The sequence below is a fragment of the Neovison vison genome, chromosome 1 (assembly GCF_020171115.1).
Source record: "Neovison vison isolate M4711 chromosome 1, ASM_NN_V1, whole genome shotgun sequence".
NCBI lineage: Eukaryota > Metazoa > Chordata > Mammalia > Carnivora > Mustelidae > Neogale > Neogale vison.
Genome location: NC_058091.1, coordinates 254,717,644 through 254,992,676, shown reverse-complemented (window position 1 = coordinate 254,992,676; position 275,033 = coordinate 254,717,644). Strand labels below are relative to the sequence as shown.

Genomic DNA, 275,033 nt, shown 5'->3' with positions numbered 1-275,033 from the left:
AAGTGCCTGGGGCAGCCAGTCAGCTTTCTTCAGAGGCCCCCCTCCTGGCTTGGCCTGCTCAGGTGTAACCCTTCTCCCTGAGTGGAGTGCCTCAGCCTGCCCTCTCCTGCCTCTCCCCAGCTGCCCGGGAAAGGCTTGAGCCATCGTCCTAGGAGCCCAAAGGGTCTGCTTAGGAGACCGCAGAACTGACCTGAGTTCACATCCACACCCTGCCGCCAACAATCAGGAGCCCCAGGAGTGCTGTTCATCCTGAAGCTTGCATGGATATGGCCTCTGGAGTTGTACAGGGGGAAGCCCCCTTCTCTATGCCTCACTTCCCTGCCTCTAGGTGGGGCCTCTAAGACCATCCCCTCAAGCCCATAGCAGGGAGGAAGGGAGCCAGATTGTGGCAGAAAGAAAGTCTCCTGGGGACCTTTGCCCAAGGGAGGCTGCCTCCTGGCTTCGCAGCTTGGAGCAGCTGTTTGCAGCCTGTTGGTGCCTAGTAGGGTGTGGGGCGGTAGAGGGGAGGGGGTGATGAGAGCACAGCAGAGAAGACAGATGGGCCTGGGGGCCAGGTCTGCCCCTGCTGTGGGATCTTGGACAAGTTACTGACTCTCTTTAAGCCTCAGTGTCTGGATCTTTAAGGTCTCAGCCCCTTGTGGATTGTGTGAAGATGAACCAACTGCGTCAGGAAGTGGTTGGCATTTGGGAGGTACTCGGCAATGGTGGTTCTTCTTTTTACCGGCGTTGTAAGCTTTGCTATCTCCCTTCCCTCCCTTGTCCCACCCCCCACCCCCCACATCCCAGCTGGGCCTCAGTCTTGCACAGTCCCCTGTGCCTTCCCCTCAGGTCCATACTGCCTCGGGGGTTGGCCCCCATGACACTATTAGCACATCTACAGGTGATCAAGCAGGGTCTCCCAAAGAGTAGAACCTCAGTATTTAATCCCCCTCCCCCCGGGGTGGAATTTCTGGCATTAACACACCTCCTTCCCACAAGGAATGAGAGGAAGGGGCAATCAGATGGCGGGGGCTTGCCAGGCCGCTGAGTTTGCCCTGGCCCCTCGTCCCTTGCTTGTTTTGGCTCCCCATCAAGAATGCTGGACCAGGCCTGGGAGGCTGACTGACCTCAGACTCCACAGGGAAAGTCACACTTTCGCTCAACTCCCAGGAGCAGCCCTACATTCCAGGAGGGGCGTGGGAAGGGCCAGGCCTTCCCCCAGCTCCATGGACCAGACTAGGGAGCTGCCTGCAGCCTGGCCTTGCTCACAACCTCAGCACCGGCCATGCCCACCTTCACATCCCCCAGGGAGATCTGCATTCCCCTCACCCCCGGTGGGTAGAAGATAGAAGATACCCATTGCCAGCACAGGACAGAAGTGAAAGAAATTTCCCAGTGAGATGTCTCTAGCCTTCCCCATCTAGTCTCCCTTGCTAGCTAGTGTTCTTCTCCCTTTCTGGTACCCACCCTCCCCCACCTCCAGCTTCAAAAAAATCCCAGAACCCTCTCCATTATTCTGAACACTTCTAGTCTCCCTTCAGCTTCTGTCCCCTCTGAGAGGTAGCTACAGGCAGTCCTAGGGCTGTCTAGATTTGACCGGGGCCATCCCTCCCGGTCCAGTCTTCCTGTCTATCCACCCTGGTTTGGGGATGGAGGGTGGTGTTGGGACAGGGAGGGGGGTTTCAGCTGGCCTTATTCTAAACAGAGGCCTGAGCGAGGCTTCCCTGAGCAAGTCACACAATAGGTGGGCCTTGGAGGGTGGACAGCAGACAGCCAGCAGACTAGCCGGTACAGAAGGGAGATGCCCCAGCGCAGAGGACGCGGGGCTGCTTGCTGAGAGAGCAGACCAGGGGCCAGACAGAGGACCCCAGGAGACATTTTCCTTCTGCTACAGCCAGGCTGTCTTTCTCCAAGAGGATCTCAGGACTCTGCTGCCTAGTTGGCTTCTAGATGGGCTTCCTCCCTCAGGCCAGGCTTCCCAAGCTCCAGATGGGAAACAGGGCCCTGGAATAGCCCGGGCAGAGGTCAGGAAGCAAGGTGGCCTCGGGTGGGCCCCACCCCTTGGAACAAGGAGCTCTTCCCTAGTCTCACCTTCTGGGCGTTGAACCTGAAGTCCTGAGGTCCTGAGAAGAGGCTTTTCCAGGCTCCTCCTTGGGAGGGGCCGGCCGTTTCTTTGCCAAAGATGGAGCATGGTCGCCCTCTCCTGGTCGTGGGAGAGTGAGCCAACACAAGCAGAAAGAAGCTGCTGGATGAGCAGTCAAGGTCCAGGCACTGGATGAAGTTACGGCTCCCACTCCATCCCTGGCACATCCTCAAGATGTCACCAGATGGCCTGGGAATGCCGGCTCCTGTGGATGGCCTTGTGGGTCCAGGGAAGCTTGAGGAGGACACGTTAGGGTGACATGGGGTCTGGGCTGAGATAGGTCCAGGCTGAGGTTACATCAGAGCCTGGGACTCGGCTGAAGCTTTGTTGGGGAAGGACTGGGGTTGGGACCAGGACAGGTTCCTACCCCAGACCCTGCAAAACTAGGAGGATACTACCTGGCCCCTAACTTTGGTCCTCACCTCAGGCCACTGATCTGACTGGCTCAGTCTAACCTAACATACAGTCCTGTGTCAGGGCTGTTAATTAAAATTAAACAAGTAGGAGGAAATGCAAGAAAAAGAAAACTTCAAGATATGATGCTGAGTGAGATAAGCCAATCACAAAGAGACAAATACTGGGCAATTCCACTTCCATGCAGTCTCTAGAGTAGCCAAATTCATAGAGACAGAAGGCAGAAGAGAGGCTACCGGGGACTGGGGGAGGGGCGTGTGGCGTTACTGTTGAATGGACACAGTTTCTGTCTGGGAAGATGAAAAATATTCTGGAGATGATGATAACGATGGCTGCACAAGGAAGATGTACTTAGTGCCACTGAACTATATGTTTACAAACGGTTAAGGTGGGGGAGCTTGGGGAGAGCACTCAGTTAAGCGGCTGACTCCTGATTTCAGCTCAGGTCACGGTCTCAGGGTCGTGGGATCGAGCCCTTCATCCAGCTCTGTGCTTAGCGTGAAGTCTGCTTGAGATTCTCTCTCTCCCTCTGTCTCTGCCCATCCCCCTGTTCACTCTTGCTCTCTCTCTCTCAAATATTTTTTTCAATGGTTAAGATGGCAAATTTTATGTTATGTGTTATTTTACCACAATTGGTTTTTTAAAGGTTTTATTTATTTATTTGACAGAGAGAGAGAGCACAAACAGGAGGAGCAGCAGAGGGAGAAGCAGACTCCCCGCTGAGCAGGGGGCCCGATGCAGGGTTCGATTCCAGGACCCAGAGATCATGACCTGAGCTGAAGGCAGATGCTTAGCCAACTGAGCCACCCAGGCACACCTACCACAATTTTTTTTTAATCGGGAAGAAAAGCAAAATTCTCAAATATAGATGAGGAATGGCAGTGCTCTAAAACTGTTGCTCTGGCCGTTGAGGCTAAGGGGAAGCTTCCCTACACCCCTGTCCCAGTTTGCTAGGGCCACCATGACAGAATATCATAGGCTGGGTGGTTTAAGCCACAGAAACATATCGTCTCACAGTTCTGGAGGCTGGAAGTCCAAGGATAGGTGCTGTCAGGGTGGTGTGTTGGTGACTCTCTTCCCGTCATCACATCCTGGCATGGCCTTTCCTCTGCGTGCATGTAGAGCAAGAGATCCCTGGTGTCTCTTCCTCTCTTCATGAGGACATCAGTCCTCCTGGATGAGCCCACCCTTTTAACCTCATTTAACCCCCCTTACCTCCCCAAAGACCCCATCTCCAAAGGCAGTGGCTCTGAAGGATCAGGCTTTCAGCATATGACTCCTGGAAGGGTCTTTATCCTTGTTTGGTGCAAGAAGGGTCTGGACAGTGGGAAGAGATCTGATGTGACGAGGCCGCCTCCATCTGGAGAGAGTTGGCCAAGGGGCGCCCAGCCCAGGGAGCAGGTTAATGGAACAGCACATCCTCAGCTTTACCCAACGTGCCACTGGTGGGGGGGGCGGTGGCAGACACTACAGCAGAGTGGCCTGGCTAAACCCAGGAGGACATGAAAGTCCTGGTCTACCCTACGAGGGTCAAGGGAGACTTCTGGGAGGAGCAGATGGTCTCCAGGTGGAGAAAAAGAGGAAGGATTTTCTATGTAGGTGGAAGAATGGGTTCCTGGGTGATTTATCAGGCGAACAACAAGAACAAAAGTATAAGAAGGAGCTGGTTTGGAGAGGATGGATACTGCACCTTGCCAATAGCTTTTGAATATTTCTTTGTAAATAGTCCTTGTTATTTTCCCTCCCTCCTTCACATAAAACAGAAAACACTTAAGCCCTGATTCACCTTTTAAGCCTCTCCCCAGAGCAGTGGTTTTCCTGATAAATTGCAAAATTGCCTCGCTAATGCTAAGCGGTTAAATCAGATTAAATCAGGACAGTGAGTGTCCCAGGGCTGTTTATCATTCCCCACTTGTTTGCAAGGAAAACAGGCGATGTGCCCTGGGTAGGGGCTGAGAAGTGAGCTCTGTCAGCAGCATGACCCCAGCAAAGTGATTGGCACTTGCTTGCTCCCCTAGGTTTCTGTAGTAACACAAGAGGTATGTGATAGCCCCAGTTTACCTAGAAGACCTCTCACTACAGGATCTGGGAAGAGTGAAATTGTGAGACCCCCAGATGGCCTTCAAGAGCCCACCTATCACTGATGGAGAGAACCATGATGATGGAGAGACTCGGGCCACATTCTCCTTCATGGATAAAAGAAAGAGGATATGTGGGGCCCACCCCAACTCTTCCCTCTTGCTCCCTTACAATTCCCCACCCCCCATCACCCTGACCCTGCACTTTGCCAACTTTATGAAAGTGGAAAGCTCTTAGTTTTTAAATATTAACTGAGTCTCCTTGACCCCTGACACTTCCCTCCCTTATCTGGTATCTCTCTTCTGCTCCCCTCTTCCCTCCCTTATCTGGGACCTCTCTTCCCCACAGGGCAGAAAGCACAAAGGGTGCAAGGGTTCAGCACCTAATCTGATGCTCTAGGACCAGTTGGGGTCACTGTGTGATGGAATTGAGGATCAGCTCCTGAGTTCTATGTCCATACCCCATCAACATCTTGGCATGATACCAGCCCCTGCAACTTGGCCATGACTTTGGGGGAAAGGGAGGGAACCCCAGTGGAGTGGGGTCTCCAAGGAGAAATGAAGTTGTGAGGAAAATAAACTCACTTCAGGCAAGCCTGGTTTTATGGATTGAGATTCAGACCCGTGGTACACATGCTTCCCTCTATGCCCCCTCTCCAAGTGCATACACACACATTTTGTTTGGGTCACGCCTACTCACCTGTCCTCCATTCAAACCTCACAGCTTCCGCATGACCTCCTCCAGAAAGCCTTCCCTGGCAGATGCCACCCTTCACCCCTGCACCACCAGGCTGGGTTAATCTGTACTAACTTGCTTATTTCTCTGTCTCCTTCGGTAAACCATTAGCTCCTCAAGGGGAGGGATAAGATCTAGTTCACTCTTGGATCTCTGGTGCCCACCTCTTAGAAGGCACCCCCAGATGGCTCTCCACTTGAACAAATGACCACCGGTAAGTGAGGAAGACAGAGTGGGCTAAAGTATCCAAGAAGGCGTTATTTCTGAGAGCTGCCGAAATTGGCTTCTGTCAGACTGGACCATGTGGACCACAGCTTTTTAACCTTGAACACCCTTGAGAAACCACCATAGAATGCTGCTAACTCTCCTCCTGAATCAGCAGAAGGGAAGAGCGGTCTCCCCTTCCGGAGTGCAGAGCCCTCCATATTTGCTACCTATGTGAGCTCTTCATTCCACACACTTTCTTTGAGCCTCCGCATGTCCCAGTTGCAGATGGCCCTTTCCATCCTTAGGCACTTCTTCTCCATGATAATCCCTTTAATACCTTCCCCTCTGGTCCCAGACGTGGACAGCTTTTTTTTTTTTTTTTTTTTTTTAACTTGTCCCGCCCAGCCTTTATTCCCCTCCTTTTGGAACCACCATCTCAATTTCCCTCAGGGGACAAATCCCACCCCACTCTCATCCGTGTGAATCCTGCCAGCGGGTATCATTCCCCTGGCTGTGAGCTGCGCACATGGCCGGGCCTGGCCACACTTCCCACCTCCTCCTGACCTCGCCTTGCCTCACCCCTTGGCCACACCACAGCTGCAGGGAATTTCTTTTATTTATTTATTTATTTGACAGAGAGAAATCACAAGTAGGCAGAGAGAGAGAGAGAGAGAGAGAGGAGGAAGCAGGCTCCCTGCTAAGCAGAGAGCCCGATGCGGGACTTGATCCCAGGACCCTGAGATCATGACCTGAGCTGAAAGCAGAGGCTTAACCACTGAGCCACCCAGGCGCTCCGGGAATTTCTCAAAACATAAAGCAAATGACATAATTCCTTTGCTATGCTAAAAATCCTTCAAAGATTCTGCCATCTGGCCCAAAACTCTTCACCAGGGCCTGCAAGGCCTTGCAGCATCAAAGTCTCAACTTAAAGGTCGCATACTCAGAAACACCCATCCTGACCACACTCCGCAGGTGTGGATTCCTTGCATCCCATTTTCTTCACAGCATTTTTTAAAAGACTGTATTTATCCACGTGTTGGAGAGAGAGGGAGCACAAGTAGGGAGAGCAGCCAGCAGAGGGAGAGGGAGGAGCAGACTCCCCGCTGAGCAAGGCCCGCCCCCTCCCCATGTAGGACTCGATCCCAGGACCTCAGGATCATAACCTGAACGGAAGTCAGCTGCTTAATGGACTGAGCCAGCCAGGCGCCCCTTCTTTATAGCATTTCTCACATTCTGTCAGTTTACTTTCTCTCTCACCCTATCAGAAGCTGGACGGAAGCAGAGACAAGTCTATCTTACTAACTTTTGAATCCCCAGAACCTGACACAAGGTAGGGAGAAGCTGTGGACAATGACCCGGGGCTGGGAGCGGCCAAGCAGACAGACAGGCTGCTGCTGTGGCAAAGATGGAGGTGGTCTGCCCTCAGGGGATTAGCTGGCCGGATTTGGCCCACATAGAGCTCCCAAGAGCTGTAGGGAGATCAGCTAAAAAAGAAGACATCAGTGATGTTGAAGGGAGGGAAAATCAAAGAAGCAAGGCTTCTGAGAAAGCCAGAGGGGATCCAGAGCCCGGAAGGCCAGGTGGCTATGGTGGGGAGAAGGACATCCGCTGTGCTGTGCAGCAGACAGAGGAGGTGTCCACTGTGTGGGAAGGTGGTAGGTTTGGGGTGCGGATGTGAGCTTTGCCCCTGGAGTCCTCTATTATTCCTCCACGAAGAATGAGCTGAGATCATCAGCTTCGAGTCCGGGAGAAGTAAAGGGCTTAAGAAAAGAGAGCGGGGGCTCGGGGTGGAGGCGGGAGCTGTGTTCTCAGAATGGGAAAGGAAACCTAGAGAGTCACAGTAGGATTGCAGGGCGGTGGTTTCTGAGGGTGGGAGGTCCCTGGCATGCAGTGGGGTCAGGGGGCTGAGGGGCCGGGGAGCAGGAGTTCACCGGAGGTGGGAGGGAATGCGGCTCAGGAGATGGATGGGTCACTCCCGTGAGCCTCCAAGTCCCCCCACGCGAGCTCCAGTCTTCTGTGACTTGGAGGGGTTGTCCGGTGGGGTGGCAGATGGCAGCCACGAGGCCGAAAGGAGGGCGGTATGGCCAGACGATAGAATTTCAAGGAGAGGGAGCTGGGAATCTGCAGAGCCATCCTCGGCCCCCAGGCACCCCATGTGGATGTGGGCACGTCTTCCCCCTCATACACCTAGAGGGAGCCTGTCCTCCGGGGCAGCCCAACTCCAGTCCAGGGAGGAGAGGAGAGGACAGCTCAGAGCCTCCGCCGCTGATCTCAGAGAGGAGGGCGGGGCAGGGGGAGGTGACTGAGCGTGCCTGTGCGTGCCCGTGTCAAGTGTGAGTGCAGGAGCATACGTGAAAATGTGTTAGTGCAGGTGCAAATATGTGGATGAGTGTGCAAATATGTGTGGGAGTAGCGGTTGTGTATGTGTGTACAGGTGGTGCGAGGATGTGTTGAGTGTGAGTGTGGGTGTGAACGTGTGTGTGCATGTTAGAATATACGGTGGCTGAGGGTTCCTGGGGGGGGGGTGAGTTTCTGGGACTGCTGTGTGTGTGAATGTGGGCAGGTACATGGGAGTGCCGGTGTGTGTGAGAGAGGGTGTGAGTGTGTGGATGCAGGAGTGTGTGTTGTGGAAGAGAGAGAGAGGGCAGGGAGGGAAGGAGAGAGAAGAGGGGGACGGGCAGGTTCGGGCCAGCTGAGGGGGTGTACAGGGACTACTGGCCCCAGGAAAAGTCTGGAAGAAGACAGAAGGCCCAGAGGGCTGGGAGGCAGGGCGGGGTCACCTTGAGGGTCTCCCAGGGACATGGGCTCTCACCCTGCTCTACTCCTGTGGCCTGGAGGCTTCTTCAGCTGAGTGGTGGCTTCTGGGACAGGGTTCACACCATATATGGGCAGTTTCCAAATTGCTACATGTATTTTTATTATTAATTCTAAGAAATGCATAGTATTCCATTCATTAAATGATCCAAAATGTATTCATTGTTCCCCTAGTAATAAACATTTAAATTGTATGTGACATTTTCCAATGGTTAACAACCCTGTCTTGCAGGTCCTTGAAGCTCTTTTTGCTCATCTTACAATTTCTGTAGGAAATTCCTATAGGAGGAATTCCTTGCAGAGGAAGTGTTAAGTCCAAAAATATGCAAAGATCTAAGACAGTAGACCTCCACTGCCAAACAGCTCTTCCAAAACCGCCGAAACAATTCACAACTTCCCCAGCAACGTGGGACTATCTACTTCCCTATAACCCCACTAACTCTGGGTAGGATTTATTTTTCATCTTCGATCGTTAGATACTTTAAATATATGGCCTCTCCTTGATGTTGCAATACCTGTTTTTTATTATTGGCAATCACTGCATTTTATTGTTTGAGTACTACCTATCTTATTGTGAATTCCTTTTCCTTGTCCTTTGTGGATTTTTTGGCAAAGTGTTATTGCCAAAGAGTTAAGAATGCTAGTAAAAACAAATAATCCTTTGTTGGCCAGATAAGTCGAAAGTATTTCTCCTAGTTTCTTATTTGACTTTCAATTTTGCTTAGATGTTTTATATGTAAAGAGAAAAAATGATAATTCTGGTAGCCAAGGCTATCAGTCTTTTCCTTTGTCTTCTGCCTTTGGGGTGAATCTTTAAAACAATGTTTCAACCCAAAGATGATATATTCACCCATATTATCTTATAGGACATTTATATGGTTTTAGCAAACATTTAGGTAATGGAGTCATCTAGAATTTATTTTGCTTTAACTCGTGAGATAAAGATCTAACACGTTTCAAGGTGCTTGTTGATACTCCCCCCTCATGTTCTCTCTGCGGCCTCCCACCTCTTGCCCAGTAACCATTTACTGAGCACCTACTGTGTGCCGTCATCATTCTTGCCTGGGCACACGAGTCACCTGGGAACCTGTCTGGGGGCTCCAGGAGGACAGAATCTCCATTCACAGACCTCATTCTACCTTAGTTTCTTCTCTAAAGGCTCTTTCTCCAAATACAGTCCCATTCTGAGGTCCTTGGGGTTGGGACTTCAACATATGAGTTTGTGAGGCAGGGACACAATTCAGCCCACGGCACACCCATGAAATCTGTTCTCAAAGGAGAGAATAATGAGAAAAGTGGAAGGAATATTCAAAGAGATAGTGGCTAAAATTTTACAAAGGTTATGAAAGACCTCAAGCCACAATTATAAGAAATGCTAGGCTCCTCCAGGCGAAGCAAATTCAAATCAAAATTCACCCGGGCACATTATAGAAAAATGACTGAAAACCAAAGACAAAGAGGAAATCTTATAAGCAGAGAATGGGAAGAATAGAGAGGAGCTGAAGGTATGGGACATTTGGTGGAATCTTTACTCTGTGGACTGACTGGGCTGCACAGAGGAGGGGTATGGAAAGAGTGGGAGGCAAAGGAATAGAAAGTATTATTGGAATGACCTAGCGGTAGAGGCTAGGCAGCAGGAGAAGGGCATTTGAAAGAAACAGGGAGGGGGGACCTGAGTGGCACAGTCAGATCAACATCCAACTCTTGATTTCAGCTCAGGTCATAATCTCAGGGTCCTAGGATCCAGCCCCACCGTGCACTTCCCACTCAGTGAGGAATCTACTTCTCCCTCTCCCTTTGCTGGTCCCCCTGCTTGTGCTCTCTCTCTCTCTAATAAATAAAAAAAATCTTAAAACAAAACAAAACAAACAAACAAAAAAGAAACAAGAAGAAGGCACTTGGTGAATTGAGCTGAACAGTCCCTTTGAGGAAGAGCGCTCAGGCCCAGCAGATAGAAATGCACCTTCACAGCCAGATGCTGTGAGGTCCAGAAACCATAGCCCCAGGGGTCTTTTACAGCTCACCCTTCCCTAACCAGCCGTTGCTGGTGGGTTCTCCTAGGTGCTCAGAACAGGCCTTCCCTCCTTCACATCTGCATCCTCTCCGTCTTGGAGGTATCCTCAACCCTGGCTTTAATAATGGCCTCGACGCAGGTGACCCATAATGCCCCTCTCACCTGGAGCACTGTGCCTCACAGCCACCCTCTGCCAGACACCTCCTTCAGGCTGCCTCCCCGCAGTTGTGCACTAGCCCCGGGCCTCCGGCATATGTCATCACTCCTGCATCAGTTATGTAAAACCAATCAGTGCAATAACAATCCTCTGGTCCTCATCTCGTATTCTATCCTGCCTTGCAGTCCTGGGTCTTGGGAGTCATGTTGGACTGCCTCTCTCCCTCGTGCCCCTGACCCCACCATACCTAACCCATCAACCAAGCCCCATCGATCTTCCCTCCTCAATACATGTGGAATGTGTCTCCTCCCCACCAGTACCCTTGTCCCCGCGACCATGACCATCTTCTCCCCTCCAGTGGGCTGCAGCAGTCCCTCCCTGCTCTCTCTGCTTCCAGGCCTCTTCAAGCCACCCTCCTCAGAGGCCAGGGTCCTCCTGCCCCTGGGATTCACGTCCTCTCAAATAACTAGAACAATAGCAGTGATATCGGCCCACACTCATGGGGAGGGAGGGGGGCTTAAAGGGGCCCCCACTGTTCCAGGAGTGTCACTTGTGCAGACTCATTCCTCACAGGAGCCCTAAGAGGGGAGCTCTGTTAACATCCCTGTTGCCCAAGGGAAGAAAAGACACAAAGAACTTCAGCAACTTGCCAGAGGTCACCCAGCTGGCAGAAGACAGAGACAGGATTCAACCCACATGGCCTAGGGCCAGAGCCCACCCCTTAGGCCCGACACCAAGCTGGTACACCACAGAGACAAGCAAACTTCCCACTGAGGCTCAGAAGACCTTGTGAGGTTGGGTCTGACTCCCTCCAGAGCCTTTCTCCCATCATTGTCCTCCTCCCATCCACCCCACTCAGCCCAGATCCTACCAGCTCACTCACCAGGCTTCCTCCCCACTCAAGGCCTTTGCGGAGCCTGCTGCCTAAAACTCCAAGAGATCCCCACGACTGGGATATCTCCACTCTCTGCTCTTAGTTAACTCCTCTTCAAGCCTCTCGTCTCTAGGCCTTCCTCGCCTTTGCACGAGGACCACTAGAGGGCGCCATAACCCGAAAAATCGCCCCGCAGACAGGGTCTACCCTAAGCCCCAGGCAGGGGATGGAGCCCGGCACCCGGGGTCTCCTCCCTTGGCGTGAGCGCAGTGTTCTCCCTGAGAAGCACTGCGGGCAACTAGACACTGAGACCCCGTTTTATTCTCTCCCCTGCCATTTCCTAGCTGGGTGCAAAGAGGACCCTCAGCCACCGCTAATATCCCCATCTGTCAAATGGGATTGTTGAACCACCAGCACCTGCCCCACAGAGCTAGTGCTTTAAGTCCCATGGAAATCAGAGTGATGGCAAAAATCCTCCCTGCCCTTGTGGGAACCCGAGCCCAAGAGCCTCAGGGGAGAAACAGGCATTTGTTCGGAAACATCTGTGGAAGGAACCAGCCTAGAAAGGGACTTCTGAGTGGGAAAGAAAAGCAAATACTAGTCCCTTACTCTCAGGTACCCTTCAAACCTCAGCACATCTCTAAGAAGTAGGTATTCTTGTTCCTCATGTGGGTCAATGAGGAAACTGAGGCACAGCCATACATGGTAGAAAATGGTGACGCCCTCCCCTGCCACACACACCCTGCCTGCTGGCTGGCCTCCCATGCATCTCTCGTCTAATACACCTGTGGTTCTTTCTCACGGTGGAGCTCTGAATCAGCGGGAGCATGCCCTGAGACCTCCAAATCAGGCATTCAGGCTAGGGCTGGCCTTCTGAGTCTAGAACCCTCCAGGGCATCCTCGGGTCCATCAAGTCCTTCCTCAGGACTGTACAATGTACCTGCCCCTAGGGGAGGTGAGACAAAGGGGAGGAGAGCGTGGAGTAGTCCCTGCAGGACCCTGAGGGAGAAGGGGAGTGAGAAGACAGGCTGCCTCTCCTGAGGGGGCTCCCGCCAATAAGACCCTTGGGTGGGTAGGGCCCATTGGCTGGGAAAGTCCCACAAGATGACTAGATGGCGATCGCTGAGAATGCAGATTCCCAGGCCCCTCCCAGCATCTCCCAGGTTGGGCCCAGGAAGCTGCCTTCTGAACAGGCCTCCTAACATTTGAGCACCTTGCACGTGGAAGGCATAGGGCCAGCCACAGCTGTCTCCCAGCGTTTCTAGGGATCTGATACAAATTCCATCCCCGCTGACCATCAGATTCCTCCTCTATAAAAGAGGCCATTATGGAAAAAAAAATGTTGGTTCCAGAATCAGCAGGGGCTCGATACACTAATGCAGGAAAGGTGAGGGCAACAGGAGATAAAGGGCATAGAATGCCATCCTCAGAGCACAGGGTTTTTTTGTCCCTGGGGCAAAGGGGAGCCATGGAAGAGGGGTTAGCCCAGGAGAGACACGATCTGATCTGCATTTTCCCATACTGCAGTGGCAGGGGCTGAGCAGGGAAGGAGGCTGTGTGTAGACACTCCGCTCAGAGTCCCTGCCATGCCCACCCCCAACTGCTGCCGGACTTTGCGTGACTGATTTAGCTTGCCAGTAACTCAGTCCCCTTATCTGGCAAAGGAAGATAAGAAGATTGTGTACGAGAATTAAATGAGGACTCTCGTGAGGCACTCAACCCAGTGGTAGTGGAAGATGTGAGTGCAGTAGCTAAAGGAGACCGGCAGGGACCAAGTCCCTGAGGACCCTTTGTGGGTGCCCTGGGGGCACATTATAATGCCAGCCTCTGGCCCTCCTCAGGGGCCCTGGCCAGGTAGGCACTGGCTGGGAGCTGCTGCCTGGATTGGACACCCTCCCCCATTCCTGCTGCCCCGCCCCAACCTACCCACACGACCCAGCTTCCTGTTTGTGATGCCCAGGCTGGAGGGAGGAAATCAGTGCCCCCGCCCTGGGACTGGAGGGCAGGAATGTGAATGTGTTGACGTCAAAGCCTGTCCTAGTTCTGGGGAAGTCGGGATGGGATGGGCTTCCTGCGGTGCTGCCTTTGATCCCAAGCCTGAGCTGGGGGCTTCAGCTAGCCCTGAGGAAGTCCAGCCACCCTGAGCTCTCTTCATGGGATGTGATTCAGGGTGCTTTTGTCTGGGTCCTACCCAACAGAGCTATGTGGCCCTGGGCAAATCACCTTCCCCCTTCCAAGCCTCAGTTTCCACATCTGCAAGGTGGGGATAAAAATGTGCATTTCAGAGCTTCATTCATTGATCAGATACATATTTTGAGATAAGACTGCCTCAGGTCTTTTGGCTACCATTCCCTGGCAGATGGGGCGTGGATGGAGGGTAGGACCTGAGGCAGACAGAGGGGGCTGCAAGAAGGCTTCCCAGCATTAGCACTCAGGGTGGCTGGGAGGATGTCCTGAGGGGGTGCTCAGAACAAGGTGCTGGGACAGCATCAGTGCCCTGAGAGTGACTTTGAGAAAACCTTCCTGGGAAGGCCACCAGGAATAGTTTCTAGAGCCTTCTATGGTCCTCCACCCCACTCTCCTCTCCCATCTTTCCTGCCTGCTCCCTCATTCTCCCTCTGTCCTTCTCCAGGACACTGCTCAGCTTCCCCTTTGGGGCCAGATAGACCTGGGTTAAAACCCAGGCTTGGCTATTTATTAGCTGTGTGACCTTGACCATTCTTTCTCTTTGAGTCTGTTTCCTCATCTCTCTGTGTAACAGGAGGGTAACCCCAGCCACACTACAAGGCTGTTGGAGATTAAGACATCATGTCTTTAAAGCACCTGGTACAGTATCTGACAAAGAGTAATCATGACTGTGCTCTCGCTGTTGTTCTTGACATTTATTTGTTAAGGGCCCAGATGTCAGGAGGGGCTCTTTGGGGGACTGTAGGAGCCCTTTCCCCCAGATGCCCAGTAGGTGGCGACAGAGGCCCCTTGTTCAACAAAATCTTCATTCACCCGTGAGAAACCAGATTTCAAATTCAGGTTTTGTTTTGTTTTGTTTGTTTTGTTTTAATTCAATTAACTAACATATAGTGTATTATTAGTGTCAGGGTAGAGTTCAGTGATTCATTAGTTGCATGTAACACCTAGAGCTCATTCCATCGCATCAAGAGATGCTTCCTGAACCAAATGCCCAGTACCCAGGCCCAGGGGCAGTGAGAATGGGGTGGTGGAGGGCAGTGACCTCTGCCCAATAGAAGCCTGGGGAAGGAGAGTACTGGCCACTTCAAAAGCAAGTTTGGTTTCAATTCATTTGGTTATATATACCCAGAAGTGGGATTGCAGGATTATGTGACAGTTTGCTTTTTTTTTTTAAGATTTTATTTATTTATTTGACAAACAGAGATCACTAGTAGGCAGAGACGCAGGCAGAGAGAGAGAGTGGGAAGCAGACTCCCTGCTGAGCAGAGAGCCGGATGCGGGGCTCCATCCCAGGACCCCGCGATCATGACCTGAGCTGAAGGCAGAGACTCAACCCACTGAGCCACCCAGGCGCCCTGACAACTTGCTTTGAGGAACCCACACACTGTTTTCCATAGGGGCTGCACCAGTGTGCATTCCCACCAACAGTGTGTGAGGGTTCCAGTGTCTTGATATCTTCACCAACACTTGCTGCCTTTTTAAAAAACAATAGCCATCCTAACAGGTGTGAGGTTTTGATTTGCATTTTCCCTACAATTAATTAGTGACAGCGAGCATCTTCTCATATATCTGTTGGCCGTTGTGGTATCTTTTTCAGAGAGATGTCTATTCAAGTCCTTGGTCCATTTTTTAAGCCTTATTCACTTTTGGGCTATTGAGTTGTAAAAGTTCCTTATATATTTTGGATCTATATCCCCTAGCTGACATATGGTTTGTAAGTATTTTCTCCCGTTTTGTGGGGTGACTTTTCACCCTTTCCTGTCTCCTTCGCTGTGCAGAAGATCTGCTTTGATGCTCGGGGCAGCATCAGTTATGACAGCCAAGATGTGGAGACAAACTGAATGTTCATGGACAGATAAATGGGTGAGGAAAATGTGGTATAGACATACAACAGAATATTATTCAGCCTTTCAAAAAGGAAATCCAGCCACATGCGACAACACAGAGGAACCTCGCGGACTCCGTGCCGAGGAAAATCAGTCAGTCACAGGAGGACAGATCGTGCGTGATTCTGGTTATATGAGGTATGGAACTTATAGAAACAGAGGAGAATTGTGGGTGCCAGGGGCAGGGGGGAGGGGGAAGGGGAGTTACTTTTCGACAGGTATAAAGTTTCAGTCACACAAGAGGAGTAAGTTCTAGAGGTCTGCAGTACAACACTGCCCGTGGTTAACACTGTATCATGCACCTAAAAATCTATTAAGAGGATGGAACTCATCTCAGTGTTCTTACTGTCAAAAAATAAAAAAGGAAGCAAGCTCAGGTGAAAGTCACCACAGAAATGTGAAAAAGGAGTGTGTGGAGAAGCCGGGGAGGGAGTGTGGGGCTCCCCCACCCCTGGCCACTCCTCCTTCCCTCCTTCCACAGGCACCGCTGCCCTCCTCCTCTCCTTCATCTCTTCTACTTCCTTCCTCCTCCCCTTCCTGTCCTCCTTCCTTCTCTCAGCAAATATGCACTGTGTGCCTGGCCTTGTGCCATGAGCTGGGATCAGAGCAGGGAACAAGTTGTAGGCTCTGCCTTCTAGAACTTCCAAACTAAGGGGGACAGATAATAAACAGATAAATAGAAGACGTAAGAAAGATTCTTTCCGATCCCAGCAAAAATAAGACCCTGGAGAAAATAAAAGAGTGATGTGTTCCAGTGCCCAAGGACTGGGAGTAAGGAGAGCAGCAGGGAGCTGGCTAGAGTGAAGCCTCTTGAACAAAGGGCCTGAGGCATGAAAGTCCATGAGACCGGTGGGGAGGAGGCAAGAGGTGGCAGCGGGGTCAGGGGCAGATGCAGTGTCGAGACTCTCAGAAAGGGGTCTGCAAGGTGCAGGCTAATAGCTCCTCTGGCTGCTGAGGCAATCACGGCAGCCACTGACATTGACTGAGCACTCACTGTATACCAGGCACTGTTACTACCCCATTTTACAGATGGTGAAGCTGTAGCAGAGCCACACCAAGCAGGGTCTTCAGGGTTTCTGGAACTCCTGAGGCCCCTGGTGAGAAGAAAGGAGTAGAGACTGCGAAAATTTAGCATCTATTACCACCTCCTGGGTGCGGGCACCCTGCTGAGTTATCTGATGTTATTTGATGTGTATTTATCATTATCACTCACGAGGACAGTGCTATCATGATTCCCATTCTAGAGATAATGAAATGAGAGTCCAAGAGGGAAGGTGATTGGTCCAAGATCGTGCAACCAGGGAGCAGAGGACACCAGACTGGAACCCAGGTCTCCACGCTCGGGCAGATGGTTGCCTGCATCCAGAAGGCTCAGAGCCACCTGGAGGGCAAGCCAAGTTCTCTGGCGGCAGCTCCTCACCATCCCTGGGGACCACCCATCAGCAAGTCCAGCCCACAAGCCCCCAGGGTCTCACCCTCCTCCACTGCCAGCCCTCCAGCAAACCCAACCATCCTTCCCTGGAGGGCTCTGTTCCCTGCCTTCCTGATACTACGCCAGCCTAACGCAGTCTCATTTACCTGTGTGCAGTCATCTCCCCACCAGCCTCTACTCTGACCCATTTGGACCTGTCCAGCTTCGTGCTTCCACCCCCAAGTTCTGAGCCCCGCATTCCCCACCCGGACATGCTCCTGTTCTCCTGAACAAACCCACTGCGCATGAGGGCAGGTACGCACCCATCTCCTCCATCCCTCCTTCATCTCCTCAGCTTGGCTCTGTGCCTGGCACTGAGAAAGGGGCTCAGGGAAGATGAATGAAGGCTTGGAGTTCGAATGGAAGTGGATGAATGGATGGTTGGATGGATAGATGGATGGTTGGATGGATGGACACAAGACCATTTGACCTAAGCTTCTGTTGTCCTCCTGACTCACAGGAAGTAGATCGGCAGACATGGCAGCAGTGACTCGGGTAAGAGGGTCCCCTAGTGTGGGGACATGCAGTGTGGGGCAGCTGTCAGAGCTGGGAATAGGCATCATTAGGGGCTGGCAACCTCTTATGTGCACAGAGCACCAATGAGGGAACCCTGAGACCTGACCTAGAACATCTGCTAGAAAGGACAGGAGTGGGTGGGTGGCCTGGAGCTAGGAACAGGGCAGCAAAGCACGTTGAAGCCCTGACTCAGCCAGGCGCTATGGGAGTTTGAGAAACTGGGTGCCAACACCCACCCCATGCCCTGTACAAGGCATTAGGGACTCTCCCTTATGCTTTTATGACTGATCTTCACTGTGATCCTTGAAGCAGGTGGGATTCTGTCCATGGTGCCAATGAAGAAACTGACTTCTGAACGGGAGGTGACTTGTTCAAGACCTCCCAGCCAGAGAATGACAGAGCTGGGTTAGGATACTGGATCACGGTGACTCAGTCTTCGCTTTACCATACCTTTAGATGGGGCTTCTGTCTTAGGACCGGAGCTCGAAAATGGCTCAGGAGGGAGTGGGTCCAAATGCCTCTGGAGCAGGGAGAGGCATGGGGTCTGGGGATGGTGGGGTCAAGCTTGAGAGACTCCCCAAATGTCGACTCCAGGCTGGCCCCTCCAGGCACGCTGCCCGGCATCCGAATGACCTTCCCCAAATGCAATGTGGCCAAGGTAAGCTATACTTCGCTCTTCCCGTGGCTTCAAGGTAGTCCAGGATCAAGCCCAGGATGTTGACTTGACCTTCTGGTTCCTTCATCACTGACACCTGTGGACCTCTCCCAGCCTTGTGCCTCAACCCCCAAGCCCTGCGCCCTGCACCCCACCACCCCGACATGCTCACGTTCTCCTGAGCAAACACGCCCTCTCTAAGGCCACACAATTTCACATGGGTGGAGTTCCCCGTGGGAAACACCTTCCGGATCTTCACCCCAATAGTTCCTATGCAGTCAGTCTTCAAGATGGAGTTCTGACGTCAGCAACCGTCTGTGATCCACCCTCACCCCTGCCGTGTGAGGCAATCCCACCCCCCTTCTGCTCCAATTACATGCTCTACTGAGATCTGCCATCGCTGCAATTACTACAGGCTCATAATTATCTGGTTACTAGTCTGCCTTCACAACCAGACTGTGAATTCCCGGAGGACGCTTCATGACTTACTCACCTCTGGAGCCCAGCACCTAGGGGTAGTCTTTATTATTACTTGTGGAAGGAGGGTGAGGGAAGGGGGGAGGGGGCAGGGAGGGAAGAGGGCTGGAGGAGGAGTTGGGTGGTGAAAGGAGAATGGGGAAGAGGAGGAAGAAAGGAGGGCTGGAGGGAGGAGGGGAAGAAGGAAGATAGAAGGGAGGAAAGAGTGAGGGAAGGAGGGGAGAGGCGGGGAGAGCACTCTACAGTTTCCAGTGCTCTTTCTTATTGATAAGTAGGGGCAGCAGGAAACCCGAAGATCTGCCTCGTCACAGTCACACTGTAGTGTTTTGTGCTTTGTGCTAAATCTGCAGACTACCTGATTCTAAATTCAATCTTTATTTTTTATTGGCTCGCTGAGCTAAATGTATCTTAAAAGGAAATGTTGCATCATTATCCTGAATGGAAAGCTAGAATCACTTCCCATCAACAGAAGTTCGTCATACAAATGAATATAGCTGATGCGTACCATGTTGCCAGGCTCTCTGCTAGACACCTTACAAACATGACCCCATGCACCGTTGTAACAGTCCTATACTGGGGAGCCACAATGTCTCAAGCATGGAGTTGGGCAAACTGAGGCACGGTGACCTTAAGTAACTTGCCCAGGGTCACAGATGGAAAGCATCAAGGTTACCACTGAAATCAGGCAGTCAGGCTCTAAAAAACACAGAGATGAATAAGCCAATGTTGTCTTCTACGTAAATAACACTGCCTTCTACAGGCTCTGTGTTGGGGCGAGTGGGGGGGCGCTCCGACTTCGTTACAAAGAGAGATGAGCAACTGCTAGGGAGCCATTAAAGCCATAGTAGCTGCAACCTGAGACTTGCCTCCAGAAGTCATCAGACAATTAAGGGGAATCAGAAAAACAATCCACTTCTCACCAGGTGATTTACTGCTAAGTAGTGCCAAGTCAGTATAAAAATCTTCTTTGTCAGGGGCACCTGCGTGGCTCAGGTGGTTGAGTGTCTGCCTTTGGCTCAGGCCATGATCCCAGGGTCCTGGGATGGAGCCCCATATGAGGAATCCCTGCTCAGCTTGGAGCCTTCTTCTCCTTCTCCCTCTGCCCCTCCTCCTGCTCATGCCTGTGTGTGTGTGTGTGTGTGTGTGTGTGTGTACAAGTGCTCTCTCTCTCAAATTAATGAAATCTTTTTAAAAATAAATAAAAACAAAAATAATCTCTGCCAGAGATGCAGCAGGGGAAAGCCTGAAGCACAAGGAGCTCCCAGCAACACCTGCGGCACCCCGGCATTTTTAGCCCAGGACTTAGCCCAGGACGTTGTCCAACATAGCAGGAAGTAGAGGCAGAGGGGAATGAAGCAAGATGTTAAATCAAATCAGTAAGACTCAGCAAAACCTAAAATTAAATCCAAACCAAAACAAATTCATCTAACTCTAACAAACTGATATCCTACCCCCATGATAGCAGGATATGACAGAGAGGGGGACAAAGAACAAATCCAAGCTGGAAAGACAGCCTGAACTTTACGTAATCGGGTTTCCTGTTGCTTACCAGGTCCGAAACTGTTTTGCGGTTATGGTAGCACCAAGCAAATGAGCAAATACATTAATTAATGTCGGAGTGTTAGGGTTTTCAGGAGGGAAGGTCCAAATATGGGAGGGAGATGATGACAAAGAAGCCTGTGGCGTTGGACTGGAATTTGAGGTGAAAGTATGAGCTCACAATATAAATATATTAAAACACAAATGAATGTTGATTTCTGGTTCTTTCTGCTGGAAAGGTACAGGATCAATGACACCCCCGTAACAATGAGTGCACAGATCTCAGCTCATAAATGTCTTTCCCCAGTAAAAGGAACTGGGGCAATTTAGGGAAATGGATGGTTCCAAGGCCAAAACAGGAAAAACACAAGATGAGCCCGGAACATCAAGTTTTGGCAGAAAGTATGGAAATGACCAAAGAATGATAGAGATACACCAAAAAGGTGTAGGAGCCAGCCTGAAGAGGCCACTGCTGCCAACTATGGAACAATTTGAATATTGACTTATCGGAGACAATTGAGCATTGAATAATGATGACAATGGATTATAACATATTGAATGGAAGAGTCCATGAATTCACCCTGATAAATATAAAATAAAGAAAAAAGGAAGGAAGGAGAGGAGGAGGAGGAGGGAAAGCTCTTCCTTACAGAAGAATGCCAACTAATAAGTGAAGAAGGAATGATGGATTCATAAAAGCATTAAGGGACAACCACTGTAGTAAAAATGAATTCATTTATCAGCAGTAGATGCTGGCAAGTCATCGGGTCAGAATCATCAAGGGACAATGGAGTGAGAAAACCATTTGGCTCCATAAGAGTGAACATGGATTTAGGTAAAAATCATCACAGGGAATAGTTTGCTGGGGATGGGAAGGGCATAGACACAGTCTCCAAACATCAGCCTGCATATTACTTACGAATTCCAAAAGGTGAAAGCAAGCCTTTGCAGGAGAGAAATCTGGCAGACATGTGCTTAGCCGAGAGATCAGTTGGGACCATCAGACATCACATGCCTCCTGATGTGATTCACTGAGGACTCAGCTACGCTGTCGGGGAGTCCTTGCCAAAAATGCAGGACCTGGATCTGATTATGGGGAAACAACCCTACAGACCCATGCTGAAGGACAAGGCCATGCTACAAAACAATGGGCGTATATTCTGCTGAAATGTCAAGGTCATGAAAGATACAGAGGGCCAAGGAACTAACTGTTCCAGATGGAAGGAGGGAAAAGGGCCAGGGCAGCTGCATATAGACCCTACCCGGGGTTGGATTCCAGGTGACAAAAAGAAATGCAAAAAAGGATATTACTGGGACAGTTGGTAGCATCTGAGTATAAACTGTATACAAGATCATCGTTTTGCATCAAATGTGTATTGTGGTAATGCAGGGAGGCACAGAAGTATTTGGGAGCAAAGAGTAATGATGTCTACAATTTACTCTGAAAGAACTCATCAAAAGAAGGAGAAGGAGGAGGGCAAAAGGAAGAAAAAGAACAAGAAGAAAAAAAAATAGAAAGAGAGAGATTTAAGTATATGAGTCAAGCATTTATCACTGGTTAATTTAGAGCAGGATTTCTCAATCTTGTCGTTATTGACATTTTGGGCCATAAAATGCTTTTTTCTTTTTTTCTTTAGCATTCACATGGCAATTCCAAATTCGTCATTTTATTGTAAGAGTTGAGCTGGCATTAATATGTCATCTCCAGGGCTGTTAGGGGACAACTGCCCAAATACCATGAGATTTAGTACCTCGCTGTGTAAGAAGAAGTCCTCCAGCCTTGGCTGGGGTTCATCTATCTATCTGTCTATCTCTAACAAAGATCATGTATTTCGTTGCTGAGAAAGTCTATATCCTCTCCATTAGTCTGCTTGACAGATGTAGTAAAAATATCCCAAATTAATTATGGGTTTGTATATTTCTCCACTTACATATTTAGAGGCTATGCTTTGAGACACAGACACATTTATGATTGTTGTGCCTTCTTTTTTTTTTTTAAGATTTTTATTTATTTATTTGATAGAGAGAGATCACAAGTAGATGGAGAGGCAGGCAGAGAGAGAAAGAGGGAAGCAGGCTCCCTGCTGAGCAGAGAGCCCGATGCGGGACTCGATCCCAGGACCCTGAGATCATGACCTGAGCCGAAGGCAGTGGCTTAACCCACTGAGCCACCCAGGCACCCGATTGTTGTGCCTTCTTAAAGAATTTTCTTTTTAACTCTATGTATTTTCCCTTGTAATCCTATTAATACAGCTGCTTAAAATCTATTTGTCTGATATGAATATGGCTACACCAGTTTTCTTTGGTTAGTATTTGCACATTATACATTTTCCCTCAGCTTTCATTCATAACTCGCAGTGTGGTTTTATTTCAATGTATCTCTTTATCTTTGTTGAAATGTTATTGACATACCACGTTGTATGAGTTTTAGGGGTACAGCAGATTGATTGGATATAGGTGTATATTGAGAAATGATCACAATAAGTCTAGTTAGCATCCATCACTATACTCTTTTTTTTTCTTGCTTGTGATGAGAACTAGAAAATTCTCTGCTGTGAGGGACCATCACCACATGGCACATATTATAGCTCGTTTAACAGCATCCCTGGCCTCTATAGCACTAGAAGGCAGGGGCACCTCTTGGTTGTTAATCACCAAAATATCTCTAGATTTTGCCTCCAGACCTGTCCTCCTGTGGGAGGCAAAACATTCCTTAGCTCAGAACCACTGCTCCAGGTGAAACAAAAGAGGTGTTTCTTGAACCATTCTTAAAACTTTTCTGTAAATTTCAAATTTTTCCAGATACAATCTGAAAAATTATAGACCACAGGTCAACAGAAGATAGCTGTTGAGGGTAGGGGGTTGTAGGGGTGGTGTAGCCGGAGGGACACTTACTCCTCCATCCAAGTCTTTACAGCTGTCACTCCTGCCACCAGCAAGCTCCCTGAGGGCAGATCTTTTCATCCCCATTGCCCCACAGAGGGTGTGTGTCAACACTGGGCAAATTCTCAACACTGACATCTATAACAGGGGATCAACTAGTTGGCCATCAGGTGGCCATGTCACCAGTGGATGGGGCCAGAGCTAAGAGCCAGTTGAGCTGAGAGGAGGTACATAATGGAATCCCAGACTTGAAGGCAAAGGATAAGGAGCAGGGTTGGGTGTTCTCAGAGGTGTAAGAAGATGGCTTAGAACAAGCATGGCCAGAGAGAGGTAGAAGCCTGGATCTCCCAGTGGGCCCAGTGTGGGGTATGGGCACTTTTGATCAGACCAGGCAGAGAGAGGTATCCTGAGGGAGGACCTTGGGCCTCCAGCTGTAGCCCTTTCTCCAAAGTCAGAAAGATCCCTGGCTACAGTCTTCCACCTCTGCCGCCATCATAGTCACCCAAACTGGACTTATAGAATGTTCCAGGAGAGACTTTGACAAGAGGAGGAGGAGCGGTGATGGGGTGTGGGACTACAGATTGCAGAAAGCAGGTATCTTACCGGTCTGTGCCCAAGGGCAGACACTTGGCTTGAATCCTAGGACAGCTATGCCAGTCCTAGGGCCCCTGAGGAGCCTGAAAGCCCCATATGAGCTGTTCTCAGTCCTTGTCTGACCTCTTCTCCTACCACTCTGCCTCCTCATATTACTGCTACCATGCTAGCTTCCTTGCTTCTCCCTGAGCCAATTAAACTGGTGCCTAGCCCCAAGGCTTTTCCACTTGTCGTTCCCTCTGTATGGAATTTTTTACCTCACATCCTCTCAGCCTTCCTCCCTTACTTTTCCTTTTTAAGATTTTATTTATTTGAGAGAATGAGAGAGAGCATGAGAGGGGAGAAGTCAGAGGGAGAAGCAGACTCCCCGCTGAACAAGGAGCCTGATGCGGGACTTGACTCCAAGATCATGACCTGAGCCATAGGCAGTTGCTTAACCAACTGAGCCACCCAGGCGCCCAATTCCCCCCTCACTTTATTGAGCTCAAATATCACTCGCTCAAAGAGACCCTACCTGACCACCAAACACACTCTAGACCGTTCTCTCCTGGCCTTATTTCCTTCATAGCAATTATCAGCTCACTCCTGAAATGATACTTTTATTCACGTGCTTGGTAATTGTCAGGCTCTTGCTAGACCATAAACTTCAGAAGGTACAGATTTCGTCCTACTCACAGCTCCATGCCATGCACTAGAATAATGTCTGGCACATAGTAGGTGCTCAGCAAGTACTTGAATGAATAAAATACTTTAATGAATTTTCCTTCTGTTCTTTGGTAAAATTATTCCCACCTCCGAAGGAGAAAGTGCTGATTTTGCCTCTTTGCCTCTTGAATCCTTGCTTGGCCAGACTCTTTTCCCCTATGTCAGGGTGGAAAAGGTGTGAACACTGTTTTTTTGAAGGGCAGAGGAGACCACAGTGAGCATGACACTGGGCCTCACTTCAAACAATTTTGCTGCTAAAAGTGGACTCCCCCAATGTAGATTCGGACTGGTTCTGGAAAATCCAAGATCACCTTGAAAATCATTAGACTGGAAGTGGCCAGTCGTTCCCTCTGCCTGGAATGTTCTTCCTCTCACTCTTGACTTGACGACTACTGCTAACCCTGCAGAGACTGACTCGGGTGTCATCTTTGCCTTCCCCTGAGCCTCCAGGCCACATTTGCAATTCAGTGTCATGTGTCTGCTGCTTGTGGATTTGCTGCCTCTGGTGCTAGACTGTTGACCTCACAGCAGCAAGGGCCTTGCTTACACTGTGTCCCCAACACACCCAGTCCCTGGCCCGGTCCTGGCCCATAGTAGGTGCTCACTGAGCTCACAGTGGAGGAACTGGTGAAGAAGCTTTCCCCAGAGGCCTCTAGCCTGCAGAGACCACCTCACAGCCCCTCATGGAGAACCTGTCTGTGCCCCTCCCGCCGCTCAGGGAGCCACACAGTCCAGCCGCTCTCCCTTCCTCCCTAGCATCCAGGAAATTCTGCTGGAAAACTGCCAGAGATGGGCTACCTGCTTCCTCACCAATGCTGGGCTAGCATAGAGCGGGGTCCCTAGAGAAATTCTCTTGATCACCAGAGAGATTCCCCCTCACAACAGGGGCCAGAATGGAGACTGTCCTTTTATTTTTTAAGTTTTTTAATGTTTTATTTTTTTTTAAGATTTCATTTTTATTTGACAGAGAGAGAGAGAGATCACAACTAGGCAGAGGCAGGCAGAAAGAGAGAGGGGGGAGCAGGCTCCCCACTGAGCAGAGAGCTGAAGGCAGGGCTCAATCCCAGGACCCTGAGATCATGACCTGAGCTGAAGGCAGAGGCTTAACCCACTGGGCCACCCAGGCGCCCAGAGACTGTCCTTTTAGGGAGAGCTCAGGTCTTTGCACCCTCCCCAACCCTTCACTGCTGCAACAAAGCTTCTAATTCAAGATCATGACCTTCCCTTCTGAGACCTTGAAGGGCACAGGTCTTGGGGTCTTGGTTTTCAGCCTTCATACTCTTTCCCCTCCCAGCCCCACCCCAGGACTTCCTGAGGCTTCCCATTGCCTCCAAAGGTGGCTCCAACTCCTTGGCCTGGCATTCCAGGCCTTTCATGACATGCAGCTTCAGACAGCCGGGCCTGATGTGGGGCCGCTCTGTCACCCCACGCCTGCTCAGCCTGCTGCTCACCCCGGGCCCTTCCGCAGCCCCAGGGGCAGCAGTGTTGTTGAGCCTTCTTCCAGAACATCCTCCTGGCAGGGGCATGACCTCTCCCACCACTGCCCTCCGAGCTCTCTGGAGCAGAGACCTGCACCCCGAAAGCAGCAGACCATACTGAGCCCTTCCTGCGAAGCTTGTGTGTTCCAAATACTTCGCATTAGACACATTTAAGCCTCACAACAAACCCATGGCTCGTACTACTCACTCATATGGTCATTCATTTGACAATATCAGTTACATATTTACTATGGGACACACGCTGGTCTAGGTTCAGGGCATAGAGCTGAGACAAAAGAAGCAAAATTCCCTGCCCTCTGCAGTTATGTTCTAGTAGGAGTTAACTACAAGTAAAGTAAAATAGAGGATTATTAAATAGTGATTAGGGCCATGAGGAAAAACAGAGGAGGGGGTAATCAGAGCATCCAGGGAAGGGGTGAGCTGCCGTTTAAATATTGGAGTCAGATAAGATGATGTTTAGGCAAAGACCCAAAGAAGGTAAGAAAGCAAGCCAGGCCTGTATCTGGAGAAGAGCATTCCGAACAGAGAGAATGGCCAGGGCAACTCCTCAGGGCAGGAGTGTACCCAGACTGACTGTTCCAGGGAACCCAGGATGACTGGCAGAGAGAGGGAGGGGAGAGGCAGGAGGCGAAGCAGGCAGGGGAGGCTAAGGCCATGTGGTGTGGACCTGCGGGCCACTGGAAGGACTTCAGTTTTCCCTTTGTTTGCAGGGCACTGAGAATGAGCTATTGGTGAGCCAGCATGGAAGCAGAAAGAACAGGGGTTTGAGAGACGTCATGGCTCTGAGCAGTGGGGTCAATCTGGAGAGGGACAGAGGTCACTGGATTCTGGATATCTGGATATACCTGAAGGTAGAGTCGACGGGACTTCCCGACAGTCAGATCAGATGTGGGCATGAGAGACAGAACAGTGTCCAAAATGTCTCTGAGGTATTGATCTGAGCCCCTAGAAGGACGGGCTTCTAGAAGGTCAGCAGCTCCTTTACAGGGCACGAAGACACCAAGTCAAGTAAATGGCTGAGATCACACCACTGGTCACTGGTCCAGTTGGGATTTTAACCCAGGACCCTGGCTTTGGAACTTTGAGCTCCCCAACCCACTGTGGTGCTCGGCAAATGCCAAATCTTGAGTTTTCTAGAGGAAGAGAGACAGTCAGCACCTGGACTGGAAATGCGACCACTTCTGAGGTAGGCTGGCTGGAAAGCAAAGCTTTGGTGCATCCAGACTTGGGCTTAACAAGCACCCATTTGCTGGATTCTGGGAAGATGCGAGTTCTTCCTGTAGTGTCACTCAGAAGGCACTGGCCACGCCAGTTTCTTGCAGTGTCGCAGGGACGGAACAGCACCTGTGGGTGCCTGAGCACATCCAACTCGGGGTGCTATCACCATGGAGAGGCACCAACAGGCCTCCACAATATTTGGGCAACACAGGCTGGAAGGGCTCTTCTTTGTTCCAGGGCCCAAGCCCAGGCACGTTGGGGTGTGGGCTGGGGGTGGGGCCTGCGGAATTCTGGGGCTCAGCCTGACACCCCAGAGGAGAGCAGAACCAGCCCCAATGCTCCCCCTCCTGAGTGCCTACAGTGCCAGCCCACTTCATCCCAGGGCCTCCTCCCTCGACCCTGCCAAAGAACAACTGCTAGCCTCGATTTGCCGATGGGGAAACTGAGGCTCAGCGAGGCTAGGCCACTCAGCTGAGATGAAACCAACTAGGAAACAGTGCAACGGGTCTGAATCCTGAAGCCCACATTCTTCCTCTCTGTCCTGGGTTTCTCCCTGAAGCCAGCCTGAGGGCAGTTCTTCCCTGAAAACAAAGATTTTTGTAAATTTGGCCCCAAAACTCATTTGGCAAGTCCCAATCCCCTTCCCCCTCCCCCACTTAGCTGTGGGACCCCAGGCGAGGAGGAGGGGGGGGGGAGGCTCATCTCCCTGAGCCTCGGTGTTGTGTATGAGGTTTTGTAAAGCGTGAGAGGGACCACGCCTTCCTCACTGGCTTCCAGAAGACCCAATGGACTGCGGATGCCTGTGCGGCTCAAAAGGCCAGGTTTCCCAGGCCCTGAGGGAGATTCTGATGAACACCCATGCTTGAGCACTGCTGTTTTAGGGCACCAAGCGCGTGGCTCCTGTGCTCTAAACCTTTTGATGGCTCCCTTCTGGAGAAGTCCAAGAGCCTCAGCATGACCTAAACTAATGAGAAGCTATTTACCAAAAGTCTTTATTATCTAGTTACTTTGCATATCTGTACGTTGTGGTATAATCAGTGTTGTTGTTTTAATAGAAATCCACACCCCTCCCCCCACACACACACTTGGCTGTGTTGTGTTGTGTATGGCATATTTCTAAAATCTGAAAATCTCAGAATTCTAAAACCTCTGGCCCCAAGTTTGGGATAAAGGGCATCGTGGAGCCTTGCTTCTCTAAGGCCCCTGCCAGGCACCAGGCTGAGCACTTTGCACAGGTGAGTGTACTTAAACCTCACAGTAACCTAAGCAGACACCATTATTGTGCCCATTTGGTGGATGAGGACACTGAGGCTCCACACAACAACCGGGTAAAGGCCAGATCTGAACCTTAGAGTGCCACAAGGAGCCCGCCGCTCAACCCCTGGGCACGACCATCATTTTCTGCCTTCTGTGAAGTCTGCCAGCCCAGCTGGGGGCCAGCCACGCAGGACCGAGAGATGAGTCACTGTCACTGCCCTCCAGCAGTCTGCCATCGGATTGGGACAAATGGGCCACGTCATGTCAGTCAGGGCCATCAGGGGAGGGCTTCTAACCACTGGTTAGATCCTTGGACTTTATCCAGAAGGCCAAGGAGAGCCATGGAAGGGTCTAGAGCAAGGACATGATATAGTCAGGTCGATGCCCTAAAAAAGTGGTTCCCAGACACAGGCAGGTGTCAGAATCTCCCAGAGGCCTTGTTAAACAGACGCTGGGCCCCACCTCAAAGTTCCTGATTCAATAGGCCTGGGGAGGGACTGGGAAATTTTCATTTCTAACAGGTTCCCAGGTGACACTGCTGCTGGCCGTGTGGGGAACCCCACTTTGGAAAAAATGCTTTAGAACAACACATGGTATGGAGGGGGCAGGAGCACCTGAGAATTTACTGGAACAAAGACTGTCATGTATGTGGTACTGGGAATACGCCATATTGATCACTTAATCCTCACAGCCCACAGATGATGAAGCACCGTGAAGCACCCCCATGTGAGGGGTGTGGGATCTACCCTCGTGGGGGCACACGGCTAGTCACTGCTGGGGCAGGGAATCCACCCTGGTGTCTGGACGCTTCTGAGGTTCCCTACCACCACCACCATGGCCCCACCTCTGAGATGGGAGCCTAAGGCAGGGCCCATGGAGGACGGGACTGGGTCCTAATGCTCAGTAAGTTGCAAGCCACTAAGGTCAGAGCCTGTGAGTCAGGCCAGTAAGTGTGGGGGTTGCTTCATTCCCACGTTCGGGATCCTTTCACTCACATCACCTGGGGATCCCCAGTTGCAACGAGTCTGCTCTAACACCCTCCACACCACCCCCCACCCCCCCATTGCAACAAGGCCACGAGCGGATTCAACCAGGACAGGCTGCAACAGCTGCAGGAGAGAAAGGGGTCACCAGCGTAAGCCGGGAGACCCCCGTCCCTGGAGGAGCCCCTGCCCCTGCCTCGAATTCCCCAAACAGATGCATCAGGGAAATCAAAGCAACTTTCTTTCAGTCACTGTTCTCCTGTAGGTTCTCACCTTCAGCACCCCTTTGGGGGACCCAAGCCTGGACATGGTCCTCTTCCCTGCACCTCCAGGAAGGGAGGGCACTGTGGGGGAGGGTGGACCAGTGGCTGTCCCAGCAAGGCTTCTAGTCCGGGTCCCCTTCCTCTGGTCCCTTGCCAAGTGACCCTGAGCCCTGCTCTTGGAATCTCTTTCCCCATTGGCATACTGCCTGCCTTCCAGGCTGTGGGTGCACAGGGTGCCACAGTATTGGGAAAACCACTACTTTCTGAGCACATACTATGTGCCAGATCCTCCATCCGCTATCTGCCAGGCACCCTCTTATTAGCATGACAGAGGCAATGGGCTTTGACATGACAATGGTCCCCCTTTCTGAGCCCCCTCTCCAGCTCTGTGGGTCTGCTGTCTCCCCAGCCAGGCCGGGGGATATCCCACCACCACTACTGACCATGGCTGTGTTCACACAGGTTTTGTACACTTGATACCTTCTCTTTTTAGAGAGAAGGAGAAAGATGGAAGCAAAGAAGGCAAGTCATTGAGTTAAATAGGAGGGATACTTGTTTGCAATATGATTTTATGAGATTTTCCATATGCTTGAGATATTTTATGATACAATCATGCTGGCCCAGTGAGTGTGCTGCTGGCCTGGTGGAGGGAGGAGGGCCTGAGGAACTGTGTTAGGAACCAGCCAAGTTACTCGCTGTCCAGATGTGATGGTGAAGATGGGAGGCTGTGACTCACCGAGAAACACTGGAATGATCTGGATGTTTCTGAAACTCTGAAGTCCCCCATGCTCTTGTCAGCTCCTGGCAAAGGCATGGACTTGCTGAGCCCATCAGCCAGCAGGGTGAACCAGATTGCCCAAGGTGACTAAGTCTGTGGATAACCACCAGCATTCCCTCATTCCCTTCTCAGGATCCCTATAGAAACTGTAGGCCATTTCCAGGAGCCCTTGTGGGTCCAGTACAAGGCCCCGCTCCACCACCCTGATGACCAGTGGAATGGGCCTTGGGACCCTGCAAGCCAGCCAGAGATAGCAGAGCTGCCTTGGAGTTCCCAACCACTGGGCCTGGTGGAAAGCCCCTTGCTGCAGAAGTGGGCTGGCTACAGCTTGTTGTGCTGTTGCTAAGTTCTGTGCTGATCAATCTGGGCCTCATGGGTTTTTTCCTCTGGTTTCATGTTCTGACGGGAACTGTGCAAATCTGGAGCAAGTTAATCGCAGCCACAACATTCCAGAGGGTGTGACGCTGCAAGTTCCTCCTTGGCCCCAGATCCTGAGTCCACACCCTCCCCGCTCAGAGGATGGTCCGAAGAGCAGTTCAGGCCAAGGCTAGAATATGATCTGTAGGATTTGACCCTCACTGTCTTTTCCAGAAGCTATAGCTTGTCTTCCAGAGAGAAGAAGCCTTAGGGCCAATACTGAATTCTGCTTCTAGGTTCCACAGCTCCCCTTTCTGATATTTAAAGCTCCATATATTTTGTTCCAATAGTCAACCCAGCCTCACTCCACATGGCCTGGTGCCAGCTCCCTGAGCTGGAATGAACTTTACCCATGGATCCTAATGCCTGGGGTTCACTTCTCTCTCCTTCCTGTCTCCACCCAGCCAGATCTGGGCCCTGATTCCTTTCTCTTTTCCCTCCTTCCTTCAGGCAATGTTCATGCCCACACATTATGCTTTAGAGAGACAATATTGTAAATTTTAAAAATTATTGATACATTTCATAAATAAAATAATTTCAGGTGGAAATAAGCACTTTGAAGAAAAACTAAGTCAGGAGAGGGGTGAAGAGGGAGTTAGGGTGTCCATATGAGACTTGAGGGAAACTGCACATGGGGGTCCTGGGAAGCTCTAAGGAGGTGATATTTGGGCAGAGACCTGGAAAGGACAGCACCCATCATGGGAGCCTCTGGAGGGAGACATTTCTGGGGAGGAAATGGCAGGTGCACAGGCTCTGAGGAGGACAGCAAGGAGGCCTTTTTGGTTAAAGCAGGTGAGTGACCAGGCAGGAATAGAGGAGACTGGGGGTCACTGGACCCTAAGGTCAGGGGCTTGGTGAGCTATAAGGATTTGGGGTTTTCCTGCAAGTACGATGGGAAGCTACTGGGTTGTTGAGTGCAGAGAGGTGGTACTATCAGAGATGTGTTTTGAAAGGATCTTTCTGGCTTCCTGTGGGCCAAGGGTGTGAGCAGAAGGGAGGAGGCTCCCACCGCAGAGACCCTAGTTGCAGGGACGAGTGGCGGTAGCTCCCGTGAAAGGTGGTTGGTGTAAGGACACATCTTAGAGGGACAGCCTTGTGGGACAGGCTGTAGGGTAGGAGAGAGAGAAGAGTCACAAACTGCTCTGGGGTTTGGGGCTGAGCCACTGTTGGGAGGTGGGAGGGGTAGTGAGACCAGGGTGGGGAAGATGGGAACAGAGCAAGTCCGTGGGGGTGAAGCTGAGAGGCTAGTTTGGGTCCCAGACTGCCTGGAGCCTTGTGAGCCACGGAAACAACAAACAAACCTGCCCTGGGGTGGTTCTGAGGACAGCAGAAAAGTCATTGGTGGGTTTGAGGAAGGAGAATTCCAGAAGCATTCAGAGGTTTCCCTCTCTGAGGATCGTCCTGGTACAGGCGGCCCCTTCCTTGTCACAAAGTGACTTCGTCTTGGAAACTTGACTCAGTTTCCCTAATACTTTGTATCACTCTGAAAGCTTTTGCTACATGGGCACTGTGCAAGCATGTTGCATGAATCAGGAGGTAGGGACTACATACCACACTCCCATTTTACAGAGGAGGAGATGGGCCCAGAGAGGGGCAGTAACTTGCTTGAGGTCACACAGCTGAGAAGTGGGGATTCAGACGCAGGCAGCCTGGCTCCAGAGTCTGTGTGTCAAGCCACCACACTCCACCAGCTCTTCTACCAGCCCTGTCACTAACTGCCCCACGCCCTGCCACCCACCCCCCGGCATGCACTCACACACACGTGCGGGCACACGCACAACAGAGATACCTGTGGTAGAGGACTCGGCTCCAGCCCGGTTTTATCTGCAGGCCTCCTCCTCTCTGTGTTTATTAATTTGTTAGACAAATATTTATATGTGAAGGCCAGGGCTAGGGGCCCGTGTTTCCTGCCCGCACAGGGATGGAGGAAGGCGGTGCAGGGGAGGTGGAGGGCAGAGGAGGAATTTAATCAGAATTAAATACTCTGCCTGGAGAGAAGGAAGCCATACACAGGACCTGGATGGCCCCGGGATTGGGGCAGGAGAGCACAGGGGTAAAAAGTGCCCATCTTAGAGGCACCTCAACCTGTGTCCATGGAGAAGGCACCCCACCTCCCCAGACTCAGTTTCCGCCTGACTGTAAGGAGGCGGCAGGGGCAGGCTCGTCCTAGGGCTCTTGTGAAGGCTCTCTGAGACCACACACAGCACCAAAGCTCTCGTGATTGTTCTTTATTTCCAGCTTAGTAAAAAACTGGCCACTGCCACACAATACGGAGAAGCTGGACTTCCATTTCCCAGGCTGGGTTTCCCCTTTTGTGTATTTCACACGCCGTTCTGTCACAGAGAGGATAGAGGGTGGCAAAATGCCACGTGACGGGTCTTGGCTTTCCAGCACCTCCACCCCTCACAAATCAAGTCTGGGGCCAGGTGCAGAGGACACTGGGCCACAGGGATTCTCAGCTGTCTCTTGACACAGCAGATTCTAGGGCCTTATTTAGAACCTCTGCTAGGGGAGGGGAGGTATGACCCACCCTACCTCCTACCTCCCCAGTAATTCACCTGCTCTCCCCTAACCCCCACCTGGGGGTGAGCAAGGGCTCTGGTTCTGGAGCCCGGCCGATTCCCTGACCTTGGACAGAGCCTCAGAGCCCTAGCCCTGGGCCTGCCTAGAAACCCTCACTGCCATGGGTTTGGCTGGTTATGCCTGGAGCTCTCAAGTGTAGTAGCCAGGATGGGGTGAGCAGGGGACCCAGAGAGGAAATAAAAACTGAGACCCTCATCTGGGAAGGGAGGTACAAGTGCTTCATCCTCTGAGACACCTGTGCCCCTACCAGCTTCACTAGAATTAAGCACCACGTGAAATTATCTGTGTATTAATGAGAAGATTAATGTAACAGTACATACGGCCTAGAAGGAGACTAGGAGAAAAGACTACAATAGATAGACAAGTCCTGTCTCTGAGTGGTGTGAAAGTATGTGCAATTTTTATGAATTTCTTTTTTCTATATTTTCTAATTTTTTCCCATTGAAAATGCACTATCATAAAAATCATGAGAAAAAATCCTTTTTTTAAAGATTTAAAAAAATCTTATTTATTCATTTAACACACAGAGAGAGATCACAAGTAGGCAGAGAAGCAGGCAGAGAGATGGGGGGAAGCAGGCTCCCCACCGAGCAGAGAACCCAATGTGGAACTTAATCCCCGGACCCCGAGATCACATCCTGAGCCGAAGACAGAGGCTTAACCCACTGAACCACCCAGGCACCCCAAAAATCCGTTTTTTAAAAGGTAAAATATATTGCTAAAAACTCAAAGATACAGTAGAAAGATATAAAATATTTTTTGACCAGAGAAGTAAAAATAAACTTTAAAAACGAAAACAATATCCAAAATTATATATAACTCAGTGAGAACAGAAGATATGTAAGCTACGTGACTAACATACAAGATAAATATGCATGTGTTTATATATTCTAAATGAGAAAATTATATGTGAGGTAAATAACAACAATATATCTTCTGGGAGGTTCCCCCCCAGCACATACTCAGGGTTCTCTGGATTTTACTTGTCTTTCTCTCTTGCTAGACCAAGAGATACTCCGAGGCTAAGGGAAAGCCCTATTTGTATCTGTGTCCCTCTGAAGACCTAGCACATAGTAGGTACTCAATAAATGTTTATGAATGAACAAGTGAATATCTTCTCTAAAAAGGAAATATATATGAAAACTCTTAAGGACAGGAAGCATACCAAAAACTGATAGAAGAATGTGTCTGGTAAGTTAATGAAACACAGAGGGCGTGTATTTTCTGAGAGGAACCCCAAGGGCACTTCCATACCGGTACCCCCCTCTGAGTCCTCTTATGGCCCCAGTTGCTTATGGACTCTGGGCTTACTAGGCTGGAGGTCCCGGTAGACAGAAACCGTCTTTGTTCATTCCTGAACCCAGGCTCCCAGGCACAGCTTACTGTTCTCGGGAGTCCAGCAGAAACAGGTCAACAATAAGAGCAAGGCAATAGGCAAGATGTTCTTTATTCCATAAAAGAGTAAGAAAGGTCCTTGATATCACACAAAAAGACAGGACCAGGAGCACCCCAAGGATGAGTCCTTCAAGGTAAACGTAGGTCCTCCTGAAGACAGAGCCTTCTCATCCCACTGTTGCTTCTGTCCTGGGGACAAGGAGCACCTCACACAAGGAACTGGGGGACAGGGGAGAAGTATCTTTGACAGGACAGGCAGGGGCCCTGTTTCCCTTCCTATGCCATGTGGCGCTGGGATTCCTTGTCTGTTTTCCCTTCTAGACGGGGTGCCTCCACACAGAGACTGGGCTTCTCCATCTTTGTCCACGAAACTACACAGCTGATGAAATTCAAGTGGCATTGAGCTCCTCTGTGCTTAGTTCCTGAATAAATGAATGGATAAAGACCCATTTTTGTCCCATTTCCACACCCAGCCCTTTTCACTGGGAACATCAGAATGAGTAATATTTTGGGCATTCTTTCAAAAAAAATTCATTGATCTTCTAGCATGTGCAAGGCACAGCTGTGGCCCCCACGCTCATGAGGTTCCTTTGTTCTATCCTAACTGCAAATGGCATTTTAAATCTACTCCACGCTATACCTATTTTGACTCGAGGGTGTTTTTTTTTTTTTTTTTCATTTTAGAAGAGAGTAGATTCCACTCCTGCATATATGCCAAAGGAAATGAAAACATATGTCCACGTGAAATTTGTTGAATATTCATCACAGCGTTATTTGTAACACTCCCAAATGGAAACAACCCACACGTCCATAAGCCATGAATGAACACATGTAAGGCATATAACATGGCGTATCTGTACAACGGACTATTACTTGGCCATGAAAAGGAACGGAGGACTGATACATCCCACAGCATGGATGAATGTGGAAACTACGCGACTCGAAAGAAGACAGTGGATTCCATTAATATTACGTCTAGAAGAGAGAATCCTACAGAAACAGAAAGGAAACTCGTGGTTGCCTAGTGTTGGTGGGGGGGGGGGATGAGGCGTGACTGCTCATGGGGAGGAGGGTTATTTTTGAGACAATTGAAATGTTCTCAAGCTGATTGTGGGGGTACCTTTTAAGTGGGTGAAGTAAATGGTATGTGAGTTATATTTCAATAGCACTGTTATAAAACAAAAAAGAAAGGGGAAAATTTCCCCCTTTCAAGCATGCGAAGTGTTATGGAAATAGATTGCATAACCAAGTGGTCTGTTTCAGTTTATGAGCAGAATTTTTCTTTTTCAGTGGCCTTGAGCTTGTTCTTCAAGGCCACTTTTCTCAAGGTTTGTGCTCAGAAGCCCTCCCTGGCCGCTGCCTGTCCCCAGGCCAGGCGACCCTCTGTGTGGCCCTCAGCTTGCCTCGTTCGACACACCCAGCACCCGCCCTCCTGCCCACACTGCGTGGCTGCCGTCAGCTCCTAAATGCCAGAGCTGCCACCTGGGGCCCTGGCGACGCAAGGGCCTACAGTGTTGTGATGTGTTTGGGTAGGAAGTTCATTTGATGCCAACGTTACCAGGCTCCAGGGTGACTAATTCCATCTGCATTTTCGGTTTCAGCTGCCTGGACTGTTCAGCTGGAGAACCTCAGACCTCTCAGCTGTTTTTGGAGAAGTTCGCCTCCCAGTTGTGGATGCATGAGCTTAATTAAACCCATTCTCCTGCCCTTTCAGCTGCCACTCCCCCTGTGTGTACCCAACAAATACTTATTGGGCACCTACTATGTGCCAGACACTATTCTGAGGACACAGTAGCAGCAAGACAGAGTTCTTGCTCTAATGGAACAAAAACTACACAGGTTTTTTGTTTGTTTGTTTGTTTTAAGGAAAGTAAATAAAGGCGCTGTTGAGATCAACGAGCCAGTGTGAAGTGATTGTGAGTACCGCTTTTAGTTGTAGAGGGTAGGGGGAGTGGTTTCTCTGGGGAGGTAGCTGAGAAAGAGCCATCTGTGTGAAGATCTAGAAAGAGAACAATCTAGGCAGAGGAAATAGCATTGGCAAAGGCCCTGAGGCAGGACTAGCAATGAGAGCAACGTGATCTCCACCGCAGCCAGTGAGTGAAGAGAGAAAATGGGTTGGAGCAGGCTGGGTTACGGAGGGCCTTCTCAGGCTTGGAGAAGCGTTTTCTTTCTCTTAAATGCAACTGGAAGCCATTGGAGGCATTCACAAGACAGGTAGAAGATGTGGCCTACATTTTTCAGAGGTCACTCTGGCTGTTGGAGATGATGAAGGTAATGGACAGGTGGTAGGTGTGGAGAAAGCTGGGACCAGGACAGGCTTCAGCATCCTTTGTCGGACTGCCTTTGTCCTCCACCCCTTCCATTGTCTCCAGGAGCCACAAGGTCATGGTCAAGAGATCCCCTCCCATTCTAAATCACTGGAGTAAACTTTTCGATACCTTTACTTTTTTTTCAGTACCTTTACTTTACTATTTTTACTTGAAATTTTCATTTAAATCAATCACAGCCAAAGGTCATAAGTTTGATATATGACTTACTTTTCCCCCTAATACACACAAACATAGACACACAACTATGAAAGGTTTTTAAATGAACAAGTGAATATAGTCTTAAGAATAAAGGTGAGTAGTGAAATTATTAAAAAAAAGGGGGGGGGTGAATTACCAGGAACACATGAGTCTGATAAACTGATTATATTTTTTAATACACACTCAGATACTCAGTCGTATTTTTTAAAAAAACTAATCTAAGTACCATTTCAAACCATCTCATGCTGGTTTGAGAAACAACAATATGTGAGTTAGGACAAGGTGCTTTGGCTTTAACTAGAACCTGGCTATCTACTTACTGTCTGTGTGGCCTTCAGCTGGTACTTAACCTCAGTTTCCTCTTCATCGAAGTGGGGGTAAAACCCATCATCATGAAGCTGTGGTGTGAAGTATTTAGAACACTTCCACACAGTAGAGGCTCAACAAACATTACCTAGTTTAACAAATCAAATAGTCTTCAATTAAATTCAGGCTTTCCTGAGCACTTGCTGTGTGCTGGGGCCTGGAGTAAGGGCTGAGAGTCCCGAGATAAAGAACAGTCTCTGCCCTTAGCTGATGAATCACTTAGCTGAGGGGGACACAAGCCCTCACGAAAGCACAACCGTCTGTCACGGGGGCACATGAGAAGGACGTTATAAGGGGCCTAGGTGGTCCAGAAGGAGGAGGGATTGGTTCTGTCTAGGGCAGTCACAGACAGCTTCCGGGAGAAGGTGTTGGCTAATGTGGGTTGTGTTGGATAAAAAGGAGTTTGCCAGGTAGGTAAAGAGAAATCACAACATTCCAAGCAGTGGGAATAGCACATGCCAAGGTATGAAGGCCTCAAGTAGGCAACTGCTAGAGCATCAAGTACAAGAGGCAACCCTTTACCCAAGCTTAGAGGTCACCTTAACCAACGGAGGGCCTCTCCTTTGTCACGAGCCTCAAGTAGAGCTAAAGTAACCAGTGGAACAGATGAAGAACAGAAAGAGCCCAGTCTCTGGCTGCGGATCTGAAGCTTTTCATCTGTGCAAACTGGAGCCACGGTTTCCCTCATCTGTGAAATGGGAAAAGAGGTCCCATTTCACAAGGGACTTCATTTTCACAAGGGATCTTGGTGAGAGTTAAATGAGACCATGGGAACATGGTTGCACAGGCCCGACTCACAGTAGGTACTGGATACCTGGCTTCCTTATTCTGGCTCACTGCCCCCTGCCCCACCCCCACAGCAACGTGTGGTGGGCTGAGCCACCCCACGGCTGATGGGAAAGAGTCTCCCAGCTAACTGCGTGCCCGGCCCATCTAGTTCCCAGACTAGCTGAACCAGCCCGTCCTTCCCCTGCCCCACCAAACTCCTATCCACACCCTGCGAGTTCCCAGCTTGACAGGCTGGGCGTGACCCCAGGAGGGAGGGCATGGCGAATGAAGTGTGTACACATTGCCAAAGGACCTGTGTGCTCAGAGCTCAGCACACACAATCCCAACCAAGAACCCCCGCGGTGACTATGACCACAACACTTTCCCTTCCCCAACATGCAGACAAGAGTCCCAGAGCGGGGGAGGGCTTGCCCCAGGTCATCCACTGAAAATCAGGATTTAATACAAGTCAGGGACTCCAGGGTCCCTTCTTTCCCCGCTGTAACACATGTGTGTGCATTAATCCCCTCTAAGGTCCCCGCACTTTCTCCCACATGTACCCAAGTCATAGGGATCCCTTACAGTTCCAGATGGGCCCACTTATTTCACACCTGGTGCCTTCTGCTGGCTATTCCCTCTGCGTGAAATGCCCTTCCTCCACACTCACTTCCCCTTTATCCCTCTCACCTGGAGAACTCCTACTTATCCTTCAGAACCCAGACAACTGCCTCCTCCTCTAAGAAGCCTTCCCTGATCCTCAGCCCAGCAGTCTCAGTCCAGTCTTCCTCCTCAATCACAAAGTACCTCTAAATCCCAGTGACTGAAAGCCCCTGGAAGGTGGAAAGCAACCTCTTTCTCAACTTTGATCTTACCAGTCTCTACTAATGATTTCTTCATGAACACATGAGAAAAAAATATTCATGAATTAACTGATTCACTGTCACATGCTCTTAAAGGAAGCGATTGTGTTTAGTGATTTTGCTGTTGTTGAGAGCAGAACGCGGACATCTCAGCATGTTGCCATGGGCACACACTGCGCAATGCTGGGGGTACCAAGCACACAGACTACAACGTGAACGGTTTCCTCTGGAGGTGGGCAACAGGCCAGCCTGACCAGTGGCCATTCTAAAACCATCTGCAGCCCCTGAGATGATAGAGCAGAAAGGGCACAGGCTCTGGATTCAGAATCACTGGAGTTCAAATCCCAGGTGTGCCACTTATCCACTATGTGCTCCTGGGCATTTAAGTGATGTAACCTCTTTAAGTTTCTGCAGTAAGGTGGGAACCCCCTTCACAGGGCTGCCGTGAGAATTAAAAAGGTCAACATAGAAATGCCTAGCGTGTCGTAGGTCCAGAATAACTGCTAATTTTCTTCCTTGAGTATCTGGAATTCTTGTTCCCCTCCTTAAACTTACAGACTGCATAACCAGGCCAGGTTCCCAGACTGGGCGGCAAAACCTTTTTATCCTTGTCCCGGAAGCCTGGGCACTAGGACCAGGTCTGACATACATCAGCAAGGTCCTGTTCATCCAGGAATATATCTCCCAGAAGCCCTCGCCTGTGTGCATGGGAGTATACGCAAAGCATCTTGGATAGAAGCCAAAGGCTGGCAATGAGTTACATGCCAACTGAAGGAGGCAGATGAACAAATTGCCTACATCTCCATGGTTGACCACTGCACAGCCATAACAAAGACACAGCTCTCCACACGGGAACAGTATGCCATCCCCAAGATAAAGTCAGGGCAAAAGGAAAGTATGCGACAGATTGTTCAACTGACCAGCAGGGGGTCAAGATCTGACCCAGAACATGGAAAATGACAGGAGACAAGTTCTCAGTTCACTCAAGGGTGGTTCATGACTGGTACCACACAGGATGCAGAGGAGAAAGCTAATTCCTTACACACAATGATCCTGTGGGGCGGTAAGACCTAGTTCTCTCATGGAACCCCACTGGGAGAGGCTGGCCAGACCATCTCTAGGAAGACACATGAGAAATGGATATCAGTTCCTCAAATGGAGAATCAGGAGACTAAGGGACTAAAATAAGTCCTTCATCACAGATCAGATTCTTGGGTACTTCTGAATCTTTTGCCATGGTCATGGCCTAACCTGCTAAAAGGAAAGCAAGCCATTTTAAATAAGAATTTTTTAAAGCCGACATGTATGAATTAGTAATAATTAAAAACCTTCTTTTTGACCTTGGGCAAGGCTCCTGAAGACTCCATTTCCCCATCTCTAAAATGGAAAGACCATCCAGAGAAGACAACATAGAGCTCACATCCCAGCGCCCACCACCAAGATCCTGGCCTGAGGGCCCCTGCTGGTTTTCAGCTGGGCTGTCCTCAGAGGGGTGGGACATCAGAAACCACCCAGGGCCGCCCCAGATTTGGACACAGGTTCAATGTCGCAGCAGCTGGAGCTTGTTGTTTACACTGTTTCCCAGGGAGCAAGATAGCAGTAGCCCCTGGCTCAAGGGGTCTAATTTTAAACACTGAATTCTGGGCAGACAAAAAGGGCAGATCCTGGCTACCTACAAGATGCGTGCACTAAAAAAAGATTACCCTGAGTGCAGAGGACAGAATAGAGGAATCCATCTCTCCCTCCTTCCACAAGCTGCAGTGAGTGCCTGTCCACTGGATTACCCAGGGGGAGGAGGTAGGCAGGTGTCAGTGCCCTGGGGCAGTTCCCATTTTACCAAAAGAAGCAGGGCGTCTTAAAGTTGAATCCTATCTAGAGTTAAGTTGAATCTAGAGTTAAAGTTAAAGTTAAAGTTGAAGAATCCTATCTAGAAGCATTGTTCAAAGTAGATCACTAGCCCCCCAGCCATGTAATTTGTAGGGATCTATTCAAATGCCTTATTTCATAAATGGTTTTTATTTATTAGGGGTTTTTGAGTTGTTTTACAATTCGTTTAGGTCAGAATCCTAAATAAGGTCTAGACCTGGTGATTGTTTGATGTGTCTCCAAATCTCCCTTATTCCTTTGATACCCCCTCCATTTGTTTACTTACTTATTTACTGTTTCTCTTTCTTTTTGTACTTTATTTGTAGAAGAAACCAGCTATCTATATTTTCCAGCACCTGAAGTTGGCTGACTGCATCCTCCAGGTACCATTTAACATGTTCCTCTGTCCACTGTAGTCCCCATAATTTGTTTAGATCTAGGGGCTTGATCAGATTTAGGTTTGAGTTTGGGGCAAGACATGGTTGGTGCATGTTCTTCCTTCAGGAGGCTCATCCTGTCTTTTTGTGTTGCCCAAATCTTCCATTAAGGGTTCACGATGTTGTGTGTCTAATTCTATCATTCCTTCTACACTTTTAAGCAGGTATAAATCTATAAATAGGAACTTCCTGTATCGGCCATTTGATTACCCTGAGATACCATTTATACAGGAAAGGTAAGATTCATTATAATTTTTCCTTTTCTTAAATCCTTTTTGGTACAATAAATATGTACTTGCAGTTTGAATTATTCAGAGCCTCTGTTGATTACCCATAAAACGGGGGTGCTAGTGAACTCACAGCCTTATTCTGGTATGTGTGGAGAGCTCAGTTCTCTTATCAAAGGCTGTGTCCACACATGCTTTCTATGAATTGTAGAACCAGGGCATGTAGCAAACGTCTTCAGGCTCTCTCCTGCCCTAGCCTCAGCCCAAAAGCACTGTTAGAAGATGGCAGAAGCCAGGAGGGCCAAGTGGTGTACACATCTGCTTTGCCTCTGGCCCCAACCTCCCTGCCCCTGTCTGCACCAGTTTCCTATGCAGTGAGGATGCTAGTGCCTCCTTCCCAGGGAGGGTCTGGGTCCTAAGTAAGAAAATGTGGTCATAGGCCTGACACCTTAGTAAACCCAGTAAGGGGGCCTCTCCCAGTTTTCCCTGAATCATACACACAAACCACACATTTCCCTACTACACACACCACACCTCCCCTACACCAGACTTAGCCCTTATGCACCCCCCACACCCCCACACATACCACACCCACCCAGACATACCTCCTACCACATATACCACACATACTGCAAATCCCCACCATACCCCCCACCACACACACCCTACACTTACCCCTTACTCCCCAGTGTAACTCCCCACCCCACACAACACCCCTCACATCCCCACATAGCACACACACACACAACACACACACGCACATACCCCACAACATACACACACCCACATACACACCACACACACAAACATCTCATCAGATATACATGTACCACACACACATGCACTCACATACACACCACACACATCACACCACATATACACCCATCCCACCACATACACAACACACACACACCATACCCCATGCACACATATTCTGCCACACACACACCCCACATACCACCCCCACACACACCACACACACCTCTCTCCACACAGACCCCACCCTCCCACACACACAGCCACAACACCCACCCACCTACCCACCCACCCACACACACAAACGCATCCTACACACACATCCCACCACATATGGCAACCACCCTCCCACACCCTCCTCCACACCTCACACACACTACACACACATCCCAACATACACACACACACCACGTACCCACACCTCCACACACACACACCCTCTCCCCACGTACATCCCACCACATACGCACACCACACACACACCCCCACACATCCCACCACACACACATACACACACACACACACACACACACACAGGCAAGGTCCCTCGGGTGGCCCTATTGTTCAGCCACTTCCCCAGCCAGGAGGGCGGCTGGGAACGCAAGGCCGCCTGGCCCTTCCTGCCAGGCGCTGACGTGCAGCCTGCGGAAGGAACAGCCAGTCTCGGCGGGGCCAGCGCATTCCTTTCGTGCCAGGCTGTGCACGCACGTCCGCACCTCCCGCCCCCTCCCACAGCCCCAGCCCTGGCAGCCCTTACGGCCGCCTCACGCTCGGGACCTGTCAGGAGAGGGATGATGGAGCGGGCAGGATGGGGGATCCCACGCCATCTCCCTGAACCTGGCTGCCCCAGCACCCCCTCCCCCTGCGAGGGTGGGCTCACTAGTCCATTCTACAACTGAGGAAAGCCGAGGCCAGAGGAGAGAAGGGAGGCCAAGGCAAATACGGTAGAAGCGGGGCTGGGGGCTCGCATGTCCTGGTTCTCTTTAGCGACACTGTGTGATGCTTTCCTTCCTCACTGCCAGGCCCGGGAGCCTGAGAGGGCAGCAGTTAGGGGGCCCCCGGTGACAAGATTCTGCAGACTGCAAGGGGCTCGCCTCAGGACAACTTAGACCAGCAGATTTACACAGCCGGGACTTGCCATGCCAAAAGGGACAGCATTAGAGAATGAAGCCAGTACTTCCTGAGCACCTGGTAATGCTAGGCCTCGTGTAATGACACTTTCTCATGTAACCCTCACAATAACCTGGCCAAATAGGTACTACTGATCCCAAGTTAAGTGTCTGGCTAGAAAGTGAATGAACCCAGATTTTCCTGGGTGCCAAACCATCCAATTTCTGAGTAGCATAATGAGGAACTCTGGCCCCAGAACAGCAGAATTAAATCCTGGCTCCGCCACTCAGCCAGCTGTTCTGCAATAGGCAGGTTGCTTTCCCTCTCTGTGCCTCAGTTTCCCAGTATGTAAAATGGAGATGATAGCACTAATGGCATAGGATGCTTATAAACAGTCTGGAAGAGGGTGCGTGTAGTTCAATTCATATTTTTATTAATTTCACTTCTGGAACTAAAAGAGGTTGAAATGGAGCTTGGTTGACCAACTGTCCCCATTTACCTGGGTCTGAATGATGTCCTGAATGCCCTTTTGGTGCTGAAACTGGCAAACCAGGCAGTCCTGGCAAACCAGGACGGATGGTTACCCATGACGACTCTGGCATTTTTTAATGTCCAAAGGGCGGGAAAAAAGCCATTTCATGCTCTCAGTGCTGGTGAATTTTCCCAGAAGCCCTTGGGACTCAAGCCCTTTGTCCTGGTCTCCCCACTCTGCCCTTGCATAGCCAAAGGGAAACCAGACATTATTAACATGAAAATTTTCCACATCCTTCAGGGCAATCTTCTGCTGCCAGAAATAGTCAGGAGGATTTGGGAGTTAGCCCAGGCCACTAAAAATAGCTCCCAGCCACACACCCCCCCAAGGCCTGCACCATCTTGGCCCTGGGGTGGCCTGCCACCCAATAAGCTGCCTGCACCAGCCAGCACCTTAAATGACCATGAACCCCGCTGGCCTGGATGACCAAGTTCAGCAGACACAGACGCAGAAAAGGCCAACTGTTGGGCAGGACCACCCTGGCTTCCCGCTCAGAGATGTCCCCTCCTTCATCCCCTGGCATGTCCTTCCTCTGCATCCAGAAAAGACAGCACATCACATCTGTCCTACCTGAACAATCACACAAGGACCTCGGCAGTCCTCAAGCCAACAGGGACACACAGCTGCTCCCTCTGCACTGCCCTGCCCCTGTGCACACACTAAACCACCACACACACTCACACCAAGCATCCCATTTTCACTATACAAATGTCTCTACATTCTTTTTTTTTTTTTTAAGATTTTATTGATTTATTTGTTTGACACAGAGAGAGAGATCACAAGTAGGCAGAGAGGCAGGCGGGGGGGGTGGGGGGGTGGGAAGCAGGCTTCCTGCGGAGCAGAGAGCCCGATGTGGGGCTCGATCCCAAGACCCTGGGATCATGACCTGAGCCAAAGGCAGAGGCTTTAACCCACTGAGCCACCCAGGTGCCAGTGTTTCTACATTCTTAAGGCAGTGTCTCCAAATCTTGAAGACCTTTGCTTCGATTTCTCCACAACCCCTACCCTACCCCCGACAAGATTTTTGTCAAACTTGATTTTTGCTGGTGATACACAAGGTTAAGAAAAAAAAAAAGAAAGAAAGAAAAAGTCCAAATATGCATTTTCAAACTGTCTTTCAACTACCTTCTATTCCCAAGATTTGATATCTGTCCCCTACCTGCTTCCTGTTGAGTAGGTGAGCCAACAGAGGAGGAGGCTGCCTGGGGAGCATGGGCCAGGGTGGGGAGTGGTTTCCAGATTCCTGCCCAGCCTCCCAGCCTGAGCCTCACAGCTCTGATGTAAGGTGGGAGCAAGGCAGAAGTGGGCTGAGCCCAGGGAGAGGGGCCAGGGCTGAGAGGTCAGTATGCCGGGGGTCACCGCCACATTCTAGAGCTGAAACATCATCTGTGCTCCTTGTGCTGCTGCCTGAATCCCACCCTAGCCTGCCCACCTGCTTTCTGCAAGGGAAGCGGAAGCAGAAGAAGGAGTGTGTTCCACAACCAGTCCCCCAAGGAACAGAGGCTACAACCCCATCCCTGTGGGAAAGCAGAGAGAGGAAACTGCCCACCAGGGTCTGACACAACCTGAACACCCCAGAAAGGCATCAAATCACAGCCAGGCACCCTCGTTCATTCATTCCCCCAAATATTTCTTGAGCACCTACTATGTTCTGGGCCTGTGCTAGGACTGGGGCTGCGCTATGGACAAGATCAGTAAGGGCCCCTGCCAAAATAGGTGCTTACAGTGCAGACAGGAAGCAACAGTAAACCGCTGTTTCCCTAGAACGGAAACTAGGACTGTATCTGATGCCTCTTGTTGCTTAATGAATGTTGGCCCCATGGGAGCAGCCATGGTGGAGAACAGCAACAAAGACAAGGAGCAAGGTGCAAAAGTGGAGAAATAGAGGGAGAAGCTTCCTTAGAAAAGGTGCTCATGCAGGACCTCTGGAGGAGGGGAAGAAACCAGGCTCACAAAGGAGTGCATGCAGGGAAGCCACTGGAAGGATCTAAGTAGAAGTATGACTTCATGTGTTAGTTGGAATTCATTTCGGGTACAAGAAATGCCCAGCATAACAGTGATTGAAACAACATGGGAATGTAGAAATATACTTTTCTCACATGTAAAAACTCACCAGATCCAAGAGAAAGAGGAGACAAACCACAGTGTGGGAGCAAATATTTGCAAAAGACACATCTCATAAAGGACTGTTACCCAAAACTTACAAAAAACTTGATATTCAACAATAAGAAAGCAAACGACTTGATTTTTTTTTAAATTGCCAAAGATGTGAACAGACACTTTACCAAGGAAGATATAAGGCCAACAAATAGTCATTAGAGAACCACAAGTTAAAACCGGATACCACTGCATGCCTATTAGAATGGCCAAAATCTGGGGCTCCTGGGTGGCTCAGTCAGTTAAGCACCCGCCTTCAACTCAGGTCATGATCCCAGAAGCCTGAAACTGAGTCCTGCATTGGGCTCCCTGCTGGGTGGGAAGCCTGTTTCTCTCTCTCCCTCTGCCTGCAGCTCCCCCTGCTTGTGCTCTCTCTTTCTGCCAAATAAATAAATAAAATCTTAAAAAAAAAAATGGCCAAATCCAAAATATAACACCAAATGCTGGTGAGGATGAAAGTGACAGGAACTCTCACTCATTACTGGGGGAATGCAGGATGGTACAACCACTTTGGGGAATAGTTCATCATTTCTCACAAAAATAAATATGCTCTTAAAATACAATCCAGTGTTCGGGCTTGTCGTTGTTTACCCAACAAAGCTGAAAACATATGCCCACAAAAACCTCCACATGGATGTTTATAGCAGCTTTATTCATAATTTTTAACATTTATGAATTATATATATAATTATGTATTCATAATTGCCAAAATCTGGAAGCGACCAAGATGTTCTTGTGAGATGAATGGATGATCAACTATGGTACATCCAGACAAGGGAATGTATTATTCAGCACTAAAAAAGATGGGCTGTTGAGCCACCAAAAGTCATAGAGGAAACTGAGATGCATATTACTAAGTGAAAGAAACCAGTGTGAAAAGGCTACATACTGTGTAATCATAAGTGACATTCTGGAAAAGGTGAAACTATGGATCCAGTAAAAAGATCAGTGGTTTCCAAGGGTTGGGGGGAGGGAAGGGCGAATAGGCAGAGCACAGAGGACTTTCATGGCAGTGAAATAACTCTGTACAGCACTATGATGATGGACATATGTCATCATACATTTGTTCAATCCCATAGAATGTATCACAGCAAGAGCAATCCCTAAGGTAAACCATGGGTTTAGGCTGATAATGACATTCCAGTGTAGGTTCATCGATGGTAACAAATGTCCCATTTTGGTGTGGTATGTTGTTAGCAGGAGAGGTTGTGTCTGTGTGGGTACAGGGAGTGTATGGGAACTCACTGTGCTTTCTGCTCAATTTTTCTGTTAACTTAAAACTTCTCTAATAAAATCTATTTAGAATTTTTCTAAAACCATTGATACACGGTGCAGGAGCGGATGGTTGAAACAGATAAAGGGGATAGAGAGTAACTTATCATGATAAGCACTGAGTACCGTATGGAACTACTGGTTCGTTATATTGTACACCTGAAACGAACATAGCACTGAGTATTCCTTCAAAAAAAAACCCCACAATAATAAATGCAGGCATCTTTGGGTAGGGAAAAGATATAGGTATCAAGGAAAAGGTGGGGGGGACTACTGATGTATACAAGATAGATTAATCTTTTAAAATTATGCTTGGGGCACCTAGGTGGCTCAGTCAGTTAAGCATCTGCCTTCAGCTCAGATCCCAATCCCACTGGGATTGAGTCCCGCATTGGACTCCCTTCTCAGTCAGGAGTCTGCTTCTCCTTTTGCCTCTCCCCTGACTTGTGCTCTCTCTCTCAAATAAATAAATTTTTAAAAATTCTTTAAAATTATGCTAATTAAAAGAAGCAGACACAAGAGAAAGAATATTATATGATTCCATTTAGAAACCACAAATTTAATTGATGCTGACGAGAAAACATATCTCTAGCTGACTGAGGTAGGGAGTAGGGATTGATTGGGAAGAGGCATTAGGGAATTTTTTGATGGGCATACTCTGTATCTTGGATGTGTTGGCAGATCTTAATACTTTCTACATACACTGTCAAAATTCAAAAATACATAAAATTGTATAAATTTGTCAAAGTTCATTAAACTTTAAACTTGATGTATTTATTCAGGAATATGGGGGGGGGAAATATTAGGAAAAGGGGGAGAAGCCACCTAGAGCCAATGATAGTGCCCTGATCCCTGGAGTTGTTGTTAAAAACACGAAGCATCTGAGATGTCTTTCCTACTTGCTAACTAACACGTAAGCCTACCATAGTTTCACAGATGCTTGCAGAAGACGCAGGTCAGAGACAAAGGATTTTATAACAGCACAGTAGGTGGCGTGAAGTTCATGTGGAGACTACTTAAAAAATATATATATATATAGATACACACACACACATACACACACACACGTGTGTGTGTGTATCTCCCAACATGCCCACCATAGGAGGAAGGAGACACTTTGGTCTATTTTGTATAAGAGGGGGACAAGTGCAGAGACTCTCATGAGGGCTCTTGGGAATTTACTTCTAGAACAAGTAGGTCAGGCTTGGAACAAGTCTGGGGCCTTTCTTCCTTCCATACTGAATATTAAATTAGCTTCAGATCACTCCTCATCACCCTGAGGACATGCATCCTTTCTTGTGCCATGTCGTCTGGCTTCTAGGGCTCAAGGATCACCCCCTGCAGAAAGCCTTTCCTCCTTGTTCTGCCCTCTACTTGCTCCCCCTGTCCCCGTATCTCCCTGTCACCTGTCCTGTCCCCACCTTACCACCTCTCTGCCAGACCACTGTACTAAAATCCTTGTTCAATTCATCAATCTCTTCTACCTGCCAGGAGAGCCCAAGTTCAGGGACCATGGCTTCTCCATCCTTGGACATCCAGGGTCAGGAACAGGACTGGACTATGGGCTGGAGCATCCCTATGCAACAGGACCATCTACCTTAGCCTCTCTGGTGATCAACAGTAGACATCAAAGCCCAACCTGGCTGCCACTGACAACCCCCTTTCCTGCCACGGTCTTCAGACTCTATCGGGCTAGAAATATCCTAGAATGAAGTCCCTCAAGAATGCTCCCTCCATGATATTTCTTCATTTATACAACCATTCACTGCCCCAACTATACGCCAAGCCTCCCATGGGAAGCTGGGGACATAGAAATGAAGAGGGCATGATCAGTGGCTCAGGCAGATGCCCTTCCCCCTGCCTCCCTCTCTCTCCTCCTTCCCCCTCTCTTTGCCTCCTTCCTTTTTTCCTTCCATCTGTACTTACAGAGCAACAGACATCCATCTACACAGTGTGGTAAGTGCCAGGAAGGTGTTATTGAGAGCTCTGTGGGGAGAATCCCCAGTGGTCACTAGAGACCTTGCCAAAGGACATTTCCAGGAGATTCGGTATGGATATCTAATTCTTCTATTAGATGAGAAGCTGTGAGTCATAAGCCCCAAGCAGCCCTACAGACTTCCCCATGAATCACCCACTGCCCCATTCTCCTCATTAGAGGCACACGCCATGGGGAATTCTCCTTCAGACAGGAGGGAGGAAATGTGCAGGGAAGTGGTGGGAGGATGGAGCTCAGAGTAGAGTCCCTGAACAGGTTTTCCCTCCAACATCCCTTCTAGAATCACAGCCCTGATCCCAAGAATGGAGCCCCAGGATGGCCGGTCTTAGAGAGCCAGACCCCTCATGTCGCTTCCTGCTTTCACAGTGCTGTATACCCTTTATTTCATTTACACACCACTGTGTGTTACTGGAAAGTCTCCAAGGGAAATTGCTTCATGTGGAAGGGAAAGAGGTTGGTTGAACAGAAAAGAATCACTTCCCTCTAGTGTGGGCCCAGGACCCACCCACAGAAGAGAGGAATTGTCCAGAGCCTTCAGAGGTCTTTGATGTATTCAACAAATTTATTGCACACACACCACATGCCAGGAACTGTCCTAAGGGCAGGAGATCCCACAGTGAACAAGACAGAAAAAAGTCCCTATTACACTCTAATGAGGAGCTAGGCTATACCCAAATAAATATTAAAGGGTGATTAAGTCTATGTTGAAAAATAAAGCAAAGAAAGGGATATGGAAGGCCAGGGCTGGGGCAGGATGGTTAGGGAATGGCCCACTGAGGAGACGACCTTTGAACAGAGAGCAGAAGGAAGAAAGGGAGCCGACCGTGCTGAGATCTAAAGAAAGAGAGGGCAGAGGCAGGAGCATGGGTCTCTGAAGCCAGGGTGAGTTTTGCCCACACCAGAAAGAGCAATGAGGCTGGCTTGGCTGGAGGAGATGAGTGGAGGGAAGACAGATGTGGTCAGAGATCTAACAGCAAGTCACATCAGCTCTTTTAGCCTTTGTAAGAATGTGGCCTTTGAGCAGGAGTGAGATGGAGAACCATGAGAGAGCTCAGAGTAGAGGAGGAAAATGACCTGATGTGTTACAAGTTTCACCCTGGGTTATTTAAAAGTCTACCTATCTCCCTTCCGGTCATGGCCGATTGCATCATTCAGAGCTGCCCTACTGCTGAGGACTAGGAAAGCGGGACAAAATATCTCTGAATACTGAAGTTTGAAGATATTCAAGCACAAAAGGGCAAAGAGGAATTGTGGGATCAAGATCTGGAAAAGGAGGGGCGCCTGGGTGTCTCAGTGGGTTAAAGCCTCTGCCTTCCTCTCAGGTCATGATCCCAGGGTCCTGGGATCGAGCCCCGCATGGAAGCAGGGAGCCTGCTTCCCCTCTCTCTCTACCTGCCTCTCTGCCTACTTGTGCTCTCTCTGTGTCAAATAAATAAATAAAATCTTAAAAAAAATTTTTTTTTAAATAAAAAAAAAATAAAAAATTTAAAAAGGATCTGGAAAAGGAAAACCCAGAGGCATGAGTGCAGCATTTGGGGCCTCTTCTCCCCAAAGGGTATCTGCTGATTCAGACAGAAGAGGCTGAAAGGCAAAAAACTTGAGCAGAGCTTCTAAAAGACTCATGAGTCTAATGGGATGGATAACGGAGCTCAGGGCACACCTAGGGGGAATCCAGCACCACCCCAGGTTTGAGTGTGCATTATCCAGAAAAAGTAATGAAGGCTGGTTGGGGGGTGTCAGGGAACTCCCCCAGGGTTTTAGTTGTAACCCCCTAAAGGACACACTTTTGGAATAAGAACAGAGCCATCATCACTGGGTCTAAAACCCAGCTGTGGGTCCTCTCAAAACATCTCAGTCTCTGGTTGCTCCAGCGACAGCTGGAATTCCTCAGATGTCCTAGCTACCTGCAAAGGAAACCCTTCTGGCACCTGGCTGGCTCACTGGGTAGAAGATGCAACTCTCCACTCTTGACTCTTGGGGTTGTAAATTCGAGCCCCGTGAAGGGTGTAGAGATTACTTAAAATCTCAAAAAAAAAAAAAAAAAGGTAAACCCTCTTGAGAAGAGGATCACACCACCCAAGCCTCAAACCTCCTAAATTTTTCATACATGGTGCCCAAAGTTTCCTTTGGTTCTGTCAGGCATCTGAGGGAAATAAAACATGATGATCACGGTAATGACCGTTAAAATGGCTACCAGTCATTGTTTGCTGTGTGTCAGGTACTACGTAAAACACTTTCTGTACATTATGTCATTTAATCTTGACAACCCGTGTGCAGCAATACTTCTGTTGCTCCCTTTTAGAGATGGCCAAACTAAGGCTTTGAGAGAAGTGATCCCCTCAGACCATACAGATAGTTGTCTATCAGTTCGGCCCCAGACATTTGGAACAAAATACCAGAATTTATATGATTTTTAGCATAGACTGAGCACTTTCTAGGGCATAAAGAACTGTCACTCACCTTTGTATTCTGAAGACATATACAGTAAGAACTGTAGTTCACAAGCCCTGGGCTAAGACTCAGGAGCCCATAGTCACGTGACAAGGCTAGCAGCACCTATACACCCACAGCCAGTGGGCTGGAGCCAGGCTCCTGATGTTTTGTTTGGTCCATACAAAGTTTCTGAAAAAAAGATTTTACATAAAATGTAAACTCCTGTCTTCTTTTAAAAAAATAATAAGATCTATAGGCACCTGGGTGGCTGAGTCAAGTTAAGCATCTGCCTGGGCTCTGGTCATGATCTGGGGGTCCTGGGATTGAGCCCCATGTCAAGCTTCCTGTTTATCACGGAGTCTGCTTCTCCCTCTTCCCCTTCCCCAAGTTGGGTACACATTCTCTCTCTCTCTCTCTCTCTGTGTCTCTCTCTTTCTTAAATAAATAAATAGGGGCGCCTGGGTTAAGCCTCTGCCTTCGGCTCAGGTCATGATCTCAGGGTCCTGGGATCGAGCCCCACATGGGGCTCTTTGCTCAGTAGGGAGCCCGCTCCCCCACTCCACCCTCTGCCTGTTTCTTTGCCTACTTGTGATCTCTCTCTCTGTCCAATAAATAAATAAAATATTTAAAAAAAGAAAGAAAGAAAGGAAGGAAAAAAGAAAGAAAATAAATAAATAATCTTTAAAAAAAAATTGTAAGGGCTAGCGACTCCAGGCCTATATTCCTGCATTGATTGGCAGCTTCCGTGTAGGACAGAGCATATGAACTTCCTAGGTCACCTCAGTTCCCAGTAGCCCAGTTCTCAATTATGTGACTTGCCTGGCCTGGGGAACAGGGAATTCGATGATGACCCTTAGTGACAGCAGTAGGATAAAGCCGTATGTTCTCAGGACACTGTTTGATGACAGATGAGGAAATCTTAAAGGTCAAAGAAGGCTTCAGGGGTTTGGTGTTATTTTGAGCAAGGGCACATCATTCAAGCAAAAGAATAGCTCGGGCAGAGGTGAGAGTAACAAGAAGGAGCATACTGTGTTATGAGAACTACACGTCTCAACATGCATGGCATACAGGAGCAGCGATAGGAAAATGATCTGGAAGGCAGGCAGTGGCCACATCTTGGAGGATCTTGAATTATGTGCCCAAGTGAGTCTGGTCAAGAGAGTGCAGACAAGTTTACAAATCCCAGAGAGTGAATAGGGCTGTGGAGAGGTGAATACTGAGTGTTTTTGCAAACCAAAGGTAATACATGTCTGTTGAATGGATGAATATATGAATGTATACACAGAGAATGAAGGAGGCGGCAGCCAACCTCCAAGGTCCACTGGTGTCAACCTTGATGAAGGTCTTAACCTGAATTTTGCAGTGTGGTTCATGGCCTAGGAGTATCCAGAGCTGGAGAAAAGGGGGCTGGGAGTATGTGATACCTTGCAGGAGACTGTATGAGGACCCATTCCCACAGGGAAGAGTCACATCTCCATCACACCGCTGTCTTCTAGAGGTCCAGGACCCCTTGCTGCCCCTTCACAGAAAGTATGTTTCCTCTTCCCTGAGCCAGCCCAAACAAGCCCAGTGGTTCTAGAGCATTCCCAGGCTTGGATGAGGATGGGGCCAAGAGCTAGCAGTTGGATGGGAAAGGAGAATATGTGAAAGTCACTTCATGAGCTTCTTACAGATGAGGAAACTTAGGCACAGGACGCTTCTCCCTTGCCAGTCAGCGGGTTAGGGTAGGTGATCTCCAAGTAAAGGCTGTCCCCAAACGAAGTTCTGATGATCCAGGCGGCAGTATGATAAGGGCATAGGGCATAGACTCAGCATGGGGTCTATGGGGCAGGACAGCCCACTGCTTCCTGTCTCCCTTCACCAGGATGCTCTGGGGAGTGACAGAATGGGGACCAGCTGAGTCACAAGAGGAGAATGAGCCTTTCTCAAGCCTCTCTGATGTGCCCAGAGGTGACTGCCTCTCATTTAATCCACCTTTTATTTTAATCCTTAAAGAGCCTTTGAAGGCTGGTGGTTAGTGGCCCATATTACAGATGCAAAAACTCAGGTTTAAAGAGTTTAGTAACTTAACCCACAGTAAGTCACACAGCTAGTAAGTGGCAGAATCAGTACTTGAACTCAGGTCTAGCAGACTCCGAGGCTTGAGTTCTATACAGTGGCCCACGAAGGTTCCCCCCACAAACCTCAAGTCTTTGCTACCCTCTTGGCAGGGAACTCTCTTCCCAGCTCACCTATCAAATGCACAAGCCGGAAGTAGCTCTCAGGTCTTAGCCACCCTTCCCTGATCACCAAAATCCCATTATTCCACCTTCCTAGTCTTCATCTTCATCTTATTTCTTAATTATTTTCTTTATATATTGCCCTCTCCCGTCCCCCATTATTAGCTACTGGAGAGTAGGAACCTTGTCTTGCACCAAAGTGTCCGTGCACCTAGGGTGTCAATAAATACCCGTTGAATGAATGAACGAATGAACGAATGAATGAGTGGCCCTGCTGCTCAGCCTGAAAAACCACAACCAAGATAAAGGTGCGTTTAAGGTATTTCCCTTAGCCCAGCAGCTTTTCCTGCTCCGTGCTATCACCTTGCACACCCCTTTGTTTTCCAGAGAAGGAAGCTACCTTCTGAGCTAATTAAGGGGAGGAGACGGTCCTCCGGACCCAGAGGCTGTTCTCCAGCAGGCTGGCCCCACAGAGCCGCAGAAAGTCCCCAGAGGTGGGCAGCCCTCCCACCCGCTCCCCAGTTGGCAACCTACGGAGGGAAACATCCCGGGGTGACCTGACTGCACCCTGGCCCGGCCAGGCCAGCAAGGTGTGGGAAACCCGAGTCCGGGCCTGGCGTTGGGCGGGGCTACCCCCGCGTGGCCTCGGCTTTGTTTGCCTCTGTGTATGGTAACCAGAAACCACCATAGCCAGCAGTTCTCGGAGCCCCGCTCCCGCACCCCTCCCCCCTTTTATTTTAATCTCCTAAACTGATTTGTCAGCAGCAGGAAGTGACAAGACAGCTTTCCTCACAAAAGGGAAACTCCTCCGCGTTACCATGGCGACGGAGGCCACTGTAGGATCACAGATTTATATAATCTTAAAGGTGTACACACCATGATGTCATCCTGGATGGGGAGGGGAGGGAGGGAGGGAAATGAACTCCGGAGGCTGCAAGTCCGAGGCAAATGAGCTACGATTTGCAAAATTCCAAGGAAAGGAAAGGATGCGGTGGAGGCGTTTGGGGTTGGAATTCTCCTAAGGGAAGCCACAGAAAAGCGTAAAGAATACATTGATGCATCTTCTAAGGCTGGGAGGAATCTTACCTATTAAATTTAGGGCAAACTGGTCATTTTAGGGGTGGGCACACTGACATCAGAAAACTGGCAGAAGTTGTTAGGAATGGGGAATGGGATCTTAACGCACCTCCAGGGCCCCCTTCCTGCCCCGCACTTAACTGCCATGAGCCTATTTCCTCCTCACAGGTGAAGCAGGTTATATTATCCCATTTCCGAAAATGATAAGTAGTTTTTCCACCCCAGACTTGTGATAAAACCATGCTGATGACTGGTTGGCTACAGCATTCACTCTTTCCCCACTCTCTCAAGCTGTCTTTTGGAGGGAACTAGGACTTTGGTTCCCAGCTTCTTTCAAACCCAGGTTCCAATCTCTGCAATGCTGTTTACTTGCTGTATGAACTTGGATATGTCATTTCCTCTCTCTGAGTCTCAGCTTCTTCTTCTGTAAAATAGGTGCTGCTGCTGCTAAAGGTTTAATGTGAAGGTGTGTAAAGCAGTTAGCACAGAGCCTGGCACAAGGGGCTAGCTCTGAAACAGAGCTATTATAACCACATTACAAGAATTAAATGATGGCCTTGTCTTTATTTCAATCTCCCCTTGGGAAAAAAACATTTTAATAGTTTGAGCATCTTAAGCAAAATAAGTCAATCAGAGAAAGACAATTATTATTATCATCTGTCTGATATGAGGATTTTGAGAGGCAGGGCAGAGGTTGGTGGGGCAAAGGGAGGGAAAAATGAAACAAGATGGGACCAGGGAGGGAGACAAACCATAAGAGACTCAATCTCGGAGTCTGGGTGATGGACATTGGGGAAGGTGTATGCTATGGCGAGTCCTGTGAATTGTGTAAGACTGATGGTGCACAGACCTGTACACCTGAAACAAATAATACATTGTATGTTAATGAAAATTACCAAAAAAATAGTTTGAGCATCTTTTTCCTCATCATAACGTACTCCCCCCTCCACCCCCGCCAAGAAAAGCAGTATCAGGCCCAAAGTGACATGCTCCAGAGGGCCCAAAGACAAGGAATCAGATACGTGAAGAGGGTTATCACCCCTGTTCTCCTGAGGTTGTGGGAGTAGAGCAACTTGCACTGGGAGAAGTGAGTGAATTGTTTTCACTGGCCGCTCCCTTAGGCAGCCGCTGTATTTTTCCACTGCGTGGATCACACTGGAGATTAATTTTGGTTCAGCCAGTGCCTGCCAAGCAGAAAGTGATGGCCTGAGCCCACGGGGAAGTCAGCCATGGCATCTGCCGCGGACCTGAAGTTGCTGGTATGTTTCCACGAAAGGAGATATTCGCCATAGTAAATTTCTAGGGTTTGATAAAAACACTGGGTACGGTTTGTTTTGAAAGACGTGAACACACTTGCAGTTGAAAGCCCAGCCAAGGAAATGAGCTTGCCAGCTCAGGCTAAGTTCTTAGAACTCAGAACACAGGGATCTTTCAGGCCATGAGAGTCAAGTGGCAGATGGTGAACCAGTGGGGAAAGGTCAAGGTCACTGATTGTGTGTCAAGGCCTTAAATGACTATGGCTGGACCAGGACCACTGTTCAGGGTCATTATTGGAGAAGAGGTTTCCTTTTCGACTTCCTAAATCACTATGTCCAGAAACATGTTGGGGGGGTGAACGGGTAGGGACCAGAGCTAAGGGGCCAGGAACCCAAGAGCTTCACTACTATTTAATTCAACATTATAGACTGGATTATGGGTGGTAGTCAATTACACCTTCTCTGTTTTGGCCTGTTCCACCAGAGTAAAAATCTAGAATCTTGCCCTAGAGCAAATCAGATTTGATTGTCTATCTTCAACGAAATTATGAAATCAGACCAGCAAGTGACCTGGAGGCAGCTACCGAAAATTCAGTATGTGTATGTGTGTGTGTGTGTGTGTGTATGTATATAAAGATGCTAGCATGGATGTATTCCAAAGCTTTAATGGTCAGGTGAAGGGTGGGAATTTCAGGTGATTCATCAGTATTGTATTCGCTCATAGTGCTTCGTATTCTTTTCATAAAGGTCTTTTCAATGGCAAAAAAAAAAAAAAAAAGAAAAAAAGAAAAGAAACAAAAAAAGAAAAAGGGCACGTGAGAGGAGTGATAAAGTGTAAGCCACACAGAATTAGGGAACAAAACAGATGGAGGCCCTGATTCCCCCCACTGCCACTTAGCTATGCTGGGTCTCAGCATCTCTGTCTGCAAAAGGGTCCTGCTGAGTTGTTTGGGGAGCAGGTAGCACGCACTACCTTACACATAACAGGAACACGTTTATGTCTGGTGTTCTAGCACAGTTCAGGAAAGAGGGTGGATTTTTATATTACCCTGGGTAGAGTATTTTAAAAAGGCAACCCAAGCAAATGGTCATTCCTTTTGGCTCTGGGAACACTTGGGTTCCCTGTGTAACATGGTAGAAATACGGGGACACTTGGATCTGATACTCAAGAGGTCAGCTGTGACACCTGGCTTTCCATGATAGATCACACTTTTCTACCTCCCTTGAACCCAGCCATCACCAGATCCCAAGACACACATCTGTGAGGCTCTTGTCCAGGTTCTGGTTCACTCATGGGAGAGGGATTAGTTGGGACTGCCCAAGAAATAAAACCATTGAGATTTCAATAGAAATGCCATAATTTATTCTGTTGTATAAAAAAAGTCATCCTTATGTAACAAAATGTCTTCTTAAAAGAAGAAATATATTATTTCAGTTCATAAATAATCAAACATACAACTGCTGGCAACTGAAAAAAAACCAAAAAACTAACACTGGTGCTTTCCATCAGTGCTGAACACAGACCTGCTTAGGGTGTATTTACAGGATATTACAGTACTCAAACACAAAAATTGAGGTATTTGGTTCTTCTAGGAGTAGACACTGACATTTGTGAAGGCAGACCACCTCCACAAAAATAAATAAGGTATATTCTCATAGGTATGTGTCGTCAGGAATGATAATACTGGTAGGTATGTCAAGCATGAAGAGTTCCTACAAAAAAACAGGAGCAAGCAAAAAGAAATCGGCTCATACATGGAGTCCTTTCTCTTCTGCCCCATTTTGTCAGAGGGACTTGATGTACCCACTATATATATTGGTCCTGAACGTGCTGAGTTCAGCAAACATCTTGATGCAACGTCATCACTATGACTGCTTAGGAACCCAGTGGAACTCGGGGTTAAATTAAATAAATAAGGACCAGCCCTCACAAGCACCCTCCCCAGAGTTATTGCATTTCTCCTCAAGGAGCCGAGAGTCCCGGTGAGTTGTGGAGGTTACCTCCCGTGGACTTTCAGCAGCTGGGAGAGGTCGTAATGGGGCTCTGAAGGTAGCTCAATGCACTGTTCGTGGAGTGGACGGGGATGGAGACAGGGAAGTTGAAGACAGTGGTGGTGGAGGTGCCGCGGTCCAGCACAGCCATGGCGGGGCTCCCGGCCTCTGCTGAGCAGTGTGGGGCCAGGACCTGGGACTCAAACTGCAGCAGCTGGCCCATGAAGCTGAAGTTGGGGGAAATGATGCTTCTCCTCTGCTTCACAAACTCAAAGGCCTCATCCAGCTTGACTCGGTTAGTCCTCATGAGGTAAGCAAGGCAGATGGTAGCTGACCGGGAAATGCCTGCCTGGCAGTGGACAAACACCCTTCCTCCAGCATTCTTGATGGAGTCTGGAAAACAAAGGATGGCCAGTTACTCCAGAGCTCGGGGGAACAACCCCAACCCCAGGCAGCGGGTGCCTAAGAAACGGGTGTGTCCTATCCAGAGAATGGCAACATCACCTCATGCCATCAAACAGTGCTCTGCGGAGGCAACGTGGGCATTGTGCAGAGAACAGCAAGGGATTTAAACCAAGACCAGGCATCTCCACGAAGCCAACTGATCTTGGATAAGTTAAGTCAATTCAACTTTCTGAGCCTCCGTTTGCTAATTTGTTGAATAGGACATCAAATCCCTATTTTGCAAGGATGTTGCCCACACCAGACTGACAGTTAATGTATGGAGAAAGGCTCAGGCGAATGTCATTCAATTCCTTGCCATAGAGTTGGGCATGGTGACTAAAATGGGGGGAGCAAGGCAGAAGTCCCAGGCATCTGTCTGTCCATTTACCTATGAAGTCAATAGCCTCGTTGAACCAGGAGCTGATGTCCGCCTTGTGGTTGTCTTCCACAGGGATGCTCTTGTACTGGTAGTGACCCTCAAAATGGTTGGGACAATTGGCTGAGACATTGATCAAGGCAGTGATGCCCAGGGCATCCAGCATGTCTTTTCGGGAAGCATGATAGGCACTGCCCAGGTACAGAAAGGGCAGGATCTCCACTGGGCCACCCTGAAATCCAGAAATATCCAACACTTGTCAAGCTTTGCTCAAAGTCAATGCTGGTGCCCACACCCACAAAAACTCCCTGCTAGAAAAGTCAGCTGTAGATACTGGGTATGTTTAGCACTATTGTTAGAGTATAAATAAATAGGGGACTAAACCCATTTGCCTCAATTTCATTTCTGTAGTGTCAGCAATTAGCCTCCCCTCCATTAGACCCCTTAACTGTGGGATAAATTAGTAGCCCTGTGTGTCCCTCCTTAAAAACTTAAAGGTTATTTTGGATATTCTCACTAGTACTGCTCTTCCAGGCCTTTGAACCCACCCTCAGCACAGGCCCCCTACTAACCTGATCATAGAGCGGGGTGCTGCAAGAACTGCACCCTGATTCAGCGCTGTCAGGGACGCTGGTACTCAGGGGAAGGCTGAGCCCCATGGGGGTCGACTGTTTGCTGCACAGCTCCGGATAGGAGGCTGAAAAAGCTTCATATCCTCCTGGGAAGACAAAGAGACATACTTGTTTCCATTAGTATCGTCGGGGACAGGGCACCTTCATCTAATCAATCCCGCGCCAACCAGGGCTGAAGTTTACCCCGGAGAGGCCCAGGCAAAGTCTTTGTTCTTAAAGCCAAACAAAGCCAAAGACAAGTCCCCGGAATAGGGCTCCGGCGCCCACGCGCTCCAGGTGGGATAACCCGAAGGGGCCGAGGGCCAGGGGTCTCGCGGCAAGGCGGCGTGGCGGGGGTTGGGGCGTGCGGCGCCAGAACTTCCCCGAGGGCGTACCTTTGAGGAAGAAGACCTGAGTGGCGCGCGCCTCTCGGCAGAGCGCGCCGGCGGCCAAGGCCAAGGTGCCGTCTCTCTTGGCGCCGTCCAGGGCGGCGCTGCGCTCGTCCAGCAGCACCACGGCGTGGTAGGCGCCCGCCAAGAGGCGGCCCCGCAGTTCGGCGTTGGGCACGATGTGCTCCAGACCCATGGCGCCCTTGGCCCGGCGCCGCACGATGGTGCTGAAGCGCACGTTGACCGAGCCGGCGATGTGGCCGGCGTTGAAAGCGAAGAAGGAGCGGCAGTCCAGCAGCAGGCACTGCGCGGCGCGCTCCCGAAGCAGCGTCCGCAGGCCTCCGGCGTCCAGGGAGCCCACTTCCATGACCATGGCCGGCCCTAGCGCCCCCAGCGTGCCTGTTCCCGGTGCTCTTTTGTCCTCGGAAGCCAAGGGTAGGGCAGCGGCTTTCGAGGAAAAGCCCGACCCTAGTTCTCCCTGCGCCGAACCCCAAACTACGCCTAGACTGAGTGAGGGAGGCGTCGCGCGGGGCTCTCGGCCGCCTAGGCTTCTTTGCTGCTCCCCCGACTGCCCTTCCAGCCCCAAACACACCTATCACAGCCCGGCGTCCTTCGCAGCGAGCTCGGCCCGCGGGGAACCGGTTTATATGCCGCCTCTCGGCGGGGCGGGGAGGGGCGGGGAGAAGCGGGCGCGCCGGGGGAGGGGAGTTGTTTGTTTGAATGGTGATCACGTGACCATATGGTGACGTCACCCGCCCTGCCAGGCTTGGCGCCGGCGGAGCCAGAGGCGAAGACGTCATCTGCCTCGGAGCGGGATCCGCTGGCTGCTTGCTGGCTCAGGCCCCAGTCCGGCCGTCCGGCCTGCGCCTGGCGCGTCCCCGGGGATCCGGCCTGCGCGGCTCTCCGGACCCGGGGGGAGGAGAGGTGGCGGGCGCGCTGCCAGCCAAACTCTGACCTCCGGAATCCGAGCGGCTGGGAGAGCGGGCAGCCAGCCAGTGGCCTCTCCGCCCCTTCTCCTCCCCAGTGCCCCTCCCCGCGCCCCTCTGCTGCCGCGGCCGGCGGCAAGGGGCTTCCTGCGTCTTTGCATACAAGTGTGTCCGTTTCGCCCATTTCCTCGTCACCAGTACGCGCGGAAAACTCGGGTTCCCCCAGAAGTTTAGGGGATTGTTTTCCCGTTTCCCAGCCTTGTCCTCCTGTCACTTAAGAAAATAATATGTTTAAACAAGTAAAATGCCTTCCAATGGAAGCCCCACTGTGGGAAGTTATTTCTAATCACGTCGTTCCTAGAGGGCTTTGAGCCAAGAAAGGCGGGTAAGGGGGCTGAAATCGCAAGTATGGGGTCATAAGGTGCCCTGGTGGATTGCGGAGTTCTGCATTTGGGGAGGTGAACCCCCCCCCCCGCCGCCCCCAGCGTGGCTCGACACTGCCCTCCAGAGGTCACCGGACACGTTTCTGGCCACGTTGGCTTGAGACCGCTCTCTCTGTCTGTACTCTGGGCGCCCACTATGCCCTAAACTCGGGGTTTCGATCCCCACGCCGACTCTCACCGTCTATGTGGACTAAATTCGAAATCCAGTACTACGGCGCTTCAGGAGTTGAGGACGAACGTTTGGGCAGAGCCCATGCGGCCACCCGAGCGGAGTGACGGCCCCCTGGGCAGGGAGGGCGGCGCCGAGGTGCTAGGTACACAAACATAAATATTGCGCCACCTGGCCAGGGTGCCGAGTCAGGAACATTCTGCGGTTTCTTCCCCTCTCCCGCTGAGGGGGGGGGATGGGATGGGGATTTCAAGGACCCTGTGTCGTTGATCTGTGGACTGTATCACTGGGACAACTTCTGCATTTGCCTTGTTTAGCTTCTGTGTTCACACATGCTCAAACTTTCTGCCTACGTTCTAGAAAATTTCCGGGTTGAGTGCGTTTACTTAAAGGACATTTTCAACCTTTAGATGAACATTGAGGTCCTCAGATAATGGCAACACCCTCCCTATATCTTTTCAAAAAGAGAAAAAATTTCTTTGTTTATACTACTTATTGAGCTGAGGAACTCAACATATTTTTTGCATTGAATCATAAAATGTTACAGCTGCTGACTTTTCACAGCATACCAACTTTATCTGCCCCCATTTTTTTTCAACCAAGAGCTTTCATTATATCTTCTCCCACCCACATTAAAAAAAAAAGAAAGAAAGAAAACCCTTTTTATACAGCCATTATAGTGGTGGTAGCACAGTCTGGCCTCAGAGTCAGGTATCTGCTGAGCTCTGTGGGTTTTTCCTCTTTATCCTTTTCTGGAAAGAGCATAGTTTGACCCACCATGCTGTTCTTTTATTTCTGGGTAATCCTAGGCTCGTCTCTTTCCCTACCGAGCCTCTAAGCCCACAACTGTAGAATGGGTTTACAATTGCCTACTCGGTGGATGGTTTGAGGCCCAAGTGAGAGATGGTAAGGGTAAGGAACCCAGGCCTTATCCTACCCCTTCCCATTATGACTCATTAAATCTCCTGTTTCCCCCTTCCCAGCAAGCTGTTCTTCTAGCACCATGCCACTGTTTGGCATCAGAACCTGGAGAGAAGGTCCCCACAGAACACTGGTAGGTGTGGTTGGGTCAGAGGCCCAGTTCAGGAAAAGGTCCCTCCTTGAGACCAGCCAACACCATGGCTCTGGTGGGGGGTGGGGGGTCGGCAGTGGTAATGGTATGGCTAAAGACCCCAGCCTAGACAGTGGGGAGGCTGCTGCTGGCTGAAGATTGAGTCAGAGAGACGGTCTGGTGTTCTCTGTTCTCTGGTGATGGTAGTGGGGCTGGAGTTGTGGGCCTGGCAGGCACAGGGCCATGAAGGAATGTGAAATCAGTGGATGTTGACTTGGGAGGGAATTGGGTCTTTCTGACCTGGGCTTCTTCCAGTTTTAGACGGCTTAGAAATAAACCTAGAGGCAGTTGGGGGTGGGGGTAGTGGGAAGGGTTTGAACACAGAAGGCCTGGACTCCCCACCCTCAATGTGTAGCCTTAAATAATTCACTTCCCCTTGCTGCATCTCCACTCCCTCCTTCCTGTGACAGCAATAATGACAAGGGCCCCGGGACTGTGGGGGACTCAAGGTAGTCAGGGATGACATTATCCTACAAGCTCTGTCCAACTCCTGCCCTCAGAATGGATTTTGGGTCTGTGCTGGGTTCCCAGAGCAGGAGAACCTCTCACAGGTTACCTCAGCTCACTGTCCCCTGTGAGTGTGGGCAAGCCACTTAGCATGTGAGCTTTGGTTTCCCCATATATAAACCAGGAATACTATCCATCTAGAACTAAGTAGAACCATATGTGAGAAAGGGCCCGAGTGGATCACACCCAGAATGGGTACTCTCAGGAGGAGCTGGCTCCTGCCTGCCCTGTTCTCTTTCAGAACCCACAGGCCTTGGACTGTGCTGTGTGACAGCTCCTGCCTTTGCTCTGTACCTTCCATGACTCCACCTTTCCTACCAAACCCAAAGCCCACCATCCTTGGCCGCAGACATCCATTCGGCCCAGCCCCCTGTTACTGTCATTGGCTCTCTTGTTGTTCTCTAGGAGAACTCTGTGAGCCTGTGTTCCCACCCCCACACCTTTGCTCACACTGCTCCCCCTCCCCCTGCCATGATGCTGTCTCTTGGGGGCTCAGCAATATCTTTCTCCATCCCCCGAGACCCAGCCAAAGTGGCATCTCCATGAAGCCTTCCCTGGTTTCTCCAACTTCTCCTGCCCTTGGGTCCTGGAGGACTTTGTCCAAACATTCTGATTGTGTAAAAGTCTCTTTGATCTTTAGCTTACCCTCCCTGAGTTACTTGAGGGCAAGTACTGTTTTTCTCATCTTTGGACTTCCACACCCTATGACCTTGGATGCAGCCATGGTGTATAGTAGGTTGGTAATCTGTGGCATGGTGGAAGAACATTTTAAAAGCATACTGTCGAAAAATCAATGAAGAGACGGGGTCAGAAATGGTCATTTATTAAGCTTCTCCTCTGTGTCATCTGCCTTATAGTATCATCTAAAGAACTAATCAGTGTTGGGCACTTGGGGAGCTCACTCCGTGAAGTGGCTGCTCAGGTCATGGTCTCAGGGTTCTGGGATCAAGCCCCGCATCGGGTTCTCTGCTCAGTGGAGAGCCTGTTTCTCTCTCTCTCCCCCTGCTCCTCCCCAAAGCTCACATGCTAAGCGGCTTGCCCACACTCACAGGGGACAGTGAGCTGAGGTAACCTGTGAGAGGTTCTCTCCCTGTGCTTGTGGATGCGCTTGCTTGCTCTCTCTGTCAAATAAATAAAATCTTAAAAAAAAGAATGGTGAGGTGGTTGTTAACCCGTTTTTCAGGCAGGGAAACAGGTTTAGAGAGGGAATGTGCCCAAGGTCACACAGCTGGTAATCCTCAGACACAGATCCAATGCCTGGCCCTGTCCAACTGAGATGGAGCAGGGCCCAGGCCTCCTGCTGTAGGAACCTCAGTTTGTTAGGGCCTCTGCCTGTGTGTCCCATCCTAGGCAGCGCTGGCAGAAGCCCCTGACTTCCCGCTTGCCTGGAACTCTGCTCACTGGGCAGAAGGGTTCCTGGCGCTGGCCCCAGAGGGACCCTGAACCTCTTAGGACCCCCAAATCCTGCCCTGGTGTCCCTGCTGTCTGAATTCACTCTGTGTTTGGGATTTGGGTGAGGCAGAGGCGGGGACCACTTGAGGGGCTGGCAAGGGGTGACTCTACTCTCCACACCCAAGCAGTTAGAGCAGAACAGCTGCTGTTGCACAATCCTTACAAACACATACCCAGAGGCAGGCCTGAGAGGGGCTAGGGAGCCGCACCATCTGAGTCAGCCCTCTCTTCTGAGCGATGGGAGCTCAGAAAGGTTAGGCAACCTATCCAAAGTCACACAGTGTTCAGAACATTCTGGGTCTAGTCAGCATTGTGAGAGCTGGTGTTCAAAAACTGTGGCATTCATCTCCAGGGGGTGGAGTTACTTTCATTTTCTTCCTTAAAACTCCATATGGTTTGAATTTTTCAACATGAATGTGGAACTGTTGTAATCAGGGGAAGAAAAGTTAAAAAAATATTAGAAGGCGAGCATATTTAGGGTAAATCATATTCACTCTATTTAGGGAAACTTGTAAAAGACAAGATATAGAGTTAGACTGTTTGACTTAGACTCCCAGCTTGACCACTCATCAGCTGTGTGTCCTTGGGAAAGTCACTTTACCTCTCAAAGACTCAGTTTCCTCGTGTGAAAAAGGAGGATAATAATAGCATCTTATAGGGCCGGTATGAAGAACATATGGGACACGGGTCAGTGAACTACAGCTCCTGATCCAAATCGAGACCACTCCCTCTTTTGGTACCACCCACAAGCTAAGAATGGTTTTTTACATGTCCAATGGTTGTGGAAAAAAAATCAAAAAGAAGAATACTATTCTGTGACATAAGAAAGTTGCATAAAATTCAAATTCTGGTGTCTGTCAACAAAGTTTTATTGGAACATACCCACACCTGTTGGTTTACATATCCCCTGTGGCTGCTTTCACACTACAATGAGAGGTGAGTAGTTGAGACACTTTATGGCTCACGAAGCCTAAAATATTTACCTCTGGCCTTTTACAGGAAACGTTTGCCAACCTCTGATATGAGATCATGAATGAAGAGCACTTTAGAACAATGCCTGGCACAGCGTGTTTAGTAAACTTTGTTATTATTAATATGTGGGTATTTATAAACTCTTCTTCCCCTAGGATGTGTTTAAAAGCAGTAATTGTTGGGGCACATGCGTGGCTCAGTCAGTTAAGCATCCGACTCAGTATTTCCACTCAGGTCATGATCTCAGGGTCGTGGGATCAGGTTCTGCACTGGGCGTGGAGCCTGCTGAAGATTTTCCCTCGTCCTCTGCCCTCTGACCTCTGCCTCTCTCTCTCTCTCCCCCCTCTCTAAAAAAATAAATAAAAATAAAAGCAGTAATTGTTTTTATAATAAATTTCATTGAGACTAAGGCCCATTTTTTTTATATTTTAACATTCCTCAAAGTGGAATGTGACTTACAGTCAGAGGCATATCATAGTTAATTGACATAATTAATTGGTAGCATTTTACCTTCCTTTTTATTTTTAAGATTTATTTATTTATTTATTTGATAGAGGTTACAGTAGTCAGAGAGGCAGGCAGAGAGGAGGAAGCAGGCTCCCTGCTGAGCAGAGAGCCCGATGCAAGGGCTCTATCCCAGGACCCTGAGACCATTACCTGAGCCGAAGGCAGAGACTTTAACCCACTGAGCCACCCAGGCTTTCCTTCTTAATGGCACATAAATTAGTGAGGGGGTCTTAGAATTGCTGACCTCTCATGTCCAGTAAAATGCAGTACAGTAAAAGGTTTGAGATGGGCAGGAATTAAAACACTGCAGCCATTCGATTAATGAGCTTTGATAGGGGGACATGCTTCTTAATAAATGAGTACAATTCAGGTGCTAAGTGTCAGGGTACAGATTGGGGAGGCCAAAAAAAGGACCCCTACTCAGCTAGGAGAAGGTTATGAGGGAAAGATGCCCAAAGGAGAGGACGTCTACACGGAGACAGAAGGACTGACATAGAATAGAAATGTCTGGATGAAATATCTCTGAGAGTTGCGCTTTGATTATTGACCGCTTCCCCCAAGGAGCCTCAGTTTCCTCGCTTGTAAAATGGGACAGCAATAACCTCAAGAGACTGACTCTCAGATTTGCTGTAGGATCAGATGAAGCCCCAGTATCTTGTGTGAACCGTCTCCATGGCTGACCATTTCTGTCTCTCCCAATAGCTTGGGAGATGGAATGTGGCTTCTTGCCTCTCTTGGTCCCTGGCAAAGCAGGTTTGTTGAACAAACACATGAAGATGAGCCCAGGAGAGGAACCAGGAAGTAGCAGGGCCTCCATGACTCAGACAGGCTTGTCCCTGAACCAAGGACACAGCTTGCCAACATAGCCCCGAGCCACGCCCTGGGCATCCAGGGGAACTGACGCCATGGTGAGAAACGCCACCTTTCTGTTGTTAGTTAATTTATTTTAGACCAGCATGAATTGAAACAATTTCCTTTCCATAATTAGAAAACACTAATTAATGGTAGAGGGAGCAAATGAGATCATGGCTGGTCTATTCCAAACTTCCCTAAGGAAGAAGGGATTAAGAGCGATCTGCAGCGTGTTCAAAGTCATAGGTGAAGACTCAATTGTGGATCAAGGTTTTGCCTTTGTGGGTATATTACTTAGGGGCAGTTCTTCTTCTTCTTTTTTTTTTTTTTTAAATTTATTTGTCAGAGAGAGATCACGAGTAGGCAGAGAGGCAGGGAGAGAGCGAGGGAGAAGCAGACTCCTCGCTGAGCAGAGAGCCTGATGCCAGGGCTCCATCCCAAGACCCTGAGATCATGACCTGAGCCGAAGGCAGAGGCTTAACCCACTGAGCGTCCAGGCGCCCCTAGGGGCAGTTCTTATTATTAATCATTGCCCATCTCTGTTGAGCACTTGCACTGAGCCTGGCCCTTTACCAGGTGCTTTATATTCATTTCCTTGTATGGCTGTGACACTAACCCTGTCAGACAGGTACCACTATCACCCCCATGGGAAGAAATAGAGGAACCCTGGCCCAGAGAAGTTAACTAGGACATCCAAAGGCACACAGGAAGTCAGTGGCACAGCTGACTGCCTCATATTCATTCTCTCTGTTTTCCAAGTACTTTGTCCTTATCTTTCCCTAGCACACAGTGGGTGTGTCTTGAGGGTGGTGTGTTACACTACTTCAGTTTATTTCTGGGGTTAATGGCTTTTAGGGGGGCCGATTCTAAGTTCCAAAGGAAAGGGAAAAGAAAATATCCCCTAAACTCGGGCTTTCTGCCTGGCCCTCCCTGACTCACTGAGCCACATTTCACAGATGACTCATTCATTGGCCTTGACCTCAATGGGTCTGGCCACCCATTGAGAGTGAAGTCACACCTCCAGCTTTCCAATGCGTTCATTGGTTCACTCATCCAACTTCAGGCAGACTGGGCTTGCTTGGGGTAAGGGATAGGAAAGCACACAAATGCTTCCCCATGTCCTGAAGTTGTGGCTGGACTACTCACTTCTGGCCTATGAGATCCTCCAAAGGGCCTGTAGTAGACAGCAAGGGGTGCTTAACAAAGCACAACTAGGCAGGTGGACTTAAAAAACAAATTTGTCTCACAATGCTGGAGGCCAGAGGCGTGAAACCAAGGTATAGGAGTGGTTGGTGTCTTTTGAGGGCCATGAGGGAGAATCTGTCCCATGCCCCTGTTCTGGTTGCCAGTGGCTTGCTGGCCCCTCGCCTTGACCTCTACCTTCATGTTCACGCAGTGTTCTCCCGGGGCTCATGTCTGTGTCCAAATTTCCCCTTTATATAGTGACACCAGTCATATTGGATTAGGGCCTAATCTAATGACCTCATTTTAATTTAATTACCTCTGTAAAGACTCTATTTCCAAATAAGGTGACATTCTAAGGTATTAGGGGTTAGGACTTCGGTATATCTTTTGGGAGAGACACAATTCAACCTATTAAGAGCCTGTTACCCCAAAGGAGCCCCCTGATAATAACATGTTCTTGAATCAGATTATATCTCAATGAATACCATAACCATATCCATTTGGCCTAGGTATATATATCCATTTCACATGACCTTCATGAAAATACTGAAGTTTTTTTTTTTTCCTGCAGTTAAGCAAGTTGATTCTGGAGTTGATATGAAATAATACACCATCAAGAATAGCCAGGAAAACTAAAAAAGAAGGGCAGTGGAGTGGGGGTAAGCCCTACTCAGTATTTTTTTTTTAAGATTTTTATTTATTTATTTGACAGACAGATCACAAGTAGGCAGAGAGGCAGGCAGAGAGAGAGAAGAAAGCAGGCTCCCCACTGAGCAGAGAGCCTGATGCGGGGCTCGATCCCAGGACCTTGGGATCATGACCTGAGCCGAAGGCAGAGGCTTTAACCCACTGAGCCACCCAGGTGCCCGCCTATTTGGTATTTTTAAATGCCATAAAGTCTCTGCAGTTTAAATAGTATCGTTAGAAACATGCGTAGCCAGACAGAGCAATGGAACAGAATAGAAAAATCCAGAAATTTGCCTGTGTATGGAAGTTTGATGTATGACCAAGACGGCATCTCAAATTGTGGACTTTTAAATAAGTGATCCTAGGACAACTGAATAGACATTTTGAAAAAAAGGTAAAAGTGGGCCCATACCTCACCAAATCCTAAGTACCAAATAGACCAAAGATTTAGAATTTTTATTTTTATTTTTAAAAGATTTTTCAGTTATTCATGAGAGAGAGCATGAGGGCATGAGGAGGGGGGAGGGGCAGAAGGAGAGGGAGAAGCAGACTCCCCACTATGCAGGGAGCTCAAAGCAGGGCCCAATCCTAGGACTATGGAATCACAACCTGAGCCAAAGACGCTTAACCGACTGAGCCACCCAAGTGCCCTGAGATTCAGATTTTTAAAATGAAACCTCACAACTTCTGGGTGAAAACGTGAAGGGATCCTTTATAAACCAGGAGTGAGGAAAGCCTTTCAATTTAGGAGTCAAAATTCAGAAACAATACGGGGAAAATTTGATGAATTCAACCATATAAATTTAAAGCAAAATTTTAAAAAAGATTTTCATGGAGAAAACAAACCACCATAAGCAAAGCTTTAAGATATACAAAGGGGAGACAATATCTATAACTTAAAGACAAAGGGTAATTTCACCAATATATAAGGAGTGATTCGAAGTAGAGATGAAAGGGGCGCCTGGGTGGCTCAGTCATTAAGTGTCTGCCTTCGGCTCGGGTCATGATTCCAGGGTCCTGGGATCAAGCCCCACATCAGGCTCCCTACTTGTGATCTCTCTCTCTCTCTCTCTCTCTCTCTGTCAAATAAATAAATAAATAAATAAAAAAGAGGCAAGAACATTATAACTACACTGAGACACTAACCCATCAGGTTGGCAAAAATCCAAAATTTGTGGGATGCCTGAGTGGCTCAGTCAGCTAAGCATCTGACGGGCTCAGGTCATGATCCCAGTGTCCTGGGACTGAGCCCTGCATCGGGCTCCTTCTCCTTCTACCTGCCATTCCCCCTGCTTGTGCTCTCTCTCTCTCTGACAAATAAATAAATAAAATCTTTAAAAAAAAAAATTCAGAATTTGACTGCACCCTCTGCTGAAACAAGGGAAATTTGACCAGGGGCTGGTTGTTAGATGATATTATGGACTCATTAATTTTGGTGGTTGCTTAGGAGCGTACCTTATTCTCTTTTTTTTTTTTTTTTAGATTTTATTTATTTATTTGTCAGAGAGAGAGGGAGAGAGAGCGAGCACAGGCAGACAGAGAGGCAGGCAGAGGCAGAGGGAGAAGCAGGCTCCCTGCCGAGCAAGGAGCTCGATGTGGGACTCGATCCCAGGACGCTGGGATCATGACCTGAGCCGAAGGCAGCTGCTTAACCAACTGAGCCACCCAGGCGTCCCAGGAGTGTACCTTATTCTTAAAAGACGCATGCTGAAGAATTTAGCAGGGAAAGGTCATGATGTTAGCAACTTGCTCTAAATGTCTGGAAAAAAAATATATATGCAAACCGCAAAGTAATGGCAAAACATGAACAACTGTTGAGTCTCTGTGGTGGGAAAGGTGGGGTCCAGTCACGTGGCCTCAAAGGGACCTGCAGGTGAAAGAGAAGCTGTCGTTGAAAGCAGCCAGCTCGGCTGACGTGGGAATAATTGTTAACATGATCTGACGCTCACCGTGGGGGCCAGGCACTATTTCAACAGCCAGCTCATCAATCTTCGAATTGTCCTTGTGAAGAGTTTCCAGTTTACAGATGAGGAAACCAAGCCCTCAGTGATCTGGTAACTGTCAAATCCTTGGAGAGCTGTACTCCCTCCAGCTCTGCTGATAGATTTTTTTTTTCTTTAAAGATTTATTTGTTTACTTATTTATTTGACAAACAGAGATCACAAGTAGGCAGAGGCAGGCGGGGGGGGGGGAGCAGGCTCCCTGCCGAGCAGAGATCCCAATGTGGGGCTCAATACCAGGGCCCTGAGATCATGACCTGAGTCAAAGGCAGAGGCCCTACCCATTGAGCCACCCAGAAGTCCCTCTGCTGGTAGATTTTAAATGGATATATATACCAGATCCTGAGAATCACTAATAGGGTGTGGAGAAACAGCCTTAAATTGGACTGTTATTAAACTGGACCGAGTTAGTTACTTAATGAGTCTTCCAAAGTATTAACAGGGATGTTTCTGGTGTATCTTAGAAGCCCTAGTTCTTTTAGTTTTTATTTATTTATTTTAAACATTTTATTTATTTATTTGTTGGAGAGAGGGAGAGAGAGAGCAAGCACAAGCAGGGGGAGCAGCAGGCAGAGGAGAAGCAGGGTCCCCGCTGAGCAGGGAGCCTGATGTGGGACTAGGTCCTAGGACCCTGAGATCATGACCTGAGCCAAAGGCAGATGCTTAACCAACTGAGCCACCCAGGCATCCCAGCCCTAGCTATTTTTAAGGGCTAATACTCTGTTCCCTAATTTACGCTCAGTAATGTCAGACTCTTCTTAAAGACAGAGAACAAGGAGGTTGTAATATAGCAATTGTGCATTCAGTCTAATGATTCATATGGCAAACCATCAATGGAGAAAGTTATGAGATTCTCTAAATCAAGCTGTGTGAATGCAAGAGAACTTACAATTGAAGTGAAACCCAGTCATGTTCCATAGTGAATTTAATGGTTCAGAGTGCTTGCATCGATCAGTTAAAACTCCAGTGGTTTACGATTTAGAGAGAAGTAGCGCAGCCCTGCCCGAGTGCCTGGGTTCAAATCCTGCCTCTGCCAGTAACGCAGAAAGGCCATGTTGGGGGCAAGTCCCAGAGCCTCCCTTTGCCCCAGTTTCTCATCTCCAAAATGCAGATGACAGTCGTGCCCTCCTCCAAAGCTCTCAGGAAAGGTACATGGTCTGAATGAACGAGCTGGAAGGACAGCGCGTGGTTCAGAGCATGCAGGCCCCTCAGGGCTCAGTGCAGAGCTGCCCTGAGGGCCCACACCAGCAGCTTGGCTCATGGTGGCTGGCCCTGCCATGTGACTCTGCAGCTCACTCCTTTTTATAGGGCACAGTGCACACTCTGTGCCAGGCATCGTCCCAGCCTGGAGAGAGAGGGATGCCTGTATCATCTCACCACACAGGGAGGCAAGAACAGGGCAGAAAGGGACAGCCAGCACAGGTGTGGAACACAAGAGGGGAGGGTGGGAAGGAATGGTACTTTTTAAAGGATTACATCTTGGGGTTCAACAACAATTACATCTTCTTGGGGGTACTTAATGCCACTGAACTGAACACTTAAAAATGGTCAAGAGGATAAATTTTAGATTATGTGTATTTTACCCCAATACAGATAATTTTTTTGGTGGATAATGTCTTCTTGGAACCTCCAACCTGTGAAGAGTATTCTTACACTGAGTGTATAAGGGAAGAAATGAAGACCCAGAGTGGGAGAGCTTAGCCCCCTCTCCCCAGGACGGCTTCCTCAGACCTATTTGACAGAGGTGGAAACCTAGCTTTTGAGGCCTTGACTTGCCATGCTCAGGTTCATGCTGCTGCAAGAACACAGGATTGCCTGACACCCAGGTGGGGGCTTCCTCCGCCACAGCCCTACCTCCCTATGCCTGGTCTGGGAGGACCCAGCTCAACCCCAATCCTAGTGCTATGGCAAACTCCAGATAAGCAAGAACGTTCCAAGGGTTCTGGTTTCTCAATCCCATGCAAATAGAGAAGGTACTTTCCTGGTTGCAAGGCATAAAGTGGAATCTGAAAGCAGAATCACTCAGGGCGCCTGGGTGGCTCACTTGTCAAGTATCTGCCTTTGGCTCGGGTCATGAGCCCAGGGTCCTGGGATCAAGCCCCGCATCGGGCTCTCTGCTCGGTAGGGAGTTTGCCTCTCCCTCTCCCACTACCCTGCTTGTGTTCCCTCTCTCACTATGTCTCTTTCTGGCAAATAAATAAATAAAAGTCTTAAAATAAAAGGAGAATCATCTCTAGCAGGGTGGGGGACTGGAGGAGCTCCTGGGAACCCTCCTCCCTCCTCCCCACCTCCCAGCACCTACATTTCTTATCCAGGAGAAATTAGGTGCAAACAAGCTTCAGGTGGACTCCTTCCATGTCTTGGTGTAGCAGGGGTGCCCAAGGCAGGCACATGTATATACGCATTTCAACTGAGTATGGTCAGCAGCTGCTCAGCCTCTGAGTGTCCCCACCTAGTACCTCCTGAATATCTTCCCATCTGCCTAGAGAGAACTTTCCCCTCCCAGCCAGAAGTGGGGCAGGGCACATAGTGCCCCGGAGTTTCTTTCTGGACCCTCCTTCATCCAGCCAAGTATCAGCTTGGGCCCTCCTTCCAGATACATTACTCATTCTTGGAACTCTTGGGACCATCTTGAGCAGAAAGAGGTATAAAGTGTGAAGTGGCCAGTGCTGTGGAAAAATGTAATACAAGGAAAGGGTTATGTGTGGGGCAGGGGGTGGATTTAAGTAGGAAGTTCCAGGAAGGACTCAACAAGAAGTAAGGGCCTAAAGAGATGGGGAGGTGAGCCATGGGGTATCGGGAAAGAACAATCCAGGCAGATATCCCAAAACAGGAATAAGCTTCACAGGAGCAAGAAATGGCAAAGAGGCATCCCCGTTGAAAAAAGGGAGAAGTAAAACTGTCTTTTTCTCAGAAGAGCATGATATTCATATACATAAAATATAAATATATATAAAATATAAATATTTATTAAATATAAAATATAAAAATATGTAAAATTAAAAGAATATACTATGAGAACGACTAAGTACAACAAGGTCCCAGGATACAAGATCTGTGTACAGACATCAGTTCTTGTCACAACGAACAAACCGACAATGAAATTAAGAAGATGGATCCATTCCTAATAACATCAAAAAGAATAAAATACTGCAGAATAAGTTTCACAAAGAATGTGCAAGACACCTACACCAAATAGTACAAAACTTTACAGAGGCAAGTCAAAGAAGATCTGAATAGATGTAGAGACATTGCCATGTTCTTGGATTTTAAGACTTAATCTTAAGATGGCAAACTGATCTACAGATTCAAGATGATCCAGATCAAATTTCAGCAGGATATTTTCCCAGAAATTGACAAGCTAATCCTAAAATGTATGTGGAAATGAAAATCACCTAGAACAGCCAGAACATTTTTTTTTTTTTGGAATATGACTTATTTATTTGCAGAGAGAGAGAGAGAGCACAAGCAGGGGAAATGGCAGGCTGAGGAAGAAGCAGGCTCCCTGCTGTGCAAGGAGCCACAGGGGCTTGATCCCTGGATCCCGGGATCATGACCGGAGCTGAAGGCAGACGCCCAGCTGAACTGAGACACCCAGGCGTCCTGAGCCAAAACATTCTGAAAAGAACAGAGTTGTAGGGCCTCCCTCTCTGAGTTCAAAGCCCCAAGTGCAGGTTTGCTAAGCTACTTTGCTAAGACAGTGTGGTAATCATATGAGGACCACAAACGTGATCAGTGAAACAGAATGGAGAATCCAGAAATAAACCCTTACATTACAGTCAATTCATTTTTGACAAAAGTGCCAAAGTAATTCATTGGAGGAAAGGCTAGTCTGTTTAACAACCAGCACGGGGACTATTGGCTCCTCATCTACTTGGTGAAGAGACAACTGAGACCCTCATCTCACGTCATGCACAAAAATTAACCCCAGATGTTTCATTGACTTATATGTAAGAGCCAAAATCATAAACCTTTCAGAAGAATGCATAGGAAAAACATCTTCAAAGCCTTGGGTTAGGCGAACGTTTCTTAGCATGGTTTATAAAATAAAATATGAAAGCACTGAAATTTGTTAGGATTAAAAACTTTTGTACTTAGGAGTAACCGTTAAGGAAGTGAAAAGATAATAAGCTAGGACAAAATATTTGCAAAATCAAATCCCACAAAGGACTTGTAGCCAATATTTATGAAGAACTTTTGTAAGTTAAGTTCTCAATAAGAAGAAAACAACCCAATCCAAAAAATGAGCAAAAGATATGAACAGGGACGCCTGGGTGGCTCTGTCGGTCAAGTCGCTGCCTTCAGATCAGATCATGATCCCAGAGTCCTGGGATCGAGTCCCGCATCAGGCTCCTTGCTTGGCAGGGAGCCTGCTTCTCTCTCTGCCTCTGCCTGCCACTCTGCCTGCTTGTGCACTCTCTCTCTTTCTCTCTGAAAAATAAATAAAGTCTTAAAAAAAAAAAAAGATATGAACAGATACTTCTTCAAAGAAGATATCCCAATAGCTGGGACACACATGAACAGGTGTCCAACAACATTAGTAGGGAAATGCAGATGTGAAATGAGATCTGTATCACACCCACTAGAATGACTATTTTATATATACTTATATATATTTATATATTTTTAATATATTTTAAAATATATTATATATATTTGTAATAATAAATATGGGTAGGATTTTAGAGACACAGAACCCTCATACGTTGCAGGAAGTAATGTAAAATGGCAGCATCTTTGGAAAATAGGTTGGCTGTTCCTCAAAGAGTTAAGCATAAACTTGCCACATGACCCAGCAAGTCCACTTCTGGGTATCTACTAAGAGAAACGAAAACATATATGCACAGAGAGATCTATGAGTCAGTGTTCATAGCAGCATTATTCATAATGGTCCCAAATTGGAAACAACCTAAATGTCCCTCAACTGATTGATTAGTGGGTAAGCAAAATGTGGTAAATCCATATACCAGAATGCTATTCAACAATAAAAAGAACAAGGGAATGAATGACAGGTGCCATTCATCTCTAGCAGGGTGGGGGACTCACCCTGAGCGGTGCTCAGCTACTAGGGTGCAGGGCTGCCCAGCAGTGAAGGACAGGCGGAGAACAGGGGACGGAGCCACCCACTTTCTCCTCAAAGCCTCAAAGATGTTATAAAAAGTGAAAGAAGCCAGACACAGGAGACTCCATAGTATATGATTCCACTTATATGAAACGGCCAGAAAAGGCAAATCAATAGAGACAGTAAGTAGATTAGTGTTTGTCTAGGGCTGGAGTGGGAACAGGGATTACCTGTGAATGGGCATGAGGGAGGGGCCATATGGGGGACCATGAGAAGATTCTAAAATTGATTATGGTGATGGTTATACCACTTGGTAATGTTACCCAAAAATGCATTGAATTGTATACTTGAGTAGGGTAAACTTACAGTATTTAAAACATACCTCAATAAAGCTATTCCAAAAAAAATTCAGTTTCAGTTTCAGATGAGATTCCATTTACAAGTGGTCCAGGAGCCCTTCCTAGGTTGTGACAGGCTGGGATAGGTGCCACCCTTTTGCCACAGAGCGCTGTGGGTGACAGAATCATACATGGCCTCTCTGTAGTGTTGGGATTGGTTTCGATATTGGGCCCTCTACTTTGGTATAAGCTCTTGAGGACAATTCGTGTTCCTTCTCAGAATCCTAGAACAAAATCCAGCTCATATGGGTCTCAACAAAGGCTTGCTAAATTAATGAATAAAATTGGATCTTGTGAGTAAGGCCTATCTCTGAGACCTACATGAGTGTGAGAATAATAAAAAAGAGATAGCATGGCAAAAGTACAATGCATTTAAAACAATACAGTTTTATCCTAGACATAAGAAAATGCTGGACAACAGGAAGAAAAGCCCACTTCCTGGTGAATGAAGCGAGCAAACAATGTACTTGCTTTTAAAAGGTTGGCAGAATATAGAAAATAAAAGGAGAAATGTAGGTAAATAGAAACATTGGTTTGGGAATCTGATGTGGCTGGATAATAAAAATCTGGCATACGGATGGAAGGGGGGGAGGGAAGAAGGAAAAGGGTAGGGGAGGGAGGGAAGAAGCCCGTTGGGTAGAGCAGGAGTGGGCTGGCCCCTGTAGGGCCCGTGAGCACTAAGAGGCCTGGGGCTCCGCCTCTGAGAAGGGCAGCAGCACGGAGGCCATGGGCAAAGTGACGACAGGGAGGACATGTGTCAACAGGGTAATAATAGGACTCACTTCACTTGGGAGTGAGAGGATGAGTTCACAGTGCAAAATCTCTGCACAGTCACACAGCACACACCAAACCCAGTAGCTAATGTGAGGATCACTATTTTGTCCCCCAACACTGCAGACTCAGAGAAGTGAAGCGTGCTCTCCCCATTACAGGTGTCCATCATGGCAGCCCGCAGGGAGCCAGGAGAAGCCAGCTCCTGCCCTATGGGGGAAGCCGGGGCGGTGGTCATCTCCTAGAGTGCAGGGCTGGCAGTGAAAGACAGGCTGAGTACAGGGGGATGGAGCCACCCACCGCCTCAATTGCCCTGGCCCCGGAACCTCCATTCCTCTCCTGGGGATGGGAGAGAAGCAGTGACACCTCCTACAGGGCTCACTAAAGGGACAGAATAAGGCAGAGCCTGGGATGCCTCAGCCCAGGGCCTGGAGGCAGCATCTCACAGACAGTACGGCCTATTGGGGTTCCTTTATTCAGCAACTATTTATTGACACAAGCCAGAGGCCACACTGGCTGGGACATTAAGGACACAAAGTGAACAAGAGATGCTTTTCTGGACCCCAAACCCATATGCATTGGTAAGCTACCAAATTGTCAAAACAGCGAACTCCACAACGTGAGTGCTTCTAGAACTGTTTCTTTAGAAATGAACACAGCCAGTGACACGGGACTCACTTGCTCAAGGAGAAGCTGGGGAGGCTCTTCACAGGACAGATCTCTGGGTCCACAGAAGTGGCATCGCCCGGCCTTCATGGACAGCTTTCTTTGACTGACGGGCAGGAAACCTCCAACCCACCCAAGTCTTGGCCTGCCAAAGCCAGCTGCCCAGGGAGAAAGAAAGACAGTAGGACATTATGACAAAATTAAAGGGATACCTCTCTGACGTGTTTAAAAAAAAAAAGTACCTCTTTCTTTTTCATTTTTCCGGACAGAAAGCAGCATGGTCAGATTTATAAGCAGAGACCCTTGGCAACATTAGTTCGTAGGCCCAGCTCCTACTCCAGCGGCTAGAACCAGCCCAGAACAGTGGTTCTCAGTCCTGGTCCACACTGGTAACACCAGGAAGCTTCAAAATTCAAAATTCTGACACCTGGGTCCCATCCCCAGAACCTCTGATGTAACCAGCCTCAGGTCGGGGCCTGGGCCTGGGGACGTTTAAAATCATCCCAAGGGTTCCTGTGCTCCAAAAGCAAAAGTACGGACCTCAAGGATTATCTTTACTATTCAGTATGTTGTTGACAGAAAAAGCAAGTTGAGGAAACTGTACAATGCTTGGTATGTAGTAAGTGCTCAATATATGGTCACTGAATAATTGAAGTATATAGAGTAGCTTCCCTGCTTTTTTTTCTTTTATTTTTTTTAAGGCTATGTGTAATAGGGGGTTACAATAAAGGGGCTGTAATCAATCACACAGGAAGACCTGGGAGGCCCCCAGCCACACACACAGGGGGATCCTTCTGGAAGATAAATGGAGTCGGGGAGGCACTCACTCTTTTCACTGTATGTGCTTCTCTGGCATAGCCATTTTCACTCCAAGCCCATGTCGCTTTTTTAAGTTAATAGTAAAGAAAATGATTTACCGGCGGTTAAAGAAGCCCCACATTGAGCTTCTCTCGCTTCCCTTTTCTTTACCTATTCAAGGGACAGGAAATGCCCATAAATAGCCAGTGGGAAAGAAAGGTCAAGGGGGGGACTGAGTCAGTGAACCAAAGCTGGCAGGGACTGAACTGCCTGCCTCAGCCCTCCAAAATCCCTTCAAAAGTCCCGAGGCCCCTTCCAGGCTAGCAGCTGGGACCCCGAGGTATGCTGGGAAAGCTGAGAAGCAGAGCGTTACTAGAGTAGCGACTGGAGCTGGCCTTGGGGCTGCGGGGAGCTGTGGTTCTGGGTTCTCAAGCCAGCTGCCCTCGGGAGTCCAGCCTTGAAGCTCCACTGGGCCATCGTGCTGGGGTCGTGTCATCCTTGTGACCTCACTGTGACACAATTACCCAGCCCTGCCCCTGGGTGTTTCAGAGAAAACTCCATACAGCAGGGTGCGGAGAGGCCACTAAGTGTCGTGTTATCTAATGTTATCACACAGCATTCTGGGAGTGCCCTATCAGGATCCTCCTGCTGCTGCTCTGGGCACTGAGGCCGGGATCGGGATGCCTGGGTGCTGGTCCCAAGTGGCCCAGGCCTCTGAATTTCAGGACCCTATAGCACCTTGTGGCTGGATTGTGGCCAGCCCCCTACCCATGCTGTCCAAGGCACTCTGTCTAGTGGCCTCCCTACTAGACACACAGCAGGGTCCCTGGTAATATCTGTGACCCCAAGAACCTTAAAGCACAGGAACACTGAGAGATTCCCTTAGAATGCCAAGGTCCCAGCACCTGTTTCCCCACCAACAAGAGCAGGAACTGGCATTCCTGGGCTGCCTTGTCCATGCCAGGATCTTAGAGAGATCCACTTTACCTGCCCCCAAGGGAACAGTACTATGACCTCCCCCATTTACACACAAGACACCTGAGAGCCATTTGGGGCATGTGACCAGCATCCCCACGGAAGGGGCAGAGCCAGAATTCAAGATCTCTGACCTCGAAGCACAGGGCCCACAGTGCTCTCAGAGGACCTGAATGGGGCAATGGGCTTTCTTCCTAGCCCTGGTCACCTCACCCCAGGTCTTGGACTCGGGCTCCTATCTGGAAAGGGTGAGAGGCAAGCCTGGAGAAGGATCTGGATGGAGGAGGATCACAGCTGGCCTCGAAGACCGCCTGCATGGGCTGAGCCAAGTTGGTGTCGAGGCTGGGGCCCTCTTGAAGCCCAGTCTCTGGGCCAGGAGCCAGGCTGACCTCTGGCCCTCTAGCCTCCCTCCTTCTTAGAAATCCTCTCAGCCCTCATTTCCTGAAGCATCTGCCTCAGTGAAGAAACCCGCTTAAGCCCTTGTCTCCTGGCCTCCTTATCTACCCTGACTCAGGGCTTTGGTCTCTGGGGAGCTGCCTCAGAATCCAGGGGGCATACAGGGGCTGTGGGGCTGGAAGAGGAGAGAGCGTGCATCTGGGACCCTCGTGGGAACCATTTCAATTTCCCTATTACTCTGTGGTCTTAGAGACTTGGCCCCTCAGTGCCTCCATTTCTTCAGCTTCACAGAGCATGCTTGCAGATAGATGTCAGTACTGACAGACACCTTCTCCGGGCCAGGTGCCATCATGGCAGCTGGATGCATGTTTCCTCACAAAGTCTTCACAGCAACCTGATGAGGCAGAAATTCATTATTTTCCCAATTTGATAGCCATAGAACAGAGGCTCAGAGAGCGATGGTAGTCGCCCAAGATCACAAGGTGGTAAGTGGGGGGAGTTGAGCCAAGGCAGAGAGACACTTTCCATTTTGCCTCTGCTGAGTAATGATATTTCCTCACGGGCTTCCATGGACTGTGGCCCAGCCAGGAGCCAGCCTGGCCCCTTCGCTGTGTGCCCCAGCACCTTGTGGGTGCTGGAGAGAAGAACCGGTGCAGACACAGGAGAGGAGATAGTCTGTGCTCTGGAATGAGCCACATCACCGGCCCTGTTACTGTGGAGTTCTGTGGCCTTACAGAATTCCCTCTGCCTGTCACAGCCTCAGCCTCCTCACAAAAATGCGATCCTAATTATAGTAAGCCCATGAAAGTGTCTCTGGGAAGATGAGAGATGTGTACGAAAGCCCCTTTGCCTACAACTCCGGAAATGGTGCCTTTATCGTTGTTTTGAATTATTAATTTAAAATTTTGCCTTTTATTAATTTGAAATGAGAAAATGTCTGCAAAGGGACTTTGAAAATCACAACATACTGCCTTCTTTGTATTTTGATGTTACCGATCTGCCTGAGGACACAGATAAAAGGAGATCTCTCCCAGGTCAGGTTGGAGGCATAAAAGATGGCCAGCTCCAAAGAGGGATTTATGGGGACACTTAGTATTACCCCATGATCCAGCATGTGACGGTCGTGACCAAGGATGGGAGATGCAGCCTGAGAACGAGGTAGTGCCAGACGGAGCCTCAGACCAGTGTCTAAAACTGACACCAGCCAAATAGAGGGCCTTAGGCAGGACATAGCCCGACTGTCTCGCCAAAAAGACCACTCCACTGGCCCTTGCCTTATCATTTCAATGGGTATTTCACAGAGGCCCAGTGACAGGTAAGGGCTGGCCAAGGTGACTGTTAATGATCAAGCACAGAGCAGAAACCAGAATCCCTAACTCTTGACCCCAGCCACCCATGTCCCTTGCCTGGCGGAACATTCCCATGGAAGCCACCATGCCCATCTCTACTGCCCAGAAGGGCATAGACCCATGAACATGTTGATTTCTACCCCATCCAGGCCACCAGCCCTCTAATGGCCAGCATCTTACTCCCACTCATTCCTGTCCCTGGTTCAGACCCCAGCATGTGGTAGGGCTCAGAAATGCTTGCTGAGTGAATGAGACCCTACTCCATGCTAGGCCCAGCCTACGACCCTTTGAGCCTCACAGGGCTTCACACAAGTTGAGTGTGAGATCACAGAGGTAGAAATCACATGGGACAATAAGAAGGGTGGCACAGGTGTGAGGCATGGCCCATGGGGGCCACAGGGTGGTGTGGAGGGTCACAAATTCTGGGCCACCCAGCCTGTGTTCAAGTCCCAGCTCCACTATGGACTAGCCCGGGGGATGGGGTGGGGTGGGGGGTTGATACACTTCCTTAGCTTCTTTGTGCCTCAGTTGGCAGTAGAGTGCTCACCCCACAGAGTTACCATGAAAATCTAGGACACACACACACTTGGCACGAGACCTGACCATAGTCAGTGCTCACCTACTGGTGGCCAGTGGGACTGTCTAGAATAGCTGTCTAAGAGACACACACACACACACACACACACACGTGCCTTCTCCAAGAGCTGGGTGCCCCCCTCCACCGTAGCTGGATTGCTTCCAAAAGCAGGGCCGTCACTGGGGCAGGACTTTCTGAAATGGATTAGCATTTCTCTGCCCCTACCAGCAACAGCCCCCAGTTCTTTCTGGATGATGTCAACCAGCCTGAAGCCCCTTCACTCCTGCCCCAGGAAGTCATCAGTTCCTAAGGAGAAACTGAGGCCCACGAGTGTCCTTACCCTAAATGGCCCCGGTCTCCTGGGTGAAGTAGGGTAGGCTAAGAAGAGCCCAATGAATTTGAGGTGACCTCCTACTGGGCATCTCTTCCCTTTGCGCCTCCGTGTCCTCTGCAGTAAAATAAAGGGGTGATCTAAAATAAGATCGTCACCTCGGTCCACTGTCCCTTTGGTGGCTAATGCTCTATGATTCTATTTCTGTGTTCTCTGTTAATAGCATCATCATCCCCACAATAGCTAGCATTGATTGAACACCTGCTATATGTCAGAAATTAAACTTGGGGATTGATTTAATAGCAGCTGACAGTTATTGAAAGCTATGATCCACCAGCCATGAACGCTTCACTCATGATCTCATTCAATCCTCATGACGACCCTCTGCAAAGGTATCATCAGCATCCTCACCACCATAAGGATGCCCGAGCCAGGTCCTCTGAGATGAGATGGCCTCATTCTGCTGGGATGTGAACTCAAGAGCTAGGCTTGCAATCACTAGGTCATGCCCAAGTCCATACAGCTCTGTGCAGCAAGAATTATTATCTCCATTTTACTGATTTAAACACACACACACACACACAAACCTGTGGCCCAGAAAGGGGAAGTGACTCAGCCTACGTCACACTGTTTGAGATGATGGCCTCCGAGGATATCCTGCTTCAACCACCTTTAATCCTAATCATCTCAGAGACATCAAAGAATTGCACTTGGGCTCTGTGACGCTCAGTCCCTACTCAGTTCCTGTCCAGTTACTCAGGACCTACAGCTGAGCTTCAGATAGCTGAGGGTCTGGCCTCTGGCAGGAGGTCGGACTTGCAGATAAGCAGAGCCCTGAATCACAGAAGCTCACACCCCATCCACTGCCTGGCCCTCAAGGGGGGATTTTCCCCGAAAGGCACTCGCTTGTGCGACACACCGGTTGTCATCTTGGCGGCCATGACAGCTTTGCCCCCTCCCTATAACAATCCTCATTTTGCAGGAAATGGAGGTCATATGCTTTATCTAAGCAGGGAATCAGCAACCAGGGCTCCAGGTGAATTCTATCATCAAGGACATCTTTTTAAATGCCAGCAGATTGCAGAGGATTGGTTGTTTTCTCCGCCTGTGGAGAGGGAATTTGGAGGTACAGGCGGCAGGCCGGATCTCCAGCCAGGCAGAGAAAGGTGGTGATGAGGGGTGTGCTGTGGCTTCAAAAGATCCTTCTCCAAGAAGTCTCTTTCCTTTCAGTGGCCACCATGGAATGAACAGTGGCTTAGTTCCTCTTTTCAATCCTCCCTTGATATACTCACCTTTTTCCCCCCAGGAGCAGAGGAAAGAGGAAGCTGCTATTTGATTTCTGGAGGCTCAGGCAGAGTAAAAACACAAGCACCCCTAAGGTTGGGCTGACTCATTCCCTGACTGAGGGATAAGGCCAGCCCAAACCAAGGGGGCTTTGGGAAGACCTGGTCTTTTGTTCCCTTTGAGACTAAAATGAATCACCCATCTCAGCAAGTCACCCTGGCCAGTCCCAAACTTTCCCAGGTTGAACCAGCACAAGTATTGAAAATGAGTCAGGTGGGGTCCCCATCAATGGGCACCATCAAGGATAAAAAGGCTGGGCTCCTCCTGACTTTTCACCTTCAGCCTGGTGCTTGGAAGAGGTCAGAGGGGACTTCATTCTTCTTGGAGCAAAGTGGAAGCTTTGCTAGAACTAGAAAAGGAAGGCCAGACACAACGTCTCTGACCACATGGGTCAGCAAAGTGGGGACCACCTGCTGCATATTGGTGCTGTGTGTGGGATACAGTTAAACAAGTTCACTCCTTAGTTCATTGACTCCGGCAGGTGGTCAGGTCAGGAGCATTGATTGGATGTCTACCAGGTGCTGGGCACTCGGCATGCTATTCCTTCTCCAGACCCTGCAAAGAAGAGACACGGTCCTCATGCAAGGAAGAGGAAACTGAGGCAAAGGGCAGGATCACCCAGCCAGAAATCTTTCTCAGAGCTGTCTCACTATGCAGACTTGCTTCTTTTAACTCTGTGTCTTCAGAAACTTCACCTTCATCAGCAGGTGAACGTGCCCATTTCACACATCACCATCTGGATGGGTTCGGGAGAGTCTAGAAACCCTGAGACTTTTCTCAGCAAAGCTGCCTGAGTTATTTCAGAGGAAAAGCTTGCTGCAAGGAGAAGCAGAAGGTTGGCGGTCTTCTGGGGCCTCAGCATTCCAGAGGCCAGATGTGGGAGCCTGACGTCACCCACCAAGTTCCAGGCTGCGCTCTGCTGGCTTGTGAGCCCTGTTCCTCCATGCCCTCCTCCTCCCTTTCCTCAGCATGGAAGAGACTGAGCACTGTTGGCAGCTGCTCCTCAGCATCTGGCGGAACATTCTGCCCCATAGCTGAGCTCCTCTCACTCCCCAGCCATCCCTGGGGATGGCTGGTGACTCATATTTCCATTTTCAGTGCACAGCCAGGCACCAGATCTTTCTGTGATCAGCAGAACTAGCCATATGGCGTCGGGGTTAAGGACATGAGTTGTGACGTCAGACAGGTCTGAGTTCAAATCCTCATCTGCTACTTGTTAGCTGTGTGATTTCAAGCAGCTGGCTTACCCTCTCTGAGCCTCTGCTTCCCTGTTTGTAAATGGAGACCGTGGCTATCAACTCTGATGTCTTCTTCACTGAAAAAGGCTCTTCCCATTTGCTTGCAGCTCTGAAAAATGAGCTATTCCATCCTATCAGTTTTCCTTTTTATAGACACATTATCCATAAGCCAAGAAAAGAGGAAGCTAATACTAGATTTCTTAAAATGAAACAGCAATGTTGTATACCTGAAACTAAAGTAACATTGTGTATCAACTATATTTCAGTTAAAAAAATGAAACACTAATATTTATATCCTATTTACTAAGGACCAGGGATCTGTTATAGAGATGAGGAAACTGAGGCCCAGAGAGGTAAAGTAACTTGTCAATGTCACACAGCCAGTAGGGAGCTGAGCAGAGATTCATACCCAGGCTGTCTGACTTCAGAGTCCATGCACTTAATCATTATGTTGAGAAAAGTAAAGAAAAGGAAGCACATAAAGCATGTGGCATGATACTAGACATAGAGTGGATTCCGGATAAACGTTTGCTGGTAGTATTATTATTACTATTATTGTTGCTTTGCCATCAACATGTCTGAGTCTTATCTTTGACCATTAGAAATAGGACAGGGCTCCTTTCAGCCAAATCGAAGAGTCAAGAAGCTCTTGGATTAAAGGCAGTCAGTTGGCCCACCCAGATGTGTGGGACCTTTGACATGCTAACTAAATGTTCCTGCCATGTGGCCTTGAGCAATTCACTTCATGTCTCCGGGCCTCAGTTTCCTCATCTGTCAGGAGGAAGGACACTCTGCTCTGTCTTATTGTTGGTTTGGGAACAGGAGAGGAAGTGCTAGGTGTGAACAGGTTGAATGCCGTGTTAAAGATTGTCAGGCCATCAGCAGACCCTCCAGCCCAGGCAGCCTGGCATCAGAGGCCCATTTTAACCACTGGGCACTACTGTTTCCCAGGGAGGATGCGCTCACCCAAAGACAAACCTTGCAGGGGCACATGGGTAGTTCAGTCAGTTAAGTATCTGACGCTTGCTCTCAGCTCAGGTTCAATCTCAAGGTTGTGAATTCGTGTCCCACACTAGGCTCCCCAATGGGCATAGGACCTAGTTAAAAAAAAAAAAAAAAAAAGACAAAGTTTGCAATTTGGGTCCCAAATACCTACAACCAAAAGCCAGTAAGATGCTGGTGACAGAAGATCCACCTGAGACGGTGTCCCTGAGAAGTCAAAAGTGAAAGGCTAGGTGATTATCAGGATAAGACAAAAAGAAAGCAAGACTAACAATACTGATAATGGACAAAACCGGATTTGAGATGAAAAGCATTTCACTAAATGACAAGGGGACTTTTAACTCTCTTTGCCTCTGTGTGCCCCCCTCAACTGTCTCCTCATTTTTATTATCCTTTTCAGACCTATTCCACTCATCCAGTTCTTGAATTGTCACTTCATGGTCCAAAGGCTAATTTTCGTGTTCATTTCTTGAGGGATGCACCAGCATCCTCCTGGACTCGACTCTGCTACTCTGATGCTCTCATTCACTTCTTGGAGGCTGCCGGCCTGTTGAGATCTTTCCTGCCTGGTCCTCTTTGATCAGACAGGATGGTCGCCCCTCCCTCCCCCTATTACCAAGACCCCACCCTTGCCTGGTCCCAGAGCAGTAGTGAGTTTGTCTCCCAGAAGGAGTGGAGGGAGGGCTGGCACCCAAAGGGCTTCTGCCTGGTGAATTGCTCACACAGCGAGCTCTAGCACTAGCCTGTGAGTATAGTCTGGGCCCACAGTAGGTGCCCATTAAAGGCAAGTTGAGTGAACTTAAGAACCCTTCATCTATAAGATGTTGTTAACTCAACCCCCCAAAAAAGGGTCGATGGCGGGGTGGTCTCCTCTGGCAGCACTGGTCCTGAGCTACAGAGAGAAGTTTTTTTTTCAATTTCCTATCAAAGATTTTCAAGTAGAAAATAGGTCCCCTGGAATCCTCCAAGCCCATGCCCGTCTCTTCCTTCCTTCATTCAATGCGCATTGGTTGTTTTGTTACCAAGTGGTTGGTGTTGTAAGAATGCAGAATTGTGTAAAGCTTCAAGCAGCTAACACTAGAGAAGGGACAGGAAGTCATCAGCTATTTATTCCATACAGTGCAACAGGGTACAAGCACTTTAGGGAGCTTAGAGTTTTGGGGGTGGGGAGTAACAGGCATCAAAACCATTGTCACAGCCAGAGTCAGGAATCCGCCAAAAAGAGCTACCTTTCAATACACTCACTCTGGGGTCTGGCTGGGCTCATTTAGGATCTCAGCTTCTTCACTTCCTTCATGTGACCTTGAACAAGGAGCTTAAGCTGCTTGAGGCGTAAGTCTCACTATATGTAAAATGGAAATCATAATGACTTCCTTCCTAGGGTCATCATGAGAATTATGAGAAGCAACTCAAGGGACTGGCTTATCATTTTTATCATCAGGATAATGATGGTGACAATAGTATAAATACCAGGTGAATGGTACAGAAAGGGGGGGGGTGGACTACTTCTGCCTGAAGAGGAGATGGTATGGATGAGAATTTTCAGGAGGAGGGAGTTGTTGGTGCTGAGTTTTAAAGGAAAGTTTGGATTTCTATACAAGGAAGTGGCCAAAAGTGAATCTGCTCAGTAGAAAAATGAATGATTCAGAAGGTCATTAAAATAAAACAAATAAAGAATCTAAACCAAATGACTGGGCTCCTTAAAAATAGGACATTGCATTGCCAAGCTAAGAGAGCGTTAGTCAGGCAGAGGAGGTAGTTACTGGGAAATTTCACCCAGTTCAGCATTATTGAGAAGTTGTGGGTTTCTGGAAACTTCGATGGGTGTTGCACAATTTTATGGGGTCATGGTTACCCAAACCCTGGTCCAAGACTGAGAAAGAAGTGTTCAGGATGGGACTGGTATTAGAAAAAAGAAAGGTGTACTTAAAATTGGAGCTTAAAAGTGGTTAAATGTATTGGAAGGAGATCAGAAGGAGTGGTCTATAGGTCAGCAAACATTTGTCCTGAGGAAATAGGTCATGTGACATCTGAAAGGAAGGGGCAGTGCATGCCCTGGCATCTGGATCTGATCCATGGGGCAAACATCCCATTCCTTCTCCCCCACGGTCCTGTACCCTTCCTCACTTTCCCCAAACTCCCATATTGCAGGAACACTCCAGCCTTCTCTGTCTGACTGTTGGGACTGGGCAGGCGGGACTCAGATCCCAGCTCTGTCACTTGCTTACTGTGTGATCTTGGGCAAGTCAATTTACCTCTCTGTGCCTTTATTTTTTTGTCTATTAAAAGAGAATCATAGTATTTACCTCACTGGATTGTTATGGGGAGTTAGAGAAACACACACCAGGCACACATAAGTGCTCAGATAATGTTAGTTCTAGCACCTTCTCTCATTTTCTTCCTTCTTCTGACTTCATCTTGCCCTACCTGTTCTCATTATGTCTTGCTGGAGGTATCCATGGAGTCTACAGGCAAATAATTCAGTGCCTCCGATATGGTAGCCTGCAGGTAAGATCTTTGATTCATTTGTATCATTCAATTTACATGTATAAATACCTATAATGTAACTAGCATGTTCTTGGAATAAAGACAAAAATATTACACGGCAGCAAAGGGAGGAGGAGGAGCATACAAGAGATGGAAACAAAGTATCAAGGAGTTGAGAAGGGACATCTTGACCTTGTGCCAGGCATGGAGTTGGACAGCAGGATAAGAAGGTGAAAATGGTACAGCCTGCGGCTTTGGAGGGGCCATAGCTCAAGGGAGACAAACTCAAAGACCCAAATGTTGGCTGTGGGGCCCTACTGGGGATCTGTGATGTTATTGTCTTGGGTAAATTTTAAGAAGACTTCCAAGGCGAGGTGACTGAGGAGCTGGGTGCTAAGGGTGAGTAGTCACCAGATGGATAAAGCCAGAAAGAGCATATTAAACTGAGGACTAGTATATGTGAAGGCCCAGCCACAGTACAAAAACAGTGTTTGAGGGTGCCCGGGTGGCTCAGTGGGTTAAGCCTCTGCTTTTGGCTCTGGTCGTGATCTCAGGGTCCTGGGATCGAGCCCCACATTGGGCTCTCTGCTCAGCCGGGAGCCTGCTCCCCGCACCACCCCCACCTGCCTGCCTCTCTCTGCTTACTTGTGATCTCTGTCAAATAAACAAAATCTTAAAAAAAAAATAAAACAAAACAAAACCCAGAGTGTTTGGGGAACAGTTGGGTGTCTCTTTAGGGGAAGTGAAAGAAAGTCTTTTCATGGAGTACAGGACCTGGCACAGAGTAAGTGCTCAATAAAAGTTGGTGATGCTTACTGTGAGATAGTTCATGAACTTGTTCCCTAGTGGTGAGTTGGTACTGCTAAGACTCACTGCAAAGAACCCAATCACCTCCCAGGACCAAGGCAGTCTCAGGGACAGAAGAACAAGAGAAATGATCTTCAGGAAGAGGCTGTCATGTGGCACAGGCCAAGGTTCAATTCCTGCTTCAGGGGGTCTGCACAGTGTCCTTCCTCTTTGGGGATGCTCATTCTGTTCCCTTGCTCAAGCAGAACTTCAAGAACAGGCTGGCCTAATGACCAGCACTGAGCTAATGGGAAGGTGGGCCACACTGGGCCCCAAGTCATCTGCCTGTGCTGATGAGCCAGGCCCTGGGGATTCCTCCCGCCCTGGGGGAGCATTTAGAGAAGTACACTGCAAGTCATCTGCCCTGTGTGGTCACTGCCTGTCAGGGCTGCGCAGGGCTGGTGGGGAAATGGGCAGATTGCGGCACTGCTCATTGGGAACCGAGTGCTTTGGCCCCGGAGCTGTCTTCTTGAGTCTGTTACCAGAAGACAGTTACGTAAGCAGTTTGCTCGTTCCCTCGACAAGTGTGTGTTGAGTGCCAACTGTATGCCAGGCACTGTTTCAAGCTCTGGGGGGACCATGGGGACAGACCCAGCCTTCCTACTTCAGGGAGTTCTGGAAGAAACATTCTGAAAAAAAAAAAAAAATACACACTAACAATGTTCTACTATATTTATTGAGGATTTAATAGACGCTGAGCCCCTGTTCCATGCACTACGCCAATGGGGTTTCATTTAATCTCCTTATTGGATTCATGAGATGAATTTTATGTCTCATAATTGCTATCCCATTTTACAAATTATATTCTTTAGGAACCCACCTGAGGGGACCCCCCCTTCCCCAGATCTGTCTGTCGTTGACTCTCAAAGGGGTGTGAGCTACAGTGGGGGTGCAAATGATGATGCCTGGCCTTGGTCTTGGCTCACAGTGACCTAATGGGGTAGGAATGAGGGGCCTGGCATCTTCTGATAACATTCGGGGCCCGCCCGCCCCAGCCACTCTCCTGAACTCTGAGAGCTTTCAAATGCTTTCAGAGCCTTGTAATAATGTCCTTTCCCAACATTCCTTAATCATCATTACTCTGGACTCAGGCATTTAATTGCTCATCTGTTTCTCCATTCCTTCATGAATAGAGAATTTCTTTCATGATTGCATCAGGACAACAGCCACCTTGGACCAAATCGTGTTATAGGTGCGAGGCCTCCCCACCCAGCCCCGGGTAATTGCCCTTCTGCCCCTCACTCTATCCCTCTGTACCCTCATGTGAGCCCTGCTGAGTGCCAGGTGCTTGGGTCAGGAGCCCCCACGGAGACAGAGGAAGAGGGCTCTGTGGTGAGAGAGGCCAGACAGGGGCCAGAGAGAAGATAGCCCCAGGGGGCTGGGGAGCCCAGAGGTCATATCGCCCAGCAATGGGATGAAAGAGGACCTGGTCTGGAAGGCCAGAAGTCATCCAGAAGCTCTGGAGGCTTCTGAAAACTCCACTGAAATATCCTGTTCTTTTCCCGAAGCCCCTCTTCACGTCTTCCCGGCTCTCCACTGCCGGCTCCACCTGTGTACGCTCCTCCTGGCTCTCCAAGCACCCAGGCTTCCTCTGCTTTTCCCTGTTCTTCCCACCATCTCCCACTTGGCAAGACCAAAGTGAAGGGCACTGAACATGGAGCAACACAAGCAGCTGGGGCACTGCTATCCTTTAGTGTCCTGGGTCTTGCCTGTACTCATGAGAAACTCGTTCCAGTGGTTTCTTCTGGAGGGACCTCAAGGCTTTGGCATGCCCACATACATTCTTTGGAACAATTAGCTTCTTGTTTGCATGTACATTAATTTTATATTAAAAAAATAATGAGGGACGCCGGGGTTGCTTGGTCGGTTGAGCACCCAACTCTTGGTTTCAGCTCAGGTTGTGGTCTCAGGGCTGTGGGATCAAGCAACACGTTGGGCTCTGTGCTCAGCAGGGGGGAGTCTGCTTGATACTCTCACTCCCCCTACCCTGCCTCCCACTCTCTCTCTCTCAAATAAATACATAAATCTTTACAAAAATGAAATAAATAAATAAATAAATAATGATATCCCCACCAGACCTGTCTCTAACATTGCAGGGACCCAGAGAAAGAGCGAAAGGAGGCCTATGACTACTGCCTACACCACCCCCCCTTCTCTTCCTGTCCTGGATCCAGCCTCTGGGCATCCGGGAGGGGCCAGCCCCTTTCTCATAGCCAAAGGCAGATCTCTGGTCTACCTTTGTTATGGAGGACCTGGAAAGAGGCCTACGTAGGCTCTGGAAATGGACTAGGGACTATTAAACAGGAAATACAAAGGTCCTGGGTGCCCCCAAAATGTGAGGATGTGTTGATACTGCATCCACCCGACAGCAGGATTACCAATGTCTTTCTCTTCAATTCTTCCTTATTGTTGGAACATATGACATCTAGTAGCACATTTGTGATCTTTACGTGGTCCCCAAATGACTCAGCCCCATTTGGAGGAACAAGATGACTGCAGAACAGCACATGGGTGGAGGGGCGCCGGGAGGGGACAAGGCTGGGGCACTGGGCAGATCTGTAGCGCATTTTGGGTTTTGTCACTTCCTAGCTGAGGGCCTTGAGCAAACCCACTTAGCTTTCTCAGCTTCAATTTCTTTCTTTGTCAAATGGGAATAGTCATTACCATTTTTCAGTATTATTGGAATGATTGAGTGGCCAGGCAAATGAGTGGCACAAAAATTTTAAATATAATTGTTACTATTTTTTAAATGTCAATCAATGCCAGGAATATTTTGGTGATTCTTCTAGGGTGGTTTCAGCACACTTATTTCCTGGTCATAATCACTTCCTTTATCACCTCTTACGTCATCCTCAGCCTTTACCTCATTACCCTCCCTCCCGTGTCCCTCCCACTAGCCACGTCACTACTCCCTTCCCCGAGCTTAGCTTACCCCTCCCACAGGGAGCTCAGCCTCATATGAAAAGGGTCAGAGGGCACACTTTCTCTTTTATGTACCTCAAGCTACTATTTTGACATTTAGCCTTTCCCTGGCCCATTTCAGACCCTCTTAGTCACTTCTGCAGAAGCAGTGGGAATGAATGAGTTCAAACTGGTGTGCTCCCAAGGTCATTTACATGTTAAACTAGATTAAGCTGAGATTTCATTTTTTGATCAGACAGCCAAGGTAAGTGGACATAAAGCTGGCTGGGGAAGCCAGACTGGGATTGAAATCCTGTGTCTGTGCTTCCTAATTGTGAGGCTCTGAGGAGTCATTTCACTAATATGAGCACTGGGGTCCTCATTTATAAAATGGAAGAAGGAGGGGCGCCTGGGTGACTCAGGAGTATAAGCGTCTGCCTTCGGCTCAGGTCATGATTCCCAGGTCCTGAATCAAGCCCCAAATGGGGCTCTCTGCTCAGTGGGGATTCTGCTTTTCTCCCTCTCCGTTTCCTCTTTTCTCTGGCTTATGCACTCTTATGATCTCTCTCTCCCAAATTAATAAAAAAAATCTTTTTATTTTTTTAAATGGAAGAATGATTCTTACCCAGCAGTTTTGTATCACAGATCACTAACATGTGTACGACACTGAATAGGACTTTGGTCAGTGATAGCAATTAGGTGGAGGCCGGATCGTGAATGGCCTTGAGGAGCAGAAGAGTGAGTGCTACGGGCTTCATGCTGAGGAGGGTGGGGAGCCATGGAAGGTTCTAAACAGGGGTGGCACTACCAGATGGTAGAGTTGAGATGTGGGAAATCTTGCTTAGATGGCAAGATGGGAAGAGGCAAGAGGCAGGGAGACCCGTTAATGGCCATGAGACCTGTACTCCGGCAGTGGCTGGGGAAGTGAGGACAGATTCAAGAGCTGGCCTGGAGTTGGCATCCTGAAAGGAGAAGGTGTCCTCATTCGCCACTCTGTTGTCTGTCCCCTCTAGGTGACAAACTGTCCAAACTGATCATCTGGATTTAACCAGGGGATGGGGTGGGGGGTGGGCAGCGGAGTGGCAGGAGGAGGAATAATGTGAGAGAAAAAGAAGGTGAAACAAAGACAGTAATCTTGATTTTTTTGTCCAATTTTTCAAACCCTGATTTCAGCTAGAAAAAATCAATACCCAGCAAATCAGAAGTGAAGCAAAAAGTTTGTGTGGAGATAAAAATAAATAATAAAAGCTAAGGAGCTCTTACTATGTGCCAGGCTCCACGTGAGGCGATGTACTCTATTATCACAATAAATCATCACAATCAGCCCATAAAGGAGGCATCACCATCATTTCCATTTTAGAGATGAAGAACACAGGTGCAGTGAGGTGAAGGATATGGGGGAGGGTGAGGGAGGGCCAGGACTGTGATTCAAGGTAGGCAGACACCAAACTCCACGTTCTTAGAGAAAACCAAACATCTTATGAGACGCGAGCAACATGAAAACCAAAGTCTGAGGTGTCCAGTAATAGTGAGATAGTCACTCCTCCCTACTGGTATTCAGTACGCCTTTGAAAAGGTAATATAATATGATATTAGTAGAAAAAGCACATTATCTAGAGTGTGACTACAAGTATGCCTTAGAAGTACATGGACTCAAGATGCAATTTACAGAAGCAACGACAAATTTAAGGTACCTAAGAGAAGTGGTCAAGACCCTTTCAGGGAAATTACAACCTTTTATTAAATAACACTGGAGAAAATCTAAATACATGAAGAGGTATACCATGTTCACAGATAGGAAGGCGATTCTCCTTCAAGTGTCCTAACACTATTTTAATCAAAAGCCCAACTCAGTTTTTCTTATAACCTGGCAAGCTGAATCTTCAGTTTATATGGAAGAGCAAAGGGCCAAGAAAGGTAAAGACACTCCCAAAGCAGAATTCTGGGCAGAGAATTAGCTTACTATATATCAAAATATATGATAAAGCAAACACATTTTCAACAGTATGAAACTGGGACAGGGATTGACACATATATTAATGAAATAGAATAAAAAGTCCTAATAGAAGGATCCTTGTGTATTAGAAAACCTGATTTCTGATGGAGGATCCCTTAAAGACCAATGCAGTAAGGAACCAGTTATTCCATAAACAAGACTGGGAAAACTGGCTCCCCAAGTGGAGAAAACAATACCCCCTAGCATGCAAAAAATCAATTCCAGGTGGGTCAAGGGCTTAAATGTGAAAGAAAAACCTTAAAATTCTTATAAGAATTATAGGCCATAAAAAAAGAAGAAAATCCTGCCATTTGTGACAACACGGATGGATTTGAAGGGATTATGCTAAGTAAAGGAAGCCAGAAAGAGAAAGAATACTGGATTATCTCATTTGTATGTAGAATCTAAAAAAGTTGAACTCATAGAAACAAAGTGTAGATTGTGGTTATCAATGGCTGGGAGTGGAGGAAATGGGAGAGATATTGATCAAAAGTTACAAACTTCAGGGTCTCCTAGGTGGCTCAGTTGATAAAGTGTTTGACTTGATTTCAGCTCAGGTCGTGATCTCAGGGTCATGAAATTAAGCCCCATACTGGGCTCTGTGCTCAGTGGGAAGTCTGCTAGAGATTCTCTCTCTTTTTCCTTCTCCCTCTGCCCCCTCCTCCATGCAACATGCTGTCATGCTCTCTCTCTCTAAAATAAATAAATAAATCTTTTTAAAAGGTATGAACTTCATTAATGAGATAAATTAGTTCTGAAGATCTAATGTGCAGCATGGTGACTCTGTTTACAGGATTGCACCGTGTACTTGACATTGACTAACCAAGTAGATCTTGAATGTCCTTGCCACACACACACACACACACACACACACACACAAATGGTAACTGTGAGCTGATGGATGCACTGAGTAACCTTTTTGTGATAATCATTTCACAGTATGTATGTGTGTCAAATCACTATATCATACACCTTAAACTCACCCAACATTATCATTATTAGACTAAAATAATGAGTATCTTTACGATCTCAGGGAGAGACAGACTTCTTAAGCAAAATACAGAAAGTGAAATCACAAAGGAAAAGATCAATACATCTAATTAGGTTATAATTATTTCTGCTCATCAGAAGACACCAAAAGAGATGAAATGACAAATGATAAATTTGGACAAGACATTTGGAATGTCGAATCAATAAATGATTAGTATCCAAAATAAAGTTGTACACATTCATAAAACTGAGACAATCTAATAGGGAAATGAGCAAAAGACTTAAACAGATAGTCTACATAAGAGGAAATAAATATGACCAAGAAACCTATGACAAGATGCTTAATCCCGTTATTACTCATAAAGATGCAAAATAAAACCACATTGTCATTTCACACCCACCAAACCAGTGAGAATCATGGCTGTGCCAACAGTGTTAGGATACTGAGCAGCTAGAAGGATCACTTACTCTTGATGACAGGTGTGTAAATCATGCTGATGCCATCTTGGACAAATCTGCCATGATGACTGCTCTGTGACCCAAAGTCTTCTTGAGCACAGCCCCCCTCCCCCACATTCTTTCTTTTTGTCTAATCACACCCTTGGGGCAAAGCATCCCTGATCAGCTCTGGAGATCCTACGGCCAGCACTGTACTCTCCAACCCCTAAGCTGTAAAAGCACATCTTACACAAGGTGGGGTCAAGGAGATCTATTCATCCTGTGGCTGCTCAAGGCATGCCCAAGGCATGCTTCTGTCTGTAAGTACCCTTAATAAACCATCTCTCATCAAGCCAGACTTGTCGGTTTATTCCTTGGGTCTTACAGCTCCTTTCAAGGTCATTTTACATATACACTCCCTTCACAGAACAGCGGTGTGCGTTGGGACTGAAAAAAAACACTGAAAAATAACACACAGATCTCATAACCCAGAAATTCCATTCTTAATTATGTTAATAGAAAAACTCTTACACATGGGCATCAGGGTGTATATATTAGAATAGTCATAACAGTTTTGCTTATTAAAAATCCTGAAACCGCCCCTTCTACACGATCATGCTGAGCTAGTACCCGTACCTGGAATTGGGTTGCAACCTCAGCCGCGCCTGCTGCCTGCCACTGCCTCTGGACCATGGACACCCGCAAAGTGAGCGAGCTTCGGACTTTCGTGAAAATGTGTAAGCAGGATCTGAGCATTCTGCACACCGAGGAAATGCATTTCCTGCGGGAGTGGGTGGGAGCATGGGGGGTAAAATACCACCTGCCACTCATAAAACTAAATCAGAAGACAGTATCAAGGAAGAAAAACCAGATAGTAAGAAGGCGGAGGAAAATATAAAGACAGATGAACCATCAAGTGAGGAAAGTGATCTAGAAATTGACAATGAAGGTGTGATTGAACCAGATACCGATGCCCCTCAAGAAATGGGAGACGAAAATGTAGAGATAACCGAGGAAATGATGGATCAGGCAAATGATAAGAAAGTGGCTGCCATTGATGACCTAAATGATGGTGAACTACAGAAAGCCATTGACTTGTTCACAGATGCCATCAAACTAAATCCTCGCTTGGCCATTCTGTATGCCAAGAGAGCCAGTGTCTTCATCCAATTACAGAATCCAAATGCTGCCATTCGAGACTGTGACAGAGCTATTGAATTAAATCCTGATTCAGCTCAGCCTTATAAGTGGCATGGGAAAGCACATAGACTTCTGGGCCATTGGGAAGAAGCAGCACATGATCTTGCCCTTGCTTACAAGCACTGTTTTGCTTGTAAACTGGATTATGATGAAGATGCTGGTGCAATGCTGAAAGAAGTTCAACTGAGGGCCCAGAAAATTGCTGAACATTGGAGAAAATATGATCGAAAACGTGAAGAGCGAGAGATCAAAGAAAGAATAGAAAGGGTTAAGAAGGATTGGGAAGAACATGAGAGAGCCCAGAGGGAGGAAGAAGCCAGATGACAATCAGGAGCTCAGAATGGCTCTTTCCCAGGTGGCTTTCCTGGGGGAATGCCTGGTAATTTTCCTGGAGGAATGCCTGGAATGGCAGGGGGGATGCCTAGAATGGCAGGAATGCTGGGCTCAATGAAATTCTTAGTGATCCGGAAGTTCTTGCAGCCATGCAGGATCCAGAAGTTATGGTGGCCTTCCAGGATGTGGCCCAGAACCCAGTGAATATGTCAAAATATCAGAGCAACCCAAAGGTTATGAATCTCATCAGTAAATTGTCAGCCAAATTTGGAGGTCAAGCATAATGCCCTTCTGACAAATAAAGCCCTTGCTGAAGGAAAAGCAACTTCGATCACCTAATGGATGTCTCAGTAATACAAACTAGTGTACCTCCGATCTTCTCATGAAGAAAGCAGGGGTGCTGTGAAGAGAATCCCTACCCCTCTGCTCCCCATGCAACTGAAACATTCTACAATGGTTTGTCATTAGGGTATTCATCCAGATAATGTTTTCCTACTATGAACTACAAACTTTAAACACTTTCTAAACCTTAAAAATATTTAAAAACTTTAAAAAAAAATCCCGAAACCCCCTCACATACACATTAGGCTGGCTATTATTAAAGTAGTTTTTAAAAATTTTTTAAAAGATTTTATTTATTTATTTGACAGAGAGAGATCACAAGTAGACAGAGAGGCAGGCAGAGAGAGAGGAGGAAGCAGGCTCCCTGCTGAGCAGAGAGCCTGATGCGGGACTCGATCCCAGGACCCTGAGACCATGACCTGAGCTGAAGGCAGAGGCTTAACGCACTGAGCCACTCAGGCACCCTAGGCTGGCTATTATTAAAACACCAAGAACCCCCCCCCCCCAAAACAAAAAATAATAAGTGTTGATGGGCTCGTGGAGAAATTGGAACCCTTGTGCACTGCCGGTAAGAATGTAAAATGGTACAGCTGTTGTGGAAAGCAATACAGCAGTTCCTCAAAAATGAAAAATAAGATGACCGTATGATCCAACAATTCTACTTTTCCTTACACACCTGAGCCAAAAGTTTGAAACAACCCAAGAACCCATCAACACATGAGTGGATAAATAAAAAGTAGTATATACATACAATGGAATATTATTGATCTTTAAAAAGGAAGGAAATTCCAACACATGCTTCAGTCTGGATGAAACTTGAGGATATAACGTTAAGTAAAATAAGCCAGTCACAAAAGACAAAGACTTTCCACTTCAATGAGGTACCCAAGGTAACCAAAGTGAGAACAGCAGAGATTAGAACGGTGGTTGTCAAGGGTTGGGGTGGGGAGAGAATGGGAAGTTGTACTGTTTAATGGGCACAGTGTTTCAGCCTGGAAAGATGAAAAGAGTTCTGGAGATGAATGGCAGTGATGAGTGCACCACAAGGTGAATGCACTTAATACCACTGAACTGGACACTTAAAAATAGTTAAAATGGTAAATTTCATGTTTATATTTATTTATCACAATAAAGGCAGATCCTTAATCATTTTGTTTAATAAAAATATCTTTTAAAGATGAAAAAAGTCCTGGAAATCATCCATATGTCCATCAGCAGGAGAATGGATAAATAAATCAGAGGGCAGTATATACATACAATGTTCTGCTGCAGAGCAATGAAAATGAATGGTCTATACCTGCTTATGTCAACATGGGTGAATCTCACAAACATAATAAATGAAAGGGGACAGTTGCAAAATAATACACTCTAATTGTATAACCAATAACATGGCTTTGTTTGGGGACACAATACACAGAGAGCAAAACTATAAAGAAAAGCAAAGAAATGACTCACACAAAAACCAAGATGGTGTCTCCCTCTGGATGGGTTGTGAGGGAGGGGTATATGGGGATTTCTAAGGTATTTGATGATTTCCTAAGCTGGGTGATGGACACATGGATATTTACTCTATAATTCTTTAGGTAACACATTTGTGTTACGTAGTCTTTTGGTGTGTACATACAGTATTACATCATTTTAAAAAAACCTACACATAGAAAAAAGGATGGAAGAGCTCCACATGTGATGGTATCTAGTAGTGGGGCCCTTTTACGTTGTTCTCCTGTATTTTTAAAAATATTCTTTCATACTTCTGTAGTGAAAGAAGCATTAAATTATATTTAGAAAAAAAAGTGAAGAGACTTTTTTTCTCAGATTTGTTCAGAGAAAAAGGAAGTAAGGGGAAATGGGTGAAAGGTTTGGTTTTCCCTTCATTCTAGTAGGAACAGAAGATGACATTAAAATGTTGAGGCAAGAGGCAAAATCTCATTAAAAGGTAATGAATTTTCACTGCAATCTTGAGGAAGGGAATGGTCCTCCAAAAGTGAACTCCCCAGTCCCTCTTCTCAGGAAATCCCTGCTGGTCTCAAGAGTGGGCAGACGGTTTTAATGCCCTTTTGAAGCAAGGGGCATAACCGAGGAGATGAAGCCATGAGGCTCAACCAGCCCTTGTCACTTTTGATTTCAGATGAAAACTTTGGCACGCATCCCCTTTGAGTAGCCTTAAAGACCAGATGAAAAAGAAGAAAAAGAGGAACATCACCAAGCTAAGAGAACTAGTTGAGCTAGAAGATGGTTTGAGAAAATATGATTCAACACAGGCACCACACATCTGGAGAACATGATGGCCATCTGGGCAAATTTAATTGAAGAGATTTGGGGTTTTTCTTTCTATACTGTCATCTTATGTTCCTCCTCTCCTATCATCACCAAAAGCTCAACACAAGACCACAGACTCCATTGTTCACTGTTTTGAGGCACGTGTGTACTTCATAAACATGTAGGCATCCCCCACCACAAGTACAGACTTGTCTGGAGCCTGGAGACATGGATGAATGAGACAGAGACCCTCGCTTCCCACCCTCAAGGGTGGGAAGCAGATATAATGGCAGTTAGAATGGGATGGAAAATGCTTTGACATCCATAAGTAGAAGACATTGTGGGCCACGACACAGAGGTGGGACATCTAACCTAGCCTGGGGGTGACTGGGAGGGTGACCAAGAGGCGATGGCCCCTACGAAGTCACAAAGGATGCATGGGGATGCATTAAGGATGAGAAAACTAGGCAAAGAAGGGTTAGGATGAGGAGTTGGTCTGCCATGCAGGACTACATGGGCAAAGATGTTGGGGAGAAATAACCCTGTGGTCTGAGGGGAACCATCAGTTGTTGGCTTTTTTCTGGAGTGTGATATTGTGATATAAGGACTAGATAGTTGGTCTTCATCCTGTTTCTGACGTACAGCCCCTTAGGATTCTGGGGCACCTGGGTGACTCAGCCTGTTAAGCGTCTGACTCTTGATTTCAGCTTGGGTCATGATCTCAGAGTCACAGGATCAGCTCCATGCTCAGCATGGAGACTGCTTAAGATTCTCTCCCTCTGCCTCTGTCCCTTTCCCCACTCACATGCATACGATCTCTCCCCCTCACTCTGTCTCATAAAATAAATAAATAAATCTTAAAAAAAAAAAACCCTTAAGATTTCCTAAATGATAAGCATGATAAAGTTGTCTTTTGTTATTCACAATAAGCTCCTTTCCACTACACCTGAGTTTCTGTCAATCGGTGACTTTTGGAAAGTCCCTATGGATGGGCAGGGCTGGTGCCCAGGGGAACTAAACACAGGACTCATTGGAGAGTTGTGATTTACCCCCTCCACCACCTTCAGGAAGGGAGAGGAGCTGAAGATTGAGTTCAGTCACCAATAGCAATGATTTCATCAGTCATACCTACGTAATGAAGCCTCCATAAAACCCCAAAGCACAGGGATTGGAGAACATCCATGTTTGGGAGACACGTGAAGGTGTTGGGAGAGCAGCAGCAGTCACCCTGTGAGGAGCTGTACCTCGTTGGTACATTTATAATATCCTTTTTTTTTTTTAAGATTTTATTTATTTATTTGATAGAGAGAGATCACAAGTAGGCGGGGAGGGGGGCGGTGAGGGGAAGCAGGTTCCCTGCTAAGCAGAAAGCCTGATGCGGGCCTCGATCCCAAACCCTGAGCCAAACACAGAGGCTTAACCCATTGAGCCACCCAGGTGCCCCCATTTATATTCTTTATAATAAACTGCTAAATGTCAGTAAACGTCTGAGTTCTAAGAACCCATCTAGCAAATTAATTCAACCCGAGGAGGAGGTCTCAGGAACGTCTCACTTACAACCAGTCACTCAGAAGCACAGACGACCACCCAGACTTGAGAATGATCCCTGCAGTAGGCCAGTCTTGTAGGGCTGAGTCCTTAACCAGTGAGATCTGACACTATCTCTGGGTTGGTAGTGCCAGAACTGAGTTCATTGCCTGGAGGTGCTGGAGAGCATATTCTGAATGGATCGTTGACCAGGGAAGGATGGAGAGTTTATAACAAGCCCTGTGTAGAGATCTTTATCTTTTCTAACCAAGTTGGGGGACTCAGACCTAGCCACTGGGTACTGGGCAACCATGGAGGTATTTTAACAGGAAAGAGAGGCATCCAATTTGTCCCAGGCATTGGGATCAATTTCCTTTAAACCACCCATTTCATGATGTCATAAACCAAAGGAAACGTAGGGTATAAACCACAGGCAGATTAGGTAAAGGGCAGGTAGAGTCCAAATTTGGAAAAACGAGTCCACATCTGAATCCTGCTGCACTACTCACCAGCTCTGGTGAGTCACTTACGTCCTCTGAGCCACTATGTGATCATCTGGAGTTGGGTTAACGGGAGCACCCAATGAAACACCATGAGCTCTCGGGCAGATCTGTGTTCACCTGAAAAAACAAAACAAAACAAAACAAAACAAAAACCTCTCAGATATATCATTGATCTGAAAATTAAATGGCAGAATAATACATTTGATACCATTCATCTTTTTAAAAAAGATTTTATTTATTTATTTGACAGACAGAGATCACAAGTAGGCAGAGAGGCAGGCAGAGAGAGAGAGAGGGAAACAAGCTCCCTGCTGAGCAGAGAGCCCGATGCGGGACTCGATCCCAGGACCCTGAGACCATGACCTGAGTTGAAGGCAGAGGCTTAACCCACTGAGCCACCCAGGTGCCCTTGATACCATTCATCTTAAAGGAAAAAGAGAAAGAACACATATATGTATGAAAAATGCAGAGAAAAAAGGAAGGATTCACATGAAATTCAAAGAGCGTTTACCTCTCGAGAGGCAGAAGGAAAGCAAGACAGGAGCTGCAGATTGAAGGGGGACTTGACCTTATCTGGCAAGCTTTTGTTTTTACATGGAAAATGTATTCTTATACTATTTGTATATTTAAAAATTAATTTTAAAGGGGTCCCTGGGTGGCTCAGTCTGTTAAGCATCTGTCGGCCTTTGGCTCAGGTCATGATCCCAGGGTCCTGGGATCGAGCCCCTCGCTGGGCTCTCTGCTCAGCAGGGAGACTGCTTCCGCCTCTCTCTGTCTGCCTCTCTGCCTACCTGTAATCTCTCTCTCTGTCAAATAAATAAATGAAATCTTTAAAAAAAAATTAATTTTAAAGTAGCCTGACAGGGGCACCTGGGTGGCTCAGTCAGTTAAGTATCTGCCTTTGACTCCAGGCATGAGCTCAGGGTCCTGGGATTGAGCCCCTGCATCGGGCTCCCTGCTCAGTGAGTCTGCTTCTCCCTCTCCCCTGCCTGCTGCACCCACTGCTTGTGCTCTTTCTCTCTCTCTGTCAAATAAATAAAATCTTTACAAAAAATAAAATAAAATAAAATGCCTGACAAATGGCCCTAACAGAGAGTGGCTTTTCAGTCAATGTTCTCTCCCTTTTGCTTGCTTTCATAGTGAGATTTGGGGTCTTTCCAGTTTGATTTCCTAATTCACCCTAATTTCAACCCTGAGTTGGAGGCCTGCCATAGTCACTCAACAAATATTTGTAGAAGACCTTTCCTGATAGGGTTAGTAGGTTTCTTGGAAGTGGGTTAAAGGTGTCTTTGGCCAACCTCTGACCCCAAGACCTCCTCTGGAGGTGGCCTGAAAGACTGAACTTGGTCCTCAGCAGGGCCCCTGAGGACACTGCCAACCCTCTGGCCTTCTGTGGGCCCTCAGCTCATTGGGAAGTTCCCATTCTTGCTCCCATTCTTGCCTTCCTGGCCTCAAAGCTTTTGTCTGAGACAGCAGAGAGAGGTCTACGTCAGTTTTCTTCCTAAAGAAAGGCTGCGGTCACCAATGACTACCAAAAAACCCAGTCCAAAAAAAAAAAAAAAAAAAAAACCCAGTCCAGTAAAGAAAACTTTCAGTGGTGGTCGCCTCTGCTAGGGTTTAGGGGGACAAGAGAGACACTCACCCCTGTGGACTCTTTTTCCTGTTTGAATATCTTTTTTCATATGTTATTTTTAAAATTAAGTAATTACTATTCCTTTAATTAATCAGTTCCTGAAAACAAAAAAATCACAAAAGCTAATTCTATTTTAATAACTCTGATTTAGGCCAGATTAGAGTTCTTGATGAATATATGACTTGGCATGGGGAAGGGGGGGTTGGGCAGGGCATAAAGAGGTAATTTGATGGGATGACTCTTCTAGAGAGGAGGGTCGGGCTGACATGTACACTCCTAATATCCAAACACTTCCTGGGGCTCAGTCAGGATTTCTTGAATTTAACTCAGTAGAAAGCCATATCTAGGGTCTGCTAAGAATGCACCTGTTTTGGAAAGGAGAAAAAAAACAAAAATAAAAAAAAAAGAATAAACTCATAGAGCAAGGAGGGGTCTTGGTTGTTCCCACAGATCTTACTTCACTGACCTGGCCATGAGACCAGAGAGGGGATGGGACTTGAGATCCAGCTAGAACTATATTAAAAGTAATGGGGGCTCCAATATGACTGTAAGGATAAACACCTGACCCTCCTAACTATCCCATGACCTGGGTGCCACATCCATTTTGCAGAGGAAGAAATCAAGGCTGTAGTAAGGAAGGAGACAATGGATGGCGATGCAGACAGGAACCAACAGAGCTGGGCCTAGGATCCTGCTCCCTGACCCCAGAGCTTTCCCTTCCACCTTTGACCTCACCTCTTGTCAGGCAACTCTTTTGGACTTTCTCTGTTTGCAGGCACCTTGGAAAATGTGTGGATCTGGGTGGGGACCCCTAGGACATATTATTATTGGGCTTTTGTCTATTAATCACTACTTACGGCGTTCTAAACGCTTGTGTGTGAAGGGATTTTCTGTCCTGTTTGCTGTTGTATCATCGACTCATGAATGAATCAGGGAATGCCCTCTACTCCTTGAAGATCCCCAATTTACACAGAAAGAGGTTGAGGTTCAGGTTCACGGAGCCGAAGGGACTTAATTCAGCTACGTGGAGGCACACCCAGGCCTCCCAATTCTATTTCCTCTTCAGAGCTAAGGCTGCTTTGACAGTCTGCCAGTCACCAGCTCACCCTGAGGAAGCATGGCATAGTCATCAGCTGGGAGAACAGACCTACCTGCCCAGGTTGGACGTCAGCACTGCCAACGCATGGTGACACCCACACACTGTGACACACACTCGTGCTTGGGCCACACGAAGTCCTCCCCAGTCCTCAGGTCCAGCCAAGGAGTGGAATGGAGGGAGAAGCCCACGGGGAAGGGGGCACGGCTGAGTCTCCAGCTGTACACGCCCCACCTGGCCCCAAGCCACACCACAGACAATGCAGGAAAGGGTCCAGGTGAGCTCTGGGCCAGAGCTGAAGAAAGTGACCCCATGGCCCTGAGTCACGCAGCTCGTAAAGACGACAGCTGGAGGCAGAAGTTAGCACCATCTGGGAGAGACCTCAAACAGGTGACCTTCACAACTCTTGAACAGTGTGGATGAGGGCACCTGGGTGGCTCAGTCGGTTAAGCATCTGCCTTCAGCTCACGTCATGGTCCCAGGATCCTGGGATGGAGTCCCACATTGGGCTCCCTGCTCCATGGGGAGTCTGTTTCTCCTTCTACCTCTGCCCCTCCTCCTTGTTCATTCTCTCTCTCTCTCTCAAATAAATAGAGGAAATCTTAAAAAAAAAAAAAAAAAAAAAAGGAAAAGATAAGTGTGGATGAAATGCCACACTCTAGGCTGACCAGAGGTCCCCTATCTGTGTGAGACAAAGGCCCCCGTTCCTGCATGGAGCAAACAACACTACCTTTTCATTCACCCTTCCTAGAATTCTCCGAGTGGAAGGGTACGGGCACTGCAGTTTTATTAATGTGTATGATGTGTTTGATCCTATGTTAAGTGCTGGCCTTATATCAAGGCATTTTTTTATGACTTTATTTATTTATTTGACAGGCAGAGATCTCAAGTAGGCAGAGAGGCAGGCAGAGAGAAAGGGGGGAAGCAGGCTCCCCGCTGAGCAGAAAGCCTGACTCGGGGCTTGATTCCAGGACCCTGAGATCATGACATGAGCTGAAGTCAGAGGTTTTAACCCACTGAGCCACCCAGGGGCCTCTATCAAGGCATTTTAATATGATATGAGCATTACTAACCCAGTTTACCAATGAGCAAACCGAAGCACACAGTGGTTCAGTAACTTGCCTAGGGTCACACAGCCCAGAGAATGGAGGAACCAGGACTGAAACACAGGATCGAACAATAAAAAGCACAGTGGGTCATGTGGGTCATGTGCCTCACAGAGCAGAACTTCAGTGAATAGTTAATGTGTCAAGGAGAAAAAGGTCAGGCAGGTGGATCTCAAGAAAGAGGCAAGACTGAACTGCACCTTGCATGAGAAATTAGACCCACCTAGATTTATCTGGATTTCAAGACAGAGTGAAGACTCATGAAAAAGGAAGAAGGTGGGGCTCAGAAAAAGAGAATCCAAAGAGTTGAGATTTCCTCATATGCGCTGAAAATGCTAGAACATTATCTGCCAGGGGCTCATGACCAAGTAGTTTCCTACATAGCTGGGAAACACCTGGGCTTAACATGGAAGCACTGAGTGGACGCACCCATGTGTCCTCCCACAAAATGCGCCCTGTGTAGGATATAGAGGCTGGTGCTGGGGCAAGAGATGTATCCTGCCTCCCCCTCCCCCTACATGAATGCACTTGTCAACTAACATTCCCTGAGCCTATAGAAGATATCTGACAACTTAGCCTCCCAGCATCCTTCCCTTCTATGGCAATGCTGCCCTGACGTTCCATTAGGAAGCCACCCATCTCCCATCTGAATCTGTGCATGTATAGGATGAGTCTGATTCCACTCCAGGCACTAGGGGCTCATGTTCAGCACATTCCATTCTCCTGGAGCCACTGGTCAGGGCTGAGACATAAGCAAGGCCCTCGTGGATCAGCCCTGGAGACTTGGCTGGAGGTCTCAGCAAAGTGGGTCATCACATCTGCTGATGTTGCTGAGTGGGAAAACAGCAGCCTGAGACAGCAGTCAGACGTTTTGCCACCACAAAGGGCAAACTTGCCTTGAAATGAAGTCAGAACTTAAAATATGAGGCTAGGATGGAGAGAGAGGGATTCCTGATGTGATGTGCCTAGATTCAACCATACCTGAAACCCAAATCTATCTACCTCTGGACCTTTTTTTTTTTTTTTTTCCCACTTGAGGCACTATGCATTGATGTGAGATTATTTCTTTCACCTTCAACTGAAAGAGTTCAGATGAACTCACCCCTATGGGAGCAATCAGGAACCCCTCCTTGGCTCCCAGGAACCTCTGGTGCTGCCCATATCATGGTGCTTGCCACACAACCCTGCATTGGCACAAAGAATTAGCACCCTGACCCTGGTTTTTTGTAGTGGTACCGTGCTGTTATTCACCTCCTTCCTGACTTCTTGAGAGGAGGGCTGTCTCTTATTCATCCAGAGGTCTTGTTGTCAAGAGATGTTTGGTGATTAAGTCATCATGAATGGATCTCTGCTAGTTGGTGAGTAGATTTGAATAGAGCAAGAAAAAAGAGTTGTTGTTCAAAGGCCTAAGTTACCCTCAAGACCTCTCTGAGGGGCGCCTGGGTGGCTCAGTGGGTTAAAGCCTCTGCCTTCAGCTTGGGTCATGGTCCCGGGGTCCTGGGATCGAGCCCCGCATCAGACTCTCTGTTCTATGGGGAGCCTGCTTCCTACTCTCTCTCTCTGCTTGCACCTCTGCCTACTTGTGATCTCTGTCTGTCAAATCAATCAATCAATCAATCTTTAAAAAAAAAAAAAGACCTCTCTGAGCCGACAAAAGATGATTATTTCTTAATCTCTCACCATCCAGACCAACCACAGGTGAACCAGCAACACCTGTGGAACACAAACCAGTCTCCCATGTCAGAAAAGGAAATCAGACCTGGCCATCCTCCTGCTTAAAACACCTTTTGGTGACCTGTTTGGCAGGAGGGGGTGGAGATGAGTGAGCACTTGGCTCCAGGGAACGTCCTGTGTTACCGAACATTCATTTGTGTACTGACTGATTCATTTAGGAAGCATTTACTTAGCGCCTGCTATGAGCTAGGCCCGTGTTACTCTGTCTTCACAGCACGCTTTCAGGACCACGCACTTGTCAGGCTGTATTACAGATCACCCCAGACTTAGTGGCTTAAAGCAGCAAACACTTGTTACCTCCCAGGATCCACACACAGCTCAGCCATGCTGCTGGGTCACAGTTTCTCAGCACATCACAATCAAGCTGCCCACCGGGGCCGCGGTCGCCTCAAGCCTCAGCTGAGGCTGCAGGGTCCGTTTGATTCCAAGCTCATTCACAAGGCTGTAGTCAGGCCTCAGGAGAGTCTCACGGGCCTCTCACACACCAGCTAACTTCCATGGGCCTCTCCACAGGGCTGTCTCACAACGTGGCAGCTGGCTCGCCCAGGGCAACCCCTGTGAGCGACCCCAAGAGGGCCCAAGGCAGAAGCCATAATCTCTTTACAACCTAGTCTGAGGAGGAACATGCCACATCTTCTGCCACATTCTGTTCTTCAGCAGTCAATCCTAAGTCCAATTTATACTCTAAGGAAGAGGATTACACAAGAGTACGAATTCCAGGAGGTGGCTTGATTAGGGTGGCGATTTTAGATGCTTCCTGTCGTAGAGAAGGTATTATTATCCTTCATTTCATACGCAGACACCAGCTAGGGAAGCAATGTGTCCAGGTCACTCGTCTTGGGTACTGTCTTACTGGCCAGTTGTGCGTGAGGTGGAGGAAGGCAGGGAGAAGGTGCTGTTTAAAACATATTCATTGCTCCACTGAGCAAATGATTACCCCGCAACTTTGGGGATTAAAATAAACATTGATTATCTCACATAGTTTCTAAGGGCCAGGAATTCAGTGGCAGCTTAGCTGGGTGGTTCTGGCTCAGGGTCTTTTGTGAGGTTGTCCTTAAGCTGTGGGCCAGAACCGCAGCTTTGAAGATTTGACTAGGGCTCAGGAGCCCCTTCCAGAATGGCTCACTCCCCATGGCTGTTGGTAGAAGGCCTTATTTCCTGGCCCCAAGGACCCCTCTCTAATGGGGCTTGGGTATCTTTGTGACATAGAATCTGGTTTCCTCCAGAATAAGTGATTCAAGAGAGCCTAAGCGGAAACCTCAATGCCCTTTGTGACTTTAGCTCAGGAGTCATACGCTGTCATTTCTGCAATGTCCTGTTGGTTACCCAAGTAAGTCCTGTTTGTTGTGGGAGGATTACACAAGGGCATGGGAACATCAGATGATGATCATTGGAGGTTGGCTACCATAGGGTCCTACAAGATTAGTAATCCCAAAACCCAACTTAAATTAAGTCACTCCATTGGTCAAAGAGATCCAGAACTTTCCCACATCCTGCAGCACAGAATCTGATTTCCTCAGTCCCATCTCCCACTCTCTTTTGGGCAGATGGTTCATTTGGGACTGGCAGCCTGGTCTGCTTCAGGACCCCAACGGTCCCCAAAGGGATCCTTGTAGATGTGTTCTCCTCCCCAGCCTCTCTGTTCAGTGGGAAGCCCTACTTCCCTGGGAAACCCAATCCAGCCTTCTACACAGAGTCATTGACCTTCTGCCATGTGCGGGCTCTGGTTGGATGCTGGAATACTAGAGTGAGCAAACAGACATCCATTCTCCCTGGAGAGCTTCCGGTCAAGATGGGGAGGTAGACATTAGCCAATTAACAATAATCTAATTGCAAACTGTGACATGGTCTCCCAAGGAAAATGACAGGTGCCATGCAAACCTATAATGGGGGTCCTGGCCAATTCCACATGTCAGATTTGAGCTGTTGAGTCATTAACTAGTCTGAACAGGTGTTTAGGATTAGGTTCAGGTGCAAGGGCCAGAAAATCCATACTAAAGGTGGCTTAAACAAGAGATATGTTTATTTCTCTCTTGCTTAGATGTCTGGGAATTAGCTGTCTGGGAATCTCTCTTGCTTAGCTGTCTGGGATGTCTGTATTTGAGGACAGGGACTGTGCCACTCAGTGACAGGGATCCTGGTTCCTTCTATCTTGTTGCTCTGCTCTGCATGACCTTCACCAGGTGTCCAGGATGGTAGCATCCATATTCTGGGCAGCCATATGGAGAAAGAGACAGAGAGACAGAGGGTAATATATACCATCTATCCCAGAAGCTGCCACAAGATGCTTCCCCTTTTATCTCAGTGGCCCGAACTTAGTCACATGACCACACTTAGCTGCAAGGGAAGCTGAAAAATACAGCTTTTCTTCTGAGCTCTCATACGAGGAGCCAAACATTAAAGCTCCATCACCATGCAAAAATAGCCATGATAGTCAACCTTATCTTGCACGACTCTGTGCCAAGCACTGTTTAAAGTCCTTGACACGTATCAACTCATTTCATCCTCACAATAGATCTGCGACGAAGGTACTACTCTTGCCCCCCATTTTACAAATGGGGAAACTGAGATATAGATGTAAAACAAGTCAGTAAGTGGACAACCTGGAGGATGAACCCATGCAGTGTGGTTCCAGGGTCTGGATGTTGTTCACATGGTTCATAGTTACGAAGAGAGGGAGAAGAGATATTGGGGAACAGGCACATTCTCTGCCCATATAGCAGGGTGGAAGACAAAGAAGAAAGTACTCCAGGCAAAAGGAATAGTCAAGGCAAACCCCACCTTTGTCTGCTTCCAAGAGTAAGGTCCTTTAAAGTCTCTCAAACTTTAATGCCCCAACAAATCTCTTGGAGATCATGCTAAGTGCACACCTGATTAAACAGGACAGGGCCTAGAATTTGCCCCATGATGCAGCTGGCCTGTGTACTACCACCAGATAGACTGGACCACATTTTGAGGAGCGAGGACATGTGGTCAGAAGCCCATCACTGCATGACTCTCTTCTGGCACAGGGCCAACAAACAGTGCTTTGGGCCTGATGTCAGGCCACAGAGAGCACTTACACCCTTCTTGCTATCCCAGATTTCCAGTTCAGGCTGATTTCCTCTGTCTCTCCAAAGTACCAGGCCACTTGTTGAATGAATGAATGAATGAATGAAAAGGTAATGCTGGAGATCAGAGAGAGGGAGAGACAACTGATCAGGCCATGGTGTATCTCCAGGGGAAGATTTTGGTTCATGGGCCCCACCCTGCCAGACCCAGTGCTGGCACTGTGCATTCTGAATCCTCCCAGAGGAACAGGTACCATGGTTTACTACTGTTTATAGATGAGGAAACTGCCTTCTGGCCTTGCTTTTAGAACATGAGCCTCCACCCGTCTCCCTGGGATTTTTCAAGCCCTGTGATGGAAAGCTTGGAGGTGGGGCCAGTGACAGAACCCCAGGGCAAGTTCAGAATTAGTTTCCTTTATACCAGTCTTGCCTTACTTCAACTACCATCTCCTCTAATCCACCCATCCTGGAGGGAGATGCTGATTCCCTGTGAGTTTTGCAGGATGAAGCACAGGCTCAGAGAGGTCTGTGAAAGGCCATGTCACACAGCAGGTTGCAATGTGTCTGAGGCAGCCAACCTGCCCTGGGGGGACCTGGCTAATAGCCAGCTCTCAGTGAAAACAGTTCGAATGAACCTTAAGTGGAAGATGGAAGCAGAGACAGCTATCTGGTCCACCGCAATCACTTCCAGTGATCCAGCCCTTTACCGGGTGCCAGGCGCTGCACTAAACCAGTCTCCCAACTTTCTCCTCAGACCCTCAGGAAAAAAGCCCTTCAAATGTCATCGCCCTCTTTGTGCAGACGTGGAAAGCAGTGGGGGCTCAGAGATGCCAAGTGTCTTTCCCAGAGAGGCACAGCAAGGAAATGATGGGTCCGCTACGAGTGTGGGACTGCCTGACCTCCCCCCTTCTCAGAGCTGGACGTTATGCGCGACTCAAATCTGGATCATTCATTCATTTAATCCTCACAACCCAAGGAAAGTGATTTACAAATGCAAAGGAGCTCTGCGAGGCTGAGGTTTGCCCAAGGCCACAGAGAGAAAGTGAAGGAACGCTTCGAAGGAACGAATGCGTCTTTGGGGGCTCTCTGCCCTTCCCCCCTCCAGCCGAGACTCCAAAGGCCCGCCCTTCCCCCTCCCGGCCCGCGGGCCCCTTTAACCGGGCGGCGGAAGGGGAGGCCGGGGGCGGGCGGACAGCGCCCAATGGGCTGCGCGGAGCGTCACTTCCCGGCGGCGGGAGGCGAGCGGCGGGTGTCGGGGACGGTGGGCGGCCGGCGGGGGCGGGGCGGCCGGAGGAGGCGTTGGCAGCGGGCTGGGACCCACGCGGCGCCGCAGCCCACCTGGCCTGCAGCGCTCCCATCCCCGGCGGCGGCGGCACGATGCCCTTTGACTTCAGGCGGTGAGTGTGGCGACTGCGGACACGGGGTCGGGCACGCCGGGGACTCCTGTTGCCCCGCACGCAAGAGCAAGCCCCCAGCCCCCAGCCCTGTGCATGCCTCCTGCAGGCCCGCGGGGACCCGGGGCGGCCCCCTTGCTGCACACAAAGCCAGCCGGAACCTCGGAGGGCCCCCTCGTGCAGCGGGAGGCCAAGCACCCACCTCCCGGACGCCCCACCCCTTCCCTGCCCCGATCCCCGTCCCCAGCCTGCCCCGACACCACGCAAACCCCACGCAAACCCGCATCTCCTGCCACCCGCCCCCCAGTCTGGGAAACAGATTAACTCACGCCACCAGCCATCCCCCCCTCCTGCCATCTATAGAGCCTCGTTTGGTGGACCCCGCCCCTGCTGACAGGTGCGTCCGGGGGCACCTCCGGTGAGCCCCCAGGGAGCCCCAGGGGTCTGCAGCCCGGTTACCGCGGGGCAGCAGCTGGAGGGTTTTAGGTTTCCATAGGCTGAGGCTGCCCCAGCCTAGGCAGCACAGGAGTCCTCTGTCAGTCCTGGGGCACCATGGGCAGGGCTCCCCAGAGGTCCCAGCCTGGTCTGGCCTTGGCTTTCTGTAGTCACTACAATGGGTCCTTTGTGGGGTCCAGCTGCCTCATGGTTCACGTTGTGCTGGGCTAGGCCTTCTGAAAGCCTGCCTCGGAAGGGGTCTCCGCCAGACTTTCCTTTGAGGTATGGAGCCCCAGGGAATGCCCTGGCCTGAGACAGCCACACTGTGGGGGTCTGGCCAGGAAAATAGCAGGGCTTCAGTGTGGGAAGAGCTGGATTAGCATCCTGGCTCTGCCCCCTCAACTGAGCAGCTCCATAGATTCTAGAAGTTAGGGGCGAAGGCCCTAGGTTAAGACCTCTCCTCAGCTCTGTGAAGGGATGACTTGGGCAAGTATCTGAACCCTCTCAGGAGCTCTAAAATTCACTACCTGCAGGTTGGAGCTGAATTTAGGTCCTCAGCTGTGAGGAGCATGAGAAGCATTGAATTCAGAGGCTTGTAGGGTTTAGAGCTCAGAAGCAGGACATCAGTAGATGGGGGGCTTCTCCGTGAGGCCTTTTCTCCATCTACAAATGGGGATACTGATGCCTGTCTCACAGGAGGGAACTCTTCCTCCTCGCCTGCCCCTTCCTTCCACATAGGTGAGAGTGAAGTCGGGATAAAGTGACAGCCTTCCCAGGAAGAAAAGCCTGGCAGTGACCCCCAGGCACTGGCTGATGTGGTACTCCAGCCTTTCCTGGGCACCCATGCCATCTGCAAACATCTGCCAGCTTCCTGCCCCTTCCATGAAGCCCAGAGGCCGGCACCAGGGTCTCAGGCAAATGCTTGCAGATCCAGGGCAGTTCCAAAGAAGGAAAGCTCCTCTGATGGAATCAGGGGACAGTCCTTACACTGACCCTTAGCATTGGCCCGTGAGAGCTGTGGTTGGCACATGGATTCTGGCTCCACAAAGCCTCCCCTTACCCAGGCTGATAGTAAAGATCCCTGACCTCCCACCCCCAACCCCTTGCAATTTCTTAGGTTGCAGTGATTTTGACTTTGTTGGGGACACCGCCACTTTGGGTCATTGAATCCTTTCACTCTGCATCTGACCCCTTACAAGGGGGAAGTTGAGGCTCCAGGCTGAAGGTCTTGCCGTGCACCTCAAGGGAGCTATACCGAGGGGTGGGCCAGGGTCTAGGTCATGCCCAGCTTCTCACCTGCTGCCCCTTGAGTTGGAGGTTTGGCATGCCTGGTGCCATGGGGACCCCAGCTCAGTGAGGTCTTGTTTTATAAATTTTCTTGAGGGCTTGGGCTTACCATAGAAGGGTGAGGATAGATTTCACCACTTTGCATTGGAGCTTTGGAGGACGAGTCATCTGTGCCTAGTAACCCACACTTTAAGATCTGTTAATTCCAGGGCTTAGTTTCTAAGGAAGGTTCTACCATCCCACACACCTTCTTCCTCTTCAGTGTTCATTCATCAAATGTTTACCATGCTCAGCCCTCTGCCACGTGGCCCACAGTACCGAGCTCCGGCTGTGCAGCCCTGCCCTCTCAGCCCTGGGGAGAAGGGAGGAGGGCATCTACCCCCAGACAAGGCACTGCGAGGCTTAGACTTGAAGTCTGTTCTCTTATCACCTGCGAGAGGGAGTCGGATCTCCATTTTAAATCAAAGGAATGGGAGGCTGTGCCGAGTAGAAACTGCCCAGGGCCATATACTAGTGAGCTGGTGGAGCTGGGACTTGAACTCGGGGCGGTTAGCTCCAAAGCCATAGCTCTGGGAGCAAAGGGAAGACTTGGAGGGCCCCACCCTGTCAGATCTCTTAAGAACTGTGGGGGAAGGGAGAGGGGCATACTGTGATTGGACCCCCTCTCCCAGCTGGAGGCCTGGAAGAAAACCAGGCTTCCTGCCTGTTTTTCTGGCCTTAACAACTAACCCGAATCAGGTGGTGTGTGTGGGGGGGACGGGATGGATAGCAATCTCTTGCCCTCTTGCCCTTTCTTATCAATACTCCTTTTTTTTCTTAGTGCCTACGGGACCTTGTGCAGCTTACCTTCTATGTGTTCTCCTGTCTGTGAAATGGGCATGAGAACAGTACCCATTGTTGAGAGGATTAAACAAGTCAATGTGTGTAAAGCATTTAGACACAGTAAGCACCCTATAAATTTTGGCCACTATTTTCATTATTTGTGTTATTACATGTAAGCACCTATATTTCCTAACACTATGTAATTCACTTAATTATGATGCTTATTCTCTTTCTCCCTCCCATTAAAACATGAGCTCCCTTGGGGCAAAGATTTTTATCTGTTTTATTCTCTGCTGTAACTTCAGTGCCTAGAACAGTACCTGAGCCAAACTCGCTCTTGGAAATGCCTCTTAGGGTCTGTTAAGGAAGTCAAAGGCATGGTGTGATTTGATCTGCCAGCTCTTCTTTACTGGGCAGATTTTCAGCTCTTGGTGGAGAATTTTCCCCTTTTCTTCCTTGAATTTGCTCTAAGTTGTTTTTGGGGGTTGGGGGAGGCGGGATCCTGGGTCTGCAAAGATTACTTGTGTTTGCTTTGCTCCTGTTGAATTGTTTCATTAATCGCTGGCCAGTTGCTGTTGTGGAATTGGCCTTGTGACCCAGATCCGTGGGTGTTGGCTCTGACTGTACCCAGTTCCGGCTGGCAGGGGTCAGCAGCACCTACCTCCTGCTCAGCCTGGGGTGGGGGTGGGGGACAGTGCCTGCAGCCTGGAGGCCCAGAAGAGCCTGAGTACAGCTTTCAGAGGGCAGAGATGGCAGGCCTTCCCACAGGCCCATGAGCTGAACCCCTAAGCCCTGGGTCACCAGGGCTTCTGCCCTGTCACCGACCAGCCAAGCCATGGGACTGTTAGTTTATTTTCTCAGAGCCTTGGGTTTTTCGTTTTAAAGACAAGTGGTAACCTTCACTGCCTCACCTAGTTGGGTGGATGTAGGGGCAAGAGAGGTGTCCCTGCAGGGTAGGGTCAGCTCTGTAATCTGTAGGGCCCAGGGCCAAATGAAAGTGCAAAATCCCTTTTTGGAAAAATATTGTGAATTTTAGGACAGTGACAGCAGAGCATTAAAATAAGCAGGGGACGCCCCCCCGCCCCGCCACCCTGCCACCAGACTGTGTCACATTGCTTCTCATACTGGCCTTCCTCCAGGAGACCCCAGACTTTCTTGAGAGAACCCTGAATGAGCTTTCCAGAGCTGACCTGTTTTTTTGTTTGTTTTTTCCCATAGTAAATCTTTCCACAGTTAACCTGATTTTCTCATGTCCTGGTTTCAACCTTCAAATAGGGTCCATTGCTCTGAGGATCAAGTATGAATTCCTCAGTTCTTCATGTGGTTTTGTCTGAGGGGGGCCCTGCAGACCCGGACCCCCCCTCAGTCTGCACCAGGCAAGCCCCAGCCACCACAAGGGCTCTGAGCACATAGTTAAACACTCAGCAGTTAACTAACATGAGTGTCTGTATTTCTACCCTGCCTTATTCCAGGAAGAGCTTGGGGAAGCTCACAGAAACTCATACTATTGAACAATTTTTTTAAAAGGATTTATTTATTTTAGAGCAAGAGTGTATGGGGGGAAGGACAGAGAGAGGAGGAGAGAGATTCTTAGTGAGACTCCACGCTGAGTGTGGAGCCGGATGTGGGGCTCGATCCCATGACCCTGAGATCACAATCTGAGCTAAAACCAAGAATCGGACATTGAACTGACTGAGCCACCCTACTTTACAACAATTTTTAAAAAACATAAATGGGCTTTAAAATGATGGCAAAAGGGAGATGAAGATTAGAGGAAAAGTGATGTGAACACTGAAGCCAGCATTTTGTTTATTGAGCACTTACTACTGACTAGTGACCTGGCAGTGTTATAAGGATCTTACGTGTATCAACTCCTTTAATCCCACAGCACCCCTACCACACAAATTATTGTCCCACTTTACAGATAAGCCAGTTGAGGTACAGGACCAGTGTGAATCGGCAGAAGGTGCTAGGGTTGAACTGTTGCCCTCTGGTTCCAGAGCCCCGCTTTCCGGCTGTAGGCTCATGAAACCTTTTCCCCTTCCATTCAGCAAGTTGAGAGAGAATGGGAATCTCCTCTAATTGGATTCACTGACTTGCTCATCTCTAATTCTTCCCCTGCTGTGCTCATTAAGAAGCTTAATGCCATTAGCTTTTTCCCCCTTTCTTTCTTTTTTCTTTTTTTTAACCAGCCTCATTTGGCCTGACACTCGATTCAGAAATTGTCTTTAAAGAAGCCCACTAACCGTCTCACACTAACTTAGAGCATCTCACTCTTGAGGGTCCAGGTTTTCCCACATTGGCCACTTGGGCTTTAAAGCCTAGAACATGTGTTTACCTGCTCATCTGGACATGGAACGAGCTGGAAATCTCTCCTCTCAAGGCAGTTGGGATTCTGACTGTGATACCTATTATCTTGAGACAGGGCTTTGGCCAGCTGTGGCCTTGTCAAGTGCCATTTCCCATCTAGTCATCTTTTCCTAGTTTATTTTGGACTTGCTGCTGGGCGGTTTTCTTCAGGCATTAGAGGGGCAGGCGGATGTGAAGAGGGTATCCAGGGGGAGGCTTGCCCACCGCCTCTATATTGGTGACCCTCAACACTGGCTGTGCATTAGAATCACTGGAGGAGTTTTAAAAAAGTCCCCCAACTCAGGCTACATTGTAGACCTAATAATCAGGCTCTGAGGGTCGGGGCCAGTGTTTTTTTACTGGTCAGGTAGCAGTATTTTTTGAAAGGCCCTAACATGACTCTAGTGCAGGACAGAGACTGAGAAGATTGCTGAAAATCGGGAGAACCCATAGGAAGCAGAGCAGAGAGCTCTAGGGTAGGGAAGGCTGGGAGTGGAGTCTGGTCCTACCTGTCATTCCTGTGTGACCTTCAGCAAGCCATTTCCCTACTCTGGGACTGTTCCTCGGTGGTCAGGGGGTTAAGTGGTCTTACCTTTCCATTGATGTCCTTGCTCTTCAGAGTGTGGTCCCAGACCAGCAGCTTCAGCATCACCCAGGAGCCCCTGGGAAATGCAGAATCTCATGCCCACCTGGAATCCGAATCTGTGCTTTAACAAGCTCCCCAGGTGATTTGGATGTGTGGGAAGGTTGCTGAAACCCTGCTTTATATGACTCATTTGATATACTCTTTCATTCTGTGCTGCATACGGCAACTCTGACTTGGAGACTCACAACATGCGTGTCCCTTTCTAAAGGCACTGAGAAGTCCTGCATGAGAGGCAGCCAGATCACTTGGTGCAGCCAGCTTTTGTCAAACTGATTGTTGAAGCCACCCTGTTGTTCACAAGGCGCCCAGTACCATTTCTCAGAATACAGAGTAGGAAGCAACCCTAATTGATCCTTTAAGGAAGTAGTAATTAGCCTAATTGTCTGTTGTCAACTTTAATATTCAGGTCTGTTAACTTAATTACATTGGTTATATAAGCAGGGAAAGTGTAGAACAGGAAAAAAAAACCAACCCTCTAACACTAGCTGTATTTGTTGTTATAAGTGTTGGCCCTTGGGAGAGGCAGGAGAAACTCAGGGTTCCCCGTCCTGCCGAGAGCTAGGGGATAAGAGGTGCTTTGCAAATCTACTCACCCCGAGTGGGCATTATTGTTCCTATTTTACATCCAGGGAAATCGACCTCAGACAAGATGGATCACACACCTGATACCTCAAGGGCCCTGGGGACTGGTGTACACCGGCCACTGTAATCCTCCCCTTGGAGCCCTTTTCTCCTGTAACCCATGGGGCAGCACAGTTGGGCAGGAAGCAAGATCCCTTTGAAATGGATTAAAAGTTCAGTTTTGGAAACCCATTGGAGATGAGAAGCCTGGCTCTTATGAAAACAAAGTATAGTCACAGGTGCCTGAACGTTGAACCTTGTTGTGGCAGGAACCTTTCCATGGCGTTTGTTTTTCGTTCTTGCATTCCAGTCCGGGGCTGGCATCTCTTCAGAGGAGGAAAGGAGGCAATAGTTATCTTACTAGGAATGCCTGACGGTTCCTCAGCTCGCGCAACAGATTGAGCGCTGTGCTGGGCAAGGTGTGTCCTTGGATTTGAAAGTCACCCTGACCCCACAAGACAGACACAGTTATTAGTAATTTATTTTCTTTAGTTTCTTTTTAAAATTAATCCTACAAAAAAATTGACTTTTGGTGTACTCCTCTACAAAATTCAAGACCTTCTCTTGTAGAACCACCCCAAGCCTGTGTAGATACAAAACAGTTCTTTTTTTTTTTATTGACATATAAATATTATTTGCCCCAGGGGTATCGCCAGGTTTACACACTTCCCAGCACTCACCATAACACATACCCTTCCCCAATGTCCATAACCCAGCCACCCTCTCCACACCCCCCTCCCCCCAGCAACCCTCAGTTTGTTTCCTGAGATTAAGAGTCTGTCATGGTTTGTCTCCCTTCCGATCCCGTCTTGTTTCATTTTTTCCCTCCCTACCCCCCCCCCCACAGCCCCCTGCCCTGCCACTCAAATTCCTCATATCAGAGATATAATTGTCTTTCTCTGATTGACAGAGAAATAGCATAATATCCTCTAGTTCCATCCACCTCATTGCACATGGCAAGATTTTGGGGTTTTGATGACTGCATAGTATTCCATTGTATATATATACCACATCTTCTTTATCCATTCATCTGTTGATGGATGCCTAGGCTCTTTCCATACTTCGGCTGTTGTGGACATTGCTGCTAGAAACATTCGGGTGCACGATATACACAACAGTTCTATCACCGTAAGAAACCCTCATGCTGTCACTGTATGGGTCCCGCTACTAATGCAGTTTTTTAAAAAATTGTGCTAAGAACGCTTCAGATGAGATCTACCCTCCTAACAAATTTTTAAGCATGTGATAGTATGAACTATCAGTTGTCCGGCAGACCTCTAGAACTTACTCATCTGTATGACTGGATCTTTATACCACTTGAAGAGTAGCTCTCCATTTCCCCCTCTCCCCAGCCCTGGCGTCCACCATTCCACTCTCTATTTCTCCAAATTTCACTGGGTCCGATATCACATAAGCAGATATCACATAGTAGCTGTCCTTCTGTGACTGGCTTGTTTCACTTAGCATAACGCCCTCACGATTCATCCATCTTGTTGCATATGGCAGGATTTTCTTTTTTTCAGGCTGAATAATACCCCATGGTACATCTGCGCCACATCCTCTTGACCCATTCACCTGTCTGTGGACCTCTAGGTTGTCTCCACATCTTGGCTGTTGTGACTAATGCTGCTCTGAGCGTGAGGGTCCAGACATCTCAAGATCCTGAGTTCAGGGGCGCCTGGGTGGCTCAGTGGGTTAAGCCGCTGTCTTCGGCTCAGGTCATGGTCTCAGGGTCCTGGGATCGAGTCCCGCATCGGGCTCTCTGCTCAGCAGGGAGCCTGCTTCCCTCTCTCTCTCTCTCTCTACCGGCCTCTCCATTACTTGTGATCTCTCTCTGTCAAATAAATAAATAAAATCTTAAAAAAAAAAAAAAAAAGATCCTGAGTTCAGTTCTTTTGGATAAATACCCAGTCACAGGATTGCTGGATCATAGGGTGTTCCTATTTTTTGACTTTTTGAGGAACCTCTGTACTGTTTCCCAGAGTGGCTGCACTGGTGTGCATTCCCACCCACAGTGCACGAGCGTTCCCCTTTCTCTACATCCTCGCCAACACTTTGGACTGCGGCGACCCTACAGGTGTGAGGTGCTAGCTCATTGTGGTTTGGATTTGCATTTCCCTGATGACCAGGGATGCTGACCAGCTTTTCGTGTACGTGTTGGCCATTTGTATGTCTTGGGAGAAACGTTTCTATATAGCTCTGGAGAGTAAATGGTTGGTCACATACCCTGAAGCCACCAGGCCCCAGGCAGGTAAGGTGATTTGGTGTGGGCTCTGGCTCATGGGAGACGACACTCTATCCGGAAGGGGCAGCACCAATGCGGCTCTGTGGTTCTGTGCTCCTCAGATTTCCCTCATTTTCAGAAAATGATGAAAATCCTTTAAATTCTGTGAAAATGGTTAGGAATCATTTCTGGTTTTGTGTGGAACAGGATCCTGGGCCAAAGCAACGCCTTCCGGGGACTGACAGTGGCCCATGTCTGGCAGCGGGCAGCCTGTGTGTCACACGTACCAGTGTGAGACCATGTGCTGGCTGGGTGGTCAGGACTTGGGGCAGAGCCCCAGGACTGCTGGAGGTGGTCTGCCAGGCTTGGAGCCCGAGGCAGAGAAGTGAGGGATCTGTGGGTTTGGGCAGAGGTAACCCTGGGCCATAGGACTTCCCTCTTTGGAGTAGTACTGGGACAACATGGCCAGCTCTGCTACTGGACCTAGCCTTCCTCTCCAGCCAAAGCTCAACTTGAGTGACACTCCCTTGCTCCAGACCCTTTAATACCTTCAGCCTCCAGGATGTATCTTGCAGGCGACTTCTAAGGACTGTTATAACAACAGTGCCCACAATAGTCCGCATTTAGCAAGTGCCTGGCTAAAACTTTGCTTGGATTCCATCAGTTGATCCTCATATTGGGTAAGAGCTATATATTATTCCCGTTTGTCTGTTGAGGATGCTGGGCAGAAAGGAGGGACAGGACTTGGCCAAGGGCACACAAACTGCAGGTAACACAGCTGAGACTTGAGGGTTCACTTGTGATGCCAGAGCTGACTTTCTTAACCACACTCTTGTGCCCTGGAGGCAAGTGTTATCGCCTTCAATTGTGGGGGGCTATTGCATGGACATGCCTAATGTTACTTGCCATCCTTTTTTCTTAATTCAATTAATTAACAGAGTGTATTAATAGTTTCAGAGGTCGAGTTCAGTGAGTCATCAGTCTTATCTGACACTCAGTGCTCATCAGATCATGTGCCCTCCTTAATGGCCATCACCCAGTTACCCCATCCCCTCACCCACCTCCCCGCCAGCAACCCTCCATTTGTATCCTATGATTAAGAATCTCTTATGGTTTGTCTCCCTCTTTGATTCCGTCTTGTTTTATTTTTCCCTCCCCTCCCTCACGCTCCTCTGTTTGTTTCTTAAATTCCACATACTTGTAAAATCACTTGATAATTGTCTTTCTCTGATTGACTTATTTCATTCAGCATAGTACCCTCTAGTTCCATCCATGCCGTTGCAAATGGCAAGATTTAATTTCTTTTGATGGCTGCATAGTATTCCATTGTGTATATATACCACTTCTTCTTTATGCATTCATCTGTTGAGGGACATCTAGGTTCTTTCCATAGTTTGGCTATTGTGGACATTGCTGCTATAAACATCGGGGTGCAAGTGCCCCTTCGGATAGCTACATTTGTATCTTCAGGGTAAATACCCAGTAGTGCGATTGATTGCTGTGTCATAGAGTAGCTCTATTTTTAACTTTTTGAGGAACTTTCATGCTGTTTTCCAGAATGGCTACACCAGCTTGCATTCCCACCAGCAGTGTAGGAGGGTTACCCTTTCTCCACATCCTCGCCGGCATCTGTCTTTTCTTATATTGTATTAGCCATTCTGACAGGTGAGGCAGTGGTTTTGATTTGTATTTCCCTGATGCCAAATGATGTGGAGCATTTTTTGGCCATCTGGATGTCTTCTTTGGAGAAATGTCTGTTTGTGTTTTCTGCCCATTTCTTTTATTTATTTATTTATTTATTTAATATTTATTATTTAATTCTTTTTAATTATTTTATTTATTTATTTAGTCTTTATTTTATTCTTTTATTTATTTATTTATTTGACAGGCAGAGATCACAAGTAGGGGGAAAGGCAGGCAGAGAGAGAGGAGGAAGCAGGCTCCCTGCCAAGCAGAGAGCCCGATGCAGGGCTCGATCCCAGGACCCTGGGATCATGACCTGAGCCGAAGGCAGAGGCTTTAACTCACTGAGCCACCCAGGTGCCCCTTTCTGCCCATTTCTTGACTGGATTGTTTTTTGGGTGTTGAGTTTGATAAGATCTTTACAGATTTTTGATCTGATAAGTCATTTGCAAATATCTTCTCCCCTTCTGTTGGTTGTCTTTTGGTTTTGTCAATCGGCTGTTTCCTTTGCTGTGCAAAAACTTTTATCTTGATGAAGTCCTAAGAGTTCCATTTTTGCCTTTGTTTCCCTTGCCTTTGGAGACATTTCTAGCAAAAAGTTGCTGCGGGCAATGTTACCCGCCACCTCGTTAGTTGTTTACAGTTTGTTTCTCTGGAAGCTTAGGAGGAATTCTGGGTCACTGTAGAGGAGGCCAGGCCTGGGTGATCACTTCCTGTCGCAGTACACATCTATGGGCAGGTTACCACCAGTGAGCCTTTGCTGGGGAGCCACACAGAGGGGTGCAATCCTTCCAGTGGGGAGCAGGTGGGACTGGTCTCTGGAGCCCCCATGAGCAGGCCAGAGTGGGCTGCAGTGGTGAAGCCAGTTCATTGAACATATTTCCTGGGGCCCTGTGTGCCAGGCTCAGTTCTAGTTGTGGGTATATGTACTGGGCCAGACAGGAATCTCCCCTCCTCAACCCGCGAACTCATGAGACTTGTTTTTGTTCTGGCTTGCTTCTCTTTCACTTTTGCTCTTTTTAATTAAATGCACTTTTTATTTTGGAATAATTTAGATTTACAGAAAAGTTGTGAAGATAGTACAGTTACTGCCATCTGGCTTTCCTCATGATTCACACCAAGCGTGACCACATCTGTTACAACTAACAAATTGATATTGGTACATTATTATTAATTAAAATCCAGACTTTATATGGATTTCACCAGTTTTCCACTCGTGTCCTTCTACTGCTCCAGGATTCAATCCACGGTCCTACATTGCATCCAGTGGTCATGTCCCCTCAGTCCCCTATGTTTGGGGACAATTCCTTAGTCCTTCTCGTTTTTCATGACCTTGGCAGCCTTGAGGAGCACTGTCCGGGTGTCCTCAAGAATGGCCTTTGGTCAGGATTTGCCTGTTGTTTTCTCAAGATTAGACTGGGTTGTGAGCGGAGTGCCTTTCTCAGTGCATCCTGTCAGGGTACCATGTGATGTCACTGGTGGCGCTTCACCTTCATCTGGTGCGAGCAACATGGCCCAGCTGCCCCTGTATGGCCCCTCTTGAAAGGACTGGGAGCGTTTCGTCTAGTGCAGAGAAGTGTTTTATTTATTTATTTATTTACTATTGAGCCTAAATATTTCCCCAGATACTCATTCTTTATTGCTACAGAGAGGCATTTTGAAGATTTGTCTGAGTCTTTTAGGCCCCCTATAGTAGACAGGGTGCTGGGTCTGTCCAGAGCCCATTCCTGTGGATCCAGGATGAGACAGCAACTCCCTGTTTGTCTCCACCTGCTGAAATCTCACCCACCGTCCTCAGCCAGCCTTAAGCACCACCTCCTCCGTGAAGCCTTTCCCGTTCTTCCTGAGTGGCGATGCCCTCCTGGCTGTGCCAGCCCCTCCTCTCTCCATCTGTCTCTGTGCTCTGTGCCTCCCTTGCTCTCTTCCTGTTTGGCCACAAGGACTCCAGGCTGTGGCTCCCTCCTGCAGGACCCAGCCCGGGGACTGGCACATAGGGCATGGCTGTCCCTGGGTGATGTGCTCAGCAGAGGCACATAGGGCATGGCTGTCCCTGGGTGATGTGCTCAGCAGAGGCACATAGGGCATGGCTCTCCCTGGGTGATGTGCTCAGCAGAGGCACATGGCATTAGGTGGAGGAAGGGCTTTGTCCATCTCCAGTTGTCCTGGCTTTAGTTTCAGCTGGATTGCTTCCCAAATGTTTGACTTTGGCTGAGATGCTTCACACCTCTGAGCGTCCTTTGCCTCATTGCAAGCCAAGCCAAATCATCAGCAGTGCCTGGCTCCCAGGATTGTGGTGAGGGCTAATTGAGCTTGTCTCCATAAAGCCCTTCAGACTGCCTGGCATCTGTTCGGTACTCAGTAATTATTTGTTACAGAAAAAAAGGAAATCCAGGCTGTCACAGAAGCTTTCCGGGCTGGCAGGAAATTGGACTAGAGATGCCTCCTTGATAATAGCCCACGTCAGCGAATTTCCATAAGCAACCTGAAAATCACTGTGATGTAATACAACAGAAGCTCATTTCGTGCTCATTGTAAAGTCCCAGGGTGGCTGGGGGAGCTCTGCCCCTCACAAGTACCCGGAGACCCAGGTTCCTTCCATCTTGTGGCTCTGTCCTCCCCAAGGAAGCGTTGGACCCTCTCCCAGACCTGGCAGTGTGGAGAGAAGGGGAGGATGTGGAGGGCTAGGTGGAAGGTGTGGATACAATGCCATCATTTCTGTCCTGATCTGGGGACGTGCTCCCACCCAGCTGCGGGAGCCGCAAGGAGACCCAGGCAGGCCATGTGCCAGGAAGACGCGAACAGGAGGGGGTTAGATGTGCCTATCGATGGCAGAGGTGGGAACTGCGCTCAGTACTTTCCAGCCTTCCACCATTCTGGCACCAGCTTCATAAGCTGGGGGCATATTCGTAACCAACATGTATTATTAGTCCGTTTTTTAATCCTATTTTTATCTATGAAAGGTAGCTGTATAACATCTTTGAAAATGGCGAAGCAGTATCGCCTGCCAGAAATAGATACCAATAATTGAAGGGTTGTTCCGTTCTAGCTAGCTGGTGCCTTCCAAAGTTGTTGAGTCTGTTAAAAAAAAAAGTGGGGGTGGTGGGTATCGGCCAGTGGCAGAAAGATGAGAGCTCGGCCACAGAGTAGCACTGCCTGAGACTTCTTTGATGTTCTCAGAATGTTAAACAAATGAGAACTCAGCGGGGATTCAGCACACTGTGCAGCCGAATGCCATTTAACCACCAGGTCCGAATATCACCTGAAATCAGCTGGGGTCACAACAGTGGCCCAGGTGCCACACTTCCGGAAATGCTGGCTTTGGGGACAATGAGCACATGATATGTACAAATCCAAAACCTGGTGCCCGGAGGCGTGGATGAGATTCACCGCTTCGCCTCATAGCACTTAGCACTTTACAGTTTGCACCTTGATCTGTGAGGGATGAATTAAGAGTGTCACTTGGCCAACGGGGAAACTGAGGCCCAAGGCAGGACATGACTCTCTCCACCACCACGCCTCCTCAGAGGGCCATATAGCAGATTTGAGTGCCCCTTCCTTCCACTGTCCCTGGCTGCTGTCTTTGGTTGGGGAAGTCTTCCTCCTGTAGGTGTGACTACCGGGGCCAGGGTCCCTGGCACCCGTCACCTGCCTGGTGCATGTGGCTGTTTGTAGAGGAATGCCAGCCTCCCAGGCCTGCTTCGAGGAGCCAGGAAATCAGAAGGCGGCCCTGGGCCTATTTGGGAACTTTTCACCCACTCACTGGCCCAGTGGGTGACATAAATGTGTCTGGTGACAGCATCAGTTGGTACTGGCACCTGGGGGACTGCTTAGCCGCACGTTGTTGAAGGCTCCTCCTGTGCCCTGTCATGCCTTTTTGACATTGTTTTGTCCTCTGGACTGGGGCAGAATCCTCCACCTTCAGAGTCCAGGTGTCAATTTCCTCTAATTCCGCTCCTGCAATGCCCCACCCCCTCATTTATAGCCCCGCCCACTGAAAACAGGGAGTGTGCCCTGAGGCTCCCAGGCACTTGGGCGGTGGTATTCCCACAGTGGAGGTGAGGACCACAAGGCCCAGGGAAGTGGGGTTTGCTCATTCATTCATTTGTTCATTCATTGATTCACCATTCATTTAAAAATTTACTGGGGAGAATTCCAGGGGGGAAAGCAAGACCGACTTTGTCTTTAACTTCATGGTGTTTCCAGGCTAGTGGGGGATAAATATGGGCTAACAAGGGTGAACAAACAATGGCATAGAAGGTTATTTTTCATTGTGGTGAGTACTGAGAAGGCAGGAAAAGTAGATGGGGCAGTAAAGAATTTGTAAGGGAGGAGCTAACCGGATTAGCATGGCCATCTGGTACTCCTCCTCCAAAAAGATCCTCCCAGACTGCCTCTTCAGTCTGATTTAGGTCTCCCCTCACCCTCTCCCTGGCTGAACCTTTTTATCATACCTGGGCACGGCCTTCAGATCACCCAGCACACTTGTGGTGATCTCTGTCTGCCCTTTGTCATTTAACATTCTGTGTCAGTGGAGTGTAAGCTCTTGAGAGCAGGGACCCAATCTGTGCCTGTCACCAGGTCCTGGTGCTGAGGCCAGGGTCGGCACACGGCAGGTGCTCAGCAATATTTATCAAATCAAGAAAGGAGAGAGGCAGGGAGGAAGGGGCCAGTCTAGCTAGAGTAAGATCCCAAGCCTGGGACCTATACTCTCCTCACCTCACACCTTCCACGAAGGAGCTCAGAACCCCAAACAAGGTGAGACTCCCTGACCCCCAGCACCTGGCAGAGGGCTCCGACTCCACTGAGACTGGATGCTTTGTTGCATATCTCTGTGTTTGGAAATGTTTTCGTTTTCTCCTAAGGGTGTAAGTGCATCTGAAAGGATTTATTTCTCCAGCGGTGAGAATGGAAAATGTTTCCTACTGACTTTGTCCTGAGGAATTGGGAAATCAGATATTACTCAGGCGTTGCCTGTAGTGGGAATGGGCGACTGGCTGCCTGTCCTCTAACGAGATGCCACCACGTAACCCCTATCCTCTCAGGCTTCGCTTGCTTAAAATGGCACGTTCGCCCCCAGAATCCGAGGTGGGGAAGTTGGGAAGGAGAGGACACCTGATGTTCCACACTCACCCCAGCCTGGCAGTTAGACCACATTGTTCCCATTTTGAACAAATAGGCTCAGCGCAGTTGAGGCCTGGGCCCAAACTCACATCGCTAGCCAAGTAACAGAGTCAGGCCCTAAACTCAAGACTCTGACCTCCAGGCGGTAAAGCCTTCTGTTAAATACCTGACCTTGGAAGCTCAGCTTGATCATTTTTCAGTTTCAGTTGAGCAATTCTGTTCAATCTAGAGTGGACGGGTTTCTCTAATCACCTGGGCCCTGTGTCTGTGCCACCACGCTCACACCCCCACCCCACCCGCCCCACGGCTCCCTTTCTGGTCCAGGATGGGCCTAGGACCCTACATTTTCAGAATGTCCTCAGTGATTCTTAGGGTCAGGTAGACTGCGAAAAGTCTTCACCATTAGGCTTCAAATGTAATCCTCGAGCTGAGAACAAATCTGAGTTAACTTGACTGACGGTGATCGTGAATGTGTCTTCTGGGACTTCAGAGTTTAGAAAGCCCTTAGAGATGAAATGTGGTCTGGGGATGATTGTTTTCTCTGTCGATGAGGACTCTGAGGTTCAAAGGGTTCATGCAGCTGGAAAGGGACTGCGGGAACATGGCTTTCCTGAACTCACATCCCATCCTTGTTTAGTTTGCTGGAGGGGGCATTTACATCTTGCTAGGTGAGCGCTGGTTAGGTGCTCAGATCCTTGCCAGTGACAGAACTATGGGCTTTGACCCCTCTGTGTCCCTGGTACAGAGAACTAGACCTGACCTGTTCTCTGCCGACAGATATTTCTGGAAGGAGGGAAGTGAGAAGTTGCAGGTGCTAGACAGTTGGGGGTGGGGATGATAGTAGAAGTAAATGTTTATTGAGCGTCTCCTGGGCATTGGGCCCAGGGCTACGCACTGCAAATATGTCATCTTACTCACTTCTCACAACGAACCCAGGCAGTAGGGGTTTTTACTTCCGCATTTTGCAAGTGGAGGCAACTGAGGTAGAGCGATTTGCCCCAGTGTTGGTGCGTGTTCAGGTTCTGGGCTGATGGGAATCCTTAAATACGGGAGCTGGGGGGGTGGGGTGAGGCTCGAGATGGATGGAGCCAGCCCTTCAGTTTTTGGAGAACCCTGAGGTTCTGAGAACTGAGGGGCTCCACCCAAGTTCACCCCACAAGCCAGGTTTTGCTGTCAGACCTGCCTGACTTTCCCCAACTCAGCTTTGGTTGTTCTAGCTATAAAACTGGGCCATGCTCAAAGCCAGGTGGTTTGTCACAGCTGAGTTAACCCTGAGTCAAAGGAGCTATGAGAAGCTTCACCCACCCATCTCCACCCCGCCCTGGGTCAGGCCCCTGGCAGTGGGGGCCATACTGGCACGTCACCCCACTTGGACTGCTGCCTGCCCTGCACTCACTGGAGCGTGACAAGTCAGCGAGCCAGGACCCTGTGTGTTCTAGAGCTGGTCTTGAATGCTGCCCCTGGGACACCTGGGCTCTGGATCCTGGAGCATCCACTCATGCTGTGTGTCCTTGGGCAGCTCACTTCACCTCTCTGAGCCTGCTTTCTGGTATACAAATGGGGACATGAATCCTGACAGCCCCCTCTCCCCACAACTACCAACTCCAGGGTTGCTGGGTAGAGTTAAGGAGAGAACCTCCTGCAGCTCCTGGCCCAGAGGAGGTCCCAGTCCAGGTCATGGCCCCTCTGCTTTCCTTCCCCTGTTTATGAAACTTCCTGACAGGCTTGATCTGCTAATACAGAGACTAAACTGATAGCCCTGGGGGAGGGGTTTGAATTCTGCCCCATCACAGATTTTATTTCATCCTCATGGTCTTTTAAACAAATTGAACTAAATGCCAGCACTTTCAAGTTAGATGTCACAAAAATTGATTACCATTGCCTCTAAAAAATGAGGCTCTCTGGCCAGGTGACAGACATAGCTATCCCTAAGGTGTGGCTGCAATGCTCCCCAACTCCCTGTTGCCTGGTCCCCAGCTGTCTCCCTTTCATTTATGAGATCTGCATCCTAGTTCTCAATAGGCCAGCTTCTGGGCACAGGGCTGTCTGAGAGGAAATAGGCTGCAGGCAGAAGCTGGGCCAGGCTGGGCAGAGCCCTGAGGCCAGAAGCGAGTGGGGAGGTATATGGGCTGGGCAGGGAGGTGGGCTGTGTTGGGGGCTTCAGGCATCCTGTGAACCTCTCTGACATATGAAGACACCTTTGCAAGCAGCCAAATTGATTTGACCTAACGGAGGTTAGAAGTCCAGATGCCTGTGAAAGACTGCTTGGGCTCCAGTGTGCCACTTGCCAGCTCTGTGACTTTGGGCAAGTTACTAAACCTCTCTGTGCCTCACTTTCCTCATTTGCAAAATGAGAATGATATGTGGCTCATACGTGTGCCCGGACATGGTAAGCATTCTACATGTCAGTGGCTAACAGTTCCAACCCCAAATAGATTTGTCTAAGATCTTCCTTAAGAGATGGTCAGGAAAGGTTCCTAGAGAGATCGGCCTGTGTCTAGAAACCCCAGACAGAGACTAGTATAATTGAGTATAATTCTTGCTAAGAGAAAATTGCCAAAGCATCAGGTATATTGTCGTCATTGCTGGAGGGAGCAGTTTTGCATTTCTCATGCCTCCACTTTGAACCTGGTGCTTAGAGATTCTATTAAGGACACTCTGCGGGGAAGGAGTAGAGTGGAGGAGAACAAGGCCCAGATGTAGATTTTTAAAAAAAAAAATTTTATTTATTTATTTGACAGAGATCACAAGGAGGCAGAGAGGCATGCAGAGAGAGAAGAGGAAGCAGGCTCCCTGCTGAGCAAAGAGCCCGATTCGGGGCTCGATCCCAGGACCCCGGAATCATGACCTGAGCCGAAGGCAGAGGCTTTAACCCACTGAGCCACCCAGGTGCCCCCCAAGATGTAGATTTTAACTTTTCGAAACGCTGGCGCATTCTGCCCAGGTACCCTGTTTTGGCAGATTAGCTTGCAGGACCTGGTTTCTGCTGGCCGATGTCATTTACCACCTCACAGGGTCTTCCTGTGGGCCTCATATGGTCACAATGGACACTGAGGACCCAGGCAGGGAGGTCTCTCTTGAAAGGAGCCAGTGGTCATTGGGATACACCAGAAACCAGGGTTAATTAAGAGTTTGGTCTCTGAGTCTCCCACCAGGCTGCCAGTGCCTTGCTCTGCCTTGGTCATTGCTGGGTCCCCTAGGCCTAGGACAGTACTGGGCACACTAACAGAAATGTGTCAAATAGTAAACGAGCAGAGCTCGAATCCTGGCTGTGTTTGAATGCCAGCTCTACCTCTTCCAGGCTCTCTGATTTCCTAGTGCCTTACTTGCATCCTCAGTGGGGATAGTGGTGGGAACTTCCTCCTGGGAGACAGGACTCCTTCAATGACATAATGCTGTTAAGTTGCCCAGCATGGCACCCTGCCATTGGAAGGGCCCAGTACCTATGGCTGGGATTATTTTTCAGTTTGCATAGGTATTTGAACCTTGACACAGGCTACCACATGGGCCTCTGGCTCTGTGGGTGGCAGCATTGAAACTGTCATTTTGGAAACTTTACCTGAGCATATGGGCAGCCTGGAAGAGAGAGGGTATGTGGGTTGGGCCGAGGAAGAGGAGCTCTGGGGAGAGCCACCCCTGTTGTCAGAAAAGCTCCTGTGTGTACTGTGTGTGTGTGTGTGTGTGTACATGTGTGAAAATCTGTTCACATCTTTGCTAAAGGCCCAGGGGTGGCCACTAGTGCCCCAGCTGGTGTCACAGTGTGGGGCTCCCCAGTGTGGGGACGTGGCATGTGGACTTGGTGTCCGCCGTCTCACCAGGCTTAACTGCTTCGCCATGCTCACTTGTTGTCTGGGAAGATATTGCACAGGACCTGTGAGATGTAGGAATGTCTAGCAAGTCAGCTGGACCCCGCAAGGTCAGTGACTTGTGAGTGGCTCTTGGGTCGGCTGCTCCTTCAGGGGGACCTCCTGCCAGGTATCTCTCCACTGGTTTTAGAGCACATTCTGAACATTTCCCTCCCTTGGTCCCCCATCACAGCCCCGTGGGGGAAGGAGTTGCCCATTTCACAAATGGGAAAATCGAGGCCCAGGGGGTCACGGTCTGCCTGACTGGCTAAGGGCAATTTGCTGCTTCAAATGCAGATTCCCGTGGCTTTACCCGGAGTTTGTGATGTGGGGCATCAGGGCCTTGGCCTCTGTATTTCCACACTCCTGATCATTATAGTGTCCCCAGAGTGGAACCCCAAGCAGGAACTCCAGGTTTGTGCTCTGGCCCTGTTTGCTCAGTCTTGCCAATCCTGGCATCTTTCTGGGATTGGTTGTTTGCTCAGGTGTGAGGTGGGGAGAGCAGTAGTGAACTTCTGGTGATGTGAGAATTCTAGAAGCAGGTGTGTAGCACTCTTTAAGGCCCAGTGAATACACATTTGTTGTTATTATTCCATATGTGATTTGTTACAAAAGCAATTAAAGAAACAAATGGGATGCCTGGATGGCTCAGCCCGTTGAGCATCGACTCTTGGTTTCAGCTCCAGTCCTGATCTCGTGGGGTCCTGAGATTGAGCCTTGTGAGTCTGCTTGGATGTTCTCTCTCTCCCAAATAAATAAATAAATTTATTTTTTAAAAAAGGAAACAAAAATGCTATCTGTGTGTATAAGACACGGAGTGTTACAGGTCACCCTCCTCCCCTACCCCGTCTGCTGAGTGGTCTTCTCCAAACACCAGGAAGCACTGCTGGGCAGGGAAGGGGATGCTGGTTTCCAGGAGGGCAGTGGGTACAGGGGAGGAAGCACACTCAGCTGCCTCCTGGACCTGGTCTGGATCCAGGGAACATGTCCCCTGATAGATCCCTATGCCCCTCTGCTGGCCATTTGCCTGGGCCAATAGTTCCGCCCAGCACTTCCGGGGAGATGGTCTCTGACCCCGCTCACACCTTGTTTGCTCCTTTGCCCACTCATGCATGAACTGTTACCATTAGCACCTGCTGTATGCCGCACAGGGTATGGGAGCCGGGATATGAAGCTCAAGGCCACGGATGCTGTGCCTGCTCTCATGGAACTTCCATTCCAACAGGGAAGATGGACAGTTACATGAGTAAGAGCTTTCTGAGCAAGAACATCCAGGGAACCTGGGGATTCAGATCGAACTTCTCGAGGGGCTGGAGGAGGGCCTCCCCATGGTGTCACTCCGGAGACCTTAGTGTTGAGCAGAGCTGGGTGGATGCCAGGGCGAGGGGTCCAGTGCTGGCCAGAGGCAGGGGCAGGAGTGAAGCGTCAGCACACAGCAGACTGGAGAATGCATTCGCGGCATGATGAGAGTGTGCCCTTGACCCTCAGTGCAGGGAGTACAGGTTTGAGCAGGGGAGCCAAGTTCGGTCTGTGGTGTGGCAGCCGGCAGGTCTGTGCTAGGGAAGCGGGCCAGGGTGCAGCCCGGCAGGGCCAGGCGAGCAGCTGCTGGCTCTTGCGGTGTTTAGTTTCTCTGCCAAGAGGCTGCTTTGATTCATATTTTCCACATGGACTTGATGTTTGGAAAATGTTGACCTTCAACTAATTAAATGTCACTTGTTAAATTTTAAGTCACATCCTATTCAATTAAAAAAAAAAAAAGGACAATGGGCCTGTGACTTAGTTTGTGGCCTGTTGGCAGGAGGCAACTTGACAGTACTGGAGGCCAGAGGAAAAACAGGTGCCTTATCAGTGACCCCCTTCTCTGCACCCCCCCCACCACGTCCTTGGTGGTGGGCCCTTTCTCGTTTCTGTGCAAGGCTGGCTGGACTGACAGTGAGGCTGGGTGAGTGGCCAGGCTGGAGAGGCTCAGACAAGACTGGAGTGCCAGCCCAGGCAGGCAGAACTGAGCACTGCTTGCGGGAAGCAGAGTCTTGTTGGGAAGGTGGGGTCTGTTCACACAGGCTGGAGAAGAGTGGAGGCTACGTGGGTGATAATGCTTGGCCAGAAAAGAAGCAGATGGTGGAATGTGCAGAAGCCAACAATGAATTAAGGGGCTTCCTGGGGGAGAGACACTGGAGAGATGAGCCAGGGTCAATCAGCGAAGGGGAAGGAATGGCATTCTGGCTGAGGGGCTCTGCAGCCTGATGGCAGACTGGGAGGCAGAGATAGCAGTGTCAGAAAGAGTGGGGGTCACGATAGCTTGTGGACCTGGCCCAGGGTCTGCCCGTTTTTGCATCAGGCAATGGGGAGCCATAGCAGGTTCTTGAGGAAGGGCAGTGTCTAGGATAAAGAAAGGGATCAAGTGAATGTGAGAACTCCCTAGGGCATGGATGAAGGGGAACTGAAAGCCTATTGGCATGGGTTCCTGTATTTCCCAGGGATGTCGAGTGAGTGTTCTCTCTGTTGGGATGACTGTTTGTTATTCACACACTCATGGAGGCCAGCCTGAGACTGTATTCAAGCATATGAAATGCCGAAAGCATGCTCCAGGCATACAGGCAGCATTGGAATTGTGGCCAAGGGCCCCCCAAAACCCCACTGCAGGAAATTCGCAGTTGGGGAATTGAAAAGCTGTTTGGAAAATAGCAATGGAGCCCCAAGGACATTAGGCATGTGTTGATGTATTTGAAGTTCATTAAAATAACACAGGAAGAGGGGCGCCTGGGTGGCTCAGTGGGTTGAGGCCTCTGCCTTCAGCTCCGGTCATGATCCGAGGGTCCTGGGATCGAGCCCCGCATCGGGCTCTCTGCTTGGCAGGGAGCCTGCTTCCTCCTCTCTCTCTGCCTGCCTCTCTGCCTCCTTGTGATCTCTGTCTGTCAGATAGATAAATAAATTTTAAAAATTAAAAAAAATAGTAATACAGGAAGGAATATACTTGATGTTTTAGGCATCTTAAATGAAGAGTAACAGGAACTTCTTTCAGCTTCACGTCCTCATCTGCAAATGGGTCCAACCATAGTGCCAGCTTCATGGGGCCATTCTGAGGATCACAGGGGCTGATGCAGGTGAGATGCTTGGCATTGGACTTGGCTAGAGTAGGTTCTCCATTGATATGCCTGGGACAATCCGATTCATTCTTACTTACCATGCTGACTTACTATGAGTGTGAACATTTCTGTTCCAGCAGTTTCAGGGAGACGCTAATAAATTTGTTCACTTTTCTTGCATGGATGCCCTGCGTAAGAGGCTTTTTCCCCTTTGTCTAGAACTCACTGCCTAGTGTGAACATTCACTTCCCTGGCCCCACCCCCTCCCAGCTGTGGGACCTCAGGCAGGTCCTTAATCCCCCTGGGACTCAGTTTCCTCCTTTGTAACAATGGGCTAATAATAGTGCCCCACCTCCGCATTGTGTGAGACAGAATGAGATCACATACGTGAATTGTCAACAAGTGCTCCTCCTCAGCCACTGGGTCGCTGGCCCCTCCTCCTGGGGTCCTGTGTACCCCCAGGACTCAAGGCAGCCCAACCCCCTTCCCCATGACTTGGCTTCCTCCCTATGTTCTTGTCTTCCACCTTCCATTAGAGTTCCTAGAGTGGGAATAATCAAATCTATGTCTTCCCGTCTGCTCCTGGCTTTACTTCCCTTTTCATTTTTCATCCCCCAAGGCTGTTTCATTGGCCATTCATTTATTCATTCATTCACTTGTTTATTTACACATATTTCTGCTCGTCATTCACTCGGCAATAGGAGTCCAGTGGTGAGCAAGAGGGATATAACCCCTGCCTTCATGGAGTCTTTGGTTTCAACAATTATATCAAAAACCCAATTAAATTTGTAGTTCTCAGCTGATACGAGGGCTGCGGAGGAGAACATAGAGGGCTCTAGGACCTGAGTCTTCTTGGGAATCAAGGAAACCTCACTGCAGTGATGGAGCAGCTCTCTGAAAGATGCTTAGGGCTGAAAGGGAGGGAGGCCTGGGTGAAGGGCCCTGCATGGGCAGAGGCTGGAGGCAGGCAGGACCCTGTGGCAAGCAGAAGTAGGGTCGAAGAGTGCTGGGCTGGAGGTGTCCAAGGAGGCAGGCCAGGAGGGCCTCATAGGGCATGGTTAGGAATCTGTCCTCTACCCTCAGAAGCCTTCAACCTGGGAGGGGTTTTAAGATCATGAAAAGCTCACCCTGGACAGAGGGGGAGGAGCAGAGCAGGTGAGGTCCTTCCACAGCGTTCAGGTGAGGGGCTTGTTGCTCTGTACCGTTATGTACCCCAGGTCCTTCTAGAATCACGCCCTGGAGGAGCCACTCAGCTGGGGTCCTCAAGGCCAGAAGCTTTGTGTTGATGTACAAGAAAGTCACAGACACTGAGGTTGTGGGTCCCAGAGGCTTGGGGTAGGATGGAGGAGCCCTTGCCGGCTACCACGTGTCCAAGAGGATTTTTGTGTAGTCTGCTCCCGATGAACCTGGGGAAGGGCTGTTTACTTAGAGCCTTCTGTGCGCCCAGCAGGCCAAGTTCATCATCTCAGCAAGCCTTCCCAGCGCTCTGCAGACAGGGGTGGGAGTGCACTGTTGTCCAGAGAAAGAAAACAGGGTTGGGCATTTGTGAGGGACCTGCCCCTGCATCCCAAGGCTCCTACCTGCCAGGTGTTTTGAGCCCAAATCCGAGCCCCCCTGCGCTGTAGGTACCAGCAGGGAGAGCCCGCTGTGATCGGAAGCTGTGTGGATGGGTCTCGCCGGGTCAGAAGATCTGTAGGTAGCCCGAGAGGCATGTGGCTGCGGGAACCCACCGTGATGGCATGACTTCTCAGGTTCACATTGCCTTCTTCATACACCATGGTCCAGGCTCCCCTTCAGACTCCCAGGATCCCTCCTGGCCCAGGTGCGCAGCAGGCAGCCTTCCTAGGGAGGGCCCGGCCCTCCTGCCTGCCCCCCACTCTCCCCTCCCCCAGTCCATCCTTTCAGACCTTGGGTGGAGGCAAGGCTGTTCCCTGTAAATACCAGTCCCCTTACATGTGCATTTTTCCTCTATGATTTTTCCTGTTTTGATGAAACACTGCTCTTGGCCGTTCAGGTTCCCAAGAGGGGACTGAGGCTTCGGCCCGCCAGCCAGTCATTCAGGAACTTTGCTCCCAGGCCCAGCCCCACACCCAGCCTGCATTCCGCCAGGGCCATAACCTTTGTGCCCTGTGTGAATGGGGCCCGTTCCTCCCCCATCCTCCATTCCCATGGTTCCCAAAGACACCTCCTTATCGCTTTTTCCAGCTGACTGAAAAAGGCTGCATTCTGGCCCCGAATTACCACCCCCACCCCATGCCCTTTCTGTTTTCTGTTTTCTCCAAGCCGAAGGGTGTGAGAATTTACTACAGTTCACAGTCCTGCCTGCCTCTGAGCCCACTGTGTGTCCGGGACGTGACTTACAGGCTGCCTGGAGGGGAAGGCCAGGAGTGGTGCCTGTGAACGACGTTAGCTCATTAATTCACTGGGCAGATGCTTGGAGTGCCTGCTATGTGGTGGGCATTGCTTTAAGCTCCGGGCATAAATGGTGGAGATAATAGCACCATCCACCTGCCCGATAGGAGAGGTGTGGCTGCTGTCATTGGCCCTACTTTACAGGCTGGATCTGAGGCTCAGAGCTGACACAGGCTGCTCAGAGCGGATCATTTCTCTGCCACCTCTGTGGGAACCGCTTTAAAAACTTCCCTTCTTCCCTTCCAGGAGCCCTATGCAGCCCCCGCACCTCCTTCAGGTGAGTGGGGGCTAGTGTCCAGCCCTTGCTGTCTGCCCCAGTCAGGTGACCCTGTGCAGGGGACAGCCTGCCCATCTGTCCACAGTGGCCTTGTCAAGGCCACAGCACAGCCAGTAGGTAATGGCTCCAGGGTTTGGAAGTGAGGTTTCTCTACCTCCAAATTCTCAAATCTGTTCTTTGGGGCTCCTGATTATACATTGGCCGTGTTCTCTCTGTTGCTTTTCTCCCCCTACCCTGTGTCTACTGGCCTTGTCTTAATCACACAACTCTGCCAGAGGCACTTTGTTGAAAGTATTTGTCCTGAGTAATTGTGAGCTTTAGATCTTACCTTTGACGTCTATTTACCCATCCCATACTCATACATGTTTGTTCATTGTTTATTCATTCTTTCAACAAACAGCATTTATTCAGTGCCAGGCCCCAGGCCCAGGAGGGGAGGGACAGGTGAGCCCGCCAGCTCCCGGGGATATAAGGCTCAGTCCTCCCACGGTGGTGGGGAGCAGAGGAGGGCGGGGTTGGGGGGAGCCATGATCAGGGTGCTAGGCAACACTGAAGTAGCAGTCTCAGGGGACCCACGCCACCCTCCTTCTTCTACCTCCAAACTAATTTCATCCTCACAGCTACCCCTATGATGTCATCAGGAGCTCACTTGCCCAGGGTCATCTGGCTAGTGGTAGAGGCAGGATTTGAACCTGGGCTTTTTCTGGCTCTTAAGCCTGTGCCCTTCCTCACAGCACTGCACTGTGTGAACATGAGAGCTTGCTAGATAAAGAAATGGAAAGAGCACGTGCAGATCTCCATGCTGTGAAGGGTTGCCATGAGGTGCGTGTGGCAGAATTGAGCACCTCCGTGGGAGCAGGCCCTGGGCTGGTGCCAGGCATGGGTCCCAGGCTCCAGGCTTTCCGGAGCGGGAGATGCAATGCGATCTCGTGTGAGGAAGGAGTCCAGGGCATTCGCCACACCCGTGTTTCTTTGTGAGCACAAAAACATATTCCACAGCCAGCCCCTGAGTTCCACGCTGTTTGGAGCTCTGCCCGAGGGCCTCGGCCCGGTGCTGTGTGGAGGAGGAAGGGCCTGGCTGGGGTGGACGTCGTCTAGGCCAGCCTCGGCTGGAGCCTGGCTCTGTTGTTGACCACTGGGGTCACTCTGGGTGAAACCTGGTCCGCCCTCTGGGGCACTCAGCACTGTGCTTCAGATCCACCATGGAGAACAGTCCAGAGTCCTTTCCCCAGCCTGCAGGGCCCTGTGTGATCCATCCTCCCTGCCTCCCCATCCCCACTGATGACCTCATCCTAGGCCACCTCCCCCTCCCTGCGCTGTCAGCCCTGGTAGCCACTGTGGCTCCTTCAGCAGGCTGACTTCACCTTCCACCTCTGAGCCTTTGGTTGGGGTGCCCTTCCCAGGCTGTCAGCATGGCGTGCTCCTTCTCTCCCCTTCAGGTCTCTGTTTGGTGGGGCCTACCCTAGCCCTCTGGCTGGAAGTGGCCCCTATCACAGTCTCTCACATCCCCTCTTTGCTGATCAAAAAAATATATTGGTCCTCTCCATGGGAATGTAAGTTGCTCAACTCACAGGCCTTGCCTGTCATGTTCACCCGCATTTTCCCAACACCAGTGGCTGTTGGCTATGTGAATTAGCCTCAGCTAATGGGAAGTAAAATGGGAAGCATCCTGCTGACATAGTCAAGTTGGCATAAAGGCAAGAGCTCATTTAGGTCACTGTGCCCAGTATAACACCTGGGACATAGTAGTTCCTTAGGATTCCTGAATAGGGCAAATGTTATGCCCAGGTGTGATTTATCAGCCTAGTTTAAACTTCGTGTACATGGCAGAACTGTCTTGGTGCTGCTCGGCTAGCCTGGTGCTCACCAGCTCTTAAAATTAGGGTGGGAAGTAAGGCAGGATGAGGCAAGGGAAGGAAAGAAGAAAAGAGAAAAGAACAGGAAAGGCCTTAGGCTGCAGTGGACTGATTATCAGCAGATCTGTAGGAAGAGATGGTTTATCTCAAGGCCAGCTTGGCCACTAGAAAGTTTATAAATTTCTGCCAAGAACTTTCATTTTTTAAAACCAAATAAAAAAAGAAAAGAAAGGAAAAGAAAAGGCACAGGTATTCCAATTAATGAATGCAGAAAGGATTACAGAAGTTTAAAATCACCATTAGAACACCATGGTAGGGGGTGCCTGGGTGGCTCAATGGGTTTAGAGCCTTTGCCTTTGGCCCAGGTCATGATCCCAGGGTCCTGGGATGGAGCCCTACATCAGGCTCTCTGCTCAGCAGGTAGACTTCTTCTCCCTCTCTCTCTGCCTACTTGTGATCTCTGTCAAATAAATAAATAAAATCTTCAAAAAAAAAAAAAGAACATCATGGTAAATTGGGGCCCCTGGGTGGCTCAGTTGGTTGAGCATCTGATTCTTGATTTCGGCTCTGGTCATGATCTCACAGTGGTGGGACCAAGCCCCTCATCAGGCTCCGCACTGACTGTAGAGTCTGCTGAAGATCCTCTCCCTCAGCCCTTCCCCCTGCTCGTGTGCTCTTTCTCTTGAAACACATTAAGTCTTAAAAAAAAAAAAAAAAGAAAAGAAAAAGAACACCATGGTAGTAACTGGTACAGTTAAGATCTGAGTGCTAAAATTAGTGGGTGAAAGTTTAAACAGAAACCAGATATTTAAATGGGCTCAGCATGTTTCCCCCAAATATTTAGTAATCATGAAGGGGAATACAGTTCCTTACAGCAATGAGTCCTGGCAGTTCCCATCTTAGCCAACTGCTCAAGCCCAGCATTGCTGGTAATAAGATGTGGACATCGGGCGCCTGGGTGTCTCAGTGGGTTAAGCCGCTGCCTTCGGCTCTGGTCATGATCTCAGGGTCCTGGGATCGAGTCCCGCATCGGGCTCTCTGCTCAGCGGGGAGCCTGCTTCCTCCTCTCTCTCTCTCTCTGCCTGCTTGTGATCTCTCTCTGCCAAATAAATAAATAAAATCTTTTAAAAAAAAAAAAAGAGTGGACATCACGGACCCTGATGCGGGACACGGGCAAGGGCCACGTCCTGGTGGGATTCTCCCCAGAAATGCTCAGCCTGGCTGAAAGCACCAGAGAACATCAGACAAACCTACCTTGAGAGAGCTTCTACAGAATGCCTAACACACTCTTCAGAAGTGTCATGGTTGTGAGAGATGAGGGAGGACCTGCCGCTGTCACACATTGGAGCAGGCCGAGGGGACACAGCAGCTAAGTGCAGCGTGGGCCCCTGGATTGGATCTGAGACCAGAAAGTCTTGAGAGTCTTGTTCCAAAGTTCATTTCCTGTTTTCAGAATTTTTCTGTGGTGTTCTAGGGTTCTGGAAGGTGTTCCCATTGGGGGAAGCTGAGTGAACTTCCTGTACTTTTTGCGCCACTCCTCTGTGAGAGTCAAATGATCTCGACATGAGAAGCTTATCAGAAGGCTGGCGTGACCTGACTGGGAAAGGTGAAGCGCAGTAAAGGAAAATGTAAAGGGAGGCTTCGCTGTGGAAACACCTGTTGATGCTGACGGCAGTTGGAAAGCATACCTTGCAGGTGTAAAATCCTGGTTCCTTGTTTCCGTAAAGAATTCTCCATGGCTGTTTGGCTGGTGGCCTTGACAATGCTCTCTCTAAAATGAATCTGTTTCTCCCCTCCTGAGCTCTGTCACCTCTTGGCAGGGAGCATGTCCTTTGAGGACACTCACTGCTGTCAGGATGTGCAGAGCCGAGGTGGACTGCCTGGCCTTGGGTTCTCGGAGTCCTAAGCAGCGTTTGCCAAATCGCAATGACTCCTGGGCCACTTTTATGCTTTTTGCCTTTACAAAGATAAACTTTATATATTTTTTAAATGGACCCACTGTAAAAAGCTTGAATAGAGAGTTTTGTTTTGTTTTGTTTTTTAAAAAACACGCTACCTCATCCCTCTGAAATGGAAAACCAGTGTCACCCACCGTAAATCCAAGGTATCCATAAAATTCAAAGCAGTGTCAAGAAAGTTCTACATTATGGCCATTGCCGGTAGAAGGTTCCAAAGTCTTCTCTTTATCAAAAAATGAGATTATTGGGTGTTAAAAGACCTACCTAAATGAGACTTCTAAACTTGTCCAGGCGAGGCGCCTATGTGGCTCAATGGGTTGGGCATCTGCCTTTGGCTCAGATTGTGGTCCCAGGGTCCTGGGATCCAGTCCCGCATTGGGCTCTCTGCTCAGCAGAGAGCCTCCTTCTCCCTCTGCCCCTTTTCTCTCAAATAAGTAAATAAAATCTTTTAAAAAATAAAAATGAACTCATTTAAGCGACACAAAAGAGAAGTAGAACAGGAGTAACTCCTTCAGGAGATTCCTGCTGTTTGTCCAGCCTGGGTTCCACCTAGAACCGTCTTGTTCAAGACCACTCTGAAGCTGCCCCAGAGCCACCTAGCTCCTTCCCGAGGGGCACAGTTGGCCACATCGTCTGGCCTTCTGGGGCCTGGCCCACCTCTTTCTTCAAGCCCGGGTGCAGGCCTGACTGTGTGAGTTGTAGGCCTGAAGCTGCTTCCCCCAGGCAGCTCTCCCTGACTACCCCTCAACTTCGGGGCACTTGGAACCCTAAAAAAAGGAGAAGCATGACTTCCTGGAGGTATTGGAATTATTCTCCCAGTGCACTGTTGTTCCTGCACAATTCTAAGAACTGGGCCTTGTAGCCTTGAGCTGGTACCTGCTATGTCACAAGGCTGCGTAGGGTTCAGCGGAACAAGGCATTTAAATGCTTTTGACATTTACACTCTGTAAGAAAGACATTGTATATTGCAGTCCAGTGGATAATGTATAAGAACTTAATAGAACAATGCAAACAGGTATTTTTATTTTATTATAGGCGATGCAAACAGGTATTTTCTGTTCTGTTGTAATCTAATTTTTTTTCATGCTGCCTGCAATCCACTAAATCGATTTTTCAATCTACTAATCAGTCGTAACATACAGTCGGTAAAACTTTGCTCTAGAGGGGTTAAAGCATGAACCATACTAACAGGTCCCATTTTGGGCGAGGGGTCACCTCATATGTGCGAGGCACAGTTGTTGTCTTTGACCACATTTGTCGTCTTGACCACGTTTTGCACCTTAGGTCACCAGATTTCGGAGAGGGCATCACCTAGCCCTGGTCACAGCACAAGTAAGGGCAGAGCCAGGATGCGCATCTCAGTCAGCCTGACATTTGTGCATGTCCCTGGGGCTGGAACCCTTCCCCTGTGTATCTTCCATGACACCTCGCTCAAGATGGTTCCCAGAGGAGAGGGCAATAGATACACGAATGAGGGAACCAAATGTCAAGCTGACAGAGAAAGAAATTCAAAAACAGTCTCTTGACTATTATCCTGAGCCAGTACAAAGGGTTTCCAAACCTGGCCAATAATGATATTTTTTAAAAAAATTTAATTAATTTTTAAGTTGAGTTGAAATAACTCATTATAAAGTGCTCTCATCTCGAGCACACGGCTTGATGTCTCTTTGCGTACATACAGCCACAGAGCAACCCCCAGATCAGGACCCAGAACCTCAGAAAGCTCCCTTGTGTTCCTTGCCAGTCAGTACCCACACCAAGAGGGGCCCTTCTGATTTTCCTCATCACTGGTTAGTTTTGCTTTTTCCTCGTGGCACGCTGTGTGGGGATCTACTTTCATTCAGCGTGACGTCTCTAGGACTTACCCACGTTGCATGTGTCTGCAGTTCATTCTTTTCTGTTTTGTAGTGTCTGGTTACTTTTTGGTAATTTTAAGCTTTGTAAAAATTTTCATAGACTATTTTAGACATATAGCACAGAGATTAATCCAACCCCCCTCCCACTGTAATAAACTTGGGCCCCCATGTTCCTTTTCTCTTCTCCTTTTCCAACTTTGATGCCCCAACAGCCATTCTGTTATAACCTGCTTTCCTGAGTATACTATCGATCCTTCCTGTGTGTATCAGATTTTTTTTACTGCCTGTGTCTGAATTATTAACGGGTCCTTAATTTGTGTGTGTCTGTGTGCACTTTCTTTTTCATTGCCGAGCCTAGACTAAACTTATTTTTTAGTGTTTCAGGTCTTTCTGGAATTGAGAGCCTTAGCTCTGTGCTATGAGATCCAGAGAGCTGGGGCAGAGTCCAGAAGGAGAGGCCAGTTGTGGGGAAGCAGGAAGAGAACAGAGGGGTTGGAGGTCTGGGGGTTGGGAGGCGGGTGTGCAGAGAAGACTTCCACCTGTGTAAAGCGGCTGTCACCCTAGGGGTCCCTGAGGCCACTGTGTCTGTCTCATCTTGGACCTATGGGGAGTTTGCATGCCCTTCTCTCTGACCTGATTTTCTGGGTCCACCGGTGCCACCCCTGCCAAGGCTGTTCTCAGAGGGACTTGTTGGAGAGAACAAGGTTCTCCTTTGAATGCTTGTGGTCCTCTATTCCTCACACCCTCCAGCCAGTGACGGGTAAGGTGGTGAGCCCTCATTCATGGAGTCAGGCACCATGCTAAGCAGGCACTTCCCATGTACACATGGCCTCTCTCAGAGCAGCCCCGTGAGATGGGCACTGTTTGACAGACTGGGAAGCTGATGTACTGGCCCCGAAGTAAGTTTCCCCCAGGCTACAGCTAGCAAGTTGCAGAGCTGGGGCCCCCCGCCAGAAAGGCCAGCTCCAGACCCACCGTGACCTACGTACTCTCCAGCCTCCGTTCCGGTAGAGGGCGGAAAGTGTGCGAGCCGTTCCTTCTGGCCACTCACCTCCTCTGACGACACATCGGTTATGGAGGTTTCCTTGCTGTTTGCTCCAGGCAGGCAGGGACTACATTTGTTTGTGGCCTGTTGTATCTCAGGGACCTAGCCCAGCGTCCAGAACAGAATCGCTGCTAGTGATATCTGTGGGACAGATGCTGAATGAATGAATGGGTCACAGTGCAGTTGCGGAGTGGTGGAACACCGTCCACGGGGAGGCCTTTGAGTGATGTGTCGGCCAACTCCGGGCTTGACTCCCAGCTGTGGGGAATCGGAAAGTCAAAGGTTTGAGTACCAGCTCCAAGGCTCCCTCGCAGTGCCATGTTGGGCGGCCTTCACCTTCCTAATCTGGAAAGTGGGGATCCTGACTGGGCCTCCCTCCTGGGTGGGTTTGTGGGTGGGAGGGTGTAACACATCACCATCTGTTCTGGGTTCGGGTGGGGCTGGGGGCCTCGCGGGAGGGCAGGGCCCGTTTGGGTGAAAGGCCAACATCGTTTTGTGGGAGAACACCAGAGTTCCTGTTCGGGTCCAGCAGTTCCACGGAACTCACTGTGGGCACATTGGAGCTGCGTGATTGGTGGTATCTCATTACCTTTCCCCGTGTCCCCAGTTCCACCCCTTAGAGGTGCAGAAACAACCGCCAGCTGGCCTTGGCCCCTGCCCCTGTGTTTCAGCCCTTTGTTGTCATCTGACACTCAGGAGATGGCTAGCCAGGACTTGGCCAGCTGCGGGGGCGTCCCTGGCCCACTCCTGGCTGACATCCCCTGGGTGCCGGCTAGGCAGGACAGCACTCGTTTCTCCTCACACTCACTTGGCTTTGGAAACCCCCTTCCTGGCCCTGGGACTAACCAGCGAGTCTTCATCCCCATCCTCAAATAGGCCCACTGTTGACCTTCCCTGCATGGTGCACTCAGCAGGGCCGTTCCTAGGAAATGCTGAGGACCTGTCCGTCACAGCTGAGAACTAAGCTTTCGTGGGTGCCTCTTTGGTGCCAAGGGCCCTTTCTGAATTCCACTTACTGATCTCCTTGCGCTAGGAGGAGGGTGTAATCCCCATCCCAGCCTCACTTTACAGACGAGTAAACTGAGGCGCAGAGAGGTCTAGCCAGTTGCCTAAGCACACTCAAGATTTGAATGCCAGCCTGTGTGAGCCCAGAGCCCGGGTTGTCTCCGCTTCCTCCCACTCAGCTCTGTAGAGAAGGCAGCAGTAAGCCCATGAAGGCTAGCGACAGCCACGGTGCCCATGATGACGACAGTTGCAGCCGTTGTCTGTCACGTGCTTGCTCCGTGTTGTGAACTATAATCAATGCCCCGCATGCACTTTCCACATGAAATCTTCACTCCTGTGAGGTTGTCAACATTTTTATCCCCAGTTTACAAATGAAAAACCCTGGGAGTTCAGAGAAGAGTTTGCCCAAAGGTATGACGCCAATAGCATGGGACAGTCGTGCCCCCGGCTCTGCCGATCCACACCTTGGGGATTTGAAAAACCAGGTATGCTGTGACATCCAGATGCTGAGATTTGCTCCATCCTGCAGAGAGATGAGCTACCAGGCCATGAAAAGGCACAGAGGAACCTTAAATGCATATTACTAGGTGAAAGAAGCCAATCTGGAAAGGCTGTCTACTGTCTAACTCCAACCATGTGACATTCTGGGAAAGGTAAAAATATTCTGGAGAGAGTGAAAAGATCACTGTCAAGGGGGGAGGAATGAATAGGCAAGAAACGGGATTTTTCAGGGCAGTGAAACAGCTGGATGTGAAACTATAATGATGTCATTATCCATGTGAACTATAGAAATGTCCTATGTGTGTCCAAACGTGTGTTCTGCACAACACTAAGGGTGACCCCTGATGTAGACTGTGGATTCTGGGCAATAACGATGTGTCACTGCGGTTCATCCAGCGTTAACAAGCGTCCCGCTCTGGTGGGGGGATGCTGGTTGTGGGGGAGCCTGCGTGCATAGGGAACAGGGGTTGTTTGGGAAATCTCTGCCTTCCGCTCAGCTTTGCTGTGAAGTCGAAAACTCCTCTCAACAACAGTCTGTTTTTAAAAAGCAGACAGGTACACGAGGCACCTGTTCCTGCCTGGGCTGCCACCAGCCTACCCCTGACCTATGTTCTCCTCATATCCTCCAGTGGTGATCTGTGGGGGGAGGGGGATGGGGCATGTGTCTCTGCAGGTGGGGGCCTCCCTGACTAGATTACCTGCAGTCTAGTCTTTTCCAGATGTTTGTTCAGGCCTGCCATCAGGTGTGGTTTGACATGGAATCTTGGAGCCTGCACGGCGTGGGGAGCCAGAGGGAGGGAATGGTGCAGCTGGGTGATCAGGAGGGGCCAGAAGGATGTCAGACTTGCCAGTGGGCTCTGCCAGGGGGATGGATAGATGCTCCCATTTGGGGAGAAGGAAGGAGAAGGTAGGAGGCGATCACCACATTCTTTGGTCCCATTCCCTGGGACAGCGTGTGCTCATAGGTGGCTGGCCCGGCGGCCGCCAGGACATTGCAAAATTCAGGCTTAGTTGAATCAATGGCCTTTGGAAAAGTACATTTTGCTCAGGAGCCAAGTTAAACTTAAGACTCCGCCGCCAGCACGCTGCAGTCGAGAGCCCTGACTCACACTGAGTGGGAGGGCGGAGAGCTGAAGGCAGACTGCAGCCCTCCAGTGGCCCAGGCTCCCTCAGCACCAGGCGCCTTGGCCGGCTCAAGGCCCTGGACCACATCACCGTGCATGCCGTGGGCAGCGTCTCCGATGGCTCTGTTGGCGCAGACCCCCTTGGTGATCTAGAAGAGGTTCCATCCCTAGGAAACCATGAATAAAAGGAACCACTGTAAAAATCTGATTTTCTTACTGACATGCATTGTCGGTTTAAAGATGACTTCTCTCTTAAGATGAGTCTCTGGCAGATAACAGTTCCAAAAGCCTAAAGATTTGGGGGGCATCTGGGTGTCGTGGGAAGAACTCTGCTGGGACTTATGCGTAGTTCCCACATGTGACATTTCTGTGATTCAGTGTAGCTTCCTGGACCTCAGCTTTTCTGCCTTTAAAATGGATCTTGACTAGATTAGCCATGCCAGATACCCAGGAAGCATGTCACTAGTGTCCCCATTGTGTAGGCAGACACTGCTCATCCATCTCAGCCTTCACAACTGGGAAGCCTGGACTTGCTCCCAGAGACGAACCTTCTTGGCCACGCGGGGACTCCGTGCTCTTGGAGTTCTCTTCTAGCACTAGAACGTTTAGATCTCTGCCCTCTCTTGTCTTTATAGTTGTACTGCCTTGTTGACACAAAAAGTCAACCTTTAAGGCCAAGCTCACAAATTTGATTGTCCCCAGGCCAAATCTGAGTTGCAGAAGTATTCCCTTTGATTCTTATATTGTTTTACTTAAACAACAACAACAACAACAAAACTCATCGCCGTTATTTTTAAATTGTGATTTCACATAGGACCTAAGATTTCTGGTTTTTTCTCCTGGTTTTCAGCCACACTGGGGCTTCTTGTTTCAGCTGAGGGCTGAGCTGGGAGGCTTTCTGCTCCCTTTATTTTTTTTTTAATTTGATTTTATTTTTATAGTTTCAAGTTTTTAAAAAATTGTGGTTAGTTAACATACAGTGTAATATTAGTTTTTGGTGTCTGCTCCCTCTTGGTGGGCTCTGGACCCTTCCGTTTGCCACAGGCCCCAGCCAGCCGGCTTCTCTCATGTTTAGTACCTACCTAGCCTCTGTAGGCATTTTTCTACTTCGGACCCTACTTCCTACAGAGACACGTAATGCCTGGTTGTCTGTCATTTGGTGATCTGAGCAGCAGGTGATCTGTGCCCAGGGCCACTAAGTCATATGGGAGGTTGATGTTTCCTGGATTCTTTTTCAGAGGGAAAGAGTATTTTCTGTCTGTGAATAGTCACTCCCTAGTAGTTTTGTATTTTTATTTTCTCACGTGGGCTTCCCTTAAAGCAAAGCTGGGGACTGTTGAGGGAAGCAGGGATGAGGCAGATGTTCACCATTAGGGGGTGTGTGGGGGAGGTCTTCTTGCCCTCCTTCCTTCTGTCACTCCCTCCCTGCCTCCCGTCAGCCTCCTCTGTGAAGTCTCATTGATGGTGGGTGGTTAGGAAGCCTGTGCTTTCTAAGGGATCTCACCCGCACATCTCAGGTGAGCTCTTCACCTGCGAAAGACCCAGTCATCTGTGGCTCCATGAGCCTCTTGTTACTTAAAGAGGATGCATGTTCCCTGCTTAAGAAGGCAGTTCCAGGCACCAGGGAGCCCAAGATGCTTCAGGCCAGCTTGCCCTGGGGGAGTTCACAACTTCTAGGGGAAAACACAAATAGTATTAATGAGACAGAGTGGATTGTACTGTTCATTCATGATTACATTTCACACCTATTTAGTAACAATACACCATGTGCGATATGATGACTGAACGAAGCTCAAGGGCCATGGGCAGCCCAGAAGGTGGTGCCCCAGCCAGCCTGGGGCTAATTAGAGGTAGATTCTTAAAGAAAGGGAAGTGTGAGCTGAGTTTTAAAGAATTACTGCATCCTCTGACCTCTCCTTCCACTTCCAGCTGTGTCAGCCTCTTTACTGTTCTAGGAGCCTGCCAAATATGCTTCCTGCCTCAGGGCTTTTGCACTTGCTATCCCTTCTGCCTGGATTGTTCTTCCCTGGATATCCAGGTGGCTGCTCTCTTACTTCATTCAGATCTCCACTTGCATGTCACTTTGTTAGATGGGGCTTCTCTGATAGCCGTTACTACTCTCCCCCCATCGAAAATAGCGCCTATGTTATACTCTGTCTTCTAGCTCGGTTTATTTTTCTTCATAATATTTATCGGCATTCACATATTAGTTCACTCATTGTTTCTCTCTCCTACAAGAATGTAAGCTAGGCGAAGGCAGGGAGTTTTGTGTCTGAACACTATTGTCTTCCTAGCACGTAGAAGTGTTTGGTACCCAGCAGGTACTCAATCCTGACAGAAGGAATGAGTGGGTGGAGGAAGAGAGAGAAGCGGTGATGCAAACAGAGGGCACAGTGCATGTAAATGAATGGATCCGGGACAGAATGGGCCTTTCTGGAACAAAGAGTGTTGGTGGGGCCACGAGGTAGGTGTGAGGGAGAGAGGGCAGTCCTACCTGTCACTATTTTTTTCATTTATAACTTGTTTATTGTGAAACAACTGAAAAGTACTGAGATGTGCCCAAAAGAAAATGGTCACCAAGGAGGGCACTTTGATCCCTTTCCTCATTCATTTTGCCATGGGATTGTCTGAAAAATTTCCCCTTTTAATTTGAGAGCCAGGCCTCCCTTTCTAAAGCATGCCGCTGCTTCCCAGCCTGGCACGGTAGCTTTGTGTGGGTGCAAGGCCCAACTTTACCACATGCCAGTCGAGTGACCTTGGGTTTCTGGAGCCACGAACCTTAGCAGGAGCTATTGCTCTGCCTGAGACACCCTTCTGCCCTTTTTCTCAGCCTCATTTCTGCTTGTCTTTCTAGGCTTAGAGTCTTTGCCCAAGAGTCACCAACTCTACACAGTCTTTTCTGAGCCTTAGTTTCCTTTTCTGTGAAAAAGGGCTGAATCTCGCTTTTGTATCTTGGATGGTTTTGGGGATTCAGTGAGCTGTCATGAGTCCAGAGCCTGGCTTAATAAATACTCTCTTTCTCCTTTCCATGACATCAGCTCGACCTCCAGGTTTGTCATTATTCTACTTTCTTTGGCCCGCAAACCTCTTAAAATCTTGATCCTGTCCAAGGGCTTTTATCCCCAGGGCTTGCCAGAGCTCAGCCCACACTTCTTAAGGTAGCTAAGAATGTTGTCCAAAAGGTGGTCTGATAGGACAGAGTAAAACTGAATTATGGGCAGGTGCAGATGGAGGTCATGTGACATTTGGGCTCGCCCCAAAGGGGGCACCTTCCACAGGTGTCTTTCTCTCAAATACTTTGCTCCCAAACTTAAAAACACTGGCCCCGGTGGTTTCTTCCTTTTAAATCTCTGTTGAAGGCCGTGCTCTGGCCGGGAGCCGCAGGGACGAGAACCCAGTCCCCGGAATAGCTCCTGCTGCTGAGCATTTAAATGCCGTCTGTATTTTTATCCGATGATGGGTCATTTCTGAAAAACCCCCACTCATGTTCTGCCCCTCTAAGAATACATTTCCATTTATAGCTTCCACTCTCGGGATGATGTTGTGTCCTGGTGTGGGGCTGGCGGCTGTGTCCTGTTTCCAGTGATTTGGAAACACTTTGGGGGCCCTTGCTGTCCCCTGGCCTGCGCTCCCTGTGGCCTTGACAGTGGGAAGTCTGACTCCCAGCCACGCCCCGGCTGCCTGACGACTCGAGGCTCTGACACCAGGCCTTTCCTCTTTCTGTGAGCTCATCGAGCTCTTGCGGCGTGGGGGAGGTACATGGGAGTGAAGGGGTCCTCATCCGGCTGTGCTCTGCCATGGCCTCAGAGTGGCACCACACCACAGTTCCAAAGCTCCACAGAACCCTTCCCCCTTTACTCGCTCACCGAGTGCCCACAGCCTGCTGCGGGTGCCAGGCTCTGTGCTGGCACTGGAGGGCAATGCTGATTGTGGACAGCCAAGGGCCCCAGGGCCTAGTGCAGAGCTTTGGGGAGGACAAAGAGGGTCAGGGTGAGGGTCAGCCTCTGGGTCAGGCCAGCCAGAGTTTCAGCCTAACTCTGCCTCTCACTGGTTGTAAGAATTTATGCAAGTGGCTTGGCCTCTCTGAGCTTCAGTTTACACACATGTTGATGGCATCTCACGGGTGGTACGGAGGATTCAGTGGGATAGAGTAGGTCAAGTGTAGTAAGCAGGGTTCGGCCCATAGGGTAGGAGCCCAGGGAATGTCAGTCCCCTTTCCTATCCCTCTGTTGACCTGTGGTAACACAGGTAACATGCCGAAAGTCTTAGGGAATAAATTTGAAATTGGAAACCAACACAACGCTGATACCTTAGAAATTCTAGCATGCACCAGAATCTGTGAAGTGCACATTTTTCACAAATGCCTGCCCTCCCCACCCCTGTGCTGGTTTAGTACATTCCACAGTGGGGCCCTGGCAGCTCTTGGCGGATTTAATCAGCTACCTGGCGGATTCTGAGGCTGTGGTGCAAGGACCACACTTGGAGAAAAGCTGCCTCCTTCATCTATTTCATAGCCATTTCTGAGGGCCTACTGTGTGCCTGGTACTTTTCTAGGCTCTAGGGATATAGTAGAACTCAAAGGCAGACACAGTTTCTGCTCTTCTGTAACTTACATGCTAATGGCGGAATCAGGCAATGAACAGATGCACATAACATAACATAAGCAGTGATCTCAAGTGCTATGAAGAAAAAGAGAGTAGAGTAAGGAGATGGAGAGAGGCCTCGACAGGCCTCTCCAAGGAGGTGACATCTGAATATAGACGTAAATAAAGGGAGGCAGCAAGTATGCAGATATCTGAGGGAAGAACATTCCAGACATAGAGGCAAAGGGCCTCTTGTTTGACTTCTCAGGGAACACATTGCTTTAGGATTCAGTGCTATCTGGCCAGTTCCCCCTCCCTGCTGGTCATGAGCTTTGTTCTCCCCCGACTAGCCCAGGTCCAGGTTTAACAGGTAAAGGGCATTGTCTGGCCCTGCTCCCGTTTTTCTGATAGACCATCTAAAACACTCTTTGAGACTACTTTAGTCATCTTCCTGATTAGCCGGTTTTACTGTGTTGCTCAGCAGTGTAGGCCCCCTGGCCAGCACTGCACATCTCACCACTTCTCAGACATTTGCAGACCCCCAAGAGAACAGAGACAGTGACTTGAAAGGAGTCAGGGGGCCTTGCCTCTTAGCACAAAACGCTGCTGCCCTTTCTCTTTTACTGTAACTGTCTGAAGCTGCATGAGTTTGGATTCCATGTTGCTGAGTTTCCTTCTGGGATTTAAGAACAGGTTTTGTGTGAGAAACTGTTGAGTGTTGTTTTGGACATATCAAGTGTGAGGGGCAGGCAGGATGCCCCTGGGCATGAGGAAACTCCTCGGGCATTACTGTGTGAGCTCTGTGAGGACAGGGACCACATCTGTCTTGTTGACTTTCTCCCTGTCTCCCTGGAACTTGGCACAGTAAATTAAAGCGTGATAAGTTGGCTGTGGGAGCTAAAAGAGAAGCCGCCTCAGCACAGACTCCTGGGGGCACACCCGGATGTCAGGGATAGCAAGAGGAAAGGAGCAGACAGAGAGGGTACCAGAGAGTGAGAATGCCATGGAATATTAGGCAGCCAAGAGAAATCCAGGAAGGAAGGGACAGTTAGCAGGTTCAGTGTGGAGGCATACTGAGGAGAGCCAATGGCATCTGGCCCTTAGTGACTCTTGGGTGATCTTAGACTGGATAGGAGGTTGATGTCAGAGGCCAGACTGCTGTGGGATAAGGATTAAATGGAAGGTGAAATGTGAAGTTGTTCTAGGCCAGCAGTTAAGAAGTATGCTGTGTTCTTCCAATTGCATTGCATTAAAAGGTACTGACAAACTAGTTGTCTTCTCTTTAAGATACTAAGGTTGATTATTGGGTTCAGGTGGCTATAGTCTGGTCCATCTATTATTAAATTTCTGATCATTGCTAAGATCCAGTGTTTTATCAAAGGATACACAGGGATGGTTTTTCTAATTCTGTTGGTCCTTCCACATTATTCTGTGGAATTATTCTATAAAATAGAACTTTGCCTTCATCTATTTGGTTAGGTAGAAATGCATTTGTATACCAAAAAATGTCAGAATCAGTACTTTCCTTTTATTTGCTAGTTTTTAGAATAATGAATTGGTGGCCTAGTATCTCCAAAGGTGTCCAAAGAGGCTTTTTTTGTTTTCTGAAGTGTCGTTATGAATTTGTAGATTGCTTAATGTGTTTGATGTATTTTAGCTATGGCCATCATTAAAATTGTTTTAACAGCTTTACTTAGGTATAACTGACATACATTAAATTTTACATAGCTAAAGTATACGGTTTGAAGAATTTAACATGTATACATCCATGAAACCATCGTCACAACCAACACAGTGATTGTGAATTCCAACTTCAAATTTATTCCATCACCCCTTAAAGTTTCTGCACATCCCTCTCTTCCTTTCTCCCCAGGCAACTGACAACCTGTGGTCTAGACTAGGTTGTATTTGTCTAAAATTTTATATCTTCAAACAGAAGCAGTAGAAACTGTAGCCAAAAGCTAACACAAATTGTTACTTTTATTCTTAGGAGATGTATACAAAATATTAAATATTTAGGGATAAATTTGACAAGAGAACACCCATATGCTGAAAACCATAGAGCACTTCTGAGAATTTTATATAGACAGAATCATACCATATGTACCCTAGTTTGTCTTTCATTCAGCATAATTATTTTGAGAATCATTCATGTTGCTCATGTCAATACTTCATTGCTTTTTATTGCTGAGGAATAGTCCATTGGTGTGGATATGCCAAATTTGTTTACACATTTGCCCATTGATGGGCACCTGTGACTTTTACAAATTAAATCTGTGGCTGTTACCTCATAAATTTGAAGATGTAAGCAAGGGAGTTCTTTTTTTTTATTTTTTATTTTTTATTTTATTTTTATTTATTTTATTTATTATTTTTTTATTTTTTTATTTTTATCACTACCCTCCCCACAAAACATATGCATAAAATTCTTTTTTCAAAGATTCCATTTATTTACTTGACAGAGATCACACGTAGGCAGAAAGGCAGGCAGAGAGAGGGGGGGAAGCAGGCTCCCCACTGAGCAAAGAGCCCGACACAGGGCTCGATGCCAGGACCCCGAGACCATGACCTGAGCCAAAGGAAGAGGCTTTAACCCAATGAGCCACCCAGGCGCCCCCATATGCATAGAATTTAACAAAAGTCAAGGTTCCGCAGTTTGCTGTCTTCTGTTACTGTATAGAGACCTTCCTTGTTCCCCTTTCTAGCTGTTAACATCCTCTACTTTATGGATGGTCTGTAGTGTATTCCCGGTCTCCTACGACGGACATTTAGATGGGACCCAGTTGTTCACTATTACGACCGGTGCTGTGATGAATAGCCTGCATGGGCATCATTTTGTATTTTCATCTGGAATTTGCTGGATGCCATTAATGGCCAAGCTCTGCATGATCCACAGGAGACGAGGGACAGGCCTGAGTGTCTCAGTCCAGGGGAGGACCCTCCACAGCCATCTTCTAGATCGAGACCTCCACACAGACACTGAGATTTAGGGAGCGAACCACAGGGGTGGGCTGGAGAGAGAGACCTATGCCTGTGATAGTGCTGTGTGCACCGAGGGTCACCACCCAGACCTCCACTCCGCCAGCTCCCTGCTTGTCCCTGTTTCATGGAGGCCTGTGGGACGGTGGGTAGAGCACGTGTCCTGAAGCTAGACTGCGGGGGTTTGAGTCCTGCCTCTGCATCCTGGGCGAGTGAGGAAGGATGATATCTACTGCACAGCTTGTAAAAAGGATGTGTGCTAATGAATGTCAAGTCTGAGTCCACGACTGGGTGCACGGTCGTCCCTCACAATGTGGGGCAGCCGCCGTGTAGCTGTGATCGTCGTTATTCACCCCCCGAGCTCCTCTGTCTGGGCTGGAGAGGGAGGCAGACTTTTTTCCCTTTCTTTTGACAGAATATTGGTGTGGGCTCATATTAGCATTTGAACATCAAGGACAGGATTTGGGGGGCTGTGAGAGTGATTCCAGGGCTCAAGAGAATGGGTGCTTGGTTCTCCAGAACCAGAAAAGAATTGGTTCTTCCTCTGCCTGTGCTCAGCTCAGATGTGTTCATTTACCTCTATGTGCCCTCTGGCATGCACATGCATGTGCATGCGCAAGCACACACACACACACACACACACACCAGTAGTTCTCAGTAAGATGGAAGAAATGAGTAAGTGAACAAACAGGCACACTTTTCGCCTAACTCCCTGGAACCTGGCGCTGAAGGCTCTGACAGGCTGGTGGGCAGGGGTGACCAGGCCAAAGCACCAACAAAAAGCCTTGCTGTCTATTTTTGGGATGCATGACCCACCGCTTCCAATGACTTGCTCCTCAATGGCGTCTAATTTCATTAAGCCTTGGAAACAGTGACATCACGAGTGCCTGCTGGTCGCCGCCCACATAGGGCGAACCACAGAGTGATCTGAGATTCGTCTTCAGGAGCTGGGGAGAAGTGAGGTCCCGAGCAGCAAAAATTAAAATAGCAAAGCTGAGGCATTCTGCTATGAAAAGAAATTACAGAAGAAATCCATTAGTCAGACATTTCCAGCAGCAGTTTCCTTGCTTGGGAGCAGAAGAAGACTTATGCGTGTTTATTTTGGGTGAGGTTAGTATGTAGCCTTCCTCACTCAGTAGGCTGGATGTGGCATGGAAAGTGAATTTCTGTTAAGTAAATCCTCTGCTCTCATCGACTTCTGTACTAATGTCAATATATGTTTGATCTTAAGGTAGAATGCTTTAGAGGCACGGATTCAGCACGTTCAATTACAATGGTGACACTGGTACTTGCCCATCATAGTGAGCCACAAGTCTAAGTAGACTTCTCTTGTCTGTGGGTTCCTTGGCCCAGGACTGTCCAAGTGAACTCTTCCATCTCAGGCACAGAGCAAAAGGGAGAGGGAGAGACTGCTCAGTCCAGATTCCAGGTCTCCATGGGGGCAGTTGAGGCCGTGGCCATGACTTTACCTAGCGGGAGCAGAGGCAACTGGCCACCTTTCAGACAGAACACAGACTCAGAGGGAAAATGAGCTTCCCACATGTGAAGTTTTGCTCTGCACACAACACGGTTTCTCAACTTAAGTTCTCTGCACATGTGGGGCCAGTGACCCTTTGTTGTGGGGGACTGTCCCATTTGTTGTGGGGGATTGTCGGATGTATTAGCAGCCCTGGCCACAACCCACTAGGTACCAGGAACACCCCTACTCCCCAGTGTGACAACCAAATGTCTCAGTGAGTGGGGCGGGGTGCAAAATTATCCCTGGTTGAGAAAAAGTAGTATATGGTTTTTTTTCCCCAATTTATTTATTTTCAGAAAAACAGTATTCATTATTTTTTCACCACACCCAGTGCTCCATGCAAGCTGTGCCCTCTATAATACCCACCACCTGGTACCCCAACCTCCCACCCCCCCGCCACTTCAAACCCCTCAGACTGTTTTTCAGAGTCCATAATCTCTCATGGTTCACTTCCCCTTCCAATTTACCCAAATTCCCTACTACTCTCTAACGCCCCTTGTCCTCCATGCTATTGGTTATGCTCCACAAATGAGTGAAACCATATGATAATTGACTCTCTCTGCTTGACTGATTTCACTCAGCATAATCTCTTCCAGTCCCGTCCATGTTGCTACAAAAGTTGGATATTCGTCCTTTCTGATGGAAGCATAATACTCCATAGTGTATATGGACCACATCTTCTATAGTATATGGTTTTTTAAGAGCATAAGGGATAGCAAGGATTTCACAAGATTTTTATTGGCTTGTTTTTGTTTTAAATATTTTTGAATTTAATGATACCTTGAAGTGGACAAATCACTCCTCTTCTTGGGGCTTTCATTTTCTCATCTGTAAATTGAATCAGTTGGATATAGTGATTTCAGAGTCCCTTCTAGACTGGACAGTGGACAGTGTTGAAGCAGGAGGCCCCTGTGGGGTCTCTGTGTTTGCATCCTGCCCTAGCAGGTGATAAACCTCTTGCCCACCTAGCTCCAGTCACTGGCTCTGTTCTCCTGGCACTTGGTATCCAGATCAGTCAGTCTTCCTTAAGTCCAGCTGACAGTTCTCTTACTTTGATTTAAGCCCACTTTGCACCCCCCCCTTTTCAAAGTGAAGATTTCTCAATATTCATTACAAGGAACCCTGGAAGCCTCAGCTTCCCCACTATCCATTTCATCTTAACCTGCCAGTGGGTCTTATCTTTGTGCAGATTCATTCATTAAGGTCAGTTCCCCAAGGGCCTGGGGTGGGCAGGACTGGGCAGGAAGAAGGCTCAGGTCCTGCTTTTGGAGAAAATCACAGTCTAGTGGGAGGGCAGGGGAAGAGCGGGTTTTGTTTGACAACAATAAAGAATCCATCTTTTCGCTTTTTCTGGTGGAGGCTACACAATTCCAGTTCTTTAGCTTTTTTTCCTACGATGTATTTTCCACCGAAATGGTCGTGGTTTGTCCCCACATTGTTGGGAAAAGCAGCAAGTACATCAGTTAGGCCTGGATTCAGATTCCTAGCTGTGGAACTTCACAGCTGGGTGAGCTCAGCCAAACCACCAGTCTCTCTGAGCCTCATTGATAAAATGGACTAAAAATCCCTAACTGGAAGGTTGGACAAGAGAATTGAGTGAGAACATGCCAGTCAAAAGTGTAGTGTGAGCTGAGTACACACTAGATATACAGCAAGCATCCCTTCCCCCTCCTCCACTCTCTACCCTTTCCTCCATATTCTCTTGACAGTGGGTGGCCACAGTAAATCACATCACCACATCACTGCGATGAGGGACTGACTAATGTAAGTCAGAGAGGACGGCTCACTTCCCAGTCTGTCACATGCCTGGGTTCTCACCAGCCCATTTTCATAGTGACATTCCCTGCTGACTCACTTGGCTTGTGGTCAGCTCTGAACTCAGGGTCTTTTTCAGCTCTCTGTTTACCACCCCCCCCCCCCGCCCCACCACTCCCCAGTTTGATTTATGGCGTGGGAATGGGGTAATTATTAGAGAACATTCTGTTTAGGTGGCCCTTCTCAAGGAGTCAAAAGCATTATTAGACTGGCAACTTCATGAAGGCAGGACTCATGTCTACCTTGACTGCTTCCATCTTCCCACATCACTAGAATATGACCAGCAAGTACTTAGTAAATATCTGTTGAATAAATTAGTGTATTTTGAGCTGGTCCCTATCTTCCAGGAGATTCCCACCTGCTCTATGGCAGCATCTGTGGAAAAGTAAGCAAAACCTTAAGATTTTAACCTACCGAGGAGTAAGCTCTATACGATTCCCACAAGTATATAGGGCAATGGAAGGACATGGCCTATGACTCAGATTTGGGTTTAATTCCCAGCCCTACTGGTCATGGGCTTGGTGACCTTGAGCAAGTTGCTTATAGTTTAGCCTTAGTTTTCTCCTTGGAAAAATGGGATATCAGTGCCTGCCAGGGTTATTATAAGAATTAAGTGTGAATATGTATGTGTAAAAGTGCCCAACACAGGCTGACAATGATCTTGGTTTCACATTGATGACTGTCTCCAAAGCACCTCTTTCCTTGGATCACCATTGCCTCCGTAGTTTGGTCTGTCTCTCCTCCTCCTCTCTTAGACCTTTGTTCACTCAGCCTTCCCCCCAACCACCACTTTTCCCCATCCCCAACAAAGACATATTCTTGACACCCAGCACACTCAACAAACTTTTTCTAAGCCAGCGCCTCAAAATCAGATGCCTATAGGGATTGGGTATGTGTGAAAAAAATGGGATTTTTATGTGAAATCTACCCCCCCAAAATTGTTTTTCTGAAATTCTATTAAATTAAACAATTTTTTTAACTTTTTATTTTGCCATAATTTCTGGCTTACAAAAAAATTTGCAAAGCTAATACAGAGACTTCCCATATGCCCTTTACCCATGCTTCCCCAAATGTCACCATCTTACATAACCAAAAAACCACCATCACAACCAGGAAAGCAACCCTATACAGAGGTATTAACTGGTTAATGGATCCTATTCAAATCCCAGCCATGGTCCCACTGATGTCCTTTTTCTCGTCCAGGACATCCTCCATGATTTAGTTGTCATGTCTCTGTAGTCTCCTTCGATCTCTGAAAGTTTTTCAGCCTTTCCTTACATGACCTTGATACTTTGACAAGTACTGGCCACTTGGGAACCCTCAGTTTGGATTTATGGCTTGCTTTCTCATGATTCATTTGAGGCTGTACATTCTGAGCAAGGTCCCCGCAGGAGTTTATGGTGTGCCCTCCCCAGTATGTTAGATCAAGAGGCACATGATAGTTCCTCTTCCTGGTGACACTCACTTTGGTCACTCGGTTAAGATGATGTCAAGTTTCTCGACTGTACAGTTACTTTTTCCCTTTGTAATTAAGAAGGATTTTGTGGGGACATACTTTGAAGAAATATCCTGTTCCTTGTCACACTTTTGATTTATTCATTTCTTTATATAGATTTGTGGCTTCCTGTTTTATCCAATGGGTTATAATTTATTCCTATGATTATTGATTTTAAGGATCACATTGTCCTTTCTTGGGCCAGTGTCCCCATCATTCTTTGAACACTTTCTTACTTTCTGACATAAGAAGGTGCTCCAAGTTCTTGTTTTTTCCCTGCCTACCCCTGGAATCGGCCATTTCTCCAAGTAAAGAGGGCTATTTAGAAGCCAACAATTGAGTATCAGATACCCTCTTTGCTATCTGCCTGTCACTGTTCCTGGACCCTCTCTATGGAATGAGCTAGTGGATATAAGTTAATATGATGTGTATTTGTGTGTTTGTGTCTGTCGAAAATCATGAATTCACAGTTGAAACCCCCATGGCCACTCTAGCACCACCGAGTTTATTCTGTTTCTCTCCATGGATGCCCCCTTCCCCAGCAGAGGCACCTGGCCCCCATTATCCTCACTGTATTTCCATATTCATTTACTGTGCCCCCCCTCCCACCTGTGTATCACTCTCCCTTCTCTCCGCTCTTCACCCTTAACCAGGTTCTGACACTCTGCCCCCAGCTACTCCCATCTTCCCATCCTGAGCGACCTCTGACTTCCTGTGAAACTCCTAGTTTTGGAATGATGGTTTATATAGCATTTAAACTGTGAGGCCCAGTTTCTGCCTGTGGGCCCTGGCTGGTGACCTGGTAGCTACTGGCTGGGGAAGCTTTGATTGTAAGCCCCTCCCACCTCTCTGGTGCCCGGTCCTCCCGCCCATTCCAGCACCGCTGTGTGCCTGTCAACTTCGTGCTCCCGCACGCCAATCTCCGTCCTCTTTCTTGGCCTTGGGTCTTGCTGTTCTCCCTACCTGGACTACTTTATGCCTCCACCCACCCTTCCTCCCATCCTCTTGCTCTGCCTGGTGCTAGAAGCTTTGTGGATTACTCCAGGTGCCCTTCCTGGGTTCCTCCAGCACCTTCAGCAAACCCCGTGAGAGAGCACCACTCCTTCCATCTCCTTGTTTGTCTCTGTTGCTAAACTATAGGCACCTTGGCCCTTGGGGGACCAAGGGCCAATTTTTATAGCTGTTGTCCTAGTGCCTAAAAGAGGACTTAGCACATAGTGGGTACTCATAAATGTTAGATGATTATTACTAATAGTAACTGCCAATATTCTTATAGTACCTCCTGGGAGCCAGGCATGGTCGCACATGCTTTATAGGCACGAAACCACTTGGTTCTGACTGCTGTGCTATGAGATAGTATTTTGCTCCCATTTCACAGCTAGAGGAACTGAGGCACAGAGAAGTTATCTCAGTGATGTGCCCAAGGTCTCACGGGTCACGTTTGAGCCTGGGTGGGCTCATTCCACAGTTCATACATCTTCTTACCTCTCATAACCTCTGACAGCTAAAGGGGCCTGCATTTTCAGAATAGGGGAGATGAATAGGCCTGGATAATTGAGTCATGTGGACCCCTCCCTCTTGACCACACTCCCAGCCTGTTTCTGGTGCCCCTCAGGGCCCCATGAACCGATGACTGGTAGCTGAGCAGGCGGGAGGGAAAGTGTTGCCTTTTAACTTGGCAGCCCAGGAATATCTTCTCCCCTGAGGTGTTAGGAAACCCAGCCCAGTTCACGTGCAATTAGAGTGAATGCAGTGGAGTCAAACAGCAGATCTTATGCAAGATTCCAAGTCATTGCCGGGAGAGTAGCGGGGTGTTGACAGCTTTTCCCAATCACTGAAGGGGAACCACATGTCCACTGGTCACCCCTGAGGTCTGGAGCGGCCGGCGGCTTCACCCTGCCAAGTCCTGCCAGAGAGCCGGGGAGCGCTGTGCGGACTCGGAGCTCTGTTGACGGAGCTCCTCCTGGGGAGAACTGTCTGCTCAGGTTCCAGTGACAGGAAGGAAGCCAAGGGTGTGAGGGGCCTTCGCTGTGAACGTGGTGAAAATCCGCCCCAGACATTTCTTTCCATTACACTTCTCGGTGGCCTGGCAGGGCCTGATAATAGTAGCCACGAGCAAGGAAACTGAGGCTCAGGGTGGTGACGCCGTTTGCCTGAAGTCGCCTAGCAAGGAAGGCTGGCCCGAAAGTCAAACCCAGGGTGGTCTGATTCCGAGGCCTGAAGTCTTAATTAAAGAGCTGGCCAGAAAGACACCGTGTCTCTCTGACTCCCAAGCCCCCACACCTTCTGCTGTCCCCATGACCCTCATTTGCTGTGGTGGGACCCATAGGAAGGAAAGGAATCTGCTCCACGTGTCGGGAGGAAACCCGCAGTAGACAGGAGCCAGAGCCATGGCAAGGTGCCCCCGAGACAGGGGGCCTCAGGTAGGATTTTAGGTTAACTTCACGCCTTGGAGTTAAGGAGACTCTCCGCAGGCAGGCTTCAGGAGCTGGGGCAGGGGCCAGTGGAAAGGGGAGGGGGAGGGGGGGGCAGGAAGGGGAAGAGGGCACTGGCAAGAATGCAGTGCCGTCATGGAACTCAGGAAAGACTGCATTTCCCTATTTCCTTCATCATTAGAGAAGCCCAAGACGTGGGTTCCGTTTGTCCCACAAATGCTTACTGAGTGTCTGCTACCCACCAGGTCCATGCTAGGGTCTGGGGATTTGGCAGAGGACAGAACTTGACAAGGTCCCTGCCCTTGTGGAGGTGCCATTATGATGGGGGTGGGGGGGAGACCAACCCAGAAAGGTAACCAAACGAGGGTCCTCTTGGGGTAGTTCTAAATACTCCCAGGGAGTGGGGCAGGGCCCCCTCAGAGGGGGTGTTCAGCAGGCCTCCTGGGGGAGATGGCCTGAAAGAGGGGGAGTAGCTACTTCTGGGAAGAACTGTGGCTCTCCAACCAGGTGATGCGATTGCCCCTGCTTCATGAGACCCGCCCCCTTGTGCCCACCTCACCCCTGTCCCCTTTGCTCTCTGCAGGTTTGACATCTACAGGAAGGTGCCCAAGGACCTCACGCAGCCAACATACACCGGAGCCATTAGTGAGTAGTGTCCTTCTGCTGTTGCCCCCCACCGCTCCCCCCATCCCATACCTGGGCCTGTTCTCCCTGCACAGAGCTGCTAAACCGAAAGAAGGAGATGAGAAGGAATGGGCATCTTGCCGGTCCTGCATATAGTTCCTCATCTCATCTGTCCACACCATATGCAAGGTATAGGCATTGTCTGTTTCTGGAAGGATACACCTGGAATCATCGGTAGTCACTGTCCCTGGGAGGGGAGATGAGGGCTCAGGGGTTGGTGGAGACTTGCTTTTCCCTTCATACCTTTTAGACTACTGGAGTTTTTGACATAAGCCTGTTTTTAATCATTAAAATAATAATAATAATTGCACCAGATTTTGGTTTCCAAATGCCAGTCTTCAGTAAAAGGACCTAAGGCTCCTTGAAGAAATAGCTGTTTCCAAGACTGGGGCAGGAAGAGCACAGAATAAGCACGGATCAACCTTAGGCCAGAAAGCAAAGGAGCGCCAGAAGAGAGAAGAGGCTAGAGGTACCTCAGCAGGACAAGGGAGAAACACGAAAGAGGCAAAGACTAACACTGGGGCCATCTGAGTAACAGAGCACAGTGTGATTGCCTCATATGCTAAAGAATTACGAGAAAGGAACATGAGTCTGTACGGATGTAAATAAATGGGAGAGAAAGGATGACTCTTCCTTACGGAAGAATTCCAAATAGTGTAGATGAATAAGTCCCCCTCCAGGAGGTCAAGTTTTATTCTCCTCTCCCGAGTATGGGCTGGACTCAGCAACACACTTGCCAAGAGCAGGGAACAGGGAGGAGAGAACTACCCAGAGACAACACCTTAACCAAGCAATGAAGGTTGACATCAACCAGCGAGAAGTCTTGGGCACATCACGCACCCTGATGGGATATGATGGGAAGGACACCTCCCCTCGGAGGGATTGTCCCCAAAAGGGACAAGCCTGTCTCATCATGGGATGACGTCGGCCAGTCCCAGGTCGGGGGACATTCTATGAGACACCTGCCAGTACTCTTCAAAAGTGACAGTGTCTTAAAAACCAAGGAAAGAATGAACTGTCAGTGGATTCAAGACTAAGGACACAGGGTGACGAAATGCACAGCGAGATCCCAGGTCAGGTCCGGGAACAGTGAAAGGGAGTTAGTGGGGAAACTGTGAAAGCGGAGTGCAGTCTGTAGCTTCGTTAGTGGTTACGCGAGTGTTAATTTTTTCACTTCGACAGCCGTGTGCTATGGTTATAGAAGATGTTGACGTAAGGAGAAGCTGGATAAAGGGCATACAGGAGCTCTCTGTGTGTCTATTACTACTCAACAATGAGCAGTTTACTAAAAACACACTAAAAGAGCCATGTAAGCAGGAACACTTTATAGTCTCATATTCTGGATGAGAAGATGCAGTCAGAGAGGTGCAGAGGTTTGTCTGAGGTTTCATAGCTCTCGAAAGGTACACCTCCCTGCAGCCCCTACCTGGCCCCTTGCCGGCCTTTCCAGTGTTTGGTGTGGGAGAGGGACGCTCCCTGTGGACTCTCCCCTGAGCGGGGCCCTGGGGTTGGGCAATCAGGTTGGAATCCACAGCTGCCTCCCAGGGTGGGCCATTGTCAGGTAGGGGCATGTCCTTGGGGATGACCTCAACTGGTCCTGGAGTTCCAGGCGGTCCCAATGAGGTCCCAGCCCTCCCTTGTTGATATTATGGATGCTTTCTCCAGCCCTGGGTCTCCACATCTCTGGGGAAGGGAACAGAGCAGCCAGGTAACAGGATGCCTGTCCTACAGGCTTCAGGTCTCGCAGAGCTGGGTTCATTCTCCTTTCTGGTAGCTAGGTGACCTTGGGCAAGTCCCTTCACCTCTCTCTGATCCTCAGTTTTCTGATTGGGGGAATAAATGAGTTCCCACCTGTCAGATGTGGGATATGCGCCAAGTCCTCAATACTTGGACTCCCCTTCTCTTGTTGTGGATCTCCAGGAGCCCCCAGCCTGTGAAGGTCTGTGACAGCAGATGCTGTGACGCTTGGTGCCTGTGTCCCCACAGAGAGGACATTCAAGGCATGTCAGAGGCAAGGGGCTCGTTCATCTAGCTGTTCTACTAGTTTATAAGCCTGGTCACAAAAATTTGAGTGAGGTGTCCTGTTCCCTCCCTCCCACCAGGCAGCAGTTCAGACCTCTCCTTCACGGCCTCTGCGGTCTCACCCTTGTCATGTATGTGTGACTGTCAGGTCTGTATCCTCCTGGAATTAAAAAGAAATAGATACAGGCTTGATTATACCAATATCGTTGTCGTAAGCAGAGAAGGGAGCATACCATGCACACCACTCGTCCTGCTCTGTTTCCCAACTGATATATCCTGGATACCTTTCATACCGGCACACAAACGGCCCGCTACATTCCTCCCTCCTGCCGTGTCTGGCAGCCCACAGTTCCGTCATCTAGGTGACCCTCGCTTTATGTAACCAGTCTCCCGGGGTGGACATTCTTGATTCCGATTTATTGCTATTGCTGACATCCTTGTCCGTATATTTTTATATCCTTGTATGGTTATTTCTGTAAGGTAGCTTTCCTAGAAGAGGAATTACTGGGTCAAAGGGCATGTGCATTGTAAAATTGAGAAGGTACTGCCAGATGGCCCTCCAGGGATGTGGTCTGATTTGCAGTCCCAGTCACAGCATGCAAGACAGCAAATTCCTTTATAGAAGAGGAAAAGGGCGTGAGGCATGGGAAGCCAGCCCTTAGCTACCATTTAGTGAACAAATATTTATTAACCAGGTCTGGGGTCCAGGTCCCGTGCCAAGTCCCAGGATCGTGTTGATGAATGGGCTTCGGTCTTTGTCCTTAAGGAGCACAGAGCCCAGCAGGGCAGCAGACCCATAATGGTCCCATCTCATTACGTTGTGATTGTGCTATTAATAACTGAAGGAAACAGTGAGGGTGTTGGACGTTTGCAGATCAGGGTTTGAATTCTGCCTTCTTCACGTAAGCGGCCGTGTGGCCTTGGACAAATTCCTTGACTTCCCAGAGTCTTGGATATTGGGTCCTGGGTCCAGTGTCCCCCTTTGTGGACTGCATCTGGGTTTCCCACTTGTACATGTTCTCAAGGGGTCACAGTCCTACCACTGCCTTAGTCCATTTCAGAAGAAGTCTGGTATCAGAGAGCCTTGGTTTCTTGCCCAAACATGGGTGAAAAATCCTCATCCAGCCTTCAGGACCAGAAAGGCCTTTCTGGTTGAAATACCTCCTACCTGCCTACATGTTTTTCTTTCATTCGTTCATTCATTCATTGATCATTCATTCAACAAATATTTATTTCATACCTTCTCTGAGCCAGGCACTGTGCTAGACCCTGAGGCTACTGGAGGCACCGAGACCTTGTCCCTGTCCTCCTAGAATGGAGCACTGGTACAGTGAGCAGTCACAGAGCATGTCACGGACACTTGGATTTCAGCTGAGCAGACTCAGCACTTACCGTGTTCACCTGCTGGGCTGACCAGGCTTGATCCAGGCCTTGAAGAGAGCACGCAGATTTCAGAAAGCAGCCTTCCGTCCCTGTCCTGCCACCCTCTGATCTACACTGAGTTCGAGCTTTGGAGCCCTTGTGCAGGCTTGGGGCAAGGAAGGCAGTTAGAAGACCTGGCTTGATCTAGGTCAGCACTGACCTTCAGAAATACCTCCCTATTTTGTGTCTGTTCATTACACCAGCTAGTGGGTTGCTGGGGCTTGAGAGCGGTTTGGGAGGGGTGAAAATGATTCTGAAACACGGGTCCTATATGATACTGGAGGATTCCAGGGGAAAGGTGTTTTGCATGGCGGTGGGATTCTTTCCCAGACATCATAGCTGCAGTTTGCAGGTGAGAAAGAGAAGGACGTGAGCCGGGAAGTTAGGACGGGCGGCTGCAGGAGTGCGGTGCCTGGGTCCAGCAGCAGGTGAAGACATCTGAAATTTGTTTCTTTGCCACAAAAACAAGCAAGCAAACATGATCCCTCCGTATAAACCGGTGAGGCATGTCTTTAGACCAAGGTTGCTGAGTGAACAAAGCGTGGTTGAAAGGATGTATACGTTATGTTGTTATTTTCTTAGAGAAAAAAAGGATTTGTACATCTGTGCTTAATGCCCGTGGAAGGAGGCAAGACGATGATGCCGATACCTCTGGGCAAGGGGCTGCAGATCGGGAGCGAGAAAGAGACTCAACACACTCTTCCTTTTTATGCAGCTTGATTGCTTTTCTTCTCATGTGCCTGTATTACCTCTTCTGAAAAGAAAAGAAAAAGAAAAAAGAAAACCCTTTAATACTGGGTGCCTGTGTGGCTCAGTCATTAAATATCTGCCTTCAGTTCTGGTCATGATCCCAGGGTCCTGGGATCGAGCCCCGCATTTGGCTCCTTGCTCGGTGGGGAGTCTGCTTCTCCCTCTGCCTCTGTCTGCTTGTGTTCCCTCTCTTGCTGTGTCTCTGTCTGTAAATAATATATATAATATAATATATAAATAAATAAAATCTTAAAAAAAAACAAACCTTTAAATACTGCCCCATACAGCTTTCTTAGTGTTTGAAGAATTGAGGAGTTATTCGAGGATCCTATAGGTTGGTCTGGTTTTAGAGGTGTGATGGGACTCGGGATATTCCTGTCTTGCTCTTTGCTTGGAATCCTAGATTTTGGCATTTCTTAGGGTAGAATTCACAGGTTCTAGGCCTTTCCCCCCACCTGCCTTCTGGTGTGTTCCAGGATCTGGTCTTTTCCTCTCAGAGCCACCATTTCTACACACTTCACAAGGGCCTGTCCCCCCAACCCCCTGTCAGGCGGGAGGGTGAGATGACAGGGTGGCTGTTCAGGCTCCCATGGCAGGGCATGAAGTAGGAGCCCAGCGAACATTTGTTCTCTTCTTTCTTCACTCAGAATTCATCTTTGTTCATTTAAGGTAGGTAGGTGGATGGATGGATGGATGGATGATGGATGGACGGATGGATGGTTGGACGATGACTGTTTCGCATTTATCACAGTGCTCAGCCAGTCCAGGAGCAGGCTCTCAAGAAGGTAGCAGAATCAGCAAGTGGGACCAGAAACTTTTTTTCCTTTGCTGGAAACTAGGGGACACCCCATTTGTCGATCACCTTCTGCTCACCCTCCAAGGTCTCCCTGATGAAAGTCCTAGTAATGAGGGAATGCTCAAGCTTTTATTACCTGCCAGGCACTATTTCAAGCCCAGTCTCTATGTGGTGGAAATTCTCAGAGCAGCTCCATAAGGCATGTTGCCATTTAACAGATGAGGGAAGGGAGGCAGGGAGAGGTAAGTAACTTGGAAACCCACAGCAGATGAGCCGTGGGCCATACTCTGTAGGCTCTTGCCCACTGCACACCTGTGATAAGCCCAGAGGAGACATGCTCAACCCTCACTCTGTACTCTTGGGGATGACCCTCCACTGTGTGCCCAGCTCTGGGCCAGGCATTGGAGCCGTGGTGTTACTGCCTTCAGGGATATCATTTTAGTGAGAGAACCAGCCACAAATAGCCAATAAAATGTGGAAAGTGTGAGAATAGATACTGGGAACACAGAGAAAAGAGTGACCAGCTCCACCTCTAGCAGTGAGGGGAACTTCCCACCAGAAGAGACATTTGAGCTTGGTCTTGGCCCAGGAGGACAGGGAGGAGTTCACCTCTCAAAGAGGAGGTTGAGGAGGAGGGGGAAGGGGAAGAGGAGGGACAATGGGGAGGGGCAGAAACCACAGGAACAAAGGAACAGCAATAAGACCCGTATTTATAGAATGTCACCTGCTCAGTGTGGCTAGGTGGTTAGATGTTAGGAGAGTATAAGGAGATGGGGCTGGAGTTGAGGGGAGATCCTGGGGCACTGGTTATGTCTTGCCTCCAGGAGTGGCTCCAGGGGTCACAGATTTCAACCTCATCGGGGACCCAGTGAACGAGATAAATATGAGTGATGTGGGTCAGCTCGAGCTGTGTTCCACTCTCTGCATTTCAGACCCATATAAAGAATTCCTTCCATAAGGAATTGTCCCTTCTCTTGACGCACAAGTGTTCAGTTATCCTCATTTTTTTGACCTCTGATGAGGACATGGGCGCAGTGTTCGTGGTACCGCTGGGAGCAGCCATGAATGGGGACAAACAGTTGGCCTCAGCCTGCGCATCAGGGAGGCGAGAGGGACTGCTGAAGTGGCCAGCTCAGACCCCCCTGTGGGAGCAAGGGCTTGAGTGTGGTGGAGCAGCCAGAAATCTGGGCTTCTACGTGAAATCAAATTGTTCAGTGCCAACTCCAGATTTGAAAAGCCATACCACTTTTGCTGAACAGAACACATTCGTGGGCAAGCAGTTTGCAAGCTCTGTTGTTGACTGAACTCTGTTAATACACGCTTGTCGAAGGAAGCCAGGCTGGCCCCCCTGAGGACCTGCCTACCTGGGGGGGGGGTCAGTCCCCACAGGAGGGTCAGCTCGGTACCAAAAGCAGTCTGTCTTCCTGGGAACAAGGGCTGCCTCGACTAAGAAGGGGCTTTGGAGGGTCAGTGGGGCCTCTCTCTTGCTCCCTCTAAGCAACTTTCCTCAGAGGGCCGGGGTTGGGGCGGCGGGGGTGGGGGGGTGTGGAGGAGAGGGAGAGGTGGGGGAGGGAAGGGCCAGCCCCCCCTCAGCCAGTGCTCTCCACCCTTAACAGTGTGTCTCTGTGTTGTTCCTTCCAGTCTCTATCTGCTGCTGCCTCTTCATCCTCTTCCTCTTCCTCTCGGAGCTCACCGGATTCATAACAACGGAAGTGTAAGTTCCATTCCCCCCCAGGGGCCATTCTAGAGCTTCCTGGGACCCCAGATCAGAGGAGGGAGGTACTTTAAAAAGGAGAGAGGCCTCTGAACCTTCCAACTCTCTCATTTCCAAGCCCACATCCATCACTCCTCTATTTCTTAAAAGGGTTTTGAAGTTAGAGCAAAAGCACACACTGTTTTGTTGAAGCTGAAGAGAACATTTGGGTTCCGTTCTGTGGGGGGGCCTCCTGGGTCCTCAGATGAACAGAAATCATGGACCCATCTCTGCCGTTCCTTTGTTTAGCCAGTGGGCTTTTTTCCCTCTGATTCATCACAGGGTCATTTGATGTGAAAGCTGGAGGAGTTCAGAGAAAGGGGTGCCGCTTCCTAGCCAAGGGGGGCGGAGCTGCTGACATCAGAGCCCGGCCCCCTCAGCTAAGCCCCCTTCCCTGCTCCGAGGCCCACCCTCAGTGAGGAATCAGCGTGGGCTTCCTGGCAGCGCCTGACGCATTGTGAATCGATCCCTGATTTCTAGAATCATCTGTTGCCCAGATAACCTAGTAAATGCTCTGGGGTATGTGTAACACAGAATGCCATTGGGATTATTCAGTCACGGCCTCATCGGCTGCCCTGAGGTGGAATTAGACCCCAGAGCTTCCTGCCTTAGCCACTGGCTCAAGGCTTCCAAGCCTCTTCATTCCTGTGTTTACAACCCAGAAAGTCATCACGGGGCAGGGCCCTGGCCACCCACTCCCCTGTCCAATGCTGGAATTTTCTTTCTCGCTCATGGAATTTCTTGGTTTCCTTTGCCTCCCTCTCAGCCACAGGACAATAAGAAACTAAAAACATCGTTGCCTAGCCCAAGACAGGCCTTGTAGCTGAGGGAGTGTTCCCACCTTTAATCCTCAAACAGGCCTGGGATATACTTATCGTCTGTTTACAGATGAGGAGAGCCGAGGTTCAGAGATGTGGAGGGCCTTGCCCATGGTCTTACACTGAGGAGGGGGCTCCTCAGATCCACCAGTCTCCCGGGCCCACAGGCATGTCGGTCCTATCCATTCCCCACTATCACCTGCCAGCCAAATCTTGTCATTCCTGCCCTCCACTTGTGTGGGACAGTTTGCCTTCTCTGTCCCTCTGATCCCCTTCTTAACCCTAATGGCACCAAAGCCCAGGGGGTCTCATGGAGTGGTGGAAAGAGGCGTCATTAGGCCCAGGGCCAGGAGTCTGCTTGATTACCACTTTCCTGTGTGGCCCTGGGCAGGTTGCCAAACCTCTCTGGCTCTCAGTATTGCTGGCCAAACAAGGGAGGGTACACCAGAGTCAAAGCCTCCAGGTCTGGGGAGGCTTGTCTGCTTCCCAAGACATGACCACCCAACCATGCAAGGGTCAGAGAAGGTTCTTTGTCCCACTCCTAATGGGGTGGGGTACACATTTGGACCCCTGAATTTTCAGGGGTCACCCCATCATGAGTCGGAGTTGGAAACAGGGACAGCAGCAGGATATTAAGACCTATTCTGTGCCATACACCTGTTGGTCTTTGCAGGCTGCAACCCATTCCCTGGGCAGGGGTGGGCGTGGGGGTGGTGGTGGCTGCTGCACAACCCCTTAATGTTCTGAGCAAGATGAGTGGGGTACATATAGGGTGCATGTGTGATAGCAAGGAGGGAGCCCCAACTGTATATCCCAGACAGGGCCGCTAGGGAAGTGCAAAGGCCCTGGGGCAGGCATTACCTGGTGTACATGCAGTGTGGATAAAGAGCTGGTGTAGCTTTGGAGCAAAATGAACAAGTGGAGAAGGTAGAATATGGAGGAGGTAGGACTAGAGTGGACAAGGTGTTGCCCACTGTTGTGTATTAATAGGACTCATTCTTGGTCCTAAGCACCCAGAAATCAGAAACCAGGTCTGCCTCCTTCATTGCTGGGTGATTCCATGCTCAGAGGAGCGGAAAATGCCAACAGTGGGCACAAACCAGGAATAAGCGAACAGGACTAGAATATATTAATTAGTGAAAAAAGGCTTTGAAGATAAAGCAGGGCAAGGCACAGAGAAGGTATGTGATATTTGGTGAGGTTTAAATAAGATTATTTACCAGAAAGGTACTTAGTGGAGCACCTGATATACTTTAATACCCATGAATCCTAGCTCTTCATGCATTCATTCATTTTCTATTTATTTCCCATCTAATGCAAAAAAGGTGGTAAGGCCACTCAGCACCTGCCATGTAATGAACATTCCATGAATATTAATTTTCTTGTCCCCTGCCCTAAACTGAGAGCAGTTTCCCTCACCTCCTGCTGACCATTGTGAGCTGCAGCTTATTCAGTTGGCCCTCAGGTCAGCTCAGGATGACGTAGGCTGCTGAGCCAGCAGGCCCCGGACAGGTAAGTTGTGACGTTGGAGCTTGTGACCGGAGCAGGTGGGGCGCCACTGGCTGTGTTAAGGGGCAAGCCTGGACAGCTTGTTCTGTTGAACCAGGACAGGGCTCACTCCTTTCCCAAGAGCACACTGTGTTCCCACTGCTCTGCCTGCTGCCCTGCTCCAGGATTTCCCCTTCCTGACCCCCCGGGGGCATCCTGGACACTCTGGTCCCAGCACCTCCCTGGAGAGGAAGAAAGATGAGGGGTGAGTGGTGGAGTAATCAGCCTGGAGGGCTGCTCATTGCATGTTTACCTTTTGTTGTCTGCTAGGCTCTTCATCTGCGTTGTGAGTGGCCGGAGGGAGAGAGGGAGGCAGGCCAGAATGAGAGTCCTGATCCCAGGCAAAGGCCCAACTCTGATGCTGCAGGGACCCCAGTGCCCCTTCTCCCCCCGTTGCCGCGTGACCATGGTGCAGAAGTGCCCAAAAGGAGTCTGTAGGAGTGAGGACTGAGGACTCCACGAAAAGTCCAGAGGGAGGATTGTTCTGGTCTTCCTGGTGTCAGAAGATTCTCTGACCCCTGGGAAGGCCTGCCAGTTTGGGAAGAAATGAAGGTCACAGTTCTTTAATGGATGGCTGGCCCTCCCTGGCAGTTTTGTGACCACAGTGTGTCAGCTCCCCCTGCCACCATGAGATCATATTCTGAGGAAATGAGGTCACTGCTGGTAGGATCAACATTGCTCCAACCCCGACCTGTGGTTATCAGTGACATAGGACACTATTCTAGCCAAGCCCGGTAGGGAAGGAGGCCTCTTTGTTTGTGTGGTTGGGCCCTAACTTGGGTTTAGACAGGCCATTAATTACCCTTGGGAAAGTGGCCCCATAGGGTGCTCTGCAGCTTCAGGTTTCCAGGGGGAGCAACGTCCCCCACCCCGCCCAGACAACATGGCTGCAAAATATTCTAGGCTTTGACTGCCCAGGCTTGGCTTTGACTGCCCAGGCTTGGCTGCTCTTAATTATTAACCCCATGAGGAATTATAATAAGATGTGGCAGCTGGAATGCTCCGCTGACAATTTATAGTATAATACAGTGTGTTGTACTTTCTAATTATGACATGCCCACCAACCACCTGGGTTAGCACTTCACAGCGATCATCTCATCTAATCAACACAGAATCACTTGAGGGATGTTCTCCTGTTAGCCTTAGCCCCACTGTACAGCTGGGGAAACTGAGGGCCCAGGCGGCTCAGGCCACAGTGGGGTTGGTGCAGCCAGAGTCAAACCCAGCCTTGGCACCCCTGCGCTGTCATACCACCCTTCCCTCCCCAGAGCATTTTGCGTCCCCTCACCCCCACCGGGTACATGGGGGCTGCTGCCTTTTGGTCAGAGTGTTTGACTGGAAGACTTGAATACACCCTTCCAGGGTGAGATGGCCGAGCAGGCAGCTAGGACTCCAGGAAGCCATTGTCCACCTAGTGGGAACTTGGAGTGACCCTGAACTGTTTCCTTATGTGCTCCGTTGCAGGCCCCGAGTGGGGAGGCCAGGAACTTAACCAGGAGGAGAACCTAGCCATCTCCCACAGAGCCTGGGTTACCCACTCTGAGGCCTGCATTGGGCCCTAGAGCCAGGTAGAGAGACCCAGGGCTGGCGTGTAAGGGAGCACTGGTGGGCCTGAAGGCTTCCGAGCATGGAGTGACTGGGCCAGGTTCATGCTATAGCACGGTCACCTCTTGTGAAGGTGAACTGGGGGCAGGGTGACCCTGATGGCCAAGGCCCCGGGGAGAGAACTGGGCAGTGGCAGTGGAGAAGGGGGCGGGGGCCGGACTTGGTGACTGAGAAGGGAATTTTTTGGCCCCCCACCTGGTAGGGCATAGGTAGGAATACTTATTTATACCTGGAATGGTCAGGATTTAAAAGAAGGTCCTGGAGAGCTTGCTTACATAACGTACATCCCTCCCCCTCCAGCCCAGGCCCTTCTGTGGGCCTCACTGCTGTGTAAGTTTCCATTAAATCAAATTATGAAGCACAGAGGTCAGCGACTTTGGGCAGGAATCTGAACTATTCAAGTGCTCTTCTAAAAGCAAATAAAATTGTTTTCCATAGATGTCATCAGACTCTCGCCTCAGCCTAGAATTTCAGGGCCCTTGGTTACATTCCACTGTGCTCCCCCACCCGTACACCTCCCTAGTCCCTCTCTTTCTCTCCCTACATGGCCGCCGCTCACTGACCCCCACGCAAGCCAGCCAGCTCCCTGATGCTGTGCGGTGTCCCCCAACCGGGATGCGTGCCCCTTTCCTCCGCCCGCACACATTACTTACCTCTCCCATTCATTCTGCAGACGTAGCGATCTCGTGCTCTCTGCCCCTTGTCCAGGTTGGCTGGAAAGTCATATGTGGCAGAGCCCACCAGGGTGTGGCAGACGGAGGTGACTGAGGGAGGCTTGTGGGAGGGAATGGTCCCATCACACCTCCATGCCCTGTGGGTGCTTGGGCCATGGGTGGAGATGGGGTGGGCTTCTGAAGGTTATCAGAAAGATGATGACACCTGCATCACAGGTCTGCAGGGGACACTTGTCTCGGTTTTTCATTGATTCCATGCCCCATCCAGTTTAATAAAATGGAAAGACCCTAGCTGTGGTCTCCCGTGGGTTTTGTCTATCTTCCTCTAAGCCCAGTTTCATCCTTGTGAGAAGAGAATGGTAACCCCACTCAACATTGTCTTGCTGTGGCCATTAACTGAGATACCACATGTGAAAGCCCCGGCATAGTGCTTGGCCCCAGCGGGCTGCTCAAAACTGAAGTACCTTTGATTAGTTATAAGCAAAGCCACTTCTTATACGGGCCGTAGAATATACCGGGGCTGTGAAGCACCTTCTGTCCATTAACACACTAATCCTTGTGATGAGCAAAGCAGCTTCGGAAGAGCACAAACTTTGTTTTCCTGGGTTGCTGCTTAGGTCTTTTACAGTACGATAACCTTACTCACACCCAGAGTCTGGACGCTGAGATAAGGGCTTTTGAGTTGAGGATGCCCGCCATGAGTTCCCGCTTTTATTTTCCCGGGCACCTTTTCTAAGAACTGCTTAGTGTTAAGGTGGGAGGAGAGTTGGTGACCTCAAACTCTGCCCCAGTCATCTTATAAGTAGTAAGTGCTCGCTACCCCACTCTCTGTCTCCTGCTTACGCCTGTCCGCCCCCTGGCCCACGGCATTCACACCCCCACTCCTGGTTGCTGTAGGTCAGAAATCTTGGGACTCTTTCTTCCTTTGTGTGGGTGGACTGAAACTGTTTCTTCAATCAAAATGACCCTGTGGGTTTCACTTCCCCAAAGTGGGAGCTCTGGTGCCAAGGGAGCTACCTAGCAGCACCATGTGGGTGGCTTGTGTCCCCTGGTTCAGCAGGTCATAACCGGCGTGTTCTCGATGTAATATGCCAGCCGTGGGCCCCTCTGCACAGTCCTTACCACAGTGCTGCGAGGTGGATGCCGGTTATTACCAACTCGGTAAACATTGGTATTTGTGAGAACAATAAAAGTAGGGGACGCTTTCTTATCGAGCACTCACAGTTGAGTAAGATTTTGCCTGTCCGTGATTGTCCCCGTTTTACATCTGGGAAAACTGAGGCTGGTAGAGGCAAAGGCCCTTGCCTAAGGTCAGTCAGCTAGTAGGTGGCAGAGCCAGGATTTGAACCCTGGGAGTCTGGACTCACCATGATGCTTTATGCTCTTTACCAAGAAAGTCCCGTGCAAGGCCCTCAGAGAAGTGAGTACCATACACACCCCCGTCCTGGGGCGGCCTGTAGCTTTAATGCTCACAGCCCTGGGAAGTAGCCCGAAACCTGACCCCTTGTTTCTTCTTTTGCCCTTCTTTCTTCCTCTTTTCCCTCCCTTCCCTCCTGGTTTTCTTTCCTTCTTTTGAGAGGTGTAGGTAACTTAGGAACAGCAAAGCATACAGATCTTAAAGGTGAGATCTTGATGACTGTTTGCCTGGGCTCACACTAGTGTCATCAACGTCCCATCAAGACAACACCTATCCACCAGCTGGAAGCTTCCCTTGTGCCTGCTGTGCCCGAGTTTTCGCGTCCGGGAGACCACCAAGGAGCCAAGCACCGATGCAATCACACGAGGGTTTATTTGACAAGCTTAAGCTTGGGCCCAAGTATACCTGACCCAGCGGAGTAGGGACTTGGACCCCGAGCCAGATTACAGTCAGAGTTTTTAAAGGCAGAGTAGGGGTGAACTTGGCAGTGGGTGAGGACAAAGGGGGTTATGAATGATGGAAGTCTCTAAGGAATTTTGGAAGCGAGGTCTCCAGGGCCTTGAGGGGCTAGCTGTTGTCTGGGGAAAAGGTTATTCATTACCAATAACAAAAATCTTGTGAGACCCTTTAGATGTATATCAGTGGGCCATATGCTTGGGAATGATCGCTGACACTATCTTGGAGGTTTAGAGAGAAAGTTTCACATTTCTCCTATCAAGTGTCCTTGTTAGTGAGATTTAGGTTAGGAGAAATTTAACTTTATTTAGGGCTTGAGGAACTGAGTTATTTGCCTCTGGAAATTGTGCTATTGTTAAGATAGCTGCTTTGTTGTAAATATCTAGGAAAATGGTAAACTGAGGGAGACTCCTGTCTTACAGGATTGTGATCTCTGCAAGTTAACTATTTGCTTTCCCCCCAGGGAAGCCTGGGGTGGCTGAGGAATGTCACACATACTACCGAGGGGAGGGGAGCGGGTGGAGAGGGGGTGCAAGGTGCCAGCCTCCGCTTTGCCAAGATAGCTGTACTTAGGTCAGGGCTAGACTCGAGGTCTAGCTGTACCCACAGCCTTGTTCTTCTTGGCCTCCACAGTGCCCCCTCCCAGTCAGCATCTCCACCAGCACCACCACACAATGGTGACTTTTATTACCGGAGATTAATTTTGCCTGTCTTCAGACTTCATAGAAAGCTTTCCCAGTTTTACAGTTAAGGAAACAAGGCTCAGAGGGGTGAAGCATCTTGTCCCAGGTTCCCCAGCTTCTTAGCGGCGGAGCCAGGAGGTGAGCCCAGATCTGTCTGCCTCCTGGCTCTGTCTTCTCATCACCCTTGCTAGCAACAGGAGAAATCAGGCCCATGGGTTCCCGAGACAGCAGTAAATCGACAGAAGTTGATACCCCTCCAGGTGACCTGACTTCTGGCTGTCCATTCACCTTTTTTTAAAATCAGTTCAGCCCGAGGGGTGTCTGGGTGGTTCCATTGGTAAGCACCTGGCTGTTGATTTTGGCTCAAGTCATGATCTCTGGGTCGTGGGATCGAGCCCCGTGTCAGGCTCCACGCTCAGTGGAGTCTGCTTGAGATTCTGTCTCTCTCTGCCCCTGTCCCTCCCCCCACTTAAATAAATAGATAGATAGATAGATAGATAGATTAAAAATTAATATTAATCCATTCAGTCCCAGCCCCAGCCATTAAAGTTAGCTAGGCTTGGCAGGCATCAGCAGGTGACAGGCTCTGGGCAAGCTTGTAGTGCTGCCTGGGGGTAGCAGGAAACCAACAACCCTGGAACATCTGCCTCTCATTCAGAAGGTGGCAGTCTGGGCGTTGCTGGGTAGGCAGAACAGATGATGGAAGTGCATTTATGTTGCAGCCCAGGGCCTTTGAGGAAGGCACCTGGGAGCAGCAGGTTCCAGTCTTGCATAGCCAGACCGGCCTCCGCGCTGCAGGCCAGCAGGCAGGCTCTCCGTCTCTCCCCAAGCACCTCAGCCCCTTTATTCTAGATGGCACTAGGAAGCCTGGGCTCTGTGAGCTGGGAAAGGCCCCCTGGGGCCTCGAGGGTGAGCTCACCTTGGTGCCACACCTGGGATTCACCTCTCGGCACTGAGGTCACCTCCAGAGGATTGCCAGGGGTGACATCATCCCACAATCCCTCAGTGCTGTGCTGAGGTCCCGCCTCGCAGGTGGGAAAGGTGAGTGGCTTCAAGGAAGACTTTTGCTTGTTTGGGAAGGGAAGCCAGGGTCTCCTGTCTTTGGTGAGGGTCTGTTAATCACCCAGCAGTCTCATCACTCAGTAGCCCTTTGGAGTTGCAGATCAAGGCTGTGGTAGAAATAGGGCCCTGAAGGCTGAGGAGGAGAATTGGGCTGTGGAGATAGCCATCCCCCCCCTGCCATACCTCCTGTGCTCCTGCTCGTTTCTCTCCCACTAGCTCATTTGTACTTTTTGTTCCCTGATAGGGGCCAACTCTATCAGCCTGCCGAGCAAGAGGGCCAGCCCCCCCTACCCCCAAGCCTTTTTCTCCCTTGACCTTAGCAGTTGAGAGCCAGAGCAGGGGACATAGCATAGGCCCCTGGAAAGCCTGGGGCTCAGGCAGAAAGCAGACCCGGGTTGGGATTTTAGCTCGGCCATTTCCTGCTGTGTGACCTTGGAGATGGGACTCACCCTCTCTGAGCTTGTTTCCTGGTTCTAAAATGCGGATCAGGACATTTCACAGGAACAGGTGGGATAACATGAATACACATAGGCCCAGCTGGGACTTTCCTGGTTTAATGGGCTGGAGCCCCAGCGATCTGTCACTCTTTTGTCTTCAGTAACATCCTTGTGACTCCCACAAGGAAACAAGCACAGGATGACTCTTTGAGCCTACTGTTTCTTTTTTTTTAAGATATTTATTTATTTATTATTAAAAAAAATTTTTTTTTAAGGTTTTATTTATTTATTTGACAGATCACAAGTAGGCAGAGAGGCAGGCAGAGAGAGAGGAGGAAGCAAGCTCCCTGCTGAGCAGAGAACCTGATGCCGGAGCTCGATCCCAGGATCATGACCTGAGCTGAAGGCAGCGGCTTTAACCCACCCAGGCGCCCCAAGATTTTTATTTATTTATTTGAAGAGAGGCAGTGAGAGAGGGACTATAAGCAGGGGGAGTGGGAGAGGGAGAAGTAGGCTTTCTGCTGAGCAGGAGCCCAGTGCGGGGCCTCAATCCCAGGGCTCTGGGATCAAGACCTGTGCCAAAAGCAGATGCTTAACGACTGAGCCCTGTAGGCACCCTGAGCCTACTCTTTCTTAACTGAGCATCAGCTACATCATTTAGGGGCTAGCAGCATAAAGACAGGGTCTGAGTAAAAACAAAACACCCTTGCCATAGTCAACTCATTCTTTCCCAGAGATGCAGCTATTTACAAGGCTTTCTGGGAGTTGAATTGCTTAGAGCTGCAAGCGTTTATATTCTACTACCTGTGGACGGGCACCTGGTTCATGTTCACGATAGCCACAGTCCCACTTCCCGCTGCCCCTGCAGCTGTTCACGAGGTCAAGCCTTCAGTTTCAGTTCCCTCTCCCCACGCGGAGGGGTCTGGCAATCAGAAGTGGGCTTCGGACAGAGCCATCCAGCGTCCACTCAGCGGCTCCTCGGGGGTGTCTCCAAGACACTTCAAGTTTAGCACAGCCACGTGGAACTCGGTACCTTTCAAGCCCGCTGCTCTTCCAGGGGCTCCCGGGCGACAGATGGTTCCAGAAAGAACGCGGCCGTCTGCCTGTCTGCCTGTGTCTCTGTTGAGCCATCTTCAAGCCACTCCCAAGCCCCACGCGGCAGCGAGTCCTGTCTGCTCCAGCATGCTGCATTTTCCATCCCTCCCTCCTGCCTAACCCCCACCCCCGACCCAGTCCAGGCTGCCATCTCTCCCCTTCTCTCCTGCACCGTGGCATCAGCCTCCCGTGTGGTCTGCCCAGTGGCCCCTCTGGTCAGTCTTCCTTGCAGCAGCCAGAGAGACGGGCCACAGTCCCCAGAGGTCAGTGGCCCTGTTCGTCCCTCCCGTGGCTCCCCACAGCTTTCAGAAGAGCAATAATCCTTAGGAAGTTGGTGGAAGGTATTTATTTAGGATCCCAGCGGGGTCTGTAAGCTGAGGAAGGCAGAGATCGCATCGGACTGGTTACCCACTGTCTCTAATGCCTGACAGCTGGTAGGTACCCCAAAAGTACTTGTTGAATAAATTCGTGTTGCTGACAGATCCCAGTGTGGTTCCCTTGTCCTGGGTAGCCACGTGACATGGCTGTCCCTGTAGCCCCGTGCCCCTAAACTGGGCCTCTCATCACAAAGACACCATGTCCCTATCTCTGAGACGTGTGAATGTGTCAACTTACGTGGCCAAAGGAATTTTATACATGGCATTCTGTTGAGCATCTTGGGCTAGGGAGGCAACCCTGGGCTTTCTGGTGGGCCAGGTGAAATGACAGAGTTGCTGTAGGAGGGAGTTAGGAGGTCAGACAGGAGTGAAGATGCCGTGTGGTTCTGCTACACCGCTCTGCTGTGGAGAAGGGCTGGGAGCCTTGGCAGCCTCTAGAAGCTGAGAAAGGCAAGGTGAAGGATTCTGGAACCTCCAGAAAGAGCGCAGCACCATACCCATGTTATACTTCTGACCTATAGGAGGGCAAGAGAATAAGTGTGTGTTGTTTTAAAGTGTGTGTTGTTTTAAAGCCACCAATGTGAAAATTTGGTACAGCAGCCACAGAACATTAGTTAGTCATGTCTCAGACCCCATGCTCACCCTAGGGCTTTATGAGCACTGGACGCTGAGCGTGACCACCCAGGGAATTCCCCTTCCCCAGCTGAGTGGGTGGGGGCTCAAGAGAGTAGGGAATAAGGTATGTGCCCGGTGGTGCTGGGCCCTGATGCCTAGTAAGACTTCCATTTCTCAAGTGTTCAGACACCCCATTAATTGCGAGTGGTGGTGTCCCATTGAACAGATGGGTTCACGGAGGTCATGTTACCTGCCGAGTTCCTATAGAAAGTGGCAGAGCCAGGATTAGAACTTGACTGTGTCTGACTCTGAAAGCTGTGCCTTTACCATTCCCCCATCTCCCCCCTTTAAGTGGTAAGGCCAGCATCTGGAGAAAACCCTCCAGATGGGAGCCCTGATCCCCTGTGCCTGATCAGGCACACGCTTCCCCGAGATGGGAGTTCTAGTTAATTGCACAGTGGTCACCAAGGGAAGTGGCCCCTGGCTTGCCCCTGCAACTGGGACGGTGCCCCACCTCAACAAAGGCTTCTGTACTTGTCTCCTTTATTTAGCGTGAATGAGCTCTACGTTGATGACCCGGACAAGGACAGTGGGGGCAAAATTGACGTCAGCCTGAACATCAGCCTACCCAATTTGCACTGCGAATGTGAGTATTCCCGACAGCCCTCTGCTCCTGCAAGACCCCTCCGTCAGGCAGAGCCGGGTATGCAGAAATGACAAGATGACCAGAACGGGTCAGCAAACAGGGCGAGCTACAAATAGCAGGTAGCATAAGATTCTCCTCACTCTTTTCTAGAGAGGAGAATAATCAACTCTGCGAGCATTTGGAGGTTTTTCTGGAATACGAAGTCCATGAAATTACTAATGGGGATTACCCTCTGGAGAGTAGCCCTGTTGATGTGCTGGTGGGGGCTGTCTCTTGCCTCAGGGTCCCAAGAGTCAGAACCTGAGATTTTCTCGGAGGAACGGAGGAATGGGAAGGGTGTGGGGGATGTGAGAGGACAAGTAGAGATGTGTGTTCTCGGGAGGGCTAATCACAACCTGATTTCATGGGGAGCCGTGGCATATGCCACAGTTTGTCCTACCCAGTAGCGGTTGGGGGGGAGGCGGGCTGTTATTACCCGTATCCCTGGCTAGAGTCTGCAGGGTGATGTGTGGGGGAGGTGGGGGGGTGTCACATAACCTCTTGAGCATCTTGGGGCAAGGAGACCTACTACCAACCAAGATCAGTCACCTGGAGAAGGATGCATGTCTGAGCTGTTAGCAGCTGTTGGGAAGCTTGGTTTTTCACTTCATGCTCTGTTTGATTTGTTTTAACCGAGACCATGAATTACTAGGTACAGAACAAAACTCATTGGAGATCGGTTTGGAGTCAGAATCTGGTTCTTTTGCACTAAGACTGTGTGACCCTGATGCCTTGTGACTTCTCTGAGCCTGTTTCCTCTTCTGTAAAAATGGGTGTAGTGCTGTCTCTTGCCTGGGGTTTCTGGGCGCGTCTGATGAGCTGGTTTCTAAACTTACCAAGTGGACTGGGGTTCTACTGCCCCTTTGCCCCAGCCTGGCCCGTAACCCGATGCGGGCCCTTCTCTTCCCGCCCACTCCCTTCCTCCTGAAGGACAGAACATCGGGTGTGTCTGCGGGCAGAGATAGGGAGAGATTCAGTTCTGTTATTGCTTTTGGTGAGAATTACGTCATAGTTTTGAAGCCACGGTGGGCCCCGAGCCAGGGAACCTGTTGAAATTGGTCAGTTTTATTTTTATTTTTTTCTCTTTCTCTTAGAAAAATAATTCATCTGGCAGCTTCTCATTCAGGAGTTGGTCCGGTCTCTGGAACAAGGAAATTCTTAGTCAGGCCAAAGGACTGGGATGAGCAGGGCAGGGGAGGGAAGGGATGTGGTTCCAGGCTCCAGCCCAGTGACAGGCCATGGCCCAGGAGGGGCCAGGCAACCTCAAGCTTCAGGCTGCGTCCGCCCACCACGCCCACCGCTCTTCAGGGCCATAAGCTGAACCCAGGAGGCTCCTGCTCGAGCCCCGTACCCTGGCTTCTCTTTAAAAGTAGAACTTAACATTTTCATTAGAGAAAAAAAATGCACGCTCATCATTGTACCTTTGGAAAATCTGGAGCAGCAGAGAGAAGAAATCCGTAATTCCTCCCCGAACGGCGCGTCACTTGACATTTGACGCCATTCCATCCCGACCTTCCTTTCTGTGCGTTTCTAAACACGGCTGAGATCACGCTGCCTGTGCAATTTCATATCCTGCTTGAAGAAGTAATATTTTATTATGAACTACTACAGGAATATATTTTCGACATTAAAAAAATCATGTTCAAAATACAAAAATGTATAAAGAAAAAAGTAAAAGAAATACGTATTCCCTGGGGTGCCATGTTCCCCAGAGGAAGCTTCTGCTAATAGTTGACACTCCTTTCCCACCCCTCTGTGTGTGTGTGTGTGTGTCTGTCTGTCTGCAAACCTGTATCATGTTTAGGTGGGGATGTTTTTTGGTTTTTGGTTTTTTTTTTTGGTTCTTTTTTCTTTTACTTAACTGGGGCTCAACTACACAGGACCTTTCTGGGGTTTCTTGTTTTTTTTCTGCTAATATCTTGGAGCTGTTCTTCTATTACTCATAATATTAGTAAGATGATAACCACAGCTGCCATTTATTTTGCTCCTACTCCAATCCAGGCTCTGTCCTGAATTCTTTGGCTCTGCTAGTGCATCAATATGAGAGGTGCTTTAGCCGAGTGGCCTAAGGGTGTGGCCTCTGGATTGAAACTCTGTTTCTTAGCTGTGGGATCTCAGGCAAATTACTTAGCCTGGCTGTGCTTTAGTGTCCCCCATAGAGAATGGATCTGATCATATCTCCCCCACAGGTATGCTTAGATGGGACATTCTTATAAAAAAAGCACTTACAAGGGTGTCTAGCACATAGTAAGTGCCTTTTTAATTTTTTTAATCCTAGGGTAGAGGAGGAAGCTGAGACACAGGAAGGTTAGGCGACTTGCTCAAGGTCCCAGAGTTGGGAAGGGGCAGAGTCAGGAACCACAGAAAATGGCAGCCCCAGAGCCGAAGTTCTTAGTCACTGGCCTGCTCTGAGCTGCCTCGCCCCACGTGTAGATACCCTGTCCGTGTACCTGCTGCCCAGCATTCTGGAAGGGGTTCTTCCGTCGACCACTTATTGACAGCAGCTGGGCTGCCTCCAGTGGTCAAAATTTCAAATAAAGTTGCCCAGAGCAGCCTTTGCACACGCGTCCTGGACATGTGTGCGTCTGGAGTATGGGCTCCTAAAGGTGGAGCTGCTGAGTTAAACAGGGACCTGTTTCCATTTCTTTGAAATCAAACATTACGGAGTCAGCATTTCCCACGTACTACAGGCCCATGAGCATCATTTTTAGTGACTACATCACATTTCCTTCTACAGATGGGCCCTCACTCGCTTCCCCATCTCCACTGAGGAATACAGTCGTTCCCATTTTTCCCTTTTAGGCTTGGCTCACATAAAATTGCTTCCAGCTGCTCTTCCTCTGGGTTGCAGCCTCCTTTCAAGTGCTTCTTCCAGGGAATTTTCTGCGTTTTCGTGGTTTACAAACCCATGCCACGTAGACCATCTCAGGGAATGTAGTTGGCGTGGGCCTGCCCGTTTTGCAGATTGGGAAGCTGAGTCACAGATGGAGAGTCACACTGGAGGCAAGGACCAGAACTGCTGGGTCCCAGGTTTCCCATTCGATGTACTGAAGAACCCGGAAAAGCGCCCAAGCTCCAGGAGGGCAGGGCCTTCGAGAATAGACACTGGGTAAAAGGAGGTGTGAGTGAATGGATGATGAGTGAAGCCAATGAATGACTGCCGGGACCTGTTTGTCCAACGAATCCAGAGACTGAAACCCATTAGGTGCCGCCATTCATCATTCGATTTGCGTAATTCTCCAAGGAGGATCATTATCGCCCCCATTTTCCAGAGAAACAGGCATCAGGGTTATGTGCCTTGGCCAGGGTTGTATAGCGGGTAAAAGGCAGGCCGGGATTCAGACAGCCTTTGAACCTCTACCCTCTGCTTCTCTCTGTAGCCTTGCATTTAGCAGAGTAGTCACCCCTGCAGCCCGTGGTCCTCCATCCCCTGCCCCATTAGCTGCTCCCTCCCCCAGCTCTTCCCCCTCTTCCTCTGCAGCCTCAGGCAGTGTCAGGGTTGGGTCCTTGGGTGCTTGTTCCCTTTTAGTCCAGCTATTACCCTTCTCCTCCTCCTCTGTCAGCAGCCTTCCTCTCTGCAGCTCTGGGCCCCAGACTGTGAACACCTACATGGCTTGGGACCCCCGTGTCCAAGGAGTAGATGGGGAATGGGCATCCAGGGAGGAGAGGGCTGGCCCCACCCCCACTGCTATGGGCGTTTGTGACTCTCTCCTCCCCTTGCCCCCTGCAGTGGTCGGGCTGGACATACAAGATGAGATGGGCAGGCATGAGGTGGGGCACATTGACAACTCCATGAAGATCCCTCTGAACAACGGGGCCGGCTGCCGCTTTGAGGGGCAGTTCAGCATCAACAAGGTATGGAGACCCTGCATGGGCCCCTTTGACCCGTTCCCAGTCCCTTCGGTCCCCTTCCTCCCAGAAAGCAGATGGTAGAGATGTGCACTCCCTTGCCTTCCCCACTGTCCTGTCCCCCAAGCAGAGCCTAACAAGCGTCAGGGTCCCAGGTGTTTCCTGGTGAGAATCTGGGTGGGGGTTCCAGGTTTCCCGAGGCATGGAGCCCCTGGCCGCTGGTTCAGGAAGAGGCTACTCTTCTTCCCAACAGGGAAGACAGTAGATGGTGAGAAGGACATGGTGAGTGTGTGTCCCAGCACTTCCCCTCTTGGCCAACCAGTACCCTCCAAGTCACCGCACCCACCTTTTTCTTTTAAAGATTTTATTTATTTATTTGACACAGAGAGAGCAGGCAAGAGAGAGACAGAGAGCAAGCACAAGCAGGGGGAAACAGCAGGCAGGGGAGAAGCAGGCTCCCCGCTGAGCAAGGAGCCTGACGTGGGACTCGATCCCAGGACCATGGGATTACAACCTGAGCCGAAGCCAGATGCTTAACCAGCTGAACCACCCAGACGCCCCTCACTGCACCCATCTTAGCCATCTTTAGAGGGAGGATGTGATGATGGTAATAATAGAATCCTACCACCCGGTTCACAAAGTTTGTATGAGGATGAAATGAGCTATTACACGTTGATTCAAAAAACATTTATGGGACATCTTCTGTGTTCTAGGGTAGGCTTTCGGCTTTGGGGCTGCCCAGAATAGGTAGAACGGACTGCAGTTCTCGCACTGGTGGAGCGAGACAGACAATATACAAACGTAGAAGCATTTCAGTGGGTGGGTGGTAGGTGCTGTGATGAGGAAGGAAGCAGGGGAGCGGGGAAAGTGGTGTGGTTTGGAAGTACCTGGTAGGCCCCAAAGGACCACTCAGGCATTACTGTTGTTTTATTGCTAGAACCAGGAACTTGAGATCCTGAGTCAAGGATGTGAGCAAGTGCCTGTGGGTGTGCCGGGGAAGCCCAGCGGGAACTGGCAGAGGTTGTCCCACACGCGCTGCTCCCTTTCCAGCTCCTCTTACGTATCATCACAGGGGGGCCTCTCAATAACCCTGTGAGGTAGCTTCATGTTACAGATGAGAAAACTGAGACAGGACCCAGAGAGGCTGAGTGTCTTGCCCAAGATCACACAGCTCTGTCCCATGTTCCATAGTTCCCCTTCCCAGTCCCAGCCAGACTGAGCCACTGGCCGCTCCTGGCTTCTGCTTGCCCTCTTGTAGCCTCTGTCAGAACAGCCTGTCTCTGGTCCCTGACATCTGAATCAGACGTTGCGAACTCCCTGGCCACACCCAGCCCAAAGACAAGCTATGTTTGTCCTCTCCAGTGTTCAGACACGTCAGAGCCAGTATCTAAAGATTGGGAGTCCAGACTTCTGCCTTTTCAAAGTTGGAGGCTCTAGCCATGCTGGGCCCACGTCCCATTGGCAACTTCCATCTGGATCCAAGGGGCAGCTGCCCCTTTAGACAGGGCAGGTGCCCTCCCTTCCCACAGTTCCTGCCCGGTGGCTCCAAAGCTGGGCTGGGCTGGAACACTGGTGTTACTGGACTGTCTCTCCCCACGTAGTCTCAGGGCCTCTCCTCTCCGCGTGGCCTCCGTGTGTGTTCTTTCTGGCCGAGTGGCCTTTTTCCACGAGAGCTCAGGGCTCCCTGTAGTGTGAAAGCAGAGAAGGTTACTTATGCCACATTTTAGGGGTTAAATGAAGTCACAGGGTCCACGCGGTGCTCCCTGACTTGGATTTTATGGTGATGGCGAGGGGACGCCATGGGAGAGTTGTAAGCAGGAAAGCAATGTGATCAGATTTATGGCTTAGAACTATGCTATCCAATATGGTAGCCATTAGCTGGGTGGGCTATTTAAATTTAAATTCATTAAAATTAAATAAAGTGAAAAATTCTATTGGTCTCACTAGTCCCATTTTAAGGACTTTATTAAGAGAGACTAGTGGCTACCGTATTAGTGCTATATACCACCTTTATCATCAGAGAAAGTTCTGTTGGACAGCGAAACTTCGGAAAGCTCACCCTGACAGCTGTCGGGGGAGCACAGTGAAGGGGGCCAAGAGCAGAGGTCACGGTCCATGGTTGTGCAGCGAAGTTGGAGAAGTGGTCTGATTAGGGACATGGAGTCAACAAGACTTACTGATCAGTTGGATGTGGGTGGTTAGGGCAAGAGTGGAATCAGAACCACTTCTTAGTTTTTGTCTGGACAACCAGGAGGTCCCATTTTCTAGATACAGAGGCTTGGGCACGCATGGATTCTATGGGTGGTAGGGCTGGGAAGCAGTTGTTCAGTTTCAGATATGTTTCATTTGGGATCGGAGGTGTGGTTCAGGAGATTGTTCTGAGCTGGAATGTGAATGTGGGAGTCATCAGTGAAGAGAAGATGTTGGCAAAGGGTCCATGGCACTGAAGTATAAGCACCCGAGGTCTTTTTAAATTTTTTTTTTTAAGATTTTATTTATTTTGAGAAAGAGAGGCAGAGCAAGAAAGCCCACGCAGGGGGAATGAGAGAGGGAGAGGGAGAAGAAGGCTCCCTCCTGAGCAGAGAACCCTCATGCGGAGCTTGATCCCAGGACCCTGGGATCATGACCTGAACTGAAGGCCGCCGTTTAACAACCCAGCTACCCAGGCGCCCCAGAAACTCAAGGTCTTGAGGCCAGTGTGGTTTGAGGACTGATATCTGGTACACTCCAGTGTTGAGGAGCAGGGAGATAAAGGGGTGCTCTGGTGGGGAGAGAGAGAGGAACCCCACTGAGATCGGGGCAAAGGGAAGGCCTGTCTGAAAGGTGATGGTTGGAGATGAGCAGATGTACACACAGCTGCCAATTATGGGGGCCTCCCCTCGGGGGTATGATTACCCGGCTAAAACAAATATTTGTGCCCCCAGCAATGAGCAAAGAAGGGACCCTTTTGGCCCCCAGCCTGGGATGGACACAAGAGAAGCAGGACCACCACCCAGGAGCTAGCCCAGCACCATACCCTCCTCCCCTTGGCAGTCGTGCCCATGGCTGCAGTCAACCTCAGACAGGCTGTGGTGGGCCCCCCGGCTGGCTCTGGGTGAAGTGGGGCTTGCTTTTTGTGGTCAGACAGACCCGGGGTCGAGAGCCCTGGCTACAGGGCTCACAGATTGAATGATGCTGGGCAATTGAGCCTCTTTGAGCCTCAGTGTCCTGCTCTGTAAAATGGGGATACTAGTACTGGCCTCACAGGTTGTAAGACACGAGCAAATTAAAATACAAAGCACTTAACACCTTGGAAATAGAGACACGCGTCGGTGCCCTTTCCCTGACCTGCCTTGTCTTCCTTCAGCGGGAACATCCATGATTTCACCAGTTGGTGCCCACTGTCACCTGGGTACAAGTGTGCTCATAAAATGTGCATGGATGTTCTTCAAGAAATGGCTCTTCTCTGGTCAGGGCAGGCTGGGGAATTCTAGGAAAGTGCCACGCCAGCCCTTGCCTTATGGCTGTTCCCTATTGCGTTCCTACCTGGCACTTTCCCAGATTAGCCTATTTAGTCCTTGTAACAGCTCTGAGGACAGCAAGGCACAAAAAATTAAGTAGAATTTGAACCCAGGCAGCCTGGTACCAGGCCCCTGCTCTCCCCCTGTGTCCCCTGTCCCCTTGTTGCTTCTCCTTGCCAGCATATTGGTCATGCCAGCATCTTGAGCTGTGCCAGCATTTTGAGCTATGACAACTATGTCCATTCACTCTAGGTCACAGCTGAGGTCACCCTCTGTCCTGTCCCCTTGCAAGGAGTGGAAACCCCCCACTCTCCCTTGTTCCGGGTGCATGCCTCCTAGGAGCGCTCAGAGGGTGCTCGACAAGAAAGCCAGCCACCAGTGTGCCCTGATGACGGGCGAGGTTCACAGCTGGCGCCCACCCCTTTATCTCCCAGCATCCAGCTTGCACTTGCCCCATGGCCTTCTTATCTGTCCATCAGGAAGTCGGCCAGCAGTCAGACGTCCAAGGTCACATGTTCCAAGCTGCACTGGCAGCCCCCAGCAGCCCAGACTCCTCGCTGAATCAACCAGCCCCCAGGAGGAGGGCAGGAGGGGCCCGGGTTTGGGGCCTGGCTCCATCTATAGGTTTCTAAAATCTATCAGAGACACTGACGTAGGTTCCTAAGTCACAGGCTCTAAAAGCGTCGTCTTTTCTTTCTTCAGCCCAGCGTGTGCGGGCATGAGTCAGCCACCTGTGATGGGTTCCTTGCAGAGGGGGAGCGGGTCACTGAGTCACAGCCTCGCGGCGAGGCAGCGGGTGGCAGATGCGCCAGAGCCAGCCTCCTGGCCTCACTTAACTCTGGGAGCCTCAGGCCCAAGCTCCAAACCCCATTCTGAACTCTGCCTGTCGGCAGCCCCATGTCACTGCATGGGAAAACGCCAAAGGACCCATGCCTGACGCTGTTGGTTTCTTACTTCAGGAGGTGATAGGCAAGGGGGACTATAATCCTCACTTGATCATGTGAATTTTTAAGATTTTGTTTATTTGTCAGAGGGAGAGAGAGAGATCGAGCACAAGCAGGGGGAGGTGCAGGCACAGGGAGAGTAGACTCCCCACTGAGCAGGAAGCCCAACGTGGGACTCGATCCCAGGACCCTGAGATCATGACCTGAGCTGAAGGCAGATGCTTAACTGGCTGAGCCACCCAGGCGTCCCTGTGAATTTTTTATAATACAAATGTGTATAGTTAACTATTTATATAAGTAAAAATGAAGTTAAGAAATAGTTCTGAGATACAGTGGGCTTTTCCCCATGCTCTCCCCGGTCTCCCCACGCTCTCCTTCTGTTCTTGGGTCCTTGTTCTGATGATGAACGTGTTCATTCTGAGAATCGGAACCAATAGCAGTTACCATTGGCTTTGCGTTCCTCCCCTCCTTTAGTTCTCTCGGTAACCCTTTGTGGTCATCATCTCCATTTGGCCAGTGGGGAAACTGAGGCATGGGGAGGTTACTGTCCTTGCCCAAGGCACCCCAGCTCGGGGGCGGGCTGGACTGGAGTATAGAACCCAGCTGCTACTCCACCATGGGTCACTGCTCCTGAAGCCCACATCCCAAACCCGACTGCAGCCTCACCTGTGAGCTGAGGCCGGGCCATGCCCTGCCAGCCTGGTACCTTCCAGGTCAGTCCACAAAGCTCAGGCCCTCGTGAAGACAGGAGGATCTCTAGAAGCCTACAGCTTTGTGTTTGAAACAGGCATGCTTACAAAATAAGCAGGCTTTGATGGACTGCTGCTAAGCCAGAAGCTAGAATGCATATTCCTTCCTCTAATATAGCTCACCAAACCTTTGTTGAACTGGGATAAAATAAACTGTTTTTCAGCATGGCTCTGGGGCCTTTGCTGAGCAGCCCCTTCTCCCTCTAATGTTTCCTGATGCTACCACCTTCTCCCTCTTTGTTTCCTGATGCTACCACCCGCTGCGGGCTGTTCTCTTATGCTGGGTTCAGTAGTACCAAACTCTTCTAGTTCCTTACAGATGTGCACCAACTGGGTTGGGCAGTTTCTGACCTCTATACTTGTCCATGCTGTTCCATCTGCCTACATACTTTTCCAGCTGTTCCCCGGTAATGCGGACTCATTAGCACAGGAGTGTCCTTTCTGCTGAGATGCCCCCTCTGAATACTCCCAACTGAATTGGGAGCCCTCCCCGTGGTCCCCACAGTCTGTACATCCCTCTGGTCCAGTGTGGGTTGTGCAGTCTCATTTTCAGTTCCAGGCTTTTGTCTGGGCCATTTTCCCAAACCCAGCATGTCCCAAGGAATGGCTGCATGTGGCCATCACCCCAGGGCTGCCAAGGTACATGGTGGGAGGGAGAGTCCTGTCCTGCTTCCGTGTGCTGAGTCTGGAGTCCAACAGCTATGAGTTCAAACCACAGCTCTTGACACGCCCTCTTCACTGCTCTGAGCCTCAGTTTTCTTTTCTGTAAAATGGGAATTACCAGAAGTCAAATGTCAAAATAAAAGATGCTAGTTTAAGAATTCGTGCCATTCATAGTTTGTTCATTCATCCAGTACCTATTCTGTGAGCATCTGCCAGGGTCAGGGAGTGCACATCAAATCAGATACAGCTCCCCACCGGCGTGGAGCCAGCGTTCTCTCATGAGGAAACAAAAGAGAACAAGATAGGGATCAGGTGGCAGGAGCTGCTGAGGGCTTTTGCAGACCAAGGGTTTTGGGGACGGGTGTTGGGGAGGCTCCCTGAGCAGAGGCCTGAGGGAGGCCAGGGAGAGCCGTGTCGAAGAGGGTTCCAGGAAGGGGTCGCAGGCACAGGGAACCAAGGTGGGACCACACTGGCATGGTTCCTGGTGCCATAGGGAGGCTAGCACAGCCAGGGGGAGTATGCAGAGAAAGATGTGAGCAGAGGAGTGACACAATCAGGTGTACGTTCAAAAGGACCCCCTGGCTGCTGTTAGAGAAAGGTCTGGGGGTGCCAAGGGCTCAAGCTGGGAGCCCACTGGGGAGGCTGCATCCACTGTCTGGTCTAGGGAAGCAGTGGGGACCTGAGAACGGCAGGAACTAGACATCGTGAGTGAGCAGACAGCCTTTCTTGGTGGGCAGGTCAGGTGTAGGAGAAAGGGGGCCAAAATGATACCAAGAGTTTGGCCTGAGCAGCTTGGTAGAGGAGGGGCCCTTTGAAAGAAATCCTTTGAAGGAGAATCCACAGGATTATCACAGGACATCAGTCCCTCTCCTGGGCTGTGCCAGGACATCAAAGCCCAGGGAGGAAAGGAGGCCACTGCAGTCCTGCCTTCAAGGATCCCCCAGTCTGGGGCGGTGAGGCAAATATGGGTGAGTAGTAGTGTTGACTTGCATTTTGAGGAGCTTTAGTTGGTCCATGGGGCTGCGGGTTCAACCCACCATGCAGCCAACAGCCATGGAGTGGCCAGTGGGCAGCTGCCATTTTGAGCCCTGGCCTGCACCAGGTGCCCAGCTGTGTTCTCTCACCCCCTAATCCCGGCAGCCCCCTTGGGTAGTTTCTGTTCCTGCCCCCATTCTACAGACGAGCCACCTGGGGCTCAGAGAAGAGCAGTAACTCTTCCAAAGTGCCATGGTTCAGACCATGCTGGGATCCCATCCCACACCAGATCTGTCTGACTCCAGTGGGGGAGACCCGCCCCCTACCTCTGGGGCAGCCATCGAGACTCCTGAAACTCACATCTCTCCCCCAGGTCCCGGGCAACTTCCATGTGTCTACACACAGTGCCACGGCTCAGCCACAGAACCCGGACATGACCCATGTCATCCACAAGCTCTCGTTTGGGGACACACTACAGGTGAGCAGGGCACACACCAGTGGTGTGGCTGGGGGCGGGTGTCCAGGGACTGTCACCTGGAGCCTTCTCTTCTCTCTGGGTGCAAAGGTAACATCTAGATGGGTCACCCCCTCAGAGTCTCTGTCAAACAGCTCCTGTATATTGTTCCTTCGGAGCATGGGCCTACCATTTTGACAGTACCATGTGCTTGGCCCCTTGGGTTGAGACCTGGAGCCTGGGGAAAGGGACACACTTTTTATGAGCTGGTACTCATGGGCTAGCACTTTCTCTGTGCCAGTGTGGCCATACAAGGTATGAGGGGGCACCGTGTCTTACAGCTGTGGAGCTGGGCCCAAAGAAACCACTTGTGTGGAGTCCCCCAGCAGATCTGTCTAATGCCAGAGTCCAGCCTGTGTCCTTCTACAGCCCCGTCCACCCTCCAGCCCAGTGCCCAAGCCTACCAAGTAGAGGCACCATGGTGAAGGAATCCTCTGACAGTCCTCAGTGGGGATGGAGAGGGCTGCCTCCAGCAGGCCTAGCCCAGCAGCTTCCTACCTGTGGCAGCCGTGTACAGGAGCCCAGCACAAGCCACCCACTCTCCTCCAGCTGCAGGCAGGGGAGCGCGACTGTTCTCTCCTCTCCACTACTCCCCATGGTCCTGAAGATAGATTCTGGAATGGAGGCTCAGAGGAGAGAGGGAACTGCTCCAGCCACAGTGCTGGGATCGGGACTCTGGGTCCTGCCACCAAGCCTTGCTCGATGAGAATACTGGTTCCTGGTTAAGGATGTTGGAGGGAGGGGTCCCCCAGGGATGGTGGTGTGCACCTGGGGCTCACACTGGCCCACAAGCCCAGCACACACAGCATTATGCCATTTCTGTGCACGCGCATCTACTGAGATTGATGCACACACTTTTCACGCTCAAAGTTAATCCCTGACACACACGTGCTCACACGTATACCCTAAGATCCATCCCAAACACATACACCAAATGTACACACACTCAGACTCTTGCACAGATACAGCACAAACACAGCACCCAGAGACGTGCGCAGGCTCACCCGTGTGGGAACATCTCATATACACACTCATGCCCGCACTGCCCCACTTAGTGGACCTGCCAAGCATCGTTCTTCGTACATGAGACCCCCCTTTACTCTCTCAGCGACCCTAGAGGTGGGTCCTTTATTGTCTCCATTATACAGGTGAGGAAGTTGAGGCACGGGAAGGGTGCAGTCTGTTGCAGTGTCTGAGTTTGAATCACGAGTCTGGCTTCAGGCCGCACTGCTGGTACCTCCTCCCCCGGGGTGCCCTCCGGAGGGCACACTGCCCCTTACTCCTCCTCTCTCCACTGCACATTGCCTCTGCTGCTTTCCCTGCGGGCACCTTGTGCCCGGCCTGAGGGGCCAGTCATCACCTCTCCAGTCCCTTTGGAGGCCACAGAGCTCTTCCTCTTGGAGACAGGGCTTAGGGACAGAGAATCTGGCCACCCTGGGTGCCGTGAGCCAGTCTCCCTGCCCGCACACTCGGTGAACCACGGCCTGCCCCCTGACTGTGCACTCCCTACACACAGGGTTCAGCAGTCACGTGGCCCCAGGGCTCCACCTGGGGGGGGTTGGCGTGTGTTGGCTCCCCAGCCTGCCTTTCCAGATCCAAGTCCTGGCTCCGCTGCGTACTAGTTGTGTGACCTTGAACAAATGATTTAGTCCTGCTGAGCCTCAGTTACCTCTGTAAAATGGGGACAATAACAAATACCTGCCACCGAGGATTGTATGGAGATAAAATGAATTCCTGCGCATACAGCCCTTAGATCAGGACCAGGCACAGAGAAAGCAGTCAAGGAAATGAGCTATAACCCACTGTTGTTGCTCTCTGTATCCTAACTCTGCACGAGGCCCTGCGAGACAGAGCATGCCGCCAGCCTTTGAGGGGCTCATGCAGCCTTGGAGAACACAGAAGGTGGAGTAGTCACCACCCCCAGTGGGACAGAAGCTGACAAATCATGGGCAGGTTGTGGACAGCGGACCCTCCACAGACTGAGCGCTGGGCAGTCCCCTAGCTGCCTTTAGGCCCACAAGCTCAGCAAATCCTTAGGCAGCCCTGGGAAAAAGTCACCATGAATTCCGGTGTGCACAGGAGAAGATTGTCCAGCGTCCCTCAGCTCTGCACAGCCAGAATTCAAACCAAGTCTTTGTACCACACCATACTCCTTCCTTGCTCTGAGGACTCTGGATGCCAGAAGCCTGCTCTTTCTTACCTAGAGGGCAACATTACAGGTGCCCCGTGTTTAATCCTTAAGGGTGCTGGATGGCATTTGTTCCTGATGAGGAAACTGGGTTTCAGAGGGATTCAGCAACTTGTCCAAGGTCACACAGCTTATAAGAAACTGGGTACGTCTGACCCCAGGTCCTCTGTCACTGTGCCTCCTGCAGTCATGGATTCATCAGACGCTCTTGAAATATCTGCTCTGCTCCAGGCCCTGGAGTTACATGATACCCATCATGTAACAGTACATGGTTCTGGCTTTCAAGAGAAGAGATCAAATAAATAGCAGCACAATATAGGACGAGGAGGGTTAAGGATAAGAGAGGCGCAGGATTCTGGGCAGTAATATGGGAGCAGGGACAAGTTTCCTCCTAGCCTGGAAGTCAGGGAGGGCTTCCCAAAGGAGGGTGACCTTGCAGGTGACATGTAAGCCAACCCCTGAAGGGTGAGAAGCATTTGGCTAGGCTCACAGGGAAGTCTCACGGGCACAGGGCACCTCACACACCTTCCATTCTCTGACACACCCAGCTGGTCATTTTCATAAAAAAGACGCTCAAGGTTACTTTAAGAAAAAAATGGGTCAGCAGATGTCTACAGCATCAGATTGATGTTCTGTAACAAGGCCTAGCAAGTGAGTGCTCCTCAGAGTTGGAGAGGATGCAGAAATGTCCCAGAAGGGGAGCAGGGAGCAGTGTTTTATGGGGGGCAAGAGACCCGTGTTAGATTCAGGCAGGTGGGGCTGATGGGGGCAGGTTGGTGTTTTAAAGCGCCCACCTGCCGTGGTGAAGACGGGCTGTGAGGCCAGACTGGGCTGAGGGAAGGGCTGCAGCCAAGGCCGGGGGAGATGGGGCCCAGACAGAGGCAGGGCAGCAGGGAGAAGGGACGGGGACAGATGTGCGTAGGAGAGGGGACAGTCTTATGTTGCTATGTGCCACTGGCAGAACAAGACACTGACAGCCTTCTGCTTGGTCATGATTATGGGCAAAATAGAATTCTTTAAATGCAAAAAACCTAGTTAATGTTCCAGCTACTCATCCTTTCAGCAAATATTTCTTGAACACCTGTCCTGCAGGTTATGTGCCTTGCGCATTGCTGAGTGTCGGTGTCCAACCTCAGTCTAGAGGGGAAAACAGAAGTTAATCAAATGATCAAAAAAATGAATGTGAGATAAAACCATGACACCTGACTATGGGAGGGAACATTCTAGCTCTCATCTCTCATAGCCACCTTCCTCTTGGTTCCGATTTTCCTTCCCTAAGGCAGCAGTGGACAAACTTCACCTTTCTTTGGGCTTGTTAAATGCTCAGTAAACATCAGCCACCTGGGATCGGGATCAAGGATCAGGTCACCCAACTGCTTCTCACCCTTCCTGAAGTGGCCTGTTCCCCACCTACCTCACCCCCTTCCCCTGGGGCCACGCAGGCCTCTGTTTATTCCTCAGTCTCCGACTCATGCTTCATAGATGCTGCTTGCCTGATTAACTTCCCACTTTCCTGCAGATCTTAGTGTGTCACTTCTTCCAGGAAGCCCTCCAGGATGACTAGCTTGGCAGCTCCTATTAACCATGCCCACGGTGGCATGCCTCATGTACCTGGCGTGCCTTACCCTGCTTTAGATGTCCCTGCAGCTGACATGGTTTCCGCTCATCCTCAGAGAAGAGGCAGAATATGGCCTTCAGCCCCACTTTACATCAGACCCTACCAGGAGGACACAGTAGGGCCAGCTGCCATGAGGAAAGCTGCTGAATGTTCTCTGCAGCAAATTCAGTAGGAGGCCAGCAGCCCTGGGTCCTCAGAAGGCTGTAGGGGATCTCAGGAGGTGTGTGCTAGGACCTAGGCTTTCCAAAGTGGCTTAATGGAAAGAACTCGGGCTTGAGGTCAGATACCCGAATTTGGATTTTGTCTCTGCCATTTATCAGCTGTGTGACACTGGACATGCTTCAGCATTTCTCCAAGCCTTGGTCTGCTCTTCTGTAAAATGGGCTCAGCAGTACCTCATTAGGGGCACTAAGTGAGGTGACTAGAAATGTGCAGGCTAAAGTGGTATATTACAGGGGCCCACGGTGGGAAGGAAGCTAGTGCCTGCTATGTGCCAGGCCCCTGCTATGTCTGTATCTTTCCTTCTACAACTTCTCTGTGAGACAGACCACGCTGAGTAAGGTCCCTACACCAGGTTGCACCTGGCCGTCCCGGGCGGCCAGAATCAGGCCCAGAAGAGGTGATTTCCTGGAATCATTCCCCTCACTGTGCTTCTCCACAGGTCCAGAATGTGCATGGAGCTTTCAATGCCCTCGGGGGAGCAGACAGACTCACCTCCAACCGTATGTATCCCATATCCCAAGTGGGAACAGGGAAAAGGGGAAAAGGGAGCGTGCAGCAAGTACTCAGTGTAAGCTGGGCTGTGAATGCTCCATTCCCACAGCTGGCCTGTGAGGGAGGTGGAATGAGCCCTGTCTGACAGACAAGGGCAGAAAAGTGGCTTGTCCCCACCCTCCCTGGGGAAAGGAATGTGACAATCCTAAGCACCTTGTAAGAGCTCAGTGAGTACGAGCTATTATCATCATTATCTATTTATTTATTTATTCATTTTAGAGAAGTGTGGTTTTTATTTATTTATTTATTTTTATTTGACAGACAGAGATCACAAGTAGGCAGAGAGGCAGGCAGAGAGAGGAAGGAAAGCAGGCTCCCTGCTGAGCAGAGAGCCCCTGATGCCGGGGTTCGATCCCAGGACCCTGAGATCATGACCTGAGCCAAAGGCAGAGGCTTTAACCCACTGAGCCACCCAGGCACCCCATCATTGTTATTGTTATCATTACTGCTCTGTAATTGTTTTTAGTTGAGATGATCACCTAAGATCCCACAGGGAGCCGTGGCATTGCTGGGATTCATCCTGGCTCCAGGGGCACCAGGAGAACAGGGCTGATTGAGAGTGACCCAGTCGGGTCTGACCACCCGGATGCCCACCCAACCCCACCCAACCCCTCCCCCTCATAAATGTCCCCTCCCTGAGCCCTCTACCCGCTCAGTTCTCTGGCACCTTGGCCCCTACGAAAGAGGGCTTGGTGTCTTTACACACTGCCGCCCTTATGCACACACCTGTCGCCTGATCCAATGAACTTCCGCACACCTATGCACACATGTGTGCATACACACGGGGCCTTGGAAGCATGCACAGAATGGGCCCAAGAGACCTGTCTGCTTAAATGGATTCACTCCCTGGATCCTGCAGAACAGGTGACCTTGACTTTCCTTACTTCCTCACCTGAACTCACCTTTTTTATCCATCAAGCTTTTCTCATTGTTTCTTAAAATGCATTCTGCTCTCTGATGGTCAGAAATTCAAGCAAAAGAAAACATCTCCCATGACTGATCCCTCACCCTTAACAAATCACACTTCATTTCTCTGTGTCCCCGGGAACCCTCGTCCATCAGCAATGGTCATCGTCTCAAAGCCAGTAGACGGCCATTTCCCTTCTGATATTTGTCCTTGGCATTTCTGTGTGACTGTGTTTTTTCAGAGTGTCTCCTGTGGTGACAGAGGCACGGCTACCCACCCAGCAGTTCTGCCATGCTTTATTAAGGCATTGTTTCCTCGGGGAAAATGTCTGTTCCTTGTTTTTTACCATCACGGCAATGCCTGTGATACATATGGTATTTGCTTTATATTGTCCCGTTGCTTCCCCACTGGGTGCAGGCCTCTTCTTGTCAGCTCCAGCAGGCAGCCTAGGAGCACACAGCGAGGCCTCCTTGTCTTCATGCAAATGTTGATTCTGACCGAGGGAGATGATCCTTCCCATGTTGATGTTGGTGTCCCTGTCGGTATAGTTCTATGGAAGGGCAGAATGTTGTCCCATGGCAGTGTCCACACCTGCTCGCAGTTGGCACGGATATTGACATAGAACTGAGCTCGGAAGGACCCAGACTGTGTCAGCCAGTAGAGGGTTTGATCAGAAAACCCTGCCTGCTCCAGGGCTAGTGACAAGAGCCATCTCAGGCTGGCTTCCATGGAAAGAAAATGCATTGGATCAAACAACAGGCGGCCAAGGATAGGGCTGGCTTTCATTCCCTCAGCCCTCCAGCTTGGCCTCCCTGCTGGGCCTTTTTGCCTTTGCTGCCTCCTCTGCTCCCAGACCTTCCCCTTGAGGGCTGCTTCTTGTCATGTAGGTCCCAGCTCAAATGCCACCCCTTCTTGGCCACCTTATATAAAGGAACTCCCACTTCTAGTAACCGATTTTTCTTCCAACAGACCACTCTCTCTGGAGATACTGAGGAGGGATTGTGGATGTTTTAGCCTTGGCGATGATGACATTGAGATTGTTGTGTTTTTGTTTTTTAAGAGCCTTTATCTTTTATAGAGACATAAGTAAAATATTTGTGGATAAATTGATGTGATGTCTGGGATTTGCTTCCAGATAAAACAGGGTAGGGTGAAAGATGGGGTAGGGATGAAGCAAAATCAACCCCGTATTGTTAATTGGTTTTTGTTTTTTGTTTTTTTAAACATTTTTTTAAAAAGATTTTATTTATTTATTTGAAAGACAGAAATCACAGGGGGAGGCAGGCTCCCTGTGGAGCAGAGAGCCCAATGCGGGGCTCGATCCCAGGACCCTGGGATCATGACCTGAGCTGAAGGCAGAGGCTTTAACGCACTGAGCCACCCAGGTGCCCCTGTATTGTTAATTGTTGAAACTGGGGAATGGGGTTTGTTATAGGATTCCCCAGTTTGTATGTGTTTGAATTTTTCCGTAATAAGATGTTAGGAGGGAGGGTGGGAGGCTGCCAGCGCAAAATGTACGTGGGCCTCCCTGGATCAGGTCAGAGCCAGCAGCCACCTGGAGGGGCCCACAGACAAGCAATCCACGTGGGTGGAATTAGGTGCGGTGTCCCTAGTGGGCATTTGGCAAATTGTGTCAAAGGCCTTAAAAATGGTCATTGCCTTTGAGTCATCCTTTCTACTCATAGGAGAGTAAGCTAAAGAAAATAATTAAGAGAGTGTGCAAAGATTTAGGAAAATCATGTTCATTAGGTCATTGTTTATAGCAGTGAAAATGAAGAACAGCGTCAGTGTCTAGCCATGGGGGGTGTTGAGTCCATTTACGTGGCGGCGCTGTGGGATATGTGCAGATGGGTCAGAACTTCACAGGCATTCAGGCAACTGATGTTTATTGAGCACCTACTGTGTGCCAGGCACCATACTAGGGGATATTGGAGCGACTAAAACAAACGGAGTGGAGCTTACTGCTTTCTGTGTCTTAAGGATATCTGTGGTGTTTAGTTCTTAGAAAAGGGTACAGTATGATGCCATTTTAGGAAAATATAAATATATGTATAAATATAAGCTTAGCAGTTTATACACAAAAATGTGAATCCATGGTTTTCTGTGGATGGTGGATTTGTGGGTGGTTTCTATTTCTTTTTCTCTTTAGGATCATCTGTATTTGTACAAATTTTAACAGAACTATTACAGGTTTGATTTTCATAAGGCTTTCACTCTTTTGTTCTCTCAAGTATTTAACCTAGAGCAATGGGCATTTGGAGCACGGTATCTCAAGTATGGTCTTTGGACTCCGGGTTTAAAATGCAGATTCTGAGTCCCACTCTGGAACCATTCAGCAGGGGTGAGACCCAGGTGTCTGCCTTTTAAGTCCTGGGTGACTCCCCTGCTCCTGACCCCTGGGGCCCACTGCAGATTCTTCGTGGACTTCTCCCTGAGGCCACAGGGCTTTACTGAGGTTTTTCAGAGGAGTCAGGTCTCAAGACAGTTCAGGAAGCAGCCTTTTCCTTACCAAGAGGCAGTATTAGCAGGAAGAGGCTGTGAGTGCCATCCACTTCCCCTAACCTCTTAGAGCGAGCAAGTCCAAGGACTCAGAACTGATTTAGCCCATAGATCAGGACTGGAACACAAAAGACTAAATTTTTGTGTGGTTTTAGCTCCATGATCCCTGAGCCGACATTCTAGAAGGCAGTAACTGAGGGGGTCCTTGAGCTTCCCTTAGCATCCCAGAAGCATGAGCCAAGGGAATTTGTACCTCTCCTGGATGCTGTTGGGCAGCTTCAGGCCAGCATTCTGTCAGTCTCGTGTTTGGTTCTGGTTACCTCATGCTTATCAGAAGCTGATTCATCTGTTCTTCCATTCATGCCCCGGACCAGCCATCCTTCCTTCCGTTCATTCATTCCATAAGCACTTGCTACTTTCCACTCTATGCCAGGCCCTCTGCAGTGTTCTGGGAGAAGAGATGAGTAGGGCTCGGTCCCTGCCCACTGCAGTGTCACCCCTCCCACCCCATCCACCGTACAGCAGTGTGGGCAAGAATTACAGTGCAATATGACAGAGCCAGGTGAAGGGAAAACTGATCTCCCATTTAATTGAAAATGAGGAAAGAAGTTTGAATAGTTTTTTTGAACAGAAATTTGAAAAGAAATTATGAACAGTTCTTCATAAATGTAGTTCCTCTGCTTCATATATTTTTTTTTTTTTTAAGTAAGCTAGGCACTCAACGTGGGGCTTGAACTTTACAACCTTGAGATCAGGAGTTGCACATTCTGACTGAGCCAATCACGCACCCCATCTCTCTTTTTAAAACTCAAACCCAGCTTGTTTCAAAAGCAACAATGTTCATACAGGACCAAGGGTGCACCATGAAATGTGGTATTTACCAAATCCTGCCTTCTTCCCCAGAGGATACAACTGCTAATAGTTTCTTGGGTATCTTTCCAGAAAATTCTGTATATTCATGCATCTAGAGAGAGTGAATCTTCCCTGCTCCCAGGACATGTAAACATGCTATTCATTCCGTTTGTAACTTGGTTCTTTTCCCTTAACAATACCTCTTGGACAGTGGCTTGTCGCAGTACCCATTCTTTAACATTTGCTCTATTGCTGGACATTGGGGTCATTTCCAGAATTTTAATATCCTGTACAGTGGAGGAATAAAGATCCTGATAGACGGAGTTTCTCAATTCCTGGTATCCAAAGAGAGAAAATGAAGAGGGGTTGTTTGGTGATGAAAATTTGGAAACGGCACCCCCAACAATGCTGAACAAATTTAGGGTTGAAATGACAATAGAATTGCCAGCCGGGCAGTGCCTGTCCCCCTGCTTCATCCTGCTGTGTCCTTCCTGCAGCTCTCGCATCCCATGACTACATCTTGAAGATCGTGCCCACAGTTTACGAGGACAAGAGTGGCAAGCAACGGTACTCTTACCAGTACACAGTGGCCAACAAGGTAGGTCGTCCTTGGGTCCAGCTGTGTGCAATTGCGCCCTCTGCTGGCCGTAAGCAGAAGTGACATGTATTTGAGTGAAATTCCCGCTTAGAGCCTTTCCCAGGGTGCTGCTTGGGTCAGGCTCTGTCCTGGCTAGAGATGAGAGGCCAGTGTCAGAGTTAAGGGGAGGAAATCTAACCAGGAGATGGGGTGTGATCTGTTGAGAAAGAGCCTTGCAATTGGCCCCAGTCCTTCAGACTCAGGACCCTGATTGGTCAACACACAACAGACCTTCTGGCTCCTGGGGCGCAAGCCCGTTATCCAGAATCACCAGATGGCCATTGGTTAACAGGAACGTCCTAGGACCCCAAAACCCAAAGTAATGGAGAAGCGGGTAGGCGTTGATGGGAAGCAGAGGACGGTGAGTGCCCGCTGAATGGGATGACTAAGAGTTGTTTCAAGCTGAGACAGCCTCTAGCTTCCTGGGACATGACCCTGCCAATGGACAGGCATGCTTGCAACACGTTAGTTGAGGCACCCCCAGTGGATCCCTTGATCACCAGGACTGTCCTTTTCCTCTTCTTCTAGGGCTGCCCAAACCCCTTATAGCCAGTATGTTGTTTAGCACAATTCAAAATAGTAATGGAGTGATAGCTACCATTTATTGAGCAGTTACTATGGACTGGGTACTCTGCTAAGCTCAGCTCTCTAACTCTACCGTCTTTTTCAGTCTTGACAGCTCTGACTGGGACCGTCCTTGTCCCCATTTTACAGATTTGGGGACAATGACACTGTCTTGGCCCTGAGAGGTGGTCATAGAGCTACAAAGTGGCCTAGTGAGGGTTAGAACTGGGTTCTCCTCTGCCTCCAGAGCCTGGCCTCTTGCTCCCATTACCCACTCAGCCTGAACAGAGTCAGTCAAATCTGTTGGGCTGAGAGCTGCTCTCTCTCCGGTAGCTTGAGGTCCTTCTGCCTGGCTTGGCCTCTGCTGACTGATGCTCTGGTGTAACTTTCCAAAGGGAGTTCTGTTTCTTTCACTCACTGTCTCCTGAAGGGCATCTCATTGTAACTGTCAGGTGCTGACGGCATCTAAGGGCTGGGATACGGATGCGGTCTGAGCAGAAAGGGTGGGGCTGGAGCAGACTGCTGGTGCAGACCCGGCTCAGTCACTTGCTAGCTCTGTGGCCCGGGACAAGTCTCATAACCACTCTGTGCCTCTGTTTACTCATTTGTAAAAGGGATGGTACCCACCTCGTAAGATCGCTATCCAGGGGGGCAATGTTTTGAAAACTGCTTTGTCCACAAAGGAGGCTTTGGGTAAATGGGACTTACTACTGCTATTTCTCATTATCTTCTATCCCTCCGCTCTGGGCTTTGACCCAGACAGTCACCCTGCCTCATCAGCTCCCCCCGGAGAAAGCTGATCCTGTTTTGCCCAAGGCTCCTTCCCCTGAGGCTTTGGCAAAGACCCAGCAGCCAGAACGGCTTGCTCAGCTCTCTCTGTGGCCTTGGCTCCAGCCTGCCCTGGGGAAGAGTGGGCCGGGCCTGTCAGAGCCAGCGGTGGTCCATCAGGGCGGGAAGGTCTTGGGTCATCCCTGGAGAAGCCTCAGAGCACGGGCCCTAACATTTGGGATGGGGGGGCACACCTATGGTTTAGTCTGATCTACAGTTATTGTGGGTGAATGAGAATAGCCCGGAGGTTTCCAGCAAATGCCCAGACCAGAGAGGACACACATTAATTCAGCTCGTTAAGCATCCTTTCATCTCACCCAGCCAAGGGCCATCTCAGGAAGCCTGGTGGTAGGGTCCTTCTGTCTTTCCAGTTCTGGGTGTTCCTTCTTTGAAGAGGCCTTCTCCCCACATGGCCTCATACTCATCTCTCTTACACCCCCCCCACACACACACCCTTCAGGGTGATGTCCACCCTTCAGGTGTGTGGTGTAGAATGCCCCCTCCTCATAAGCCTTCCAGCTGGCCTGGGGAGAGTTGGTCATTCGTCACCGGCCCCCCCAGCACCCCAGGCTTCTGGAGCATGGACAGTGTGGCAATATTGTGGATGGTCTTCTACATCTGCTTCCTTCCCCGGACTGTGACCCGCCCTCCCACTCTGGGGATGGGGCAGAGCTTCCTCCCCTTGGGGTCCCCAGTAGCCAGCACCCACGAGAGGTGCTTAGCCAACAGTTAATGAGTAAGTGAATGGATTTTGCATGGCCAGGAGTTAGAGGGGGAAATGCGCTTTTACTCCAGAGGATCTCAGATCACACACATTGGAAATGTCCCTGGCAAGGCTGCCCATCCAGATGCCTATAGCAGAGCCTCCAGGGGAAGGGGGTGAAAGGAATGGTGTTGGGGGGCGGGTCCATCTCCAGGCAAGAGAGAGAAGGCTCCCTCCTGGGGTCTCCAAAGGACCTTCTGCAGTCCATCTCCCACCCACCAGGAACCATGGTTTGTATGTCTGGTTCTCATGTCCCCCTTTTCCCCTCCTCCACCCCAGGAGTACGTAGCTTATAGCCACACAGGACGGATCATCCCTGCCATCTGGTTCCGCTATGACCTTAGCCCCATCACGGTCAAGTACACGGAGAGAAGGCAACCTCTGTACAGGTTCATCACCACGGTAAGTCGGGGGGGCCCCTGCCCTGCACCCCTTCTCCTTGCGCCCCTCCTGGTTCTTGGAGGAAGGGGAGGTAGTCCACAGGGTTAGGAGCACAGGCTGTACACAGAAGGTTATGATCCCTAGGATGTGGAGAAATGTTATCAGAATCATGTCAATATCAATGGCGTGTCATCAAGAAAATATTTTCCAAAGGGGAATGTCACTAGATGAATTTGATTTTTTAAGTAGTTGTTTATATAGCTCATTAGGTTTAGCAGGGTTTATCCTTTTCTGTGGAAATTTTACAGTGAAGATTTAACTCATTTTTTCCCCCATGTCTATTTTCCGACTGTAGCTGCTGGTACTGTCAGGTTTCTCCTTTCTCTCCTGCTTGCTTGTTCTCTTTTCTTTTTTTCTTTGATTTTTTTATTTTTATTTTTCCTTTTTTTTTTCTTTTTGGCATTGTCTCCATCAAGTCTGATTTTCTATGGGGCAGCTTCAAGCTGATGTCATTTTTCTTTGATGCTGAGTGTTTCTATCAAGGATGCTATTTCCTGGCGTTCCATTAAAAGTGTCCTTGGGGGCAGAACAGTGGGCTCATGGCACCCTGCTTCAGCCAAGAGGCCCAGAGATGTTTTGTAAGCCAGAGTCAGCCGAGGTGGAAGAGATGGGGAGATTATCTCTACCTCACAGATTTGGAAACTGAGGCCTAAAGGCCCTTATGCTTTTTACCTCTTCATAGTCTTAATAATGATTCAAGATCAGGGGTCTACTCCTGGATCTTTCATTCCTGGCTCTCACTAGATTTGTATTAGTCACAGCTCTGTTACAGTAAAGACAGAACCCCACATCCAGTTGGCTTGATGTATTTAAGCTTCAGGCATGGCTAGATCCAGGCATAAATGTTGTCCAGAATAGACTTTTTTTTTTTTTAATAGTCTTGTTTTCCTCTAAACTGGCTTCATTTTCAAATAGAATTTACTAATAGAAAGTGTCTCTTCCTCAGTAATTTGACCTGAGTCCTGGATGAGATAGTACTGTCATTGGCCTCACGCAGCTCCCCTTACAACCTTGTGGCCCAGAGAATGAAAGGAGTACCCCCAGTTGGCCAGCCCCAGTTGGATCATGAGGACAAAGATTGTGAGGGGATGGGCCTCCATAAGGGAAAAATCAGGGATCAGTTTCTAAGAAAGAGAGGGCTGGATATTAAGAGGCAAAAAGTTCAGATGTCTGCAATGTCTCCATCTTATGATCCACTATGTACCAGTAACTGGCCCTCAACTCCCTGTCTCCTAGGCCTCATGGGACTCAAAGGACATTATCAAAGGGAAACTCTTTGCCAATAGAATGCCATGTGGGTGCAAAGGGTGTCAGAACCCTAGTACTGATTTGAGCCGCACAACAGACTTAGGCTGCTCTCTGACTCCAAATTGGAAACTTCCAGTCAACAGAGGACACCTACCATAAAGCTAAGAAACGCGACACAGACTGGGAAAATGTACTTGTCCCACATACAAGAAAGGAATAATCTTTAGAATTTATATGGGGACAATTCTGACAAACCCGTAAGGAAAAGTTAAGTGACCAAAAAGAAAGATGGGTGAGAACTTGATCATTCATTCACAGAACAGACCATCCTGGCCATGAAAAGATGCCAGAGTTCCCTAGATATTAGAGGAATTTGATTCAGAATGCAAGACCCGGGGCACCTGGGTGGCTCAGTTGGTTAAGCGACTGCCTTCAGCTCGCGTCATAATCCCAGAGTCCTGGGATTGAGTCCTGCGTCGGACTCCCAGCTTCATGGAGAGTCTGCTTCTCCCTCTGACCTTCTCCCTTCTCATGCTCTCTCTCTCTTTCTCTCTCAAATAAATAAATAAAATCTTCAAAATGCAAGACCCAATTTGGCCCTACCAGACTGGCAAAAATGACAGGGCCACCACAGTGGAGATCGGGAGGACACAGCAAGAGGACTGCACCCACTATCTGGGATGCAGGTAGACTGGGTCAGCCTCTGGGGCAGGAGATGTACAAACCCCTTGACCCAAAAGCCGGGGAACTTATGAGCAAGTCATTTTACCCAAGGCCCTACAGGGTACCACCTGAAATGTTTTGGGGTTTTCTGCTTGTTTGTTTGTTTACCCCATGCACCTACTGCACACCCAGAGTAAGAAGCTAAGACACAAGCAGGTGTGTTTGTGCATGTGTGGTCTGCTTCTCAGAGGCCCTGCGGTCTGTGGCATTGGCACTGGCAGAGGAACCCCTTTGCCTGTGTCTCACGGTGGGGTTGAGAAGGATCTTCATGTCCCTTTCTTATTTGCACCTATTTGCCACATAGCTGAGGCTCTGAGTGTGAAAACCCCCTGCAAGTGGCTGAGAAGTGAAGCAACTTCATTTATTTGCTGAACTTCTGCGAGAATTTACCAGAGGCCAGGCCCTGTGCTGGGCACCAGAGATAGCCGAATTTGACTTTCTCTCCGTCCTTCATCCGCTCCCGGCTGCTGGGGAAGAGGTTTGAGCACACAGAGAACTGAAGTCCCATCCAGCAGGGGCTCCCTTGGGGCTGCGCACCGGGCACTGTGGTAGCGACGACTCCCTTTGGTTTGGCAGAATTGGAGAAAGGAAACCCAGAGATGGGTCTTGAAGGATGTAGAAATGTTTTCTAGACCGATGACTGAAGCAGAGAGGGTGTTAGCACAGGGAATAGTATGCGCAGAGGTGCCCAGTAACATATTTTGTGAAGGCCGCGGGGCCTCTTTTGATGGCGGTGGACTTCTGAGAGCCAGAGGTCCCAAGAAGTCACAGGGGAAGAGCCTGTCCTTTGTAACCCAGAGGCCAGATGCCTCCATGACTCCATTTCCTTCTCCTCTTGCCACTGGCCATCGGCCGTGCCTCCATCTCTGCCCCATCCACCTCCATTCAAGCAGGGGCCATGCTGAGGGCACCTCCCAATGTCATGAGCCTGGTGGTTTTTCCGGAGGCCCCGCACCACCATCACGGTTGCTGTGGCAACCACGGGGGTCAGCCCCAAGTGAGCCAGCCGGCTGTCCCTGGCAGATGGCGTCATTGTGGAGCTTCAAAGACTCTTGTCACGAGGCAGCAGATGTGGGGGTGATGCTCACGTGCAGACACACACATGCACAAAGAGCCCCGGGAGCGCTGGCAGGGCGGGGCAGGGCCGGGTGGAAGTGGAGGCACCTGCTGTGACTTCTCTTTCTCTCTTTTTAAAATCAAACACTTGTGTGCAAAGCCCCCAAGCCCCAAATGGGGGCCTCTGCAAATAGCTCCTCACGGGGGCTGCTTAAGAGAGGGCTTAGGCCAGAGGCCAGGATGTCGTCATGTGGCGGCTGCAGGGCGGCGGGGGCAGCTGTGGGTGGGCTGGAATGAGGTGGGGTGCCTTTCAACAGGGTGTGCGTGTGGAGGGGAGAGGCGGGTGGGGCCTCCCTGACGCATCTGTACCTATCAAATCCCTGGATCATTCGAGGTTGCCCCCCTAGGGTCTCCTGATCTGCACAGGACCAGGACATTCTAGGTCTGAACAGAGGAGGTTCCCTCCTCCTGGAAGTCTCCCACCAGGCTGTACAGGGCTTCTCTCTCTGGGCACCCGGGGTGTGTTGCTCAGACTTCCGTTCTGTGCTATTCCAGAAAATTCCATCACTAAAGGAATAAACAGATGGTGTTTAACAACATGCAAGTGATCCCCTTCAAAGTGCCCTCCCACACACACACACACACATTTGTCCCCTGCCCCTGCCACTTGCCCAAGCCCCCTTTTTGGGATTGCCTTCAAGTGGCTTGTGGTGACAGATTGGATGACTTCAGAAGTGTCACATCACTCTCCTCGTGTGTTTTATTCTATGAGAGAGGAACAGCCAGAAGTCAAAAAGTACCACACTGGGCCAGTTTGGCCATGTTTTTGCCGCCCCCCCCAAAAGTATCAGCTGGGAATGGCATGCTCCCATTGAGCAGCAGGGATAGCTGAATTTGACATATTCCCTGCCCACCAGGTGTTCCTTGACAGTGAAATAATGCCCCGAACTTTAGATTGCACTTTATAACTGCCAGGCCTGATTATGAAGAGCTCCAGGTCTGATGCCCCTCTGTGTCCTCAGCATCCAGCACAGGGCCTAGCTGGAGGTAGGTACTCAGAAATATAGAAGAGACAGCTACTTGAAGAAGTGATGGTATAGCTACACTTACTAAGCATCTACTATGTACTGAGTAATCTTAAAATTATCTTCTTTAACTGTCCCAGGAATCCTCCAAGGCAGATGGTATCAGTCCTGTTTTATGTATGAATTTACTGAGGCCCAGAGAGGTAAAGAAACTCATCCAAGGTCACACAGCTGGTAAATGGTGAGGCTGGGACTTAACCCCAGAACCTGCTTCTGTCATATCCCCCAACCTACCACCACCACATAGCTTGGGAGCCTCCATCCTCCAAAACAAAGGCCGTTGAAGATGTCCCAGCAACAGAGTCCCAAGAAGCCATGGAGTCCTTGGTAGGACACCAGGATGATTTGATACAGTGACCCTCTGCTGGGAATCAGGAGGACATGTAATAGCAGGAAACAAGGCAACATTGTGAGCATAAACTGCGAGCATTGTGAGCATTTTATCAAGTCACCATCACACACATACCATAAGAAAACAAAACACCGCAACAACAAACTAGCCCACATCATCTGTCCATCTAAGACCCGGTTGGCAGGTCATTTGCAAATTTTCCTGCCCAGATCTGATTACCGTTCACTCATCTATTTAGGTACCTGCAAGGATTGGCCAAAGACAAAAGGCATCAGGTACTCGGGTGGGAAGAGGGGTATGGGGGGGGGACAGTAAAAACAATTGAGAAGAGACGAATGTAAAACTGGGGGAGGTTTTGCCCAGTAAGACTGTATGAGTAGGGAAGAGACCAGCTTTGTAGCTGGACCCTAATCTCGCCCACTCAGACTTCCCTTGGTGTGTCTCTCTTACCTGGACCATGAGCTCCAGGAAGATGGGGAGGGCCTTGGTCGTCTCTGGTCTCCAGACCAGGGGCAGAGCAGGTAGATGATATATGGGCATCAGATACTGAGCAGAAGGATAGAGGGGTGTGTACCTTGGCCCACCCCCATCCCACAATAGTTTCTGTTATGTGAGTGGCAACATGGAGCCCACATTAGCAGCTCAGTTGCTCAGGGTTGGAATGTGTAAAAAACTTCGGTTCCAGTCTTTCCACACATTTGAACAGAGCTAGATCTTCTAGAAGGTCATGTGCCAGGGACAGATCGCTCCTGCTGGGTCAGCACACAGATCTCTCTGTTGTAATTGAAGTTCCCGGTGCTTACTTTTCAAAGACAGATTCTGAGACATGGAAGGAGTATGGGAATAAAGCGAGGTCCTTTTTACAAACTATACGTACTTTTACAGCCACACGGCTTCTTACTTCCTGAACTTTGTTCATGGGGTCCTCTTACTTCAGGACGTTTGCTATGTAAAACCTAACAGAATTGAGAAAGTAAATACAAAGAAGCCATCTGTACATAGAGATAGGAACTAAAGGGAGCCTTCGGGTTGGGGGAGAAGCTGGTGGGAGGCTAACAGAAAAAAGCAGGCCCCTTGCAGCTTTCCAGACCTGGATTCTCCTCACCCTCTCCTATTTGGTAGCTGTGTGACCTTGAACAAGCCTGCCCCCCTCTGAGCCTCTGCTTCCCCATCTGAGAAATGGGGGTTGCTCCATTTCCTTAGTACTTGCACAGATGGAATGAGAAGGCAGAAGAAAGTGCCAGCTCAGGCCTGACACATAGAAGGGGCTCAACCGGGTGGGTTTGGGGGAGGGGAGTGGGTGTCTTGAAGCTGCAGCCCTTGAAAGAGTGGTGGGGAGAGGACTCAGTTCTCCCACCAGGCTCCTGTCCCAGACGGTGGGAGTGGGGGGGACTGACAGGCATGATGCTGCTGGATGGAGACCACCATGCCCTCTCCTCCCCCACCTTTCCAGGGCCCAGTCATCATCAGCTTCCCTTCCACAACAGCCCCCACCCCTGTGAAGCCACAGCCTCGGTGTTCTCATCCGCGGCTCCAGTCTGTCTGCCGCCACCGGCATCTGATGGGACTCCGGATTCATTATTTATTTCCTCAGCCTGTGCCTTTTCCATAAGCTTTTCAAGCATTGCTGCCTGGATTAAGGACGGTAAATGAACAGTTCCCAGGCACTTGTGGTACAGCAGGTAGCCGTATAAGAGGTCATCTTGGCCCTCACGGGGGGGGGGGCCCATTTTACAGATGAGAGAAACTGAAGCTCGGAGGGGTGACCTGGCTTTCCTGGTCATGGTGGCAGGGCTGGGATCTGACCACAGGAATGTTTCCTCTGGAGCCTACAGTCTCCAACCCCCCCATGTTGGGGGGATGGGGTTGTGTGTCATGCTTCTCCACTGCCCGATGTGGAAAAGTAAATGGGGGGAGGGGTGATGGACTGGGAAAGCATTCATGTTGGTAGAACAACAGAGGGATTCAGCTCTCCAGCCACTGTGGGTGGAACACGTCCTTTCCGTATTATAAGGAGTTAAGAACCATAATTAAAATGTAAGGGAAACACACACATAGACACACACACACGCACACACACATGCACGCAGGCACCTTCTTTGCAAGGTAGACAAGCTGACTTCATTCTAGCCAGAGTAGGAGGTTGGGAAGCTGGTAGAACCACAGGAAGTCTCTGCCAAAGAACAAAGGGGCATTATTGATGACTTCTGATGAAAGCAAAGTAACGCGCTCCTCCCAGACTCACCGGGGCCTGGATATTGAATTGTCCTTGCTTCCATTTCCGGAGCTAGGGCTGCTGCCTAGAGTAGGGTTACTCTGGCTGTGCTGGCTGTGGCAGCCCTTCCTGACTCGGTGGCCCTGCTCCTTCACTGCCCTCCCCTGAGGTTGTCCCCCTGCTTCAGGGCCTGGTCGGCATACAAAACCATGGCAGGGGTGAGGGACCAAGGGAAGAGGCATTCACCATTGTGTGTGTGACTCACTCGTTCAATGTGACAGCAGTCCTGAGGGCTGAGAATTAGCCTTCCCATTTTTAAAAAAGTAAGGAAACGGAGGTATGGGAAAGTAAGGCTGACATAAGGGCCCGTGAAAGGAGGGATCCCAGTCAAAGTTCCTTTGTATCCGCCTTTGGAACTTCTGATATCTTCTTGGCGTTTGGGGTTGAGGTAGAGTCTTGGGGAGATTGGAGAGCTCCCTGACTGGCGAAAGAATGGAAACAACCTTTGGCCTAGGTACTCCGCCCCCAAGAGATATGCTTCATCACTAACACTTCTTGGCACTTAGCTGAGGAAATATCCTGTTGAAGTCTCAGCTACCCCATCTGTAGAATGGGCCTTTGCCGTGCTTGAGTCCTGGGCCACTGCAAAGAATCTGTGTGTGGTGCCTGGGACACCTTTGCGGTCCTGTCTTTCTAGAAATCAGCTTGTTCTCAGCTCAAAGAGCCAAGTAGAAAAAGGAAAATTGAGACCCAGAGGCTGGCTCTGGGAACTATGTGGTATTTGACCCATTGTTCTTCTTAGAATGGGTCTCTCAGATCTTCAGAATATCTCAGATCTTAGCAACAAGGTCAGAGCCTTCTGGTCAATGGCAAGATTAGACTAGGTATTCTTTACTGAGCACCTACTAAATGCTGGGAGCTCCAGAGGTATTTCCTGCAGTAGGACAGACGGCAGGGCTAGGGGTGTTTTCCCCGTGTCGTAGATGGGAAAAGCTGAGGCCCGGGAAGGCTCTCCCGAACTAGAGTAGGTGAGGAATAGCCACGACTCGGCTTCCCAAGGCTGAGAATTTTCTGCCACCACGGCAGACCCTCCAGCACTCACCTCATCCTCCCCCTGCTCAGGGCCCCCTGCTCCAGTGAGAAGGTATACAATTGGCTTTGTCTTCACTTTTACTCATTTCTATTCATGTTGGCACATCCCTGCGGGTCAGCAAGGCGCCGGGCCGCCATCATGCCTCTCAGCAGCCCTTTCCTTAGATGTTGTTGAGATCTGCTCTACAGATGTGGTGAAGCCTGTTATCTTGCCCTCACCACCATATGGCCTATGTCCAAAGACAGACAGCCTAGCTGGTGCAGCCTCGTGGCTTCAGGTATTTCTCTGTGTTCTAGACGTAGGAACTGTGGCCTTCTCGGGACCCAAGGCGGCCATGACGGGCAGTGCCTTGGACAGTCCGGATGTGGTCACCTCTTGGGGTTGGGGTTTGTGTGGTCCTCCCCCACCATGTCAGAATCCAGGGATTCCATGTCAGTACTACAGCTTGAGAGCACCCCGGGACCCCTCTCCTCATGACCACTGATTCACCTCACACCCGTCACCGCCTGTGAATAGGAACATGTCAGGAAGGCCTGAGCTGGCTAACAGCAGAATAAGGAAAGCAAGGGGCCATAGCAGCATCAAGCAGGTAGCTAGGTTTCTTTCAGCCTTTGAGGTGCCTCGCTCCACCCGGGAATGTACCAGAAATCCCCCTCCTCATCTGACCCGGGAGCAGCACCTTCAGTAGACGTCAGATAATGGGAGATGTGCTGCTGAGCTGGGCTGCACTGGGAAATGCATATGAAGCTTCTGCGGGGCCTCGCCAGGCTCAGGCTGACACTCACTCGGGTGGGGTCAGTTGGTTGGTGGTTTGTGTGCACCAGGGCCCCAGCCTCCCAGCAGTGGTGCGTTTCTTGGGTACCTCAATGCGTGTGTCTTCTTCTCTGGCCCCTGGCTGGCCCAAGGGGAAGGAGGCATCAGACCGGGCGCCAGGTGTTTGTGAATCATTGGCACCCTCGGGTTCCCAAGTGTGTGTGTGTGGTTATAGGGGGTGGAGTGTGCATGTCTACGTGTGTGGGGTTTTTTGTTGTTGTTTTTATTATTTGCTTCATTGCACTTAAGTCACCATTTCCTCTTCTCTGATCCAAGCTCTAAAAGCATTCTGCGGTGTAAAATCTCCTATCACCTGACCCACTCTACGGAAATAAACCAGCTGCCCTGCCGTCATCTTCCTTGAAAAGTGCCCCTGCGTCATGCTCTGAGGCTGGCAGGGAGAGGCCGTGCCTGCTGAAAACACTTCATGATAATCCCCCCAGCGCCCCCCATCCTCTCTGCTCCCTGGGGGGCTGCTCCGGTTTCTTGGGCTGTTATTACTGGAGAGCCAGCTGCTCCACTGTAGCCCGTCCATGCAGACCCACTCCGTCTGTCATGGGCCTCACAGGCCTCTGCTTAGCTCATCTCGTGGAAATATCATTTTAAAAATGAACACGGGATCGATTGGCACTTCCCTCTCACTCCGCGGTGTGTCCTGGCCTCCTCTGCTTGGCACCGGAGGGTCTGTGAAGGCATGGCCATCTCTCAGAGTCGTCCAGGGGTCGAGTGTCCATGGCTGGCTGGCCACCCCATGGCGCCCCCACGGCGGTCTCGGGAGCCCTCCGGGACCGATCCGCTGGGCTTCCTCTCAGGCCTGTGGTCCTTGAAGTGCTCCTCAAATAGGGTAGGGGGGAAAGGGTGAGAGCCCTGGAGGCGGACAGATGTCACTCTGCCATGCACTTGCTGTGTGACCTTGGAAAAGTGATTTCCGTGTCTGGGCCCCACAGATGCATGACTGAGGCACGGCACACGGGGCGTGGGTCATAGTGGTTCTTGTGGATTGCATCACATATGCGCTGGAGAGGGAGAATAAATTTAAAGTTGCCTTGTCAGCTTCTTTGATCTGCCATCGTCTCTACTTTGATTCTTTTACGGAACCAGAAAGCAACGGCTAGGCCAGAATATTTTGAGTGAAATGTAGCCTTACTTCGATGTGTCACAAGTGGCGTCCTGACAGCTTCACAGCCAAGTTAGTCATCTGGTTTGGTGAAGGAGCTTCGTGCCTGAGAAGCGGCAGAGTGTCGTGCTGAGAGTGCAGACTCCGGAGTTTTGAACTTTCAGTTCGACCACTAATCACTGTGGCATTGACTGTGGCATTGGACCAAACAATTCAATGTCCCTGGGCCTCAGTCGCCTTGGCTGTCAACATACATAGAAGAGTAGGGCTTGCGATGGTGGGCCTGGGGATTCAGGAGGGAGATGGGAAGGATGAAGCCCTCCAGCCCTGCCTGGCACAGAGAAAGTGCTGTGTGAGCTGTTTTGTCATACAGGAAGTCATAAGCTACAGACATGCCACAGGTGACATTTCCTCATCATCCCCCCTTCTCCAGCAGTTCTTCACTGGGGGGTGGTTTTCACCTCCAGGGGACATGTGACAGCGTCTGGAGACATTGGGGTTGTCACGACAAGAGGGAAAGGCTCTTCCTGGCAATCTCCTGGGCGGAGGCATGAAGTATGCTCATCTAAGTACCTCGGCGCACAGGACAGCCCTCCTGTGGCCATGAATTTTCTGGTCCCCAAAGCAAATAGAGCCATAAGAAGGTCTGCCCTTCTTATGAGCTCTCTGGTAGCACGAGGCCCCCCATGCTCTGTAGCGCTTGCCTTGGTTGTAAGTTTGCATTTGTCGGTATGGTCATTTGGTTACTACCCAGCCCCCTGCTACAGGGCATGCTTGGGAGTGAGAGGTTTATTTCTTGCTCCAGTCCCTCCAGGACGGTGCTGCCTCTTCAGCCCTGCCCAAATCTCTGTCACAGGCCTGGCCCTGTCAGATCTGGGTTCAAGTCCCAGGATTGCCACTTCCTGGCTGTGTGACCTTGGGCCAGTGCCACTGCCTTTCTGAACCTCCACTCCTTCGTCTGCAAGTGGGATTGTAAAAATCTGCTAAGTTTAGAGTGGACGTTAAGATCACAGACTCAAGGGTGAAGACATAATGAGTTCAAGTCACAGCTTTGCTGCTTCCTGTGTGAACTTACCTAATGAAACCCCTGTTTCCTCATCTATGAAATGGGTATAATAATCCCTTCCTTATCTGGGTTAATAAGGGATTTAAAGGAGCTGATAATAATTATTTTTATTATTAGTGAATTCACCCACCAGTAAGTAGGTTTTTGGTTTTTTTGTTTGTTTGTTTGTTTTTTTGTTTGTTTTTGAGGACTGAGTATATTCTTGACCCCATTAGTTATGGGGCAGAGTGTCTGTACTTGTCAAGCTCATCATCTCGTGATCTGGGAGAGGGCTGGCCTGGTGCTCCATCCAGCCCTGACCTCTGAACCCCCCCCCCCACTTTCAGATCTGTGCCATCATCGGTGGGACCTTCACTGTGGCTGGCATTCTGGACTCCTGTATCTTCACAGCCTCGGAGGCCTGGAAGAAGATCCAGCTGGGCAAGATGCATTGATGACCCACCCGGCCCCATGGCCAAGGACCCAGGGAGACCGCCAGCCCTGCTTCCGGCGCCCTGTCTCCTCCTGCCCTCTTATCTGGCCCAGGATCTGGCTGCATCCCAAAGTGGGGGTTGGAGGAGGTAGGGGGTGGCTCACGGTTTTGCAGCTACCTCTTTTCCCCATCTTTAATTTTAGGTGAATTACACTGCCTGAAGTTGTGGTGCCCCAGGGAGGTACCCTTCCTGGGAAGCCCCAAGACCAGAGTCAGGCAGGGTGGGTTCGGGGATATTGGGGACCACTCCCAGGAGGTCTGCAGTCCCTTCCTTCTTAGGGGAACAGCCCAGAATCCATGTTGACCAGCTCTCGGCCAGGCTTTGACAATCTTGAAGCTCCCACCATTTGGATGCACCAATCCCTTTGTTTCTCCCCTGGGCAACCAGCCCAGAGATCAGGGCTCTCTGCTTTGGGTCACACTGCCCAAAGGTGCCTGCACTTGGCACCTTCAAAAAAGGATGGTACTTCCTAGATGAGCCCCTGAGATGTGGCACCAGAGATAGAACCCTCGCTTTGGCTCTATCCCTTCTTGCCCATCCCAGAGTCCAGGCTCAAGTCCCCCACCCCCACCCATTTCTTTTTCTTCTGAGAAGCAGATGCCCAGTTGTTGGGTAGCAGCGGCAGAGACTCGGATCTGCCCATTGAAAACTGGGCGGGTGGCGAGTCCCCCTTCCTCTCTTCCCCTTGTTTCTCTGCACCACCACCCCACCAATGTGCCTCAGCCCCTGTGCTGTGTGAAGAGCATCTCTTGGTGGAGGGGCTGGTTTTAACTGGGGAGTATCCTTTGAATGCGAGACATGGTTCGTGCACTTATATCCAGACAGAAAGCATCCTTCTCTGTAGCCCTAAGATAATCATGTCTCACCATCTGACACACGGGTGCCATCAACTGGCAAGGCTTTTGGTGAGGGGGAGCAAAGCAGACCAGTCCTCCTGTCTTTGGACAGCTATCTTCCAGATTCCCGAGGGGTGCACAGTGTTTGGACTTCTCTGTAGCTCCCTTATGGCCTGCTTGCCATTGAGTTCCCCCATCAGGGTCCACCCACCAACACAACATGTTTCTGGTCCCTAGAGCAGCTCCATGGTCTCCCTCACTTGCTCCTGAGCTGGGTTCCCCCCCTGCTGCTCACCCCCATCCTTCCCCTCTTTAGTCCTGAAAGGGAGCGGCCATGGTCCAGGCGTGAATTCCACCCAGGGAATTTTAGGTATGCCCTTGTGTCCAGGGGAGAGAGCCGCCTGCCTCTTTTCCATTTATATCAAGATTGTTTGCATACTTTTGTAATTAAGGGGAGTGTCTGGTAGAAGTTTTTAAATTATCTATATGGATAGCTCAAGTCTCTGCCATTTGTGATTTTTGGCTCTGGATTGCAATTAGAAAAGTATCCCGGTCTGCATACAAGTTGACTGATGGGAGTGTAAACTGCATTTGGTTGTCTCTGGTATCTGTGGCCAATTGGATGGATTTTATTTTATTTTTTTTCTTTTCCATATGCTGTTCCCCAGTTACTGAAAGGAGTCTCTTTGGTGTGTGGATGCCTGCGCCTGTAGAGGGGTGGGCAGGGTGGGGCAGGGAAATGTATGGCATGCACATGAGTTGAAATTCTACTTTTATGCTTTTTCAAAAAAAAACAAAAAAAAACGAAAAACAAAAACAAACTCTTGAGGACATGGGGGATGTCAGTTTCCTATGGAAGAGACACCTCTGACCCATTATTCTTATAAACAATCTCAAGGGGGAAAAATGGTTTAGTTCTTTTCCCCCCCCCTCCTTGGGCTCAAATAGATTAAAAGGCTGATTTTCAGAAGTATTGCTGTCTATTTCTTTCTACTTGATTGAGGCTGGCTGGCCTCGAGGCTGGGATCATAGTCAGAAGGGAATTTAATTTTAGAGGAGAAAATTTGAGAAATGTGGAAATGATCTGTGAGGATGATCAGAAAGTCAAGACCTCTTAGAGCCAGCCCTTCCTTTATTGAATCCCTACAGAATATGCCTGGATCTGCCAGCTTCTAGCTGTGTGGGACCAGGCCAGGTCCTTGCCACTCAGTGCTCCTTTCTTTCTCAGGTGAAAATGGGGAGCATAATAAAACAGTCTCACAGGGCTGTTGTCAAAATCAAATCTATAATATGTGCAAGTAACTCCTACTGGCTCAGAACGAGTTTATATATGCAGAAAAGGGTTACGTGGCAAACCTTCAAAAATTGTTTCATATAGGTATTCTGAAATAGGATCTACTCTGAGAACAGGGCTGACATGTTTTCCCACAGATTTGAGCCAAGGGCTGCGTAAATAAAAAGTGTTTCATAAACTCTTCTTGATTTCCAAGGATCTGGCATTCCTTGTTCAGCCTTCAGCTCAGCAAAGGGAGACCACCATCAGCTATGAGAGGGAGAATGTACAGAGCTATTTACGATCCTGCAGTCCAGTCCTTCAAGGCCCTTGCCTGGAACAGCACAAATGCAGGTCATTCATCGGGGTGAATGTGAGAGTGAACCTGTCTGCAAGAAACTCTTTACTGATTCTCCCCATTCTCTCCTTAGCATCTCAATACTAGAGTTACTGTGACCTTCAGAGCTAGAGGTCAAGAGTAATATGTCTACTGGTAGTCAAGCATGTGTTCCCAAACCTGCTTATGCCAGCTGTGCTTTATGCTGTAGCGATGTGACTTAGCTAACCAGTGAAATGGGATTGAAAAATGAAGGATTCTGGTCCAACTGAGTTGCATACTTTGCAGAGACCTGATAATGGTGAGTTGCCACCTCTTCCCCACAATGCTCCCGAATTAGATATGAGCTGAAAAGACTTGGAGCAGTGGCAGGGGGTGGTGCAGGGGGGATGTCCTTGAGGATTCCACATTCACGTGGAAAAGGTCTCAGTTCTCACTCCACGTTAAAGTCACCCAAAACTGGAACTCTTGGGTTGATTTATGTAAGGACGAGGGTTTATGCAAGGAAAGTGAAGATGAACTCCCGACAGTTTCTCAATGATAAACCCTTGCCTCAAAGGGTCAAAAGATGGGTGAATGTTTTTAAGTGGACATAAAACGCTTAAGATATGTGTCATTTTTATGATTTCTTTGTTAAACCAATTCTTTTCAGTTGTCTAAGCAGGAGCAGATTATGATGTTTTTGTGTAAGAAGATTTCTCAATCAGGGATTATAGCACAGACTCATAGAGGCGGTGGTCAGAGGTCAGGGACTGTGCTAGGTCAGGCAGTGGGGAGGGGTTGCAGTCACACAGGAGGGGAAGTTACAGAGATGTATCAGGGAAGAGAGCACCGCAAGTCCTGCAGCCCATGCTGCTTGGTGGGGGGATAGGGAGGAGGTACCACAGAGCAGGTGTGAAGCTTGGGAAGAAGTGGGATGTAGCAATGGCACTTATAAGGGACAGCTGTCATTCGTTTTTATTACTATATGTCACAGACTCATTTTTGATTCTTGCCAGAAACAAAGAGACACATTTTCTCAGTGAGACAGGCCACCGCTGGTCCTAATCCCTTCTTAAGAAATTGGCTCATTAGCGGCTCCAGGAGATAGCTGCCGTGGTCCAGGAATGTGAGAGGGGGACTGCGTGAAGGAGAACATTCCCCCAAGACCTTTTTCCCTCCCCAGCAGTTGTCTTGGGCCAGTCATGTAGTGATGAGGTCATGCACTTGATTCTGACCAAAATAAGTTTATTATCTTCACTCTTGTAGAAGTAGCTACCAACGGCTGGGCATTCTCCACACGCCAGGCAAGGAGTGAATGTTCAGGCCTCGCCTTTCCCAGCCCTCACAGCCATCCTACCCTCCCCGGTGGGTATTCCCTCCTTTGTACGAAGGACAAAACAGATTGAGTAACTTTTCTCCATCACAAAGACAGCAGGTGGTAAAGTTGGAATTCAAACTCATGTCCACCTCACCCCAGGGTTATGAAGAACTGTATGGTTCTGCCTCAGTCCCCAAGAGCATCTTATCCACCTCCAAAGAGGGGAACTGACCCCCACCCCACAAAAAAGGGGAAATTGAAAGTGGTAAGGGTACTTTTGTTTTTGTTTTCTTCCTTTTTAGTAAGCCTGCAAGGGAAGTTAAATTGAACATTTGGGGATCTTCTTAAAAATGTAAGGCCCTAAAACATTTTAATTACACAAATGATACATGCTCATGGCCCCATTGGAGGAAAATTGGAAAAGAGCACAAAAGGGAAAAAAGGAAAAATTAAAGTGGGCTCTGATTCCACTAATCAGAGGTGATCATTAACATTGTTGCGATATCCTTCCATAAACAAAATGGGATCGTGCTATTAATATTATTATTATTGTTATTATTAGTTTACTCTTCAGCACAATAGACCTCATCCTATATCAATTGACTATGGGTCTCATCGTTATCTTTATTGGCTGAAAGATAACAATAAGCATATTGAGTATCTAATGGTGGATTGTGTTCATCCTCTGCTCCCGTCTCGTTCAGAACCTATTTGCGGCGCTTGGCTGGCTCAGTCAGTAGAGAATGCGACTCTTGATCTCAGGGTGATGAGTTCAAGCCCCATACTGGATATGGAGCCTACTTAAAAAAAAAAAATTAAAAACAAAATCATTCAGAACCTGTTTTTATTTTTTCTTTTTCCTTAAAGATTTATTTACTTGAGAGCATGCAAGAGTGCGGGCATGGGGGTAGGTAGGGACAAAGGGAGAGAGAGAGAGAGAATCATGGAGCAGACTCCCTGCTGAGCAGGAAGCTTGAGTTGGGGCTCAATCTCTTGACCCTGAAATCATGACCTGAGCCAAAATTAAGAGTGGGACATTTAACTGACTGAGCCACCCAGGTGCCCCCACAGAACCTGTTTTTGTTTTTGTTTTTTTACCAGTAAAATGAACAATTCAGAGGATTGTTTACCAGATTAAATAATGTGACATTTGTAAAACTTAGCACAAGGCCTAACATTAAGTGCTCAGCCAAGTAGGATTAGCCATTACTATTCAGTAATTTCTACCATTTATTAAGTGCTTACTTTGTGCCAGATATCATGCTAGGGATTCATTTAATCCTGGCGCCAAACCAATGAGGTAAATACTATTATTCTCATTTTTCTGATGAGGTAAGTGAGTAACCAAGAGGCTAAATATCTTACCCAAAGCTACCCAGCCAGGAAGTGATGGAGATCCAAACCCAGGCAACAAGAATCAGGGCTCATATATTTCCCCATTATACCACCTTCTGCCTCAGACACAAAATATTCCCCAGGCATTTCCTCTGTGCTAGCACTGTCCTCGATCCCTGAGTTCTGTATCAGTTGCTGTGCATGCTTCTAAGGGTGGGCATGAGGCAAAATAGTAGCCTATCCCACCAAGCCTCATTAGAGTGGCTCTCAAGATCTTAACTGGTTATGTCATTGCACCTGTCTTCATTTTACTGAGTGTGGGGTGAGGGGTGTAAAGAAACACCTCCCTGTGGGGCGCCTGGGTGGCTCAGGGGGTTAAGTCTCTTCCTTCGGTTGGTGTCATGATCTTAGGGTCCTGGGATTGAGCCCCACATCGAGCTTTCTGCTCAGCCGGGAGCCTGCTTTCCTCTCTGTCTCTGCCTGTTTCTCTGCCTACTTGTGATCTCTCTCTCTCTCTCTCTCTCTCTCTTCTCTCTGTCAAATAAATAAAATCTTAAAAAAAGAAAAGAAAAAGAAACAAACAAACAACCCCTGCCCTGGGAGATCATGAACATAATTTGATTATCCTGGGTTGTAACGGTCTGTCCTCATGGTGACCTATAATACTGGGAGTTTAATGTGTACAAAGTCGAGCTGATAGACTCAGGTATTCCAAAATGACTACCGTAGTGGCTTAGTTTACACTTCCATCACCTCCACAATTGCCATTTCTTTTTTGTGGTGAAGGCATTTAAGATCCTCTTTTCTTAGGCTTCTCACCTACCCCCCAACCTCCTCACTCTGGGAGCCTGACGGCCTTTAGATTGCTATTGCCTCAATAAGTTTCACACCGCTTACCCTGCTGCCATAGCTTCTCCAAACAGCTGAGGTGTTGGCCATTGTCCCTAAGTCTGAGAGCCAGAAGTTTCCAACACTGCGCGCGTGCGGGAGCGGGGTGGAGGGGTGGGTGGGTGGGTGGGGGGGTCTGGAATGAGACCTAAAATAGGACCCAGCAGGTTCAGGGACCATGCAGATGCCCGGGTTCATCATGAGTATGAGTAAATGCTGGTGTTTAACAAGTGTATCACCATATTCCTGAAGACACTAATAAACGGAGAGCAGGGGACCTGCCCGAGTCTGGCAAGACAAGCTCCTCTCTGAATTTCAGGGTGTCCCTCCCTTAACTGAGCACCACAAAACGTTCTGTCTGCTATGTGCCACAAAGTAGGAGCTCGATACGTGTGAACTGAATGAATGAATCAATTCTTTCGATAAATGAGTCGATCCCACACTGGGAGTCACCCCCACAGCCAGACCTTTCATTTCCAGTAGCCTAATTAGCCTTTTTAGTACGTGGGGCGGCGGCCGACCCTGGGGGCGGTCTTCCGGTGAGGGAAGGCGGAGTCCGGATACCACTGGGCGGGGCGCGACGGGCAAGCGAAGGGCACCCGCCAGAGAGGGCAGACTCCAGAGGGCAGATTCTGGAGGGGAGGGCAGAGCAGGGCAAGGCAGGGCAGACTCCGGAGGGCAGGGTAAGGCAGGGCAGACTCGGGAGGGCAGAGTAGGGCAGGGCAGACTCAGGAGTGCAGGGCAGACTTGGGAGGGCAGGGCAGGGCCGCACTAGCCTGCAGGTGAGATCCTGCTTCAGAGTCTCGGGGGGTCCCCCCACCCCCAACGTACGCGGAATGTGTTTACAGCAAACAGAAAGCTTACAGTTTGTGTCACTGGGACTTAATAGCCAAGGTCTGAAAGTGAGGACTCACGGATGTGAGGCCCCAATGTAGGGCTGTCCTGGAGCAAGCCCCTCTTCTTTTATTAGGAATAACGGCTTACTGTAAGTGAATTCTAAACACTCCCAATGGACTAATTCATTTAACCCTCATAACAACTGTATGAGTCGCCTGCTAAGATATCCCCATTTCACAGATGAGAAAACTGAGGCTCAGAAACATGGAGGCATCTCCCCAACATCCAGCCACACGAAGAGGCAATTGGGTCCAGGTCTGATTCTACAACTCCTCCCTAGTAATGTGGGAAACAAAGGCAGAAGAAAAATTATTAAATTTCCTTACTACTCACAGCCCACCGGCAAGTCTTTAAACAGGCTGAGTGACATTTCTCTAGGGACTCAATTGCCTCGATGTTAATACTTTGCTGAGGGCAAAAGGCAACCTTAGCCCTACCCCCAGGATCCTGTAAGTCTACTTCAACATATAAAAATTCCTTTGGAAACTTCCTTTATCTCCACCCCTCCCCCCCCACAAGATGCGTGTTGGTAATCATTCCCCAAGAATAAGGCCCACTATATACAGCTGAAGGGTCTCATGACTAAGGTTTTATTAGTAAAAAAATGACCTTTCCCCCATACTATCTAGCCCCCTCAAGGTCCTGGTAACCTTGCTTCCAAAATTCTTTTTTTTTTTTTTTAAGATTTTATTTATTTATTTGACAGACAGAGATCACAAGTAGGCAGAGAAGCCGGCAGAGAGGGAGGAGAAGCAGGATCCCTGCTGAGCAGAGAGCCTGATGCGGGGCTCCATCCCAGGACCCTGGGATAATGGCCTGAGCCGAAGACAGAGGCTTTAACCCACTGAGCCATGCAGATGTCCAGCTTCCAAAATTCTTTAGAGACTTATGCTACCCCTGACCCCCTCCAAACTTGAAAGTTTATAATCGGTCATTCCTCAGGACTCCAGTGCAGCTCTTTCTGTCCATGGGTCCTGTCCTTATGCTTTAATAAAATCACCTTTTTGCACCAAAGACATCTCAAGAATTCTTTCTTGACTCTTGGCTTGGAACCCCAACCTTTTCCCTCCATCACCCAGAAGGACTAAAAAACTGGGGGAAAGTTTTGCAAGACCAGGCTGTTGGTTCTCACAATCTCCAAACATTGTTGCACCTCAAAATCTTTGGGTGGGCGGGAGGAGGGGACTGCTTGCTTTAAAACCTGGACCTATCACTGCCTGGTTTCAAAGGACTGTGATGGATCACAAAAATTTGCATTTTGAACAAGCTTCTCTGATTTTGAAGGAGCAAGTCAGCGGACTGCGTTTGGATCATCATGAATGCCCAAAGCATCCAACAACTAACATTTCACAGCTAAATCACCTCAAGGGAGGGTAAGAAGAGGCAAAGAAAGAGTTTGGAATAAGAAAGAGATTCTGGTGAGCCTATTTTTAAGACACTAGTAGGTCTCTAATGCAGGCCCTAGAGAAGTATACCTCTTCTCCCAAGCCGAGCCAACTCTTCGTGGGTCCTAGCGGGACTCCGGAAGCCCCACAGCCCTGAACTGGCCCCCTTGGAATGAGGCGCTGCGATCCCACCCCAAGTCGCAGGGGGCGCCACCCAGTCTCGCTCCGGCGGGAAGGGGGCTCCGCTTCCTTTCTACGCTTGCGCGGCAACGAAGCCCTCACTTCCGGCCTTGCGCGTTCAGGGCCCGAACCTAACGGGCGCGAAAGGTGGGTAGAGAGTGGTGTTTTGTCCGAGAGAGAAGCTCTCCGCCCTGTGGATCCTTCCCCGACGTTCTGGAAGGATGTCTTTGCGTGACTTCCGGCCCGGCATTCTTGTCCTGCTCGAATCTTCCTCCCACAGTCAGCCTCGAGGTCCCAGTGCCGCCCTCTTCCCATGGCCCCTCTGGTCAGGCGGGCACTCCCCAAGCTTGCCTTACTCTGTAACACCCAGACCCTTCGCTTCCCCGATTCTCCTCCTTCAGTCACCTCCACCCGAGGCCACCTCCCGCAGAGTCCCTGTGCAGCGATGGGGAGGAGTGTCTTGGGTGGAGAGCAGGCCCTGGTACCCAACTGAGCACCCTCCTCCTCCTCACGCTTCTCTTTGCAGACGGTCAGCATGAAGTTCATCCCCTTCGTTACCTTGGACCGCAGCAAAAACCGTAAACGCCACTTCAGTGCGCCCTCGCGTGCGCAGGAAGATCATGTCTTCCCCACTCCAAGGAGCTGAGGCAGAAGTACAACGTTCGCTCCATGCCCATCCGCAAGGACGACGACGTCCAGGTTGGTCTCCCTCAGGCTCTCGTTGCCCAGCTGCGTGTCGCTCTGGTGCCGCCTAAGAATGTCATGTGTCCTAGGACGTAGGGAAGTTGTAGACTTTCATGCCCTCAGGACCCTGGCAATTAATGTTACCCGGCAGATGTATCCAACCGGAGATGGAGCCCACAGCCACCAATGTGCCTACCCGGCTTAACGTAGAGCTTTCAGATGCAATCCCTTAATAATAATGACTGTTGTTGTTGTTGTTGTTTTTTTAAAGATTTTCTTTCTTTATTTGACAGATCACAAGCAGGCAGAGAGAGGAAAGGAAGCAGGCTCCCTGGTGAGCAGAGAGCCCAACTCGGGGCTCGATCCCAGGACCCTGGGATCATGACCTGAGCCAAAGGCAGAGGCTTTAACTCACTGAGCCACCCAGGTGCCCCAATAATGACTGTTTAAGAAAAGTTGTATACTAGTCAAGCAAAACTTTGCTTTTAGATTTAGTCCCCTGGCTGCAGGTTTCCCAGGCATTGCTCAGGGTGGCTCTTGGGAACCAGATTCTCCAGGAGAAAGTGCCATGATACGAGTAATGTTTCTGTAGTACTGGGTGTAGCAGGGGCTGGGCGTTGGGTGATACTGGATTTGGCAGAGAGACTAGGGAAGCAGCAAGTCGGAGGCATGAACTTATGAAAGAAAACAATCCTTGTGAGAAAGTGAAGCTGTCTTGTTCTTCCTAGAGCTTCGGATGTGTGGTAAGAGAGAGAGTGAGGGATGACTGAAATAGAGGGGGTAGATGAACTCCTTGAAGTAGTATTGAAGGGACCAGGCACTGTTACAGACACTAGCAGTAAGCAGGACTGACTAGGCACCTGTCACCATGGAGCTCAACATTTTAGAGCAGGGATTCCCAGCCTCAGCACTGTTGACATCTTGGATAGGATAGTTCTCTGTTGTGGGGAGCTTTCCTGTGCATGGTAGGATGTTTAGCTGCATCCCTGACCTCTCCCCACTAGATGCTGGTAGTACCTTCTCACATTTGTGACAAACAAAAACATTTCCAGGTGTTGTCAAATGTCCCCGGGGACCAAATTCACCCGTCCCCTTCCCCTAATTGAGAACCATTGTTTTAGAGAATGAAATGGGGGTAAGGCTAAGGGATTTGGGGTATCTTCCAGGGCACTGGGACGCTTTGAAGCTTCGAGGAACATTTTGAGGAGAAGCTTGAAACCAAGGGATAATTTGGCCTAAGGGAATGACAGGAATAGAGTGGGAAGAATAGTTGAGAGGTATGTTCAACAGTTGCAACTTCTCTTCTGGGTCCTTCCCATCAGACGTGTTCTAGAATGGGGGAATTGCAAATGCCTAGAAGGGCTAGGTAGGCAAATTAAAAAAGAGATGTTGGTTGGGGCGCCTGGGTGGTTCAGTGGGTTAAGCTGCTGCCTTCGGCTCAGGTCATGATCTCAGGGTCGTGGGATCGAGTCCCGCATCGGGCTCTCTGCTTAGCAGGGAGCCTGCTTCCTCCTCTCTCTCTCTCTGCCTGCCTCTCTGCCTACTTGTGATCTCTCTCTGTCAAATAAATAAATAAATGAATAAAAAAAAAAAATCTAAAAAAAAAAAAAAAAGAGATGTTGGCTGATGGCAAGAAAAGAGCAACTGGAAAGCTCATGCCTCTTTTTTTTTTTTTTTGCTCATGCCTCATTTAAAGAAAATTGTGGTGTACCTTCAGCCCACCGCTACCAGGGGAAATGCAGGCTCCCTTTTGTCAGATTCTTGATTTTGCAAGAAAACTGGAAAGTTTAGATTCTCTTCCAGGCCTCCCATTTCCTTCCAGCTACTACTACAGAATAGTAGCTGCCCTATTCAAAAGTTTACTCAAGAGTTGCCTACATTTCCTCACCTCCCCATTTATGCCTAGACCCTCTCCAGCCTGATCTGTATCGCATTACCTAATAGAAGACTGCTTTTGGCTGAGATCACCAGTAACCTATCTGTGAGTAAATCCAGTGGACACGGACGCCTGGGTGGCTCAGTGGGTTGGGGTCTCTGACTTCGGTTTGGGTTGTGGTCCCAGGGTCCTGGGATCGAGCCCCACGTCGGGCTCTCTCCTCGGCAGGGAGCCTGCTTCCTCCTCTCTCTGCCTGCCTCTCTGCCTGCTTGTGATCTCTCTCTGTCGGATACATAGATAAAATCTTTAAAAAAAAATAAATAAATACAGTGGACACATCTTGGTCTCATGCTTGACTTTTTCAGCAGCATTTGGCATAGGTAGCACTGCCTTCTTGAAATAGTCTGACTTTTTGGTTTCCGTGACCGTTCAGGCTCAGTTTACTTTTGACTTCTCAGATTCCCTTGCTCGTCTCCTCTGATCTCTGAATGCTGGAGTTTGTCAGGGTGTGCACGTGGTCTAACATCTCATCTTGCGTACATTGCCTCCCTGGGTGATAATATCTATTCCAAGATCTAAACGTCTGCCCTGTGCTAACAAGTCCCTTTTTTATATCCCAGCCCAAACCACTGTCCAGAGCACAGGCCTGTAAATCTAACTACGTATGCAAACCTCATAGTCATCTCAAGCTTTCAGTCTGGAAGTACTCTTGACTGGAACACTGTCTCTAATCTGCTTTTCCTCCCATCTTTCACATTTCAATAGGCAACACTTTTTCACTTGCCTGTGTCATAAACCTTTCAGTTCTCCCTAATGTCTCTCTCTTCCTAACCCATGTCTAATCTCTTACTTAATTTTGTTGATTCTGTCTCTAAAATAAGTCTTAATTATGACCATTTCTTTACATTTCCAGTTTAGTTCAAGACACTCCAGCTTTCACTCTTACCCTGGTCAGGCATTCTTCACAGAGGGGCATTTTTTGCAAATTAGATTCTGCTTAGAACCTATCATTGGTGCTTGACTGCTTACTATAAATCTAAAATCATTGAAAACAAGGCCTCGTGTGTCTCAGTCCTGGTCTGCTTGCCCAGCCTCGTTTCAGCCTGTTATGCCTCCACATGCTCTGTTCTTCAGACACACTGGCCTTTTCAGGTCCTTAAATATGCTTTGATCTCTCCTCCCTCAGGGTCTTTGCCCCAAAGGCTCCCTTTGCCTGGAGTGCTCTTCCTTCTCCCCTTTACCTGACTTCTCATTTTCAAATGTTATATGTCAGTTGCCCAGAAAAGCCTTCCCAGATACATTAATCAACATGGTATCATTACACCTTCTACATATATTTGCTTCCTGGCAGTGAATACAATTTGATTTTATTTCTTTTTAAACTGAGGCGTACTGGGTCCACCTTCAGCTGCTGGAGCTCATCTTCCTCCCGACCATGTACCCCAACATCTGCCTGTGCCAGCACCTGTCTGCGCTCACCCTGCTCCCTGAGTCCAGGATCCAGGTGTGGTTCCAGAACAGGCGTGCCAAGTCAGGGCATCACAGCTGGAAATACTTTCAACCTTCAGCCAGCTCAGAGCTTTGACTCCACTACTCTGTTCGTGAAACTGAAGCAAAATGATTGAAGTCCCAGCTGCCTTTTGAGATAATGTAAACTGCCCGCCGCATCTCAACAAAGTTGGAGAGGGCATCTCTGCCCTAGCTCTCAAGGTTAGAATTTTAAAACCTATTCTCTGTAGACACTGATTGAAAGCTGGGCTCATGAGAGGAACACGACTTTTCTGCCTTTGGGAACTCTTGAAGATTCTAGGCGAGTTCAGGATAAGCTCAGAGGAGCCATGACTGACAGCCAAGGAGACACACATCAGAAGTCTGTCCTTTCTGGCTTCTATATTAAGGCCATATCAAGGTCCTCCTTGATGAGGGCTTGCCGGTTCTCTGGCCTATGAAGCTCCTTAACTTTTTGCTGGTGAACCTTTACTCTCGCTTAGTTCTTCTTTCTCTGCAGCACACTACTCCCCCACCCCTTGTAATTGCGGCATTTATTTTGACCTGTGCACCTCTAGATCAGGACATTCAATTTGGTTTGAATTCCTGCTCCTTCTTGCCAGTTCTCTTATTTTTTGGGTTGGTTTTTTTAGAACTCATTATCTTCTTTGCAAGGACACTTCAGCTTGGCCCTGCTTTGCCTTGTGCTTGGCAGCTCCCTCCTACCCATGCTTCCTCCAAGATGGTATGCTTAACCTCCTCTAACCCATCTCCTTCATCATCCCGTGCCCAGGAGTGACTGCTTTTTAATGCAGCCTGTCATCTTTACATTCATTTGTAGCTCCGGTTATTCTGTATCTGGATTATTTCAAGAGTCCTTGCCTCTAGCTTCTCAATTTTTTACAGATTACTGTCTTTAGAAATCTGTAGTAGCCTCCATTTGCTATCAAATGATGGAAGCCTTTTCGTTCCTGTCCCAGACGACTAAATGATCTCTCTAGCTAGCAGGGCAGTTTTGCAGATCTTATGGTCACCCGTGCACAATGTGTGTCTGTCCCAGAGCCACTCCTTTCCATTTCGGAACCAAATGAATACCTTTCTCTTTCACAACACTTGTGATCTCCACCCCGCCCCCTTCTGTAGTCTGAAACTTTATGTAATCATGATTTTGTACCTGTTAACTTCAGTCACTCCAACATTCCCCTTAGCTCTTGTTATTGTACTTCTGTACAACGTTAGTGAATTATTAAATGATTCCACAAGTGAAAAATAAATAAAACGGAGTCATGATTTACATATAGTAAAGTGCACAGGTGAGTTTTGGCAGATGAAAAGCCATGTTGCCATCACCATAGTTAGGATCCAGTAAGTTTCTGTGTGCCCTACTCCAGTTAGTGATTACATATTTGCCTGTTTATTGGTTAACTGTTACCCATTACATTAAGATGAAGCCAGAGAATTTCTCTTTTTTGTTGCCTGACCTCAGTGACCTAATCTCTGGTGAATTCATTATCTTTACGTAAATAGCTTCCATCCCTCTGTTCCACTGGAAGCACACTAGCCATGATCACCAGTGACCAGCCTGTCACATTTGTTCCTTTATCCTTCCTCTAGATGACCATTCCTTGACATTCTTTCCTTGGCTGTAGTACCCCACATTCCCCCAGTTACCCATTTTCTGTGGCCACTTCAGTCTTCCTCATAAGCCTTTCCAAAATGTTGGCTTTCCTCAGATTTCTACAGTCTGCCCTCATACCACAAGCTCCCTGAACAAAATTAGGCTCTGAGTTGCCATCTTCAGAGGACTCCCAGGTCTTCATTGCAGACCCATTTGGTCTTCCAGCTGTGATTGGAATTCTGCACTAGAATATCACGATACACCTCAAACTCAGCGTGGTCCTAACTATACTGTTTTCTCCTAAAATGTTTCTTCCTGGGGCGCCTGGGTGGCTCAGTGGGTTAAGCTTCTGCCTTCAGCCCAAGTCACAATCTCAGGATCATGGGATCGAGCCCCACATCAGGCTCTCTGTTCAAAAGGGAACCTGTTTCCCCCTCTCTCTCTGCCTGCCTCTGCCTACCTGTGATCTCTGTCAAATAAGTAAATAAAATCTTAAAAAATTAAAAACAAAATGTTTCTTCCTCTATGTTCCATGCCTCTGGGAAAGGCATATTCATCCATCCAGTTGCTCAGCCAGACCCTGGATACCATCTTTGCCTCTTCTCCTTTCCCTTTCCAGGCCAGCGGGGTGAGTCTTGTCCTAGCCCTCTCCTCGTTGGGTCCAGTTCTCTTTAATCAGGGTGTTCCTTTGGACTTAATTTATTAATCTCTTTCTTCAGTCTTGATGATGTTGGTCAAGAGGGACTTTTTCACACACTTTTCCATGTGAGAGTCTCTGGTCATATAGAGTGGTGGGTTTTCAGTAACGCATGGCTATTCTCTCTTTAACCTGAAGATCACCTTAGTAAGTAAGCCAAATAATCTAAATAGACATTTTAGGAATGTTGAGATAGTCTAGCGTTTTATATGTGGTATTTCCTTCATGTTTCTTAAAATCAGCATCAGCTCTATTGTGGCTCCTTTTGAATAGGCTTGTGCCTTCAGAGAAACCATACTCTCGTTGGTCTTGAATAGTGTTGGAGTGTGAGTAAGATTTTTAGTATGTGAGAAGAGCCCAAGAGATTTAAATTTAACATTTTAATTTTTTTCTGACTGTAAAATATTTGTGTTAATTATAGAAATCTTGAAATTTGGGGACACCTGGGTAGCTCAGTCAGTTGAGTATCTGACTCTTGATCTCAGCTGAGGTCTTGAGCTCAAGGTTGTGAGCTCAAGCCCCACACTGAAAAAAAAATCTTGAGATTTGGAAGAATGATACATTTCTTTAAAAGTCATCCATAATCCTACTTCCTGGCAACCATTATTGACACTTAGATACATTTCCATTCCATTGTGTTATATGTCATATAACTGAAACATATGCATACAACATTCACACTGTATTTCATATAAAGCTTTGTTTTCTTTTTTTTTTTCCCTAAAGGTCCTATCATGAGCATTTTCCTAGGTCATAAGTTATTTTTCAAAAGCACAGATTTTAAATGGTTGCAGGAGAGTCTCAGTAGAGTATCTTTAACCATCCTCCATTTAATCCCTTGAGAATGATTATATTTTTTCATTCTTAAATTTTACTTCCTTTTATTTAACTGAAGTAAAATTGATATATAAGACTGTTAGTTTTGGGTGTGCAGTGGTTATACTTTTTTACTCTCAGGACTAGTTCTGTGGTGGCTATTCTAGTTCAAGGAATTTTTTGTTTCAGATAAGAAAGAAATTCAGGTGAAGAATTTTCACCTGACTTAGAACAATACAGACCAGATTTATAGCCAAAAATAGCTGACTTTTGACTGCTAGGGTTAATCTGCTTTTGTGCAAGAAGTTACATGTTAGTCTGTGTATTCCTGATAATTAGTTTCCTCATTGTGACATTCACATGTTAGAATGGGGAGGAATTCTCTTTTATGTTTTCTCTTAGGTCATTCGAGGACACTACAAAGGTCAGCAAATTGGCAAGGTAGTCCAGGTGTACAGAAAGAAGTATGTCATCTACATCGAGCAGGTGCAGCGTGAGAAAGCTAATGGTACAACTGTCCATGTGGGCATTCACCCGAGCAAGGTATGGCCTGGGACCGGGCAGTGGTAGCAGCTGTGTAGCTGCTTCTAGAGGGAAGTCAGGCAGGCTTGATCTGTTCTTTGGCCTAGTGATACCTTCAAGGACCCAGATTCTTTTCTTGTCTGTTTTGTCATCCTTGGTGAAGGCTCTGTGTTTGAGCAGGTTGCAAGAGGGTTCCAGGTATTGTGGGCATCACTTTGCTACCAGGTGATGTCCAGGGGGAGAAGAGAGACCATCTGTTCCTGTGGCCCTCACGCCCACCTGGTGGAATAGGCTGTTCTTCATTTGTACTCCTATTGCATGCACTGTATTATACGGTCTTTCTCTTCTACACTTTGAGGTAGGGGCCAAGTGGTGAGGGTCTTTCTTATTCTTATGATCTATGATACAGTAGCTGGTTGGAATGCAGAAGTTTAAAAAACAACATATTTTGCTGACCAAAGGGTGATAGACGAACGAGAAACATGTTGGTAGTATAATTTTCCCAGCCTAAACAATATTTGATATCACTAAACTATCTAACTGGTTCTCTTGGAAGTTAGGGGTAGGAGGATAGGTAGCAGAAGGAACCCAAACTGCTATTGTTTGGAAAAGCTCTTCGGTAGAAAATAATTATAAATTCTTTCCTTAAAAAAAAAATAAAAGATCTGTTTTCTTACTCTAAAACAGGTGGTTATCACCAGGCTAAAGCTGGACAAAGATTGGAAAAAAATTCTTGAACGCAAAGCCAAATCTCGACAGGTTGGAAAAGAGAAAGGCAAATATGAGGAAGAACTTACTGAGAAAATGCAGGAGTGAACATAACCTGTTGTGCAAGCATGGTTTACCTGTAGACCTTTAGCCTGGCGTGTGTTCCTTTGAAACTTTTCAAGATGTCTGCCAAACGTTTCCTCTTCATGTTTTGCTGTTGATAATGTAGCTTTGTAAATCCGCTTTTCCTGTTTTGATTAATAATTTTTATGAATAACAGTTGAAAAGGTTTCCTAATTCCAAGGGGAATTTGCATTGTTTTATAGATAAAATTCATCTTACTATAAATCCCTTGTTGCCATTCTTTCTTATGTTTAATGTACTGAGCAGCAGAATAGCAGTGGTAGGATGGCGCTCTCCTCATGCTGGGACCCTCATGCTGATGGGGTGGACCAGAGCTCTGGTCCCTAATTCAGGAGTTTGTCCCTCTCAGAGGTAGTCATGATGTGAACTGGCACATACAAGACCTCACTGAGTGGCTGGTGCTGCTCTGCACACCTGTCTCAAGTCTGATGGATTATTCCCTGGGCCCTTGCCTCTCCCTTGTGCTCCAGCCCAACCAAGTGGCATGCAGCTCCCTGACCAGGTTACCCTTCCCAAGGTCTTGACTTTGCAAGTGCATTTCCAAATGACTGAAGCGTCCTTCCTCTCACCTGGAGCTGGCTAAGGAAACTGACGACAGCCTGGAGTCCAGCAAGATTTGGTTCACAGGCAGATTATGTTTGTCCTTCTGTTTTCGTAATTTTACTAGGTCTGTTGCCAACATTTAAAAGTTCAGGGATTTCACAGAGAAATCCAGATCTTGTTTTATCCAGTTACATGGGGCCCTGATCTGATACAGTATCCATTGCATGGAGCTCATAGGCTGGCTGCTCCCCATCCAGTCTGCCCCATTCATGTCCCCAACTTGCCGGGCTCCCACTTGGCATATTGAGTTTTAGACTCCAGATCGAACTGCAACCACCCTAACATGAGTTCGCTCCTTAGGGAGTTAGAGAGACTACACCAGGTGTTGTTATACAAAGGAAAGTTTATTTGCAGCAAATAAGATCACAGGGAATTGCTTCCAAGTCGATGACTCCCCAAGTAGGGATGAATAGTTTTGTTTGTTTGTTTGTTTTTCTTAGGGTTACGATGAATATTCAGAAAGGGGAGTTTCTTCATTATACGTAGAGGTGGGCATAAGGTTGTGCACATGTCTTAAGGAAACATGCCTATGTAAACATTGTGTGTTATATTAATGATGTTCTGCTTCGGTGGGGATTTTAACATTATAATGAAGCAGAGGTAACTGTTGGGCAAGGGGAAGGGCTATGGGCAAGCTCTGAGAGCCAATATAAACTGGTTTGGGTCTTGGGCTCCTTATCTGAGGGAAGGAATGAAGGGCCTTGCTTACCTTTGAAACAGCCCTGGGAGTTTTGCCCCTGATTTATTATTTCTGATATGGTTAGGCCATTTCCTGGCTTACTAGAATCTATTTTTGCATTCTCTTTGTTCCCTTAAAATCCTTAACTGTTGAGGTTTTGTTTTTCTCTGTAATTCTGACACCTCCTAGGAAGTTCTGCAAGAAGCATGCTAGAGCTAGAGCCAGTTAGGCATAGGTCATGGAAAATAGCTGGGCCTTAAATGACTTCTTTTTGTTTTTCTGGGGACCCCTAACTCTTTCTGCTTACGTAACTTCTAGTTACCGTTCAGGATTTAGCTTCAGACCCACATCCAAAATCCTTCCCTGGGGCACCTGGGTGGCTCATTCGGGTAAGTGCCTGATTCTTGATCTCAGCTCAGGTCTCAGACTCAAGGTTGTGAGTTCAAGCCCCACAGTGGGCTCCACACTGGGCTTGGAAGCTACTCAAAGCAAAAAAGAAAAAAAAAAAAAGGTAAATAAAATCCTCCCTTGCTTCAGTGATAAATTATTGATCAAAATTCATAAATGATAAAAATGCATAAAATTATAAAATGGCTTTTATGGCTCTCTAGTGGCCTGACACATTGGAGTTTCTTAGTAAATGTTGATTGAATCTGTTATTTCCCATTTTTCCTGATGAAGAAAAACGAGTTTAGATTAATTGTCCAGATCTCAGAGAACACAAGAGATAGAGTCAAGATTTGAACCCCAGCCTGACTGCATCAAAGACCACCCAAATCCCACGTTAGCCATCTATCTCTGGTGTTCCTTCTTTTACCCTTTCAGCCCTATTCTGGAGTCTGGCAAGAGGCTGGACATCTGTGGGCAGCAAGAAGAACCTAGATATTTGCAGCAGTAGGGCTGCTTAGAAAAGCATTTTCACCATCTCTGCCACAGGATAGTCATAGCCTTTGCACAAGTTAACTTCCTCTGAGCTTCCGTTCTCCCACAAGTAAATCAAACAGTTAATACCTGTGCTGCCTTGCTGTCTCATGGAAAATGGCAGGATCAAATCAGCTCTTTCTGAGGACTACAAATGCTAATATTGCTATTGTTTACTGGAATTTCCAATTCTGACATGCATTTTGCACTGAAAGAAGTAATAATTTTTTCACACACAAAAAAATCAATGGAATCATAAACCACAAAGTTCAATATGCTTTCTCTGATTTGGGGGCATTGATGCAAGAGTAGGCAGAATGAGTGCTCGCTTCGGAAGCACATATACTAAGAGTAGGCAGAAGGATACTGTCTTGGCTCTGAAGCCAGAGGGATCTGGATTCAAATTCTGCTTTGGATTTGGGGCATTTTTAATGAGCTTGTTTTCCTATCTGGGTAAGAAGGTTAAAAATGCTTCTCTTGGGGACGCCTGGGTTAAGCCTCTGCCTTCAGCTCAGGTCATGATCTCAGGGTCCTGGGATCGAGCCCCGCATCGGGCTCTCTGCTCAGCAGGGAGCCTGCTTCCTCCTCTCTCTCTCTGCCCGCCTCTCTGCCTACTTGTGATCTCTGTCAAATAAATAAATAAAATCTTTAAAAAAAAAAATGCTTCTCTTGGTGAAAATGCCTACCAAATGTAAAAACTAATGTAATGGTCCATCAGACTCTCCTGACTTTGGGAGTGACTCTGATGCTTGCTAATATTAGTCTCCGCCCCGTGGATTGGTGGTGATTGCTTGACGCAGTAATTCTGGAGAGAGCCCTCTTTGAATCTCGAGTGCATGTATATTTCTGACGTGTCTCTTATGTGAGGCTTACAACCAGTTAACTTTGGGAAATTGTGGATTACGATATATGTAAAGTAGGGGAGTAAAGTAGGTGAGTGACTCGGTTAAGCATCTTATTCTTTTTTTTAAGATTTTATTTATTTTTAATTTATTTTAATTTAATTAATTTATTTTTTTTAATTTATTTATCACAAGTAGGCAGAGAGAGAGAGGGAAGCAGGCTCCCTGCTGAGCAGAGAGCCCGATGCGGGCTTGATCCCAGGACCCTGGGATCATGACCTGAGCTGAAGGCAGAGGCTTTAACCTACTGAGCCACCCAGGTTCCCCAAGCATCTTATTCTTAATTTTGCCTCCAGTCATGACCTCAGAGTCTTGAGATGGAACCACGCGTTGGGCTCACTCTGGGTGCACAGCCTCTTTGGAATTCTCTCTCTCCCTTTCTCTCTGTCCCACTCACCCCTCGCTCTCTGTTTCTGTCTCTGTCTCTGTCTCCAAAAATATATATATATATATATATATTTATATGTACATGCAGCATATATAATTTTGAGTTTTCTCTTGATTCGCAACACATAATTTAGTATCCCAGAAGTTGCATAAAAGTTGAGTTTCATACTACATTAAATTTAGAGTAAGGATGACATCCTGAGAGCCTGGTCTGGGCCCCATTATTCTCATCAATAAACTTAAATTATTATGTTTCATGGGAGTCAGACTTGGCTTGTTTTCAGTAACTTGTTCAGTACAAATGATAGATAAGAGATTTGAGAGCTGTAATCCCCACCACCAGCCCTCACAGCCCTCTTAGAACCTACCCGACTACACAAACTGAGCCGGGTTAGTCACAATGTGTGGTCAAGGGTAGGAGCACAACATCATACAAGAGTTCTAATCCCAGCTCTGTCAGTTCCTGGCTGCATGACCTCGGGCAAATCGCTTAACCTCTGGCCCTCAGTTATGTCATTTAGAAGATGGAAATAAAAAGAGTGCCTACTTCATAGAGTTGTCAGACTTGATTTAATACTTGAGATACTGCACGTGAAGCACAGAGCTTGGCAAATTTTAACTACTGTCTTTTAAAGGAGATTGGCAGGGAGTTTGTCTGCAAGAGCAGAGGGGAAAGTTTTTCTCAGGAGTTAAGATAAACCCTGGTTCTTGGCCTTTTGGGGGTTATGTGTGTATGTTTTTAAGATTTTACTTTTAAGTAATCACTACACCCAACGTGGGGCTCAAACTCATGACCCCGAGATCAAGAGTCACATGCTCTACCAACTGAGCCAGCCAGGCTCTTCAAATACTAGTTGTTGAATGACGGGGACGATTTAAGGGCAGTAGTATTGTGTTTAGGCTGCAGCAAGAAATAGGGACTGGAGAATGCCAGATCGGTGGGTTGGCCTATCAGGGTTCAGGCCCAAGGATTTTAGCATGTTTCCCAGAATGACTTTGAATTAAGCAGTTTCCTACTAACCTTTTCATTGAGTTTGCAGATGTCCACTCACTTGAGTGAGTTCTCTGCTATTTTGGAAAGCTCCAGACTTTTACACTTCAGATAACTGCTTCTGAATGTCTGCTTTCGTACTGCACTCAGGCATGAGATATGCAAGGACAGAGCATTCAGTGTAGTTGGGCAGGCAAGTAATTGAATATATTGGAACTGGGCAGAACCCTGCTAACCAAGAGTCTACCATACTCTGCTGATACTATGGACTTTGAGTACTTCCCATCTGGTGGGTTGTGTTTTTGTTCATTGTTCTGTTAAATTAGTTGTGGGTTTTTTTTGTTTTTTTTTTAAAGAAGTAATACTTACATATGGTAAGGTAAAAAGTTACACAGTGAAAAGTAGGTTTCCTTGTTCCTGTGATTCTTGGTTACTGAGCTCTGCCCAGAAGCAGTCACTGTTTCCAGTTCCTTTTGTATCCTTCCAGAAATATTCTATTCATGTATGACTGGGTGCTTACTAAAGGTCTGATCCATGAAGAAGTCGTTGTGAGAAAAGCAGGTCATCCAAATGTAAACAGCTTTGTAATATAAAGTTGAGTTATGGCTTGAACGCCATAATTACAATATAAATATGCAGATATATTAAGTAAAATATTCTTTGGCCTCGAGAAATAGCTAAGTCAACCATCGTAGCCTACGCCAAGCAAGAGAGCAGCTAGTTGGAGAATAGGCTTTCAGAGGTCTCATCTTCTGAATTAGATGTCTCTGTCTTGTTAAGTTGTGTATAATTTAGGGTTTTTTGGTTGACTTGCTGTCTGAAATTGGCAGTATGGCTTAGTGGGAAGAACAGGAGCCATGAAGACCTACATTTATTATTTTTTCAAGAGATTTTATTTGAGAGACCATACGCGTGCAAGCGCAAGAGCAGGGGGTAGGAGGAGAGGGAGAAGCAGACCCCCTGCTGAGCAGGGAGCCTGATGTGGGACTCAATCCCAGGACCCTGGGATCATGACCTGAGTTGAAAGGCAGATGCTTAACCAACTGAGCCACCCAGGTGCCCGAAGACCTATATTTATATCCCAGTTCTATTACTTAAAACAGACTTTGGGCAAGTTACAAACCTGAGCCTCTCTTTCCTAATATGTAAAATGGATTTACTAAGATCATAATAGGTGGTGTGAATATTGAATGAGAGGTAAATCAAAGCACATGGTTCTGTGGCATATGGCAGCCACTCAAGAAATGAATGGTGGTCAGCTACAGGGCATGTTCCATACATATGTGCTGAACAAATGAGCTGTAAAGCATGCTGGAGCTTTCAGCTTCTCTAGTAACTTCCAGGCTTCCAGGTCAGCTTGGAAAGGAGCTTTAGGACTCCATGGCTTTTGTGACTCTGCATGCCTGTTTTTATTTATAGGGCTGGACTTAGGAAAGAGTGTATTGGTGGGGGTGTGCTGTATCATTTCAGTCAGTTCTTACTTACTTTATCCTTTTGGGGTTGCCCTGGAGGTTTTTCCTCTAGGTGTTGATATCAGTATTTTTGGTCTCAACACCTGTTCACACATTTAAAAATTATTGTGGACCCAAAATCTTACTTTTATGTGGGTTATATTGATCATATAATTTACCATATTATAAATTAGAACAATAATTTAACATTTATTTTAGATTCATTTTAAAACAATACACCTATATACATTAACACAAATAACATTTTTTTATGGAAAATAACTCTTTTCCATGTCCAAATTTAAAAATGTAGTGGGAAGAATGACATTCTGCTACATTTTTGCAAAATTCCTTAATGTCTGGCTTAATAGAAGATAAATTGATTCTTTTTTCTTAATTTTTTATGTTTTTATTAACATATAATGTATTATTAGCCCCAAGGGTACAGGTCTGTGAATCGCCAGGTTTACACACTTCATAGCACATACCTTCCCCAGTGTCCATAACCCCACCCCCCTCTCCCCGGCAACCCTCAGTTTGTTTTGTGAGATTAAGAGTCTCTTATGGGGGCACCTGGGTGGCTCAGTGGGTTAAGCCGCTGCCTTCGGCTCAGGTCATGATCTCAGGGTCCTGGGATCGAGTCCCGCATCGGGCTCTCTGCTCAGCAGGGAGCCTGCTTCTGCCTCTCTCTCTCTCTGCCTGCCTCTCTGCCTACTTGTGATCTCTCTCTGTCAAATGAATAAATAAATAAATCTTTAAAAAAAAAAAAGAGTCTCTTATGGTTAAGACAAATGGTTTCTTTTTTTTTTCAATTTATTTATTTTCAGAAAAACAGTATTCATTATTTTTTCACCACACCCAGTGCTCCATGCAATCCGTGCCCTCTATAATACCCACCACCTGGTACCCCAACCTCCCACCCCACCCCCCCGCCACTTAAAACCCCTCAGATTGTTTTTCAGAGTCCATAGTCTCTCGTGGTTCACCTCCCCTTCCAATTTACCCCAACTCCCTTCTCCTCTCTAACACCCCTTGTCCTCCATGCTATTTGTTATGCTCCACAAATAAGTGAAACCATAAAAATATGGAACGCTTCATGAATTTGCGTGTCATCCTTGCGCAGGGGCCATGCTAATCTTCTCTGTATCGTTCCAATTTTAGTATATGTGCTGCCGAAGCGAGCACAAGACAAATGGATTCTTAATAATGCTTCTGCATTCAATCTGTTGCCACAGATCAGGGAAAGCATAGGAAGAAAATACAGCTTTACACAGATTAGTAGTTAGAACAGAGAGGCCCTTACAGACCTGCTGGGAGAGTCCCAGGTACTCCCCTGGAGTCCTTGAGCACACTGACATTTCCTGAAATGGACTTTTTTTTTTTTTTTAAGATTTTATTTATTTGACAGAGATCACAGGTAGGCAGAGAGGCAAGCAGAGAGAGAGGAGGAAGCAGGCTTCCTGCTCAGCAGAGAGCCCAACTCGGGGCTCGATCCCAGGACCCTGGGATCATGACCTGAGCTGAAGGCAAAGGCCTTAACCCACTGAGCCACCCAGGCGCCCCTCCTGAAGTGGACTTTAAGTGCCTTGAAGGCAGAGAATATTTCTTCATTTGGTGGGTTACTGAATCTTAGGTCCTGGCCTTGGACACCAGTTTTTATTTGGAATGTGTGATAAAATAGATTGACTGATAGAGGGAGCTGTTGGCCAGTACTAACCCACAACTATAATACCAAGATAGGGAACTTTCTCATTTCAGAGAGGATGAAACAGATTTGCACAAAACTGATGTATGAATGACCACATCCCTGTGCTCCCCAACACCTGGTTTTTAAAGAAGTTGCGAAGAAGGTGATGCATAGATTAGACTTATTGGGGTTACTTAAAAGTAAATATTTGCCTTTCTTTAAGAGATAGGAAAAAATCTATAATAGCTAAAGCTATAAATGGAAGCAACTCAAATATCCATCTTCAGATGGGAATGTAGAAACAAAATATGGCATACACATACAGTAGAATGTTATTCAGCCTTTTTTTTTTTTTTAGTATATGTGCTGCCGAAGCGAGCACGAATGTTATTCAGCCTTAAGAAGGAAAGAAATGCTGACACACGCTACAACATGGATCAAGCCTGAGGATATTATGCTAAGTGAATCAAGGCAGTCACAAAAAGAAAAATATTGTATGATTCCACTTATATCCGGTGTCTAGAGTAGTCAAACTTGACAGGAGGTAGGGTTAAGATTGCCAAGGGCTAGGGGAAGGGAGAACAGGGAGTTGTTTTATGGGTATGAAAAAGTTCTGGAGATTGGGTACACAACAGTGTGAATGTACTTAAAGCTACAGGCCTTTACACTTCATGGCTAAGATGGCCATGATATTTTACTACAATTAAAAACAAATTAAGAAAAAACTAAGAGAAAGGAGTAGACTTTTTCCTCTTAGTTCGGGGCTGACCTTGCCCTTTCTTAATTACGCATTTCGGTTACAGGTGTTTATTGAGCACATTCTATATATAAGGACTTCTGAGGAGCATGGACCAGTTAAACAGTGCCCGTCGTCAAGGAGTTTGCCTCCAGCGGAGGATTGGTTAAGATGAACGGCCACAGGAGACACACTAACGTAATGAACTAGGTCTTGGAGAAGGCAGCGCTCGCACTGGAACTTAAAGACAGTAGACTTTCTGCTTAGGCTGCTTTGGGGGAGCAGTATGAACACAAAGATAACCATCTAGTTTCCTATATTACTGGCCAGGTGCCAGTTTGGAATTCTGTTTGAAAAATTGGTACAGGTGTTTAAGGTTATTAGTCCAACTTCCCATTTAATCCAGGAATTCATTCTGCTTAAGGAAGAAAAAAATCAGGAAGTAACTCGAAGGACACAGGCATATTGCTCAGAAACTATGGTCCATACGTAAAGTACACGGGATTTCTGGAGGGGCGGAGAGGCTGGGTCTTGGCGCGCGGGTCACGTGGGGCGCGGGAGGCGGGTCTTTGCGCGCGCTGGTCACGCGGCCTGGTGTTGACACTTCCGGGTGGGACCAAAGTGAGGCGGCTGGGCAGGGGCTGGTAGCTCCGGCGGCAACCATGGCGTATAACGGCCTCACTGTGCCTCTCATCGTGATGAGCGTGTTCTGGGGCTTCGTCGGCTTCTGCGTGCCCTGGTTTATCCCTAAGGGTCCCAACCGGGGGTAAGTACGCCAGGTCCGCCTTGGGAGGAACGCGCGGTGGGGACCGGCCGGGCCGAGCGGGGGAGGGGGGCGACCTGCACCGGTCGCAGACCTTGCGGGGCCGCCCCAGACTCCAGAGTCAGGCCCGAACTCCTGCAGCCCCCCTACTTCTTACCGCGGCAGCTTCAGGGTTCCCTGATCCGAGGGTGAGGAGGGTGACTCCCGACGAACCCTCTTTGGGACGGGGTTACAGGGGATTTTTTTTTCTCATCACGGGGCCTGTCTGGGGAGGGTGCATCAGAAATGGGTTTATACCGACTCCGGGAGAAGTTGTGGTTTGCCCCTGGAAGACTTTCGCCCCTTTAGCCCTGCCCTCCACTCAGATGAGGCCTGTACTTTAAAGGATCAAATAAAACAAATTGCCCTCTTTGCCGCACATGTTGTCGCCGTTGCACAGGACACAAGCTTGTGTAGCAGCGTGGAGCCTAGGCCTTGCATCTAGTGGGCCCCAGGTAATGAGGGCCTGATCTAAAGCGAGATTAGTGACCAAAGAGCAGGAGGTATTGTTTAGAAACCCCTGCGTCATACCTTTTGGAGGGCGCTCCTGCGCTTGTGTGTGAGTGTACCAACTTCTCAGAATGATTGACTAAGACTTTTCCCTTGGACTTTTTTGTTAAATAGAGTTTTTTCTATTTTGTAAGTAAATTTTTTTTTTTTTTTTTTTGGTAGCATGAGATAGAACCTTGTCTTCAAAGGAGCTTTGGAACACCCTCTTTCTGGTTCCTCTTTTACCTTTTAGTCATTTTTTTCTTAGCCCAAGATATTTGGAATGAAACTTGGGCTGAAGTCAGAGCTTGGCTAAAGCACCATCTTTTGCTTTATTCTTTGAAACAAATTGATGGCTTTCCAGTGCTTGCATGCATAGCAGGCAGTCAGTAAATACCCGTTGAGTGGATAATTGATAATTCTACAGCCTTTATTAAGGGAAAGAAAATGCTGTTACTTCCTTAGCATTTTGTGACCCAAACTCCTTTTGCTGTCTGCAATAAACTTGTAGTAGACTTGGTACTCCTATCTAACTTGAAAGTAAATCACAGTGTGTTTAAAAAAGAAAAATGGTAGACGAATTTCTATCATTTGGTTGTATTGGGTTTCCTCTCCCTCCTTCACTTCCCCCAAAAATACCAGTTATGGAGGGTCATCTCTCCATACTATAATAGATGATGCAGAGTGTTGGAATTTTAGGGTTATTAAAACAATTTGTGTTAACCAAATTTAATTTCTTAGTCTTGTTTCTCTTACTGGAGTTAGAGAACAACAAAATACTTTGTTGTGTTTTTGTCTTCAACTATTTCATTACCCTACTGTGTGTCTTTCCAGTCCAAATACTCAGAAAAGCGTTTATTAATGTGCTTGTAACATTGACCACTCCTTTCTTAAAAGACCCCCATTTGGGACCCATCATGCCCAGCCCTGTTGGGGCTTGGTGCGGCTGCTTTTATCCAGGGTAATGAAATGTCTCCAATAGTACATGGACTACTCAGTTTCCAGCTCTAGTGTCATGGTTCAGGTTTGACCTGCTACTGATACCTTATCTGGGTCTAATTCACAGCCTCCACCCCAATCCTTATATTTCCTGCTCTTGGCAGGATTGAGCAGTTCTTAAAACACTAAGTGTCCACTAGGAGTTACTGTATTACACTTTGAGAAACACTGCTCCTAGCTGGATGATCCTTTTGACCTCGGACAGTTAACTTTTCGGTGTTCCCATTTCCTCATTGTAAGATGGAAGGAAATGGTAGTATTGAATTAGTAGTAGTTCCCCTTTAACTCCTGAAAGCCTGCGTGACGATTTTTTAATACACGAAGGAGCTTAATTGCTTCAAGGGTAGGTGAATTTTTAATCAGAGCATTTGTGATTTGAAAGATTAAAAACATCTTCACTAAGGAGGTAAAAGTACTATGTGGCAAGGGAAGAAGAGAGACTTTGATATTAAATCCTTTTCCCTGAAAGACCCACGGGATGTGGTTTTGGAATATAGGTGAGATTCGGTGGGGTCTGGAACCGATGGCCAAGAAAGAATAGTTGAGACATCATCTGTGTAAAAAGGAGAGCGCAGCGACCACACTGGTGGGCTGGAAAAACTGCTGCCTGAAGGTTCTGAGGGGTGGCAGATTATATACTAGAAAATCAGGGGAGATAAGGATAAGGGTGATTTCAAAAGAACTTTCATATGCTAAAGATGACCTCAAGGTACCTGGTGCCTTGCCATTGTCTAGTTAAGGTGGTTCTTCCTCCCCAACCCCCACCCCAGCAAGGCATTACTTTGAAGATCTTGGGGAGCTTCCTGGAAGAACGTCACACAAATCCCACCCACTGGGGGGGTGGAGCAGGGAGGCTGCTGGGTGTCAGCCCAAGCTTTGTCCTCAGCTAGCCTTCTACTCCCACGTCACACTCACAGCAGAATGCAGAAAAATCTCTGTTAACTTAAAGCAAACTCCTTGCTCTGATTTTTTTCTACAACATAAAATGGGTCAAATAAAAAGAAGTTGGTGTTTGGAATCAGACCGTTCGTGTTTTTCATGATTTCCTAAACAGGTGCTCTAAAACCCTCCCTTTTTTCACGGTGGCTCCTTTAGCGGGTAGATGTGGAGAAGGGGTGGAGCTAGCTCACTGGGAGTTCAGTGAGCTCTGATTTTTTTCAAGCATACGGAAAGGCAGAAAGAGTAGTAATGTTGTATTCCACCACTGAGATACAATAATTGTTAACATACTCATATTTGCTTTGTATCTGTGAATGTGTGTGTATGTGTGTAAACACACACATATTTTTGCTAAATTGAAAGTGAATTGCATTTATTATGATGACACTTCTTCATCTCAGACACTTCAGCATGCAACCACTAAACGGCATATTTGGAGAGGATATTTTATTTATTTTTGTTTAGGTTTATTTATTTACTTAAGTAATCTCTGTCTCCGGTATGGGTCTTGAACTCAGGACCCTGGAGATCAAGAGTCCTGCGCTCTTTCGACTTGGCCAGCCAGGCTGGAGGTGATGTTTTAATGAGGAGCTTTTGATAGAAAAGTAGTAAGCCGGTAGCACAGTAAAGCCTCAGCAGTTGGAGGTCTCTGAGATGGTCTTTGCGGAAGACAGAAGACACCGGGATTCCAGGTTGAGGCAGAGGAATGAAGGAAAATGAGCAAAAGCTTGGAATGGAGAGGAGTAAACTTGATGTGTTTGGGGGGACATTGAGGCCTCCTGCTTTTGGGAGTGGAAGATTTCCGTCCGAAAGTGGACAGTGGTGAGGATGAGTGAGAAGCTGGTCCTGACTGTGTAGCTCTTCAGAAATCAAACATTTTTGTTACGTGGTGGTCAACATTTTGTAGCACAAATTCCGGCGCATACTCATTCATGTATTACAAGCATAATGTATAAGTTAGGTATTTCAAAGCGTGTGCCTTCACAACATATCCAGAATCTGACCAGTTCTCACTACTTCTGCTGCTACCAGCCTGGTCGGTGGATTATTGCAGTTCCCCCCACCGCAAGCTGGTTTCTCAACTTTTCCCTTTGCCTCTCTTCCCCCAGTTTGTTTCTGCTCTGCAGAGAGGTTCTTATAGAATCTGAATCCGATTTTGTCAGTCCTGTGCTCAGATCCCTCCAAATAGCTTCCCTTTTCCTTTAGAGGTTACCAAGACACTGCCCTTAATCCTCATGAGTGTCAGAAATGGCCAAACTACAGTTAAACTATTTAAAAGGTGTTTCTAGTTCTTGTCTATATTCTCCCTTTTGCTGACCTCTCTCCCCTCGCTCTGCTCAGCAACATGGGCCTCTGTCCTCTCTCTGTCCACTTTTAACTCCTGGTACCATAGCACCTTTGCATTTGCTCTTCCTCTGTCTGGAACACTCCCTCACCTTCAGGTCTGGAGTCTCTTGCCACGTCCTCAGCAGGCCTTTTCCTGACTGCCCTCTTCAAAATTACAAGCACACTGGGGCTCCTGGGTGGCTCAGTGGGTTAAGCCTCAGCCTTCGGCTCGGGTCATGATCTTAGGGTCCTGGGGTCTAGCCCCACATTGGGCTCTCTGCTCGGCAGGGAGCCTGCTTCCCCCTCTCTCTCTCTGCCTACTGCTCTGTCTACTGTCTCTGTCTACTGTCTACTGCTGATCTCTCTCTCTCTGTCTCTGTCTACTGTCTACTGCTGATCTCTCTCTCTGTGTCAAATAAATAAATAAAATCTTTAAAAAAAATAAAATTGCAAGCACAGCCTCCAAACCCTGTATACCCTTACCCTTCTTTCCTGCTCTATTTTTCTCCATTAGAACTTATTGACCACCTGGCATACTTATGGTACCTATGTAAACAGTTGTTTAATGTTCATCTTGTTTGTTGTCTGTCTTCCCCCACGATCATGTAAACTTCGCCAGGGCAGGGGTTTTCATCCATTTTGTTGACTCCTTTTTCCCCAGAGCCTGGTACATACTGGACACTCAATTGAAAATCTGCTGAATGAATGAGTGGATGTGCCAGTATTGACCACAGAAAGTACATGTGCACACACAGAACTCCTAAAGGATGAATTGAAAATAAATATAAATAGGAATTCTGATATTTGCTACTTGTATTTGAGGAGATAGTCTTGCTTACTCTGTGGGGTGTGGAGACCCCTTCTTTGGAAATTACTCCTGTGAAGGATGGAGAGCATTGAAAGTTGTTCAGCTGAAGAGTGATGTGATGAAAGAATATTTTAGAAAGATGACTCTGAGATTAGTGTGGTAGAATGAAAGGGAAGGAAGAAAGTTTTGAATCTGCTAGCATTTTGTTATTCAGGATGCAGAGGAGGCATGAACAAAATGATGACAGATTTGAGGAGTGGGTTGGGTGGGTGGAAATGACAGCTTCTTCTGGGGTGTGGATATTGGGAAGAGGAGCCTTCAGAAAGAGAAATGGGAACAGGATACCATGAATTCAGTTTTTTAAATGTGGAAATTCAGCTGATCAGAGATCCAGGTTTAACTATTTTCAGACAGGAATAGAGATGGGAAGAGGTCAACATTGAAAAGATATATAAATATATATATTTATATATTATTAAGATATATAAATATAAATTTATATATAAATATAAAAACATGAATATATAATATATAAATATATAATATAGTTTACAATATATGTCATTTATTTATAATATATATATATATATTTTTAAGAATCATCTTGTTTTCATTTTAAGCCTATGCAGTTCTGGCATTTTTTTTTTTTTAAGTTTGTTTATTTTTAGTAATCTCTTTCCCCAGCGTGGAGCTTGAATCATGACCCTAAGATCAAGAATCACATGTTTTCCCAACTGAGCCAGGTGCTCCTAGAAAGTTAAGTTTTTACAAGTATTGTGTCATTTCACTGCAGAGAAAACTACCAGATAGGGTAGTTTCTTGGATGTCAAAACTGTCACTGCAGCCTTCTGTGTTCAGTTGTAGATGGGTTTGGATAGCCATCTAAGCTGAGGCCTCAGTACAGATCCCTTCAAATACAAACCTTAATTACTTGCTTACACTTTTACTGAGTGCAGTCGTTATTTGGTGTTTGAACAGATTTAGTTCCCTTTTCTTGGTGCATAGACCTTGCCAGTTTGTAATTTGGGAAGGAGGCTTAAACCATCTGACAGTGTCTCCTTGGTTTTCTGGTTATCTAATGATGGTTTTGTTTTGTTTTGTTTTGTTTTAGAGTTATCATCACCATGCTGGTAACCTGTTCAGTTTGCTGCTATCTCTTGTAAGTATGTTTCTCTTGTAAGTCGTTTTTTTCCCCAAGATGATAGGAAATTACTCTTGGTATTTATAATGTGTGTGATTGAAAAATAAATACATGGAACATGACTGTTGTGAAACTTTATAGTTTTGTATCATGGGAGCTTGTCCTTTATGTAACATCTAGAAATAGTATCCTAAGATGGAAAAGAACACACTTTCTCTCTGTTCAGCACATTTACATAAAAACTGTACAGATGCTCTGTTATTCTGGCAATACATGTGTAAATTATTTGGCACAAATTTAAACCTTATAATTAGCTGGAAATTCCCCTTGTACTACTTTTATATTTTACTATTGTGAAGAATTTAGGCATACTCATTTCATTTAAATATCACTATGAAGCCAGTAAAGCCATTCTTTATTATGACTTTTGGTTTTTGGATGAATAGAAGTTGAGCTAGAATTGCAGTAAGCAAAGACAATTTTTTAACAACCATACGCTATATCAGTGTATGATAATTCACACATTTAAATAGATGATACAGTTTGTGCAGACTGTTGGTTGAAAATGATTTTAAGGTATATAAGTTAATTCATCAACATATGTTTTTGGAAAACCATTCTTTTTTTTTTTTAAGATTTTATTTATTTATGAGGGTGGGGTGGGGAGAGCGAGCACGGGCGACAGAATGGCAGGCAGAGGGAGAAGCAGGCTCCCTGCCGAGCAAGGAGCCCGATGCGGGACTCAATCCCAGGACGCTGGGATCATGACCTGAGCCGAAGGCAGCTGCTTAACCAACTGAGCCACCCAGGCGTCCCTGGAAAACCATTCTTAATCCTTTTGATTGTTAAAAATGGCAGAAGTGGACTTGAACTATTGTAAAGGTTTTCATTCTTATCTACATTCTCCCCTTTCCTGAAGAATGGAACAAGTCAAGCCCCAGAAATAAACTGAGTATTAATCAGTTTGTGGATAGGATGGCCACTTCAAAGTACTCAAAGGTTTTGGGGCGCCTGGGTGGCTCAGTGGGTTAAAGCCTCTGCCTTTGGCTCAGGTCATGTTCCCAGAGTCCTGGGATCGAGCCCTGCATCTGGCTCTCTGCTTGGCAGGGAGCCTGCTTCCTCCTCTCTCTCTGCCTGCCTCTCTGCCTACTTGTGATCTCTCTCTGTCAAATAAAGAAATAAAATCTTAAAAAAAAAAAAAAAAAAGTACTCAAAGGTCTTCAGGTTTCTTTTCTTTCTTTTTTTTTTTTTTTTAGTTGAGATCTATTTTGCATACCATAAAATTTCATCCTTTATGAATTTCCTTTTAGAGTTTAGAACCAGTGGTTCTCTTTTCTTAAAGAGAGCTGTGTAGCTTCTCAAGACCTCTTTATATGGAAAGGGTTGGTGTTGGCCAGCTTTTGTTTAGTGCCCACATGACCTAGGAAACAGCAGGTTTAATCATGTGATGAAAGGCCATGGCGCTTTATGACTGTGAATCTGAATTTCTTATATCCTGGAGCTTTTGTACTAAGATTTTTCAAAGAGGTTTGTGGGGACAAAATTCTAGTTGTTGGCATAGATCAAAATCTGCCTCTGTCAAAAAGTTATCACCGTGAATTTTAGGTAGCTTGAAGTGTTTAAAGCTGAATCATAAGGCATTGTAGACATTTTGCTAAATGAAGATGGTGGTGTTTGACTGCCTCAACACTAGGGCTTAGATGATAAGACTTTCTGTAGTTGGCTTGTTTACTCTGTTTTTTCTAGTTAGAAGCGTAACTTTTTCAGGTGATACAGCTCAGCTTCCAGAGTGGAAATCAGACAGGTAGCATATGGAGAGAATTCTGCTAGCTATGTTTAGCTTTACAGAATAAAGGAGAAGTACATACATCATCAAGAATTTCACATTTTTAAAAAAATATTTTATTTATTTAACAGAGAGAGAGAGAGATCACAAGTAGGCAGAGAGGCAGGCAGAGAGGGGGAAGCACACGGGGCTTGATCCCAGGACCCTGAGACCATGACCTGAGCCGAAAGCAGAGGCTTTAACCCACTGAGCTAGATACCCAGGCACCCCAAGAATTTTGCATTTTAATAAGGGTGATTGAGCTTCAGTCTGTTCCACTGAATCTCCTGTAGAAATCCTAAGAAGGGAGCTCTTTTTCAGTCCAGGAGCCAAGGAGTGATCCTGTGATCGAAAAAGCCTTTGTTTTGATTTCTTTGAAGCTCTCTTCTGCCTGATAAGCAAGGTTGGTGGTAGGGTCTTAAAAATGGAAAATTACCACACAGAAGAATGACTGGAGATTAAGAAGATGGGGCAGAAACATTTTGTGACTTTCTGATCCTCCACTATCTTTGAAATTAGCTTAATTTTTGTAGTATTTTCTTTAAGACAAACAAGAAACCTTTCCAGTTAGTCCCATGCTTCTTATTTTCATTTTCAGGTGTAAAATGAATAACTGGACATGGCTAGAAACTATACCTCTGAGTCTGTGACTCAGTTGAGACATATCTGTGAGCCTTTACCTCGCACTGTCTAGATTTTTTTCCTTTGTCCCAGACATGTTGGTGACTTCTCTGTTGACAGTGGATTAGTACTGTCATCAGTGTATTAATAAGGATAGCACACAGTGTACCAACATTAAATGTTTCTCGAGGCCATCATATGGGGAAATGTGCTGTGTAGTATAGACTTTATAAAGTTGGGTTTTTTTCTTTAGTTTCTTTTTCTTGAAACCTGATCATATATCCTATTTAGCAAAAAGTCCGCCTGGAACATGGGTGGATTAAATTGAATTCAAATCCCAAAGACTTCTTTCCACAAAGGGATGAGATTCTGTCCCTTTGTAATAGATTTGAAATTCAAACAAAACTTCACTGTTTGGCGTTAGTATTATTTTTTTGAAAATACCTCTTGAAATAAATCACACCCAAACTGTATTTCCTAAGCAAAATTACATTTTGAAATATATTCATGGCCTTTTAGATTGCCTTCAGTTTATGGCAGTTTTTTTCTCTGTCCAGTTTGTTCTGGTTTAAGATTAGATTCATGGGGCGTAACTAGTTTGAGCTCTGGAAAAAATCAGGATTTATGCCAGTCCAACCAGTTTGTGCTAACAGTTCAGCAGAGGAATGTCTGAATGTTATACATCTGGTTCCCTCTTTGAAGCACAAGGTCACTTTTGTTCCTTAACCATACAATCCTGTTAGTTACTGTTCCATACTTTGTTTTGGTCTTAGGTTAGTTTTTAATGTTGAATTATGATGCAATTTACCCAGAGTTGGAAAACTTACATCTTCAGGGTAAATTAGAAATTTAGTGCAGTGTTGTGAGGTACATTTGCTTCTTGGAAAACATGTTTTATCTTTAGCACTTGACTAGTTGTGATACAGAAGAGGAAATAATGACCAAAAGGCAGGAGTACTTGGTTCTTCTAGGCTGAATGTATGTGGCCTGATTACATTGTAGTATGGTTTTGTGAATTTTAAATTTAGATGCTGTGTATGAAAACTTGGAACAGACAACAAGGAAAATACAAAGTAATACTATCATTGGTTTGTTAAAATAAATTAATTCAGAGAAGTATGAGTAACTTAGGAGCAGTTTGCTTACGAGGCTTTCGTAGCATGTATTTTATTGAGCCTTACTAGAGTTCATTCATTCAACATATTTATTTAGAGCCTACTTTGTGCCAAGCACTGGATATATAGTAGTGAATAAATAAGACAGACGTAGTCCCCTGCCCTCTTTAGTGAGGAGAGACAGACAGTAAACAAAGCCAGAAAAGCCTCAGTCACTTCCCGAAGTGGTTCCCTCATCTACTTATTACCACAGGCCCCTGTTCTATAACCCCAGACGTCTTCTCACTCATTTCTCCAGCCCCCTAGCTGCCCACTGAACAAGGAACTACACAGTCTATAGGAACTTGGCCCCACTTGTCCAAGAATGTGCAGATCTATAGCTAAGCCTAGCCTTGCTTTGGTCCTGGGTCTAGAGCCAGTTTGGGCACAAGACATGATCACTTCCCAAGATGTTCCACTTTGCTTTCTAACCAAGTAGCCACAAGCTGGTCAGTTTCAGGGATGCTCTTTATTATAGCTTTTTTTTTTTTTTTTTTAACTTTCTGCTTTTGAACTTTTAAAACCTGCTATATGCTCTTTACAAAAATTTGTCCCCTTGTCACTCACCTTCAAAAATTATCAACTCATGGCCAGCCCTGTTTATCTCTGCACACTTTCCTACTCTACCCTAGATTATTTTGAGCTTATCTCTAATTATTTCAATATTTCCCATGTGTAACTACAATACATTATCACAGACAGGAAAAGTTTAATTCCTTTACATCATCAAATATATTTATTTATTTATTTTAAAGATTTTATTTATTTGACAGACAGAGATCACAAATAGGCAGAGAGGCAGGTAGAGAGAGAGGGAAGCAGGCTCCTGCTGAGCAGAGAGCCCGATATGGGGCTCGATCCCAGGACCCTGGGACCATGACCTGAGCCGAAAGCAGAGGCTTTAACCCACTGAGCCACCCAGGTGCCCCTCAAATATATTTAAATTGCCCTCATTGTCTCGTTACTTATTTTACAGTATATTTGAATGAAAATGCTTATAAAGACCACACATTGCAGCTAGTAGATGTGCCTCCCAAGTCTCTCTTTATCAGTTTCTTCTTCATTTCTCTCTCTCTCTCTCTTTTTTTTTTGCACATTTAGTAGGAAAAAACTGGGTTCTTCATAGAGTGGTCCTTGTTAGTTGCACACACCATAGTATTATTTAACATATTCTTTGTTCTGTATTTCCTGTAAGTTGGTAGTCATCTAGGAGATAGATCACACTCAGGTTCAATTTTTTGGTTAAGTCTGCTTCATAAATGGTATAGATACTCTAATCAGGGAGTACATAATGTCTCATTTGTGTTGTTGGCATCATTGATGATATTATATATCTGTAATTTGCTTATTCATTTTAGAATACGTCCATAAATACTTAGTCTTCATGGTGATGTCAAAAAGTTGGAAGTCCTTCGTGTTTCTCTTTTAAGATAATTTGGCTATTCCCAAATAGCCATATACATTTTTAGGTTCATCCTGTCAGTTTCTATACTAAAAAAAAAGCCTGTTGATTGTAGTTGGCATTGTGTGGAATCTATAGATCAGTTTGGAGAGAACTGACATTTTAACAATACTGAGTCTTCTGATGCTGAACATGGTATGTATTTCTATTCATTTAGATTTTCTTTTTATTTCCTTCCTCCTCCTGAATGCTCTTTTTCTAACTTTTTTTTTTAAGATTTTATTTATTTATTTGACAGGCAGAGATCACAAGTAGGCAGAGGCAGGCAGAGAGAGAGGGGGAAGCAGGCTCCCCACTGAGCAGAGAGCCCAATGCGGGGCTTGATCCCAGGACCCTGAGACCATGACCTGAGCCAAAGGCAGAGACTTTAACCCACTGAGCCACCCAGGCCCCCCTCCTTTTTCTAACTTCTTACAGTGGAGACTTAGATAAATGATTTTAAACCTTTGTTCTTTTTTTTTTTTTTTAAGATTTTATTTATTTATTTGACAGATCACAAGTAGGCAAAGAGACAGGCAGAGAGAGAGGAGGAAGCAGGCTCCCTGCTGAGCAGAGAGCCCGATATGGGGCACGATCCCAGGACCCTGAAATCATGACCTGAGCCTAAAGGCAGAGGCTTAACCCACTGAGCCACCCAGGTGCCCCTAAACCTTTGTTCTTTTTAAAATGTTAATGCAGTAAAATTCCTTCTAAGCATTGCTTTAGCCACAGCCTACAAATTTTGATGACGTGGTATTCTTCATTAATTTTTAAATATTTGGGGCTTTTCCACAGAAGACAGACTCTTTAAGATTCCGGTCTTTTTTGCAACTGGGACTTGTCTTATAGCCCAGCATAATGGTTTATCATGATGATCATTTCAAAGGCACTTCAAAAGATTGTATGTTTTGCAGTTGTTGAGTGTAACTGTGAGGTCATGATAGTTCAGATGTTCTATATCTTTATTGAGTTTTTGGGTCACTTTTAGTGATTACTAAAAGAAGGTGTTAAAATCATCAGCTATTGTGGATTTTTAAAAAATTCTTTCCATGTTTGTTTTATATGTTTTGAAGCTATATTATTAGGAGCATGAACATTTCTGTTTTCTCTTCCCAATGAATTGACATTTTTATCATTATAAAGTATCCCTGTTTATCCTTGGTAATATTACTTGACTTGATTTTTTACTTTGTCTGATATTGATAATCATACCACTTTTCTTATCCTCATGATATCTGTCTTTATGCCTATTTGCAGACAGCGTATAGCTCAGTCTTTTTCGTCCAGTCTGACAGCCTTTGCCTTTTAATTGGATACTTCATATACAATTCCAGTATTTATTGACATAGGAAGGTTTGGGTTCATTGTTTTGTTAATTGTTTTCTGTTTGTTTCATCTAGTTTTTTGCTCCTCTATTCTTTTTACCTTATTTTTTTCTTTAAATTCAATTAATTAACCTATGGTGTACTATTCATTTCAGAGGTAGAGTTCAGTGATTCGTCAGACTTACATAACACCTAGTGCTCATTACATCATTTGCCCTGCTTTTATGCTTTATTTTACATTAATGGAATATTTTCAGTATTCTGTTTTAATTTTGCTAAGGGCTTTTTTGCTATACTTTTTAGTGTTGCTCTAGAGATTACAATATTCATTGTTAACTTTTCATAGAGTACTTAGAGTTGACGCGGAACCACTTCAGATAAAATACAACTTGGCAACAATATGATTCTATTTACTCCACATCATTTGTACTATGGTCATGATATATTTTGCATAGGTGTATGTTCCAAAACACTGCAGTGTTACAGTTTTTGCTTTAAAGAATCATGTTTTATAAAGAAATTAAAAGAAGTCTTCTCTGTTTACCCACATGTTTATCCTTTGTAGAGTTCCTTGTTTTTGTATATTTGAGGTTCTGACATCCCCTTAGTCTTTTGAGTTTTTATCTGATATCCCTTTCGTCTAAAGAACTTAACTGTAGTATATGCTGTAGGACAGGTATGCTGATAACAAATTCACTCATCTTTTATGTACCTGAAAATGTCTTTTTTTCATGCTCATTTTTTGAAGGATAGTTGTTCTGGATATAGAATTTTTACAGGATTGACAGGATATTTTTTTCCCCTTTTAGATGACTTTAAAGAAGCTCTTTCATTTTATGGCCTCCATTGTGTCTGCTGAGAACTCAGCTGTAATATGAATAATTGTTCCTCCTTATGCATTCTTTTTCCTCTGGATGTTATCAAGATTTTTTTCTCTTTAGCTTTGGTTTTAGCAATTTGACTATGATGTGTGTAGGTGTCGTTTTTGTTTTTGTTTTTTAAAGATTTTATTTATTTACTTGAGAGAGAGAGAGAGAGCGTGCATGAGAAGGGAGTGGGAGAGGGAGAAGCAGGTTCCCTGCTAGCTCAATCCCAGGACTCCAGGATCATGACCTGAGTGGAAGGCAGTTGCTTAACCAACTGAGCCACCCAGGAGCCCTGTAGGTGTAGTTTTAAGATTATTCTGATTGGAGTTTGCTGAGCAATATGAATCTGTAAGTTAGTTTTCCATCAGTTTCAGCATATGTGTCTTCTGTTTCTTTCTACTGTAATCCTTTTTCTCCTGAGACTCCAGTTGCACCTGTGTTTGAATTTTTTTTCCAATTTTTTTCCCTCTTATTTCTTCAGATTAGATAGTTGTTGATCTGTCTTTAGGTCCACTGACTATTCCTTCTGCTATTTCCAGTCTGCTGGTAAGCCCTATCCAGAGTTTTAGTTTATATATTTTACTTTTTAGTTCTAGACTCTCCATTTGGTTCTTTTTTGTAGTTTTAATTTATGTTCTGACACTCCTGATCCAGTCATTCTTACAGCTAGTTTTTCTTTTAGGCCTTAAGCATATTTATAATAGCTGCTATAAAATCATTATTTTTTTTTAAAGATTTTATTTTTATTTATTTGAGAGAGAGAGAGGGAGTGAGAGAGAGCAGGAGAGGGGAGGTCAGAGGGAGAAGCGCCGAGCTGGGAGGCTGATGCGGGACTTGATCCTCGGACTCCGGGATCGTGACCTGAGCCAAAGGCAGCGGCTTAACCAACTGAGCCACCCAGGTGCCTTCATTGTCTTTTAATGACAATATCTATATTATTTTGGAATGGTGTGGAATTCTCTTGATTCTTTTGTTCTTGATTATTACTTATGTTTCTTGTTTTGGGGGGGCATGACTGTAGTTTACTAAATATTGGATATGGTAAATGACAGGGACCCTGGATTCTACTTACTCCTCTGCGAATGGTTAAATTTTCTTGTAACAGTTAAATTATTCATTGATCACCTTAAACTTATGGAGAGTTGGTTTTATACTTTGTTGGGACAGATCTGTATCACTTTTACCCCTAGATTAGAATGAATTCTCCATTAAAGTGTGCCCCTTCTGGTTCTGGGATTTTTGGAAAATCTGAGGTGTTTACCAAGTCCTTATAACTTCAGACTCTAAATACTCTTTCTTCTGGTGGTAGGCAGCAGCTGAAATTTCCCCTCCATTCTTTCAGACTTCTGGGTGCTTTTCACAGTCCTTGGCATTTTCCTAGAGCATACACAGTTGAGGGATCAGCCAAGGGTTAAGGGAAATTTATACAGACTTTGGGGGTCCCCTTTGTGGTACCTTCCTTTTTTGAGATTTCCCTTTTTTATTTCTAAGAAATAGAAATGTTTTTTAGCATTTCTGGTAGCTCTGAACTTCATCTTTTGATACCTAAGCCAGGAAGACTGCAGCTTTTTGCTTGAGTTTCAGTTATCTTGCCCCACACATGGGACTGGACAGTGTTTTCAGGAAAGATGCTGTATAAAGGTATTGGTGTAGCTTTCTTGCTTTCTTTCTCTTTTTCTCTTCCTTTTTCTTTTTCTTTCCTTCTTTCTGAGAGTGCACACGTGCAATCTTGCATAAGCAGTGGGACAGGGGAGATGGGGGAGAGAATTTTCAGCAGTGGAGCCCCACGCCAGGCTCAATCTCATGACCCTGAGATCATGACCTGAGTTGAAATCAAGTGTCAGACACTTGCTCTCTGCTCAGCAGGGAGCCTGCTTCCCTTCCTCTCTCTCTGCCTGGCTCTCTGCCTACTTGTGATCTCTGTCAAATAAATAAATAAAATCTTTAAAAAAAAAGGAGTCAGACACTTAACAAATTGAGCCACTCAGGTGCCCTGGTGTGATTTCCTGAAGGATTGAACCCTGTGCAGTTTCTTCCTGCTTTTCGGTATTCTCTTGTACCATCAAATAGTTATTTTTCATATCTTGTTCAGAGTTTATAATCACTGTCTTCAGGATGAGTATGATATAAGCTACTTTGCTTTACCAGAGCAGAACTTCACCACTTGACTTTTTTTGTTTTCAGGTTTATATTTTTCATTTCTGTGGATGTTCTTTTTGTGCTTTTACAGTTTTGATTTCCCTCCCTCCTTCCTCATTCTCCCTGTACATTTACAATTTTAGTTCATGATACATAGTAGACAGCATATCTGTCGTCCATGTCTGATCATTCTAGTATCTGAAGTCCGTGCAGTTCTGAATCAGCTCTTCGCTCTCTTTGGTCCCTCTCATTCATGGTGCCACATGCATTTAACAATATTTCATTGCCGTCTTTTCATTTTCCCTATAATTCCATGTGTACGACTTTTTTGAGGCCTGCTATGAAAGTGGGCTTCTCCAGAAAAAAGATTAACATTGCTTCTGCCAAGTGCCAAAGGCCATCACCAGTGTGGAATCAAATTAAGTAAAATTCTTTGTTACATGATTTTTTTTTTTTAAACCACATAGAATGAATTTGAGTTATAGACTTTCGTTAAGGTTAATTTTCAGTGGCAGTGTTCTTCTCCTTCCTTCTTGATGCTTATATTTGAGACGGTTGGTTTTCCTGTCATTCTTTTTCAGGGGTTCTATCTCATTTATCCATACCTTGAGATACAGCCCCTTGGCACTGAGCATTGTGGGGATGGGATGTGAAACTTGTATTAGATTCTCTACCTTAAGTGGGCCCTCGGCTTTGTCTGCTGTGTCCCTGGGAAATCTGGAAGTAAAAGCTCAAGTTCATGTGGTTTAGTCTGTGCTGTGAAGGTGTGGAAAGCAGCCTATAATCACTTTGTTTTCCTTTCTGGGTACTTGCCTTCACTCAGTTTTTTGGTCTGAGGACTGCTTACATGTCTGTCATGGATATGTTAAAAATAGCTGGATATCTTGACTGTTGATAGTGGGAGAGAAATCCAGGTACCTGGCCCAACATATATCATCATCTGCTATATGGAAAAGTGTACTTTTTTTACTTTGACTTTTTGCTCTTTTCCTTTATAATTTGGGAGATAAGGGCATTATTACAGACTTCGAACTGGAAGGCCTGGTATAGAAAGTATAGAGAAAAGAAATGATACTCCAAGTGTAGAGCTGGCAAAAATGGGGCATATTCCTGTGGTAGTGAAAGGGCCCTCATAGAGATAGTGTTGGGATAAGGTTAATATAGTTGGTGCCTTCTCACCTGAAGGTTGGGGCCCTTTTCTAAGCTCCTGTGGCTGTGGCAGAATTCAGTTCCTTTGAATTGGTTGTTGGACTAAGGTCCATTTTCCTTGCTGGCTATTAGTTGGTGACTGCTCTCAGCTCCTAGAGGTCACATTCTTTTCCATGTGGCCCTTGCATCTTCAAAGCCAACAATAGAGCATCTCCTTTGTGTCAAATCTTTCTCATCCTGTAGTAATCTGGGTCTAATTACAAGACAGAAACCACACAGTAGGTTAAACAGGAGAAGTTTAACATGATTCCTGTTCACTACGAAGAAAGAAACTGTAAGATAGGAGGAAATTCTGTGTGGTACTCTAGGGCTGAGGGAGAGTATCCAAGGAAAGACAAACTTGGAAGGGAATCAGGCCTTGTTGGAGAAACTGTGGTTCCGCCCACTAGATAGCAGAGAATTTCATTGGTTCAGCCAGGCTGGAGTGGGTCTGGAGTTGGTGGGCAAACAGCAGGCCATCCTCAGAAGTATGGGCAAGAGAGCGGGCAGGCTGTGGCGTGGGTGCGATTCCCTGTGTCAGTGCGAGTGGGAGGCCTGCAGAGCATCCAGGCCATACAAGGGCTCTGGTTTCCCTGTCAGGAGGACTGCAGAAAGGTTATTTCCAGACTGAGACTGCCAGCTCAAAGCATGACTGTATTCCAGCCCCGAGTCTCTGCAGGCTCCACGGAATAGGCACACACCAATTCCATCGTCTTCCAGCCCACGCCCGCCATGTCCCTCCAGCTCCCTCTACTGAGAAAGTTGAATGTTGTGTTCACTGTAAAGGAGAGAAAGGAATTCAGTTGCTCATTCCGGAACATATATTAAAGGCTGTGTTCATAGCTGATTGGCATTAAATGCTTAAGTGATACAAACACTCCTAAGGTCTTTCATCAGGGAGAGCCCCCCATCTCTTTTAAGAGTTCACCCGATTAGGTCAGGTCCACTCAGGGTAATTTTCCTTAAAGCCAGCAGTACAGTCTAACAGTCTAATCTTGGGAGATTGTCCCATCATACTCCCTGTCCTGGGGTTAGGCAGGGTGTGTATACGAGGGGATGGGAATCTTGGGGGAATATCTTAGAATTCTGCCAATCCCAGAGGGCTGGGGGTGGAGAGGAGGTGGAGATGAGATGACTCATTGTTACATGAGAAACTCCTTTGTAAAGTAAATAGGTTGTATTTCAGTCTCTGGGTGCGTCAGAGAAGAAGAAGGAATAACTAGTATTTATTGAACATCAGTTGTCAGCTAGTTTCATGTATTACCTGTTTAATTCTTAACATCTTGAAACAGAGGTTATTGTCTTCCTTTTACAAGAGGGAAAGCTAAGGCTCAGTTTATAAGGTCACTTGCCTGGAGTCACTCCACTAATATTCGGGTAGCTGGAATTAAAATGCATTCTTGTCTAATATCGCATCTCATATTTTTTTCCTGCCTCTCTTACAATAATAACAAAAGCTTTCATTTTTAAAATTTATTTCATTTAAACTAAAACAAAAATACACAATTCATTCATCTTGCCCATCCATTACATCCCACCTCTGGCAACCACCAATCTGTTTTCTGTTACCTATGAGCTTGTTTTTTTAGATAAAAAAACATATAAGAGAGATCATACAGTATTTATCTTTCTCTGACTTATTTCACTTAGCATAATGCCCTCGAAGTCCATTCATGTCCCAACTAGCAAGATCCACATTCTTTTTTATAGCTGAATAATATTCCATTGTATATATTTACTATAATCTCTTTATTCATCCATCCATTCATCCATTGATAAAGCCTGTATTTTATAATCATGTCTAGTAACATTGCTGCCCTTGAAAGAATTGGTGTTGTTTGATTAGTGTGAAGGGATATGACTGAGGTCATCTCAGTGGAGTTAAGGCAAGTTACTCTCCTGCATCTCTGCTCTTTCTTCAGGAGCCCACTGATAGAGGTCATTCCTATCCTGGTCCTTGCTGCAGGGGCAGTGGATCAGAACAGAAGTCCTAGCTGGACTTAACCCATTCCAACAGGGAAGCCTAGCAGTTACACACTGGATCTGTGCATCAGGAAGAAGTAACCATTCCTTTGTTCCCTGCTCTCATATCCAAGTGTGGAACCAAAAAAAAAAAAAGGCAAGATTTGAGAGGTCTGGATATAGCCTTTTCAGTGGGAAGGGCATATTTTGTGTTTGGAGAATTCTAATAAGCAAGAGCTGAGCTCATGGTAAGTGAGCAGGGAGTGTTTGTAGCATGAATGCTCCCATGCATATGGTATTTAAAGCACAATCTGCTGCTAACCTTGCCTTGTCTCTCACAAGCTCATGAGCCCCTCAAGGGTTGGCCCCTTAACCAGTTAATCTTTGCATTGGTAAGTGGTTGTGGAATTAATTAGGAGCTCCAGGGCTGCTGGATTTGTTTTTGCCCTTTATATGCTGTGGGAACAGCCTGATGTAGTGGGACTCAGGAGTTCTGGGTTCCTCTTCCAGCTTTATCTCTGATTCACTGTGGGGTATTAAGCTCCCTAGCACTTAGTTTCTTCCTCATTAAAATGAGGAACATGGACTTGACCTCTGGTCCCTTCTAGCCCTGCAGTTCTCTGAAATATGTTACCACACCATAGCTGCCTCAGTAGTTTGAATAATTTCAGATGGTTGGTTTTTCGGCTGGCCTTCAGGTTATGGAGACATGTGGAATAGTTTGGGCAAGTGTGAAGGGTACACTTCGTTCTCTTTCCTTGGACACATGAAGTAATAGATTCACTGGAATAGGATCGCTTCCTCCACCCACTTCCATCAATTCAGAGTGGATTTTTTTCTCCTTCCAGTTTTCTACCGTGTTTATCAGCTTTAAAGGGAAATTTTAAGTCAGGCGGTAGTCAGAAGGGCAGGCAGAGAGTTCAGCTGGTGAGAGGGGGAAAATTCCTCCATGAAATTACAAGTGAACTGACCTGGGCTTTTTCCCAAGGAATTTTTGTGAACTGTAGTCTGTTGGTTTGGTTTTGTTTTGAAGTGAGATGTTTTGCTTGATTTGAAACATTAAAGAGTAGTATGTAAAATTCAATTTTAGAAAATTTCTGAATCCTGATCGGAACAAGCAAAGTGGTCTTTGTTCTTGATTTAGGATATTTTTTTATTTACCTCAGGTAACAGAGGTTTATGATGGACTTCATCAACAATCAGCAGATAGATTCTTTGTTTTCTTAACTCCCGACAGATTAGGTTTAGCTAAATGGATGCCTTCTGAACTGTTGTCCGTGAAAAAATATTTCAGAAGATAACTTTTGTAGGGGGAACGTTAGTCTAAACTGATTTCTGGTTCAGGAGCTCCTACCTCTTACTTAGTATTATGACCACAGGCCAGCCATTCAACCTGTCTCTGCCTTGGTTTCCTTAATTGTTTTGTGGGAGAATTAAAAGAAGGATTATATGTGAAGGATAGCATCTGTATTTTTTAAAGCTCCCTGGTGTTTATAATGAACAACCAGGATTGAGAAGCCCTGCTATACAACATGATACAAAGTGCTAGGAGATGGTGCTTTTATCCCATTCTGTACATTTTTCAATGAAAAAAAAGATCAGTTTAGGTTCTAGCATAATTTTTATCTAGTACTTGTAAGCTTTAGCCAGTTATTTCAGTCTCTTACGAAAGGATGAACGACTGTTTTTACAGTCAGCCTCTATTGCCTGCTGGGATTGGGGAAGTCCTGGGTCTGTGTGGAATTTTCCATGACTCTTAGCTCCGACCATTAGTGTTCACTGCAGTCACAGAGCTTTTCAGTGTGTCTGCCTGTGCTATCCTCTTCCTTTGTTTCACAGTGTCAGATAGATGTGACCTCAACTACAAGTCTCGGTATTCTGTTTGTGTTTAATATTCTCGTTCTGAGGTCAGATCAGAGCATCTCATCTGAATTAGCCTTTGGTTTATAAAGTGAATCAGCCCAGGGTATCTGTTTTGGCCTGATTTCCTCAGGTGTCATGTTTCCTGTCACAAGACCACCTCTGGGGTGGGGCGGGAAGGCGGTACATTTTTTTCTGTAGGTGCAAGCCTCGGGTGGGGTGCTGGCAGGTTCTCCAGCAGTCTGGTCATTGGTGATCAGAATCGGCTTTTTGATCCTTTGACTGGAAGAGTTCTAAAGATGACAGCAACTGGAAGAAAAGAGATGTAACCGGGCAACAGCCTGGCTAGGTTTGGCTGGTTCCCCTCATACAGGGGAATTTAAAGTGCTAAAAGTTTGGGAGACTCCTGTAGCAATTCTCTCTCCCTTTTCCTTGGAAAGCAGTGGTACAGAGAGGATAGCTGCATCAGATTATATTACTAAAGTCTCCTCTCCCTGATCAGTCGATGGAGGCCGGGCTTGTTTACCATACCCTCCCCCTGCAAAATGAGATACGTTCTCCAATCACTTCATATATATTACAGAGGAATGAAAGTCAGCGTGTATTCTGCTTTATTCTGGTCTCTGCTCAAATGTTACCTCCTTGGAGAGGCCTTCCCTGACTACCGTCATCACTCTCTAGTCCTTCATCCTACTTCATTTCCTTCCTGACATTATGTTATGTGAGCTTTGTGAAGGTAGTGACACTTCATTTTCTCCTCTGTATCCCTGGGGCCTGGAACCTAGTAGGTGCTCATTAAATATTTGTTTAATAAGTAAGACATGGGGTGGTTTGAATGGTGAGATATTTTTGTATTATCTTCCTTTTGTCTTAGCTCAGTGATTCTCAAGCTTCATTGGATACAAGTATTCCTGGATCAGACATAAAACCATTTATTCAGAACTTTGCAAGTTGTAGAAGAAAATTTTAAAGGCAATTTGTGTACCTTCTTCACTTTTAACCTTGAGGTAGTATGTAACCACTGTACTTCCTCCATAATGAATCTGTATAGTACAGAGGAATGCGTTGTTGCTTGGATTCTCAAGTAAGCTGGGGGAATTAAATACCCATTTGGTTCAGCTCCACTGGGGCCAAAAGACATGTTACATATTTTAGTGGTGATGGTGATTAGAGAAGGGGAGCTCAAGTGTTACAGCCTCATTGAAAGATGGTGGGCTGAAATTTAACCTTGGCTCTCAGTAAAAATGGGTGTGTCCTATCGATTGTGGTTCTTAGCATTTGGTGAATGGATAAAGTAACACCCATTCTTCCTAAGCTTGGAAGTTGTGATGATGCTAAATTGAAATTAGGTCAAGATATTCTGAGGTAGAGATCTTACTGGAATGCGGGAAACCTTGGCTACGTGGAATTAAGATAATGAGAGAAAAGACAACTATGGTGAAGTCTTGCTGCTTTGTCACTGTGTCTTGAAATGAAGTCGGGGTGTGCTCTTTGAGACGTGGGGTGTAAGATGTGCTCCCACTAGTACCACGTGTTTTATGAACTTAGTGTTTGGAAGGTTTGGTCTGAGCAGAAGATATTTAAATTTTACTAAAGCATTCATTTTCATCCTAATTGAAAATGGTTCTGTTCCTACATTAGTTCACCACTTTCTGTTGTTGCTTTTCCTCCCCCCCCCCATCATTCTTTTAGTTGGCTGATTGCAATTCTGGCCCAACTCAACCCTCTCTTTGGACCGCAGTTGAAAAATGAAACCATCTGGTACCTCAAGTATCATTGGCCTTAAGGAAGAAGACCTGCTCACCAGTGCTCCATCATTGAGGTGACTAATACCCTTGACCTTTCACATCAGTGTTGTCTGTCACTCAGGCAGCTGGAGGTTGCCTTGACTTTTCCTCAGAAAACTACAGCCATTTTAACACTTGGCAAGGGCAGCCAAGTGAGAGTAAACATCTGAAGAACAGAAATAAATTTGGGACTTAGGCCATTCCCTTTACCAAAAGATTTATTCATAAGAGTCTTTTCAATTCTGTTGTTACCCAGCCATTTAAGTAAAGTTTGTGTGTAGTCTTTAAGATACAGGAGTGTGACTACTTATATGTTATATTGTAGGATTCTTAAAGTTGCGGACAGTTTTAAATTAAGGGCATTTCTGAATGCTTTGAATAGAGAGATGGGTGCTCTTTGAAAGCTGGAGTTTACTCACTTCAGATCAGAGAAGTGAGGAGTGGTATAGTAGAAAGATTTATTCACTGGCCAAGAGTCAGAAAACCTGCCGTTTAGTTTGTTCCTCTTCATTATTTTGATAAATGGAAGTCAGCCCTCACTGCCTGCCTAGATCCTGGTTCTGCTTTTCTGGCAGGAGTGTTTCTTAGGTGGTACCATGAACTTGTATCAAGAGACACATGGTGTCTGACTCTTCTGTCTTCCATGATGCTACGATTATCAGTGGCTTCAGGTAACAACAGCCTGGTCCCTCTGATGGCAAAGTACTCTGCCAACCTTTTATCTGGGGATTTTATCCATTGATGATCTTAGCCTGAAGTAAACATTTCTGTAGAAAGTACTAAATGGTGATTTTGTAGTTCCACTGTTACATCTACATTTGATTGGATGAGATGTTTCTATAAAGATGAATTTACCCTCATTCTAGGGCTATTCAGTAACCTTGAAATATAGATGATACATGAAAAGTAATATACATTTTAGTTCTTTTCAGAAATTTCAGGGTAAGATGTTAGTGCCCAAGTTACTTCCAGGGTATCCAGAGAGGTTTTCTTTTCTTCCCTTTTGAATTTTAATCAGTTACATTTATTACCGTTTTTTGTTTTTGTTTTTTTTTTAGATTTTATTTTATTTATTTGACAGAGAGAGATCACAAGCAGGCAAAGAGAGAGAGAGGAGGAAGCAGGCTCCCTGCGGAGCAGAGAGCCCGATGCGGGACTCGATCCCAGGACCCTGAGATCATGACCTGAGCCGAAGGCAGCGGCTTAACCCACTGAGCCACCCAGGCGCCCTTTTTTTTTTTTTAGATTTTATTTTATTTATTTGACAGAGAGAGATCACAAGCAGGCAAAGAGAGAGAGAGGAGGAAGCAGGCTCCCTGCAGAGCAGAGAGCCCGACATTTATTACCGTTTTAATATAGGTTGTTCTTTCTTTGGCCTGTGGAAGCCTGTCTAGACTGGCTTCTGTGTCCTTTGGTGTTAGTTTTTGGTAGTTTCCTTACTCACTGGCAACGTAAAGATGTCCCAGATGCGTGTTTCCTGTCTTGGATTTGGAGTCAGCTGTTCCTCAGATTGCTTTCTAAATTTCCCACTGAAAAGATCCCTGGTTTACTAATCGGCCCTCAAGCCCACCTGGTTCCTTTCAGTGGGAAATGGATTTAAAAACCAAGATCTGATTGTCAGGTGCATCCATTTCTGCTGGGGTGTTGTTGCTTAAGCCTTTACAGTGGACAGAGCCAGGAAGTATGTTCTTCTAAGAAGAAAAAAATCATGAGTTCATGTTAGTAACTTTTTTTTTTTTTTTTAAGGTTTTATATATTTATTTGACAGGGCAAGAGCACAAGCAGGGGGAGTGGCAGGCAGAGGGAGAAGGAAAAGCAGGCTCCCAGCTGAGCAGAGAGCCTGATGAGGGAGCTGAAGGCAGGTGCTTAACCGCCTGGGCCACCCAGGCGCCCCTCATGTTAGTACTTCCAATTCCAATTTAACATTTCATGGTTTTTACTTCTTTGGTTTTATACTTGAATATCATTCACATATGCTGAAAATCTTGGCTTATAAGTAATTTACTTATTTTCATTATCCTGCAATACATACAGTTTCAAAATAACACCAGAATAGCTACTAACTCTAAGTTTATCGAATGCAGTTTAGGATTTCTTTGTTGCTTTATTTGTCCTTAAAACAAATAAAGAAAAAGATGTTTTCTGAGGTCACTTGAAATAATTATTTCCTCTCATCATTATCAATTTGATATATAATCAAATTGTTTTATTTTGTGTTCAATTCATAGTAATTTTTTTATTTGCTACTGCTTTTGAATATGTAAAATCTTTTCCAAAGTCAAAATTTTAAACATGATACATTCAGAGAGGTCTGTCCTTCCTGTGTTTCATTTTGCCAAGATAAGCAAATCTATACATACATACATACATACATAAAAATCTATATGTGTATATATATGGACATGAATGTTTATATCTCCTACACACAGCTATTACAGAAGAGATATCATATTATATATGCTATTCTGTACCTTGGGTTTTTTTCACTGAAAAATACATCTTAGAGATTGCTTTTATCAGTGTATAGAGATATTCCTCAATTCTTTTTTTATAGCCATTGATGTACTTTGGGATTGTTTCTAGTCTTTGTTGTTATTGATAAAGGTACAGTGTCATCCGAAATGTATGACATTTGGATTAGATTCTGTGAAAATTGAATCAGGTTTAAAGGTATACATGCTTTTTCTAGCTATTACCACATCCCTTCTATAGAGATTATACCATTTTTACATTTCAACCAACAATATATGAGAGTGCCTGTTTCCTCACAGCCTGGATTTTTGCCAGTCTGATAGGTAAGTAATCAAGTTTGTTTTTGGTTTTGTTTTTTCCTCTTTGAGTTCTGTCTTTGCCCAAAGGGTAATATATATATAGTATTTTCTGATTTATAAGATTTTTTTTTTAGCCTGTCTTTTTCTCATCAAGTTTTCCTGTTTGTTATCCTTCCTTTTAATTACAGTGGATATTGGTCAGGATGTTGATTGGGGTTTCAGGCAGAGAACTTCAGGCCTCAGTTGGATCTGCTTTCAGCATTGCCTTTCACTTAATTTCTCTGAGCCTCATTTCCTTCCCTTGTAATAAAAGAGAATTGGGCCCTTTGGGTCTGAGGAACAGTGCGTGTGTGGATCTGAAGGTTCCGTTTGTCCATTTTCAATCTCAAGTTAACGTGATTGACAAATTCCTTGTTTGCATTCTGGTTCCCAGCACAAACCAGGGCTGCTCGAAACCCTTGTATTAAATGGTTCCTTTACAAGCAGATGCCAGGAAGCAGGAGAGCATAACCAGGAGGACCCTGACTAGGAACGTCCTGTCACATTTATTCTGCATTTGAGGTCGTGATTATGGTAGTACCGTAACTGTAGGCCTTGGAGTTATCGAATGAAGAGATCTAAGCTCTGCCTAACATAGAAGCAGACAACTCCTGTGACAAGACTTTACTTTTCTTTGTGGTAAATCAAAAGGCTGAGCTCAATTCCCTTTTGAACTTCATGCTTTGATACAACAGTGGGATGATAAAGGAGTCCAGAAACCAGATCTAGGCCTGTCTTCCCCTGGTAAGGAAAAGCTCTTGATTTTGTGCATGATAGAGGCCAGATATTAGAAAGAAGGAGGCATAGGCCAGACGTGTTATTCAACAGAGGAAAATGAGGAACAGTCATGAAAGCTTTAGAATAATTTTGTATGGATGGAATTGACTTGATGTCAATAGCCCAGGTAAGCACCTAGCTCATCTTTTGCTACTTTAATCAGTTTAATTGCCACAATTTTCTTTCATGTGTTGGTGATGATAGGCAGAGTTATAGCACATTAGGTTTATTGGCTGGAAATCTTGCGGGTACTTCTAAGAACAGCTCTCATTCCCTCTCTGCCCCTGCTAGCCTTGTCTGCCTCTCCTAGATTCCTAAGATGCTTCTGGAACTGTCACATTAACATTGCTGTTTTTGTCACAGCCCATTTTCCTGCAGCCTTGGGGATGCGATGCTAGTGTAAAACCTCCTTGGAGTGGATTTGGCTTCTGCCCCAGCAGCCTTTAAGTTAGGTGGTTTACCACATCATTGTAATACATGATGTATTGTAGATGAGTTTATATGGCTTACTCTTGTCCTAAAGGGCAGACATTCTATTTTATTACAGAGTCTGAACAGGAGAGGAATAAAGTGTATTGGTAATTAGGCCTCTGGCCAGAGGGAGCTGTTTTTCTATGCATTCCAAAAATAGTTGAGTGTTCATGAGGTCCATGGTACCGAGTGGGGATTTTGGGGAAGGCGTGAGCTCTGAAGAGGTTTGGGATATGTAGAGAGGCTGAAATGAAACCGTATTTGTGGAAAGTTAAACAGTGTAAGGTGTTTTGTGGTTAAAAAGTGTATCTTTTATTCTCTGCTCTCTCTGACTGGATATGCTGCTGCCACTTCAAACTGTCCTATCTGTTTCAATTCCTGAGGTTACAGATTTCGCTGTCACTTAGAGTCAGAACCTGTTCAATCACCTCTTTTCTCCTTTTCCTTGAATCCAGTGGATCCTGTTAATGGCTGTTACGTCTGCTCCTCCTCCCTGTTCCTCCTTTGGGCACCCAAAGTTCTAAGCCAGATCATTGTGGCTCCGGGTTATTACAGTGGCTCTTCATCAGGCCCCCCTTTCTGCAGTCACCATGTCTACAAAACACCACCTTATTTGTCTTCTTGATGCAGCACTTCCTGAAAGAGACCATTGCTTGCCCCAGAAGCTTTCGGTAGTTCTCTGTAGGCTGCTACGGGGTTGTTGTTGTTGTTTTCAAACTTGAAGTCCCTGAGTTTGTGGGTCCTGACCCTTGGGATGTTCTGTAACATGTAGGAAGCACAGCTTTTGTTGGGTTCGCCAAAGTCCCCGTGAGCCACAGAGGGTAAGAACGACTAACCTGCAGGTTATGTCCAGCTTCCTGAGTTGGCGGTCAAGTCCTTCCTAGTTGTCTTCAAACCACTTTTGCAGCCTTTCTTTGACTACTTTGCTCGGAGACCTATTAATTCCAGCCCTGCCATTTCCATGTTCTTGACCTAATGAATTTTGCTTAGCCTTTCCTGTCTCTCGCTGCCCTATTAATTTAGAAGGCAGATGAGTAAACACACTCTTCTGCAGACATTCTCTTTGCTCTGCAGACCTTCTCTTTGCTCTCTCGCCTTCATTCACCCATTCTGTCCTTTCTTTCTGACGTTTTTTCTGAGTGTACAGCTTGCAAATCCTTGTACTTTATTTACTGGCCTCTTGTTTCAAAGTGATTTCCTTTCTCCTTAGATGTATTTAGCTCTCCAGTTTTGGCTTTCATTTTGTGCATTGCCTTGACTTGTTAAATACAGAGACCTTTCATTTGCTTAAATGTTTCTTGTAGTTAATCTATAATAAACATGTATCTTACACAGAATTATAAAGAAGGAATTGTTTTGTGAATTTATCTAAAATGTAAAAATACAGATAAAAATGAAACCTTTTCTTTGATTAAAAAAATATATTCACTCATCCTCCCCTGAACAGATTTGCCCGTTCTGCCCTTAATATTTTTATGTTGTCTTCATTCTCCCATTGTATCTGAAAGTAGCCTTAACGATTTCCTTATTTTATAAAATGAGAACATGGACCCTTTGGTTGAGTTCCTCTTCACGCCCCCCAAACGGCTATTTCATGTCGAGAGAGACAATTAGAATATGAGCTTCTTTAATTCACTCCCACATCAAACCACAGGTCCATGCCATTTAACATAACACTGACTCACATTTATCTCAAACTGGTATCACTGAGCTTAAGTGAAAATTTTTCTGATTCTTTGTGGTTTTTCAAAGGTGAAGACTTAGTTTTCCCTTCTGTGTCCAAAGAGGTCTAAACTATGAGGAGGTCTGATCTGTGCGTATCATAAAAAAATTAACACAAAAAACATCTGTATTCACCGCTTCAGTATTCTCAAGTTAGATTTATCATCTGCCTGGAACTCAGGTCTGTGCAGATGGATTGTTCTGCTGGCCTAAGGAGGAGAAGAGGAAATGATCATTAGATAAAAGGTTTTATGAGCCCATGAGGCCACAAGAAACCAGTAGCTTTGGTAATTGCCCCTCCTTGGCCTGATGTGGTTATTTTCTTAGTACATTGTAAAAACAGTTTTCTGATTGTATCTCGAGTCGAATGCATTTTAGTGGGTCTAGCAGTCTGGTGCTTTCCATATTGAGGATGATTGGACTGCCCCAGCTGGTTCCAGTAAGACTTACCACCCATCTTGTGTTTGTTTTGGGGCATTATGGACCCCAGGCCTTGGCAAACCCATCGTTTTACCGGATTTCCCGGTTGTGCTAACTGATTGGGAAAAACTCACAGGCCCATCGGATCTCCTACGTACTATTTGACCTTCAGTCTTGTCAGACATGCCTGCCTATAACCCACATCTCTTCCCAGTTTAACTAGCTCCTTGCCCACCTGTTGGGATACCTAACCCTCAACATTCTGGCAAATTGTGTGTCATAAACACCTTGTCATCGTTGTCTTTTTTTTTTTTTTTTGAGAGAGAGAGCATGAGCAATAAGGAAGGGGCAGAGGGAGAAGCAGACTCCCTGCTGAGCAGGGAACCTGATGCAGGGCTCCATCTGAGTGCCCCGGGATCATGACCCAAGCTAAAGGCAGACACTTAACCTACTGAGTCACCCAGGAGCTGTGTAACTGGCTTGTTTTCTTTTCTGCCAACTCAGGTTTTGTGTAGAAATTTTTTTGAAAGCCACTGTTTACTGGATTTTTATATTCTCTTTATTGGCTTTTAATTTTTTTTTTTTAGATTTATTTATTTATTTGACAGAGAGAGATCACAAATAGGCAGAGAGGCAGGCAGAGAGAGAGAGAGGAGGAAGCAGGCTCCCTGCTGAGCAAAGAGCCCGATGCGGGACTTGATCCCAGGACCCTGAGATCATGACCCGAGCCGAAGGCAGCGGCCCAACCCACTGAGCCACCCAGGCGCCCTGGCTTTTAATTTTGAAAGTAGCATATGTGGCTTTGTTTATAGTCCTTTATTTTTTCTTTTTAAAAGATTTATTTATTTATTTGACAGCTAGAGAGAGCACAAGCAGGGGGCATGGCAGGAAAAGGGGGAAGGAGAAGCAGACTCCCTGCTGAGCTTGGAGCCTGATGTAAGGCTGGATCCCAGGACCCTGGGATTATGACCTGAGCCGAAGGCTGACACTTAACTGACTGTGAGCCACCCAGGCACCCCTATCCAGTTCTTTAAAATAAGCTTTATATAAAGAAGTCTGTGCAACCAGTGCTGTCAGTTTGATGTGTGAAGATTTCTATTTTCAATGTTTCCTAGCTGTAAGAGGATAGGGGCAAATACAGATTCTTGAAGTGAACTCAATAGGTTCCAGTAGGATCAGTCTGAGTCCACTCCCTGCTTTCCATAACACAGTCAAACTGTGACTCATGATTCTCGGTTCAGTAATGTCTTTGGTAATCAGACCTGTTGTCACAGCCCTGCAACACCTGCCCAAACTGAGACATACTTGAGCTTACTTTTCAGTCAAGTATTTATTGAGCACCTATATATATTTTTAAATTATTGGCCTGATTGACTTTCCTTGATGTTATTAACCTTTTGCCCTCTTAAGGATGGCATCAGGATCAGTTACTAGAACGGCTTTGTTTTGCAGGTCACGAAGAGAATTCCTCTAGATGCAAAGTCAACTCCAAACCCAGACCACCTTTGACTCGCCTCATTCGGCCATCAGCTGCCTTAAATACTCACACCACATTTGAATATCTTACTCTACAATGCAGTATTTTTTCCTGTTACCTTTTTTACATTTCGACAAATTATGTGCCTACTTAAACCTAAACTGTGCTGACTCTCTACAGCGTTCGTGCACTCTTCTGAGCTAGAAGGTGCTGTTCTTCTGGGAAATACATTGCTTTCTCCTGGGAACCTGTGAATTTGAAGATGACTCCTGCATGGTCACAGCAAGGGACTCAGCAAAGTGTTTAACTGTCACAAGACAGAATGCAGTGGGGCAGTCAGTAGGAAAGCAGAGAGCATGTTCAGAGGCAATATTTGTTCTAACAGAATTGCACCAAAGTATATTTTCAGGATGACTTTCTTATTTCTGCCATCTACTGGAATAAATTATTTTTCTGCTTTCTGTTTAAATCTGGTTTCGGTGTTTATTAAGTTCATTTTTGTAAGCTTTTATCTCTTGATGCCTTTTTTTAAAAAATGATTTTGTTGTTCAAACTGAGGTTGGAAATATAAACCTGGTCATGTAGTCTGATATACCTGAAGAGACTGGTGAGTGCTTTTCTTAGTCGTTAGTAATCATTTGAGTGCTTGCTGTAGCCAAGGCACTGGAGGAATCAAAGGTGTGGGAATTGTGGTCCCTGCAAGTTCAAGAGCTGATACACAATCTGGAGAGGTAAGGCTGGTCTACATTGACCTGTAATCTGAGGCCGTGTTAGCCTGTTGTCCATAAAACGGTGGTTATGATGGTGAACAGTGAAAGGGTCTGTATCCAGCAGAGGCACAGGTGGAAATGGCCTTCCTTGTACCATCACACCCTCACAGATAGGACTGGAGAAATCAGGACGGATTAAAAAGCCTGGGATGGGGCAGTAATTCATTGTTTTCGTAGCAGCCATCTGAATAATTCACTAATTTGGGGACTTTATTAGCTTTAAGAAATTAAAAATTTAAATGGGTCTAAATTTTCACCAGCCCATGGCTTTTTGACTGCCGGCCAAGCCAAGAATGGATTTCCTGTTTTGCAGTTTGTGCTTTTCTATTCCTCCCAAACGGTCTGAACGCGTTGCTTTGCTGTTCTTGTAACAGAAGAGTTTCAAGTTGAGATGGCTGTCCTGCTTTCATTTCTTTCTTTTCACTCTTTACTTTGATTTTGAACTTCAAATTTTCTTGAGAGGCAACTCTATACATTTCCAGCAAAAGGGTCTCTTTAGCTATTTCATGGAATCCATCAAACACTGAAGATCTGGCACTGGAGGGACATTAGTGGCAAACACGAGCTAACCCCATAGTTTATAGATAAGGAATCTGAGCCCAGAGAGAGAGATTGCGTTCCTAGTTCAGTGCAACTGGTCAGATGCAGACCAGGGAGTGGGATCCATGTTTCTTATTTCCCCACTAGAGCCCTTCTTATTTGCCACCCTGCCTTTCCCAAACTTGCAGCCAACTTTGGCTTTCGGGTATTAGGGAAGACTTCTGCCAGGCTGTCGCCCTTCAAAGCAGTTCACTTGACATTATTATTTGTCATTGAAGAAAGCAGTGCTGGTTGTTACTATGGGTACAGAAAAGGATGCTGCAGTTTCTGAACCCTAACCATGGGGGAAGTGTGACTCCATTGCAACTATCTACCCAGATTCTTCATGTCAGGGCCTGCCTCCCATTATCACTGGCGGTCAGCCTAAAGCTCTCCAATGCCACTACACTGCTTTCTGGCGTTGCACCATGGTTTTGAAGCTGAGCCTTGTGATGTCTCTAATGTAACAGCGCTTCCTTTGAGTGTTGCTTTTGCCTGTCTTGAGTTCAGCATATTGCATTAGCTGATAGGGAATCTGCATTGTTTCAGCACTGTGGGGCTTAGCTGTGGCGTGCCCATGGCAGTGATGGAAGACGGTGTTCTGATCGCGGTTTGGCACAGTTCCAATTTAATGGCATAGTTGAAAGCAGCGGTCATGACCCTAGCTGATCTGAGTCCCTGAGTCCTGCCTTACTCTGTCACTTCGTATTGATCCATTTTTGTACTTCCCATTTGCTCTCAATTAGACATTTTGGGAAGTCAACTGGATTACATTGGTTTTTTGCATTTGGACTTGCCACTTGGTGGCATCCAGTTCCTACAGACACAAGTCAGGAAGATCAGTCTGTTGGCTGCATTAGTAACAGTGAGAAACACAAGGATGTGAGCACTGAAGGGGCTGATTCTGTGCCAGGGAGGTTTTGATCATCCCCCAAAGGGGGACCTGCTCAGTAAGCCTTCTAGGGAAGTAAAAGGCCCTAATTGGAGCTCAGGCCTGAACCTGGAGGTTTCTCTCCAAACCCTAGTGGGACCTACAGCTAGTGAGGACCCTAATGGCCTCAGCATAAAGCCTGTGAAGAAAAAAGCTCATTTCCTAGCCAAGTTGGAGATCAAAGACTTCGCAGAAAGATTGATCACAAGCCCCTAACAGCCAGGTACTGTGATTGTCACCACCTAGCTTTATGGCCATTGAAATGAGGGAATGAAGAGATCAGCTCATTTTTTGTGAGGGGAAATTTGCTAAGTTCCCTTTGTCCAGGAACTCATTTAACCCTTGGGCTTGGGCTTGTTTCCTCATTTATGACATTCTTAAGAATATTAAATACAAGTAATAAGTAAACTCCATTACATGTTTTCTCCCCACCTTGTTCCTAGTAATTGACCTGTTTTGTTACATCACGGCCCATCGTCTGAAAATGGATGGCCGCAGAGCACATTTTGTTTGACAGTTCTCTTGCTCCAGTGATCCCTGGGACCCCAGCTTGGAAGGAGCCCCATCCAGCCCTTTAAAAGGATATTGGAAATGTCCTACTCCTTCAAAGCCTATCCGGATGAGCGCAGTGTGGACTCTGGCATGATCATTAGGCTAGGAGAGGCTGCAGGTTTGCAGTCTCGCTCTGTCTCTTGCAGGCATATTAACTTTGAGCAAATCATTTAATTTCTGAGCTTCAGTTTTTTTTAATCTACAAAGTAGGGATAACACCTGCCTTTTCTGCTATACAAGCTTGTTACCCGGTGACATGTTGTTGGTGAAGATGACTTGTAACTTTTAATAATACACAAAGTATTTTCCAAAGAAATGACAAAACCACTAGGATCCCCTGATGACATTTTTTATAAAAGACAGGCCCTAAGAGGGGCAGCCAACTGATTTTATTTTATTTTATTTTTTTTACATACGGTTTCCCTTTTGATTAGTCATTGGTACTTGGGTTACATAATAATCAAGGACACACACCGGGCTCCAGGCCTGAGCTCTGAACAGGGAGATGGATCTCTCAGAAACAATCCTAGTGTAAGTGTCTAGACCACATCCTTCCTGCCCTTCCAGGTTCTGAGTGAGTCCTACAAGCTCTTCTACCAGAACGTGAGTATTTCTGGCATGATTTAAGATGTAGTCTGGGGGTCATTGTTCCTTTGAACGATGTTTTTGTTGCTTTCTTTAAACAGAGTATGATGTTTGTACCCTCATCACTGACCCAGCAATAGTTTATCATATCTGGCATTGCTTTGGAAGTAGTGGTTTTTGGTTGTTTTTTGGTTTTTTGGATTTTTGTTTTGTTTTGCTCATTTCTTCTGGCCAGTTTTCTTTTTAAACAATGGTAATTGTTAAAATTAAGAAATTTTTTTTTTTTTTAAGATTAGTTTGTTTTAGAGAGTGTGGGCATGACTGAAGGGAAGGGCAGAGAGAGAGGGTCAGAGAGAAAATCTCAAGCAGACTCCCCGCTGAGTGTGTGCAGAGCCCCAGGAGGGGAGGTCTTCTGACCCTGAGATCATGACCTGAACCGAAACTAAGAGCCAGTGCTCAACCCACTGAGCCACCCAAGCACTGCAAGAAATGATTTTAATTGTTGTTTGGACTCCTGGAAGATCTGGCCCTGGGCTTCATCTTCCAAAAATTTGAAGAGTTAATTGCTCCTTTGCTAACTATATTTAAATTTTATCTTAAAATATATATCTAGGCATTTTACAATGGTTTCGCTGGCCCATCCTTCTATGCAAGTACTCTCTTCTGTTCAAAGAACAAATACATTTGAAATGAAGATGGTACTTGAGGCAAAAGTTAGGTATTACTTTTTTCCCTGCTCCTTTATTTCAGCTTTCTCTCAAAAGTTGAGTGGATGGAATTAATTGTAGAAAATCCTTAATTTTCAAAGAAAAAAAGCACAGTATAAAATAACCACCGTAAAGGATATTTATTGTAGCACAATTAATGGAAAGCAAACTTAATGCCCAACAAACGTAAGGAGATGCGTAAAGAAGTCACACTGCATCCAACTGAAGGAATGTCATGGTGCATTTAATTATTTATTTCTTTCTGCAACGTATGTTGAGAAATGAGATTGAAAAGATAAACATTGCCTCTGGATGGGAACTGCAAGTGATCAAATTTTCTTTTTCCTTTTTAGGATTTTCTCCAAAGAAAAGGTAATACTTGAGTAAAAAGCAATGATAAAAATTACTTTAATAAAAAAATAATATTCAGGGAAAAAAGACAGGATTTTAAACTTACATATATAACAAAAAGCCTAGTGAGAAATAGACCAAAATGTTGATCATGATTATTTCTTTCGCAGCTTCATATATTTTCCACAGAGAGTGTGTATTACTTTTATAATCAGGGGGAAAAAGTGTTTTGAAGGGGGACCATTGTCAGAATAGTGTTAATACTTCCTTCAAACACTATAACACACACTACATACACACACACGGATTTGAGTTTTTTTGTTTTTTGTTTTTAAGATTTTATTCATTTGACAGAGATCACAAGTAGGCAGAGAGGCAGGCAGAGAGAGGAGGGGAAGCAGGCTCCCCGCTGAGCAGCGAGCCTGATGCGGGGCTCAATCCCAGGACCCTGAGACCATGACCTGAGCCAAAGGCAGAGGCTTTAACCCACTGAGCCACCCAGGCGCCCCTGTTGTTTTGTTTTTTTAAGAGTAATTC

At 47.9% G+C, this 275,033-nt stretch overlaps 4 protein-coding genes, 1 non-coding gene and 1 pseudogene across 5 annotated transcripts; 4 read left to right on the top strand and 2 right to left on the bottom strand.

Moving 5' to 3' along the window:
- Positions 1-57,922: 57,922 nt before the first annotated feature.
- On the bottom strand, positions 57,923-60,848 carry DUSP1 (dual specificity phosphatase 1). The gene is made up of 4 exons (XM_044229478.1): positions 60,401-60,848; positions 59,967-60,112; positions 59,407-59,626; positions 57,923-58,967 (listed from the first exon to the last, which is right to left on the bottom strand). Exons 1-4 carry the CDS (start codon positions 60,765-60,767, stop codon positions 58,597-58,599), a joined length of 1,104 nt encoding a protein of 367 aa, XP_044085413.1. The 5' UTR covers positions 60,768-60,848; the 3' UTR covers positions 57,923-58,596.
- A 35,613-nt stretch (positions 60,849-96,461) lies between these two features.
- Positions 96,462-97,626, top strand: LOC122901824 (annotated as a pseudogene).
- Positions 97,627-104,750: 7,124 nt separating this feature from the next.
- On the top strand, positions 104,751-216,644 carry ERGIC1 (endoplasmic reticulum-golgi intermediate compartment 1). The gene is made up of 11 exons (XM_044228483.1): positions 104,751-104,940; positions 111,659-111,950; positions 161,510-161,571; positions 168,242-168,314; positions 179,692-179,786; positions 183,556-183,680; positions 190,879-190,983; positions 195,487-195,547; positions 200,355-200,455; positions 202,929-203,051; positions 214,185-216,644. The coding sequence occupies exons 1-11, from the start codon at positions 104,751-104,753 to the stop codon at positions 214,290-214,292; spliced, it is 1,335 nt and encodes a 444-aa protein (XP_044084418.1). The 3' UTR covers positions 214,293-216,644.
- A 6,648-nt stretch (positions 216,645-223,292) lies between these two features.
- Positions 223,293-231,519, top strand: RPL26L1 (ribosomal protein L26 like 1). The gene is given in 5 exon segments (XM_044229477.1): positions 223,293-223,365; positions 223,367-223,393; positions 223,395-223,461; positions 230,344-230,484; positions 231,151-231,519. Coding segments are annotated over 5 exon segments (432 nt in total). The 5' UTR covers positions 223,293-223,297; the 3' UTR covers positions 231,280-231,519.
- A 6,808-nt stretch (positions 231,520-238,327) lies between these two features.
- On the bottom strand, positions 238,328-238,434 carry LOC122897533. The gene has a single exon (XR_006382543.1). It is a non-coding gene; the product is annotated as a U6 spliceosomal RNA (small nuclear RNA).
- Positions 238,435-240,258: 1,824 nt separating this feature from the next.
- Positions 240,259-270,490, top strand: ATP6V0E1 (ATPase H+ transporting V0 subunit e1). Its single transcript, XM_044229476.1, has 4 exons — positions 240,259-240,438; positions 246,147-246,194; positions 262,250-262,379; positions 269,997-270,490. Exons 1-3 carry the CDS (start codon positions 240,335-240,337, stop codon positions 262,341-262,343), a joined length of 246 nt encoding a protein of 81 aa, XP_044085411.1. The 5' UTR covers positions 240,259-240,334; the 3' UTR covers positions 262,344-262,379; positions 269,997-270,490.
- Positions 270,491-275,033: the final 4,543 nt, after the last annotated feature.

Coding starts and splice junctions, on each gene's coding strand:
- DUSP1 (XM_044229478.1), bottom strand. CDS start 60,767: ATGGTCATGGAAGTGGGCTCCCTGGACGCCGGAGGCCTGCGGACGCTG. Junction 59,627..59,966: donor GCACCCCGCTCTATGATCAG/GTTAGTAGGGGG, acceptor TCTGGATTTCAG/GGTGGCCCAGTGGAGATCCT. Junction 58,968..59,406: donor CGAGGCTATTGACTTCATAG/GTAAATGGACAG, acceptor TTTGTTTTCCAG/ACTCCATCAAGAATGCTGGA.
- ERGIC1 (XM_044228483.1), top strand. CDS start 104,751: ATGGTGACACCCACACACTGTGACACACACTCGTGCTTGGGCCACACG. Junction 195,548..200,354: donor AGACAGACTCACCTCCAACC/GTATGTATCCCA, acceptor TCCTTCCTGCAG/CTCTCGCATCCCATGACTAC. Junction 203,052..214,184: donor TGTACAGGTTCATCACCACG/GTAAGTCGGGGG, acceptor CCCCACTTTCAG/ATCTGTGCCATCATCGGTGG.
- ATP6V0E1 (XM_044229476.1), top strand. CDS start 240,335: ATGGCGTATAACGGCCTCACTGTGCCTCTCATCGTGATGAGCGTGTTC. Junction 240,439..246,146: donor CCTAAGGGTCCCAACCGGGG/GTAAGTACGCCA, acceptor GTTTTGTTTTAG/AGTTATCATCACCATGCTGG. Junction 246,195..262,249: donor TCAGTTTGCTGCTATCTCTT/GTAAGTATGTTT, acceptor TCATTCTTTTAG/TTGGCTGATTGCAATTCTGG.